The following is a 288,358-nucleotide window of genomic DNA, read 5'->3' on the forward strand; positions in this document are numbered from 1 at the left end:
ATGAACATTTACAAGTGTCGCTGAGGTCCACCTGAAAACTTGAACGCTGAGTTTCCTGACTTTGGCAAATTGATAATCCTATTGGTGCACTGAAGATACATTATCCTCATAGGTTTCAGAGGAACAGCCGTGTTAGTCTGTATTCGCAAAAAGAAAAGGAGTACTTGTGGCACCTTAGAGACTAACCAATTTATTTGAGCATGAGCTTTCGTGAGCTACAGCTCACTTCATCAGATGTTTACCGTGGAAACTGCAGCAGACTTTATATACATATATATATATATATATTCTGTGTGTATATAAAGTCTGCTGCAGTTTCCACGGTAAACATCTGATGAAGTGAGCTGTAGCTCACGAAAGCTCATGCTCAAATAAATTGGTTAGTCTCTAAGGTGCCACAAGTACTCATTATCCTCATATGCTCTCTTCATATGGATCACAAATAATGTGGTACCCTGTAGCTTTAGAAGGATAGTAGAATCTCTATTAGCTCTTAACTACAGTAGCAGCCCTGACACCCCGTTTCATGTATGCAGCCACTCTGTGAAGTGGGCGGTTTTACCCTCATCAACCCCTGGCCCCCAATGGCCACAACACCCACTCTACAAAGTCACACATGCCGAAAATGGGGTGAGGTGTAAACTCTTAAACTCTTAGCCTTATCTATCATGTAGATAGTACATGAATGCTAATATTGAGAGAAAAAATCAGCTTGTATCAGTTTAAAATAACTTAGGTTCCCCCCCCCCCGCAACTAAAAACAAAGAATGTAATTCTTCTTTGATTAACACCAGTTGTATGAACGATTGAAACTTTGTAATAATGTCGTTACTCTTCCTTTACACTGATGTAACTGCCAGGAGACTCAGGCCTGGAGTTTGTAAGGATATGCTGACAGAACTCCTAATGATTGGGTGTTGCTCTAATACATTTTTGAATACAATCGGCAAGCAGGATTCATTATTTCATAGCATGTACCTCTCAAGGGTACATGGAAAAAGCTGTATCTAGAAGACAATAGGCAGTGGGCTCAATTGCAACTGGTCCTTGCAAGAGATCCTTGTAAGATGTATACACATAATGCACCTAAAGGTTTAATCTGTTGATATCATACATCCAGATTGAACTACACTTGATTTGAAAGCTTGACTTTTTTGTGGCTGGGTAAGGAACTGGAATCCACTCGCAAGGAAAGGGATTTAGGGATTCATGAAGCCCAGGAATGCCAGGATGGAGAAAGAGAATGTGGTTATTATAAGACCAAATAGGTAGCATGTTTGTGAAAAGCAGGGGAGAGTTACAGACAGGAGGAGACTGCTGAGCTACATGAAATAAGGCAGAGGAATGAATGGAAAGGGAGGGAAGCAGAGGAGGCTTTCATGTTGTGAAGAAGGGGAAAGGCAAGGAGATAAATGGCAGAAAAGTCTGTGGAGAAAAACTGAAGTCTTTATTAATAATCAGAGGACAGGAGGACATCATAAGCAATGGGATTTATAAAGCAAGTGCTCCCGCACCTACAATGTAATGATCATGAAACCAGCAGCTTTTGCATGGATTTCAGGAAACTCTTCCCCTCACCAATCCCGGGGTGACTCAGCCTTAGTTATAGTGACAGGTTTCAGAGTAACAGCCGTGTTAGTCTGTATTCACAAAAAGAAAAGGAGTACTTGTGGCACCTTAGAGACTAACCAATTTATTTGAGCATGAGCTTTCGTGAGCTACAGCTCACTTCATCGTGAAGTGAGCTGTAGCTCAGGAAAGCTCATGCTCAAATAAATTGGTTAGTCTCTAAGGTGCCACAAGTACTCCTTTTCTTAGCTAGAGTGTTTGCTATCCATGAAGGCTGCAATGACTGGCGGGGGAAGAAAGAGACCTGGAAGAACTGAATGAAACCCTGAGTCCTGGGAAACTATATGCACCGTGTATAGGAGAGTGGGGGGATGAATGGGATCTGGACAGAGCACAACGCTGGGTTTAATAAATACAGGTGCTAAATAGGAAAAGGGAGAACTGGCCAGTGAATGAAAGGAGAGACGGCCAGACACAGGGCACAGAGATTTGCTGAATGGGACAATCAGGGAGACAAAACAGGGGTGGGGATGGAGCCAGGAGAAGGAAATACCACGGGGGCTGGGGGACCGGTGGGGAGAAGGGGTATGAACATGGGGGTGGGGTGGAGGCCGGTGGGGAAGAGGGACTGGGCAGAGGGAGGGGTGTGTGGGGCATGGGGACAGGGGCAGCTGGAGGGGTGTGGGTGCAGGAGGGGAATGAGCTTGGGGGTGGGTGTGTGGGGGAGGAGAAAGGAGGGGCACGAGCAAGGGGGCAGCTGTAGGGGTGTGTGAGGCAGGTGGAGAGGAGGTGGGGCATGGGGGTGGGATGTGGGAGGCAGATGGGGGAGGGGCATGAGCAGGAGGGCAGCTGGAGGGGTGTGTGGAAGTGGCATGAGGGGGTCGGATGTGGGGGCCAGGTTGGGGGAAGGGCATGACCACGGCGGGGGGCAGGGCAGATGGACGGGATACGTGGGGAGATGGGGTGTGCGGGATAAGTGGGGGAGGATAGGAGCACAGGGACAAGTGTGTGGGGGGGTGCGGGTCACGTGGGGGCAGGGCCCGAGTGCGGGAGCGCCTGGAGGTGGGTGCGGAGCAAGGCAGGAGCGCGGGGGCAGGTGGGGTAGGTGCGGGATAGAGGGGGCAGATGGAGGGGGTACGTGGGGAGATGGGGCAGCCCGGGCAGGGCAGATCTCGGGGGGAGCCGGAGGGGGGCGTGCGCGGCAAGTGGGGCAGGGCAGATCGCGGGGGCAGGCGGGGCAGGGCAGATCGCGGGGGCAGGCGGAGGGGGCGGAGGGGGCCGTGCGGGGCAGGGCTGATCGCGGGGGCAGGCGGAGGGGGGCGTGCGGGGCAGGGCAAATCGCGGGGGCAGGGGGAGGGGGCGTGCGGGGCAGGGCAGATCGCGGAGGCGGAGGCGGAGCAGGGCAGATCGCGGAGGCGGAGGCGGAAGGGGGCAGGCGGGGCAGGGCAGATCGCGGAGGCGGAGGGGGTCAGGCGGGGCAGGCGGGGCAGGCGGAGGGGGTCAGGCGGGGCAGAGCAGATCGCGGGGGCGTGCGGGGCAGGGCTGATCGCGGGGGCAGGCGGAGGCGGTCAGGCGGGGCAGGGCTGATCGCGGGGGCAGGCGGGGCAGGCGGAGGGGGTCAGGCGGGGCAGAGCAGATCGCGGGGGCGTGCGGGGCAGGGCTGATCGCGGGGGCAGGCGGAGGCGGTCAGGCGGGGCAGGGCTGATCGCGGGGGCAGGCGGGGCAGGCGGAGGGGGTCAGGCGGGGCAGAGCAGATCGCGGGGGCGTGCGGGGCAGGGCTGATCGCGGGGGCAGGCGGAGGCGGTCAGGCGGGGCAGGGCTGATCGCGGGGGCAGGCGGGGCAGGCGGAGGGGGTCAGGCGGGGCAGAGCAGATCGCGGGGGCGTGCGGGGCAGGGCTGATCGCGGGGGCGTGCGGAGGCGGTCAGGCGGGGCAGGGCTGATCGCGGGGGCGGGCAGGGTGACGCCTGCGGCGGCCCGAGGGCGGAGGAGGGGGGCGCTCTCCCTGCACCCCCCCCCCCGCGGCCCTGCAGCAGGCGGCGCCCCACTGCCCCGGCGCGGCGCAGCCCCGCGCGCTCGGAGCCGCTGCCCCACTCGCGGCGCCCGGCGGGGTGGGAGGAGGCGGAGGATGGCGCTGGCGCTGCAGCCCGCCTGGGCGCGCCCCCCGCGCGGCTCTCCCGCCGCAGAGTGAGCGGGCCGGGCGCTGCAGCGGGACTCCGGCACCGGGCGGGCTGCAGGCGGAGCGGCGCCCGCTGGGTCTCTCTGCCCCGCGGGGGACGGGGTCCGGCCGGCCGTCTGCGGGAGGAGGCGAGCTCGGCCAGCCCAGGTAACCGCGGGGAGCCCGTCCGGGTTTGCCTCTGTCTGTCCATCCGTAATGCGCCTTTCTGCGCCCTGGGCAGCCGCTGCTTTTAATCTCCGTCCCCCGCCCGCCTCGCCTCGCCTCGCCAGCCGCTCCTCTTCGCCTCAGCTCGGAGCAAACCCCGCTCCAGGGTCTGATCCTAACCCCCCGCCCCGGCAGCTGTGCAAGCCAGCGATGGCTTTTGGGGGGCGGGGGGGTTCCCCTCGGGTGACCGGACAGCGGGCGGGGGCGGAATAGGCGCCTAAATAAGACAAAGCCCCGGATGTCAGCGGGACTGTCCCTATAACATCGGGACCTCTGGTCACCCTCGGGTCGCCCGGCCCCTCCGGGCTGGGGAATGAGCAGCCGCGGCTGCCCAGAGCCCGCCAGCCTCCCACCGCTGCCGCTCTGAGCGCGCCGGCGGCTTTCGCGCGCCTGGGCTCCACGCGGGCGGGTCTCGCCGCCGGGGCCGAGGGTAACGGGGGAAGAGGGGCTCGCCCCACGCCGCCGGCGGGCTGTGGAAATCCGCCCGCTCGCGTGCTGGTTTCCAGGCGGGTGGCGCTTGGCGGGTTCTCGGCCGCTGGGTTCCGTCTGGGAACGGGGCTTCCCCCCCCCGCGGTGGTTTGGCCGCTGCCTCGCGTCCCCGAGCGGGTCCTAAGGGTTGAGCTTAATTCTTTTTTTTTTTTTTTCTTCACTGCGTTATTCCCCCTTTTCGTAATCCCAGCCGCAGCTGGGCTCTGAGCTCCGAGCGGCCGGGGGAGATCCAAGGGAGGGGCGGGACCTAGGCTTGAGTTGGAGGCTGGAATTGGTAGAGGCTTGCTGCGCTGGAGGGATATGGCTCAGAGTTTGTTTTGTGTCTTTTCCTCGGTGCCATATGGCCTGTGATGCCCAAGAGTGAAGCTGCCCTAGACTTAGTACTTCCATCCTGGCTGAGGTGGTCGACTCAGGTGAGGCGCTCCAGCTCTTAATGGTTGACCCTTTCACTGCCTGGATCTCTCCCGTCCCCGGGCAGGGCTGTGACCCATGTTGCTGAGACCTTGACAGACCAGATTCTCCCGGCATGGTTCTTGATTCATACACTCTTAAAACAGATGTGCGTGTTTTCTATTTTGGTATCTCAGTCTTTGATCTGCTTAATTTATTGGTGCATGTCTGTATGAATATAGACAGCATGGTGTTTGTGCCTATCACCTATTACTCTCTGTGTGTGTTATATAGTGTGTTGTCTTGTAAATAGCTTGCCACTAATCATGTTTAATGGGCAATCTTGCTATACCAGTCTTGTGTCTTCTCTACTAACATAATGATCAAAACAGTTAAAAATCTGCCTGGAATGGTGGTTTCTTTGACTAATGGACATTAATAGTGCTGCCAGCATTGATTTACTTAGGACCAATCCAGCTTTTCCATGCAATGTCCCTGGATTTCTTTATACCAGACACACACTGAAAAGTCCTACTTCAGTGGTTGCCACCTCTTTTTTCCTATCAGTCACTTAAAAGAAAAGCTGGCTCAATAGAGACAGAGACCCTATTGCCAACATTATCAACTACAGTCTGAATGTTCTAGTGGAACTTGTAAAAGGACAAGAGGAGGAACTATAGTTCAGTGAATGAAGAGCAGATGGGAATGCAGACGTATGAACAAGTTAGAGAGAACAGAGAGCTGTAGGAAAGTTTGAGGACAAAAGGGTTGAAGTTAAACGAAAGGAGAAGAAAGAGAGTAGAACCAGAGTGAAACAGGAGATGGAGAGACCTCTTCTGTTCCTTTCCCTCCCATTATTTTCCCCCTTTCTACTTTTCTCCTGCTTTTTGTGGTGACTTGGAAACTTCTCTGCCTGGAAATTCAATAGAAGATTCTTTTGATAGCTCTTCTATCAATATTTCTCCTCCCCAAACTCCCATTGATATGAGCTGTCTTTCTCATATGCAAGCTCCAGCCTTTAATCATGGAGTCTTTCTCCTAGTTTTCTTACATCCCCTGACTTTTCCTACAAAGATCCATGGTTTCTGTTGATTGAGAAGTAGAAACTGTCTTGATATTTTTCCCTCACTGCTATAATCTTTTAAAAGTTTGAGAAAATATGGCTTCTGAGCTTCAGTAGATGACATACTTTCTGTAACTTTTTGTCTAAATTTTGGCTGGCTGTGACTTGACTTCGCCTAGACGAAACTACTGGAAAAGAAAAGGAGCGGATCTTTAGAAAGAAAGAGACTCTCTCATGCCAAGTCAGGTTTGTTACGTTGTCCCATTTGGTTTAAAATGAGTTACTAAGGTCTGAGAATCATGTTTCAATTTGGCAGTCAAAATTGCATGCCATGCAGCCTTCTACTAGCATGAGTGTACTGTATCATTAAAATGAAATATTCCAGCGGTTTCAGCAACTGATTAGGTACTGACATTAGTTGGAATCTCAATACAGAACTGGTTCACTGTGATTTTATTTATAAATACACAATTATATAATCCCTTTGATAGGTCCATACTTAAGATTTGTATTTACAGTAGAACCTCAGAGTTACGAACTGACCAGTCAACCACACAGCTCATTTGGAACAAGAAGTACACAATGAGACAGCTGCAGAGACCTCCCTCCCCTCCGAAAAGGCAACTACAGTACAGTGTTAAATGTAAACTACTAAAAAATAAAGGGAAAGCAGTATTTTTCTTCTGCATAGTAAATTTTCAGAACTGCATTAAGTCCATGTTCTGTTGTAAACTTTTGAAAGAACCACCGTAACGTTTTGTTCAGAGTTACAAACAACCTCCATTCCCCAGGTATTTGTAACTCTGAGGTTCTACTGTAATACAAACCTGTAAATCGTGTTAATGACTCAAGGGATCTGGTGATCTTGGGTGGTATGTGTGTGGTTTTTGTTTTGTTTAGCATTTAACCAAAATAATTAAGAAAATACATTTAAATGTACTTCAGAGAGCCCTCTTCTTGAATTCTGCCATTTGATGTTGTTCCCTTGTATTCATTTTTTCATTGGTGGGGTAGTGGAAATTGGGTGCTTAACTCTTAGTCACAGACTCCTTGGAATCATTTTATATTATCAGCTATACAGAGAGAGTTACAGACGAAAAACTTCAGGAGAAAAGTGACTAGTGATATTTCCTTTCCCCTCTACTTCAAAACACATGACTTAAAAATGAAGAACAGCTTTTGAGTCCGGTTAGTAACTGAACCAGTGATCTGTGCAAGTAGGCAACAACTAACTCATGTTAAGAGGTGCTAAGAGATCTAGTCAAGATGAAATATTTGTCACTGGGAAGTTTTGCAGTGCATTATAAATATAAAAAATAATTTTCATCCTAAGATATGCAAAGAGAAAATTGGACAACTATTAAAGCATTCTTAGCACAGGGATGAAGCTTGTTAGAAAATCTATAATGCAGAGTTGAAGGAGAAATTGTTTGGAACCTGTAAATGTACATAGGGTTTAAATAGGGCAGACAGTAACACAATTGTGATGAACAGCTCAAAGTATCTTAATGAGGAGTGAATTGCTTCAGAAGGGCCTGATCATAAGGTAACAGGGGTTTTGTGAAATCTTTCATTGAATTTAATGTGGCCAAAGTTAAATAGAAGTCTCTCGTTTAAACCAATAGAATAATATTTCTTTAAGCAGCTTTCCTCCTTGGGATTGTTCCACCATTTTGTCTCTTTCAGTTCCCAGATGTTTTGTTCATTAACTTCCAGATGTGAGATATTTCCATCAGAAATCTTAAGTGCTGGGGGTTGGGCAATGTTACGTGGTGTCCTGTCACCATGCTAACTTTTTATAAACCATATTACAGTGCCCAAACAGTAAATGCAGAAGTCCTATATGGTGACTGATTATATATAAATATATATATATATATAATTTTACAAAACTACACAAGGTATTTTGGATCTTAAGAAAGCATGTGTCCACTTTGCATACATACTTGATTCTATGGGTCAGGAACACCTAAAAGAAGCCTAAGGAATGAAATAGTTACACAGTGGGACTGGTATCTTTGAAAAATGGCAATAAGAATATAATTTGAGTTTGTCAACTTCAGCTGTTTCTCTTTAGGGAATGAAAGCTGTATGTATTTTTAAAGGACACTGTCAATTCAAAAACTTCAGACAGAAGTGCCATTTTTAACTGCAGTTGTGACAAATAATACCCAAATAAGAAACATGTAACTGAACAAAAAGTCTGATCTTTTCAGTGTGTTTACTTTGTGGATTAACATCTTGTCCATAGTCAGTTTCATTGTTCTCCCCCTCCCCGCCCCATCACAGGTTCTGCTCTTGTTTGTGAGGATCTTTTAAACAGCAGCAAAGGAGAGAAAAAGACTTCTAAAAATAGGAAAATGTGGTTGTAGATATTAGCAGAAACTCTTCTTTTAATTGACTAGATTTTGAACTGAAAGGGCCCCTTTAATATCAGGTTGTTATAATTTACCTTTTGAATGGAAGAGGTCTGGGCTGACACACCCATTTTAGCTGTCGGAATTAAATGATATAAAAAAAATCCGTATTATTTCCCAAGAAATTTGCTCATGAGCTATTTTAAGTAATAGTCAAAATACAACTTTCACCATGTGTGTCTTACAACAGTGTGTCTGCATATGCTATTAGGCAATGCTATATAAACATTACATTCTACAGTATTGCAGTGTAAGAACTGTCCTGGAAATTTTCAAGTAACTGGGGAACTTTCATATATATATATATATTTTAAAAGAAACTTTAAAGGGCTTGATCCAAAGGCCATGAATGTCAATGACAACACCCTCCTTGACTTCAGTGGATTTTGGATTAAGCCCCAAGTTAGGATTTAGGTGAGGAAGGCAAGATTGCTTCCAGAAAAGAAAGTAGTACTCCACAGGAAAAAGACTGCTGTTTGTGTTTTGAGGGATTTGGGTTTTGTTTAGGTTAATCTTTGTGGTATAACTGCTTTAAAAGAAGTGCAAATATTGCCAGTACATTCTCGCTGTTTCAGCACCTGTGCTATAACAAAATGTTAACATACGAAACAGTCCAGTATTTTGTGTGTGTTTGGTTTTTTTTAGTGAAGAAACGGGGAAAAGTCTGAGAAACGTCTGCTCTAATATCTCCAGCCCGCTTCCTCCTCCCTTTCTGTTCCCACCCTCCCCACCAGTAGCCCCGAGCTGATTAACTATATCCCTGAATTCCAGATTCTTGGGTTTTGGTGGGCGGAAGAATATGCTCTAGAATTAAAATATGTTCTAATATTTCTGAGAATGCGAATATTACTTTACAAATTTGTAACCATGAAAAGTCTACTTTGTATGACAACAATTTGTCTATAGGTGCTCGTTTCTTAATTGGCTTCTCCATTTTCAGACCAGGATGGCTCTGCTTTTCTGTATGGTGGAACAATATTCTTTCTAAAGTCAATATGACCTATTCGGAGTTTCTGTAGAGATAGTTTGCTGTGCATGGACCAACTTGCTAATCATGTTGTATGTCCTGCATCCTCCTCTTAGAAAGTCCACCTTCATTTTTACGTCCACAATGCAGGCAATTAGATTAGTGGGTATAAAACTGTGAGTAGTTTAGTTCAAGTGGTGTTTACTCTAGAGGAAAGAAGAATTTCTTGTTAAAAAGAAAACAAATGATGTTCTTCTACTTCTGACAGAAGAAAACATTACCCTTAGACTTGTCTGCTCAGGTTAAAAGATCCTGGTTGGTTGGCACACTTTACCTCTTTCTGACAGTATGCGTAGACATCTGTTGCGGATATGATATCCATGTTGCCTCTGACTCTGTTTAGGTCAATTTTGGGATGAATGGCCTGGACAGAATCCTGCACTGGCAAATGTGCAGACACTTATTTTTAAAAATATTATCAGGGAAGTTGGATGACTAAAGTTACCCCATTTCTAATGGGGAAATACAGGGCAAAGCAGGGCTAAGCATTGTTCCTTGCAGTTTCATAGCCTGTGATTCTCACGCAAGCAGCTATACAGGTGATCTGTTTGGTGGAAATATTATGAGCAGAGAACAAGAAAGCAGTTTGCAGTTACATCAAAAAATTAGACTATAAATGATATTAGAGGGAACGCTGTTTGGGCTGTCTGTAGCAATGAGAATTGAGTGGTACACTAAAGTTTTGTACCAATGTTAAGATTTTTAAACATCATAGAACCAAGCATTTGGGGGGAAAAAAATTTAAGCTTGAATTTGGCATGCTACATACAAACTGGAGGCTATCTTACCTGTTATTAAAAATGTGTTGGTACAAAGTTTGCAAGTCCAGTATCTTCTTTCTGCTTCCATTTCTGACTAACAGGCAAAGTTCTCTGAAATGGTTTTTTTTTGTTGTTGGTGTGTTTTTTTTTAAAGCTTACTGAAAAGGGTGCTGATGATCTTGGTAATCATGTGGAGTGAAATACAGCTAGGAGGAGGTCTATGCACCACTTAAATCCTACTCAGTCCTTATTTAAGGGACTGAAGTGCTGTATGAACCTCTCTGCACAGGAAGAAAAGGCGTATTTGTGGCACCTTAGAGACGAGCAAATTTATTTGACCATAAGCTTTCGTGAGCTATACAGCAGCTTATGCTCAAATAAATTTGTTCGTCTCTATGGTGCCACAAGTCCTCCTTTTCTTTTTGCGGATACAGACTAACATGGCTGCTACTCTGAAACCTGTCCTCTCTGCACAGGGTGAATTTCAGACATGGTTTAATGAATATGTTAGTTTCTTTGTGTGCTAGAAAAAAAATCTCATCCTATAATATGCAGAGGAGAAAACAACAAAAAAATGGGATTGAAATCAAAGTCGAGGCTATTCTGCATAACACGTTGGAGATTTAAGAGAATGGTAAAATTTGGCAAAGGGAACCCATGCTATCTTCCATTTTTAAGTATTTTTCTTTCTTTCTTTTAGGGAGGACATGTAAAATGATGTGTTGGCAACCTGTCCTATGTCAGCAGTAAGCAAAGACTGTTCTTGGACATTATTGGCCATTTAAAGATGGCTGGCTCTTGTTTGGATTAAAAAAAAGACTATGGCTATATGTTTTTATTATGGAGATGTTGGTTGTAAGATCAAGTTAAGTGAGTTTTGCACTTAGAGATTCAGTCCTCACTTTATATGTAGACTAGGGCTGTCGATTAATCGCAGTTAACTCATGCGATTAACTCAAAAAAAAATCACGATTAATCACAGTTTTAATCACACTGTTAAACAATAGAATACCAATTGAAATTTATTAAATATTTTTCTACATTTTCAAATATATTGATTTCAATTACAACACAGAATATAAAGTGTATAGTGCTCACTTTATGTTACTTTTGATTACAAATATTTGCATTGTAAAAATGACAAACAAAAGAAATAGCATTTTTCAATTCACCTCATACAAGTACTGTAGTGCAATCTCTTTATCGTGAGAGTGCAATTTACAAATGTAGATTTTTTTTGTTACATAACTGCACTCAAAAACAAAACAATGTAAAACTTCAGCGCCTACGAGTCCACTCAGTCCTACTTCTTGTTCAGCCAATCGCTAAGACAAACAAGTTTGTTTACATTTACGGGAGATAATGCGGCCTTCTTCTTATTTACAGTGTCACCAGAAAGTGAAAACAGACGTTTGAATGGCACTTTTGTAGCCCGCATTGCAAGGTATGAACAAGAAGTAGGACTGAGTGGACTTGTAGGCTCTAATGTTTTACATTTGTTTTATTTTTGAATAGAGTTATTTTTTTTGTACATAATTCTCCATTTGTAAGTTCAACTTTCATGACCGAGATTGCACTACAGTATTTGAATTAGGTGAATTGAAAAATACTATTTCTTTTGTTTTTTACAGTGCAAATATTTGTAATAAAAATAAATATAAAGTGAGCACTGTACACTTTGTATTCTGTATTGTAATTGAAATCAAAATATTTGAAAATGTAGAAAATATCCAAAATATTTAAATAAATGGTATTCTATTATTGTTTAACCGCACGATTAATCGTGCGATTAATTCTTTTAATCGCTCGACAGCCCTAATATAGACCTATGTATTATAACTTCTTACTAGATATTGGTGGCTATTTAATATTACTGAGCTTAACACATATATCAGCTGCAGTAATAAGTAACCAATACCTGAAGTGCCTGGTTGATACTGCATAGCTCACTCCGACTACTCCTTTTATTTGGGGGTGTGCATGTGGGATGAAAGAGAACCAATATGCTCATCCTCCTGTTGCACAAAGATATGGGCATAACATGTCTTGCTTCTTTGTTTGAAGTTGTTCTGTCTGTTATTATGGGGTATCGCTAGGGCCCTACCAAATTCATGGCTGTGAAAAATGCGTCACTGACTGTGAAATCTGGTTTCCCCCTGTGAAACCTGGTCTTTTGTGTGCTTTTACCCTACACTATACCAATTTCACAGGGAGACCAGAGGTTCTCAAATTGGGGGGGTTGCAGGGTTTCCCAAAAGGGAATTGCAGGGGGGTCGCAAGGTTATTTTAGGGGATACTGCCACTCTTACTTCTGCACTGCCTTCAGAGCTGGGCTGCCAGAAAGTGGCGGCTATTAGCGGGGTGCCCAGTTCTGAAAGCAGCGCAGACATAAGGGTAGCAGTATTGCAACCCTCCCCCCCACAACTCCTTTTTGGGTCAGGACCCCTACAATTACAACACCGTGAAATCTCAGATTTAAATAGCTGAAATCATGGCATTTGCTATTTTTAAAATCCTAGGACCGTGAATTTGGTAGGGCCCTAGGTATCCGTAAAGGTTCCACATGAATTTCAGTTGATCTATCATGTGTAGATTCAGCTGCAAGGTATTCTGTCACTGGTGCTGGCATAATAATCATTGAATTGCCTTGCTGAAGTTTGGTTTTGAGCCGTCGTTGCAGGCTTAGTGGTGACACTGGTGACTTAATGTTGTTACACTGTTTCAAGTTATGTCCATTTTTTCCTTTCCCTCCAGAATGAGTGTTCTATTAGACTACAAATATTAATTATTTAAATCAATGGTGCAGAAGAATGCAAAGGCCTGCAAATTTCAGGTCTAGCTGCATAGTTAGGAATTCTAGAAGGGCTGAGGGATTGATCTTGGCAGTTAAATCTCCGTACATATATCTGTTACTGCTACATTCAGCCAGCAGTGCCGGCGCATTAACAAATTGTCTCATGGTTGCCCTTTGTGGGTAACGAAAAGCAAAACAGCATTTCAGTTTGCATCAGCTAAGTTTTCTTGGGACATAACTTTTTAAAATTGTGATTCTATTTTCCCAATGATATCTGTCTGTTATTCAGGTCAGGGGCAGTCAACGTGTTTTTTTTTATTTGTATCTTCCTAGACCAGTGGGACTCTTCTTTTGACAGTCTGGGTAGTAGAACAGAGAGGTAAATTATATGAGCTGGGTTTTTCTTGGATGGTTTGTGGTTCTCATACAACACAGGCATTGGAACAGGTAGGAGTTGAGTGATTCATTAGAGAGATTAGGTGTGGTTTTTACAATGTGTAAGTAGTTGTGAGATGAGCTGTGTTAAATGGTAGGGGTATTGCTTTGATGTGGTAAGGAAGCTGTAATGCAGGATGTAAATGGACAATTTGGTTACATTGCCTGGGGTAATGTTTATTGCTTTAAACTTAATAGCATTTTTCAGGGTTTACTTGATAGTTCTACACTTCATGTTAATCACTAGAGTATAAAAGATTTTGCATGACAGGTTGCGGGGGGTGGGGGGGAAATAACCAGTCAGAATAGCATCACAAATCAAAATAACGTAAGACTAATTTGAGAATTACCTCTCTTGTTTCAGAGTAGCAGCCGTGTTAGTCTCTCTTCTTGTGTGAGTAGCTATCACTCAAGTTACCAGTTCAGAACAATTTTCAGCTATAATTAACCTGGACTAGATTTTTTCTAGTGTATGCTCCCCCATATTTCACTGACACTCAATGAAAGATTAACTTGTTCTTCAAACTAGTCCTTTTCACTGTCGATTAATGTACTATCATTTAAACAAAACAAAATTAAATTTCATTATTGGAGGTGCAAATATTGCTGATTCAGTCAGATGAGATGAACGTTTTTGTTTGATGTTGTACTGCTAGTGAGATATAAATGTGAAGAAAAAGAACCGCCAGGAAAACAAGAGGGGGAGGGGGGAAAGAAAAAACCAACCATACTGGAAGAAGGCAACACAAACTGCTCAGCCCATGAGATTGTGATTTAACTACAGGGACTCTGCCCTGAAAGACGTAGTATAACTAACATCTACATTGATCTTTTGGATCACTTAAAGGTTTGTTTACCGGTTTTGACTGATACCAGACTGTACAGTTTTGCCAGCATAGATGGAACTCCAATTAAGAATTTTTTACAAAATGCATAGACTGCATTTCATTACCGGAAACTAAGTTATCTTTCCTTCAGTCTGATTGAAGGGAGTCACTTTTGTCCGTGGTTGCCTAGTAACTTAAAATAAAAAGGGTAGTTTTTGTATAAAAGCCAATAAAAACAGAAAAATGCAGCACCGTGTTATGCTGCTTCCAGAATCTGCAACAGTTTCTGGCACTTTTCGAAAGCTGCTCATACTTCCAAAATAAACCGCTGAAAACACATCAGAACTCCGGGTATCTGCTGATGGACTCTGGATTTGAAGGAACATGGAGAGGATGGGGAGGGATGGAAATTCTCATCATAGTCACCATGGATAGCTCATTGAAGATAGGTCTGCAGCATAAGTTAAAGCCCCAGTCTTGCAAACTCTGAAGCTATGTCTACACTATGCAGCTTTTAGCGACACGCCTGTGTCGATACCGCCGTGCCGCTAAAAGGCGCACAGGTTAGCTGCTGTTTGTCGGGTCTCCTGCTGACAAAATCTTCCACCCCCAGCAAGCAGTGTTGGCTTTGTCGGCAGGATGCCGACAAAGCGCTGTTCACACCGGCGCTGATCATCGACAAAACTTTTGTCTTTCGGGAGAGTGTTTTTTAACACATCTGAAAGACAAAAGTTTTGTTGTTCTGTTGCCAGTGTAGCCATAACCTCAAACAAGTGTGCAACTTTGTGCATACAGGTAACACTCTTGCTCCTTCTGATTGACTTCAATGTGAATATCTGTGAGAATAAAGTAAATAATGTGCTTAAGTGTTTGCAAGGCCATGGAAAAATCGATCAGTTACTACTTTTTATCCTGACTGATAATCTGAAAACAAGAAGTCATGCAATGCAATTTAAAGAATAGTACATTTAGAATAAATGAAATAATACTATTCACAACATAGTAATCCTGTAGAATTCACTGAAAAAACGTCAAACTTTTAGCTACAGTTTTTGAGTCTAAGTGCACTCGAGAATTATTACCATTAGCAGTATTTATTTCTATGCAGAGTTAAGACAACAGAAGGCAAACAAATCCCCTACTCCCAGGTGTAAAATGTTCACACATAGGGAGAATGGGAAGAGATCAGGAAGTTTTTTCCCTTCTCCAACATTTTTCAGTATGAAAAAGCAGCAAGATCTGACATGTATAGTAGTTTATATGAAGTTTGCAAACTCACTCTTAATCTAACCTTTCAAAGAAAAAGAGAAAGTGAAAAAAAATCATGCTTCTTTCATAGGTTAGAGGCCCTTTTTCTTAATTGAACAATTCACTGACATTCTTTTGAAGCCAATTTGCATTTAAACATTCAGATTATATCCTTTTCATTAGATATCTACATCTGCATGATAACAGAATATCACAATTCTCTAAACAACCTTGAGGGGGGCACAGCTAAAGCAAATACACCATTCTCCTTCCACATCCACAAAACAGCTGTTCAATCTTCAGGCAGAATGAACTACCACAAAATACAATAATCGGAATTGCTGAAGTCAAGGAGGTCCAGAATTAAAACAAGCCAAATCCCAAATGTAACATCTGAATATAGATTTACATGGACCCTGACCATGGTGTGCACATGGGAGTTTAATTCGTGTTATCTTAAATAGACATTTGCCAATCTCTCCCTGCTATAGCTGTACATTGAAGACTGTCAAGACCTTTGTTTAATGGGTTTCAGGCTCACATTATTGCAGACACAGTAACTTTATCAGCCTCTCAAAACAAACTGGAAATATGAAAATATTTTCTGGTGCAATATTACTTTAACATTTGCTTTGGTCCAGTTAATTGCTCATTTAAGTAACTCTGCAGTACTGTATTCTGTGTAGTTAGGCTGGCTAAAGTTTGGCAACAATTAACAATTGACAATAAAGAAGAATTATCTTAATAGCCTGGTTTAAATTCTCTATTCTCATGTCCCTCCCTCCACCCAAGGCCGCAAACAAACTTATCTGATGAACAGCAGCAACCCAGAAAGAAGATCATACCTTTGATCTTTGGCACAATACAAGGCCAGCAAACCAAGTGGCCCAGAACAACCAAAATCCCAAGGCTTGCAAATTAAAATTTTCATTGCTTTCTGTTCATCTCACATGCTCCTGATGGGCACTAATAAGTCCTGGCTATAGTACCAGACTTAAAATCAAGACTGGTTGCTGACATTGCTTTCTTTTTAAAGATCAAAAGCAGTCTAAAGGGATGATTTCCCATCCCCCACCCCTCTGCCACATACTTTGCTTTCCTCAATCTCTTCAATGCCACGACTCAGCCAGTTGTGCCCCACCTTTCATTTGCCAACAACGTTTACTAGAAAGCTGAAGCAGGAGGCCAGTTTTCATTTTTATTGTCAGGAAGGTCATGCTGGTCGTTCAGGATTTTTAAATATGGATCAGTTCGAAAGCTTGTCCTGGAAAGAGGAACATGTATTTCTTTAATTTTAGTTCTCAATTTAGCAAGTGATTGATGTGTGAAAACAAGTTACCACATGCTGAAGACTTTGCACAATCGTGCAATTATTTAGGATGCAACAACAACAAAAAGACAACTTTATTTTTTTAGCATACACCCAACTGAGCAATCTTAGTTCTTAGATAAACCAACTTTAAAATTCCCTAGCCCATAGAATAGACAGAATTGGCAAGCATTCTGATCAGAAAGTTTAGAAGATGCTCTCCCTGGAATTCAGAAAAGATGAGTATGACAGAAAAGTAAATTGGAGGGAAACAGCCATCTTTAAAATCAACTCTACTTGTAACACGAACTCTTTAGTTGACAGCACTGCCTGTGTATTCGATTTCACTCTTTCCTAGTATAGTCAATAAGTTCCTGCTTGTTTGCTTGGGTCCTTCACACAGCAAGAGAGGAGGGGAAAACGTTTTAAAAGGTAAGAAAGTGTAAAACGGTTTTAAAAAAAACATCAGTGGCAACTACCGTAACTGTTTTTAACTCTCTACAAATATTTAAAACGGCAGTTACCTCAAACTCTCCCCATGGGATTCAGTGAACATTTGCATGGATGGAGATAGACATGGGCGCACACTTCAGAATGGTGTCATGATAGTTCTCAACAAAAGCGTAAATGTAAAGCGCTATATGGAAACCAGTAAAACATATTTTTTTATTGTAAAGATACAGTCAGAGTGCAAAGGCGTCCTAGGGATCCAGAGAACAAAAGGAAAATTAAAATCTCCTCATACGGTTGGTTTTGGAACTCACAGGTGGCCCCAAAATGAACCTATGTGCCTGACCCACTGCACCCAGGCTGATCCCCTCTGTGACTTCAGTAGGGCACTGCACAGGATACTGGGGTCTAAATTACCAAGTACCTCATCTTCCTGAAACAAGCTTTTTGTTTGTTTGCTTTGAGGTGTTCAGAAAGGAACATACACACATGCCATTGCATTCAGGCTTATCAGACAATAGCCATAGTCGCCTGGTACTTATTGCATGACATGCCCTAAACAAAGTTAGTGCTGCATCCCACTTGGCTGTAGTTCCACAATAACTTGGATTCTACAGTTGCTTACAGCCAACTTAGTAACATGTTCTACCAAGTAGGAAAAGACTAGCACTGTAACTAAGTAAAGCCCTCTCCTCTTCCGTCACATGTGCACAATTATCTATACCTGCAAACCAGCCTACCACCAAAAGTTAGGGGTGCAGACTTCCAGATCAGTCCACAATAGGTATGGATCTGATCAAATTCAAGTCCCACAACTAACCTCCTTCCTTTTAGCTGCTGGAAGGGAAGTGGGACCTTTCTGTCCATCCATTCCCCTTCACTGACTGCTTCTTCAGAGCTATTCACAGGCACCTTCACTAAAACTGACTCAGAATTCTGCCAACCATGTTCAGACCCTTCTTTGCTTGTTTTTCCTGTGAACATCTCGTTGACAAATTTTTGTTCACATGAAAATTTGGGGAGAAGATTTTAGGCATGCAAAAATATGTGTACAAATAGGCATATTCCTATCAGAAGTCCTCATTCCAACACCTTATTTTAAAACCAGTTGTTTACTGTTAGAGATATAAATAACATTCACACAATAACTTTCTGTGCATGTGACAAGAGAAAATTGATTGTAAAGTTTCCTAGAGAGGCAACCAATAAGTCTGGTTTATACTGTTTCTCTCACTCCTTCACTTAAGGAGCCTAGCTACTTTTAAATTTGGAGTGGACGTACATAGATTATATTTGGCTATATTATACATAATAGAGCCGGTACAATATTTAATTGTCCTAAAGAAGTCACAAGCCTCTTCATTCCTACTATATCTCTTCCACTAAACTGCACCTCCCAGGGGAGATTCAGTGGCCCTACTAATTGCAGTGGCTGGATCACCCAGGCACAGGACAAAAACCAGACTATGTCATTAAAATGACCAAACAGTAAATGGAGATATTTCTGTGAACAGTTTGCGAAAACATATAGGCTCAAAATAGGGCTTGGAAAGACTATTCACCATTTACCAGTATTTCTATTGCAGTAGCATCCAGAGGACAGAATCCAGGACTCATGGTTGGTCATGCTGAGCACTCCAAATAGCAAGAGACAGCCTGTGCACCAAGAAGCTCAGAAACATAATACAGTGAAAAGCTAATTTTAAGAAAAAAGTCACATCCAGTTTATGGACTGTTCACAAGAGGAAAGAAAACGCTCAGACAAATTAACTTCCAAACTGATATTTACATGAGCTCAGCTCAAAGATTTCCTAAGCTGCAGAATGCAACCAACATGCCCGCTGTCTGTTTCACAGCATCCCTCAGAGTCCTCAACAGCAACATTGAAACTGACCAAATGTTTGTTAGAGAGACAAGGTGGGCAAGGTGAGATTTTTTGTTGGGCCAACTTCTGTGGTTGAAAGAGACAAACTTTAGAGCAACACAGAAGTTTTACTACCTCATCCATCTGGTTTCTTTAACCTCTTGGGACCAACATGACTACAACACTGCAAACACATTTTTTAGTCTCCAGGCATGAACTAGTGCAGCACTGTCTTCTGTGGCAACATACAGATCCAGCATTTCTGAAGCTGCTTGGGAAGAGCTCCAAGCATTAGCAAATGCACTCGAGCAGCGTGCAGACTTTGAAGACCACTTTATACATATGAACAAGTGCAATACTAATTTTTTAAAATGAAAGCTGAAGATATTCTGGACATTCAAAGAAAGTCTCCTATTCTCCACTGCTAAATGAGCAAGGGGATTTTGATCTCATTCTTCCCATCCTGAACTTAACACATGATGGATAAAGTAAACTCCCCAAATGAAGAAAGGGCCACCCATCATATGATGTTAAGACATCTGACATTCTCCCTTAACTGAATCCAAGGTTTGTCTGAACAATAATTGTACATCGCTGACCACACTGGGGGTCCTTCGTCCATAACTGGGGCTCCTAAGTGCTACCACAATACTAGAGTTACCAACAAGAACTACAAAAAGAAAAGGAGGATTTGTGGCACCTTAGGGACTAACAAATTTATTTGAGCATAAGCTTTCGTGAGCTACACTTCACTTCATCGGATGCAACAAGATCTAGCCCCTTTTTAGATCCCATTGCCAAACATACTGTAACCTGGACATTCTTTTATGTGTCCAGAAAGCCTGTAAACTACAGCCCATCAGTACCTTTTTAAGAAGCTCAGAATCAAACGCTTCAGTGTCACGGAATAAGCTTCTCCGAAATTTGCATTCTCTGTGTGTAAATAATCAAAAACTGGCTAAGGCATAGGAAAAAAGAAATAGGGATAAATGGCCAATTCTATCATAGCAAAAGGTTAACAGCCAGGTGCCTTGAGGTTTTGTGATAGCTCCCATGTTTTTAATGTATTTGTTAATGATCTGCAAAAAGGGTTGAGCAGTGAGGTAACAAAATTTGAGATGACAGTTATTTAGATTAGTGAAGTCCAGAGAAGACTGTGAAGAACTTACGAGCGATTTAACCAAGCTAGATGAATGACTGACATAATGATATATAAAGTTCAGTGTTCATAGATGCGTAATGGAGGGAAAAACTTGAACTCTGGAAACTCAGCTTGAGATAGGAACCTGGTCGTCATTGTGGACAGCTGAATGTTGGCTCTTTCAACTGAAGAATCCAGATCTGAATAGGAAAAGAGATTGGACTGTTTTGGACCCTTTTATTTCTGAAGGCCAGGGCTCAGGCATGCTGGGACAGTGTGGAGAAACTTGAATTGCTGTTGCCTATTTTGCACCTATTCAGCGGTTAGTGGATTTCAGTCTTCAGTCCGACGCTGCAGTTTAGTGCATTTTTCTAAACTGTGTTCTGAGTTCATGTCATTTATCAAATCAAGTACCCTGGGTTTGTCCTTTCAAAATGTATCCTCAGGCTACATAGAGCTTGGTAAAATGTGCTGTTCAGGTCTGAATTTCTGTTACTGAGGAAATAGACTTCTTAGAGATAAAAATCTGGTTTAATACCCTAAGGGAAGGGAAATAATTGTTTTGTACACAGAAAGCACAGTCAAGAAAATAATTTTCTTTAATCAGATATGCTGTTGTTTATCTTATTGCATGCATGATGGGATGTTTTTATAATACGGAAGAGACTTTTAAGATAATTTCACGCTAGCACTAATATTTATAGCCTTTTTCTAAGGTGCTCTTTGTACTTTCCATGTATCTTAAAGGAACATTGTCAAGGCATGTAAAGAGGAAATCTATTCTGATTTGTTTTCTTAATACCACTTGCTATCTAATTCTTTTCTTGGGGGAGGGTAAATCCCCTTGCCCAAATGCTGCTGTGATTTTTTTTTTTTTTAAAAAGCAGAGCCAGTGTTCTCTTACTTATGAATCATCCGCAAAAACAAACCATTGTATGCTTACATGTTGCAGGAAGAATAACATTCATTTCAAGCATTCAGAGAGTCCTAATAAACAGTAAATATCTAATTCAGAAATCTTGGATGGTATTCCAAAGTGATCTGTGTTAACCTAATTTTGCCCCCATTGAAGTCAATGACAAATGCAAAGGAGTAATTTGAACTACTCATAATCAACATTGTTTTAAATAAACTATTCAGGAGAAGGGTCTAGGTGTCGTCATGCATAGCTCTTTGAAAGGCTCTTTATGTACAGAAGCAGTCAAAACAAACATTAAGTTACATAAAAGAGGGGATAAAAAGGCACGCTCAAAATACAATGCCATTATATAAATTAGCTGTATGCCCACACCTGAAGTAATACTGTATTCAGTTGCGGTCACTCTATCTAAAAAGATACAAACAAAATAAAGGGGGTCGAAAGACAGGTGAATGGTAGGGTTGCCAACCGTCCAGGAATTAAAGATTAATCTTTAATTAAGGATTATGTCATGTGAGGGAAATCTCCAGGAACGTGTCCAACCAAAATTGGTAACTCTAGTGAACGGAATGATTAGACACATGGAAAAGCCTTCTGTATAAGAGAGAGTAAAATGTTGAGGGCTCTTGGACTTCGTTACAATAGTTGAATTATAGCTCAGATGATATTTCATAGTGTTTTCTTCTCATAATACAATGACCTCTTCACTGTTGCTTCAGAGTGTTCTCCTTACATGAGATTGTTCTGAGAACCTGATTCCTGGTCCTGCATACCCTTACTTATATGAGTAGTCCCACTGGCTTTAATGAGCTTATTCCTAGCAGTGGCCCCCTGGTTTGTACTATGGTGCATTGTTGAAGTTGGCAGATAAATGGCAGATGATTATTTAAAGAACCAATTGAACAACAGCAATAAAGAAGGAACAGTCAATTGTGCCTGTGTTCAGACAAAGCAATATCCTTGCAGAGTCAGTGAAACTATTCGGCTTATATGTGGAGGCTGCTCAAAATACAAGTCTCTCCAGTTTGTAGTAAACTTGTTGCTGAATGTATTTGGTCAGGAAAAGATGCTGTTTTATAGTATGCACAGTATTGCTGGGAGAATGCTCTTTCCTTGATTAGCCACAAAGGTCCTTTTCAAGAGGTTTGTCTGATGTCATTTTTGAGCAAAAGCTGAGCTGTGAATGCAACTGATGTAAATCATCCCTCAGTCTGAGATCATCTGTTAATTGTCATGTTGTGGAAAAATATTATGGCATGTGAGGATAAATTTTGTTTACAAAATAACTAGGGAAAGCTGCTTTTGTAGCAAGAAAGAACAAGTGATGGGATGCAGAAGGGGGAAGAAAGTGAATGGTACAAAATTAAATGTAGGGGTTAATTTGTACAGAAACGGTAAATTGGTTGGCACAGAAGATGGTCTCTTCACAGAGCAGTTATACCCTGGGTAATCCGCTTTGACAAGTACTCTGTCTTTTATATTAAGAAGGTGAATATTTGTACAATGCTTGTGAAAATGAAAGGTTTGAAAATCCTTTATATCCACAGAAAGTTGGAAGCTTGACCAGAGCCCCTTTTTAATAACTGTCTCTGAGCCTTGAGAGTGAACGGTATGGGGGCAGCAAGTTCGTGGAAGTGAAGGAGGTTGATCTGATTTTCTTTTTTTAATAACATGCTTTTGACCTTTTACCTTAATTAACTAGAGTTTGAACACACAGAACTTTTATTGAAGGAAGGCCCTCAGTTTAGACTTCAAGAAAACTTTTGAGGTCAAATGTCTAGTGCTTTAGTAAGTAAACCAAGTAAAATTGAAGTCACTCTTGAAGGGGGATGTCCCTTACGTCCCTTTCATTCCATCCCATTGTTTATCTCTGATCTGAGCTCAAAGCCTGTCTTTTACTAAGTAAAGCATGATGGAATTCACACTGGGAAAACCAGTCAGAGACCTGAGACACAATCTGTTTTGGTTCTCAGAAATTCTCCACTTTCACTAGTGCCCGCTCAGGAGTTTTGTAAGCAAAACCCCATCTGGGTAGAGACTGATTTTGTTGGAGAAAATGCCACTTACAAGAGAAGTTGTCTTTTAAATAAAATGAGCTGAAAAGAGATGTAATTATTTAATACCAAATGAAAAGTGGCAATTAACTATGTACTAAGAAATATGCAATTGACTATATGCTAAGAAATAACTGCTCCATCCCACTATAAGGAGAGGAAGAGAGGCCTTTTTGCAAAATATGGAGCTGGATATTGGTTTGGATTTCAAATTCTGCCACAACGTTCAGATTATGCGATCTTGATTAGGAGCTGCCTTTAATTTTGTCTCTGTAAAGTTCGCTCCTGTGAAAAGTGCTATACTGACAGCCCTCAAAACTAGAATAGAGATGCAGCAAACTTCCTCCCATTCCTTGTCAGTATGCCTTAATGACATGGAGGAAACTCCTGGAGAAGTGAGATAGTAGTTCGGTTTCTGTGCCTATTCAATCAGTCTTTGACCTCTCTGCTGAGACTTGATAAAGGTTGCCAGTTCCTTAGAGCCAGTTATGGTGTTGGTGGTATTTTGTGATGTGGACATTTGTCCTCTGGAAAATGGACAGAGACCACTGCCAAAGGTTTTGTTTTGTTTTTTACTGAATACATTTATAGGAGGTTTCACTGTATAGATTGGCTCCTTCCCCTCCTTCTTTAATTTAAGATACTCGAATGCCATTTATATTTTTAGGGATATGATATGAACCCAGTTTAAACGGTGTATTTTGCCTCCGATGATTTTCTCTCAGTGTTTGAGATGTGCTGCTAACAAAGAAAGAAAAGGAGCGTGTGAGAGAGAGGTGGATGTGCTAGTGTGTTGTGAATACTCTGGCGATCATGGAGTTGTGTGTTGGTGTTCTTCAATGTGCAACATACAGCTGAGTTCTGTTCCATTACATGTTGCTTTAGGGGAGATGAAGGAGTTGTCTTTCAGTTTTCTGGGACTGCCTGCTCAGACTTTTGACAACTTGTATTAAAACTTCAGGAATCCATATTCATCTGTAAAAGCTCAGTGGGGAACAGAATGCGCACCTCTGTGGCCAGCTCTTGTTTTCCACCCCTCTCTCTCTGTTCACTCCAATAAAAAATGCTTCCAGTCAGTAGAATTGAGGGCAGTTAGGGCTCTGGGATACATATTTTATGTGGGAGAATATAGCTGGTTTTCATCTGAGAAGTCTGGTAATATTGCATATCTTGCAAGGGTGGTGTTACTTGTGTCATTTGCTGTGTCCAAAACCATGTGAACAGTTAATAGCTGCCTCTTCCTTTTACGGAAAGTTGCAGCACAATGTTGAAACCTAAGAAGAACTCCTGTTTCTTCTGTCTTGTGGATGTCTGAAAGAGATTCTTACCTTCGTTGCTATTGAGGGAATTTCTTTTGCGTTACGCACTGTAATTGAAGATTTGCTGCTGTTTAAACTGGTTTAATTACAATACTATAAAATGTATTCAAATAGTGATTAATAGAGAAATAGCAATGGTTGCCAAAATCCCTTTATCATGTTCAGTATAATGAAGTCCGGTAAAGGAGTCAAGCTAATATTTCCCCTCAAGCCAAAGTTAATTGAATAACAAAGTTCATAGAATAAAATTCATTCATTCTTGACTGTACTGAAATACAGTCTACATTAATAAGCTCTCATGGGATTATTAACTCTACTTGGTAGCACCACACTGTTCTAGGCACATCCTAAATAGAAAAGGAGGTACAGTCCCTGCTCAGAGAAGCTCACAAGCTGAAGAGGAGAGGAGCAAGGGGTGCACAGTGTAAGTAAAGTGATCCAGTTGGTGACTGGCCACATCTTGGTAAGGCAGGGTTGTTAATTTATACAGCCTACTAAATTGTTTATTTCTAATTACCCCTCAAATTTGCCATTGTGCGTCAGCAAGTTTTGTTTAGGTATCATGGCAGAAGTAGGGTTTCAGAAGAGACTTGAATAGATAGTTGAAAGAAATGGGCCTCTTTAATTAATAAATTCTCTGTTCACTGGTCCTGAATTGATACACCACCCTAACACTGTCTTGAACTGGCAAAGGTTCCGTGAAATCTGCTTTTTGCTGCTTTCAAATGTGTCTATATTGATTTGTCATTCGATTTGAAAACCTTTTTTCTCTAAATGGCATATTACAGATTTCCCTATTTCAAAGTACATTGTAGGGATACCTGGTCTTTTTTTTTTAAAAATGTTTATTTGTTTAAGTTCTTATTCTGAGGTGACACTTCATGTCCTCAGAAGCCCTCCCAAGTTCGTTATGAATTTTTTCCTTTTTTGTTGGGAATTGTGGAAGAATAGAATTTTGTAGGAGTTGTCTAAACCAAATTTCTGGAATATCAGGTAAAATTACAGAACTTCTGTCATCCATAGAGCTGGCCACAGATATTAATATTAAGGAAGTACTAATTTGATTTTTGTTAGACACGTAGTTGATCAGTGATGATAGAGTGATTTGCTGAAATGAGAATGTAGATAACTGTCTATAAACAAATGTCTCTAAACACTGGCTGATACTGGCTTGGTAGATTGACACATCCGAGTGTGTTAACAAATGAGACCCAATCCTGCAAACACAAGTGAGTTGTCCCACTGAAGTCTGTGTACTTTAAATTAAGTACTTTCATACTTTTTTTCAGGATTGGGGCCATGTATTTTATTTACTTGAATTCTCATCGTTTAATTGTTATAAATTCTATTTATGCAAGACATCAGTTCTGGACATTTTGATAGCTTTGCAAGAGCTTTGAACTTTTCCACTAACTGAAAAGATTATTTTCCCATTAAATATGTGTGTTGTCAGCAAACATTTTCTCTTGCTCAAAAGATCTAAGTAATTTGATGTTGTATAGTAACTGGTCACATCAATATTTTTGTATATGCATCCCTCCTCTTTGTCATTCTCTTCTCCTATCGCTATCCAGACCCCCAATTATTGAAACAAAGGCATTATGTATTGTAATCCTTGTAATCGCCTCGCAGTTGCATGCAGAGTGCAGGAGTTTATCTTAGATTGCAGCTTCAGGCAAAATACATTCTGGAATGAGTAATTGGTTGGGGGGGGGGGAATAAACAAACATGCATCTTTGGGATCATAACAGTTTAATCAATTTGAGTTGAGTCAGTGTGCTTAGCTAGGTCATTTTGGTAAAGTTTCACATGAGTTTAGCTTCTGCAAATTTATTTGTCTTAGTACAGCATGTACTGAACTCAAGGTCAAGATTCGACAGTCTGCTCACTGCTACAAAATAAGACAATGTCTCCTAATAAAACATTACTTTGGCATAAAAACTAATTGTGCGTCCACATTTTTTAAAATACTGGTGCAGCCATAAAAACCAAAAATAGTTGCCATATTTATACAGTGGTTTGTTTGAAGTAAACTACTGGAGTAAATTATTGCATAGAAAACGAGAGTAACAAATGCCTGTTGCACAATTGGTCAAATTTAGACCTGGGTCAAGTCACGGTGAAGTCGATAGATTCTCACCTGCATTTGCCAGGTTTGACTTTTGGCCTGAAAATAAAACACTGTTTTCAAAGGCCTTGTGGCCTTAATAAAAATATTGCCCTTGGTCGCTTGCAAAAAACAAAACGTAGTAATTGCTTAAGCATTTTTTTCAAGAATGGTTTCAATTTGGTGTTCTTGTCTAATAGAAATATTGTTAAATTTCTTATAGCTACTTTAACCTAGTTGTCCATAAATTTGGTGTAACATGGTCTATGCTGTGATGATGAAGCTAGAGGACAACATTTGTGGTTGTAGTTTGAGGTGCTTAAAATTTTTAGTAGTGCGTAGCACGACTGTAGTATAATAATACTAAACTAGATTCTCTTTTGTAACAGAGCAGAATTAGATCCATTTTCTCTCTTTCGTATTTACATACTTTATGGTGACGTTTGCTAGCACATAATAGCGCCTGCATTGACCAAATGATGCTACAATAAAATTCTCGAGAAAACTACCAGGAACCACTGCGACCCTTTCTTCCTTCCCTCTCCCCACAAAACAACCACAAATGTACATTTATGTGTATAAAATAAATATCTTTAACAAACACTCTTTTGAGTATTTTTGTGTTAATTTTTATTACATTGGTGCCTAGATGTAATATTAAAACAGTAAAATTGTTAAAGTGAACAGTGAAAACATTCACTTTGTGTGTGCATATATAAAAACACAAACACGAAACAGTGCATTTAGTTAGCGTGCAATAAAGGTGACACATACTGTTAAATATGGGGAGCAATATGACTTACTTCTCATGTACTTTTGGTTTTAGATATTTTGTAAAAAATGGATCACAATGACAAAGAATAATTAGGGTATGCACCCAGTTTCAGGTGGGGCACATAGTTGTTGGTAAGTCTGTTGTGCCTTCCATCCAAGTTCCTCGAAGAACTTTCCAAAAAATAAGGATTTAAGTTTCAGAACTCCCCGGTATAGCAGGCAGTACTGTTACCCTCCCCCTCACTTTTGATATGGAGAAAGTGAGTCACAGAGTGGTTAAGGGATATAGTTTCAGCCAATGGGTGCCCACCAGAAGAAATTGTGTCTGGAAGAAGATGCAGAGGTGAGTTGCTGCTATCCTGGCCCTCTGTACCAGAAGCTAAGGAAGGGAGTTGTAGGACAATCCAGGGCTCATGGGTGCATGTCTGAGGGTCTGTCTATGTGCCATTGTCCCTTGGAAAGATCTCACTTTTCATAGTGATAATCAAGGTGGGCCATTTCCAGCAGTTTGATTATCACTACAAAAGGTTTTTTCCCCCCTGCTCTCCTGCTGGTAATAGCTCCCCTTTCCTGGTCACTCTTGTTACAGGGTGTATGGTAACACCCACTGTTTCATGTTCTCTGTGTATATAAATTCTCCCCACTATATTTCCCACTGTATGCATCCGATGAAGTGAGCTGTAGCTCATGAAAGCTTATGCTCTAATAAATTTGTTAGTCTCTAAGGTGCCACAAGTACTCCTTACCTAGCTCTGATTTGGGTTCAATGCTTAAAACTGTAAGGTTGAAGCAGATCATCAAAGAGAGAATCTGGCATAGTGAAAAGTTACTAATTCTAAAATCCCAGTTTACCCTTCGGCCTAATGAGTCTGCTTATAACAGCTTCGACTTCTTTCCAATGAAGTAAATATATACTTAGGGTCTCAAACAAATTAGTTGTGGAGTTCAAACAATATGCTGTCCCACTGCCCATGTACTTCCAACCTCACCTTTACTCCTATACAGAGATCTATTCTTCTACCTTTTAAAAATAACTTTAAAAATGACACTTTTGTTCCTCTTCGTGTTGAGTCTGGGACAGATGATCCAGAGATTAACATGATCAAGTACAACATTTTTTGAGAGATGTGCACTTTATTCATTAGGGATATTTGTGTGTTGTGTATGTCAGATCTGTACTACGGTGTCAATTATCTTAGCGAACCCAATGCTTGGCGTTTTAAAATAAATGAAGCTTTCTAGATGCTGAATACTGTCTTGTGGCCAAATAGCATCTGGTAGAGATTAGTCATGTTCATAAAGCAGAAGAAATTCCATAATCTGCAGTTTCATCATTAAATGTATGGCACCTATGTACTTCCCCATATATAGTTGTCTGTTTGCTGGATGTGTTTACTGTAAAGATAACTGTGTCTATAAACAGTAGGCGTAATTAGAGCAATATTTGTATTAAACACCTGCCATTTCATAGTTTGGTTATGATGTGTTTGAATCTGCTCACTAATTCTTGGCACTCTTTCAATGCCTTGTAATACAGCAAGCTGTCAAAACCTCATTAGTAAGAAGCTGCCCTTGTCCTTTTGTGGTTCAGACTTGTTCCTCTTTAATAAGCGATTGCATTTTCTGGCACTGTGCCTTTTTGCTCTACTAAATTTTGTCTGAGGATTCTATTTCCTTTATTTTTCCCCCAGGGGCTCAGGGTCTGATTCTGAACTCACTAACTTTATATCCATGTAATTTCATTGACTTAAATGGAATTATTCCTGATTTTTATACTGATGCAAGACCATAATCAACTTTGTGTGCGTGTATGTGTGTTTCTACAGCAGTGCCTATTGTATATCATCCAGCCAGAGTTGTGGAGTATTTTTAATATGGACCTATTAATTTCCAGATGGAGCAGTTTCAAGAACCTGATAATCTATCAGAAGCTTCTCACCGTAATAGTTCTGTTAAGCAGGTCAAGTAGTCAGACACAGTACAAGCAGGCAGTATTGACTTTTCCCCCCTGCTTAGTTTGTGATCTGACCTCTATAATTTGCCTGTGCAATGGTTTTCCTATGTATTTTCAGGTTTTATGCTCTATTATTTTATGTTAAATCTGGAGAGCTCTTAGAAACTGTCTTAACCTTTACTTGGACAGATTTTAAGATTTTTCTTGTCAGCCAGCACTTTAAAAATTTACCAGATGCCATAAGCTAGAAGATGTTATGAAAGATGAAGGGGTGGGGCTCACAGCAGTGTGGTTCTAGGCGAATGCTCCGGTGGGAAATCCACCTATCCGGCCACCAGCTGGATTCCAACCAGGATTCTATATATAATACATAAAAATTAGTTACTCAGAATAGTGCAGGTTGCTGCAGCAACACACATGATACTAGCTTTGGGCTGTTGGTTTAGGTTAATCTGTGCATGTGTAACTGACTGTGACAGGGATTTCAGTGTTTTAGTGCTGCTCTGACATGTTCTCTACTGGTTTTGGCTGTTAAGTCCAGATGCACTGCTTAATTACTACTACTTTAGTGACTTCTCCTTTACTGCACGTGATAGGCTAGTTGAGGAATTCAGATAAGCATTTTATGAAAAAAATACTCAGCAGAAACTATACATATGTTTGTGAGTGATGTGACCCCGTTTCTCATATCCTGTTTCCCCTTCTATTACAGGGATTTTCTGTGGATGTGCACTATTTGTGTGTGTGTGCATATATACATTAAGAGAAGAGAGAGTTCCATGCATCAGTGATTTTGGTTAATACATTGTCCCCATCAATTTTCAGTATTTTGTACTTTTGAATGAACCTTGATCTGTTGGTTTCTTGTACATGGTGTCTGCGTGTTCTGAAACATGGAGGTATTTTTAACTTCACATTCATTGAGGTTTGTGGTCATTCTGATCTCTTCAAGAAGCAGATCTTCTTAAAAGTTGACTTCTGCTCACACAAGCCTCACTCCTGAGGTTGACAATTAGATTGCTCCAGTGGAATGCAGCTGTTGTGGGAGGCCGTGGTCACGCAGAGGTAGGCAGTCCCTCCAGTAACTCGTGCTGTTCCCATGGTGGACTTAAAAGATGAGTTCTGAAACATGGTATTCAGTGGCAAGACAGTGAAGAAAGTGGAGGACTGGGGCGAGGTTCATTGAATCAGCAGGCTACTGTGCTCTAGGCTACTTTTTATTTTGATTGGAACAACTTCTCAGTGTGTGTAAGCTCAAAAACCTCTCTTTCACCAACAAGTATCAGGGGGTAGCCGTGTTAGTCTGTATCCACACATGCATCTGAAGAAGTGAGGTTTTTACCCACAAAAGCTTATGCTCAAATTAATCTGTTAGTCTTTAAGGTGCCATCAGACTCCTTGTTGTTCTCTCACCAACAGAAGTTGGTCCACTAAAAGATATTACCTCACCCACCTTGTCTCTCTTCTATACTAGAGCCAAATGGCTACAACCACACTGGAAGTAAACGGCAATACTTCTGTGATGGGATGTACGCCACATCCAAGACCTGAGCAGGTTAATGTGGGCCAGGTGGGGCCAGTTAATCTTAAATGCTGCACCTGGAGGGGAACCAGGGATTGATAGGTCCTAGGACAGATGAAGCCCAGCTGGGATAGAACCATAAAGCTAGGAAGTGAGAGCAGGAGAGGGGATGCAGGTAAGAAGTCTGTAGTCATTCCCTAGAGAGAAGGGAGTTGGCCAGGGGAGAATAAGCCCTGGATCCTGCCTGGACTAGGCAGTCTTACAAGAGGCCTAGAGGGGTGAAGTAGCCACAGGGTGTGGAGGAAGCTCCAGTGGTAAACTCCGAGATAGGCAAGGAGAGAGAGGAGGGGTAGAAAGGAGCCCAGGGAAATAACAGGGTCTGGGATTAAACTGCTAGTCATAGGGCCTCAAGGCTGGAACCCAGAATAGAAGGCAGGCCTGGGTTCCCCTACCAGTCACTGAGAGAGTGGCACAGGACGTGGAATTGGAATGGAAGACTGCTTGAAATAGCATATGGACAGCTTGTCCGATGGGACTTAGTCCTACCTGTCCAGATAAACAATCTAGTGACCTGGTCGGAGGGCAGAGTTACAAAGGGAGAACGGGGCTGCAGCGTGAGTAACCAACCGATGGAAGGAGGCGCCAGATGGGGCCAGAGCTAATTCCCAGACCTAGCTACAAGGAGATGCCCCTGCAGGGCATGTGAACCTCTTCATAACTTCTGATACTTCCGTCAGTTATTGTAACAGAATTCTGCCTGTCGACAGAACACCACCACCCTGTTCTTCACCAATCTTCATGCTGTATAAGCTCAACATTTTCGATCTCTTCTCACTTCTCCAAAATTGAATACCAGAGAGCTGTAGTGGTGTCTCACGCTTCCTTATTTTTAGTGGTATACTACAGTATATTAGTAATATACAATTATTGATAGTACTTAATTTAACTGTTTCATTATTTGTTTTGGTGATTACTTAAAATACTTAAAATCTATATACTCTCTGCTTTTTATATAGGACAAATTCCCATGTCCGTATGAACTGCAAAAGACCTTAAATGCCTCATACAAATAACCACTGTAACCTATCTTTAAATTACAAGCTAATTTAAATCTGTTTGGTCCATTTTGTTGCCTCGAAAACCCATCTCCAGTTTTCATTTTCTAAAAGAAAATTTTGGGAGCTGGAAATGTGCCTTTTGTGTAGAATGAACTCAGTCCTCAAAGATGAGGTTATGTATTTGGTTTCCCTAATATACGGACCTACAATTCAAATAAAAAACAGTGCTGGTTAGTTCTTCAGTCTCATATGCAAAGTAAACTTTCAGAATGAGGAGATTGTATGTGGTACCTGTGACCATAGCATTAGAGTGACTCTTGTTTGCCAAAAAAAACCCATAAAATAATAGTGTAACCCGTGTAGAGGCCTGTGGTATCAGTTTTACTTCTCAACTCTTAATATTATGTTTGAACAGCTCACTGCAAATAGGTCACTAGGTGGTAAAAAATTAGCCATATCGCTTGCCATTTTCACTTCCAGAGAAAGTCTCTGATTCTTTGGTTCTCTTTATGGTCTGCCTTCTCCTCTTTCCTGGCTAGTTCCTGCATATTACTGAGCACTTTCAACTGCCAATGCAGTGAATGAGAGAGTATCTGTCAGGAGACACTTGTAGGGTGACCAGATGTCCTGGTTTTATAGAGACAGTCCCGATTTTTGGGTCTTTTTCTTTTATAGGTTCCTATTACCCCTCATCCCCAGTCCCAATTTTTCATATTTGCTGTCTGGTCACCCTAGACGAGAGGTGGGCAGACTTCGGCCCGTGGGACCACCCTGCCTAGCCCCTGAGCCCCTGGCCCAGCCGGCTCACCCCCAACCCCTCCCCTGCTGTTATGCCGCTGTGCGGAAGGCGGGGCTACAAGCTCCTGACGCTCTGAGCAGCATGGTGGGGGGGGTGCACGCACGAGGCGGTTGGGGGGGTTTGGTGTGGGGTCCCGGGGGGTAGACAGCGGGCGATTGGGGCGGAGGTCCTGGGGGGCAGTCAGTGGACAGGGAGCAGGGTGCAGTTGAATGGGGTGGAGGTTCTGGGGCAGTCAAGGGTCAGGGAACAGGGGGGCTTGGATAGCGTGTGGGAGTCCTGGGGGGCCTGTCAGGGGGTGGGGGTGAGGATAGGGGTCAGTCAGGGGACAGGGAGCGGGAGGGTGGTTTGGGGCAGGGGGTCCCAGGAGGGGGCAGTCAGGGGACAAGGAGCAGTGGGGTTGGATGGGTCAGGGGTTCTGAGGGGGAGTGGTAGGGGGCGAATATGGGGCGGGGCCAGGCTGTTTGAGGAGGCCCAGCCTTCCCTACCCGGCCCTCCATACAGTTTTGCAACACTGATGTGACCCTCGGGCCAAACAGTTTGCCCACCCCTGCCCTAGACACGTGGCATCTTGCAGGTCAGGCCTGTAGCCTCTCTGGTGCTGTGCTCAACATTTTAAAATATCTCTGATGCATCTAGTCAAAGTATCTATGGTATGTAACAAATGAAGAAGCTCACGCCATGGGACACACATTCTAGTACAGCCCTCGTTGTATCTGGTGGCACCCTCTGCTGCTTAAGCGAGTGATTCCCAAAAGAGTCTTAAAATACTTCTCTTTATTTGGCTGTTAAACGTAGCTGCTAAAAGAAATAATTTATATGTTTGTAGAAGCGATTAAATATGGCAAAGTGAATGAATAAATAGACGTGTCCTCAGAGTATGTTTAGGAATTTTGAATTAACTCTAGTTTATATTTGTTTGGAGAAACCTTAAAACAAATAGTTAGTTTTATGGAAACAGATATAACCACTTTCTCCCCATTCGAGAAGTTATGAGCCAAGATGCATTAAACTTCTAAATAAAATCAAATTAAGATAGCATTTAATAGGTTTTACGCTTTTTGTGTTGTATCTCTCACTTTGGTACATGATATAGTGAACATAATCAATTTAAGGATGAATGGATTCAGAATCTTTTTCGTCTTTTGATGCTGTCTGGTGGGTATAAGGAGATAGGGTTGTCAGGTGTCCAGTTTTCAACTGAAATGCCCAGTTGAAAGGGGACTCTGGCAGCTCTGGTCAGCACTGCTGACTGGGCCATTAAAAGTCTGGTTGGTGTGAGTCTGGCAGGCTCCCAAGCTGGCTTCACACGGCTCCCCGCAAGCAGCAAAGTGTCCCTTGGCTCCTAGGCGAAGGGCCGGCCAGGGGGGCTCTGCACACTGCCCCCGCCCCGAGTGCCAGCTGTGCAGCTCCCATTGGCCGGGAACCATGTTGCTACTTGTGGGGCGCCACCCGAGGTGAGTCGAGTCCATGCCCCCTCCCACACCCAAACTCCCTCCTGGAGCCTGAACCCCACCCTGCTCCCCAACCCCTTGCCCACCCCCACCCCCAAACTCCCTCCCAGACCACACACACCCTCCCACATCCCTGCCCCAAGCCTGAGTCCCCTTCAGCACCCAAACTTGCTGCTGGAGCCTGCACCCCAACCCCCTGACCAAGCTCAGAACCCCTCCTACCCCCTCATCCCCACCCCAGAGCCCGCACCCCTGTCCCAGCCTGAATCCCCCTCCTGCACCCTGAACCCCTCATTTCTGGCCCCACCCCAGAGCCCATACCCACTCCCAACCCCCTGCCTCAGCCGGGAGTCCCCTCCCACACGCCAAACCCCTTGGCCCAGCCCCGGAGCCTCCCCTTTTTTCTCATTAGAAGCCTGACCACTGTTTTCCAACAGTACAACATTTGGGGAATAAAAAAAGAGAAGAGAAGAAGCAATGGGAAAAATATAGTGTGTGTGGACCATTATCCCCAGCTGTCTTTGGAGAAGGTAGTAAGACCTCATGAGGCATTTACGCGAGGCTTACCAAGGCTAGAGAGAAAGTGATAAAATCTATGAAACCAGCGGCGGGGAAGCTAGTGGCCAAGGACTAGAAAAGATCTTTACTGACGTATTCGTGTTTAATCAAATAATGAAGTTTCTTTTAGTAAAAAATAAAATAAGCGCACACTAATATTCCCACAGTGTTAATCTGCTTTCTGTGTTTGTCAGAGGGCATCATTGTTTAGTCTATATATCAGAGAGTTATAAAATAGCCAAAACTGTGTTTTGCAAAGGATTTGGGAGTTTTAAAGTGCTCTGTCTTGGTTATTTAGTTTCCTCTGAAGGCCTTTTGGGGGAGGCTAGGTCCCCGTGTTTTTTCCTCAGTGTGAGGACAGTAGCAGAGATCTGGAGCAGAATGCCGTGTGGAAAGAATGAAAAGATTTCTTGCAGGAGCTAAGCTGGGGAGAAGAGGGCTCAGTGGAGAGCTATATAAAGAAGATGGAAAAACTGACCCTAGTGCATGGAAGATGGTCGGTTTCAGTTACATGTGATGTAAGCACGCTGGGCTATGTATGAAACTGAAGCAAGCTTTCTAGGATGACCCTATTTGAGAGGGAGGAATGCCTTACACAATGGCAGGCAGAGACTGGGCTTAAACGAAAAAAGACATGACTGACTCAGAAAAGCATGTGGAACACAGCTTTCCTACATTACTGTCTGCTCTTACTGGGCATGGTAAATATATGTTGGCTTTGAGGAAAGTGAATTAAGAACAGGAAACTTACTGGCACACGATCCATCGTCTAGACCCAAGCTCTGCGATGCAACCGCATTGGCTCCAACCCCTCAGACGGAGACAAACACCTACAAGATCTCCGTCAAGCCTTCTTACAACTCCAGTACCCACCTGCGGAAGTGAGGAAACAGATTGACAGAGCCAGAAGAGTTCCCAGAAGTTACCTACTACAGGACAGGCCTAACAAAGAAAATAACAGAACGCCACTAGCCATCACCTTCAGCCCCCAACTGAAACCTCTCCCACGCATCATCAAGGATCTACAACCTATCCTGAAGGACGACCCATCACTCTCACAGATCTTGGGAAACAGGCCAGTCCTTTCTTACAGACAGCCCTCCAACCTGAAGCAAATACTCACCAGCAACCACATACCACAGAACCACTAACCCAGGAACCTATCCTTGCAACAAAGCCCGTTGCCAACTGTGTCCACATATCTATTCAGGGGACACCGTCACAGGGCCTAATCACATCAGCCACACTATCAGAGGCTCGTTCACCTGCACATCTACCAGTGTGATATATGCCATCATGTGCCAGCAATGCCCCTCTGCCATGTACATTGGCCAAACTAGACAGTCTCTACGTAAAAGAATTAATGGACACAAATCAGATGTCAATAATTATAACATTCAAAAAGGTTTCAGAGTAACAGCCGTGTTAGTCTGTATGCGCAAAAAGAAAAGGAGTACTTGTGGCACCTTAGAGACTAACCAATTTATTTGAGCATAACATTCAAAAACCAGTCGGAGAACACTTCAGTCTCTCTGGTCACTCGATTACAGACCTAAAAGTGGCAATTCTTCAACAAAAAAACTTCAAAAACAGACTCCAACGAGAGACTGCTGAATTGGAATTAATTTGCAAACTGGACACCATTAACTTAGGCTTGAATAGAGACTGGGAGTGGATGGGTCATTACACAAAGTAAAACTATTTCCCAATGTTTATTCACCCCCCCTCCCCCCCATTCCTCACACATTCTTGTCAACTGCTAGAAATGGCCCACCTTGACTATCACTACAAAAAGTTGTGGGTTTTTTGTTTTTTTTCCCCCTCTCCTGCTGGTAATAGCTCACCTTACCTGATCACTCTCATTACAGTGTGTATGGTAACACCCATTGTTTCATGTTCTCTGTGTATATAAAATCTCCCCACTGTATTTTCCACTGCATGTATCCGATGAAGTGAGCTGTAGCTCACGAAAGCTTATGCTCAAATAAATTTGTTAGTTTCTAAGGTGCCACAAGTGCTCCTTTTTTTTTTTTTTTTTACTGGCAGGGTTGATCTAGATGACTACACTGTGGCCTCAGTCTGATAAATACCAATTAACTCTTTTTTTTTTTTTGTATATCTGTTGGATGTTCAGTACAGTCAGTGGGAGCAGTTTCCCACAACATCTTCCAGGAAAGGCAATGTTAGGTAGGGACAGCATTAAATTTGCCTACAAAACAATTAAATCTTTTCCATGGCCATTAATATATATCAGTATACAGGGATGCTGGGGATTTTTGTTTTGTTTGTGAATGAAACTGCTAAATTCCATTTTCAAAGTTGAGATACTGGAATTTGATCATCTTGAAACTAGTTTCAGAGAACACACTAACTTAATTTCTTTTCACCGTTCTTTATTTCATTTTTTGCACATATAATGAAGGGAAATACACAAAGAAGCTGGTATAACCTCAGCCAAAGCAACCCGAATAGGGAACTCTTTTGCATTTGACTAACAAATCTGTCTTCCTACTGCACCTTTGTTCTTGGTTTGTGGGAAAAACTTTAACGATGGCATGTCTAATGTAATCAAATTTGTCTTGAACCATTATTCTAGTATCGGAGCATGTTGCAAGGACTGAAATAGCGGTAAAGGCAATCGCTCCCCTTACCTCCTTCAAAACGTGTAGGAGCAATGTCTTGAGTTGTTTACCAAGATATTGGCTGTCGGTGTGTTTTGCATTTAGTCCTGAGCACCATCATTCTGTCCGTGAGTGTGAGTTCCGTAGTGTAGGCCCAGCTCCTCTGAAAGGTCTGTCTCCGGCACTCCATGAATCTCCCCGTGTTGTTCAAGAGTTGTGGCATGTAGCCATTGTGGGAGGTTGTCATGGTTACCAAGGAAGAAAACATCTCTTAGGCACCTAGTGTTGATCCTACGAAGGACTTTAATCGGGACTGAGACTTCGAACTGTACTTCATGTTCAGTGGGGAGCCAGTACAGCTTGAGGAGGTGCAATGTGCTATTCCGAAGCGCACAGGCCGCTCTGTTTTGTATCATTGGGAGCTTTTTCAGAGCGTGTCTTCATTTCTATAGATGAGTTGCAATAATCATGCCCAGAGTTCACAAATGTGTGTATCTCTGCCTGAGACCAGTAGCTCAAACTACATTTGAGTACACCTTTAAATACCCGCAACTGAAGTGAGAGACCATTCGAAGTATATTCCTTTCACACAGAGTACCAGATGCATAGAATGTTGCAACTGTATTGCGTGCATGCGTATTCATTACCAAGACACAATGGTGTTGTCTGTTCCCCTTCTTTTTCTTAAACCTCTACTGTTGCATTACTAGCTATACTGGTGGGATCAGGCAGCTGCTGGCATTTTTGCCAGAATGACACCTGGACTAGCGCTGGTAAGGGTGAGATGACATAGGGCTATAAATGACAGTGCCTTGTCTACACTCATGCCCCCACCATTGTTACTGCTTCTGGAATGCACCAGTGGTAATACAAGGCTGGAAGATCAACAACACAACAAGTCTACACTAGACACGGGCAGCAAAAGGCCAGACATAAAATTTTTCAGAAAAAGGGTCATTGCTGTTTTCTGAAATGGTTTAGCATACTTACTGAAGTGGCGGACTCGTTTAAAATATCATTTTACGCACTCAATTAAACTATCCAGATAAATTATCTAAAACTGTATAAGAGATACCTGACAAAATGAGGATGTTAGAAAGAATATATCTATGGCAATGGAAGACAAAGTTAAAATGTTTGAATGTATTCTCCCCCCATAAAACAAAAATCAGTAAACAATTGAACCTTAAACCAATAAGTGACCTAAGGGAATACATTTATCATACTTCACAAAAAACCGTTCGAGTGGTGTAAGTAGCACAAACAAAAAAGAATGAATGCAAACTAAAAATTATCAAGGGCTGCGGGACTTCTGTTCATCCTCCAAATTATTTCAACATGTCTTGGGAAAGCTGAGATCATTATATTACCTTTAACTACAAATGCCTGTCTCCTTTAGAGACGGGTAATGAGCAGTAATGTCTGTATTTTTTTTTAAATATAACACTGGGATGTTTCTGAAGAAGTTTGGGGAATTTTCAAGTATTGAATTGCATTCTTGAATAAGCATATTTTGCTTTTAAAACTGAGTATCAGTTATGTTGAGACTCAAGCTACTAGTAGTTAGTCTGTTTTGATGGGGAAAAATTATGCAGTTAATGTGATCATACTGTATCATGCTGCAGTATTTAGACAGTTGGGAGGGGAGGGGAGATCTATCTCTGGTTTACAATTAGAGATCTGAGAGTAGTTATATTATCTTTGTTTCAAATAAAAAATAAAATGTTGGTTTATCATGTTGGTACTTTAGAAATCGTTAATATCATTCAAGCTGAAAACTGATTTTTTCTGAAACAATTTTCCTGGTGAAGAAATGCATGCACATAATGCTGGTACTATGTATGTCACGATATCTCACTTCTTTTAAAACATACACTGGAATTTTTTTGTTAACATGTTGCTGGATTCAGTATGTTTAAATTTAGTTTTACATGGCTGGGTTAAATATTTTATTGTCCTGAACCAAACTTTCAAAGGTGCCCTTTGAAACTTCTCTTGGAAGTCTTTTGTAAATGGTCATGTATCCAATAGGCAAACTGTGCCATGCAATTAAATTACTCTGAGATTGGTATGGAGGCAGTTTGGTATTTGGGTGGTTATGCTTACATGGCTTTCTTGATGATCTGAAGGTTTTTTTCCTTCCTTCTAGGAGTGGATGCCAGCATGATTGAGATCTGACCAACTGTGTCAATACTTCAGGTGTGGAGGAAGGGCCTAACATAGTTAACATCTGCTGAGCTACCATGGCAGCGCCGTCTGCTTTGGTGCCCTCCTCAATGATGTCTCTACCACAGATAATTGAGGTGAGTAGACTAATACAAAATTCTGGTAGAGTAGAGTTGATCAAACTTGTATACAGAAAGATGTGAAGATTGGATTCCTAATCATTGGCTAGCTTGGTTTCCAGTCATTGATAGAATTCCTCCTAATGTTTTGTACTCTGGATATACTGGCATTCATTGCATAATGTTGTCCTTTTTGTGAAGGGACGCTATTCTGTTAGTAGCTACAGTACTTTATTAATGGAACCTAGTTCACAGTCCACTGTTATTTGTGTTTTGGTCACACCTTGAGGTCCCAACTGGGATCAGGGCCTAATTGTTCTAGGCGCAGTCATGTGCATGCTCATTCTCTCTCTCTCTCACTCACACAATTACTCTCCATTTGTTTTTGTTAATCAGAAAACGTAGGAAGTCTCTATTGGCCAAAATATTGGTACTAAATTCACATACGTTGACCAAATATTGCATGAGCTAGCAGGGACTGTACTACCCCTACATTAGAAAAAGAACAATTCAGCCACATGTAGGGTATGTCTAAACTGCAAAAACAAACCAACAAAAAAAAAACCCTCAAACAAAAAAAACCACAGGTTAGTTAACACGAGTTAACACACTTTTTTTTTTTTTTGCAGTGTACACACAGTGTAGATATAATCTCTAAACACTTGTGAGTTCATCTCTTTTTATATGTCTGTCTTATCACAGCACTATTACAAAACTAGACTCTGATTCTTCTTTAAGATCCAGATAGGTAGACTTGTGTGTCTGAATGAATTCCCATTGTGATCAGTGCACCTGCATGAATCTGACTTTAGGACTGTGGTGCTAGTCAATTTAAAATGTGTAATGACTGTAAACCAACTGGCATATAGCTTTTAATACGCTATGTCATCCAGGATCACTACAAGTGAAAAAAAATTACTACGTGAGATTTTGAATTGCTGCTATTAGTAGGCTAACGTAAGGTGTGTGTGGTTTTTATTTTATTTTATTTTATTTTTTACAGCCGGTATGAACATAAGGAACCAAAATGGCTTATGGGAATGATGATTATGTTGGAACCAAGTCAATTAATGCAAACTAAACACAGAGATTTTTCTTTGTTTGTTATTTTGTTTGTATTCTCTGTAAGCACTTTAAATCTTTAAAACTTAATAAAACTAAAATGTCTTCTAGGCTACCTAGGAAGTCCCAATGCTTCAGTAAAATATAGTTTTTGTGGCGTATATTATTCTGTCTAGTCAGCAGAGGTGACATCATTTTTGCTGCAGAGGCGATTGAGACAACGTTTTCAGGGATTTTTTTCTTCTTTTGTGTTTGGAAGTAAGGTTGCATACCTCCTGCGGGAGCTGGATTACATTTAATTTACATAAAAAAATACTGATCCTCTTTTTGAAAACTCAATTTATGGATGTAATTGGATTTCCTCAGGTTCAGTGGACAGTTATCTAGGAAATACATTGAGAACACTGGATATATTTATTTTAGAAAGAGCAAATCTAATTTTTCTCTGCCCCACCCTCATCCTTTCATTATGGCCCTGATCCTGCACGGGGAGGTCCATGGTCCCTTAATCATGGATGGATTCCCACTGACCTCAGTAGGTCTCTGTGTAGGAACAAGAGTCCACACTTGTAGATCCTTGTCCAGGAGTGGGGCCTACAATTGCACCTGTTGGCACTTCCAGAGGTAAAATTCTTTCAGTGTCGCCCCAAAAACTAAGGTTGGTAAGGTGATCTCCTTCCTGAACATTTTCTGGAGTGGGTAACAGGTGCTTTTTGAAAGTTTTGAAAATTCAGATGAGCTTCCAAAAGTTGTTTGGTGGTACTAGGCTGTCTAATCTTTTTGAGAATTGCCCATCACTAATTTCAGCACCGTCAAAGGTTCTGATGCTTTGGTGAAGTCTTCTGAATGATCAAAACCTCCTCACTAGAGTCCCTTCATAAGCCCTCTCACCCTGCTGAGCTGTCTCAGGTTCTCGGTACACCACCCTTTTCCCCCTTCCAGCATACTGTTACCACAGATAAAAAATGATTAGGTACTTGGGTGCATGGCTTAAGGGATCTTAGTAAAATTTATAGCTGAAGAGTGGTGAACGTTCAGGGCAGTTTGCTCATCCAGAATTGAAACCTAGTATAAGCAATCTCTGCTCCAGGAGGCTGTTCTACACATTAAACGAATCCATTTGTTTTTCATTCCACTAACTCATAAAGTGTTCAGATGTTTTAGGCATTTTTATTTTCCCAATACATTTTAAAAAGATATTGTCACATTCCACGGTAGGGACTTGTCTTTCTAATTTCCAAATGGTTAGGCCATTTTATTTCTAAAAGTCTTATTGTAAGAATTTGTAATATTCTTATTGGCCACTTTTGCTGGAGTTAATTAATAATGAATAACAGTAGAAATCCTCGAGTGGTGTCTTTTTACTGAAGATTATCCTACATTAACCTCAAACAAGGTTCTTTGGGTCTATCACATCTTGTAACATGGGACTTAAAGAGTTAGTCAAGATTTAACTAGTATAAAAGATCACTGTTTTTCCGTAACTTTTCTTTGGTACAAGGATAGATTATCCATAATCTGTCCATACTGTACATTAATTTTGCAATTCAATTTGGTATGGCTGTTAGCTCCTCTTTTTTTATATTCAGTATGCGGAAAAGAAGAATGAGGGGGGATTTGATAGCTGCTTTCAACTACCTGAAATGGGGTTCCAAAGGGGATGGATCTAGACTGTTCTCAGTGGTAGCAGATGACAGAACGAGGAGTAATGGTCTCAAGTTGCAGTGGGCAGGTTTAGGTTGGATATTAGGAAAAACTTTTTCACCAGGAGGGTGGTGAAGCACTGGAATGCGTTACCTAGGGAGGTGGTGGAATCTCCTTCCTTAGATGTTTTTAAGGTCAGGCTTGACAAAGCCCTGGCTGGGATGATTTAGTTGGGGATTGGTCCTGCTTTGAGCAGGGGGTTGGACTAGATGACCTCCTGAGGTCCCTTCCAACCCTGATATTCTATGATTCTATGATCAATTCACCACTAACTTGCAAAATAAGTAATGTCCCTCTCTGCCTTCAGTGCCTAAAATCTTTGCCCCATTTTAATCTTTCTTTTGTTTAATGTGAAATTATGTGTGGATCAGGAAGGACGGTTATGGTTTGTCACTGTATGTAGTACAGTGTTCAATATAATTTAACTTCCTTTTGTTAAAACTTGCATGTAACTTAAAATGTTCTCCATCTCAAGTTTGTGCTCGCATTGTACGTGAAGATGTGTGCACATCCTGATGGCTATGCAGATTATTTCTTAGAAGTCTGTGAAGATTATGAAGTTTAGGAGAAGGAGGTGACTAGGAAATACGAATAACTTCTGTTAAAGCTGCTCTCTGTACGTACCAACGCCTCTCAAATCCTTCAAGGAAAGGCACTGGAACGATGAAAGAGTCTAAGAATAAATCTCTCAGGTGTTGGTTACTTTTCCCACATACAGAAATGGATAGCCGTAGGTTGTAAGTTCTTTGGGGCAGGGGGCCATCTTTTCGTTTTGTGTTTGTACAGCATCTAGCACACTGGGATCCTGATTCATGCTTAGGGCTCAGAGGCATTACTGCAATACAAATAATAATAGTAAAAAAATCACCCCCCTTCACTGAAGTAGTAGTAAAGACTCAACGTAACCAGGACTTGACAAACATGATTCTTCATCTTCAGAGTCTTGGACTAATTTTTTAAAGTGTGACTTCCTCCTACGCCTTTTTCCTCCTTCCTTTCAGCCAATCTTTCCCCCTCACCTTCATCGAGGCTAAAATGCTACAGAGAGAGAGAGACGTTGTAGGAGTCTCATAGTGTAGTAGGTAGAAAGCTTTACTGAGTGGCCAGCAGGAATCTTGAGGAAGCATTTCAGGATGCCTGGAAGGCTGTATATTGTTTGCAAGGGGAAACGATAACTAATGATGTTCTAGATAAGATAATTTACTGCATAGAGTGATTAGAAGGTTGCCTTTAAAGATGAGGTGGTGGGTAAGGGAAAGATTACTATATTTTTTCCCACAGTGGGAAATTAGAAGCCAGAAACAGTTGATCCATCCTGTTTACACTTCACAGCTTCAAGAAGAAATTATTTGCTCTTATGAACTAAGAGCTCTTCGAGCACTTCAAACACGCTAGAAAGGCTGTCGTTCTCTTGTGTTTTTGTTTGTTTTGATTTTTGATTTTGCCAGCAGAGGATTTTTGCCAGCAAGAGCTACCTAGTGCTAGATGGAAATGGAGACACACAAATAAATAGCTGGAATGGCTCTAAAAGGGAGTACAGAAGACAGCTTTCATTGTCCTCTCCGCGCTTGCCAAACCAGTCGTCAGAAAGCAATTCTCCTCTTTTTGAAACGGAATAAGTTTCTGTTCCCCCCTCCTCTCCATGTGTTCCTGCTTCTTCATGGAGGAGACTTGGATTCCCATGTACTAATGCTGTACCTTTTTAAAAGTGTGGCAGTGAGTAGGAGGGGAAAAGGGCAGGGAGAATGCAATGGTAGCTGATATTGGACCTGTGTATTTTCAATCCCATTTCTAGCAGCCCTCTATTGGCACTGTTGCTTTATTCTTCCATGTGCTTAATCTGAGCTCTTTTCCCTGTCTCATTATACTGAATAATCCTATAAGACATGCTGACATGCCGACCTCCTCCTTACATTCCTTATGCCCATTGTGAAGGTGAAATCCTTGGTCAAGATATCATGACCTTTAATGTAGGTGATGTGAAATGACTGTTTGCTTCAGAAAAGGGGGAAATGCACAGCATTGGGGTTTGCTTCTTCCAAATGTGGCATAGTAGAAAACTCCAGTCACTGACATGTGGCTAAATACTGGTAGTGCCAGCAGCTTTGAAAAGGTGATTAATTGAACTCTTTAATTGCAGTACAATCAGTGGAATTACACTGACAGTGTTGGAATAAAATGAACAACAAACATTAGAGGGGAGAAATGTTGATATGTTTTTCATTCCAGCAGAAAGTGTTGCTGTAATTTAAACTAATGAGACTATCTTACTAGTATCTCCCTAGTCTAGATTGTCGTAGGATGATTTGGGTTCTTCTGCCTCCACAGTGGCTATTCCTGATAGGCTGTTAAACTGTAGCTCTCAGTGTCCCCGCTGAAGTCTGTTTTGATAATAGACTTAGTTTTAATGCTCATAACTATTGACTCCTGAGGACAGCCTTAATATAGAAAAGAGCAGCAAAGCTATTACTGTCCCTTCCACTTAGACAAAACAGCATTGTCTGTGGTTTGGGGTTGGCTCCCAATTGCAGGACTGAGCAGAGTGAAGTATGTAGCATTTTTCCCCCTCCAGGTGAGTAAACAGATTAAAGACATTACCAAACCAGATCTCTGGTGGTGCTGAGTACTTCGAATGAGAGAGCAAATCCGCAGTGGTCAGACAGGCCAGGAAATGAATAACTAGTGATAAACATGAATCCACCCAATTAGAGGCATTTCATAAGGGGAAACTAAAATACTGTGTGGCTTTCTCATTGCACCAAATGAAATGGTCAGTGTTCAAAATGTATGTATTCATGGTTACAGAGTAGAATAGCATTGTGTTTTATGGACTTCTGGTTGGTCGGGCTTGAATGTGTCACTGATAGAGAGCCCATTGTTGCCAGTGTCCCAAAAAGAGGGGTTCTGTTATGTACATCTTCATATATTCCGTTTAAACGTGTTTCATGAAAGAGTCCATCAAAGCAAAGTAAACTGAGAGACTGATCAATGCTGTCTGTGTACTCAAAGGTCCAGTATATTGCCAGGAAAAAGTATTTCAAGAGGTAAATACTGAGTAGTCTTACTATTTCCATTTAAAAACTTGTTTTTCTACCCCAAGCTAAATGTCCTATACTAGTAAACATAATTCTAAATAAACATTTTCCTTACTGGGTAGGTTTTCCCATATGCTTACCTTGCTTGTACACTGCATGGAAAAGCTGGAAGGTGTATCTTATTTGGAGGTAGAGAGTGATCCAAGCATCCTATTGTAGAGAACCAATCTTGCACCCATTGAAGCCAATCAGTATTTTGATATAAATAGGATTGGGCACAAAGTCTAGGCGTTACAGTTCACTATGGACTGAAAGCTCTAAATGCATTTTGATAGCTTCTTTCATCCCAAAGTACATCAGTGCAGAGACTGTGTTTGTACAGCAATTAACACAATCAGGCCTAGAACTTGATTGAGGCCTCTGGGAACTGGTGCAATTACAAATATTTTAATAAGAGCAGTAAACCTGCAGTTGCCAAGTGAACATCCCAACTTACTGTGCAATTCAGTCCAATGACATCAGAGATTTTCTGGCCTAGATTTCCAAAGGTGGTAATGAGTGATTTTATGGCTGCCTGGCTTGACGCCTTTTAAAGGAGCCTGATCATTTTAGGTTGGGTGCTCAGCATTATCTGAAAATGGTGAGCTGGCACCTCTTTCATGATGCTTTCTTGTTTCAGAATATAGTTTTTTCATTACAGTCAGTCAGTCTCTGGCTGTTATGGTTGCTGAAGTACATTTGGTCCACATTTTCAAGGCTGGCTGGTGCAGTGAGGTGTACCTTCATTTGCAGAATCTGAGACTCAAGCTGTGCCTAATGCAATACTTTTAATGTTACCATTGTTAACTGTTTCTCTGCTCATCGAAGCATGTAAAGATAAAGGGCCATATTATGAAGAGCTGCACAACCTACTGAGTGACAGTGGTATTGTAGCACAAGAGTGGTCTTGGAAGAGTACCACACCTGCCCTGTCTCACTCCTCAAACCCCTCTCTTCACCCCCAGTGCAAGAAGGAGTCAAAGCCCAGGGATATCTCAACCCCCTCCAAGGAGGCGACAAGCTCAAGGATTCCAGAGAAAGGGGGTGATCATATTTTGAACATCTGCATGATTTACTGTGAGTGACATCCTAGGGGAGTAGAGCTTCTTTTTGCAAGTAGAGCTTGGAAGAATAGCATCCCCTCTCCCTTACCTCAGCCTGATTACATGTTTTTGGAAGATGTCGGTTTCCATTTTAAGTTCTCATCTAAAACCACTTGCATGTTAAGGAGCCAGTCGTAGCCATTTGGTAGACAGACCTAAGACAGAAGGTAGCTTCTCATTCTCAGTCAGTCCTCTTTACTTCCCAAAAGGAAAGCACCACCAGAAACTTTACATTTTCCTCATTCCAGGGTAGAATTCTTCTGAGAAGCCTGGAAATATCAGAAAAGGAACTTGCTTTATTGATAGCGTGTTCTTGTTTGCTTGTTTTTAAATGTCACTTTTTGAAATCTTTCTAAACTTTTTTTGGCTTCTCATTTCCCTCAACTGCCTTGGACAACAAATTCCAAATATGTAGTTGGGTTTTTTGTGTGTTGTTGTTTGCTGGCCTGGCGGCAGGGAAATGCTTTTGGCAGTGATAGCGAGGGTATCTGCAGGGGGACTGGGAGCATGCGGTAGTAACGTTTTAAAGGGCTAACTGGACCTGACTGAAACATAATTCCTTTTACTATTCAAAACAAAACTTCAGTAAAATTGCCAGTACTCCATTTATCTGAGTCTAGGTCTGTTGGACCCTTTGGCAGACTGCTTAACCGTCCCTTGGTAAGAAAAGGATTTTGACAGTCAGAGAGCCAAACTTCCTGCTGCCTGTTCTTTTTTCATTCCAGGGGAACTATTTTTGAATTTTTCTTCATAATAACTTTACAGTGAATAACCATTAAAGAAGGTCAATACCCTCTTTGGTTTTACAGGCAACCTGTGGAGGTCGTAATCATGGCTTCCAACAGGATCTGTGTCTCCAATGAATTATGCTTTCTTGTAGTAAAACTGTTCCTTTCTGCAGAGTCCCCAGTGGCTGTTCATTCCTTTTGGTACGCTTTCACATAAACCACTCAATATTGAGGACAGATGCTACACTCCATAGTCATTCAAGCTTTCGCTGGGCCATAACACAACTTGTTCAAAAAGCATACTAAAGATATTGGGCTTGATTCCTATTGCCAGAACCATGTGAAAGGACCTTAAAATGGGTGTAAATATAAGAATTGCCACCCCTTTGAGACCTCTTTACATGGTTGGAGGGGTTTTAAAAGGACTGCAGTATAAATGAGAGGCAGAACCATTGTTAATAGAACTCGCAGCTTACATCTTGAAGGTGTATCAAAAATATATGACTTTGGAAATACGAATTTTGAGCCTCAGAAGAAGGTATAAGGTTTCACTTGCTGCACTATTAGTTGGGTTGGCTTGGGAGAAACAAAAGCACCAAGGTAGTCAGCCAGGGTTTTCTTCAAAGGATAATGTTTATAACCAGAAAACCAGTCATGTAACATAAGTAAAAAATGGAGTAACAGAAAACTCCCCTGAGCTGGGGTTCAATCCAGACGTGTGAACTGGTTCCAGACCCCTGCCGTAACTGAAACATTCTCCCTCTTGTGTGTCTCAAGCAGGTAATGCATAGTCCTTTCCCTGAGAACCTGTGTGACTGGTAGAGGAAGATGAGCTAGTTAACTTCACTGGGAACAAGGTATTATCTCTGTACATACTCAGGCAACCCAGAGGGCTTACTAGCCTGTACTGAAGCCCGTTCTGCCACATTTGCACTACAATCGTTACCTGTGCTAGCTAGGTTAAAGTTAGCACAGGTATCCCCATCTGTGCAACAATCACATCTTTACTTTCATTGTAGATGTACCAAAGAGCTGGTCTACACGACCGCACTAAATTGATCTAAGTTACATAACTTCAGTTACATGAATAACGTCCCTGAATTCGACGTAGTTAGATCCACTTATCGTGGTGGCTACACTGCGCTGTGTCGATGGGAGAGTGTCTCCTATCGACTTCCCTCATGCTTCTCAGGGAGGTGTGGAATACACAAATCGACGGGAGAGTGCTCTCCCATTGATTTAGTGTGTCTTCACCAGACCTGCTAAATCGACACTCGCTGCATCGATTGCAGTGCCAATCTACCGGTACGTGTGGACATGCCCTTAGAGAGGAGCAGTATGGTTATTAGCACTGCCCATTCATGTATGTGAGCAGCCAGACTTGTTCATTGCTGCCCCATGATATGGCAGGTTACCTATAAAACCAAAGAAGGTGTTGACTTTCCTTCAGTACATCTCTTGATGCCTACAGTTCTTTTGGGTTTTTGTGGTGGTCTTAGCAGTCATGGGCTGTGGACATTCTGGGCATGATTCTCATGCAGATTTAGAGCACAAACTAAAATGACTGTTCAAAATGTATGTAAAGTGCTACCAGATAATGTTTTACACTCCTATTATAAGATGTAAATAGCTACACATGATGTGAGGCAGTGGAGAATCAGGCTCTCTGTGCCCACGTTCCCTCTTTTGTGAACTTCACAGCAAGGCATTTACTTTCTTCTAAGTTTAGGAACTTGAAAATAAGGGTTAATATCTTTACTCAAAAATACATTTTGATGAATACATTTGTGTGTAAAAAAAAAAGTAGGAAAAAAAGTATTTGTTACATTTGGTTTTTGTACCTCCTTTTTATCTTGCACTCTGCAGCCGAGTCATTTTAGTCTGTGCTCTAACTACGTTTACCACTAACCAGACCCTTTTCAACTTGCAATGTTACTTTTCTGAAATACGGTTTTGTAATTATGGCATGGGTGGGGAATTATTCATATGCTGACTAACCTTTTACCCTTTATTCTGGACCCCTGGCTGGGATTGCTGGTTTGTCTCTCAAGTCTAGCCTTCCGGGTACGTTGGTAGATTTAAAGTCATGTAGTTAAATTCAAAGCAGCCGTGCTTTTTTCCTGACAACTCCTGTAGTAAATACTCTATGTGAATCCAAGTCTCTCTCAGTACAGAATCCCACATCCTTCCTGACTCTAAATTTCTGCTGAAGAAACTGTCTTCTGGATCTCTCTGAGGGCACTCAGATTACTGCTTCTCTCCGGGATCTTTGTTAATTAGGAAGCAAGGTAGTCAAGATCTCATCTTGCAAAAGCAATCAGTCTGCTCTGAGTTTCGTTGGCTTCGGGAAGGCTGCATACAACTTGAATCCCTTTGCAAAATTTCAGGCATTGAGTTTTATTTGATGTTTTGTTATACGCATGATTTTGATCCCTCCCTCAACATTTAAAAAAAACCAAAAAGCCTTCATCCCTTCTGCATGTTTTCTAACAACATAAGAAAAATGTGGCAGAATTTTTAATTTTAATTGTAGATGAGCTTTTTGCTTTTTTGATAAAAACTTATTGGGGGGATTTTAAAACTTTTTTTTTATTCTTTCAGCTTTTAAAACGTCAGGTACCATTGAATAAACATTTGGAAATTCCAGAATGAGCCATTTTCCAGGTCTGAAGATTACACAATGATAACGCACTTGAGTGTTCTTTTTTAGGTAGGCTGGGTAGCTAATTTTAGAGCTGTTCACTAATGAGCTTTGAAAACTGTCAGGTCCCAGCAGGCTTTATATACCATGACCATTAACCCTTCAGACCCTCCCAGTGCTAACGTATGCTCCATTTAGAAAATATCAGTAAATTGCTAGTGGTCTGAAAACTTGTCAGTATTTGTTTTTCACCCTGAAAACCCGGTCTTGCTGCAGTGAATTCCCAGAGCTCTTCTCTCGAGTTCCTGCTTCAGCCAGCCAGCACCCCCCTCTCACTCACATTCTCTACCATAAGAGAAAAGGTGGTGATGGAATCTTCACCAACCTCCGATATCCTGGTCCTCTTGACTCACTGGCTCCTCTTTGCTAGCCCCTGAGCTGTTCCCGTGCCATTCCCCAGAGCGATGGAGTGGATGTTCTTGCAATTCTCTTAATACCAGGTCTTTCACACACCTGACAGAGGAGGGAGAGTAGCTGAGGCAGGATGTTCTTTCCCCATCCCACTATATCCTGCAGGGTGGTCACAAGACAATATCAATGATTTGGCCCTAGTGGGGTTTTTAAAAAAGGGAAGTTATGAGCCTAAAGGAAAAAAGATAGGAAATAGCCATCTTTGAGCCCTGTGCAAAGTTGGCTTTCCTGCAAGAGTGAAGATTGGGCATTGGTTAGAGGGGCAGAGTGAATTTTATTCATTAAATCTGAGTGCTGAATCTCCTGGCCCTGTCTTGCTTTGGTTAGAACTATTTCTAATAATGTTTTAATAAATACAGTTTTACAAATGTGACCGTCTCTTAACAAACTTTTATTTTATTTTTTCGGGAGGAATTGGCTCTTTGAGAAGTAAGCTCAGCCTGATGTGATTAACTAGGTACTCTGAGACTGGCTTCCTTCTCTTCTGCCTTTCATTTGTCTCATCTGTGCTTCATAATAGACTTATTTCCTGAACATTATAAAGATATATTTAAGATGAACATTTGCAATTCAGTTTAAATCAACTTCTGCAAAAATCATCTATTACATGGATAAGGTAAAGTTTAGGACCTTGAACATCTGTTTTTAACTGGGCTATGAAATGCTGAGAGTAAAACTTCAGGAAATTAAAATATAAACTTCCCTGCCTCTTTCCTGAAGGGGCAGGAGCTGGGGACAGGCCTGTATGCTTATGCCATTATGTTAGGTTAACACTTTGGATGTCCAAAGACATCCCCGATTCTTTTATTGCTTGGCCATAAGCTGTCATGTAGAACCATTCAGTATATAAATGAATTGCCTTGGAATCTCAGCGTCAGTAGTTGGGTGGTTAACTCTTCTATAAAGATGTGTGCTGGAATTAGGAGAGCTGATCAGCTGTAAGCTCCCCATTTGAACTATGTCAGCAAACCACACCTGATTACTATCCCAGATGTGCCTCTTGAGGTCTCTTAAAACTCCAGTAGTGACCATGAATCAATTGCCCTTTTCCTTCTCAAGAGCAAACACCTGCATGTCTGAAATGTAGAAATGCCTTTCTTTCCCTTGGGAATAGAGATGACTCTTACCAGCAATTACAGACTTTAGACTAAGCAAAGCTCTTTCTTTTTGAAACTCCTCGAAAGAGCAGTTTGTAGAGCACTGTGCCCCACTGTCTTCAGTATTATTAGACTCTACAGTCAGGTACTTTTTAGGATACTCAAGTTCTATAGCATTCCTGAATTTAACCAATCCTAGTTTAAGCATACCCTATATTCATATATGCATTGTATGCATATATATTTCCTGCTGGCTTGGTGATTGGCTTTTTATACATAACTGAGATACATTACACTTAACATTGCTACCTGTAATGCATTGATTTTATCATAGCTTGCTTATGGGTGTATGGCGTGGTGGGGGTTCTGACAGGAAGGGGACAATGCTATATACTCAACTGTTATATGAACTGCATTTTTTAAGCTAGCTCTATTTTGCAGAACTACTACAAAAATGCAGTCCTCAAAACTGTATTTGCAAGGATAAACTGGCTTCTCTAATCGGTTGCAGAGACACTGAAGCTAGACCATAAATATGGGGATTAACTATCTGTGAAAAAGAAATTCCAGCCACTAAACTTAGTGCATGAATGTAACAGAGAACATCCATTGATAGATTTAAGACCAGAAGGCACCATTAGATCATCTAGTCCAACCCCCTGCGTAACACAGGCCAGAGAACTTCATCCAGTTTACTCCTGTAAAATTTGCAAAAAGTCTGGTTTTCAGATAATCTGATTCTGGCAAAGCTTTTTATAATGTTCACTAATTAAATCCTATATGACTTCCCCTCTCCCAAGTGTTTTTATACTTGACCTATTATTCTCTCACAATCTTTAAACAAAGAATTTAAAGCCATATGTGTTATGTCCTTAAGTCTGTCCTACTGAAGGTATCCACTGTACATGAGTTGTCCTATTCAATTGAGGGGTTCTATAAGAGATTTTAATTGATAAATAATTAGGACTTAAAGGCCAAACGTCTAGGAAAGGGCTTTATTTAAAGAGTTATAAAAGTTAAGCTCAGCCTGCTAAGAAGTGTTTAGGTTGGAGGATAAAACTATTGTAACTGAAAGGACATTTTTATTCCTTAAGTTTTACCTGTTCTGCAACACGTTTTGTGTATACATGGAAAGTTTTGCCATGTTGGTTTACAGGAATTGCCCTAATAGTGTTGACTTTCACAAATAAAAATTAGTGCAAATAACTTTTAATAATTCCAAAGAAATCTTTCTGGGGCTGTTTTTACTCCGCTCCACCCCCCAATTCTGTTTCCCAGTTGTGTGCATACTTAGTTCTAACGGGTTAGTAATACTAAAAGTACAGGTTTATACACAATGAGTAGAGCTGGCTGAAAAATTCCGAATTATTTTGAGGAGGATAAACAATTTTGTCATTAAATTTTTTATTATTATTATTTTATTTTGACCAGTTCTAATAGTGGGCCTTGTTCTCCACTCCATGATTCCCACCCATTCTTACACAGGTGAAATTCCAGTGCAGTCAGTTGAGTTCCACAGGCATAAAACTAGTGTAATAGAATGGAGAGTCAGACACCGTGAATAAATAGAAGATTTTTTAAAACCGTCTTTAAGTTGTGCTACATAGTGCCGCAACAATAATATAAGTGTATGTACCCTGGAGTTCGCCTTTTGGGAATTCCATCCTGCATAATGATTTGGGAAGGAAATAATTTAGTTAATGAGAGAGTGCCCTTTTTTATGTTTTAAGAAAAGTTTTAAGATACTGGTAGGGTGTAGGGTTGGTTTGTTGAGCCCATATAAGCATTCAAAAGGCAATCCTGAAAGGAGAATGAATAGATAAAAACCATTCATCTCTAAGTTGGTTCCTGATACAGCTGTAATGTCAGGAAATCAAGAAATAAAGTTTGATGCTGTTAATATTAGTATGGCTAAAACTTTCTGAATATTCCCTGCCTCCTTCACCTCACCCCAAACTAAAAAAGCCATCTTGGGTGATACTTTGATTTAAGGCACAGACCTGAGCAAGGAGTGATGCTTAAGCTATTTAATCTCAGGTGTTGAGGGACTTGATTAGACTAAAATTGAGGGAGGGAAAATAGTGAAAATAACAGGCCTGTTGCTTTTGTTTGTGGTGTTTTTATTTATTTCTTGGGCAGTGTACTGAGTACTACGAAGGATATGGAGTAGACAAGCCCTTGCACCAAGACATTTACAATCAGAGATCAGCTATTACAGTAAGCTCATGCATTCCATGCTGGAGAGAACAGAAGGAATGGTAGGGGAATGCCTTTACTGAATGTCACCATTGGAAAACTTGAGTTATGAGCTTGCTGAGATGCATGCTAAAAAGGAGGTGCCCTGAAAGAAGAGGAATGGTAACAGTTACCCAAGGCAGTCTAATCTATTTTTATGTATCAGTAACATACTTAATGGTTCTTTTAATACTGTTTAAAGCTCTCACATTACATATCATGGGCAGCATTGTCTGTATTAAACTTGATTTATTTTTTAGAGGGATTGTATGTGTAGCAGGCTGTCAGAATTACTAGGCAGCTTACAGCTACCACAGGAAAAAATTCTACCTCTGAAGACTGGATACAAGCAGGATATAAGCACCTTTGGTTCCCTGTAGTCTGACTGCCAGTTCTAGCATTGTAACAACAATTGTATTGTCATCTTGGATATGAATTTAAATATGTTGTCTGCAGAATTATTCATGTTTCCTTGCTTAAGCATGTGCCTTACTTGCAGAGGCAGGTTTGCAGTCCCTGGAATGCTGCTTTAAGTTCTGATGTCTGTTTTCTCTCTTTTTTTTTTCGTTTCAGTCCACAGTCATGAGTGAACCCCAGTGCTACTACAATGAAAACATTGCCTTCTTTTATAACCGGAGTGGAAAATACTTAGCCACTGAATGGAACACTGTCAGCAAGCTTGTGATGGGACTGGGTATTACCGTCTGTATCTTCATAATGCTGGCCAACCTCTTGGTTATGGTGGCTATTTATGTCAACCGCCGCTTCCACTTTCCTATTTATTACTTAATGGCCAACTTAGCTGCTGCGGACTTCTTTGCAGGGCTGGCCTACTTTTACCTAATGTTTAACACGGGACCCAACACTAGAAGATTGACTGTAAGCACCTGGCTTCTTCGCCAGGGTCTCATTGACACTAGCCTGACTGCCTCTGTAGCCAATTTGCTGGCCATTGCTATTGAGAGGCACATTACAGTCTTCCGAATGCAGCTGCATACTCGGATGAGCAACCGACGAGTGGTGGTAGTAATTGTTGTCATCTGGACTATGGCCATTGTCATGGGTGCCATACCAAGTGTCGGCTGGAACTGTATCTGTGATATCACTCACTGCTCCAATATGGCGCCACTCTATAGTGACTCTTATTTGGTCTTCTGGGCAGTTTTCAACCTGGTCACTTTTTTGGTCATGGTGGTCCTATATGCTCATATCTTTGGGTATGTCCGCCAAAGGACTATGAGAATGTCCAGACATAGTTCTGGGCCCCGCAGAAATCGGGACACCATGATGAGTCTTCTGAAGACCGTGGTCATTGTGCTTGGTGAGTGTCTGCTTCAGCAAAAATGTTCCTCTCTGTTTCCCATAGCGTAAGTTAATAAAACATTTCATTAGTGCTAGAGGAGAACTGGAACATGCATGCTCAACCTTCCCATTGGCACATCATAAATTTGTGGGGGATGGGAAAGGGAGTGATGAGCGAGCGAACACCAAGTGTTCATATCAGTCTTGCAATTACCGTATTTATGGCAGTGATATCTGAACCTCAATCATTCTATAATTCAACATCTGTCCTGGTAATATAATTTTTTAAGGGGAACACTTCAGGGAGTGATGGAAAACAGGACATGGATTATAATGCTGATATGCAAAAGGCAGAAACAGTCCCTTCCCCAGGGGGAGCTTCACTTACATTTCGTGGTCCATTATAAACCTGCCCAATGCAGACATATACCCTCTTTCATAGAAACTTTATCCCCCGAGAGTCTTCCTGGTGCTAGGCCTGTGTATTTGGCAGAGCTAAGCAGCTGCAGCGCAGAAGTGGCACAGAGGTAGCTGCTACTTGCTGCATGCTTTTCATCTCCCAGGTAAGTACCCGCTGTGTTTTCCCCCTCTCATTGCTCAAGAAGTGGCGCACTCTCACGGGTGTCTGTTCCCATATTTGGAGATAGTCCAGGTAACAAATGCTTGACTTGCTTTTGTGGCACAAAACCGTTCCCTCTGTTCAGTGACTGATGATGTCAAAAACTATTATATCTCACCAAGTGAAGTGAAAGTATGTCTCGCTAGGTTCAGATCTCTATTATATAATGTTCAAATGCATGGACATCTTTGTTATATTATTAGTTACATTAACATGAATTGGTGGAAGTTTATATTTAACTGCCTAATGATTAATCTTGGAGCAAGAGGCAAGCATCTGTGCTTTAGTTTCATCAATACAAGCAGGTAAGTGTTGGTGTGCTGACTTAGCTCACGCTTCGGTAGAGGAGCAAATGTCTGTGTGCCATAGCAAGAACAAGCTGGAAATTTACCAACAATCCATGTTACTGTATTGTCTCTTTACTTGCATCATTATCATGTTTTGCTTTTCTCTCTAGGGTAGAAAAAATTGTTTTGAGGTGGGTAAGATAAAATGGGTAAACTTTTCCCTTGATTCATGGACTGCCCTGCTCCACTCAGCACTGTTTTTAAACCCAACCCATCCTACCTCCCTTTCGCCAAATTCAGGCAGGCAGATGAGGTTCAGAAGAAAGCTTCAGCTCTGAGCATATCTTCTGAAAGCAAATCTACGTTTTCCCTTTTGGATGAACTGCCACTCTTTCCAACTGTGTAGCAGTAAAGTACTTCCTGTCACGTAGCTGGCTGGTTAAATCCCGTAAACCAGGCAAATAGTAAGCATTTCTATCCATGCTTTGAAATAGTAAAAAATACTGAGTAAATCTCATGTGGTAGTTAATGCCAATTATGCTTGGGACTAAGATTGTCTGTGCAGGTAAAAGTGAGGGGAAATCTCTCTCCACTCTTCTCCTTTCTCCTCGCAGTTCAACCAGAAGTTTATGCTGAAGAGTTGCGTATCAGATACAGCCTTTCCTTAATAGTAAGGCTGAGCTGAGAACTTAAACTGAGAGACCTTCTCTCCTGGGGCATTGCTGAAAACAGTAGAAAAAACTCAGAAGGTTAATTAGCATAAATCACACTAATTTAATGTCACTGCTAGTATCTTTAAATAACAACCACCATGGCTCCTTGGTATGTTATTCTGAATAATAATTGTTAGCATATGCAGATTGCTACATAATTTTAACAGGCTCATTGCACTTGACATTATTGATTCTGTAATAGTGCTGACATCCATTCAGTGATGCTCATATTCTCTGTATGCACTAAATCTTAGGCCATGTCTACACTCGCAAGCTTACAGTGGCACAGCTGTACCAATACAGATGTGCCACTGTAAGAGCGCTTGTGTTCCTGCAGCATACTGACAGGAGGGAGCTCTCCCGTTGGCATAATAAAAGCAGGGCCAACAAGCAATGGTAGCTATGTTGGTGACAGATGCTCATCTGAGCGCTTACGCCAGCAAAACTTGTGTTGCTCAGGGGAGTGTTTTTTTCACACCCCTGAGCAACAAAAGTTTTGCTGACATAAGTGCTAGTGTAGACGTGGCTGTAGTCCCATAAAACACTTCTTGAGAAGTCTTATAAAATTGCTTTCCTTAAAAAACAAGAATGAATGCGCAGGTTCCAGCACTTTACTGTGTTTGTTTTACTGTGTGGCCAACTCTTCTATGAAATGGCGTAACAGGATATTAAGTATAGGGCACTTGAAGTAGCCTTTTAAAAATAGATTAGATGCTGACACGAAAAATAGAAGCTGTAGTTACACTTGCTAGGACAATCTACAAGGGCTGTGAATCCTCATAATCCAGGGTATTGGGCTGACTGCTAGCTGGGGTCAGGAAGGAACTCACTGTACCACTCTACTGGGTGTATTATTGCCATTAGCTATATGTTTGGGGGGCTTCTTCTGGAGTATCGGACATTGGTGGCTGTGGGGACCAAGGGACTGAAGTAGGTAGACGACCAGTCTGTTCCAGTAATTTTCCTTATCTGTAGAAGCCAATTAAAAGTCAACATTCAGCAACCATAGCCACACAGTTGTTATAGCTGTCGCCTTTGTGGCTGTGATTTGCAAATGCTGATTTCATAGTGATGACCACTGTAAGGATTACCGAAAAAAGTAAAAATTAGTATTTGAGGCCAACATATTCAAACTTGGGTCTCTAAAGTTACCATCAAGGCCCCAGTTCAGCAAAGAACTTAAGCATGGGCTTAAATCCCATTGGGTCTTAAGCACATATGTAAGTGCTTTACTGAATGAAGGCCTTGAATAGGTTGCATGGTTTTTATAGCCTTTGACCACCTGTACAGTCACCGGTGCTGAACCCCTCGGAAAATCAGCGCACTTGCCTATGTATGAAACATGGACTTAGCTTTCCCACTTTGGCCTCCAGATGCATTTGGACTCTGGCCTTCAGGTTTAATTTCCTCTAATTCTCGTATGAGTTATTCCTCAGTATTAAGGACAACAGTTTGTTGGTTTAATGGTGATCCATCAGCCAGTGAGTGATGCCTTTCATGCAATCACGGCACAATGAATAGAGGTGGAAGTTTCTAGCTGGGCTTTCCAGTGAGACTTTCAAAGCATAGCTTTCTATATCCACACTATATTATTCGCCAGTATGGATCTCAGTAAGAAATCAGACTGTCGGGGAGGAGGGGAGCCAGAGAAGGTGCGGGGGGTAACATAATCTTGACTTCTAGAGGCCTGCTTTTGGGTCTGGTTGAAAATGTTCATGGTGAGCAAAATGAGCTTGATTTCAGTTATAGCAGCTTCTAAATGTCTTTCTGTATAGCAAACTGACCGCACAAGTACACTGTAGGGAAACTGTGCTGGGATTGGTTTCCCAGCCATGGGATAAGATATATTTTCAGACCCGTGTGGAAAAGCTCATGGAATGTTTATCTCTATTCTACTTGGCTCTTTCCAAATCAGCTTTCTCTTTCTGCCTCAGTACATTACCCAGAAGAGTAGAAGTTGGGCTTTCTTGGTGGTCTAGCCGTCAATGCAATGTAGTGCATTAAAGTCTGAGGCAAAGCTCAGCCCCTCTACAGAGAGAGGGGAAAGGAAGTGCCTTGGTTTTATTCTCACAAAATCTTCTCCCCTGAAATTCCCTGCAGCTGACTCAAGAATGCAGTTAGTGCGTGCTAGTCCTCTAGAACTGGAAGACCGGGTTTGCTCAGCACAGAGCTGCTTTGGTGCAGTGTGGGGAGGGTAAGGTGAGGATCAGAATGAAAAATGAGTGGGGGAAAGGGGCTCTAGAGGAATCCTCAAATATAAATCAACAAACACTGCAAAGAGATGTAATGTTGATCTTATTTTATAGTCCTCTGAATCCATAAATATCCTCCCCATAAGTCAGTCAACAAGGGATTCTTTCAATTGATTTCTAAACTTACATAAACTGGTCTTTCTGAAGTTAGCCCATGAGCGTAGAATTCTTTTCCGTCCATCCTTACTGCAGTTTCAAGGGGAGGCGGATAAACAAAAGAACTTCTTGTTTATCAGCCCCAGTAAATGCCTAACAGTGTCTGCCATCGCCACATCTCATTGCCTTGCTCCAAGCGGACAGCCACCCAAGAGGGAAAAGAATCCTCTTCTGATGGCTATGCTGTCAACATGTGTGGGGTGGAATCCAATTGAGTTGCATAAGAGGACTCATTGTTTCCCCAATGACTAAGAGGGCTTGAAGCTCTGGCTGGAGCGGTCGGGAGCCGGCACACTGCGTCATCCCACAGAGCTGCTAGCGTGTTGAATCCTGGGACTGAGTCAAAGCAGAAACGGCTTTTCATGCCCGTTTATGTTTTCCCCTTGAGTAAAATATTTTAAACAGAAGGAAGTGATTTCATAGTTGAGGCCTTTCTTTTAACAAGGCCTCTTTGGAAATCTGTAATATAACAAGAACATAAAGCTCTTTCTCCATAACATGCCTTTTTGCTCTGCTTATGCAGAATTGATTCGTATAACAAACACAGACGTAAAGCAGGGTCTCGGTTAGGCTGAGACTCAAACCATACCGACAGCATTTCATAATTGCAGTGTTATATTAAAGTAGAAAAGGGAATTTGCAGAAAGAACCGAACTGATACAATAAGCTTAAAACATGCAGCTTTTCCCCTTTGTTGCTTATCTTTGAACGCTCTTTGAGGATGAAGTTAAACCAGTTTTCCTATTGGGTTTTTAGTTAAGTTGTTATCTGAATCTTCTTCGCTAGCCAGATGCAGGGCTGGAAACATTCACTGCTATATGAGGAAGACGGGTATTAAAGCTCTGAACCAGGACTCTAGAGATCTAAGTTCAAATCCGAGCATCATCTTAGACTACAGTACTTGTGTGACCTTGGAAAAAGTACTTACCGCCAGATTTTTTTTAATGCTATTTAGGTGTCTAGGTACACAGATAGGTTGCGAGTGGAATTCCTAAAAGCACTTGGGATATATCTGCATATTTAGATGGCTAAAAATCTGGTCCTTAATCTCTGTTTCTCAGTTTCCTATCTGTAACATGGGGATACACACAGGGTAAGCAAAAAAGTGTCTTATCTATTTCAAATTTTAGCTGTCCATAGCAGGGACAGTCTATCTCTCAGAGCCTCTATGGCAGGAGTTCTCAAACTTCATCTCAACGCGACCCCCTTTTGACAACAAAAATCACTGCATGACCCCAGGAGGTGGGACCAAAGCCTGAGCCTGCCCAAGCCCCGCTGTCCTGGTCAGGGAGGAAGAAATGAAGGCTGAGCCTTGCCACCCCGGGGCAGGGGGTGTGAAGTTGAAGCCCGAGGGTTTCAGCCTCAGGCAGGGGGCCTGGAATGTGAGCCCCATTGCCCAGGGCTGAAGCCTGATACGCGCTGCCCAGGGCCTAAGCCCTTGGACTTCGGTCCCGGGTGGTAGGGCTTGGGATTTGGCTTTGGGCACAGGCAGGGGGGCTTGGGCCCTGGGCCCCAGCAAATATAATGCCAGCGTTGGCAACCCCATTAAAACGGAGTCACTACCCGCTTTGGGGTCCCAACCCACAGTTTGAGAACCGCTGCTCTATGGTAATACAAATGAACAAATAGTGAGGGTCATTCATGGCGCACATTATAGTGTGCAGCCTCATTAGAGGCTATCCATAATGCAGTGTGGTATTGTTACTGTGCTTCCATAGGAGGGAGTCAGTGGGGCTACTCAAAAGAGCAAACACTACAGCCAGTAGTCAGAGTTTGCAGAATTGGCTCTTGTGTCTGTCATTGAAATTATAGTAACAACTCTTCCCAATTAAATGATAGAAATGTGACAAAGTTGCATATAACAGAGCCACAGGTTTATTCCTTCCTTTTTTTAGCCTCCCTCCCTGCACATTGTCAATATTATTTTACCAGAATTAGTTATGTATATTGACTTTAACTCCGTAGCTGCCTTCTGTGACCTAGGTGGAGCAAGCAATGAATTCCTGATTGCTTGCACCTAGACTTCCTTGGGAACTGGAAAACCCGCACAATTTGTTTTCCCTGAAATGTAAGGGCACTGGCAGTGTGTGAGAGTGATCAGTTTAGTTTAACCTGCAAGACTTGGAAATAGAGGTGGACGCAGGATTATAATGAATTTTAGTTGTTAACCATTTTGCCATAAAAGAGTGTCACTTTCTTTAAAGGCCACCCCCACCATTGCCACGGAGAGATAAATGTGATGGAAACATCTGAAAGTTCACGGTAAACTTCTGGAAGGGTAGAACTGCTTGTTGACGGGAGTGTTTTTCCTGCCACAGTTATGATTTGCACAAGAGACTTTAATTCTTTTTACTGACTCTGAAACTCTTTCACAAGCAGGGTACCAAACTGAAATGAAATGTGGCAGACAATAACTAAGGTAATATAGTGAGCTCTTATGAACCGAATTAATCTTCCGGGCTGGGGGTAATTTTCATTTTGCTTGGTTAAAGGAATGTAGCAGGAAGTCACCTACTTCTCGACATATGCAGTTGGTTACAGCAAATTCCACTGTGTTATCAGTAACTTGTCCCCTAACCAGGTGATTGATTGATTTTTGACATGCAGTTGTTACATGGTAGGATGAAAACCAGCCAATACTGTGGAGACTGACTTGTTTAAAAGATGTTTTCAATATGTCTGTTGTCTGTCTGTTGTAACTGACAGACAGTGCACCTCACAAGTGTGTCCGCCCATCTTTGTCATGCATTAGAGAAGTTTGTTTAAATATAAAGCAACCCCCATATCATTTAGCAGTTTTAATGAGCTAATTCCCCATACTGGCATATAGACACAGCTCATATGATGGTGAATGCTTACATTTCATGAATGTCTATTACTTCCTCAAATCTTAAGGCCGCTGACCTAACTTTTTATTAGCTGGATTTCATAAGCTCTCAGGTGAGTGGACTCAGGGACTGAGGTGAAGGCAAGATTGTCTAGGCAGAGCTTGGATGTGGCTTTACTTAAACTCTGGCAGACCTTCCCTGCCAATAGACCATTATTTCTATGATCGAAAGCAAACACTACATTGTAGTGGTGCGACATGTCAGTATCAGGATCTTTTAGTAGAGCAAGGATTTAACTTGGCATCTGTGGTTAATTGTGGCACCCTGTTGACTGGAAACTCATGGTTTCATCTGTTCATCCTGTTCCTGTAGAGTTTGTCAACACAAAGTGCATTGAAGCCTTAATATCATTTTCCCTGAGATCATTCTTCTGCCTCAGGTGGCGCGTGACCAGGATTCATCATTGAATATTGTCCACTAGTTGGATCATTAGCTTCCCCGGCCTAAGCCAGGTGCTGCTGGAGGGTGCGACCTGGGTGCTGATCTGTGTCCCCCAGGAGAACATTGAAAATGCGTATCTCTTCTTAACTTTAAAGCACTGTTCTGTTTAGCAGGCATGGCCTGATTTGGAGGGTTGTTAGGGGTTTTCTTTTAATATTGACAGAGAAGGCAGTTGTGGTGTTGGTGGGGGGCTCTGCTTCCCACAACCACTCTGCAAAGGGCACCTTTAAGAACCGGGGTGCTCCTGGAATTGGGAAGCACAGTAGAATCTCTTCAGTGTGAGGGGCTTGTTCATCCTTCGCCAACCCTGCACAGTAATGCTGTTTGTGTGTTGATTCAGGCCTAAAGGGAAAACAAGTTCTGTAAACTCAGGAATTGGCATCAGGAATCAGAGTCTGGCCATCAATGACTTTCTGTTCTAAAACAGGAGAAGCAGTATTTGGTCTCCTGGTGTTTTTAGATAGGTATATTTTAAAAGCGCATAGACTGTGAATTTAGCCCACGGTCGAGTAAACTGGGAAGTTGCAGCTGATGATCTATAGACGAAATTGATCATATCTAATGTATTTCATAGGATTAAATTCTCTTACTACACTGAAGGTATTTATACATGAAGAAACAATGAGTTTGTAACATACTGTAAAATCATTAGTTATTAATGATGGATATGGTACATGTCTGATAACTATTATATTATACCATCAAAGATACGATTTGAATGAAAAAGTGAAATCAAATTTGATACCTTAAGGATTTCTGCATTTTAAATATGTTTGAGAGAGGTCTGATTTTTGTTTTTACTTTGTGTTTTTGTGTTCGATGTCATTTGCGTTGGGGTTTTTTGATGATTTCACGTAAGGACTTTCAGAGCAATTGTGACTTAATACTAACACACGTCCAAAGCTCTGATTGAAGGAAATAGCTGCTATAGTTCTTTTTTTTTTTATTAAAGATGATCTGTACTGCTAATTTTATAATGCAGCCCTTTTTCGCATGTCCCCTGCGTAAAATGTTGGCTATTGTTAGATAAAAGGTTGAGTACAATCAGTTTGTGAGGATGATAGACGAGGAAAATCCAGCTACGCTATACCTTTGCCATGTAGTTTGCCATACATGTCTTGAATTTTTGTCATTACTGTCATCATGGAAAGAGGAGGCAGATAATTTACCAGCCCAGGCATAAAATCTTTTCTGATTTTTTTTTCCTGTTTAATCTGTCTTGACTATTGTACTAACTGGTTTAGACCCAGTTATAATACATAGGAAATTTAAAAAATGTGTTATGCAATTGATAAGTTAGTTCTTGCATCAGCAAACTATAGGTCCAGATTCTCATCTGTAAATCTAGATAGCTGCATTCAAGTCAGTGAAGTTATTCAGACTTGCATGACCTGAGAATCTGGCCCAAAATCTGTAAATCATTACCAGAAAAATAACCTTAGTTTTGAAAGTCATTTAGTGATTTGGTTTTGGTTTGAGAAAAAACACTGTTTTTGCATGCACTCTTTTCATAAAGAATCTCTCTGAATTTGACTCAACTGGCACTCCTAATGGAATTTATTTTCTTGCAACTCATTATCGTTTATCTCTTATTTGCCATGAAATCAGCTTTATCATAACTAATTTAATACTTGTTTGGTTGTCAAGGATGATACTTTAATAAAAATGAATTCTACTGGTCTACTTGCTCCTCAGAATAATGGAGATTGACATATTGGACACTATTGGCATATGTCTGACTCGAGGCTTCTCAACAGTTTTGTTTTCCAAAAACAAACCAATGCTCGCGCACATAGCTGAAGTGACTGTAATTTGAACTTCGAGTTTAGAAAATACTGTGGTAAGTCCTTTCTGTGAACTCTACTTCTGGTTTGATGTTCGGACAGTTTAAAACTAAAGATATTTCTTTCTTTCTTTCCCTACTGCCCCTCCCAGTGAAATCTACTACATCCACAAGTAACACTGATGCATCTTCAGTAAATAGCTTTTCTCTACAATATTTTAAATTTCCTTGTTGAATTCATGGCTTCGCCCTGGGAGAAACCATCTGGAAGTTTGGCTCCTTTGACTTAATAGGACATTTATTTTCCTTTTGGGTTCCTTTGAGACTATGGTTTGAAGAACTTCTGTGGAGGCCTAAAGGAGGCATGTGGTCTTACGTTTGGGGGGAGGGAGGAATCCCTGTGGGAGGGCCAATACCTTACAGTGGGAGGAAATGATGCCTCATTTGTAAAAGACCTTTTCCTAAATTCAGTTCAGATTAACACCTTTTGTAGGGAGGCACATATTGGAGGGGAAATGGAAACTCTGACGCATTCAGCAATGCGTGGGATAAAGATGAATCTTGAGTAATCCTTCTTGTTCTGTACTCTTTCTCCAAGTTCAGTTCTTGGTAAAGAGTCTTGGAATAGTGACTTGTAGAGACTCTCAGTTTAAAAGTACTTTTTAGGATCTCTTTCAATGGGTTTCTTTAAATAGCAAAATTGAGGCTTTGGCCCTATTCTGGTGCGCATAATTAACATGCTGTCAAGGTTCCTTCCCCACTCTGAACTCTAGGGTACAGATGTGGGGACCTGCATGAAAACCTCCTAAGCTTATTTTTACCAGCTTAGGTTAAAACTTCCCCAAGGTACAAACTATTTTACCTTTTGCCCTTGGACTTTATTGCTGCCACCACCAAGCGTCTAACAGATATATAACCAGGAAAGAGCCTGCTTGGAAACGTCTTTCCCTCCCCAAACCCTACACCCCCTTTCCTGGGGAAGGCTTGATAAAAATCCTCACCAGTTTGCATAGGTGAACACAGACCCAAACCCTTGGATCTTAAGACCAATGAAAAAAGCAATCAGGTTCTTAAAAGAAGAATTTTAATTGCAGAAAAAGTAAAAGAATCACCTCTGTAAAATCAGGATGGTAAATACCTTACAGGGTAATCAGATTCAAAACATCCCTCTAGGCAAAACCTTAAGTTACAAAAAGACACAAAAACAGGAATATACATTCCATTCGGCACAGCTTATTTTCTCAGCCATTTAAACAAACAGAATCTAACGCATATCTAGCTAGATTACTTACTAAGTTCTAAGACTCCATTCCTTTCTGTTCCCAGCAAATGCATCACACACACAGACAGAGAGAGACTTTGTTTCTCCCCCCCTCCAGCTTTAACGTATCTTGTCTCCCCATTGGTCATTTAGGTCAGGTGCCAGCGAGGTTATCCTAGCTTCTTAACCCTTTACAGGTGAAAGGGTTTTTCCTCTGGCCAGGAGGGATTTTAAAGGTGTTTACCCTTCCCTTTATATTTATGACATATGCATTAACAAAAGTATTGGACATATCCTTGTACCTGGAATACAGAAAATAATGTTTTCTGCTGGCCAAAGTTGAAATAATGAACAGTTGGCTGAGTAGTGAAATGTAGCTGCTGAAAGCCCCACCTAAAGGAAATGAAATAGTTCTGAGAAAACTACTCTCCTTCAACGGCATTACAGTCAAGGATGTACTTAGAGAGACAAGGCGGGTGAGGGAATATCTTTTATTGAACCAACTTCTGTTGTGAGAGAGACACGCTTTTGTGCTTACACAGAGCTGCTCTTGTAAGCTCGAAAACTTGTCTCTCTCCCCAACGGAAGTTGGTTCAAGAAAAGATCCTCACCCTCTTTGTCTCTTTAATATCCTAGGACCATCAGGTCTATGACAATACTGCATACAAAGATGTACTTGTCAGTCTTGACACCTCCACAATACTAGAGGTTGAGACCTTTTTGTGAGAGAATCTGTCTACCCCAAAGATCTTAGTGAGCAATGGGAAGATCTGTGATGCTGTGAAGGGGTGGCCAAGTATGTAACTTCATAACTAGAAATTCAGTGGGTATAAGAAGATCTACATGTGATTATTTCAGAACGCAAGTAAAATTCTTTGATTTAGACCTCAGGCCTTAGAATGACCCACGCTCAATGTTCCAGTGCAATAGGATCTGTTAAAACAGAAGGGGGACATTCACACTATAGGAAAGATGCCCATACCACTTTTCTTTCGTGGTTTCAATATGGTTTCATCCAAACTACTGTATTTTTGGAAAACTTGTTCCCATGTCGCTGTGTGGTTTGAAAGCAAAGGGTTTGGGAGCTTGGAGGATCTTGGTTTCTTGTCCAGGCCAAATCTGACTCATACTGTAACTTGCACAAATCATTTGACCTTCATGTACCTCAAAGAACTTAACTAGAAAACAGAACTAAAACCACTGGACCTTACTGAAAACTAGAACACTGGGGAAAAAGTTAGATAAAAATGTCAGCTATTAACTTTTGTCAAATTGTGTAATTCTTGTGCTAAACGAGTCATGAAAATTGGCTTGTTCTAAATGTATTGCCCAAAGTGTCACAAACAGAGAGAATTTTTTTTATTCTAGTAGTGTACTTCTGAGAGTTTCATTTTTATTAATAATAAAACATTACATTAAACAGTACTTGCAGCTGTTCCAGGTGTAATTTATGTAGGATCTTCCAGCAAAGCAAGAAAATACTTTCATATGTAGATGCACCCAAAAATAACTTTTCCTTTCATTATAGCCTTAGTACAGTGGTGGCTATTAAAGTTAACATTTGTCAGCAGAAGTACACAGAATGGTATCAGATACCAGTTTTGTATTTCCCTACATATAGAATAGGAAATTGTCAGTAAATGTTAGCTTTCGAATACAGGCCATTGTACGTACAGTATTAAACTTAAAATTAGGAATGTGTTGGAGAGACTTATTTGATGTTGATGTCTGTGGCTGGTTTTTTTCTGCTCTCACAAGAGGAGATAGAATATGGATTTAAATTCACCCATGTTTGAAAATGTTGGCTTTAGCATCTGTGTTTGGAATTTTTGGAACCATTGTTTTGTTTCTATGATAGTGAACTCTATAACTTAAATCTGCAAACGTGACTTAAGCAGAAACTGATAACGATCAGTGAATGTCTGATTTTTCAACCTTGCTACGGAAATAAATTTCCATCAACATATTTGCAAATTTGATGTGCTTAAAAATAACATAGAACAAAAAGTCCAAGGAAACCTCGCAACGCATGTCCTTATTCTGCAAATCTTCTTGCCAATAGTCCTTACTTATGCAAGTAATCCCTTTTTAAGGCCCTTTCAAGACATTCACGCTATTTGTACAGGTAAAAGTTTGCTAAAGGAAACACTAAGGAGTGTATGCCTAACACTATACAGTAGCTGATGGAGAAAGCAGGTTGTTAATGCAAAGACTGACGTGTTGGCACTCCCTTATGGTAACAGGAACACTTCCATGGTTTTTATCCACAAATCACTATGAACACATAGTAATCTCTCAGTAATGCCTTTATGTCTTAGCTGACAGCCTATGTTTGATTTAACAGCTTTTCTTTCACTGAAAAATTATGAACCATGTGTGTATATATATATATATATATATATATGTGTGTGTGTGTGGTTAGTCAGTCAGTCAGACCAGGAGTCTGCTGCTACTCTAGAAAGTGCAATCTACCATAGACTGGAGAAAATTGCAAAGAAAACATAGTAAGCAGTGATGGCATTCAGGCAGACCTCTCTGCTGGACTGATCTCTTTCCTAAATAAATAAGCACACCTACAGTCCTCCAAATAAAGCTTCAGAGTCATTGTAAAACTAATTCCAATTGATAGCATTTGTTTGGGATGTGGCAGGTCATCAGTCTGAGGTACATTTTCTTTGCAGTCCAGCAGAGCAGTGTTAGGAAACATTCACAGTTCTGTGCAGTCATGTTTCTTATAGGCATATCAAATGGGTTTTCAGATAGGTCAGCTTTCCTGCTTCAAATCCCTCCTTAAAAATACCTCTGAGATGATGTCATTAATATACTGCTTATCCCACTGTTCATAATGGTGGGTCTCATTGTTCCCCTGTGCTCTGCCTACCTGTTTGTATCCATCTGTTATCCTCTTGTCTTATGCTTGGCTTGAAAGCAATTAGTGGCAGGGACCATATTTTTGTTACATGTTTTGCCTAGAACTTTGGGGCCCTGATCCCCAGTTAAGGCACCTCAGCACTACTGAATTGCAAATAATTAGTAACAATATGAGGCTGAGCCTACGACCCTTCTATTCATCTAAATAGTCTTCGTTCATGTGAGTTGTCCGCCAGCTGTCAGTCAGGACAACTTGCAGGATTACCTACATGCATAAAGGTTGCCAAACCCACCTTACATCCCCATGTGTCTGCCACAAAATACATGACATGTTAGTTTACAAATTGGCCTATTTAAATAACTAGTAGACCATTGGCTGTTCCGTATAGCCACTAGATATCTTATCATTTTTGAGAATGGTGTATTCTCTCTGAAATCTAACTTGTTTGGGGGGAGGGACAGCTCAGTGGTTTGAGCATTGGCCTGCTAAACCCAGGGTTGTGAGCTCAATCCTTGAGGGGACCATTTAGGGATCTGGGGCAAAAATTGGGGATTGGTCCTGCTTTGAGCAGGGGGTTGGACTAGATGACCTCCTGAGGTCCCTTCCAGCCCTGAGATTCTATGATTCTAGTAATGTCCTACTGCTGCTATGAAGTTTAAAAACTACCTCAAACAATGCAAATTCTAGCATTGCAACCATTACAACAAAATCAGTGTTCCTGTGTCTGAATTTTATTGCGAGTCTTGTGAGATCTGGTGGTTTTTTTCAAGGGTCAGCTCTTGGAGTCATGAATACATCAAAATCTCACCTTTCATTTAAAAAAAAAAAAAAGGAAGTTTTTATCCCTCATGGTTGCAGTATGAAACTTGAAAGTATGAACCCTAAGGATTCAAAAACCAGAAGGCAAATGAAAAGAATCCCAAATCTATTATTTTTTTAAAATCTCATGATTTTAAAGATAATGGTATGATTTTTGAGGCCTGAACCATGATTTTGGAATGCTTAGGGTTGGCAATATTGAGTCTGTGGAAGTTAATGAAGGCATATTTAGTTGAAATTAATTTAAAAAAATCAATTCCAGGAAATTGGACGTGACTGTGAAAAGGAGAAATTTAAGTACCGTGGTGATAGGTGCCTTAGAAATACTCTCACAGAGCAACAGCTACGTTCTGCAACTAGGACAGGTAAAATATAAACTTGCTACATAAATTGGCATGTGCCATTTGTATCCAGAGGGCAGTTTGCTGCTGCAGACTACTGTACTATCAGGGAAACAGCTGAGTATTGGAGTAGGTTGAAATAATTTCTGGGAACCAGAACAGAGGAGAGGATCTATTCTTTGTAAATTACTATTGTTTTTAAATGAAATCAGTATTTTTAGTGTAAAATCATAAGATGTAATAATAAGCCTGACTGAAAATGGGTCTCTAAAGGTGTATCTGTACAGCAAAGAAAAACCCCACATTTGGAGCCCGGGCTCTGGGATCCTCCCATCTTCCAGCCCGAGCCTAGAAGTCAGGAATGAAAAGCCCCGCAGCCCAAGCCCCGCAAGCCTAAGTTAGCTGGCGTGGGCCAGCAGTGGGTGTCTAGTTGCTGTGTAGACATACTCTAAGAATTGAGTTCGGGGGGTGGGGGGGGGGTGGGAGGGTAAAGGAACAGCTTCCACTGTTTCATTATAGGCTTTGCATTTGAGTAAAAACCTACAACCCTGTTTTATTATATAAAGATACTGTCTTGTATGCAGTGTGTGTATTAATGTGATTAACAACACAGGAATAATTGCAAAGATACATTAAAGTTTGTGAGGTAATTTCCTCCTTTCTTTTGAAAGAGATCTTTTAAAGAAAAGAAATCACAGCCTTCAGAAGTAGTAAAGGCTACTGGCCTCCAGCTTTTTATCTCCTGGCGCAAAAATAGCTTTTCCCCCTCTCTCCTCTGATCTGGTAGTTTCCTTTTTCTGTTACTCACTCTTTTGCTTGTGCGTTTAAGATTTTGATGTGGTCTCAGCACCCACTCTGCTCTTATATACAGGTTTGTTATTTTTTCTTCATTTGATGTTTTTTTCTGGAACTCATGCATTTTACTCTTTCTTTAGCTATCTAATGAATAAAGATTAGTTCTCTTATCAGACCTTTAAAATGAATGTTTTATATAAGTCTATTGCCATGTCCGCATAAGAAGCTACTACTTTGCACAGCTAAATTAGGTAACTTGAAAAAATTCTATATCTAAAAGAAACATTCAGTCAAATAGCAAATAGCTATCTTGGTCTAGGTATGAACCTGAATTAGTTGAATGCATTTTCACTTTGTAGCCAAGCAAAGCAACGTCAGGAATACTGACATTGTGCACATATTTTTTTCACTAATATTTGTCCTGGAATACTGGGACCTAATTAAGTAACAAAAAGTGAAGAAAATTCTATGGAACAGTCATCTTAAATGGTGTGCAGCTGTGCTAACATTCCAAGAAACAGATTTATATGTAGAGTCAGGATCACTGCTCATTGCCAGTCTTGTAAGTAACACAGAGGTCAAAATATGTACGTTTTAATATGGATATAACTGTACATATTTCAGGAAACTATAATATTTTAGGAATGATAGCTACATATTTACAACAAAAAGCCAGTGATTTATAAATCATGTGAACCTAAAAATGAGAAACAGAAATTGTGTTTTGAAACATTTTATCTCTTCCACTGACATGCAGTGTGAAAAATTTAAGGACTGGCTCATTACTAAAGTACAAAGTAAGTTGTGTTGTCCCCATTAATATACAAGGAGTGCTGAAGAGTCTGCTTTTGGTTGTTTTTTTTTTTTTTTAAAGTTGAAAATGTACTGACATGCATACCTGCATTTGGGCAAGTGATTAGGTGATGAGGCAGTTGACCATAGAAGTATGATAAACATATGGTGAAATGTTTCTTTCCTTTCACTGTACAATGAGAACATTTCAATATTAATGGTATCTTCTTCACCTTGTTGCTCTAATTTAACTGGTGAAAGGGGTATAAAGAAGGAGCTTAATTCTAGCCTCTGCAGAGAGGATGGTGAGGGAGAACAGGGCACAGGCTAAAAGTGTAGGCCTATCCAATTTAGAAAGTTGTACCACTTTATAAACCCCCATACAATGGCAAAACCTCCCTAATGTGGACATAGTTACACCAGTCGAAGCACTTCTATACTGATATATCTTATTGCTGCAAGGGAAGGGGAATAAGCTATACCAGTATATAGGGCGCCTTTACTCTAGTATAATTGTGTCCATGCTATGACTTTTTCCAGTATTAGGTAAAAATCACACCCTAACCAACATAATTTTACTGGTAAAAATGGCAGGTGAAGGCCAGACCTAGGATTCTGTTGGGCTGCTAAGACATGGAGTGCCCTGCAAGTATTTATTTTGAGTCTGGGATTTGTTTTTGGTTTTTATCTTGGGGTTTTTTTTGTGGTGGGATATGTGTGTGTGTGTGTGTGTGTGTGTTACTGTTTTGTTCTATTGTTAAGCTGACGTGTGTGTTTTGTTTTGTTGGACAGGCAGGAGGGTTGGGACATGTAGAAAGAAATACAAATTTTGTTCCAAGCCCTTTATTTCTGGTTTGGTAACTCGTCCTCTCAGCTGCGGGTTTCTCTGGTATGGCAGAGGCAATGCCATACTCACAAGCATTTTATTCAGTAGAGAGATTCCAAAATGGAGGGATAGTATGCATGGACCTATTTTAGTCTAATCCACTCCAGTTCCTGTCTGCACCTGCCCCCTTTGAAGCTCTCCACCCACTGGGTGTGCAATGCAGGGTATTGGTTTAAAATGGAAACAATACTTTGAAGGGGTTGCCAAACATCCTAATTTACATGGCAAGAGGTGCATTCCACACTTCCCCAAGTAAAGTATGTAAGAATTGCCTGGAAATGGGCCAGGCTATGTTTTTAAGACTTGGGCCTTTGCCCTTTCATACTGAGGAGGGCCAGTGTATCACTGATTCTTGGTGGGTCTCTTCTGAAGTAGCAACAATGCAGGGAGAGATGTTTTAATTCAGAGATTACAGGGTAAAATTTCCACTTATTATTTTCCTATGACAGAGCCCCAGACAATCCCAACTCAGCTTCCGCATTCCAAATGCATATTTTATTCACATGCAATTGCTCCCAGAAGAAGACACTGTACATTTGTTGGAGATTTTCATTGCTGTGTGAAATACGCTTTGAGTTTTCCAAAGTTTACAACTTTGAAAATTGGAGGGAGAGGGAGTCAAACTTTATACAGATGAGTTGAGCCCAGGTTGGGGTAGGAACAGTTTAGAAGTGCTTTACATTACACCCCCTACACCAGTCCCATTGCACAAAACTGGCAGATTCAGAGCCAAGAATTTAGCCCTAGAGAGTCTAGTTTGGCAACTCCTATATCCAGCAAAGTACGATCTCCTTATCCAGAATGGGAGACTTGAAGCCCAGGGATGAAGGGCCAAACCTTTATCCTGCTCGTGATTAGGCTTCCATGTTGCACCTGCAGGTTAGCTCATGTGGGTGTCTATTTAGTGGGTTGAAGCAGTTACTTTGCAATGTTGGTGATTTTGATATCCGAGTAAATAATTGCAGCCATAAAATAAAACGCTTGTTTGTTCAGGGTTTGTTTTTTACCATGTGCTGTACAACATCTAGCATGATAGGGCCTCAGCCTCCATATGGCCACTGTGCAGATAACACATGAAACTTCCATCTGACCTAACTTGCAGGTGCATGCTATTGTGAGGGCAAAATTATGCCTGCAAAGAGTTCCACCAGCATGTTATGGGCATAGAAAATGGCTTTCAAAATCTGATTTCAAGTGACTTGCCCCAAGTCACACAGGCAGTTCACAACAGAGCTAGGAATAGAACCAGGGTCACCTATCTCCCCATTACATCTCAACAGGCAAGCTGGGGGCGGGAGGGGGGAGAGAAAGAGAGAAACAGTGGTTAATACCCCAAACACATCGAAATCTGCAATGTAGTCAAGACCATAAAGGAAGACATTTTATTTTCATGGTTCTAAAGGGAGGCATAAACAAAAATAACCAAAGTCCAGTGATGTTTTTTAAAAGCTGACGGTCTTAAATGTTAACTGAGAAACAATAGCTCAGTGGTTTGAGTATTGGCCTGCTAAACCCAGGGTTGTGAGTTCAATCCTTGTAGGGAGCCATTTAGGGATCTGGCGCAAAAATTGGGGATTGATCCTGCTTTGAGCAGGGGGTTGGACTAGATGACCTCCTGAGATTCTATGATCTGAAACAAATTTTTTTATTTCTGCTGACTAAGGTGTATCAGTAAACTGCCAAATTACATCTCAGCAATCAAACATCTTGCTTAAAAGTCTAGTTCCTAATCAGAGGAGGAAATATATTGTTAAATGAGGGGCAGAAAGTGCTTTCCTACGTCATTGATAGTGGTACAGTATGTACTTTGTACAATATGCAAGAGATCAGCATTTGTTCACAGTACAGTACATAGCTTCTGGAGCTTATGTGATTATTCCATGAAGAACTCTGCACTTTTATGTCTGTAAAACAGCCAGTCAGAGTTAAATCTTACTATATATAACTATAGAATGTAATCTTGGCTCATTATTGAGGAGATAGTGTTGTTCAGTATAGATACTCTGCATGTAACACATCTAAACAGATGGTAATGGACGTGTGCTTCTGGAGTTGTAGCTCTTTCATTCAAGTGTCATTGTCTGCCTTCTTCTGCAGGACTTAACTTGGTCTGTGTATACCAGCTCAGGGAATTAATCCACACTATAAAGATAAATAGCGTGTAAATTATTTTGAAAATGATCATTGTATGAAACTAATTGAATAGAATGAAAATATCCTAGTTAGTTCTGAGTGGGCAGCTTCTTTGAATGTTGTGCAGTGTTACCCTCCCATCTCCTCCCCGCTTCCAAAGACTGGAAGGCCTTTGTTCCAATTAATGAACTTGTAAGAAACAAGTGTGCTTATTTCAGAATCAGAGGTGGACTGCTGAGTCATAGGCTAAAAGCACAGGCCATGGAGGACTTTCCTGTTCCCTTTGTGATGTAAATGGCCAGCCTGACAGACCAACTATTACTTTCTAATTGAGTGTAGAGTTACACCACTTTCCGTTTAAAAATGACTTAACACATAAATTCATTTCTGAAAGTGTCCTTTTAAATTGATGCTACAAGCCAGACAGCAATCACAGCAGACTAGATAGCTCTGCATGTTGGTTATTGGGCTATAGGGCCTTGTTTCTCTAAATAAGAATGACTGAGTTTATGGTGACCAGAAATTTATCTGCTGCTGGCTATTTGGTGGTCTGCATGAAATAAGATTTCTTAGCTTCAATCCCAGTTAGTAATGACTGAAAGTTTTTACCATTGATGGCTATATGGTGTGGTCAGAGCAGTTTGTAGTGGTAGATATGTCCATTTAACAATGTATAAAAATAAATTGATCACTCCCAGTTTATTAGTTTGTTGTTCTGTAGCTAGAGGACTTCAGCCTCCATTACTGTAAATCCAGCAAATTCACCAACACTAAATTCACACCATCTTGTTGTGATGCAATTTTTAATGAGCAGAAGGCGTTCACAAGTTCAATATCGCTTTTCCTGACCTGCCACATAAGCATAAGTGGTGTATGTAAAGCTGTGTGTACTTAGGAAAATGTGACCTCTTAAACACATTCCAGAGAATACAGCCGTGATTCATGTTTTGTCCCACGTGACTTTTCTTTCTTTGGTTTTATTCTCTACCGTTTTTTTCCTTGTTCTCATCTCCACTCCCTTGTTTATTTTTAACCTTATCTTCATGACCTTGCTCCCATTCAGACGGCGGGCAAGAGTTACACTTTTTGGACCTTGCACAGATGCTGGATGGTAAGTGGAAGAACTGATTATCAGGAGATACTGCAAGAGCATTACAGTCAGCACCTTTCAGCTCAGATTCTGCATTCTCCTGTTTCAGTGGGCCCAATCTCAAGGGTCTCAGAGCCTAGGAGCCGGACTTGGATGCCAAATTTTACCTGGGTTTTTATCCTGGCAGTGCACAATAATTCTGGGCCTGTTTTGTAAAATGAAACATAGCTGACTTGTTGCAAAACTTTATTATGGACATAAATATCCCTGCATTTTTTTCTTCACATTCAAGATTGAATAAGCATGGAGTGTGACTGCTGGAAGAAGGGCTGGCTCTTTGACAGTATTTGCTATATTGTAACTGCTTTTGATAACCTATTTTGTTCACTGTCCATAAAACAAATGAAGTTTAAGATAACAGTAGAGCTGATAGATATCAATAATAGCCATTATGGATTCAGCCCTTTTAACAAATGGTTCATGAACTAATTCTAATCTAAGGGCCTAATTCCCAGACCGGAAGAAGAGCTCTGTGTAAACTCGAAAGCTTGTTGGTCTCACCAACAGAAGTTGGTCCAGTAAAAGATATTACCTCACCCACCTTGTCTCTGATATAAATAACCAATTTAACTGCTAATTAGTTACTTGTAAGTATTTGCTGAATAGTTTGGATACATAATTTTCAGCCACTAGGCTATTTGCAAACTGTTAATTTTGGATACAATTTTCAAAGCACCTAAATGATTTAGAAGCTGAAGCGTCTTTTTCAGAAGTGAGGTCGGCACTTAGGTTCTGATGTCTCTTTTGGAAATGAGATTTAGGGACTTTTGAAAATTTAACTCTTAATTCCTTGCTATTGATTATGTGTGATGTTTGGTCAGACACTTAAGTTACATGGTATTGCTTCCGCTCACTGACTGGATGAGTTAAACTTTTTAAATGGGGAGAATATTGAAGAATATTTTGTCTGTGACACATTTTGAAATAGTAAAAATTCGTGTTAAACTTTGCAGATTCAAAAATTTTCACTAAGCCTTAGTTGGTCTCTAAGTATGTGTGAATAATGAACAATATATGCATCGTAATGAACTGTTCTTAGTTCTTTTATTCGTGAAAATATTCACTAATCAAGTGATAACTATTCAGCCATCTGTAGCTATCAGTGCTATGGAGAGTGTGCAAGATGAACTGTGGTATCAAATTATACAATCTGGCAGGCTAAGAAAGTAGTTTAATAGCCTCAATATATTTGAAAAGCTCTCAATTGTACGAAGAGCCACTTTTCATATCAGATCATTCCTTGGGGCTTACTGTTATGGCAACATAACTGGATCCATCTTTTCTCAGTCTGCAAAATGTTATTTCTTAAAAATGAATCATAAACTTGCTGATGATGTCTGAAATGTGAAAGAGACCATGACATTGCAAAAGAAGGCCTGTTACTATGAAGTTATTGCTTCACAGTTTGAACTAATTTGTGTCAACAGAGCACTGAGAAATGCCCCTGTTTGTGAAGTACAGGTAAATCTGTGATAAAATCTTTACTTATCCTTAGTAAGTAATGGCACTTATCAACAGTAATTGTTTTTTTACAGTCAGTACCATGATTTATGAGTCATTTGGTTTTCCTTTCAAATGGTACTTAACAACCCACCTGCTCTCTCTCTCATTAGTGTGTAGTAACAGTGTGCTATGAACTTGATCCAAAGCCCATTGAAGTCAGTGGAAAGATCAGGCTCCATGACTTTAACATTATAGGCATGCACATAAGATAAAATTTTCAGAAGTGCCAATGTCCCATTGTGTTTTAATGAATCTTAGGCTCCTCGTGACTTGGGCACTTCTGAAATTTTTACCCCAATTAACTTTTTTATTTCCTAAATTTAAAATCTTCATTTGTCTGAGCAATGTTATCTGCCTCTCCCTGATTGCTCCCAATCCAAGGAACTAATCAGGCACCAACAACAGGGGAAGTTAGTCATGCTAAAACTCAGACCAGGGACACTGACCAGTCAGGACTCACTCCAGGTAAGAATTCTGACTACTGTAACACTCCATCCATCACCTGAGGACTAGCTAGTTTCCTAAGATGTACAGGATACTCTAAAACATATTAACATTTCCCCCTCCTTTTAGGAGTACAGATGAGCCTGAACCCAGGATCTGGACACCTTGGATTAAATCCTATCCCATTGATGTCAATGGGAGTTTAATTATTGACTTTGTTCACACCAGGATTTCTCCCCCTGAATCTTGGTGAAATTTGGCTCTAGAGGTGGACCAGAAATTGACTGGCTTTTACTGTAACTAAAACCCTGGAGCCAAACACCCCCAAAGCTTTTGGGTAGATCCATATTTGGTTCAATCCCATTTGTCTTTAATAGAAACACCTTTTGAAAGAGTGGACATTGAATTTATCAGTAAAGCACAGAATGCAGAGTTGGGCATGCAGCATATATTGTCCTGAGTACAAAGGATTCATTTGCTTACCTTAGTAAATCCATGGTATCGTTCTGTGTTCTTACAACCCCAAAGCTTCAAGCCTTACTCCTCCACTTCATGTACATACCAGTTTCAAATAAATCTCAAAAGGAATTTTCTCTCTCCAAGTCTCTGGGAAATAAACTTTTAATCAGTGCATTAAAAATAGAGGTGGAAAAAACAAATGAAAAACTTAGTTGCAAAGATAGGCAGTTGCCAGTGGTTGAAAGAACTGCCAGAATGAGAGAGGCGTTTCCAGGCTAATATTTGGGTTCAGAAACATTATCATGTACTAATATGATAGCTATCAATAACAGACACCTCAAACATTTCCTAGCATAGTTTATTGCAAACATTTAGTTATAGTCAGCTGCAGATGCTGAAGACTTATGTGGGCTAGATTGGACCACTGAAGATTTTTTTAAAAAAAAACTTGGTGAAACTTGCATCCCTCACAGTGGTCTTGTGGGGGAAGTGAGGGGACAGTCACTGCCACATCCAACATTCCACAGCGACAGACTTAGTGGTAATGTCATCAGCACTGCCTTCAAGAGGTGGTTATTGCATACTGGCCTTATCCTTGGTCCAGACCCAACTCCTCCCCAACTGGAATTTTGCCATCTGCATTTAGGTGGGTTATTTTGATAGACCATTCTAGCATTCTTCAATCGCAGGAAGAGCTTGGGAAGCAGATTCATGGGAACTAGACAAGTTTAAAGACAAATATTGTGAAACAGTGGCCTTGTACTTCTGTGGTACCTCTGGTAATTGTGTTTTTATTGTCTGGTTGGGCTTCCAGGATAGTACAAATTAATCATATTGAAAAGTAGCGGCATTACGGGGTTCTGAGATGGAAGGGCTGTTGTCTCCCTGCTCTTTTATTGCCTTTCCTTTGGGTTGGAAAAAGACTCCACAAGATAAATAGGCTTATGGACTGGAGCTCACTCCAGTAACTAGTAGAAGCATAGGAAATATAAGATAATTTGACAAGATTTTGGACGCAGTTACACTGTAGAAATTACCATGTGTGGAGATCTAGTTACAACGTGGTTGAAATCCAGTTCAACCTTGCATGCTCTGTTCCTCTGCTGAACTACTTCCCTGTTGTAGCTCAAGGCTGAAGAAAGGCTCAGGAAAACTATGTAAATTAAGTCCCTGTCCACACCACAAAACAAACCTGTGATTTTTAACCCTGTCAGGGGATTAGCATGTTGTAGCAAGGGCATTGCATGTAGTATTTTGTACAATGTAGAGGGGACCTTTGTATAACAATCTAGTCTAGCATGGACAGGGAAGGGTGGGTTATTCAAAACAAATGAAACATGGTGAGAGAATGGCAATCTGTATAAAAAAGAAAATACAATGTAGGTTTAGTGTTGCTGCAGGTTAGATCTTTTGTCATTTTGCTCTGGGGTTATTAAAACATATTTTTTTATTTTCAAACTTGCATAGAATTAATGATTATTTTGTTGTTGTTGTTGTTGAAACAAACCTGAGTCCACTGCAGAGAACTGGTCATCTTTACGGCCTCTGTTTATAATAGCTATCTCCAAGCTGAATGAGTTTTCGGATTAGACGGTCTTGGTTTTATTAGATTCCTTCTGGACTAGTCACATGTAGCTGAAAGTACCCCGAAAGAACAACAAGATGCCATGAAGAGATGCAGGATTGGCTAGCCTGGCTCCTCTTCTAGAACCCAGTGGGATGCTTACCTCACTTCCTGTCTTCTCTTGAGTGTGCTTTAAGCGGAGGAGGTTTCCTGTCTTTCACCTCCACTCACACATGCTGGAGTTTTGCCTGGGTGGTATTTCAGTACGATGCTCAGAGAGTGCCAGCACGTTTCTTGGTGTTAATAAAGAGAGTTTTTGCACCACTGAAAAACAGCTACAAAGTCTTCAATTCAAAAAATAAATCCTCTGTCACTAATTAATTACCAATGCTATGATCAAATAGATGTCAAAAGTAACATTTGTTAAATGAGCCATAGACAAGGATACAAAATGCTTGGGGATTCTGATTCCTTAACCCATACTCTTCCCCTTCCCCTGAGTTAACACGTTGCTAGTCCCTTTAACTGTGCATGGGAGCGTCCCAGAAACACTGTTAAAGTGCTGTTTTGATCAGGAATCAGTTTGTCAGCAGATGTTACCTGACACTGTGCTTTCTCAGCTTTGTAAACTGTGGTTATATATATACTCAGCACAGGAAGACAGCTCATCCTCTTGTGACAATACCTGCATAGGACGGACCTTTTTCGTATTGGTACTCATCAGAAAATGCATGATGTACAGCCAGGAAAAATGCTAAGCAGGTAGCAGCTCTTAACTAGCTTTTCAGAGACGATCATATAACTTCTGTTTGGGTAATGACTTTTTACCTCCTTTGTTACAGATGTATTTGATGCTTCACTCATTTTTTTCATAAATCTTGAGATTTATTGTTTAAGTACCTTCTCTAGACATTTAGCCAGATCTGTTCTAGCAATACGAATGCTGCAAGAGTTTGGTGCATACTCCCCTGTATACTCAGAAGAGAGAAGCCCATTGGTTGCTTATATAAATTGATAGCACATATGGCAATCCATCCGTGTATTTGTTGTTCATGGTATAATCTTAGTATATACCAGCTTTGCAGACAAAGCCATTTCTTTTCTTGTTTTGATCCCTTAGTGCAAGTGAGTTTCTACTGAATAAAAGTCTTCCAGACCTTCTGTGAATTACTGAACTTGTCATAACTGCAAGCACAACTTAAAATATATATATATATCAGCACATAATTTGTTCATTTATTTTTCACAACTGTGGTGTGTCTAATACTTTCTTGTTTTGTTTTTCACTGGTTGTACTGAACGCATTTCTAAGGTCCCCATCACTGCAGTAACCCTGGGCATTCCCTTCCTACGTTTATTCTTAAGCAAGAGACGTCCCTCTGTGGGAGCGTCACTCTCATGCCTCCTATCCTCCATCATGTTCTCTTATTCGAAGAATCAGGACCCAAGTGCAATCATGGGCCCTGCCTATCCGTTGGGCAAACATTTGCAGGAAGAAGGATATCTTGCAACATGTCTGAAAGGTAGTAAAACTCAGGTTCAGAAGTCAGTTCCACAGCTGCAGGTCGCGCACCGGAAAAGCTCTCCTCCCATACAATGAGAGCTCTTAACACAATGTCCCTGATGAATACAGGGACCATTCCATGATGTAGAACAAGAGGCAGCTGTTGAGGTAACCAGGCCTCAGGCCACTTAAGGATTTATAAATGAACAGGATCTTTAAATTGACTGACTCAGTCAATAGTCAGCCAGCGTAGAGCATGAAGCACTGCTAAGACCATGCCACGGCTTTGTGAAAGTTAGTAGGTGGGGTGCCGGGTGCTTTAACATCCAGGTGGCCTCTGTGATCTGCGCAAATGTAGTGGATTACAATAGTCTAGCCTGGAGCTGACAAGCAGATAGATCCAGTGGCTAGAGCGGCAACTGACGGATGAGGCACTCTTCTGAGTTGAGCAGGAAATAGTGTGTGTGACCACTATTCCTGTCTGGCTGTATGAGAGCAGACACAAGTCCAGCAGGGATGTTAAACCATCCGCTTCCTTGCACCGTGACCCCCTAAGGTGAACAGGCAGAAAGATACAGCTCCAGTGCCACAAAAAAACTTCTGAATCCATCCACCAGCTTCACAAGCAATTGTTATAAGGCTGTCACTACAGTACAGGATACACAGTGAGCTTTCTCCTCCTCACTCAGTGCAGCAGAGCTGTTTTGCATAACAAACCAACCAGCTAGTCAACCCCAGTTGCATAGCCCAGACATCAGACCCATCAACCACTGTGAAGAGCTGTCAGCGCGTGCTTTGCTGATGAGAACAACCAAATATGGCTGGAGCTAATAGGGAAAGCAAATACCTCCCCTGACCAGGTTGTATTATCTGCCCCAACACCCCAACAAAGCGTGGCCCCATCAGACATGCTGAAGCCCTGAAAAATGCTAGAATAATTTTAGAATTGAATGCCTCAAATATCTGAGACAAGGTGGGTGAGGTAATATCTTTTATTGGACCAACTTCTGTTGGTGAGAGAGAGACGCTTTTGAGCTTACCCAGAGCTCTTCTTCAGTCACTGTGGAGTAACTGGGAAAAGGTAGACGCATATTTGAGAGCTCTTTGTCTAGAATATCACCAGGTTGAATCATCGCTGGGATTTGTGTTCTGTTATCTTCCACTTTTTAAGTTCTCAGCCATTTTTTACACACATGATTTTGTGAATTATAGTTGTGAGACAGCATGAGCTTTCTGCTACTAGTACTGAAATAACTTTGAGGGTGGTTTCTCTTGTAATGCCGTTGTGCCTATCAGAACAGTTAAATTCTGCAATTACTTCTGCAACTTAATGGGGTTGGCAATTCCGTGGGTATCGCCAAAGCACCCTTCCATGGATCAGATATAATCTAGTTAGAAGAGGATGATCAGTGTGGATTATCACAGTGGTAGGTCATGCAAATAGTTTTAGACTTCAGCTGGTGGGTATAGTGTGCAGAATCAATAAGAGCTGATTTGAAAAATGCAGGAACCATGCAGCAGAAATTAAGGGTTTGTTGGTTGCCAGTATTTTGCCATCCCCTATGCACTCACTGGCATTCCTGGTGTTTCATAGGTGTGTGTGTGTGTGTGTGTGCCCGCCCTTAGCGTGTTTGGACTGGGGGGGCCTTAATGTAAAATCTGACACATCTGCATGATCATCATTCATGTCACTAGGAAATGGTAAAATATTATTGTCTCATATTTATAAAGGGAATGAATTATTAGGACATGGGATTTACCATACCAGCTCAATCCTTCTAGAGTTTACATCTCAGTACATTGTGTAAAATATGTCTCAACACCTTGATATCCAAACACAGCAGAGAATGTTAGAAAACACTTGAAATTAAAATTTTTGAAGTACATTTCTTATACACATGTCAAAGGCACGTGTCCTCCATTGAGGACTAAAATCCATGGCAAGTGGGAAGTCAGCAAAATAAGCAGCTTTTGAGTTATCCTCATGAGAAAGCAGGATCACAGAACTCCTAGGGTGAATAAGGGCGTTGGAAGTTAGTAGTAACCATAACTTATTACCATCTGAGAGTTCCTGAGTGACCTATGCGAAATAAGTGATCTCAGTCTAGTCTGAATCCCAGTGGACAATAATTGGCACCTTCGTGCCAATAACTGATCTTAGTGGAGAATCCAGTGGGCATGGAGGCAGCAGTCCCTTTTCATCCCGAGCAAAGGAACCTCCAGAACAAAGCTGAGACAAGTGACAGAGCTCTGTAGGAAAGGTTGCAGCATTGCTGCTCCCTTCCTTGCCTGTTCTATGGATAGTGGACTGCAGTTTTCAGTGTCCTCTAGGTTGTCAGGAACACTCTTGGTGGGGAATAAACCCAGTATTGCCCTGCTAGTGTTTCAGTCATCTGCTGTACTACTGTGTTTTTACTACTAGATTAGAATGACTGTTGTACTGAGAAAGAAGGCTGAGTCAGCACTAGTTTTTGATTCCTTTCTACCACAGCCCAACCCTAGTTTTTCATCGTGCCTGCGGCAAACAGGGAATCAAAGGTTAAAATAGTCATATTGTCAAAAATATGCAGACCGAGCAGCCTTCCAAATATTAACACCACTGCCCTTCGTCATGATTATCAAAAGGCTATTGTCAAGGTGGATTCCCCACTCTGGCACTTCGAGTGCAGAAGGTGGGGGCCTGCAAGGATTTTAAAAATTAATACTGGCCACTCCAGGCTTATATTAAACTCCCAAGGTTACAGCTTTTCTCTGACCTTGGATGGGTAGATGCTGCTACCATCCAAGCGCAGAACCCCTTTGAGAGCCCAGGAAGGCGCACTTGGGAATTCCTTCCTGTGGGGTACCCTCAAGCCCCCTCCCTTCCCCCACCCCGGGAAGAGCTGAGAAAGGGGGAAGAAAAAAGGAAATCAGCTGTTGCCACCAGCTAATTAAACAACGTGCCCAGACCTCTTAAGACCCAAAAATCCAGTTATGTTCTTTTAAAAGGTAAATTATATTTTTATTTTTTTAAAAGGAGAAAATACATTTGGGAACTCAGGCTATTGCTAGATTTTAAAAGAGTAACTACAAGGATTAAGCACCAAGAATAACTTCCTTGAGGTCCACTTAATGGTTACAAGCAAAACAAAGGCACCTGGGGTTAGCACAGAGGAATCCTCAAGCCATAAAGAAATAAGAGAGAAACCTAATCATGTCTTCCTAGACATTTTCTGATTTACTTACACATCTGGGGTTTTAAATGAGTAGTTTCTTGTAGTTTCATCTGATACTGATGATTTTTCATACCTGGCACCAAGCTTCTCACAGCATAACTGCTGCCCTGTCCGCCTCTTCCTGGGAGAACAACAACAGACAGACAAAAGGAGAGTCTTTTCTCCATTAAAAAATTCTAGCCTTCCCATTGACTCTTTTGACCAGGTGCCCACTCCCTTCCTCCTAACCTATGCATAGCAGTGAGACTTTTTAACCCTTTACAGGTTGAGCAATTAGAGAACAGCTACTAAGAGGGATTTTATAGCTACTGGCCGGCTGGGTGTCCATAAAAGGGAGCTTACCCCTCCCCCCTTCATTTATCACACCTATTTATATATAGGTTTTTAGCAGTATCATGATGACTTGAAGACTGTGGTAATGTCCACAGCTGAAAGGCAAATGCTATTCTGAGGGTGAGAGTATTTGTTTTTTACTGATCGGTGGATTTAGAATATGAGAACACATTGCCAAGTGACCCAAGAGAGGCCTAGGTGTATGTATATTGTGCATGCAGATTGATTAGCAACATGAAAAGGAATTCAACTCCTTGAGGCAGGTGTTCATATCTTACACGTTGTGAATCTGAAGGAACTCTGTTAGATTCAGTGGATTTGTTACATGTCTACACCAGTGAAAGCCGAGAATTATCTACAACAGATAGAAGTTTAAATGAATTAAACCTCTGTTAACTGATATCTAGTGGTATAGCATCTCCAGTGCATGTCATCTGGCTGTTTCTGTTGCTTTTAATTTCCCTGGTAGTGAAGGGAGCTTGTCCGGACGCTGCCAGTTAGCTGAATCCCAGGAAAACTTGAAGGAGCTATGGAAACTATGAAGCAGAGACAGTCGAAATGTTAGGTATAAGCTAAATACAGTCCCCAAAGTTCTATGCTTTATCATGTCATCTTGAATACGGAAGTCCAGGCTGGAGGCTACATTTTCCAGCATATTATGGTTCAACCTGATCTAGGCCACCTAGATCCAATGTATGTAGAATTTAAACTTGCTCTGCTCCATTTCATGCATATTTGTACTTCGCCTTTGGACTTCAGACAAGTTGCCAGTATAGCGCTCATTTGAGCAAAGTTTGGGTGCCCTTTCCAATGACTTTCTTCTGTGACTAAATGGAGTTATAACTATCTGCCTTTTGTCTGAGGGTTTTATACTCCTGCCAATTACCATAGTATCTGACAGTCTTCAACATAAAGTTGATAGCAATAGTGAGGTCCCTGGCAGACTTCAAGGAGTCTCTGGCACCTCTCCCTATTCAGGGTAAAAATTCTGTCTTAGGAGGTAAGGTTTGCAGGGTGTGTGTTTGTTTAGTTAATTAGTTTTCATTAATTATCTTTTTCATTGAAGGTTTATTGGTTTCAGGATAACTTTGTTTTTTGGTTGATAGGGGCTCAGGGCTGGTCTACGCTGGCAAGTTCCTGCACAGTAAAGCAGCTTTTTGCGCTCAAACTGCAGACATGTACACACTGCCAAGCCACTTGGTGCTCAGCAACTCCTCAGTTGCAGCGCTGCAGAACCCACCTCGACGAGCTCCAGTGCTCTATTGCCAGTGTAGATGCTTGATTGCTTTCTGGGCTGTACTTGGCCTCTGGAGCTGTCCCATAATGCCTCAAGTGACCGCTCTGCTCATTGTTTGGAACTCGGCTGCCCTGGAGACACACGCCCCTCTCCTTTCAAAGCACCATTTCTGACAGCCCTTGTGTGCTGTGCTGATCTGCTCCGGGACACAAAGCAAACCATTAATGTGGAATGCTGGTGCTGCTGAACACAGAGGCAGGGGGTGTGTGTGTGTGGTTCCCCTTCTCCCTGCCTGAGGACTGGTTGCTTCCTGCCGCTGTCTGAACTTACAAGACAGCATGCTGACACACTCTGTCCCCTCAAAACACACTGTCTCTCTCCCCCCCTCCACACGCACACGCACTCCCTGTCACAAACTCTTCCTTCCCACCCCCCACCTTCAGTTGAAAAGCTGCTGATAATGTAGTAGGATGCCCATGGAACAATGGGACTGGGAAACCTGCATAATGTGACACTGTGCCTGTCCCATGAGGCATTGCAAACCCTTCCCAAAGCACCCTGCGGCCAGTTGTACAGTGGGGTGCCTACCATCATGCACTGCTGTCTTTGCCGTTGCAAGAGCTGCTAATCTGTATGCACCTCCAGCGTCACGAGAAGCACAGTATGGACACGCAACAGCAGTTTAATTCCAGCATTTTAATAGAAGTGGTATAACTTTTGGCACAGAAACTTGCCAGTGTAGACGTACCTTTAGAGGCAGACGGGGGTTTGATAGCTGAGTCTCATTCTTATAGTGGAAAAGGCCTTTTCAGACAGGAAGGTATTGCAGTGTTTCCTGCAAAAAAGACAGTCAGACTCAGGATTTTCCTGATCTCCCCTGGAAGTTTGTTCCATAACCAGATCCCCTTGGCTGAGAGTGCTTTGTCCCCAGCTCTTGTGTGTTTCATTCTGGGTGTATTGATCTATATTGCCCCAGGGGAGTGCAGCTGTCAGTGTTTTATAGATCAAAATTCAGTCTTTAATGTAGTTGGGGTTGATCTGTTAATTACTTTAAAAGATTATGATTGTTCCTTAACTACCTAGCCATAATTGGATACCATTAAACTATAACTAGATGGGAGAAAACACATCTGCATTGCTCAGAGTTGATTTGGAATTTGAATTGAATCTGATCATTGCAATTATCTGTCTTAGATTCTTATTCTGTTCTGTTCAGATTTTATACTATCCTCATGGCTATAATGTCTGAGTGACTTCCAGAAGTGTGTTAAGTTAGAAGCAAATTTAGCTCTCTTAAGAAAACCAAGAGTTTCTAATAACTCTATTTCTGCTATCACTAGTAATTTCATCCTGCGTACAGTGGGATCACATCAGCTCCTAACATTTAAACTTCATACACACATCATTTTGTCAGAAACTTACGTTGCAGTTGGAGCTGATCCAATCATAATACAAGTAATGCTTAAAGACTTTAACAACAAAAGAAATCACATTGAAAAGATATTAAACAAACCATATTGTTTAAATGTAGCATTGTGATTGAACTTGGAGAAGTACCAAAATACTAGAAGCGGGGAGAGGGAGGGGGAGGACATTTTTAAAAGAAAGTTCTTTCAACTTCAGCATGAAATAATTTTCTGTGATTAAAAACTGCAATATGTGTGGTAGTAAGGAAACACCAAAGTCTTCAATGTGTTAAATATACATTGCAGACTCAGGTGCTCACGAAGTCTGGTTTGTAAGCGGCTTCATTCAGCGTGCCAATTGTCCACTCTGTGCCTCAGATGACCTCTTGTGGTGAGCCCTCGTGTTTGCATAAGCATGTCTACTGCTGTAGCAAGGTTCAGAATGGCTTTTTTTAAAAATTAAAGGGGCACCAAGTGTCAAAGAAATTCGTAACAGCGAAATTACTTCTAAAATTCCCAGTATAAGTTCAGGTGCGCTTAATGCCTTACATAAAAAAGACCTACTTGGCTAAGTGCTTCTGATTAGAAAAATATGGCCAGATCTTCAAACTTGCCTAGTGATTTTGTGTACCTACGTTTTTGAATGTCCGACAAGAGGTATCTCTAAAGAGGCCGGATTCTCATAGAGTGGATGCTCAGCACTTTTGGAAAAGGCGGTCCTTTTAAGGTCTCTCAGGTTGGCACCTCAAACTCATTAGTCATTTTAAAAAATCTTGGACATAGTAGTTCTAGGCCCTCTTTACTAGAGGGGCCTCTGAACTTTATTGGGAGTGTTCCAGTTGGGAAGATCCTGTGTGCTGCAATCTAGACTTAGAGACCACAACTCCCATGATGCCTTGGGGAAAAAGTGAGATGCTTGCTTTTCCAAGGAGTGCAAGGAGAGCAGGCAATGGGCTCAATTTTGGGAAAGGAGCCAGATTGCTGGTGTGGAGCTCTGTCCATACCAGGAGCTGCTGTTAGGAAGCCAGAAGCTGCTGTCGAGAGCCTGTAGGGGCCTTGATTGAGCAGGGAGCTTCATAGGTGGTTGGTGGCTTCCCTGGAGCCAGGGCAGAGACTATTGCTGTGCCTTGAGCTGACTGAGTGAAGGGCTGGGAGTAACCCCCACTCTGGTTTGGGCAAGTACTTGCAAGGGGAGGGGCACAGCAAAGAGACTGAGTCTGAGGAGAGGCAGAGTGATCACCACACCGAACCAGGACCCAGAGCTGCTGACATTTGGTGGGGCTGGCTCCAATCGTCAGTGGGGTTGTGCAGCTTGTTGCCTTGGCTGGACTGATCCACAGAACTAACTGAGTGCTGTCTCCAGCTGCAGATCTTCCAGCATGCCCACGCAAGCGCCTAGGACTTGAAATCCAGAGAAATTTACACTCCGGGGTGGGGTAAAGAGTGGCTGTGTAAATGCCAGTTAGATAAGTTTCATTTATTACTGTATAGTATATTTGTTAATTGGTTTTATTCAACTGCCCTCTGTGGATTTAAATTAATAGTGACATTTAATCTTAGTCGGTTATACCCATGACTTTGTTGTTAGGTAAAGGTGTGTTAACTCTAATTTAAGTATATGGGATGTATATTATTTATAATTGGTATTTGAGTTAGACCCATGCCACAGGTGGTGGTTGTTAGTATAGGTTTATTCCTGGAGGTTCCCGAGGCACACCCTTGAGTGTGTACAGGGATCAGCCAGAGGGAGGCACCGCCAATTGTAAATTCCTTTAGGAGTAAAGGGACTGCAGCAGAGGGGTAGATAAAGGATTCTCACCTATCCAACATCACCACTGGTATATTCAGGATCTCTTTTAATGTCAACAGCATCAGGCGCCTGGTCATGCAGGTGAGTGTTGCTGGCTCCCAAGTAACCCAGGGAGGAAAGGGGGGGATTACATAGTCTTCTAAGCATCTGCTTCAGACCAACTAATATTAATTACTTCACTTTTTGGGGGGCCAGTTTCTTTCAAAAAATTAAAGCAAATAACATCCAGTGATAGCCATAAGCTATAAATTTGTGTAGTCCAGCTGCCAACAAATAGTCAAATCCAGCCTAAAAAGCTGCAGGTGGGAGGGGATATATGCACTGAAAATATTTTCTCCTTCCAGCTCTCCCCAAATCTGAATTCTTTTAATCATCATCTGCTTTTCCTTGACCCTTGTCCAATGTGTAACACAGTATTACATAGGTCTGTGCCAATGGCACAAGTACCGCAAAGGTCGGACTCTGCAAGACCCTGTCATCGACGATATTTTATGCACCCATTCCAGCCAAGTTGCTATTACAGGCGAGGTTGTGTCACCCGTTGTGCCCCTTAGGAGCGCTAAGGCCATTATTTAACTTTGCAAGATGATGATAGACACCAAAACTTCCTGTTTGTGTCAGGTTTTTGGCAAGGATGAGGCTCGGGAACTGTCATTTTATTTTATGGAGGGGAAAAATATTTAAATTTCCTTGGGAACAGCTGGACCTCATTCATACATTAGCTTCCCATAACTTTCTGGTTTAGAAACCAGCCAAAATCTTGACCATTGTCACTTAATGATTTCCTGTTTTGTTTAAAATGCTTTTCTATAGATAAACAGTTTACTGTCTTCCTTTAGGGAAAAAATGAACTCACTTATTCATGAATCTCACTAAATTCAGTTATTGGATTAATGGTGAATTATTTTTTTCCCTTCAGATCTTTAATTTAAGAGATGTTAAATGCATGTTGCTAAATTGTTTCAGCCCAAGATTTTACAGTTGTTCAAGGAAAGGAGATTTCATGCACCAATCCCAAAGAATGCCTTTTAATAAATAACTTACACTGTATATGTGAAACGCAGGACTTTTGTGTGCTCCTTAATTTAAAAAAAGGTATTATAATTGGAAACCTGTATGGCTTACTTCCATGTCCCTTCAGTCTTTGGCTTCTCTTGTAGGAGTGTCTCAGTCAGTCAGTCAAGTCTGATGGAGGAGATGGTCCCTTACAATTGGGACAGAGACCTTCAAATTTATTTCACGTGGCTACTAAACAGCTAGCAGACAGCAGCGGCTCTCAGTCGGCACTGGTGCTGGAATTGAACCCACAACTTAGAGATAAGGTGATCAGTCTTGCTCTTTGCATCTCCACTGCCTCCCGTTTTCTTTTTTCTCTTCATATTTTCCTGGGTTTTAGCTGTTGCTATGAGATGTTTTAAGAGCTCTTAAATCTAAATAGAAAACGAAGGGGCATTTGGTAATTTGCAAGCATTAGATATAAGCAAGCCACAGACAACACGTGCATATAACTACTGTTTAAACAATAGGACTGTTCTAGGGCTTTATCCAACTGTCAGTGGAAAGATTGCCATCAAGCCAAGTCTTCCAGAGCAAACTTGCTTGTGTATTAGTCTGAGACTATAGCAGACTCACTATGTATATGTTGTGTTTTTCCTAGACCTCATGTGCTGCTAACAAACTAGGATTGGTTTTCTCACAGTATAAATTGTCACTTGCCAATCTTATTGGGGGGAAAACTGCCATTTATTTCTTTCTCTTTCTCTTCCTTTCTTTCTCTTAAAAAGTGAAGCAACCATGCCAAGAACATGACAAATATGCAGTCTATAATGTAGTGGAAAACTGGAGCTCAGCTGTGGGTAGAACAACAATGTGGTGACCAAGCAGGTTGGCATAGCAAACCCAGCAGTGTAGTTGCCCAAAAAGAGTTTAGCACGAAAAATCTGAAGAGGACACAGAGATTTTGCTGCTCCTTTGAAGAGGAGAGAAAAGGACTGTGGTGAAGAATTTAGGTGATGAATCCTGCATGCTACGTCCTGTTCAAGATGTGCCCTGTGAAGTTAATTAGCACACTGTGCAGTTGTGACTCATACTCACTAGCGATCATGGGCAAATGCAGTCTTTTCTCTGGAACATTCTGATGGTCTTCCATTACAGTGCACTAAATGTGAAGGAATATAACAGATTTCAATAGGTTTTTCCTCACTAGTTTAGGATAGAATTCCTTTCCATCGGGAACGTTGCAACTTAACAGTTGTCTCTAGAAGTTGGAGCTTTCTGGATGCCAGTGTAGGAGACATTGCTCCCGGGGTGCACAAACCTCTAACAAGAGCCAGGAAGGAAAAAGTTGTTTTGATTCATGTTAAAGCCAGTGACATTAGTGTCAATAAACTGCATGTGCCGTGACCTGCAATAGAGATGGAAACATTAAATAAGATGAAGGCTTAACTGTGAAGAGTTTTTTTGTTTTTCAGAAATACTGTCAGTGACATGTTTAGTTCTGGGTAGATAGTGGTGGACAAAGCAGCCGAAGTGGCTGGCTAGAGTGGTAAATCTTGTGCTGCTGGCAAACTAGATGTCGGCTCATGCCAAGGTCCCCAGGTCTCAGCTGAAAGCTGGCAAATACATAGTTGGAATCAGTCTTGCCCACCTGTGTGTTAGTATTCTTCAAATAGGCACTAAGATTATAAGAATGCATTTAGTGTTCATTGAATGCTTGTGAGTTGCTTCATGCATTCATCAACATCTGTATTCCGTATTGTAAGGTAATATTTAATCATTTGTATCGTAAGCCTCTGTAACTATCACCAGACAGGAGAGAGAGATTAACTAGTGTGAAATGCTGATCTCCAGCAGAAGATGTTACGTCCTTCCCAACAGGAAAAGGCCATCAGCACCAGATGGACTAGAGTGAGACATTAAAAAGGATAGAAGGCTTTGTGTTTCAGCTATTCCCTCCACACACCCCATGAAAGAGTCATGCAAGTGAATTCCTCCCATCTGCTGAGTTCACAGTTCAGAGTACATGGGAGGGAACGAATAAAAACCTTAACAAGAAGGAACTGTATCTCTATGCTGCTTGGACTCTGAGTTGGCCCTAAAAGAAATCTAGAGCTTACTTATTATAGAAGCGTCTATTACCTTTTCAAACTTAAGATTGTAGCTCATTTGTGTATCTGCTTACCTTGTAGCTCATTTGTGTACCTGCTTGTAAATAACTGTCTTATTTCCTTTTCCTAGTAATAAATTTTAAATAGTTTATTATAGGGTTGGCTACAAGCACTGTCTTTGGTATGATATCAAAGGTGTAATTTACCTGGGGTGAGCGACTGCTACTTTTGGGACTGGGAGTAACCTGAATATTGCTGTGGCCTTTGATGTAAGGGACCATCTGTCACAAAGGTATGCTTATCTGGATGGCGAGACTGGGGAGTACCCAAGGGGACTGTCTGTGACTCCATGTTAAGGCTGTTATAGTACCTGCGGAGTTTACTCTTGATGATTGGTTGGTGCAAATAGAACTCTCAACCAGTTTGGGGCTTTTGTCATGTTTCCTAACAGTCTGCCCTATGAGTGGTACCCAGGCTCTTGAGCTACCGCAGGACAGCGTCACACTTCTATTGAGCAGTTAAGCAGGTAATTGGATGGTGATGAGGAACCAGCAGAGGAGATACTAAGAGGATGGAGGAAGTTAAGGAATGAGAATAATACTTCAGAAAAAGTCACTTTCTAAAGTGTAGAACTGTAGGAAGCATAACCAAAAGCAAAAAGAACTAGCAACATATACACTTTTTAAATTTTTTTATTTTAATTTTTTAAGATTTTAAAATTATGCACTCAGCCTAAAGAATATAGTGAGGAAGTGAAAATCACGTACACATATATTATGAATTATAAATGGTTTAGAACATGTGATAACATTGATGTAGGTAGAGAACAGAAAAAGAGTTCAAAGATTAACATATTCCAAAGAATCCTGCATGCCCCCTAGAAATATCTACTGTAACAGCATGCTAGAAACATCAATAATGTGGAAAGATGGAGTGATTTTTTAAAAAAAAACAACTAAAGGGTAAGGAAGACAAAGGTGAGATATTAAATAGTAAGCCCAGGGATGAAGTCAGCCCTGTGAGGTCAGTAGATGTTTGCACTGGTTCCCAGCACAAACAGAGCAAAGGCGGAGCATGAAGGATGTTTTCACAAGATACTAAGTCATTAGAATGTTGAAGTGTGTAAGTGGCTCAAGAGGAGAACAGCCAGGGTCCTAGGAGAGAGGGTAATTTGTTTACAGGAGAGAGAGAGACACACACACATTGCTTAAGTCTGAACAAATTCTATGCCTAAATGATCAGCGTCAGATGGCAACAGATATCAAAGCAGACGTGCTTTATTCCCTAAGGGAGGGGAAAGAAATACTGGGAAAAGTTGGGATGTCTGCATAATAGGTAATCTGGGTATTACATTGTGTGAAAATGGACCAAACTCAACATCCCAACAATCTCAAGAAAGAATCAAAAAGAGATAGGGGTTCAGGAAGGAGAGGGATGTAATCTTGGTAGACACAATTTATTGAAAATCCTTTTCGCAAATGGACCGAAAAATGCAGCAAATGTGGTGATATTTGAGGTGAAATTCTGGCCTTATGGAAGGCAATGGGAGTTTTGCTATTGACTTGAATGGAACCAGGATTTTACAGGTGACTCTGGAATGGTGATGTCTATAGGGAGTTCCAATGGCTGGCCTGGTGAAATGTTGCTGGAAACAATGATGCGGTAGGATGACCAATTCTTAGCTCTTTGTGGTATTCTGTCTGGCATGCTACCTTCTGAACTCCATCTTTCCCTCATTCCGTGGTGCATCACTTCCTCTCTTAGCTTTGGTTCTCCTGCTCTGAATTCTCTTACAATATGTACATGCTGTTTTATGGTGGGATGAATATGGCATGTTTTTCTGATTTCATTGTAACGGTTACAGATCACGTTTGCCTCTTGCATACAATCGAAGCATTTAATTAAAAAAACAACTGGTGGGAACTGCAGCAGAGCATACAATACAATGTATACAGGTCAGAGCACAACCATGCTTTCAACAAAACACTGCTGTGTTGGTGTACAGTAGTGTCACGCTCACGCAGAAACACATTTCTTATTCCATATTTGTTCAGCAATGCATACCAGAGGGTCAGCTTGCTCAGATGAACTCTCTGAAAGTGGCAGAAACTGTTGGCATGTTGTGATGGCATTTACTGCTAGGTAAAATTCTTTTACCCTGTGTTCAACAAAGCCACTGTCTCTACATATGTTTATCAGCTAGCTCATTCTGAGAGGAGGGATTTCAAATCTGGAACTTGCTTCCCCTTTGCTCTGCTGAAGCCTGAGTTTGTTGACTTTCTGTGTATTTTGTAAGGGAACATCTTTTTCCCTAGACATTTTCTGAGGGAGTCAGTGGAAGGGCAGAGCTTTTGTTGTGATGAGTTGTGGAGAGCTGAATTGGGTTGGTTAGAACTTGGCCTTTTTTAAAAAAATATCTTCATGGAGCTTGAGTTTCAGACAGGCACATTTTAGAAATTGAAATAAAAACTATGTGAAAAAACCTGACTCAAAATTTCCAACCAAAGCTTCAAACTCATAGTAATAACTATTTGTTCTTGAGCTGAGAGTTTTGGGTGATACCTTAGCCATTTTGGAGAAAATCAGGGAGCATCATTTCTGGCTAGAAATAGAAGAAAAATTACTCCTATTCTGTATATTTGCAGAACCATTAACTGTATTCACTATTACTTGTTACAGATAATAGTATTCAACTTAGAATGAACCTTCTGAATTTTGTATTAATGGAAAAAGACAATAAGCTGTAAATAAATGCTAATGTAATTAATTGGGAGTTTAGCTCTTCATGCTACACACACGAGAATTGCAGCCTAAGGAAGCTTACTGATATGAAAGGCATGAAAACCATGTGGCTGTCTCGTGGCTAATTAACTACATTCCAAGTTACTGGAGCTAACAGTTTTCCCTATGGAGAAATTAATCATACTTAGCTATTTAGCATTTGTCATGACTAAAATCCTAGAAATTGTCATGAAGTATGGACGCTATCCCTGTTGCTCTGTTTGACCACGCTTTGACTCCTCTAGGATTTGATCTTTCAGAGCCTCGTTTCTGCCTGTATTTTGCTCAGTTAAGGGGTTTCTCCACTCCTGCCCTTCCCACCCCAAAAGTCTCCCGACCCTGCATTTTCCGCCACCAACCAAGTGCTGCGACACTTCTTCCCCTGCAGGTAACCAGCTGCAACACCCAGTATCCTCCTCACAGCTGCAGCACTCCTCTTCTCCTAGCCCTAGGTCTCAGTGTCTCCAACAGAGTAGGGAGTGGACTCAAGAGAGGCAGCTGCCCAGGCCAAATCCTCTGATGGGAACAGGAGGAGAGACCGGCTGGAGAGCAGGGCAGCGGAGACTAGCGTAGTGGAGGGGGACAAAAGTGGGGAGGAGTTTGGGTACTGGGAGAGGACAGTCCTGTGCATGGGAGAGTTGGATGGACATATTTATGGAAGGACTAATGTGGAGTAACTAATAATACAGAGGACTTACAGCAGTTTATAGGTAAATAAGCACTTTTCCTGGGTGGGTAAGTATCACTATTATTATTTGTTTGTTTTATGGGTCGTGTCTAGGGAGTCCTAATCCTGGACCAGGATCCCATTGTGCTAGGAGCTGTGAAAACACAAAACAAAAAGACCTCCCTGCCCAGACAGCTTCCAGTCCAAGTGAGACTTTACAATATGAGGAGTAATCACCCCAGTTTTCAAATGAGGAACCAGGCATGACGAGGTTAAAGGCATTGCTTGCAAATGATGAATGCAATGCTGCAGCCAGGCCTGGGACAGAGGGGAGTATGTAGGGGGGGAATTATACGGTTAAACAGGAGGAAGTGAGTGCTTCAGAATACATCACATCTTATCAGAGCTGTGCAATAACTTCCTTTTCCTTCCTCCTGTCTTTCTTTCAGATTTTATTACCTTGGTCTCTTTCATTCCTTCAGGCTTTGCCTCGTTGTTTTCTTGTCCAAGCGAAACACACTTTATTTTTATATTCGCAAGAAGTGCTGATATTCCTCTCCCGTTTAGGGGGGAGGAGCAGGGGAATTGTTGAGCTTGGAAAACTGGGAATAGGCAAATCACCGTGGTGCGTGACTTGGCAGGGATCAGACACCTTCTATTTTATGTTGCAGTTGTAAAGTAGGAGAAAATGAATGTTCATGCAATAAATGTAATCTTATCCCATTTTACGCAAAAGGGCAAAGAGCGCTAATTAGGAAATGCATCATCTGCTAATCGGAGAACTTTTAAAAGAGTTGCCGTTCAGTCTGGTAACTTAAAAATTAGCACATAACTCTTTGGCGTGTGGGTTACTGTGGGACAATGTGAAGGCTTGAGGCTGTTTTGTGGCTTAAAACCGGAGCAGTAGGGGGCAGCAGAGAGACACAGCAGCCCATTGGGAGTTCTTGGGTGTGTTGTCTACAAGCAGAGGAGGAATGTGACACGTGCACCACTCTTTGGTGTCATATGTTCTCTCCCTCTCAGGGCCAGCTACGTTGGCCCTGCCCCTCCTTTGTCCGGGGAAGCCAGTGCCACAGGTGGGACTGGCTTGTAATAGTCTGTTACAGGGCTGGGCTCACTTGAGCCCTAAGGGAACAAGTTGTCTCTGAGTTTCCAATAATCACATCAAAGTGAAGCTTAATACAACATTATATTGCAGTTGGTACTGGATAGGTTTCCAGCTAAAACAGGGCTCTGTTTTCACTCTGTAACTGCAATAAAAACATCTATGAAACTCGAGTAAAACTAGACCAAGTTCTCTTCCCTTGCAGAAAGCCTGACTTGTGCATGCTGGGGTAATGGCTTGAAGTCCATTTACCTTCATTTGGTTTTGGATCTGCAAAAACAAACAAATCCCAAAATCCATCAACCTGAAAATGTGTTCTCTTTTCTCAATCACACTTGTCAGATCTACTTCCAGCGATTTCTGTTTCTTCAGAAGAGGGCCTCTTGTTCTTTCATTGGCTCTCATGTTGTTTGTATAAGCAAAGCCATTGGTTGAAGACCGCATATACGGGTAGAGGAAAAATAGACTGTCGTCAATGATTGACCAAACTGACAGATTGTGACTGGTTGATGTAAAGTGTGAATGTGACTACTATACATCTTGCACTGAAGCAGAGACCTAAATAAACATCACTTTGTTTCAGGATGGTCCTTTATGTTCTGTACTTCACTCCTGCAGTATCTTCTCATAATTATGGTTGATATTTTGTCACAGATATTTTTAGTAAAAGTAACGGATAGGTTGCAGGCAGTAAACCAAGATTCATGGAAGGCGGCAATCTATCTGTGACTTCTACTAAAAATAATAGCGGGGACGGATTGACGGGGGGACAACTGCAGCCAGAGAAAGGGAATGAGAGCCTAAGCCCTGCTGAATGGGGGAGGTCCAGCACCCACCACCACAGTGGTTGAGAGCTCCAGGCCCCCTGCTGCCCTCCGTGGCTGAGAACTGCGGGGGCCCCACCGCGCCAGGGCTGAAGTGGAAAATGTCACAGAGGTCTCTGAAAGTCATGGAATCTCTGACCTCCATGACATAATCTTGTTCTTACTCATATTATACATTTTTCTTGTTGATATTCCAAACATTAACAGTAGGAGACTATGTTCCCTCTGAGTCCAAGCAGCTAATAGTGTTGTATGCCATCTTCTCAAAGGGTTTATTCTCATGAGGCATGTCTTTGGAAAAAAAAAATTTATCACAGTTAAATATTTGGTACCATTCATCTGTTGTGCATAATTGTTCACTGTTTGTAAATCAGTTATGTCATATTTACCCAAGCCATTCCAAATTTGGAACATACAACAACACAGATAGTGGAACATACATAAGAACGGACATACTGGGTCAGACCAAAGGTCCATGTAGCCCAGTATCCTGTCTTCTAACAGTGGCCAATGCCAAGTGCCCCAGAGGGAATGAACAGAACAGGTACTCCTAAACTGATCCATCCCCTGTTACCCATTCCCAGCTTCTGCTATCGTCCATGAACTTATCCAGTTCTTTTTTGAACCCTGTTATAGTCTTGGCCTTCACAACATCCTTTGTGTGAAAAAATACTTCCTTTTCTTTGTTGCCTATTAATTTCATTTGGTGCCCCCTAGTTCTTGTGTTATGAGAAGGAGTAAATAACATTTCCTTATTTACTTTCTCCATACCGGTCATGATTTTATAGACTTCTATCATATCCCCCTCCCTTAGTAGTCTCTTTTCAAAGCTGAAAAGTCCCAGTCTTATTAATCGCTCCTCATATGGCAGCCATTCAATACTAATCATTTTTGTTGCCCTTTTCTGAACCTTTTCCAATTCCAATAGATCTTTTTTGAGATGGGGCGACCACATCTGCACGCAGTATTCAAGATGTGGGCATACTGTGGATTTATATAGAGGCAGTATGATATTATCCGTCTTCTTATCTGTCTCTTTCTTAATGATTCCCAACGTTCTGTTCACTTTTTTGACTGCCGCTGCACATTGAGTGGATGTTTTCAGAGAACTGTCCACAGTGACTCCAAAATCTCTTTAAGTGGTAACAGCTAATTTAGACCCCATCATTTTATATGTATAGTTGGGATTATGTTTTCCAATGTGCGTTACGTTGCACTTTATCAACCTTGAATTTCATCTGCCATTTTATCGCACAGTCACTAGTCTTGAGAGATCCTTTTGTAGCTCTTCGCAGTCTGCCTGGGACTTAACTATCTTGAGTAGTTTTGTATCATCTGCAAATTTTGCCACCTCACTGTTTACCCCTTTTTCCAGATCATTTATGAATATGTTGAATAGGACTGGTCCCAGTACAGACCCCTGGGGGACACCGCTGTTTACCATGCTGAAAACTGACCATTTATTCCTACCCTTTGTTTCCTATTCTTTAAGAAGACAGATTTATGATTATGATGATTTTTGCTTGTTGTGATAGCCCCCTAAATGTTCTAACAAGTCTCTAAGGTGCCACAAGTCCTCCTTTTCTTTTTGCGGACACAGACTAACACGGCTGCTACTCTGAAACCTGTAAATGTGCTAGGTATTTTCAAAACATGGAGCGAGACAGTCTCTGCCACAAAGATATTTCATTTGAATCCTAGACCAGATGCATCATGTAAGAGCTACAACAGGTGGAGAAATAAGGTCTCATGGCTACTTTATTGTTATGCATAGCCACAATATTTGCAAAGCACCCATTCCCTGAAAAAAAACCAACACTAAAATCCTCTTGATGGACGCAGTGCCCTTTCATCCATGCTCTTTGAATATCCATTCTGACCTTCTTCCTTTTACAGTCCTCCCTTCATTTGTCAGACCTGGAAGTCATTCCATGTCACCCCGGACATCAGTGATTCTTCGGGCTATGAAGGTTGCCTTTGCCTCAGTCTTTCGGTGAAGTTTGAATGGGAGGTGCCTGAGGAGGAATGGTGTCTGAAAGTTCCTTTAAATTGTGGTGTTGCTTTGGATTGGTCTGGGGATAGTGCAGTCAGTGCATGGCATTTATTTACTCAACCATTTTGAAAAAAGATAATTGAGATTTCACCCAGAGGCACCGAGCATACAAGCATGTCTATAAAAGTAGGTAACAAGAGAACAGTGCAACCCTGAGTCTTCGCATAAGTGTTCTGGGGCCTTCATTCTGTTGGAGCAAGGTCTGTGGCTGAACAATGGCCTGTGTGAAATGAGTTTGATGGCCTATCTGTTTCCCAATGGAAAGGTGTCCAAATTGCACAAAACCACCATTTGCCATAGGTGAGAATAACTGACACCTTCTTGGCAGACACAGCAAAGAGGCTGTGGGATGAACGGGCCATGCATAGTAAACTATTTTCCCCCTTGAGTTGACCCCTCCAGTCACAATGGCGGTACGCTAACAGATACCATAGTGATGGCTGCAGTATAAGAACCTAAACAGAATAGAATGTACCGGGCAATATACAGAGGCCTGTATTGTCATTGCTGTGCTAAATATGTCTATACGCAGGGACTTTATTTTTCCATTGATGTCAATCCAGCAAATCTCAGGAGCATTGAAATCCCCCCATTTTCTCTCTCAAATATTTTCATGTCAGAGCTTCCTCTTCTATGTATATATTGGAAGCATCTTGAAGTGCTCAGTAAGAGAGTACCATACCTAAACTCACTGTCCCTATTAAAATAATAGCTACTTGATTTCATCCCTGCACTTAAATACAGAATTTTGTTCTGAGCTTTACCCACACTCTGTTCTGCAAGTGGGGGAGGGGGGGAGAAAAAGTGTTTTAATCAATGCAAGATTCTTTGGCAATCGTGCTACTGAAGCCTTAGGAGCTTCTGAATTTCTGCTGAAGAGAGCTCTAAGAAAGGAAATAAAGCCCTTTGACCGACTACCTTTCAGTGCACGGAGGGCATGTTTAGTACTTTCTGTTACATAATGGGCCTGAAATGGATTAGCAGGACCCAAACAAATTCTTTTCCTTGAGAATTACTCCCTGCATCGCTTCTCTCTTTCTGCTGCTTCATTCACAGTGCTAACAGAAGGGTTGTCTTTGTTGTTGTTAGCTTGAGAAGTAAATTGCAGCATTGTCTCCCCAGAGCAAGATTTAATCAAAGGTCTCTAGCTGAAGTGGAAAAATGCTCCTCATTATCACCTTTAAATGGAAATATATTTGCCAAGGAGGGGATATTTAAAAGGGGGGGTGGCTCTTCTTCTGGTTTGAAGTGCTGCCAGAAAACGTTATTTTCAGATTTTAAGAGAGAAACCTCTCAAAGAAATCATTGCTGGGAGTATATTTATTGTAGAAAAATAAAATTAAACATTGCTGCTTTTGGTCAGATCATTTGCACAGCCTTTTATGTGATTAAAGCATTGATATTTGATTTTTCTTTCTCATTAGGTGCTTTTATAATCTGCTGGACCCCAGGATTAGTCTTGTTGCTCCTTGATGTTTGCTGTCCTCAGTGTAATGTCCTGGCCTATGAAAAATTCTTCCTGCTACTTGCTGAATTCAACTCTGCCATGAACCCCATCATCTACTCCTACCGGGACAAGGAGATGAGTGCTACCTTCAAACAGATCCTCTGCTGTCAGCGCAGTGAGAATGCCAACGGCCCCACCGAAGGTTCTGACCGCTCTGCTTCGTCGCTCAATCACACCATCTTGGCTGGAGTACACAGTAATGATCATTCCGTGGTTTAAAAAGGAACTGAATGATCAAAAAGAACCGCCGAGAATTTTTATTGATGGACGAACAATAACAGGCTCGAAAACCACATAGAGAGGGCTGGGCACAAGGAAAGTAACAAACTCACAAGACATTTTTAAATACTAATGGACTACAGAACTCTTTTTTTTTTTCCAGAAAATGCACCCACGCACAACACCAACCACGTATGCAGAACTGGCCATGCTATAGCCCTCGTCCTTTCTTATACTTTCTGAAAGTAGAAAGCAGATGCCTTGCAATGGAATTCATAAGTAGCACTAGGAAAGTCTTATTTAGACTACACTAACTAGACTGTCAGAATATGCTTTGTCTTGGTGCCAGTTGAAATCAACTCCGATTAATTAAGCGTATACCTGCTTCACTGCATTTACATGTAGACCCTTAGTCTTGTTTTTAAAAAAAGAACGCATTTCATTTAATAGACACTTAATATTTATCACCATCCGCATGCTTGTGATGGACATTAACTGTGCAGGGAGAAAAAAACATGCTGTAGTCTTTGTATTCTTTGCTACGATACCATAACTACAGCAAAACAAAAATATTTTTCTAATACAGGCCACAGGAAAATGATGGAAATTCTGACTCTTCCTACCTTCTTCACTGGTGTGAGAGCACACTTGTTCTCTGTGTTGGTGGATTATTTTAATTAGGAAAAAGATGCTCATTGTAATGTCCACAGGAAAGTAGAAAAGCATAGACTGTATTACAGTGTTTGTTTAGATTATGAAATAAACAGTACTCTAGTCACAAGGTAGTTAACTTTCTTTTCTGAAGTGTGGTCTTGAAATAGGTAACATACACAAGAGGTCCAAAGTTTATTCATGGTCAGCTCCTTAACGTAGGATATGTCTTTAATGCTCTAAAAGAGACACAGTCCTGAGGCTAAACTGAAGCACAAGTGTGTTTTGTAAGATGTATTTATGGTGTTGGAGTGTTTTTCCTCATTCATTGTGGAATGCAAAGGGATTTTTTTAATGCATAATATAGCGTACTTTGTAAACATTTTTTTAAAAAAAGAAATCTTTTTTTTTTTTTGCACTGAGAGACAGACATTTTTGAGGGTATCTAAACAATTATTTACCCTTCATCTCATCAACAGTAGTTACTTGGAGCTAAGGTACAATTTAATTTTTTTAATGAGACCAAATATATAATCTGCCAAACAACTGAAACCTCCATTAGGATAAGCCAGCCAAATATCTGGACATCTCATACGTGGCTACTTTTAAGAAGAGATACCACCTGTCCAAATATAAACTCGTATGAATTATTAAATACTAATGAAAATCCATGGTCTGCCATCAAATAAATTTTAGTGAAGAAGAGATCTTTGTATTAAAGAACTTGGGACCTTTGTATGCCAAATTACTTGTTTGTGTGTGTGCGCCCAAGTGTGCATAACAATGTAATGGACCATAAGTAAAGTTCATGAGAGGCGGTTTTCCATGTTGTTAGATGCCTAAATAATAACTTGCTTGAGGTTTATCAGTCAGTGTAAAGCTCTGGAATGTTACGTAACAGGTGTTGGAATACTGTCATGAGGCTATTGTGCAGAGGTGGATAGAGTATGTAGATTTAAGAAGGATTCCTGAAAAAGGGAATTCAGCACCAAGGAGGCAGAGAGAGCGTAAAGTTACCAGTGTGTGTGAAATCAATGGGAGTTTTGCCATTGACTTCAGTGGAGCCAGGATTTTCACCTGTAATGTTTAGCAGGTATGCAGGGGCAATGTGAAAGTGGGGGAGATGAGAGCGGGCAGGTGGGCTTAGAGAAGGTGTCCAGGGATCATGCATCAGTTAAACAAGGGACGGATATTTATGCGTACTTTGTACAAAACACATACAGCTATATTCTTTTCTGAGGTTGAGAACCAATGAACTCAGATTTTTCACGCATGTAACTACAATGAGAACTAGAAGATGGGCTGTTTGAACTTAACGGGGGGAAAAGACCCTCCACGCTAAGCCACTAATAAAGTTTTCTCAATGAGTGTACAATGTTTGGTGTGCATGCCTGTCAGTGCTCAGAGAATAAGGGTGATTCCCCAAAGAGGGGAATAGGTTTGGGGAGGATGTCATCTCTGTTCTCCTGGCTCCCAGATCTGCTTTCCCTTCTGCTGGTTGCTTTAGTGAGGAGGTAGGCATGATAGAGGACTCAGCACTTGAAGAGTCTTCCCAGCTTCCAGTGTCTCCTGCAGCGAAATGGGGGGCACTACACTATCTGGGTATAATAGTGGTTTTCCTCCTTTCCTGCAGGCATTTCTGATGTCACATGTGGGAGTCGGTAGGACTGATGGTGGAAATTCAAAGTTGGTGGGTTGTCATGGAAGGAAGGGAAAAGGGATCAGCCGATTGGTGAAACAGCCAACTCTAGTCCCGGAATGAGGTCCAGAAGACAGCAGCAAACACCTCTCATCCCCCCCAAATATTTTAAAATGTGGGTGACTGAAAGTTTTGGAAAAGGTATGGGAAAGATTGAATCAGCAAGAATCATTTGCAAAAGACAGAAGGGTTGACAAGCCTAGCGTGCATGATGAATGTTTTGTGATGTTTCTATTTCTTCGTCAAGTGATGGTCCCTATGTAGATTTTAATTGCTGGTACAATGGGCAGAAGTCACCACCTACGTCCTCTAACCAGTGTCCATTTCCAGAGTGACACTAGCCAGTGCTGGAAGCTAGAATTTTTGAACTTGCAACAGCAATTACATCTCATGCATCAAAGAGATTAATCCAGGAGCACTTGTTACGCAGGTGGCTTTTCACTACGTAAAGGTGAACTTCAGCGGTTTGCTTAAAGTTAATAGAGTGCAAAACTTATTTTATAAGATTCCACTGGAGGAACTGAGCACGTGGTTTTTCAAAAATGTAATTGGTGCTGTATGTTAATGAAATTACCGTCCTATATCCTTGAGAACTCTGAATTGCCAACTGCCTAGTTCTTTTGGAAGCTAATGTAATCACAGCTGCCATGAGCAAAGAAATGAAAACAAGAGTTTGGAAGAGAATGATTCTTTCAACCTCCTGTCTCTGATGGTTCTCATGTCACTTATTTTGGCAGAGAAACCAAGAAATCTGTCATTTGGATTTCTCAGTTTCTTTAGGCGGTTGTGTAATTGTCTCCAGTTGTGTTAAAATACAGTGCTAAATAATTTTTTTTCAACAATGGTTCTAGGAATCCTATAAAAGGTTTTGGGAGACTTTTTTTAAAATTCCAAAGTTTCTCCCAACATAAGTAACATATTTGTATGTCTCGCCCAAGCAAATATTTCCCAAGTTCAAATGTGGTGGTGTTTGCTCAGACAGTTGTAAGCATGGGAGTTCTTTAATGAGGTGAAATGTTTGATGAGGTCATTTGCATGTCAATAACCAAAATGTTTTTCCCAGTTCAGTTATTTGGCAGCAGCCCTAGCGTCAGAGTTCTCTGTGGACAAATGGAAATAGCAGCAGTTCTCAACCTGTGGGTCAGGACCCCAAAGTGGGTCACAACCCTGTTTTAATGGGGTCGCCAGGGCTAGCGTTAGACTTGCTGGGGCCTGGGGCTGAAGCCGAAGCCTGAGTCCCAGTGCCCGGGGCTCAGGTTACAGGCCCTCTGCCTGGGGCTGAAGCCCTTGGGATCGTGTAGTAATTTTTGTTAGAAGGGGGTCACAGTGCAATGAAGTTTGAGAACCCCTGAGTTAGGGCATTCTTGGGGGTGCCACAGATTTCTTTGCAAGATAAAAAAACAGAACATTCACTGAATGTTTAGCTTCCTTACCTCTATTGTGTTCCGTGTTCCATGTTCCCTGTTTTTACTCTAGATGGAGTGGATAGCTGCAGCTGTCTTGATATATACTTTCATGATGAGGCAGGGAAATTTTTCTGAAGCTATTAATTGTACAAATTTATAGTTTGTAAAAACACAAATCTACATCGTGTTCTAGCTGCAGCATCTCTTTTGTTGTGAACCCTGCCTCTTGATCAGTGACCTCCGATATCTATTGAAGAGCTCAGATTCTGTAATAACTAGAGATGTGCCTAACCTGAAAACCCAGAGCAGAGTGTAATGAAGTTTGGAACAGAGCTGAACTTTACGACTGGCTCCTATCACTAAAACCACAAATCCAAATTACACTTAAAGTTCAGATCTGGATCTAGAGTTCAATGCCTGGGGTCACATCTACAAACAGGCATCCCAGCCAGTTATTGGTCAGTAGAGCTAAGCGCAGGCACAAGGCATTTCAAAAGGCAAAGAGGCTGTAGGGAATTCTTCCCCATCAAAAGTTCTCCGATTTAAAGGCAAGGTAGTTTGCACATCAAAGAGCCAATAGTTTATTCTTAAAATATTTGCATAAACTTCAAACAGTATTGACCAGCACTGTGTTTTAAATGTTTGTTGAAGCATGTACAGTTATCAAGAAGGAGCAGATATCTCTCTCGACTATATTTGTAGGGCTCCCAGCATCATCCTATCTGAACGCCACCTAAAACAATTTTTCGATAAAATTATGTGCATAAAAGTTCTTGAGTGATGTTAAAGGGGACACCATGGTTTTGAGAGGTTTAAACGCGCGCGCACACAAATTCATTGAAATACATGAGAATAATACAAGATACAGTTAGGAAAGACTTATTACCCTAGGACACTTAGCCAAGCCATGAAGGTGCTTTGTACCTAGAACTCTGTTTTGTCCATTCTAATCATAAAATGTGGTGACGTTGCCTTAAAAGTATTTTCATTCTTTACATGTTGCATTATTGACATAATGAATTACATTTATATAAATGAAATACTTTGCATCCTTTTATTGTCTTTATTAAAGGATTGTTTACACTAGAATTTGTAATAATATTTTAGCACATTAACTAATGAGATTGCAAATTGTAGTGTAGATAAGTCCTTAATAAAGGCACTGAAGAAATGCCAAGTGTTGTTAAGGTGAAACACAACTAGTGACACATGTTTGTTCCTTGTCTACGTAAAATCGACAAGAGTGGTGTTTACCATGTGTTAAAACACGATTATCCATTGCAGCGTAGACAAGAGCTAAGAGACGGTCAAAGCTTTATATAAATACTAATGGAGCCTCCCAGCATCACATTTTAGTCTTCCAATCCTGCCGTTAGGGATTAGTCTACGTAATTGAGGCTACCTACCATTACAATCTACTCAATTTCCAACCACTGCATCCAGTTTTTACGAGTTAATTCAGCTGTCCAGTTTTAGAAGAAAGTCCTTCTAAAGCGTCACAAAAGTCTTTTCAAGTGCTCAGCTACCTCACGTTCAGAGACAATGCCTTGTCATACGATATATCCCTTCCTCTCCTTTTCTTCGTTTACGGGCTTTTAGACACAGTTGCTCATCCTCATAAATATTTCTAAAGCTACCAGGAAAAAACCCCTACAATATAAAAATACAGCTGGACAAATATATTGTGATCTTAAACCATCATATTGTCTGCTACATCGTCCTAAGTAAATCCAGACCAGTGAGAGTGCTGCCAACACTTTAACAAGAGGCTCCCACAACATGTTCCCTCCCTGCCTGTAATAAACTCCTTGTAAGGAGAGGGGTATATGTGGGAGACTAGGGAATCTAGTTATTTTTCCCCCTAATTAAATGAAAGTACTTTCTCATAACTCTTAACTACGGATGGAGCCAACACTACTTGGCAAATTAATGGTATGTCAAGTTCAGATACATGTTTATAGATTATACCTACTATAGGGAAGTGTTTGGCATGTATAATATGAAGTATGTGAGAAGACCTTTTAGGGGAGCTCTCCTGTGGGGACAGTTTGTTACAAATATGTCTGCATATAGGTGCAATCAGCTCCATTCCAGCGAGCAACACACTTGCTTTTTGGAGCCCCGGGATGATTTAGCAGCATTGTGGGATGTTTATTTCTGGTGAATCATATTAAAATCAAAGCCAGTTTAAATGTTTTCATTTTTGGCATTGAGTGTAGCTCTGTATTCTCTTTCCTCTTCCAGACTGTCAAACCCCCATTGGCCCTTATTCTGGGCTGCTTAAATCCATGATTGTGGCATTTTAATCTCAGGTGGTCTTCATGCCTCTGAAGGGGTTACCTGGGTGCAAGTGTATCGTGATGCCCCAGGTGGCTTGTTGGTACGGGGGGATCAAAACTCAGAACCTGTGGCTCTAAAACCACAGGCCTCTACTGCCTGAGCTAAGAAAACCCAGCTCTGTTAGCTCACTGCCAGTAGCAGACTCATAAATCTCACTATGTGGTCCAGCCATGAAAGGGGGATAGAGAGCCACAATGCGTAAATGAGAGTTACGCGAGCATAATGGTAGGCTTGGTTACATAGCGTTGAGTTTTTTAAGCATGGGGGAAAGAATTAGGCTTGTGCTTTCTATTCCTGCTCTGTCATTTGTAAAGGCGGCCTGATAGTGGTTGGGATTTTTTCGGCTAGATATTCACAATAGAAATTTAGCCTTTTGTTTATTATTTGCATTACCATAGTACCTAACATTTCCAGTCATGGACAAGGACCCCATTGTGCTAGGTCCTATACAAACACACACCCCACAACAAGCTTACAATCTAAGACACACTATGATGACAGAAGAGCTTGTGAAATGATAGCATTAGAACGGCTGGTAGAGAAAGTTAAGCAGTTGAGAAGGGATGGGATTTTTACTTGGGCCTTCTATACAGACACAGTTACTAAATCAATTTCAGTTATCTTCTCCTATTGTGGTGCAAGTCTGTGTGTAGACTCCCATGTCAGAATGTGTGTCCCATTTTGATTTGGATGAAGTAGATAAAATATCAGCTAAAACTAAACTGAAATAGGACACTTAGATTCCAAAATCAGCATGTCTACACACAGACTTGCACCACAATAAGAAAGAGAGTGGACTAAAACTGGTTTAGTTATTTTAGTGCCCGTTTGTGGGTAGTTCAGCCCTCAGACTGCTTAAAACCCTTGTTGGTTTGTTTTTAACCTCTGTTTAACTTTGACTAGTTAACACTCTTGCAAAAAAAGGTCTTTGTTAAAGAATCAGCAACCCACCTAAGGCCTTCAATTAAGGTAGAAAGCTAACATTTTATATACTGTGAGCTGAGTAAGTCCTTCAGCAAAACCAGAGTTGACATGCCTGGGAAAAAAATCCTCTCACGCTTTTTTAACACCTCATAAAGATGCAAAATAGGCACAATCTCAATTTTTTCCCCAAAAGTCCTTTATATGTAATATTTAAAGTTTAACGACGGAGCCTCCATGACATGTCATGTGCAACGTAAAGAGGCTTCATAAAGCTTGCCTTGCTTTGACATAACGAGCAGGAAGCCAACATAAACAATTACTGTACAAATCAAGCCTCATGAAAACATTGTGGTACTTCTGGGATTTCTTTTAGACCTGGATAACCATTTTCCGGGGAAGTCGGAGTATTTATATTGAAGTCTGTTAACACTGAATAAACAACATGTGCAGTGATGCAGGGCACACGGGCTAGGCGTGCACTAGGCACCAAACTGAACAATAATTTGGAGAAGTAGGTTAGAGCAGTGGTTCTCAACCTGCTGCCCAGTCAGCACAGAGCTGCGGCCCATGTGACATAGATTCATAGATTCATAGATATTTAGGTCAGAAGGGACCATTATGATCATCTAGTCTGACCTCCTGCACAATGCAGGCCACAGAACTTCACCCACCACTCCTAAAAAAGACCTCACACCTATATCTGTGCTATTGAAGTCCTCAAATTGTAGTTTGAAGACCTCAAGGAGCAGAGAATCCTCCAGCAAGTGACCCATGCCCCATGCTACAGAGGAAGGCGAAAAACCTCCAGGGCCTTCCAATCTGCCCTGGAGGAAAATTCCTTCCCGACCCCAAATATGGCGATCAGCTAAACCCTGAGCATATGGGCAAGATTCATCAGCCAGATACTACAGAAAATTCTTTCCCGGGTAACTTGGATCTTACCCCATCTAAAAACCCATCACAGGCCATTGGGCCTATTTACCATGAATATTTAATTACCAAAACCATGTTATCCCATCATACCATCTCCTCCATAAACTTATCGAGTTTAATCTTAAAGCAAGATAGATCTTTTGCCCCCACTACTTCCCTCGGAAGGCTATTCCAAAACTTCACTCCTCTGATGGTTAGAAACCTTCGTCTAATTTCTAATCTAAATTTCCTAGTGGCCAGTTTATATCCATTTGTTCTTGTGTCCACATTGGTACTGAGTTTAAATAATTCCTCTCCCTCTCTGGTATTTATCCCTCTGATATATTTATAGAGAGCAATCATATCTCCCCTCAACCTTCTTTTAGTTAGGCTAAACAAGCCAAGCTCCCTGAGTCTCCTTTCATAAGACAAGTTTTCCATTCCTCGGATCATCCTAGTAGCCCTTCTCTGTACCTGTTCCAGTTTGAATTCATCCTTCTTAAACATGGGAGACCAGAACTGCACACAGTATTCCAGGTGAGGTCTCACCAGTGCCTTATATAACGGTACTAAAACCTCCTTATCCCTACTGGAAATACCTCTCCTGATGCATCCCAAGACGACATTAGCTTTTTTCACAGCCATATCACATTGGCAGCTCATAGTCAACCTATGATCAACCAATACTCCAAGGTCCTTTTCCTCCTCCGTTACTTCTAGTTGATGCGTCCCTAGCTTATAACTAAAATTCTTGTTATTAATCCCTAAATGCATGACCTTACACTTCTCACTATTAAATTTCATCCTATTCCTATTACTCCAGTTTACAAGGTCATCCAGATCCTCCTGTAGGGTATCCCTGTCCTTCTCTAAATTAGCAATACCTCCCAGCTTTGTATCATCTGCAAACTTTATTAGCACACTCCCACTTTTTGTGCCCAGGTCAGTAATAAAAAGATTAAATAAGATTGGTCCCAAAACTGATCCTTGAGGAACTCCACTGGTAACCTCCCTCCAACTTGACAGTTCACCTTTCAGTAGGACCCGTTGTAGTCTCCCCTTTAACCAATTCCCTATCCACCTTTCAATTTTCCTATTGATGCCCATCTTATCCAATTTAACTAATAATTCCCCATGTGGCACAGTATCAAACGCCTTACTAAAATCTAAATAAATTAGATCCACTGCGTTTCCTTTATCTAAAAAATCTGTTACTCTCTCAAAGAAGGAAATCAGGTTGGTTTGGCACGATCTACCTTTTGTAAAACCATGTTGTATTTTGTCCCATTTACCATTGACTTCAATGTCCTTAACTACCTTCTCCTTCAAAATTTTTTCCAAGACCTTGCATACTACAGATGTCAAACTAACAGGCCTATAATTACTTGGATCACTTTTTTTCCCTTTTCTTAAAAATAGGAACTATGTTAGCAATTCTCCAATCATATGGTACAACCCCTGAATTTACAGATTCATTAAAAATTCTTGCTAATGGGCTTGCAATTTCTTGTGCCAATTCTTTTAATATTCTTGGATGAAGATTATCTGGGCCCCCCGATTTAGCCCCATTAAGCTGTTTGAGTTTCGCTTCTACCTCAGATATGGTGATGTCTACCTCCATATCCTCATTCCCATTTATCATGCTACCATTATCCCTAAGATCCTCTTTAGTCTTATTAAAGACTGAGGCAAAGTATTTGACATCCCCAGGGCCATACAGGTAGTATTGGATGCGGTCCATATAACACATTCTGGGCCGCATATGCAGCCCACAATGGTAAATAGGTTGAGAACCACTGGTGTAGAGTTTAGATACTAAGGCCCAGATTCTGCAATGAGCTTCATGGGTTCTCAGAAGTCTGCCCATTTGGTGCAGGGCCCAAGTCTGGAGAACAGGGAGGTGCTGTGCCATCTATTTAATGTAAGAGAAGAAGGACCTGAGAATCATAAAGTTAGGGCTGCAAAGACTTACTAGGTCATCTATTTGCTCCATCTGTTTGTTGGTGCAGGATGGTTTCCTATGGAAGACCTGTCTAACCTGTGGCATTTGGCCAGACCCTCTCATTCCTGTTGTTCCCTGGCCTGCTGCCCATATAGTTCTGGCTTTTCTTGGCTGGCTGCCAACATTTTATGATTTTTTTTGTAAATTTTTGCTTCCTGGAGACTGGCAGGCGAGAGGCCAGCAGCTGAGGCTCCCTTTCCTCCTCCTCTTGGCCAGCCAGCCTGTCACCCAGAGCTCTCACCCAGCTTGGCTTCCCCTCCAGCTCCCGTTGTGTGTGTCTCAGAGCAGGAAAAGTTGAGGTGACAGATTTGTGCTGGGTGGAGGAAGTCTCTTAGGTGGCCCAGAGGTGCCAAGCAGCAGCTATATGATCAGTCCTGGAGTCCCAATCCCCTAGGAGCTGGGACGGGTGGTTAAATAGGAGACTAGCAGATGGGGGAAATTAAGGGGGAGCCAGACAGAGATGGGGAAAGCAGAGGGTGGAAGGAGAAGACAAGGGCAGGGAGAATCTTGGGCACAACTCTTCTTAGGGCCCATGAAGCTTGTGGCCACAGGCCCCTGACCTGGAGGAACAGAATGAAGATTTTTAGCTTTTAGAGCAAATAAGTGCATACGCAGATAGCCTTGGAAAGGTAAATCTTATGCTAGGTGTAAAAAAGAACATGCAGCTGATTCTGATTCTGCAGCAGGTGGCTAAGGGCAACCTTCATGTCTGCTCTTTGTAAAATGAGTCCATTACCTATGACGTATACCCCCATGGATTCTCTTACTAGCTCTCCCCAAAATCCTTAGCCTGGCTCTGGACAACAGCATGGTTGTGTGAGCAACAGAAACCATTGTGAGGAAGCTCCTTGAAGGCTGGCCCTACTGAGAGGAAAGAGAGAGAGAGAGAGAAGGGAGACCACCTGCGTGGAAAGAGACAGATCTATCTGTCGAGGTATGCATGGCCCCCAGCTCTGTAGTATCTCAGCTTCTCCCAATCTATAGGAGGGAGGGCTCATCTCAATGAGCTCTCCCTCCAAGTGCGGGGGGAGGTGTTTGTGTCCACATACATTTCGTTCTGAAAGTGATGATGCCTGTGGCCATTTTTCTCTCTTGTGGGAATGAGTTCAGTTCCTTGTTAGTTCTGTCTCCTGCCCTCAGCAGTTGGGTGAGGATTCCATTGAGCAGGGGTACATAGCATGCTGGGAGATTGCCCCACCGCGGGACAGGAGTGGGAGGACTAGTTGCACTGTTTCAGCCGCCTGGTACTCTGCATGGACACTGACACTAAACTGGTTCAAGTTGAACTTTTTAGGTTTAACCCGTTGTTAAACCAGTTGAAAATCAGTCTGTTCTAACTGGTTGTCAGATCACTTGTGGCCTATGCGCGGACACAGTATTTCACAAATGACCACGGGGCTTTAACCATCATGTAGATGAGATCTTAATTATACTGCATAGCACTGTCCTGTCTAATTCTTCCCCTTCCTGGGTGTGTTTGCCCTTCAAATATCTGTGTGCTACATGGCTGGCATGTTCTCTATTCATCGCTTGCCCAAGCAATCCATCTATGTAGCTCAGAGGTGGGCAAACTGCGGCCCGCGGGCCACATCCAGCCTTTGGGACCATCCTGCCCGGCCCTTGAGCTCCCGGCCACGGAGGCTAGCCCCGGCCCCTCCCCTGCAGGCTCAGCTTGTCATGCCACCAGCGCTCTGGGCGGCAGGGCTGTGAGCTCCAGCCGGGTGGCGCAGATGCTGGCACTGCTCTGAGCAGCATCGTAAGGGGGCGGGGAGTTCTGGGGGGCAGTCAGGGGACACGGAGCAGGGGGCAGTTGGATGGGGCAGAGGTTCGGGGGGTGGTGGTCAGGGGATGGGGAACATGAGGGTTGGATAGGCGTGGGAGTTCCAGGGGTCCTGTCAGGGGGTCGGGGTGTGGATAGGGGTCGGGGCAGTCAGGGGACAGGGAGCAGGGGGGGTTGGATAGGGGCTGGGGTAGCGGGGGGGGGGTACCAGGAGGGGACGGTCGGGGACAAGGAGCCGGGAGGGTTGGATGGGTCAGAGATTCTGAGGGGGGCAGGAAGTGGGAGGGGGCAGGGATCAGGCTGTTTGGGGAGGCACAGCCTTCCCTACCCAGCCCTCCATACAGTTTTGGAACCCCGATGTGGCCCTCAGCCCAAAAAGTTTGCCCACCCCTGATCTAGCTCTTTTACTTTTCCCTCATAAGAATCCTCCAGCCCTTTAATCGTTTTTGTTGCTCTTCTCTGAACTCCCCCCATGTTGTCCACATAATTCTTCATCGTCAGCTGCTCAGAGCTGAACATTGAGCTGCCTAAAGCCTTGCATGGGACCCTCTGGAACACTCAATGAAATGGAGTGATTTGAGAAATCAGGAGACGGGGAAGGGAAAAATTAAAGAAAGAGAGAGGACTGAAACCCTTTCACGCAGAGCTTCGATGGTGATTTCTTCAGGGGGTTTCTGACAAGTTCAGAGAAGGCTTTTTGTTTTCAAAAGGAATAATGCGCGTTGCATGGTATGGCTTTTTCCAGATGGAGGCTAAAAGACTTTGTGTTGTTTTAGGTGCATTTCATTTATTAAGAGCTCAAAGAGCCAATTTAAACAAGGAGAAGCCTTCCCTTTTCCCACCCACATTTGACATGGAGTTCAACTACTTTTAAATAAGTGGCACTTTACCACTAACTAATTGAAGGATGCTGAAAAGCTTGAAACCCTGTGCTTTTTCATTGCTCTGATTGTCCCAGCGTCCCGGTTTCTGGGTATTGGGATGGCTTGTTCTTCCCTGTTGTTAAAAAGCTTGCAATTTTTTCTCTTCTCCTCAAGTGTCGTCTCAGGATCTTTTATATCTATACACACTTGGCAATTCAAGGAAGTTGCTCAAAAACGTGCATGAGTTTGAGCCATTCCAGCTGCTGTTGCCTTCTAGACCTCTCTGCCATTTGTTAACAATGAGGGTTGAGTTGGGGCTGTTGCTGGACGCTAGCAGACGACACTTAATTTGTTTAAAAATTCTTGTGTCGGGGGAGATGCCAGCATCAGATACGTGATCTTACAGCTAATGCACTATCCCGCGAGCAAGCAGCCTACCTCAGATGGCATTTCTTAAAGAGGCACATTAAGAAAACATACAGCTTCCTGACTCAAGGGTGGCTCAAGGCTTAAAAATGACTGACCTGGGGTGGGGAGACTCACCACTACGAAGTCAGTTGGAATGTGGCTTGGGTAAGGAGTGTTTGAAGGGGGCCTTAAGAAGCAGGAGCCACAGAGGAAGGCGGAGGGTGAGGTTTTCAAAAGGGCCAAGTGATGGCCTACCTCTGCTAAATGGTTGACTTCCCTGGGCACAGAGTTACCCACTGACTTCAGTGGGAGCTGAGTTAGGCCAGTGCTAGGCAGTTTGAAAATCCCAGTCTAAATAAATACCGATGGGAGGCAGCATTACCTAATGGATAGGTTACTGCACTGGGATTTAAGAGATCTGGGCTAAAATCCTGGGCCTACTGAAGTCAGTAGGAGTTTTGCCATTGACTTCAAGGAGGCAAGGTTTTCATGCTGGATTTTATTCCCACCTCTGCCACTGACCTGCTATAATCTTGGCCAAATCACTTCAGCTCTCAGTGCCTCTGTTTTCCTTCCCACCCTTTGCTTCTCTTAACTATCCAGATTACAAGCTCCTCTATTTGTACAGTACATGTATGGACAGCACCTAGCACAGTTACGTCCACTAGGCACTGCTGCTATATAACAACACTTACCGACCCAGCTACTGGCGAGGGGGGCATGTGTTCGCACTCCTGTGTGCATATGAGGAGAAGGGTAGCAATATTCTCTGTGTAGTAGGCCATGATCCAGACACCTGAGATTTGGGGGTGGGCAGGGAAAAATGAGTTGTGTTACTTCCACTGCTGGGAGATGAAGGAAGGATCTGTGGAAATCATCCCTTTTTAAAATAAAGGTTTTTACAGGTTACTGAGTGAGGATTATTTACTTTGACTGATAAGGGGGAAGCTAGGAATGTAAAACACTGGTTTGATATAAACTAGTCCATATCAGCAAAATCCAGAGGATCATTACTGCTGATAAATATCATGCTGTTCATATCCAGTTTACTTTATACTCTCTTGTTTTCATGGGGTGACCCCCAGAGGGCAAGACTTAATTCATCTTAAGTGGCCAGAATTGTTTACATGAATTAAGTGATATTTGGTTCAGCTATCTGGTGACCCTGCATACTTTTTTCCCGACGATTTACAGATTCCCAACTAGCTAGCTGGCACGCACTTAAGGAACAGGCTCTGCCATTCGTATGCTTCGTAATTCGTATTTAAGCGATTTGCAAAAATAGCTGTCAGTCTAAAGCCATACGGATGAATGCGTAAACCTGTTTATTAATCAAAATTAAAATCAAGAGAGTTCTATCAGAAGAAAGTAGGGTTTGGAATGTGACTATTTAAATATCACACCCTTTCATGACTACTGTAGGCCTCCTCAATAAAGGAACCTTCTGCAATGAACATCAGGCCTTGAGAAAAAGGGTTTATGGTGTGGTATTCATGGCAACAGCAAACTGAAGGAATCAGATCACCACAGCTGGGTTCCAAATAGTGGTGTTTATTAATTATACACAACCCACTGCAGCCCTGGCTGGTTTCTGGCAGCTTCTAAAACACAGACTATGGTGAGCACAGTTAGAGGGTTCATGAGTCATTTAAAAGGATACGACCCTCTATCTATATACTACAAGGTAGATAATGTGGTCCCTTTTATTGGACCAATAAATAACCTATAGAATACAAACTTTCTGGCCCAATAGACTATTTCTTCATATCCAGCTTGTCCTTCTCTTATGCTTTTCACCTGAAGATCTCAAAGCATTTACAAGTACTATCCAGCTCATTCTCATTATTCTCCTGTCAGCTAGAGAAGAATTAATATCTCCCTTTGATAGATGAAGAAATGAGGCTCAAAGGATGGCTAAAAACTGGATGATGACACACATGCAGGGGAGTAAGAACATTTAGAGTTTTTTATGATTTTGTGGGTACTCGGGGTGTAACAGGGTGCTCTATGCTTGCTTACTTTCTCCTGGAATGAGGAGAGCCTTGGTTGCACCCACCCTACTACTTGAGATTGGTAGAGGCCAGCAGGAAATGACTACTCCAGTTATTGACTGTTTCTAGGTAATTAAATTAAATATTGGTGCAACCGGGCTGCCCTTGGTGGAAAGAAAACCATGCCCATTTCACTCAGCAAAACATCATGAACGTTCACAGGATAAGCATTTAACAATGTATAGGCAAAATATAAAAATCTCAAAATATATATGATTTTTTATGGGAGCTGGGCTGAAACCAGCCATTGAATGAACCACCCACTGAACGTAATTAAGTGCTCTGAAATTGTACAAAAGGTTTGATTCTGGAAACCCAAAAAGGTTCAGTAGAAAGCAAAGTTCTTTATTTTATGGCTGTCCTTAAAAGATGGTCTAACTTTTAGTGAATGACATACTGTTCTAGAAGGGTTGCAGAGTTTGAGAATAGGCTCCCTTGGCTTCTGCATCTGACCTTTGATTTCCAAAGTGATGTCAGATAACGGAATAGAATTAGACGGATTTCATTCACATGTCTCATATTTGCACTGTTGCAACAGCCATGGAAGGGGAGGCTAAAGCATGTTGCTTGGGATGTGGGAAGACAGAGATAGAGCTACATTTCTATCATTAGGGAATGCAGATTGCAAAACAGCAGCCACTGTTTGTGCTTTGGAAGGTGCCTTTGACCCCTGTTGCAAATGCAGTTGTGGTTGTTAAAGACACAGGAGAGCTAAGAGTGGTGTGTAACCGAGTGGAGTTACACAATTTATTTTCCTGCTCTTACTTTTCTGTAAGCAATTGTAAACCTTGTGAACTCGCTCATCCACTGGTGTAAATCAATGTAATTCCAGAGGTTTTAAAGGAGTTAAAATATTTATACTAGTTGAGGATCTGGCCCAGTATGTTCCTACAGGTTTGTTTTGACTAGGATGTAAAGTTCTGTTGTTAGAAGGTGTGAGTTAGCCTGGTCTAAAAGTCAAGACAGTGTATGCTTTTAACATGTGTTAAGTGGTGAGTTGTAGCCTAGACTCCTCACCCTTGATTACATCAGCCAACGAGCACAAGGTAAAAGTATACACTGCCTTGGCTATATAGGACTTAAGAACATAAGAACGGCCATACTCGGTCAGACCAAAGATCAGTCTAGCCCAGTATCCTGTCTTCTGACATTGGCCAATGCCAGGTACCCCAGAGGGAATGAACAGAACAGGTAATCATCAAGAGATCCAGCCACTGTCTCTAAGGTGCCACAAGTACTCCTTTTCTTTTTGCGAATACAGACTAACACAGCTGCTACTCTGAAACCTCTTTGGAGTAAGTGGCTTTACTAGTAATATTAATGTTTAAAGCAACCTCGCTGTCCATTTCCACCTTCAGTGAGTAACTCTATTGTCCAAAAATATGGAAATGTTCCAAACACAAGAGTGTGCTTTTCATTAGCAGTGAGGAAAAAATCATACTGAGCATAAATTTACTGTGAAGCCCCATGTGGTTTGCTACGAACTAATAATGACACGTGTGTGTGATTTTAATAAAGAAAACCATGATTTCATTAGCTAATATTGTGTGCAACTCAAGCATATGAGGGCAAAACAAGGCAGGTCCCATCATTCATCAGTTAAGCTGAATGAGCCTTTGTCATGAAACCCAAAACCAGGTGGGTTTCCCTCTAGTTGTGGTTTCTTTACCAGCCCTAACCTGATCCTGATCTTATTTACCCCCAGCCCAGTGGCAGTCCTGCTTTACAGACCAGAATTGTGCTGTAAGTTTGCTAGGAGAGGGCAGACGGTCCCTGAGAATGGTGACACAGAGAGATAGCAAGGGGAGTTATGACAGCCTTGTCGGGGGAGAGCTGGCTCCTGGCTGAGAATGAAGGTCCCAGGGGATCCTATCTGTTCCTGGGCCTGTTCAATCCACTCTGGGTCCGTCTTCCTCCCCCCTGGCCCAATCCTGGGCCCGACAGCAACTGGTCCAGCCCCTCTGGGTCCCATTCTCATTTCTGTCTCCCTCCCGCAGGACTGCATAAGTTTGCGGGGTCTGGAGCCCTCACAATATTTCCATTATGGGGGTGCCAAGCCCCCCTGCCCTCCTAGTTCTGGTACTCCTAGATTGCTGAACGATTTACAGCCTTGCCAGAGGTGGGCTCGCTGGCAGGGTCCCAGTTCAGGTTGGTGTGTTACAAGCATAGGCCACAGAAGACATGCGTCTCTCCCCATCCAGACCCTCAGGCAAACTGCTCCCAAGTGCACCCCCAAGACGCTTACTCCCCAGTTTAGATTCCTCCCAAATACTCTCTTTTGCAATGCAGATCCTCCATGGGCCTATTCCCCCTCCCTACTAACCAGCCCTTTCTGGCACTGCATTCTGATGCTATAGAAGTGATCATGATGTTACAAACATTTGGACTTCATATGCTGTAATAATAGCACTAGGAATAATAATAATTTGCACAGACAGAATATAGCACTTTTACACGGGAGTTCGGCAGCACTAAAATTAACCAGTCACTTATAATACTGCTTTTAACCCGTAGACCCATTTGCATTCAACTAACATTAGGGCTCAGCTGTAGAGAGGAATGATGCTCGAATGGTTAATCCACTGGACTAAGACTCAGGAGCTATAGGTTTTATTCCTGGCTCTGCTACAGACTTTCTGTGTGTCCTTGAAAGCACATTATCTGTGTTTCCCCCTTTGAAAGGGGAGGTAGTATTTCTGTTCTCGCACCCTTTGCCTATCTTGTCTATCTGGATTATTATTTTTTTTTCATGGCAGGGACTGTGTTTTATTATGTGTTTGTAGAGACTTCAGAATGATGAATGAATCTTGCTTATGGAAGTGATCTCTAATGTGCCTCTGTAATACAGATAATAACCTAAAGATCCCTCTACCCACCTCAAAAATGCAGCCACCTCTGGGGTGTAAGACAGCAACCACTTCACTGCACACTGCAGCACTACATGGCAAAAAGACACAGATGCTATATGCAACTGAAGCTACACAGGACAGTGTTTATAGGAAAGCAGAATGAAATTACCTACTGGAATTTGGTCAGGGCTCAAAATGTGATGATCTAGGAAGAGGGTGAAACATAAACAGCTTTCACTGTTGGCAGATGTCAGGGTGAAAAAAATAAAAACATGAAAAGTAAATGGCTTTCTGCTTTAACTGTGATATGTCTGAAGATTCGCCAGCATTAGGCCCCTGATCCAGCAAAGCAACTAGAAACACGTGTGCTCCCATTGACTTCAATGGGACTATGCACGTGTTTCAAGTTAAGCAGATGTTTTGCTAGATAGTGGCCAGACTGCTCAGCACCATGCAGGATCTCACGTGAGGGCTCGATTTTTGAAAGGGTAGAGCACTCAAACTCCCCTTGAAGTCAAAGAGGCTGCAGTTGCTGAGCTCCTGTGCAAATTGGGCCCTAAATCAGTTCCCTGCAATAAGAGTGCTGTATTTTCCATAAGGGCTTAGAAGGTTTGTATTAGTTATTCAGCCAGACACATTCTCATTTCAGTTCCTGAGAAAGAAGATGGAAGGTCTGAGAACAGCCTCCAGACCTGAGGTCTGTTTTCATTATGATTCCCTGGTGCCATCGCTGTAGAAATACAAGAGCAGGGAGGAGGGAATTTGCCCTGACAGAACAGTAAGGGAAGGAACAGTATAATAAAGCCCTAACATGTGCTGTAGACCCGAAGGACTTTGCAAGTAGTGAATTATTGAGGCCTTTCTTTGGCATCTAGTGCAGTGAATTCTTTACCTAGACACGTGGTTGTCAGATGGGATTATTAATCCATGTCCATTTAGTGTAAAGCATCACCAAGCTATGGTCCCTGGTTTTCTGTAACAGGCGTGTTCATTTCATACATGGGAAGAGAGAGCCTTCACAGACTCCACTATGAAACCTTCAGCCTTGAGGAAGATAAGGACTCTGGTTACCATATCAAAGCAGCCCTCCACTAGCCAGCTGCCAAGTTGTTGTGGGGTGTTTTCTATTGGGCATTGTGTAGGATGCAGCCTAAGCTGTCAGGCTGCCAGCCCTGTGTTTCCTGTTTTGTTTTCCCTCTTTGTGCTGTATGGAAATGTGTTCCCCATTTCTTCTGTGGAGCCAAGCGAGTATGATTGGTATGCAAGGCATACAGTGCAGGCATTTCATTAAGACAATCAGTCTACAGTACAGCAGCACTGGAGGGACCAGAAATTTGGAGTGCAACCGCTGAAGTCAGCAGCATTACTGTGCACCCATGCCATTATTTACGGACAGGCCACAAAGCAACACAGGCAAGCCTAGGAACAATAAAAAGGGCCTTAGCATCACAGCACCTGGCCATGCTACTATAATCAAAAGCCTCAGAGTGGCAAACTCGGTGTTTGAGGGGCTTTGTTTCTAGAGCAGGCATTTTAATGCAAGGGGACTAAAATCTGGAGTACCAGGTCTCAGCCCACCTGTGAGTCTTCTCATTTACATAGTTTTGAATAGATTTTGATTTTTTTAATTGAATGGGACAGCAGGCCTGATTCAAAATCCTGAAGACAGAGGAAAGATGCCCAAGGACTTGAAAGGGCTTTGAATTGAGGCCCTATGGTAGGGGAAAGGTGTTAGTCTCTCTGACGTTACTGGAGATTAGAATCATCTGGTCAGGCACAGGTCAGACGCAGCATAGTGAGTGGCAGCACACATTTCCCCATGTTGCTGGGCAATATATCTCCTCCATGGCACTGAGGGAGAAGGGATGGTTCAGCCTCTGTGCCCACTCAGTCCTTAGCCTCCTCGGCTAGGGGGATCCACAAATAATGGCAGTTGTGGTGGTGATGATTTAACTGATGCCTCTCAGCAGGCGATGGGACCGAGACCAAACAAACTCACTTTGTACCGGCCTATGATCAGCCATCAAGTGGTAACAAATGTTGGCCAACATGAGCTGAATTAGAATTGGTGGTAAAGAATGCCGTACCCTTCCACCCCTCTGCCTCCTTCCCCGAGTCAGTCCAATCGTTCCAACATGAGAGGAAACCATTTTATTTTGGCCTTTTCCAAATCTCTCTTTGCACTCTTGTAAAAAGAAAAAAAAAAAACCCCGTCTGCTCAGCAGCAGTGAGCATTTTCAAGCCGTTAAAGATCAGACGACCTGGATCAATAATCAAAATGCTGAGGCAAGAGCAGAATTTTGCTCTCAGGCTTTTTAAGTGCACCAGACACTTTAAGAAAGGCAAACTGAGGGTGCTGCCCTTTGTTAGGAGAGTGATTGCTGCTTGTGCTTTCATGAATTTTGGTCTTCCCACTAATTATCCACAGACCAATTCAACCCAGGACCAGCAAGGCAAGCTTCTTCACAATGCACTTCTGTCCTGACCTGCAGAGATGTTCTGACTTCGAGGTTAGTTCCTTCCCTATGTCCATGCTGTCCTTCGTGTCTCCATCACGACTGCTATAGGGGTCCATTTAGTGCTCAGCTAAGGTGGTAATTCCGTTTTGTGTCCACTAAGTGGGCCATCAACTCTTTTCCCATAGGCCTTGAGATGGCTCTACACTGGGCTGGATTTAAATCAATGACCAACGTCAAAGGCTTTTAATCCCAAGAGCTGTGTCTCTTTGTGATATTTTATTTGCACTGCCATAAAAACCAAGAATATGAAATATAAAAAGTTATGTTGTCATAACATTAATGACCAGATTCTTGGCTCATGTACACAGGTATAAATGTAGAGTAACCCACTGCAGCCAGTGGGGTCACTCCAGATTTACACCTCCATAACTAAAACCAGAATCCTGACTCTGCTCCTTTTGAAGTCCATGGTAAAACTCCCATTGGCTGAAATGGGGCTAGGATTTTACCCAAAGGCGCTTGGCGTTAAGGCTGCCATTTACTCTCTGAACTCACTCTGCAGTGGAAAGTATCGAACGTATGGTGTATTACAGCATGCACAACTATTGGATGGCAACTATACTTAGATAAGAGTTGATTTTAAACTATAAATCTGGAATTTACCTCTCTTAATTTTGTGCCCTAAATCAGATTTAGGAGTAGGATTTGGCCTTTTATGTACTGCCCTTGTATAACTGTCCTTGGAATTAGTTTTTTTTTCCCCTTGTAAGTGTTGTCTAAGGGCTTGATCTTGCAAGATGCTTATTGTGCTCAACTCACACTGAATCCACAGCATTAACCCCTTTAAAGATTAGGGAATAACTTGCCACTCTTTCTCCCTCCCCACCCCTTCTTTTACCTTCATGTCCGCTACTGCCTGGTGGTTTACTCCTAAGGACCACCCTGTGTAAGACAACCTTGTTGCCCTTGCAATGTTGTTGCAGAGCACCTGTTTCCAAACAGTCTCTGGTGCAATTTTATGATGGACTCTTCCCATAAGGCATTTGATAAAGTTTGCACAGCTGGTGATGTGCTGATTCACTCGTCTACCATGCACTCACATGCAAAAATCTTCACTGTGTTGTCATGTTTATGATAAATAGAGACCTTAGGAAGGGAAGCTTCAGGAACGTATAGGAGTTTGGTTATCGATGCTTCTGAAAATATGAAGGATGTTTTTGGTTTGTGTGTTGCTGGCCAAATGTAACTTTCTTCCTCCGCTGGAGAATTCTCAAAATTCCAGCCATGGAGGCCCTTTGCAAATAGCTAACATTCCTGACCTGCCTGACCAAATGCTTGTCAGTCACAGGAAAAAGCCCATCTCATGGTCCGCTCTTAAAGCACTTCCTCCATCTCCAGCTAAGGTAGAAGTGCTAAAAATCCAGAGTTGCTCATTGACCTTTCACCTCTTTGGACTTCTAAAGAAATAAACACTGCATTCTGCCATGGGGGATAGAAAAAACCTTGCCAACTGGTTTTCTGAAGGCCCTTCAGAACATGATCCATCAGATATCAGCACAAACATTTGAGTGCTGTCTCCAATTACCTGCATAATTTGACCATTTCCTATCGTTTGTGAACGGAAAGGATTGAATAATGATGGCAGATTATAGGATTAAGTAAAGCTTTGCTGTGGAATGACTCTGGAGAGGACATGCATGACAGCGTACACAATGACTGAAGGGTGTAAATACCAGGGCAGGAGGAGTTATTTGGAGAGTGGAAAGGGGAGGCTATAAATAGGAGGGTGAAGTTAAGAGAGGGAACATTGAGGCTGATTATTAAAACATTCCTGACTGCCAGGTCTGCTAAACTGTGGAGTGATATCCCTACATTAATGGTGGAGGTGCTGTTGCTTTGAGTATTTCAAAGCAGCTAAAACATTCTATTAGAAAATGTATTTATTTGGATTTAAACAATCACAAAACGTCCATCCATTGGCTCTCGAGCACTCAGCTCAGACTAACTCTGCTCCCCTGAAGCTAAATGGTCAAACATCCACTGACATCACTGGGAGCAGAGTTAGGTCCATGCTGAGGACATTTGAAAATCCCACACTCTGCAACTGTGCAATCAATTAGGAAGACAAGGTGAAATCTTGACCCCCTTGAAGTCTGGATAAACTCCCATTGACTTCAGTTGGGCCCGGATTTCACCCGCTGTCTTTGCTCACTAAAACCAGGGCAAACTAAAATAGCATCACCATCCCCAGGCTATACGAAAATCACTGCACTGTGCCAATTCCCAAAGGACACCCAGCTGGCCACAAAACCCTGCCCTGAGATACGGGCTTTGCAAGTAGCCAGAAGGTAAAGCAATTCAGGCTGTTCTGGACTAAGATGGGAGATGAATTCCAAGGTCAGGGACTTGTGAAAATCTTTCTGACCACCAACCATTCAGCTTCCCCAGGAGGCTTCTCTCTCCAGCACTCCTGCCTTCCCTCCAGCTGTATCTTTTACAGGCCATCCATAAGCTGCTGTGGGCTGCGAGAATGAAGCTGTGGAAAAGGGAGCCTGTGGGTCATGCTACCAGGACAAGAGATCATTATGAAGTTGCGCTCAGCCATTGATAGATTATAGGCCTGTTGGCCACATGCTATTCATCCTAACTGCAGTCTGGGAGCACTCGGGCTGTATGAGATCCCCAGCCCCAAACAGATCCCCAGCATAGCTGCACAGAAGTTTTGGGGGGCCTGGGACAAAATCTGAAATGGAGGCCCCCACCCTTCCAAAAAAATTACCATGGAGATGAAAGTGTTAAGAAGATGGGAGGAAATGGGGGGTCAGAGAAGGCCAAGGCTTGCAGGGTCACTGTCATCCCCAAGAGGATGAGGGTTTTCACCCTGAGTACAGCTGTGAGACCTTTCCTAGTCCAACCTCTCCCTGAGCTCCAGCCCCACTGCCAGTGGGAGAGGTATCCCTGGCCCGCAATCCCACTCCTACTTCCCAGCTCTTGGCTTGGCAGGTTGCCTTGGGCCCAGCAAGATGATGCCAGCAGCGATGATGGTGGGATCTGAGCCCTGCCAGATTAGGTGAGTCACTCCCTGAACTAGCAAATCTGAGTGGTGCTGTGAACCCATGAGCCAGGTTGCAATGACTCACTCAAATTAGGCCTACCCACCTCTCTGTCATTTTGGGAGCCTGGAGCAAACTTCCCCTTTTCCATCGCCAGGTGGTCCTGATTCTCATCCCCAACAGGAGAAACTGGCCCCAACTTTAAACCACAGGAAACAATGATTGGACAATGCTGTGGCTATTCAATCTCCAATCCCAACCCAACTAGCAGATCCAGAGTGTGGCCAGTTCTAAGCATTGTTAGGGACATTCCTGTGAGGGCAGGGGTATCAGTTCATAGGAACTGTAAGGGCTTTTCCATCTTTTACCTCTATGATTCACTTAATGACCTCTGGAACCTGGTTTTCAAATGATGAAAAACACAACTGGGCACGAAATTCACACGCAATTCTGCACCTAACTTGGGAGCACAGCTGTATGTGCAAACTGGAGACATGCATACATAAATATGTCTAACTGATCGTTTGCATGTGCATATCCCCAGTTTGCCTGCACAGTCCTGGTTTATGCACATGCCAATTAGGCACCAAGCCTCATCTGATATTTTGTGTGTGTAGCTGGATGCCATGCGCTTTGACAGTCATGCTCTTAATGACCTTTCCTGATCATATAACCCTCATTAAAACGATGGTGCTGCACCAGCACACGGTGCAATATTTAAATCCCGATGTATTTAAGGCATCCCGTGTTGTAATTTAGCCAAAGGAAATAATTTGCACGGAAAATTAGTATTTTGTAAATATAAAAATACGACTAGACAAATGCGAAACACAAAACCAAAAAACCCCACTGAGTATGACAGACAGTTTGTTTTTGTTTTTTTACATTCCACTCATTCAGGATATTGTTTGTAATGTTTAAAGATAAAACACTCTCAGTCTGGCACTTGCCATGTCAAGATTTAGCCTGCAATATGTTTTTATTATACTTAAAAGAATGGTTTAAAATGGCAATCGAAGGGGAACTGGAAGGCTCAGAATATTGGTGTTGGTACAGACAGACTGTGATACCCCCCCATCCCGGGGTGCCACCTGGACCCGGGGTATCACTGAGCCCTCTGTCTTACCGGTCTGGGTTTCCTCTCACACTGTGACATTGTGACAGGCTGCAAAGCCCTCCAAGCTTGCCCTCACACAAACATCCATTGGCAGGGGCCACACCCAGCTGTGTTCATGAATGTTCTGCCAGCCACTCATGAAGCAACAATAGAGAGGCTCCAGCTAGCTCCCCAGCCCAGGACCCCGGAGCTGTACCGTCCTGCCCCGGTCAAAAGCCTGATCAGTATATATGAGTTATTACCCAGTCCATCATTTCTATAAAGGAAAGTGAACGGGCACCAACTCTCCTTCCTGAGCTAAGATTTTTCCCCAAGCACTTCACTCGAACCACACTGTTTTAGGTAAAAATATATATAACAGATTTATTAACTACAGAAAGATAGATTTTAAGTGATTACAAGTGATAGCAAACAGATCAAAGATGGTTACCTAAGAAATAAACAAAATCGCAGTCTAAGTCTTATATACTAGATAGGATTTGAATCAAGCAGTGACTCACTTTTAAATAGTACAAACAGTCCATCATGCTTCCATACACAGGCTAGACATCCCTTCTACTTCCCCCAGTTCAGTCTTTTTCCTCAGGTGTTTCCAGGTGTGGGGCCCAGTCATGACATCACCCCCCCCCTTTTATATTGTTTTCCAACTTGCTGGAAAGCTCTTTTGCTATGACCTGGGTCAAACAGTTCCCATTGTTAATGCTATTGATGAGAGGTTTCTATTGTACCCAGTTCCAGGGGTAAGCCTTGCGAGTGTGTGCAGTTCCTCAATGGGTCATCAACATTGTTTGGCCTTTTTATTGTTGTACCTGAAAGGGGACCCTGAGCACCACAGATGAAACCTGCTCTTTGCAGGCTGATGTGAGCAATGTACGAGTTCCACATTTTCCCAAGCCTGTGGATGCTGAGATATTTATTCACAGTTTCAATTACATCACCACCTCTTTCAATCCTTCCAGGGGTTCCCCTAGCTCCACCTCATCAGATACAAGCTTCTTGGTCGCCCTATTAAGGAACATCACAGCTTGGCTCCAGCCTACTGGTCAAATGTACCCATCTTATCACATTATCAGCCTCTTGCAATAGTCACCCCCTATTAGCCTACTTCTCCCTCAAGAACCTCCATGCTATCTTCCAGGCCACCCCTTATGGGTGGAACACGTTCCTGTAAGAATGGTGGAGCCATTATCTTCCTCTCCTCCTAATCCTGCCTTAAGACTGGCTTCTCCCATGACGCTAGTGTAACCTATGCTAATATAGTGTATCTCTTAATCTCCCTCTACTGGCTTAAGCCCCCCTCTAGAGGTTGTCTGAGTCCACTACTGCCTTTGGGCTAAGAGACCTGGTTGATTAACTCAAGTGACAGAGGTTCATGCTTTTAGATCCAGAAGTCGCAGGGTCAACCCTGTAGACAGCCTAACCTGGGGCATCAATACAAACCTCTATAAGTGGTCTGGTCATCAGAGGACGACCAAGCATGGGTTATACCTACAGAACATTGTCATGTGAGGACAGTGAGGCTGCAGGTGATCTACATGGTATGTACAGGTTTCAGAGTAGCAGCCGTGTTAGTCTGTATTCGCAAAAAGAAAAGGAATACTTCAAGGTTCCTTCCCCACTCTGAACTCTAGGGTACAGATGTGGGGACCTGCATGAAAACCCCCTAAGCTTACTTTTACCAGTTTAGGTTAAAACTTCACCAAGGTACAAACTATTTTACCCTTGGACTTCCACTGCCACCACCAAACTTTATCTGGGTTCCTGAGAAAACATAGTTTGGACACGTCTTTCCCCCCAAAATCCTCCCAACCCTTGCACCCCACTTCCTGGGGAAGGTTTGGTAAAAATCCTCACCAATTTGCATAGGTGACCACAGGCCCAAACCCTTGGATCTTAGAACAATGAAAAAGTATTCAGTTTCCTTACAAGAAGACTTTTAATAGAAGTAAAAAAAAAAATCATCTCTGTAAAATCAGGATGGTGAATACCTTACAGGGTAATTAGATTCAAAATATAGAGAATCCTTCTAGGCAAAACCTTAAGTTACAAAAAAGACACACAGACAGGAATATTCATTCTATTCAGCACAGCTATTTTCTCAGCCATTTAAAGGAATCATAATCTAACACATACCTAGCTAGATTACTTACTAAATTCTAAGACTCCATTCCTGTTCTGTCCCCGGCAAAAGCTAGTCTCTGTGAAAATGTGCTCATCTTGTGACCTCATTCTCTCTGCTCTGCTCCTACCATTTGTTTCATCCACCTGTTGCGTCTTGTCCTTAATTGTGGGCAGGGAATGTCTCTTTACTATATGTTTGTTCAGCCCCTAGAACAACAGGGCCCTGATCTTTGATGGGGGCCTCTAGGAGCTGTAATGCAATAGAACTAAATGCTGGTAATAACGATGCCTAACTAGTTTTGTAAAAGCAGTCATGTCGGGTAAGAGTAGGATGATTTGTCACAATAGCTGCCCGAGTAGAAAACCAAAACAAAAGAAAGATTGATTTGGAGAATTTTGTGTTTTGTTTAATGAAGAGAGCAAATTTAGATTTTAAAACGTCTAAAAAATCCAACGTACGGGAGGAAATTTGTGGGAAATTTTAATATGCCTGTCCACCTACGTCAAAGGAAAGAAACTCGGACTGTGGTCTGAGACATGATATGTTAGAATCATGATCCACATATTTGATGATGGTGAGAACTGTCAAGCAGAAAGTTCCATCTCACTCAGCTGCTGAGCCTGTCAAGATGCTTTTGGACAAATACCTTTAAGCTTCAAAGGACACTGGTTTAGCTATAAACCTGCCTGTTGCATCTGAGGGCATGTGAATCAGACTAGATGCTGCTAGCTGCTCTCTGGATTCCACCACTTGAAATGATCTTGCTGGAAAAAAATATGAGCAGGACTGTGGGGAGCCATCAATATGAATGTGAGAAGCTGCATGCTAATTGTGCATTTACTTGACTTTTTTTCCAGTCATCTGCTCATGTTATTGCTGTGCTAGGAGTTTTCCCTATCCTGTTGTTATATTTTCCTCTTCTGCTGCTGTGCCATGAAAAAATGGACATGCTCAAATCGAAATATAAATGTCTTCCTATTTATTGGATGAACCTGATCCTCTAATCCTTTCTCAGGCAAGTAGTCCAAGCCATTGTCTCAACTCAAAGCACCCCGCTTGGATAGTTCCCCTAAGGAGTCTCAATATGACTTCCAGGCAGCATACTGAGTGGCAAGAACAAGCATCAGACATAGCCAATGGCTATCTCTGGACAGCTCCCCCTGGTTTTGACTGTCCATGCTGTCATTCTCAGCACATCTAATCACTCTGCTTCTAAAGCTCAATCGCTTCAAAAGCAGAGTGATCAGATGTGTTGAGAATGACAATAAGTGGGGCCTTTGTTTACTTCTCTCTTTGCCTCTGTGGCCAGTTGCAAGATGTTGGCCACATACAACTGCACCATTCAGCAAGGCCTTCCTGGTTCACTCATTGACTTTCACAATGTCCTTCCCTCAGCTAGTGAATGTATAAGACACTTAGATTAACATACTTGATTTGACTGTATATGTAGGTGTAACCTCTCTCTCTCTCTCTCTCTAATATTGGTTTTAATGGGACTATTTGACTAAGAGTTCCAGGATCAGGCTCATTTGTATGCAAGGGATCATGGATATAAAGCCGTGGAGGAAGAGAGTGAGACACCTGGAGTACAGAGAGGGCAATGCAGGCAAAGGGGGGTGGCATATGAAAAGGTGTGAGGTCACTTTGTGCTGGGTTTCGTTTGAGAGAACTCATATGTCATGTAGGTGCTAGCTGCAGTAAGCTTAATGATTAATGAAGAAATCTTGGAGCTGACCCTTGGTTTCCAGGAAACTGGTCTGGGAGGAATTTTTGGGCAGTCACAAGGACATTGGAAAAAGAACAGGAGGACTTGTGGCACCTTAGACACTCACAAATTTATTAGAGCATAAGCTTTCATGGGCTACAGCCCACTTCATCGGATGCATGAGTTAAAAGACACTGGAGTTAGATGTACATTTGCTGAGGGGAAACATGAGACAAGTGAAGAAGTGATATACAGTAACTTTGGTGGGGGAGTGCTTTTGTGGGACAAATGTAGGGAAAGGCCATAGTACAACCAGAGGGAGGGAAAAGAATATTTTTCTGCCTGAAATATCTTAATATTTAAAGCAAAAAAATAACCCTATACCCTTTGCAGTCCCACCCTCTATCAGTTCAACCAGCAGAAAATCAAAATCAAATTGCTTTAGGGCCAGATTCTGCCATCTTTATTCACCCTGAGGAGTGCCTTGTGCCACAACTCATTGTTGTCAATGGAACTATTCACAGGGTAAGACATTACTCACCATGAGTAAGGCAGGCAAAATTTAGTCCACTAGCTCTATTAAACTCTATATGACTTTTCCATAAGGGAGGGAAAACTGGCTGTGTATTAATTTAAAAATAGCATGATACTAGAGTCCTATAGCCAGTAACAATGTGGAACTGCTCACTGAGAAGGCCTTAAATGTGTGACTGCCAAGCAGCAAGGTATGTGGAGATAGGTAGGACTCCAGATTACAAAACCACCTGTGAGGCCACTGGAAAATGCATATGCCTTATGGCTAGCCCATAAAACATATGCTGCTTTGTCCCTATTCCTCTGTAAGAAACAGGCCAGGCCATCTTCCCGAGGAGAAAGTATAAAAGAAGGCTCCGAGGGTTTGTTCAACTGGTTTGCTTTAGAAGGATGTGAAAAAGCCAACATAAAATTGGAAAACTGGTTTTTGCCTTTCTTTTCGATTTTTTGAAAATGGTCCAATTTTGCTGGGGAACTAGATGTCCATCCTTTTAACAAAGCAAGTCCCACCTAACAACCATTTCAACAACAAGCCTACTTCAATAAATGCAGCAGGATGAGCAGGAATCTACAACATTTGAGCAAGGCCTGGCACAGAGGCCCTCTCTGGCCCTGATAAATGAGGAGTTAATAGGAAAAGAGAGAAGGTGGGTGAGGCAATCTACACTGCATGCAACTATGGAATTAATAGCAACTTGGGCTCACACGGGGGCTGCAGGGAGGAGCACAAAGAAGCGGCCATAGGAACAGGACAAGGGAGCCTTCTGGCCTGTTCTCTGAACCAGGGGATGGGTAAGGTACATAAGGTTGCCAACTTTCTAATTGCACAAAACCATACACTCCTGCCCTGCCCCCTGCCCCACCCCTTCTCTGAGGCCCCAATCCCGCTTCCGTCCATCGCTTGCTCTCCCCCACCCTCACTCACTTTCACCGGGCTGGGGTAGGGGGTTGGGATGCGGGAGGAAGGGGAAGAGCTCCGGCGGGGGGTGTAGGCTTTGGGGTGGGGCTGGAGATGAGGGGTTTGGGGTGAAGGATGTGGCAGGGCAGGGTGTGGGGTATTTGGAGTGGGGTGCAGGCTCCGGGAAGGAGTTTGGGTGTGGGAGGGGACTCCAGGCTGGGGCAGCGGGTTGGGGTATGGGAGGGAGTTCAGCCATACAAGAATGGGTTTGTTTGTGTGCACCCCCAATCTTTTCACATACCCTGATCGAGAATGTATCCTAACATTGTTGCACATGTATCAAGGGGGGAGGGATAGCTCAGTGGTTTGAGCATTGGCCTGCTAAACCCAGGGTTGTGAGTTCAATCCTTAAGGGGGCCATTTAGGGATCTGGGACAAAAATTGGGGATTGGTCCTGCTTTGGGGGTTGGACTAGATGACCTCCTGAGGTCCCTTCCAACTCTGATAATCTATGAACATTACCACCATGGGTTTGATCCTGCTCCAATTGAAGTTGACAGGTGTCATGTCATCGTTAGTCCCAATCTTGTTCCCACTGAAAACACGCTTAAAATAGGGCTGAGCCAACCACATTAGATAAAATAAGAACTGATACTTCACCCAAGTCTTCATCTGTCCTGACCCCAATGTCTCTAAGTGTTGAAAATATTTGGTTTCCCCTTTTTCAGTCATTTTCTAGTGCTTATGCTTTTGGCTGGCAAAAGAAACAGAGGAACCAAAATATTTGAGAGTCTCTTGTGGTATTTCTAGCTCATCTGAAAGCAGAAATCTCATGCAAGAGCCTGATCCAGGTGACTTAGATAAGCTTCAGGAAAGCATCTGGTCCAACTCGTCAAACCTTTTGGGGTTCCACTATCACCAATATTTTATAGATCCACTGATTTTTTTTATACACATTCAGCATAAGCCCAAGTCTTTCAAGTTGGCTCCAAACACTTGGCTTTGTATCTGCTACATCCTGTAAAGTCATTTAAAATGGTTTAAAAGTGCACCTCAGAGTTTTTATTATTATATCTTGTGCACAAAATCCTGTGGTAAGGATAACAAGGCCTGTCTCTAGACTTCTGCTAGTTAACTGCAGGGTACTTGTGTTCTTTGTCTGCGTCTTGTACAACCTCCTTCTTGGTGTGTCTGGTTATTTTAAATTGGTGATCATGTTAGCCTGCTAGACAAACTCATAACCCACAAAGCAGAAAGTAACCCCTCCTATTTGGATTAATTAAATCAAAGTAGAAAGACCTTTAAGATGCATAATTTCTTAATTAATTTATACAAAAGCAGGGCAATGAACAGAAGACAAACTGGCAGGATATTGATTCAGTTTTAGGAACATAGGAACATGTGATATTAAGATGGACTCTTCAGCCTTTTTGTGGGATGTACTTTCCTCTCAGCAGGTCATGATGATCAGAATTGAGGAGTGGTTATGATTAGGAAAATGACCAAGGGAAAAAATATCCCTTTTCTTACTCTGCTATTCGATTCCCTGAATGTCTCGGAGTCATATCTGCTTCCTTTATTGACTCCTGTTAGCACAGCAGGCCTACTGCAGCTATGAAAGAGCAGGAGGCTCTTCTGCCTCTTGCATCACCCACCAAATTTCCAGCTATGATCTGACTGCAGAATCTATATTACTGGTGAAAAGGTAAAACACAGAAAGAGCAGCTTGATTACTAGAGTCCAGCTGATTTTGCAGGCATAGCAATGAGAAAATAATCATCTCTTGACTTCTAAACTGAAGATATTTGATATCAGAGTTATCAACCGCACATAGATATGGAACCTCCTCCCCTCAGCAGTGTAGCACTTACAGAGTAATTTAAGTGATCCATTCAACTCCCCTCTTTGCAACAGGAGTTACATACATGTAAGGAACAGTGATTTGACAAAATAATTCAGAAATGAGGAGATCAAAGGGAAATGACAAAAAAAATTAGTCAGTTGCAAGTGTGGTTTGGAATGTCTCTCCTTAAAAGTTGTGCCTCGTTGTTGAGTGGACACTAGGACAATCAGTATAAAATCAGAGAATGATGAATATTTGTGGTGTATTTGAATTTTTAGTTGTAGATGGTCTGTTAGAATGTAGGATAAAAGTTTAACCATTAGGTGGCAGTACTTCTTATTACCAATTCCTACTCTCTGCATGCTTTGACTTCACTGTACTTGAAGAGAACCTTTTACTGCAAATGAAAGCTAAGATTCTCAACTAATCACATGACTCCTGGAGCTGGAGCTTTAAGAAAAACATTAAATATCACAAGACTTGGTATAAAATTACAAGAGTTGGCAACACTGTCAGATTGAAACAGGATAGGGAGCCGTGGAAGAGTGCTATTTACACAAACCAAGAAAAGAAGTGGGGAGTTTTCTCTCTACTTTTAGCATAGGAGGGAGAGCTGTGTTATTTTACCTCCTTACCTACCTATTTTACCACTTACTCAAATCTCACTGAATTCCAGTAGGAGTCAAGTGCTTAAGTCCCATATGCTGCTTTGAAAATCCCAACCTACTCCTTTAAAAATGGTTCAGCACCCACTTTTCTGTCGCTGGTTTTCAGGTGGGAACCTGGAGAGCTGGCTACAACTAGTTTTACACCTAATTCCTGTTTGGGTGCACAAATGGAGGAAGAAGCTTCTCTGAGCCAGTGACACATCTAGTACAGCCAGAGAAGGATAGTCACAATGTGGTTCAAAGTGTAGCAATATGTCGGTGAAAGCAGCAGAGAAGTCCCTCATAAAACACTAGTTTATGGAGGTTTCACCTTGCTGCCTTTCAACATTATTTTTATTTTTGGAAGTCTGTTCTAAGAACAAAGATTTTTTAAAATTTACGTTTAACATTGTTATTGAAGTTGATCTTCCGCTCTTTTTGGAAGCATGCCCACAACATGCAATAAAGGAGATCGTGGGTGGTCCAAAAGGCCATGCAGAGGCCAAGAGATGTCTATTGCTTTTGAAGGATCGCTTTTGACCTCTGGTTTCCTATAAAATGTAGGACTTAATTTAGAATCTGGACACCAAAGCAATAAAACAATGTAAGTCGATAAACTGAATGGAATGTTTGTTTAATATGGAGGATGTGGAATTATTGCTTTTTTTTTTGAGGTTTGTTTTGGCTCAGCAAGGGCTCAGTTCTCTTGCTGAGCATCTCTTGCCAAGGATCGGGCCCTATTTTGTTTTCAACTGACCATAACATTGATAGTTCTCCTTTTTTCCATGATGCCATTATGGCTTAAGAGGATCTGATTATTAGAAAAAGTCAGGGAGGGACAGTCATTATATGGAGCCTGGACTAGATGTTGTCTTGAAACTCTTAGAACATTTCAAATTTTAATCTCCTGATTTGTTTGTTTAACAAACAAAAAGAACTGCAAATCATGTCCTTTCCCTTCTCCAGCAAAAACATAGGGCTCAACTGTATGTGTACAAATGTAAAAAACATGCATGCAATTGTGGATCTAATTTGCACACACAATCATCTAAGTGAGGATTTGCATGCATGATGGCAGTAGCTGGTTATTAACCTGAGTAAATGCCCCACTTGAATATGCAGTGATGATAGTTGCCTGCAAAAATTAGGTGTGAAATTGCATGTGCAATTTTGAATGAGGCATAGTCTTAATTAATAATAATAATACGAAGTGAATGTAGAGCACAAATACTATGACAGGGCTTTTGAAAGGATTATTGACTTATCTTAATTAACCCCATCCCTGAAAAGAGCAAAGAAAGTAAAGGGTAAAGTAAAGTAAAGAGACCTTTTGCATTTAAATCTATTGATTGGTTTTGATCTCTCTTTCAAATCGGCTAGGGTCATGGAAGTAATTGTGTGTGTCTTTTGTTTTTTACAGAACAAGCGTAATGTACAGGAACCATCTGGGTACAGAGGGGATCAAATACATTTACTACATACTCACAACATGCAAGGCCTAGCTACATATACACATGCCTGCTCTGGCTGTTTTCTGAAACACTGAATACAGGGAGCACCAAAGGAGGGCTCACAAACTATTTAAAGGGATACTATCCTAGTCCCTACTCTACTTGCGCTACATTGATGACATCTTCATCATCTGGACCCATGGAAAAGAAGCCCTTGAGGAATTCCACCATGATTTCAACAATTTCCATCCCACCACCAACCTCAGCCTAGACCAATCCACACAAGAGATCCACTTCCTGGACACTACAGTGCTAATAAGTGATGGTCACATAAACACCACCCTATACCGGAAACCTACTGACGGCTATTCCTACCTACATGCCTCCAGCTTTCATCCAGACCACACCACACGATCCATTGTCTACAGCCAAGCTCTACAATACAACCGCATTTGCTCCAACCCCTCAGACGGAGACAAACACCTACAAGATCTCTATCAAGCATTCTTACAACTACAATACCCACCTGCTGAAGTGAAGAAACATATTGAAAGAGCCAGAAGAGTACCCAGAAGTTACTTACTACAGGACAGGCCCAACAATGAAAATAACAGAACGCCACTAGCCGTCACCTTCAGCCCCCAACTAAAACCTCTCCAACGCATCATCAAGGATCTACAACCTATTCTGAAGGACGACCCATCACTCTCATAGATCTTGGGAGACAGGCCAGTCCTTGCTTACAGACAGCCCCCCAACCTGAAGCAAATACTCCCCAGCACCCACACATCACACAACAGAACCACTAACCCAGGAACGTGTCCTTGCAACAAAGCCCGTTGCCAACTGTGTCCACATATCTATTCAGGGGACACCATCATAGGGCCTAATCACATCAGTCACACCATCAGAGGCTCGTTCACCTGCACATCTACCAACATGATATATGCCATCATGTGCCAGCAATGCCCCTCTGCCATGTACATTGGCCAAACTGGACAGTCTCTACGTAAAAGAATAAATGGACACAAATCAGAAGTCAAGAATTATAACATTCAAAAACCAGTCGGAGAACACTACCATCTCTCTGGTCACTCGATTACAGACCTAAAAGTCACAACTCTTCAACAAAAAAACTTCAAAAACAGACTCCAACGAGAGACTGCTGAATTGGAATTAATTCGCAAACTGGACACCATTACATTAGGCTTGAAAAAAGACTGGGAGTGGATGTGTCATTACACAAAGTAAAACTATTTCCCCATGTTTATTTCCCCCCACCACCACCCCTACTGTTCCTCACACGATCTTGTCAACTGCTGGAAATGGCCCACCTTGATAATCACTACAAAAGTTTTTTTTTTCTCTGCTGCTGGTAATAGCTCATCTTACCTGATCACTCTAATTACAGTGTGTATGGTAACATCCATTGTTTCATGTTCTCCGTGTATATAAAATCTCCCCACTGTATTTTCCACTGAATGCATCCGATGAAGTGAGCTGTAGCTCACAAAAGCTTATGCTCAAATAAATTGGTTAGTCTCTAAGGTGCCACTAGTACTCCTTTTCTTTTTGTGAATACAGACTAACACAGCTGCTACTCTGAAACCTATCCTAGTCCTATACACTATTGATATACCGTGGGGAGAAAATGTGATTGGAAACTCTATTTTGTTCTGGTTTGGGGCTTTGGGACAACTTGCTGGCTGTGGGAAGTAAAAGTGTAGCCTGTGAAAATATGAAGGGTGAAATCCTGGTCCCACTGAAGTCAATGGCAAAATGCTTATTGACTCTAATGGGTCCTGGATTTCACCTGAAGTGTTGTTTTTGTTCATTTTTTTCCAAATGTCTGTAACAGCACTTACCTGCTCTGAGGAAACATTAAAACAGAGTGCATGTCCTTCGTTATTGGCCATTTTTAGAACCATATTGTTTCTTAAAGGCGTATGGAGGCTTCCAGCATCCAGCCCTGTCACCCTTACACAGGTGCGCAGTCTCACTGGAGTCAGTAGAAGTACTCACGACAAGTCTCTGTCTGGAGGCCCATGAACCTGAAATACCCAAGAGATCACAACTCTACTTCCATATTCTAGGCTATCTGTCCACATGCTGAGTGGCCAGATAAATAATACTTGTTTTAAAGAAGCTGTCCTGAGTCGCTGTGATTTCATGCCGTTCATGAGCGCCAGGAGAGAAGTCTAAAGCAGGCACAGGCCACAGAGCAAGGGAGCCACCCAGGCCATGGCCCAGCCGGTTTTCACTGGGCCAAACCTGAGTGGCGCTGTAACCCCATGCGCCAGGTCTCAATGCTACTCACTCGCTTTTGGCCAGATGGGTGGCCAGGTCAAATCTGGGTGGGTGGTTTTGCAACCTGGCATGCAGGGTGGTTTTGCAACCTGGCACGCCACTCAGGTTTGGCCCAGATTTGAGTGATGCTGCGACCTCATGCACGAGGCCACAACCCCCCACAGTCAGATTTGGAGTGGGTAAGTGTAGGGACTCTAGAGCCATGGGGGTCAGGCTGTTGTGGGGAGGGGGCTGAGAGGGGAAGAGGAGGGTCAAGGAGGAGTGTGCATACCTATGCGCCATACACACCCACTTTAAATGGCGCTTTGCAGCTCCTGATAGCAGGGGCCCAAACTACAGGTGACGTGGTTGATAAATGGGGCATGCTTTACCTTGGTCAGTACAGTCTAAAAATGGTGTGAATTGCAGGATTCCACCGTGAGAGAAGTACAGGGGTCGGCCTGTCATGTGGAAAGGGTGCCGAGAGAGAGAGTGCACATCCACACACAAAGGTACAGCTTCACCTCCGAACCGTAACAAACGCATTTTTGAAAAGTATGTGTGATGGGACAGCTGCTCCTCACTGGCTGGCAAAGGGTTAATAGCAGCGGCTGTGCAGAACCTGGCCAACCAGAGAAGGGCAGAAAGGCAGCCAATCAGGGCCACGCTGGGCCCTATATAAAGGCTGCAAAGCAGAGCAGACAGCAGTCTCTTCCTGATGAGCAAAGGAGAAGGACTGGCTCCCTGTAGACAGAGCACCTAGGCTACAGCAGTGCTGGGCAGGCTCGCGGGAGCAGGCGAGCGCCGGCCTGTTACCTGCCAGGCAGTGGCCCCTCACAAAAAGGGCCAAGAAGGTGCATGGGCCAAGGGGAAGTGGCCCAGGGTATACAGGGAGAACAAACGAAAAGAACAGGCATACACTGTGTCACCCATGATACGAGGGGAATAGAGTAAGGACTGGGAAAACTGTGCCATGTTAGAGAATTGAGAGACCAAGGGCGGAGAAGATGGACTATTACCAGAGGACCTGTGCAGCTCAGCTCTCCAAGCAGCCAGGGGGACTATGCCGGCTGCTGCAGGGATGGGCACATGGACCTCCTGGGAGGCCAGACATCAAGGGTGGGAGGCCGGTGCCAAGGCAGAAGAGCTGTTTTGCCTGTGGGCAATGGGACACTTTAGAAGGGAGTGCCCCTACCGGGTTGGGGCACAGAGGCCACACCTGGACAAGGAAAGAACTGGGAGAGAGCCCCCTGTGAGGGAAACAGGGGCCTCAGGCTTGTTGGGCCTGTAGGAAATCAGGGCACATAAAGAGGGAGTGCCCTCAGGGGACTTGCAGGGCTCAGGCTAGCCCTGAAGGAAGGGCTAAGCCAGGGACAGACTGTGGGAAGGCTGGGGCAAGGGGCCCAGAAGGCACAGGAGGTGCTTTCACTGCCACAACAAGGGCCATTTAAAAAGGCACTGCTCCCAGAGACAGAGGGGGAGGCCAAAGCAGCAGGCCCAGTCTGAGCCTGCCCAGGCTGGAGGGACAGGAAAGGCTGAGGCCCAAAAAGAGATGGGGACTGGGGCAAAGAGGCCCCAGCTAAACCCGGGAACCCACCTGGGAGCTGGGGGAGCTACAGTAGGGACCCAAACGGGAAGGGAAACCCACGCGGGAGCTGAGCAGGCTACGGTGGTGACCCAAACGCTGGAAGAGGGATGCAGGCTGCTCCAGAGAATAGAGAGCCTGCAACAGGAGAGGGATCTCCTGTGCGCCCAGCTGTGAGGGAAGCTGGGGAGGTAGACACCCCGCCCCTGGTGTGTGGTCTTAAGGAGGAGCGTGTGTGATGGGGTAGCTGCCCCTCACTGGCTGGCAAAGGGTTAATGGCAGCCCTTGGAGCAGTTGTGCAGAACCTGGCCAATCAGAGAAGGGCAGAAAGGCAACCAATCAGGGCCAGGCTGGTCCCTATATAAAGGCTGCAAAGCAGAAGACAGCAGTCTCTTCCTGACAAGCAAGGGAGAAGGACTGGCTCCATGTAGACAGAGCATCCAGGCTAGAGCAGTGTTGCTCAGGCTTTGGCCTAGTACCTGCCAGGCAGTGGCCGCTCACAAAAAGTGCTAAGGGGAAGTGGCTCAGGGTACACAGAGAGAAGAGGGGATAGAAGGAGGGCAATGGGAGGCTGCTGCTGGAGGGTCCCTGTGTTCGGACCCAGAGTAGTGGATGGGTCTGGGTCCTCCTCTTACACTGCACCTTACCATAGAGGAGCATGGCCAATGGACTGTGCCTTGTCCCTGAGGCAAGGGACTAGACTTTGGGGTGGCAGGTGATCACACCTGGCGGGCTGTATCCAGAAGAAGACGCCACAAGCCAGGGAGCAACGTGGGTCCCAGACAGCACAGCAGAGCATGCAATGGATGGGACACCACCTGCAGAGGGCGCTCCACGGCTAGAATGGAGCTAATTCCCGGAGAGACTGGCAGGAGGCGCCACAGTGGTGAGTCTGTGCTCCGTTACAGTATGATTGTGAAGTTATTCTAAATTGTTGTTCTTACTTCACTTTAGATTCAGAGTGCTTATAATAATGCTACAATCCTGCTTTAGTATCCTAGTATACTCTAAGATAGCAGACTATGGCACACTTTTACATGCATGAGATGAATATGGCATATGCTGCAACCCACATTAATTTCAGATGCCTCTGATATGTTCTGTTTGCCCATTTCACTTTTTTGTAATGTCAAATGCAGGTCCCAGTTGGCTAAAGTCTCTTCAGTGGACTATATATCTTGCTTATACATTGTTTAGTTACTGCAGAATAGCTTTAAAAAGTGTTCTGTATCTTTTTGGAATTACTGGCTTACGTCTATTCTTATCTTTCAAAATCCTCTATCGCTGCAAAGAATGTTGTGTGCGCAAAAGAAAGTACAGTAGAACCCTGCTAATCTTCATGTTGTTAATTTGCATACAGTACAGTTCACATCAGAAATGGTGGTTTCTCCCCATATCCCAACAAAGATTGGATAAAACAGCATTCCAGTTGGGCCCTGTATTACCAAACCATCGTTGTTTTTGTAAAATAGTCTGGTTTGTTTTCTACAAGTTCATAGTTCATTTCTATACTTTTGACTCATTTTTCAATAGTATCATAAAAATTGTTGTCAAAATATTTTAACTAGTCTCCTGTTATGCAGCATCCTTGATTTTCTTTATTGTGTTTATTCACTCACTAAATCACAACATTCAGTAATTCATAGTACCATAAATACAAATTAATGAGATTCTTCTATATGCCGTATGTGAAGGTTGTATCACTTGACATCTTTTCATAAGGACTTATTAGAACATGTGTAGTGTTGGAGGGAAAGATTTGTTGATGGAGGGAGTGGTTATCGGATGTTGGGATCCACTTCTGGGGTTAAAGGTGCTTTTTGTGTGAACATGGTAGAAGATAGGAGACTTCATGCTCTTCATACTAGCTGTATTGACTCAATCCAGCAGACACTTACCAGGTATAGTGCTTACTGCCATGTGCAGTCCTGTTCTCAATAGAAGCAATCGTGATTATGAACGCTATGCCCAGTAGTAAGTGTTTGCAGGATCAGTACTCCTGGGGAGCTCCTGTGTTAAACCCTGCTTTGTTTATGCTTAAAATTATATCTATTTAAGATACCTGTGACTCTCATGACTGCTGTATCTGAGCACCTTTAATCTCACAACACCCCAGTGCAGTAGAAAAGTGCCATTATCCCCATTGACAGATGGCAAACTAAGGCACAAAGAAATGGAGTGACATACCCATGGTCACAGAGGAAACATGTGGTAGAGGAGGGACTTGATCTCTAGTTTTCCGAGTCCCAGACAACTGCCCTAACCATTGGACTATCCTTCTCCGTGAACAGCTAAGGTCAAAGTCATCCATGATGTAACTCATTCAATTGGAATTACACCAAAGATGCATGTGCCCTATTAAGTTAACTTTTATTTTCCTAAAAGGCATCTTTCTAATGTAGTTTTAACCTAACCTATTCCACAGAGACTAACTATCCTCTGTTGCAGAGGAATTGCTTAAGCAAAGTCCTGACGTGAGCATTTTGAAACAGTTGAAATGGCCCATTTTTTGCAGAGTTGACTTCCCTGTCATGTATACAATAGTTGAGAAGAGTACAGTATATTAAATTAAGCAGAACTTGGTTTTTCCCCAGTCCACTGGCAAGGACCCCTTAATTCCTAGACTATCTTATGAGTCCTCCAGCATCTAAAGTTTCAGTCACTTACCACAATCTCCAGAAACCATTAAGAAAACTTTTCCTTTTCCCACTTTCAAACAGAACCACCAGTTGAGAGTCAAAACAGCTGGAAAAAGGCATGGGACTTCAGCATATTTCTAGATTTGGCCAAAAAACGTGGGTGGGGAATGCTTAAATTGAGGCATTTCTTGAATGCAAACTAGGGTGACCAGATAGTAAGTGCGAAAAATCGGGGTGGGGGTAATTGGCACCTATATAAGAAAAGGCCCCAATTATCAGGACTGCCCCTATAAAACTGGGACATCTGGTCACCCTAATGCAAACTATTACTTTAAAACTGTGTAGTTACTGTTCAAAGTGGATGGATAAAATACCAGGAGACCTCTAATCTAGAATTATTGGTATTTGTATTATTCTAACACTCCAGGGCCTCAAACAGGATCAGAGCCCCATTGTGCTTGTCCTTATCTTCCTAGGGTTATGGGATCCCTCAGCTCAATCACTGCAAACTGTCTTTTGCCCTCTGTTCATTACTTCAACTGCCACAGTGAGCTTCCCATGGTTAAAACTTAGTCTTGGTCCTTCATATTTTTACTGTGCATTGTTTAAAATATATTAATAAAAAAAAAAAGCTTCTCCTCCTGAAGTGGTTTATAAAAACGTTATGTGAAAAAGGACCTTCTGGCTTTGTTTTTAGAGAACGAGCCTATTTTAAAGTTTGAGGCTCTTGCCAAGGATTTATTGTACAGGCTCAAAAGTCAGCTCCTTCAGACGAGGCCTGCGTCCAACTTCCAGGAACAAATCTCTGATTCTGCAAAAGCCAGGGGAGCCTTTAGAGATTTAATGTAATGCATACAGACATGTCCCAGCCGGAGTGTTCCAAAATGAGATTGAAAACAATCCCTTATTCGCAGGCCCAAGCGCCATCATGGTATTACAGCCTCCAGCCCTGGATCATCCCACTCACCAGGAATTTGAGCCTTATTCAGCAGGGCTGTAATCTCTGCAAGGGTCACTATCTGACAACTTTTATGTATTTAGGGTGTAATAATGAGGGAGGCAGGATGGACTTGTTGAGGCACAGGACTGAGAGTCTCATGATCAGGGTTCCATGCTGGGCTTTGTCTCTTTGTGAGACAAAAATGATTAGGGGACTGGAATACATGATTTATGAGGAGAGGCTGAGGGAAGTGGGATTATTTAGTCTGCAGAAGAGAAGAGTGAGGGGGATTTGATAGCTGCTTTCAACTACCTGAAGGGAGGTTCCAAAGAGGATGGCTCTAGACTGTTCTCAGTGGTAGCAGATGACAGGACAAGGAGTAATGGTCTCAAATTGCAGTGGGGGAGGTTTAGGTTGGATATTAGGAAAAACTTTTTCACTAGGAGGGTGGTGAAGCACTGGAATGGGTTACCTAGGGAGGTGGGGGAATCTCCTTCTTCATTCGAGGTTTTTAAGGTAAGGCTTGACAAAGCCCTGGCTGGGATGATTTAGTAGGGGAATTAGGCCCTGCTTTGAGCAGGGGATTGGACTAGATGACCTCCTGAGGTCTCCTCCAACCCTAATCTTCTATGATTCTATGAGACTTTTGGCTAGGTACGTAGGCCACCAGTTTCTAATGTAGGTGTCTAAAACTAGCTGTGGGCAATCAGCATCTCTGAAAATTAGTCCATTTATTTAGATCCCTAAAATTAGGCTCCTAAATCCATATTTAGGCACCACAGTTTGAAAAATGTGGCCAAACTGGGGTATTTTAATCCCCCTCCAATCCACAGTTATCTATGTGCTTTCTTTAGCCTGCGGGCTGTCTTCTCCAGAAACACTGATCACTTCCGTAGGCAAGGTGCCTGAGTCAATGAGCTGATGATTTGACCAGGAATATTGAATGCCTTGTTCCTGTGGCTCTTTCCTTCCACTTCCCAACCAACATGGTGTTGCCAGTAATTCTGCATCCTGGTAATTTGCAATGTTAAACATTTGGATGAGCTAATATGCTCTCTGCAAAAGGGTAATCCTATGTGATGTATATGAGCCCACAGATGCTTAGAGGCTCTAAGTCTTCCCAACCTGGCAAACGTTGTTGGCCAAAATCGCTCTGATCCAAGAACAAAGCAGGAAATGAAAGCCCTACGTCTTGACAGCTCCTCTGGTTAAAGCAGTGGTAGCTAGTTGATTTCTGGGTGGCAAGTCCCCTCTTTCACAAAATGTTCTGACAGAATGGTACTAAAGGACTCTGTGAACAATGGTCATTGAGATCCCACCTCATGATTGCTGCTTTCCTGCCGTTCTTGTTTCATTCTCCTCCCCAAAAGTATGCTGTGCTGTCTTTGTGACACTACAGTATACTGCTGTGACTGGAGTATGCATCGTATTTTGGCACCAATGCATTTCCAAGCCAAAGCTCCACGGTGTTGAACACAGTAGACTAAAGGCATACTCATGCCAAGACATCCCCTCCCCACCATAATTTCTTGGCCTTTTTTTGGAGGGAAAGAGAGTACTTCTGTTTCTTCCCCCTCCTCCGCCCCCCAACATACAATATTTTGCCTCTTTGGTCCCTTACATTTGCCACTTGGGGAGATGTGACTGATGGTACTATAGACAGCCAAGAGCTAATGAATGGTGGGACAGTGATGACACACACAGGATTTTCCACAGTGGATCTTACCACTACTGAATGTGATAGTTTTTCTTCACCTCACCCTATCCTCAAAGTGCAAAGGTGTCAACTCATTCTCCTCTGAATCCAAACAGGGAGCTCCTTGTAATATGACTGGGAGGGGGTATGCACATATGGCCTGGTCCTATATCCACTAGAGTAAAGGGGTGTTTTTAGCACCTCTCAGGATCAGGCCCATCAAGAGGAGGAAAGATCCCAAATCTGACAGGATTGTGAAAATTGCAGGCAATCAGCATGAAAGCCAATGAATCATTTCATATTTCTCCAGTTTGCTTTGTGGAAACAGAGCCACATCAGACAGAACATGAAGGTCAGACAGAGGGTCAGATTCATGAAAGGAACAGTATCTAGCAAGTGGCCCTCCAAACTGTGTGATCCAGGTGATCCATGGAGCTGCTGTAGTCAGAATTTTGTTAGTCTTTGAGCAGTGATGCCTTCCGCTAAGTGTACCCCAGCCCTCAGAGTCCATTAGGGTTTTCAGAAGGTCTCTCTAGTGACCATTTATGCTACACTCCTCACTGGAGTGTCTGAGAGAAATGGAGGAGATTCACTACTGATAGAGGTGAAGTTGTGCACCCAGAGATAAAAGTAACCAGCACAGATAATCGGGGGTAGGAGTGGTGGGAAGAGGATGGCAGCAGATGTTACCAAGCAGCAACACCCATCACATTTAAGAGTTATTTTAATCTTGTTTCCTTAATACTGTTTGGTTATATTAAAAAGCATATTAAATCTAGTATAATACCTGTGTGGAAGCAGGATTGGAGTGAGAGTCCATGACAACATCTGTGTTATAAGAAGTGACCCACAATAGAAAATGGTTTTCACTACAACTGATCTCATTTATATATTATCGCACATCCCAAGGATTCCCAAACATCTTACAAACTTAGGAATCGTTGTGCTTCCCACTGAAACATAACCAGTGCAACCCTTGGGTGGAAGGTTGTAACTACTTAATGGCACACAGCAATGCTTCAAAGCATTTTAGGAATAAAGAATAACTGTTAGTTGAAGCAGCAGTGGAAATTTAAATACCTAAATTCAGATTTGGCCAGGACACTAAGACCAAAATCTTTAATCTTACGAAATTGCTATAGGACTTTTAAAAAACACAAGAATTTCAGGTCTCCATCTCATCTGAAAGACAGTGCCACTGGTAACACTGCACCGTCCCCACCCCCAACGCATCAGGCAGGAGTGTTACTTCCGTACTAATTCAGGGGAAAGTGTCACTTACTGAATCACCAGAACTATTTCCTACAACAGGCTGGTTTCTTGGAGGTCTTGCATCCAAATGTTGGCCAGACCTGGACTCTGCTTAGTTCATGAGAACAGAGGAGATCATATCCTATGGCAAGATCACTGATGTGCAGTAGGTACTTATTTTGTGTTTACATAACTTTAGTGACCATAAGATGTTTCTGTTCACTGTGGACTGTATCCAACTCCCATTGAGACCAATGGGAATCTTTTCACTGACATGAAAGGGAGTTGGATCAGGCACTAATTTTCTGACTGTACAGATAATTCTGCATTTCTGTTTTCATTTTAGTCCAGGTTAGGCCTCAGTGTGGCAAGGGAATGAAGGACATGGCTGAACATTTCTAAGAGACATCCCATTTGTTTGAACACTTATTTTGTAGGTGTGTCATTTCCAGGCATCTGTTGATGTGCAGGTTCAAATGGTTCCCCGGTCAAATACTAACCTTTTGTGCTTGAGATGGGTTAAGCTCCAGATGCTTTCATTTCAGTGCTCAGTTAAGCATTGACATCTGTTGGGTGCATGGGAGTGGTAGTCAACATCTCATATAAACTACTCAAATGGGACTAATTACTAGTCAGAACTTGATCCATCAATAATGGTGATACAAGAACATTTCTCACAGTGATCCAGCATATCATTTACAGGGGTCTGCCTTCTTCCATGAAGAATGCCAAACGATCAATTGACTGTGGTAGGTCTAATGAAATTTCCACTAAGCTACTGTGTGTGTTATGTCTCATTTGGACAGACAGTTGGGTAAATGGCTTTTAAATAAAGCAGTGCTGGCAAAATGCTGCTGGATCATTTAGCTGAACCCCAATCCCATCGATATGCCTGAAACACCGCAGAGGAGGAGTATGGGTAAATTTACAACTGCAGACTATGAGAGTCCATCACTCTTGATTCTTCCAAGAACCATCCCAGTCACACTTCAACACTTTGCAAACCTACTGTAGATAGGTATCGGAGACCTTGCACCATTGTGCCCATTTGGCTCCTGAATGACCCTGGAGTTTAACAGCTGGGTGGGGGTGAACTGACTGATGATGAAAATTGCCTGCTTGACAGCCTTAGAGGCTGTCACCCACAGAACAGGTTCAGCATGGGGAGCAACAGCTTTTTCCATACCACCCTGCCAATGAGCTTTACCCATGCTCTCGGCAGGGCACGGCTAGAGCTAGGAAGAAGGTGCCTCTTCAAGCCTTGGCCTCTCTGTGGAGCCCTCCAACAGGCTACCACATAATGCCATTGATGGTATAGACCTGTTCTCTAGGACTGGACTGAGACCACGGGCTCATTTCATGAAAGCCAACCCCAGAGCTACCAGATGGCAGCAGCTTTCGGTTTCTACCAGCATAGGCTGGGGCTGGCAACTGCCTAGCCAGGAAGGAAGTGTTGAGCCTGGGAACAATGCTCCTTCTTTCCCAACCTGAACACAGCAGTGTGTTCCAAGACCGTGATGAACACTGCCCCGTAGACAGCAGGGAGAGGACAGGACAATGTAACTGCGTTGTTGTGACTCTGTCGCACATTAGTGCTTTTATACAGATACGTGTGGAAGACTACAGGAAACACAGTCCCACTTGACCATATTTCAGGGGTGTGTGTGTCTGTGTGTGTGTGTTAAAGAGGATACATAGGAGCATGTTGTATTTGTGCTGGGGGCATCCACTGGGATCACCTGTTGTTATCCTAGCCAGTCACTGGATGCCAGTGTTGTTCCTTACAAATGTACTATAGCTGGAAAAGAGGGGAAAAGAACCGAAAAGCCTTCCATTCATCTGCCAATGAAAGTATATGACTCTCAAGGGAAGCCATTCCAGGAGACCGTTTCAGGGTGTTTAGATATCCAGCTTGCCAAAAATGAGTACTGTATCTGGAATTAGACAAACTGTCTGGGCCCCAGAACAAAAATGTAGCCAGCAGATCTCTAACTGCAAGTCAAGAAGCTGCCAAGGAAGGTCAGCCACAGGTCACATTTATATAACTTTACGAATAACATGCAGCAATTCATAAACTTGCATTCACTGATTGAAACTTTCCTGCCTCATCTCACCTTAGATGTAAAGCTTTATCTTGCATAACCACTGACATTATAAAAATTGAGATTTAGGATGGGATTTTCTAAAGCGCTCAGTGTTGGCCTAACTCCTCTGTTCCCAGTGCAGTCAGTGGTAACTAACTCTGCTCCCACTGAAGTCAATGGAAGTTTTTTCATTGGCAGCAAAGTTAGGCCAAAGCTGAGCACTTTTTCTTTCTCCTCCCCCCCCTTTACACGCCCCCCGAATCCATCCTCCCTATATCCTATATATAGGGAGAGATGGTTGAGGGGTGGGGGGGAAGATAACCACAAAATACTGCCTTACTTCTCCCTCCCCAGGAAATGTAGCACACAGTAGAGATGAATGACTTGCTGATATACTCATTTACTCCTGACTGAGTAACACAATCTGCTTGGGTCCCCAGAAAGGTTAATTTCTGTCCAAATATATTTAAAAATTTCTGGTGGTGAATCATAGACTATTAGGGTTTGAAGGGACTTCAGGAGGTCATCTAGTCCAACCCCCTGCTCTAAGCAGGACCAATCCCCAATTAAATCATCCCAGCCAGGGCTTTGTCAAGCCGGACCTTAAAAACCTCTGAGGATGGAGATTCCACCACCTCCCTAGGTAACCCATTCCAGTGCTTCACCACCCTCCTAGTGAAATAGTGTTTCCTAATATCCAACCTAGACCTCCCCCACTGCAACTTGAGACCATTGGTCCCGGTTCTTTCATTCTCCACCACTGAGAACAGCTGAGTTCCATCCACTTCGGAACCCCGCTTGAGGTAGTTGAAGGCTGATATCACATCCCCCCTCATTCATCTTTTCTGCAGGCTAAACAACCCCAGTTTCCTCAGTCTCTCCACATAAGTCATGTGCCCCACCTCCCTGATCATTTCTGTTGCCCTCCGCTGGATTCTCTCCAATTTGTCCACATCCTTTCTGTAGTTGGGCCGGGGGCCCCAAAACTGGATGCAATACTCCAGTGCCGAATTGAGGGAAGTGATTATTCCGCTCTATCTGCTGGCAATGCTTCTCCTAATGCAGCCCAATATGCCATTAGCCTTCTTGGCACCAAGGGCACACTGCTGACTCCTATCCAGCTGCTCATCCACTGTAATCCCCAGGTAATCCTTTTCTGCAGAACTGCTGCTTAACCAATCGGTCCCCAGCCTGTAGCCATGCATGGGATTCTTCCATCCTGAGTGCAGGACTCTGCATTTGTCTTTGTTGAACCTCATCAGATTTCTTTTGGCCCAATCCTCCAATTTGTCTAGGTCACTCTGGACCCTATCCCTACCCGCCAGCGTATCTAACTCTCCCCCCAGCTTAGTGTCATCTGCAAACTTGCTGCAGGTGCAATCCATCCCATCATCCAGATCATTAATTTATTATTTAGCGTGTGCATTGTCTTCTAGCCAAGCGATGGCATCTTCAGTGGCGTGATGCAGTTCTTCTAGGCCACCGCTGAACCTAGTCAGCAGGCATTCATCAACAATGTGTGTCATCATCTTTATTACACCGCAGCTGCACAAAGGGCAATCCTGAAGGCCCCAGTGATACTGGTTGGCTGCACAGGGACCTTACCAGGTCCAGAACCTGTTCAACAGGGACCACTGGTGACAGGGCAGGTCAAAGCCAGGTGGGCAGATTGTGGAGTCAGTGATGAGGGACTGGTTGTGAATTATAACAGGTATCCATTCCTCTTGCCAGAGTGTTTCCATCCTAACATCCTGGCGTGGCGAATGAGACCATAATGGGCAACGTGACAGCAAACATGCAGCTGGTGGTTTAAAAAGGTCATTGTGCAGCAGCAGGCTTGAGTTGGCATATACTTTCTCCAGTAACCTGCCAGTGGCAACCTCTTGTCTGATAGGAGGAGGAGCAATATTGCTTAGAACTGGGAGCCATGGGAGTGGAGTCGGATGCAGGGTGACGGAGATGATACGCATGGTAGCATGTAACTGCGTATCCACCAATTTGGTATGTGACGATCGACTCCTGATCAACTTCCAGATCGACTATCTGAGCATTACAGATCATTAATGAAGATGTTGAACAAAACTGGCCCCAGGACTGATCCCTGGGGCACTCCAATTGATACCAGCTGCCAACTAGACATTGAGCCATTTATCACTGTCCATTGAGCCTGACGATCTAGCCAGCTTTCTATCCACCGTATAGTCCATTCGTCTAATCCATACTTGCTGGCAAGAGTACTGTGGGAGACCAAATCAAAAGCTTTGCTAAACTCAAGGTATATCACATCCACCACTTTCCCCATATCCACAGAGCCAGGTATCTCATCAATCAGGTTAGTCAGGCATGACTTGCCCTTGGTGAATCCATGTTGTTTGTTCCTGATCACCTTCCTCTCATCCAAGTGCTTCAAAAATGGAAAATTTTTCTTCTGATTTTTCCAACACATCCTTGTGAAGTGGGTTATTATAACAGTTTCACAGCTGGAGAAACTGAATGCGGGAGGAGGCTTAAGGGTCCAATCCTGCTCCCATTCTCATTATTGTAAAAACTCCCGTTGACTTCAGCAGTTCGTGGTCGAGCCCTTTGTAATCATAAGGTCGCCTGGTGAGTCCATGGCAGTCAGGAACAAAACCCAGGAGTCCTGACTCCTAGTTCCCCACTCTAACTGCTAGACACGCTTTACTAATACAAATAATTGAAATGTTGAGTTTAGAATAAATTGGAGAAGTGTTTAGAAAAATCAGTAACTGGGAAAGTTCTGCAGAGATCATGAGATCGTGTCAGCACTATGTTAATGTACATGTGGGAGTGTGCACTCATTCTTGGTCCTGGTTCTACTGAGTGCATTGGGATAACTTACTTTTTGGGGTTAGAAACTGAGCTGTGTTCCTATCCAAACAACCATCTGTGAATGAAACATGAAGTTCTGTAGCAATAAACTAGCCTGAGGAGATCAGGAAGCCAGATATTTAGATTCAGCTCCAGTGCTGGGAACTATAGGAATCCTAACAGGCCATGAGCATTTGAATCTAGCCTCTTCCTCCACAGGACTGAGAGCTAACATCCAGTGACTGAATGGAAAAAACACTCTGGATCAATGCTATATTGCTCCCTCTTCTTTTGCTTCTACCTGGATGTTTTGGTGCTATTTGTCAAGATTCAGTAAGAGAAAACAGAATGTTTCACACTAAAGCCCTGATCCAGCAAAGCAGTTACACCCATGCTTAACTTTAAACATATGAGCAGGCTCGTTGAAATCATTTTGAAGTCGGTGGGGCTACTTTACACACAAGTATGTAACCTTTTCTGGGTCAAAGGCTAGGAATGTAAATGTCTGTCCTATGTGCAGTTACTGCTGGTGGACAGTGATGGATTGACAGCCCTGGAGATCTATGTCCTGCCTCAGTCTGGCCTAGAGGACCTACTTCTAGGGATGAGCACCTAGCACACCCCCCATGCTTCTTTTGTCCTTGATTTCCCTTCTGAGTCCACCAGCCAGCATTCCAGTAGCGCTGTTGCTGGGTTTGAGGTGGAAATTTGTCTGCCGGACATTGGACTGAGCCAGCAATATTCATTTCGCATAAGCCACTACAGTTATTAGATGATAACAACTTTGAGTCCTAGTGAATGGTGCTGTGTTCACACCAACTAGATAGTATTGATTTCTCACTAGGAAAATCCCAGCTCTCTTTTCGTAATCCTAGAAAGGAGCAAAATCAGAGAACCAGGCAGACAAGAAGAACCAGTTGCCCAGTCAGATCGCATCTAGGTCCTTCACCGAACCATCCAATTAACCCACCAGACCGACCCAGCACAATCGACTCCTTATTCCCCCGCCTTACAAAATGTATGTCTGTATTCACTGTAATGTTAATATAATACCATAACCTTCCATAGTGGACAAAGATTATTCGAATAATCCAACAATGGGGGACTTCTGATCCAGATCCAAATTGTGTATGTTAGGCCAACTTGGACTTAAATAGCACCTTCCATGTATGCATCTCACAATAGCATGAACCAGTGAACATCTGAGGACTTATTCTCCAAAGTCAGTTGAGTAAAATCAGTAATGTTGTGGTGACTCAGTTCATTCTCAGTAGGTTAATGTAGTTCTCTAGACCTATGTGTAAATTTTTTTTCTCATAGTCAACAAGTTATCTTATCAGTAAAGTGTTATCAAAAATTATTTTTAAACGTGTCAAACCTTTTGTGCTCATCTAAAGTCTAGGATGGCATAAAAAGGCAAATTGTTTAGTAGCAACTACTTGTATGGTGGCAATCCAAGAAAAATATTTGTACAAAGTCATGTGAGTCAATGTACATTTCAGAATAAAGAATATGTTCTTTTCGTGTACATGATTTGTCATGCAAGTCGCTGGGTGCAGGGGGGGAGGTTGTGATCAAATCCAAAATGCTGTTGACCTGCACCCTTGGAGAGTTTTTCCAGCACCAGGCTTGCAAAATGGAGAGGGACCCTGTTTGTTTAGCACAATTTACCAGTCTGAGAGTGCCATGTACGCATTGGGGGGGCTTTTATACTGGGAAAATAAATCAGAAGAAAACTTACTGTCGTATCTAGAATGGTGCCACCTAGTGACCATACATTAAACAGCAGTTTTTACCTTCCCTAGAAACCTGAGAGAAGCAATCATTTGAGATTTGCCATTGACTTCAATGGAGCCAGCATTTCACCAGGAAAACCTATGACTATTAGATCATCTAGTCCAGTGGTTCCCAAACTGCTCGCTAAGACAACAATCCACCAACTGCACTTCGCTTTTTTTTTTTCTTCCCACCATTACATAACATGCACCCTATGCCCCAGGACCTCAGACCTGATCCCAGACCGGTGGGGAGGGGAGGGGAGATGTTACAGAGTGAGTCCACCCCACAGCGATGACTCCCAGCCTGGCTCCTCGCTCTGGGCTTTGTGACCTAGCACACAGGGTCACAGCCCCACTCAGGTTTGGCCCAGCCACTCCTCTGTCATGATGGGCCCATTTGGAGTGAGTGGCATTGCACCATCTCATGATGCCCAGAGCAAGGAGCCAGGCCAAGCCCCGCAGGACAGGAACTGCGGCTGCCTGGTGATGACAGAGCAGGCTTGCTGTCTAAAACACCTCCCTCTGGTCACCAGGCCAGGAGTGCATGTTTACCTAGGCCAAAGCCCACTGATAGTTTAATCTGTCCCTGGACATGGGGACCCATCTACGACCTTTCCCCAAAATGCTGTTTGTTGCCTGGTGTGTTACTGTGGCAAATCTGTAAGTCATAGAATTGGAAGGGACTTCAAGAGGTCTAGTCTAGTCCCCTATACTCAAGGCAGGACTAAGTATTATCTAGACCATCCCTTACAGGTGTTTGTCCAACCTGCCCTTAAAAATCCCCAATGATGGAGATTCCACAACCTCCTTAAGCAATTTATTCCAGTGCTTAACCACCCTGACAGTTAAGAAGTTTTTCATAATGGCCAACCTAAACCTCCCTTGCTGCAATTTATCCCATTGCTTCTTGTCCTGTCCTCAGAGGTTAAGAAAAACAATTTTTCTCCCTCCTCCTTGTAAACAACCTTTTATGTACTTGAAAACTGTTATCGTGTTCCCCCTCGTCTTCTCTTTTTCAGACTAAACAAACCCAATTTTTTCAATCTTCCCTCATAGGTCAGGTTTTCTAGATGTTTAATCATTTTTGTTGCTCTTCTTTGGACTTTCTCCAGTTTGTCCATCTTTCCTGAAATGTGGCGCCCAGAACTGGACACAACACTCCAGTTGAGGCCTAATCAGCGCAGCATAGAGCAGAAGAATTACTTCTCGTGTCTTGCTTACAACACTCCTGCGAATACACCCCAGAATGATGTTTGTTTGCTTTTTTTTGCAACAGCGTTACATTGTTGACTCATATTTAGCTTGTGGTCCACTATGACCCCCAGATCTTTCTCCAGTACTCCTTGCTAGGCAGTCATTTCTCATTTTGTATGTGTGCAACTGATTATTCCTTTCTAGGTGGAGTACTTTGCATTTGTCCCTATTGAATTTCATCCTATTTACATCAGACCATTTCTCCAGTTTGTCCAGATCATTTTGAATTTTAATCCTATCCTCCAAAGCATTTGCAACCTCTCCCAGCTTGGTATCATCCATAAACTTTATAAGTGTACTCTCTATGCCATGATCTAAATCATCGATGAAGATATTGAACAGAACCGGACCCAGAACTGATCCCTGTGGGACCCCACTTGTTATGTCCTTCCGGCATGACTGTGAACCACTGATAACTACTCTCTGGAAACTATTTTCCTACCAGTTATTTACCCACCTGATAGTAGCTCCATCTAGGTGGTATTTCCCTAACTTGTTTGAGAATGTCATGCAAGACAGTACCAAAAGCCTTACTAAAGACCAGATATACCACATCTGCTGCTCTTCTCTCACCCTCCCCCCCCCCCCCTCCCAGCTTATTACCCTATCAAAGAAAGCTATCAGGTTGGTTTGACATGATTTGTTCTTGACAAATCCATAACACGGCTGTTACTCTGAAACTTATCACCTTATTATCTTCTTGGTGTTTGCAAATTGACTTGCGAATCAGCCCAGTTTCACTTGAAGTGGAGCCTAGGTTCAGCTGAAAGGCTCCCAAAAACCTTTTAACGAACTGCTCTGAGCTACTCATGACACCCCCAGGCAGGCGACTTGGCGTGGTTTCAGGTCTTGTTCCGAACAGTTTGTACGGTTCTAGTCAGGAGTCCTTTCCAAATGAGGAGGAGCCATGCAAACCCACTGAGAGCTGTAACTCTGTTATGCGATATGCATAGTCAGACACCACAGTGAGCTAGGAATTCCTGTTTCAAAACCCATAACTGAATAAGAGCTGAGCAGAGCCCCGTCCTTCTAGAATGTAAATTCGTTCGGGGGGGGGGGGGGCATCTTTTTGTTGTGTGTGCATACAGACCTTGCACAACGGGATTGGGGCCTCTCAGCTCTACTGCAATACAAATAATTCATCATAACAATAACAAACAATGAACTGTAAGCGGAAGCTACTAGACTCCAAATAAACTTGGAGTTCTGGCTGCTTTTAGGCCAGGGGTGAGTATGTTTGGCATTTCATCCATGAAGAAAATGTCATGTTCCTCACGTGCAGAACTTCCAGTTCCCTGATGTTCCTTCCTCACAGGGATACTGTGTCGTCCTCCTGCTTTTCAGCAGGACCCTAGAAGCTCCCCCGTCTTTGCTGTAACTAAAGCCTGCCTGTTCTCTAGTATCATTGCTCTGAAGTTAATATACCTTTACGTAAAGAAGATAAATTTAGCCCTGAGTGAGCTCACCATCCCAGAGAGTGAATAACCCTCTTTCATTCATCCAGTGATTCTCAATTCAATGCAGTCCCACTCTTCCATGGAGTTGTTTGTTTACATAAAAGTTTCCTCGCCTAGATAAATTCATGCGTTTATCGCATCTCATTTACAGGAGTCCTGTGGGACAGCAGATAAACATACAAAGTTGCATGCATGCTCACTTACACACATTCAGTGCTTGCACGCATGCTGCAGGATAAATTTATTGGTCTATAAACAGTATTTGATTTACAACACATCAGTAAAAAGACAAATGGTTTTCAAATGTTTGTAATTTTTTTTTAATGGCTCTGGTGCGTTTTTAGTTGATTTATTCTGGCTGTCGGATGCTGATACAATGTTTGCTTACTTAATCCTACATTTTTTGGAAAGGGTTACAAAATAAGGTATTAGAAACAAAAATGTACCCTAAATTTAAAGTGCAACCTTTATTTCAGATAGTACCTATGTGAACTGGATTCAGGTTTTTTAGCTCCATCATTAGTGTCCTACGTTAACATTGAACTATAGTTTAATATAAATGTAATGAAAATAAACCGTGATAAACCCTCTGTTCTGACATGAAATAGATCCTGATTCAATAACTTACCCAGTATCAAAACTCCAAAGCCATGAATTTAGGAGGAGGGGGTGAATAAAAAGAGGGCCCCATGTGTTCCCCCTTCCCCCCCCACCCCCCCGATTATACCTTTCATTTTATTAAATACTACACACCAGAATTACACAAGCTGTGCCAGTGTGCAAAATTTATTGTGAAATATACATTGTTGCTTGGGATGTTATTCAGAAGCATCATTCATGAAATGCACATCAGATAATTACAGGAAGTTATAAGAACAGAACATGTATTTAGCACATTAGAAAGAATCTGATTTAGATTAACCAATCAGGTTTAGTCCATGGATATGTTTGAGGCACTTCTTGGCCAAGATTGCATCATGTTGCTGATGAAAGACCATTACAAATATGAATCCAAGCATGCAAAATGTATTTTAATCATACTTTTTTAAAAAAAGATCTATAAAAATATGAATAGGAGGATTTCTGTGTCCCTTGGACTTTCTGGTTAGTCACTTCACACTATATGTCCTCAGTGGTAAAGCTTCATATATGCTCTGAATGTTTTTGTCAAATGTGATGTGAAATCAAATCTACTTGATATTTTACTACCTTCTTCATGAACACTTAAATCCAAACAAACAGCAAAAAAAAATTCATTTTTTTTTAAACAAGAGACTACCCCCCCCCTTCAACCCACATGAAAAACAATTTGCGTTTAAGTAAATTGTTAACAGAATACTGTATACCCCTCTTGGTAGCAAACATACAGTAACAAAGCTGAAATCTCAAACAAAGGGGAAAACTGAAATAATGCAATTTCTGTACAGCAAGCTGAAAAATATACAACAGCCAGGAATCCTCAGGATAAAATTCACCCACGTGCACTGCACCAATGCTACGTCTATGCACCACTTACATCCCCAAAATAGGGAATCATTTAAATGGCCTATGTGCTGGTGGTCCTCTACACAAGGGTGAGTTCTACCCATATCGTGGGAAGTTTTGCTAGGAAAAGATCTCTTCTTTTCTTTCTCCATGCAAAAAGGGTGGAAACATTCTTTGTTGCATTTAAAAGAACAATTGCTAACTACCATAGATTTCAGGCTCACTTTTATATTGCAAAGGCTGGAATGCTGGACAAGGACAACCAAATTCTCTCTTGTTCGCACCGGTACATCCCTATTGACCTTAATGGGGCTGAAACAGTGTCACTGAGCGAAGGACTTGGTCAGGAAAGTGCAACAAAAAGGGGTATTATTCCAGTGAGAAGGCGCTTTCTCAGTTGCGGGGTGAGGAAAGATTATAGCATGTGACATTATGAGCTTTGAACTGGGCGGGCTGGAAATATCATTAAGCAGCATGGAAACAGCTGTCAGGGTTTGAGGACTTCTTATGCCAGGTGAGGGGAAAGGAGGAGGGGTGATTAGTTGAAGCCAGCACTGGAATCATAGAGAGAAATGCAGGTTCAATCTCTCAAGCTTTACATGTATTTATTTGTTTCGAGTTCAGCCGCTCTGTCAATCTAAATCCACTCTTGAGACCTTTAGGGAGGAGTTGCACCTGGGATAGAAAGAGGTGCTTGTTTCACAGAAGTATTTACTTAGAAAGGATACTGACTGTCACACAGGAAGTATATAACAGAGCCAGGGTCTGAAATTAGATTACCCAAGTCCCTGGCCAGTGCCTTCACCACAAGACTGTCCTTCCTGTTTAGAGCAGGAAGGATGGTCCAGCGGGCGGGGTGCCAGCCTGGGACTCGGCAGACCTCGGCACTAGTCCCTGCTCTGCAGCAGACATCCTGTGTAACTTGGAGCAAGTCACTTTAGTCTCTGTGGAGTCTGTGCCTCGGTTACTCTACTGTAAAATGGGATAATAGCATTTCCCTAGCCTCAAATACTATGGTAATGAAGACCATGTAAGTAGCAGAGATCGTTCTTCTACTGGAGCAGTGGTTCTTGAGATTATATCAGTGTCCCAAGCTATGTAAGCAGTTCTCGGTCAACAGGGTGGCTGAGAGACTTCTGGGCATACACACTGGTGCATTGGTAACTGCATACAATTTACATGTGCCCTCGCACTCTTCTGACATCATCCCCTAGCAGGGACTGCAGCTCCCTACTGTGGCCAGAGGAAGCAGCTTATTTCTTTTCACTGTTTCTGGTAATGGTGAGCTCCTGGGTTGGGTGAAATAAGCAGCAGTGGTTTATAAATACTAAGCCACGCTCTTGTGGCTGTATGCAAAATGTTTTGAGTGATGGTTATGTAAGAAAATATGTGACTACAGCATGAAGCAGAGCTGAAACTGCAGTTTATAAAAACCTAGCACATTGCATTGCTTTCCTTATTGCTGGCTTTATTTTCCAACCAATAAATCCCACTTTTGAGACCTGACTTCTGTGGTGACTCCTAGATGAAAGCAAACAGCTTGACTAAACACAGAAGTCACGCTGGCCCATTAATGACTACTCTAAAGCTTCCATTTTGCTGGGATGAACCATGTATCACTTTCTGATTACATATTACTATGGGATTCCAGATTCTAAGCTGGATAACTTTCCCCTCTCTCTCCTCTGGGAACCAAGAGATTAAAAACTGGTTCAGAAAATATTAAATTTTCCTCACAAAAAACATCACCTGCAGGGATCCTGAGCAGCTTTACCAGAGAAGGAACGCTAGGGCTATGTCTATGCTAGCACTTACTGTGCTATAACTTGTCGCTCAGGGGTGTGAAAAAGCCACCCCCATGAGCGACATAAATTACACTAAGCGCTGTCCACACCGGCGCTTATGCCTGTGGGAGAGCTTCTCCCGCCAACACGGCTACCGCCGCTCGGGGGGCTAGCGTAGTTCAGCTGACGGGAGAGAGCTCTCCCATTAGCTGAGGGCGGTTACGTTAGAGAGCTTATCGTGGCGCTGCTGTAAACTCTCTAGTGTAGCCCTAGCCTAGGTCAGAGATGTCTGCAGACCGGATCTGATGCAGTGTTGTCTTCCTGAGTGTGCAGACAGCCTGAAACAACAGCTGCCTTGCGCCCCAATTCATCCGTAGTCTCCCAATGACGCTCTGCATATCAGCACTATTTCCTCGCTGATCACTTTAGCACAAGAAATGTGAAAAGGGCTGGGAGTGAAGCCTACATATGGGAACTGGGATCTCCCGCAGAGAAGGAAAACAGATGGGGATGAGACAGCAAGAGGAAACCATGGCGTTGCTAAAGAAGAGGGTATTTTCTTACAGAGTGATGCTGGATGTGACAAGAAGGCTCTGAAGCAGTAATGAATGATAAGTAAGAGTTTATTTATTGCACCAAGATGTGGCAATCTAAGAAGTCGGTGGGAGCTGTGCTGTGGATTGAGGGGTGTATTTAGGCCTAAACATGCACCCCAGCCCATGTACCATAATTTAAAATTGAATTTGTCCCTCCTCAGGATGACCCTCTTGCTCTATACGTGCTTCCACTAAGGGTGAAATTCACCACTGTGCACAAGGCCTGTGAATCTGGGCTGTGATTTTTTTTTTTCACACGTAGTCAGCATTTGCCTAACTGCTGTCACTGTGATCAATGAGAATTGCACTATTGACATCAACAGGAGCAAAATCAGGCAAAAACTGAGTGCTTGTGAAAATCCCCCCCGCCCCCTCAACAACCCTTTGTTCTTGGAGATTAGATTTGAACACCATCACTTTTGATCCAAGGCATTTAAAAACGTATGGTGAGCACCTCTAGTGTGCAAGTACAATTTTCAATCTGAGTCTAAAACTAGGAAATATCTGACTGGGAACAGGTTTAGAATCTAATCCTGACTTTTCTGCATGTAAACTCCTATTGAGGTGTATAAAAGCGTGACTCAACCTTTGAGTTATAAACTCATTCTAACACAAATTATACAACCATCCAGTATGCATTGACAAAGACTAACTCCTCAGAATAATATTTCAGTGTTACTTGTGCACATAACAAAATGGACATGTTGTGAAACTAATGAAGCAGGGCTTTAAAAAAAGTGTTCAATTCCTTTGAATTCTCAGATAAACAGAGTATTTCATAAGGTCTTACCAGGGCCCACTGGGACAAAGAGCGAATAGAAAATTTCCATCCTCCACTCCCGAGTCTAACTATTGTTCTGTTTGAGCTATCATCCAAGTTGTTTCATCATATGGTCTGCCAAGGGCAATTTGGAAATTCATTTTAAACTCTTTCCTTTGCTGAGATAGCCCAGCCTGCTAAAGTGTTCATTTTGTTCCTCAGTTCAAGTGTTCATCATTTGGCTACATTTTATGTTAGGCAAAATTTTGAAGGGCCAAATACTAAAGTCTTTATTGAGGGCTCAATTGAGCCTGTGAGGCCCAGTCCTTAGTTGGAGGCTACATAGACCCATTTTGCCCTACCTGGAGCACAAAGAGAAATTTCACCTTAGAGATGCAGCACTTCTCCTGTATGCTGGGTTGCTTTGGGAGAAGTGCTCCCATTGCAGGATCTCTTCAGGGGAGGCAGCCTACTCTCTCCTGTGTATCTGGCCTGCTCCCACACCAGTGCATAGGGGAAGGGGAGGGACCCTACCTCTTGAGGGGTTTCTTATCTGGGAGGTACAGAGCGGGGAGCAATCCCTGTGCTCCAGGAACTGCAGTGATGTTGTGCTGTGCAGGGGCAGAGATTTATACCCCTTCCTCACCCTGCCTCACACAGCCCCACACACCTATGGAGCAGCAGGCCCCATCTGGCCCTTACTTTTTATGTTCAGCTTTACTCAGGCAAACTCCCATTGACTTCAGTGGCAGCTCTCAGTGCCCATTAAGGGAGTCTACCGTCCTCTGTAGCATCCATATATTGGCCATTGCTCGCGGCAGGATGTGACAGGCTAATGGTCTGATCTTGTGTGGCAAATATCTGAGTGTGAAAGAAGGAAATTAAAGGGAAAAGAATGGGATAATTTTTTTTTAAAGGAAGTGAATATTACAAAAAATTTTAAAGGAAACAAGGATTTTTAAAAAAGGAGACTTGAAAGCAGAAAGGGAAGAGGAAAAGGGGGAAAAGCTAAACACATGAAAATGGGATAAAAAAGGAGAGAATGGGAAGGCAGGGAAATTAAGGTCAACAGAAAGTTTTGCTTTGAGGGGAGTGTTTTGTTTGTTCCTTAGAAATCCTAAACAGTAACTATTGAACTAATTTGTAGTAATAAGGACCGGACTCACTGGTTTTCGAGGGAGTCTAGGCCTTGACTCAACTGCAAATTAGTTCACTAGTTCAGAAGCTAAATCCTGTTTATAAAGACAAAATGAGAACTTGCCCCTTGATTGATGAGCAAGATGCTTCTGCTCTCAGCAAAACTGTCCTCCTCTAATGTAGCCATCACTCCCAAACGTCCACATACAGTCTCTCCCCTTTACCTTTTTGGTTTAGCAGATTAAACATACTGGGCCCGACCCTGCAGCCCTCACTCAGAAAACTCCCCTTGAGTTCAGCTTGGGTGTTGTGGCTGAGGAGTGGGCCAGCTGCACTGGGCATAGGATGGGGGTGAAATGTCATGCTGCAGTACACGCCTCAGACCTAGATAGCAGCCACTGCTCTCTCATAAATACGCTCCAGGATGCGATGGATGCTGGCAAAACTGGGCCGGTCAGAAGGCAGCTTGCTCCAGCAAAGGCGCATAAGGTTGTAGAGCTCCAAAGGGCAGTCGTCGGGGCAAGAAAGGACGTTGCCATCTCTTACATAGTAAATCACCTCCTCGTGAGCCATCCCATAATAGGGTTGCATGCCATAGGAGAAAATCTCCCACAGGACCACACCGTAGGCCCACACGTCGGACTCGGTGGTGTAGCGGTTGTAGAATATGGATTCGGGGGGCATCCAGCGAATGGGAATGGCATCATTCTCATTGGCTTTGTAATAGTCTGCTGAATAGATATTCCTCGAGAGGCCAAAGTCTGCAATTTTTACCACTCTATTCTTGCCCACCAAACAATTCCTGGTGGCCAAATCCCGATGCACAAACTTGCGCTCTGAGAGGTACGCCATGCCCGCTGCCACCTGCTTGGCAATGCCGAGCTGATCAGTGCAGCACAGGGCAAGGGGATTGGGATTGGAGAGCCTGATCCTGGCATCAAGGTTACTGTGGCTCAGGCCGCAGAGGTTGTGTGGTGAGCGGGTGCGCAGGTACTCATTGAGATCCCCGTAAGCCATGTATTCGAACAGCAGGCACATGGGTTTCCCAACAGCACACACCCCTGAAAGCAAGAAAATACACCAAGTCAATCTTGTCCCTTTTTTTTGTATAAGGAAGATTTTTAAAAAGCACAGATATAAATTAAGCCCTCAAATCCCCCTGACTTTCTTTGTGCCTTTATTAATCTTCTAATGTTGAACTCCAAGGGGAGGGAAAAAATGTAATGTTCTTGGCTGATTTACTCTGATTCCCCAAAATAAAAAAAATTGGATGCCTTCATTTGATTACGAACCAAATCTTGGTCACATTCATGTTAACAAGGAGTTTTGCCATGGACCCCATCATGCTATAGGTACAGTACAAAGGCAAAACAGACAGTCCCTCCCCCTAAGAACTTACAACCAATATAGTGGAACTCTCATGAACCAAGCTTCTGTGTGCCTTGTGAAAATTCTAATCTTTCCTTGACATTTCTTTATAAACAACTCTATTTTTGCCCAACTCAGGTATGCCTAACAAACTTCTACCGTTTCACCAAATATCTTATGATGTCTATCCTGGAATAAAAGCAAGTCCCCCATGTTAAGACAAATATCTGTGAACCATTTAACATCTTAATTTTGTGTTTTTCCCTTGGGAGTTAGAAACGATTCTTTCAAAGAAATTCATAACCAGCTGAATGAAATGGAGACAAGTACCCAGTACATTTTGATCATATATCTTTTGTATCTTAAAGAAAAAAGCATTGTGATTATGAGACGAGCTAAGTGTCAGATGCAAGAAATGATCAGCAAATATTCACTTTCAAATTCAAAGGAATTATTTAAGGAGGGCCGGGTTTCCTAAACAGCTATTATTCTCAACTGGAACTACTGGATGCTGGGCACTTTTGAAGATCTGGCTCCAGAGTCTTTATTCTGTGTGTATTGGTTTTTTTTTTTCCCCCAACTTTCAATGAATGAAGGAATTATTCAATTAATAGATTTCCAAATTATTCAGTTTTACCAAATAAATAACAATATTAAACCAATTTTAGAGCTGGCCAAAAAGACACGAACATTACCAGTATTCCACTGCTTGCCAGCTACTGAAAACCAGTGCAACCGGCATTAAAATCATACACACTTTGCTTTCTTATAACTGCCATTCAGCACAGTCAATGATATGGCTTATTGTGAAATAAGAAATTCTTGCCAATGACCTAACACTTGTCTCTCGGAGAAAGAACAGACATTTCCCAACGTGATAACATCTGGTTCTAGCAAGAACAAGCAATGTGAAAGGTTTATAGGTCAAATAGTGTTCATTTCCTCACACCCTTGCAATATAAAACCAGTTAATTCCTGTATCTTTGGCCTTTCCAAATTTATCCAATGTGTTAACAATAAACAAAAAGTTGATTCTAGTTTAGGGCACTTCCTGTTCCTCTTTTCTGTGGCTGAAGTACATACGCCAGGTCAGCTTTCATGAAACCAGATTGCCGACAGAATTGATATGACAAAGGCCAAATCTACCTCCAGGGAGTTTACAGAAGAACCATCTGATGGCATTGGTTAATGACCTCTACCACTGCTGAAAGATGACGTTTACAGGGCCAAAATTCTTGTGGTCAGATTTCTTGATGGAAGAATGACACGAGGGGGGCCCCCATTAGCCCACCATGGAGGTGGTGCCCTCTAAGAAGCCCAATAAACTTTTATCAAGCTATTTTCAGACAGTCTGCCAAGGGGAAGGAGGAGAGAGAGAGAGACTATTCTTGTTGTTTCTATTTTTAAAGACTCAATGAGGTACTCAGATGGCTCCCATCACTGTATTGCCTGAATAACAGACAATCTGTGTGCTCAAAATTTGCACCCACCGTTTTGTGCCCACAAAATGAATAACAATTCTGAGTTACTGCATCTCTAGCCAGTTCATTTGTACGTACAGCCAAGTGGAGGTGTAAGCAATAAGATTTTCACCCACATCTTTCAACTGCAAGCTAGGAAAACATGTATGAACTGACCTGTAGTCTCCCTGAGTTTCACCCTGAGTGAATTGACTCTGGTTTCAGTCCAGTTCTTATTGCAAAAATCACCATAATTTGGAACTAACTGGTGTCTGTGTTAAGAGTCTTAGCAAAGAGAGAGAGACTGATGTAAGTGGTGCAGGAACCCCAGTGCAGGATTTGGATCTTATTTACATGGCCATATATGAAAACTAGTCTGCCTCCATGTAACAAAAATGGCATTAGTGCTAAATATTCAAACGTGTGCCAATAGAGAATGCAAAAAACATGCAGTGGCATGTACAAACACCCCTTTTCCCACCCCCACCCCCTAATAACTAGGGCCTTACCAAAAGCAAATTTCAGTTGCCCATTCCTTAATTTGCAATTTCCACATAACTGCAAATCCTGTGTATGCAACCTTAGGTGTTACATTTTTGAAAATTTAGACCCAAAATGACGACAAATGGATTGCTGGAAAGATCATACCCCAAGAGCTTAGCATTTTGTTTTTGTACCTAACAGTTTGACGATATTTGGGTTATCGAATTCTGCCATGAGAGCCGCCTCCCTCTGGAAATCAGCCTGCATGTCTGCCGAAGCTTCTTCCTTTAGCATTTTCACTGCCACCATTGTGAATGGCTCAGAGGGAAGCAATCCAGGAGCCCTAGGAGAGAGAGAATTTCTAAATAGGATTAGAGGTATTGCATGCGCACACACAATGTTAGCCCCATTTCGTGTCAGAAACCACAGACCAAACAAAGCAGGGATTGGGGGAGGACTCTCAAAGCAGTGACCTGCAACTGGAATTATTTTGCAGCCTTGCTGGGCAATCTCCGGAGAGGGCAAGGACTGAAGGAGAATGAAAATCAAACCCACCTCACCTTTTAGAGGTGACTCCTCCTTGGCAGGAGTGTAAGACACATGGTCAGTGTGTGGGAAAGGTAGCACCATTGCTGCCCTTGTTGTGTCTGTTCTGTGGGTGTCTGAGGACTCTAAACCCCCTTTAGTCAGTCCTGCATATTTTGCCAGCTCTACCTTTTGAATATTTTTGAGAGGACAGTAGCATCTGCTGAGCTTTGCTGGCTTACATGCCTGCCCAGGAGCAACTGCTGTAACATGCTATAAATTGAAGATTTCTACAGCTTAGAATCATAGAACTGAAAGGGACCTTGAGAGGTCATCTAGTTCAGTCCCCTGTATTCAAGGCAGGACGAAGTATTATCTAGACCACCCCTGACAGGTGTTTGTCTAACCTGCTCTTAAAAATCCCCAATGATGGAGATTCCACAACCTCCCTAGGCAATTTATTCCAGTGCTTAACTACTCTGACAGTTAGGAAGTTTTTCCTAATGTCCACCCTAAACTGCCCTTGCTGCAATTTAAGCCCATTGCTTCTTGTCCTATCCTCAGATGTTAAGAACAATTTTTCTCCCTCCTCCTTGTAACAACCTTTTATGTACTTGAAAATTGTTATGTCCCCCCTCTGTCTTCTCTTTTCCAGACTAAACAAACCCAATTTTTTTCAATCTTCCCTCATAGGTCATGTTTTCTAGATGTTTAATCATTTTGTTGCTCTTCTCTGGACTTTCTCCAATTTGTTCACATCCTTCTTGAAATGTGGCACCCAGAACTGGACACAATACTCCAGTTGAGGCCTAATCAGCGCAGAGTAGAGCGGAAGAATTACTTCTCATGTCTTGCTTACAACACTCCTGCGAATACACCCCAGGCTGAGGTTTGCTTGGGAGGCTGCATGGCCTGGTAGATGGGCTCCATTCCCAGTTCTGTCACTGACCTGCTTTGGTACTTAAGGAAAATCGCTGTCTTGTCAGCTTAGTAAAGCTACAATAATATTGTTACATAGCCCTTCTCATCTTCAGATCTCAAAGTACTTTACAAAGAAGACCAGTATCATTAACCCCATTTCACAGATAGGGGAAACTGAGGCATGTGGCAGTGATGTATCTTGCCTGGCAGAACCTGGGACCCCTGTCTCTTGAGTCCCAGTCCAGTGCCCAATCCACAAGGCTACATTGAAGCCTTTTTCTGAGTCGAGCCTCTAGCCACCACTGTGATATAAATAATAATCATGAATATTTTTCTTATCCTTGGGGCACTCTTCCCTTAACATTTTTAATTATAGATGCTGGGTCCTGAGCTTGCCAAAGACTTAGGGATGTCAATTCCCAAAGCACAGTAACTTTCCACTCTTTAAACACTGGTCAAACCTATGGGAATGGTGTACGTTTTATTACTTGAGGTAATTCCTACCCATGGAGAGATATGGAAGCCATGCCCTCAGCATTATGTTCCTGGATGTAGCCACCTAATGCCTATAAAAGGAAGCATCCATTTGTGAATTCAGTTACTACACCTGACCCGCTGATCCACCATTGCTTAAGTGTCAGGTTATTTTACTGTTCGGTAGCCATGAGAGGTTCTAGTTTCCGAAGCAAACTTCCAGTTTCCTTTTCACCTATTGCAGACTGATGGCATTGCAACAGATGCACTTGGCTACAGTAAATGTCACATCATTGTCAAATGTCAGAGAATGGGAAAACACCCATCTAAAAAGAAATCTCCCAAGGCAAGCCAGTATTACAGCTGAAAAGTTTGTCTGTCTCCACAATTGCCTTCTTTAGAGCTAAATGCCATTTGTGCCTTCTGGTGAGTATCAGAACTTCCACTATGCTATTGGGGACAATACTCTTTTCACATACCAGTCAGTGGCATATGTTTCAGTGCTTGAGAAAAGGAGGGTATGATCTCTAGTTATTGATAGATAATGCGAGTGTAAGAAAGATAAGGGGGCTCACCTCTTCTGATTAGCATCCAGGGTTCATTACACCTGATCAAAAGCCTAGAAGGGTTTATACGGAACAGAAATAAGACAACACAGGTTTCACATGGTATTCTTTTGAGTGAGAAATTCACTCCTGTGCAGAGGCTGGCAATAGCCTAGGTACCTCTTAAATCCTGAAAGTGTAAATTAAGTGGGATTTAAGCAGTGCATGAGGTTTGCACAAGGGTGAATTTCACGCTGAGCAAGTTCTTAGCAGACAAGTATCTGTTGCAAAAATCACCATGATTTGGAACGAAGTGGTATCTTTAACCGTTTTAGCAGAGAGGTATAGAGACAGAACCCTTTTAATCCACAAAGTGCTCTTTCCAGGGCAGTATTCGAAAACAACTCATTTTGATGTTAAACAGGAGTTCAGTTTCCAGGGCTGAAAACTGGGGGCCTCCTAACCAATAGGTTATTTCCTCCTGGGACCAGGTTGCATCAACTGATGTTTTTGCTAGCACATGTCTCTCCAGTGCTTGGATTAAACGTTATGCTGCCAGTGCACGATGGTGTATGGGATGGAGGAAGCTGTCTATGCCTTCTGCCCACTATGCATCGGAGCAGCACAGGATAGGATATGGTTCTTAGCTGCAGAATTTGGCTCATAGCTGACAACCAGCACAAAGGACTGACCAGTAGTGCAAACAGAGTTACCCACACAGACGGACCCAGGAGCTATGTCTGCCCTTATGGTAGAAAGGTCTTTTGTGCCTGAAGTGCAGTTGTTGACCACGGTCTTAATCCCAGAGTGTTTTAGGCAATCTGTTAGATATGCCGGGCCATGGCCGCCAAGCTCAAACTGAAGAAGGCAGCTGCATGCTGATGGATGTAGAATCATGTGGTTTGAGAGCTATAAAAGGAATACCAGCAATGCATAAGATAATGCTCTTTTATTAGGAGGTCTTGAGGTGGCCCTAGCTTTGCTTGAGCTGGCTACTGATCTTGTTCTTAAGACAGATGTGACGGTAACTTGTTACATCCTCAATTCCCACTGCAGGAGACCGTTCTTAATACAAATGGCAGCCTTTCAGAGGGAGCCAGTAAATAACAGCCAGTCACTTCCTGTCCTGACATGCTGCTTCACCCAAGAATAAGTAAACAGTGAATCAGAATTTTAAGGAAGCCAATTGGCAAAGAGATTATTGGCACTGTGTGTAGAATTATGTTTACAGGGATGAAATATTATACAAGGAGAAATAAGAGGCTTACTAAATTTACTCTGAGGCATCCATTAACATATATAGGGCAGTGAATTTAATTTCCTTTCTGAGAACAGGAAAAGCTTATTTCTCATGTGGTAGCTTGAGCGTTCCATCCAGGTGTGGGTCTGACAGTACTGGAAGCTAACAGAACCATTATTTTTTATCCACCAACTCTGCGCAGCAGTGCCAACTGCGAACCTTTGCCCAGGAAATGCTCGGCTTCTGAGGCATTCTTGATGAAGCTGCCAGGTGAGAGGGTAACGCCAACAATAGGGAGGAAACCCATTCAGAAATCAGGATGGCTGGAGCTTCTCCATCAAGCCAAGTCATTCCCAAAGCACAGGGTCTTTCTATTTTCTGTTCATAAACCTCATGCTCTTTTTTGGTTCTCGTTAAATATCGCTTAAAAACTTTCTGTTAAAAGGAATTGCAAAATGCAGTGAAAATTACATGTGGGAATCTGGAGGGATGAGGATTATTCAGAGGAAACTCACCGTGGATAGAATTCACCCAAGTCAATAGGGCCTATGTAAAGATCTATATACCATTTAAGGCTCACTTAACCCACAGCTTAAGTAGGGTTTGAATTGCCTTGTATAGGTGCCATTCTGTTCAGGTCAACTTCACCACTGGGCAGAGGGATAGCCTATACCCTCAAAATAGAGCTCAAGTGGTCTTAAGTGGGGCATAGTCCTTGTGTTGCCTGTCTGCATAGATGTGAATTTTACCCAGTATGAAATAAAATGATGGGCTATATTCACCAGTGTATCCCAGATGCTTGGTTTAGCTAGGCAAATACACTGGGTGTAGGGCTGCTTTGCCTCATCAGAATGGCACGTGGCATCCGGCGCACAGTTATGAATCTGGTCCCATGTGCTTTGTTGTTGCTTCAAGCTCAACTCCTCTAGTTTAGCCAACAAAGCTAATCGTCAGTCATAAGCTAAGCATCTGTGATTTTGCTGTGTGCCCTTTAAACTGTTATTTTTAACACTGTCTGTATAAATAAATGTGCACTTCCTCCACATCCCTTCAGGGGGACAAAAAAATGCCTCGCATCCATTAGAAGTATTTCCTCGCTCTAACAAATTTAACCTACTACATAATTCATTTCCTAATAAAGTTGTTAATGGTATAACTGACCATGCCAGGGCAGAGCATTACCACACTATTAACTTTTAAATATCTACTCTTGCAACCACAACTTGCAAGAGGAGTCCTTTGACTTAGCCATCAATGAGACTAGTCCCACAAGTCAGGTTTGTGGGTGCATGTCCACGCTGAGGAGCATGTACATTGTTTGTTCATTTAGTTTCTCTCACACAATTCCACATATAACCTCATTAACCAGTCATGTTCCATCCTGCAGAGGTGTCCCAAGTAACAAGCACATCCCTGAAACTAACCGTGAAAAGAGGAAAGGGAGCCAAAATAAATACACACTGCAGCCTTTCCACTTCCTTTCAGCAATTCTGGGGTAGGACTTTCAAAACTTCTCATCACTGGCCTAATCTTACCCCACTGACGGCAATGGGGGTGTTACCACAAACTCCAGAGCAGCCAACGGAGGTGGAGCAAATTCGGAGTTCTTTTGAAATTCCCGCCTGTAAATTGTTGAAAACATTTAGAGAAACCAATACTGGAAAACACTTCAGAGTAATTAATATCCATGAGAACTAGCACTAGGATACTATTTCTATCGTTTTGTCTTCCCTGCTTCACTCGTAACTTACATGAGCCTTTACCTCACTGCTCATGATTTATGGTCTTTCACCTGCAAAGTAGTGACTGCCCTCTCCTCCCATGGAAGTCAACAAACAGGATTGGTTCTTAATTCCTTGAATTCAGAACAGTGCCAGGAGTAAGGCCCTGCAGCTGCACCTGCTCAATGTTCCTGACACCCTGATGAGCCAGCTAGAATGCCTGACGGACCGTCCTGCCTGACTGGCTGAGGAAGCCAGCAGGCCAGTTCTTAAACCCAGCAGCAGCAGTAGCTTGCTGGCTGCTCAAAGCACATGCTCAGGGACTCTCTGCCTCCCTCTGCTTGTGTCTCACCAAGCCCAGCTCCTGCTCTCCTCTTCCATGGCTTCAGTCCAGATCCTACCCTGCACCCAGCCTTGTTCCTGCCTCAGAACCAGCCCTGCTCCTGCTTTCCCTGATTCCTGGTAACCCATTTCTGAGCCTCGGCTCTGATTCCTGACTCTAGTTCTGTCTAGATCCTTGTCTCTGGCATTCAGACTCTGATTCTGGTTCTGACCCTCAGCTCTGATTCCTGATTCTGACTCTGTCTTGGGCATGTGGACTCTGACCACTAGGCCTGACTCCTGCTCTGAGTCTCTATGACCTGGTCTCCTGGCAAATAAGAAAAACTGTCAATTTCAGGAATAAGGACCCGCTAAGCAAGTAAGGGTATTTTTGCAGCAGGATTGGGGCCTAACTGCAAATACAGTAGGGGGGGTAACCACCAGCAAATGTTGGGGTGTTTTTTTTTTTGTTGCTGGCTACCATGTACCAACATCTTAAACAAACATGAAATCCTGGGAAAATTTGAAAATTTCACAATGGACTAGTCACAGGAAAAACCAGCAAAATTCTTACTGTCCTGAATGCATCATAAACTTAGCTGCCACATTCAGCTGGATTAACAGGAATAAGTGAGATACTCTGTCTAATATATAGAAGATGACTATGGACATTTGTGACCATGTTTTACCAAATAACAATTGAAAGTGGGAAACAGGAGTAAATTAGCCTAGTTTTTATCATTTAGTTTTGTCATACTTTCAAACACATTTCATTCTGGTTAGAACAATTAATTTCTCCATGACAGTTGGAATAAACGAACAAATATTTTCCTGCTACCAGAACTCTAGCCAGATGTTAATATCTTCCACGTATCAGTATTAAGGAGCACTTGCTAGCAGGACACTTACCTTGCTTGAAAGACCCTTCCAAACGCTCCTTCTCCGATATCTCTCACGTATTCAATATTGTTTCTTGGATATTCCAGGCTGAGTAATTTAGGATTCAGGAGAAGGGGTATGCGCTGATACATGGGGTTAGGATGAAGTCTGTCCAGTAGGAGCTCCGATGGAAGAGTGGTCAGCGTTGGTGCTTGTGACTCCCTGAAATGATAGATAAGGAAATGATCAGTGGGTTAGAGCATGCCCTGAATACGTGTTCTGCCTCTTTGCTCCCACCATGCCAACATCCTCATTTTCAGCCCTGTATGCTCTTGTGGAACTACATGTAGGAAATGTCTTGGATGGGTGAGTGTGGTGCCCCTTAACACGGGGATATGTGCCTTCCAAGTGTACAATGTATCTGCCTGGGCATTTTGCTACCTCCCCCCTTCTTACCAGTTGTGCACTACCATGTGTCTCATGACATTGTATTGTTTGTTTCTGGGACATTTCCAGTTTGCCTGTTATTTCTAGGGATCTAGGCTAAGTATGTAGGTCTGCCAGGTCGGGGGCCAATCCAGCAGGCCACTGGGTACAGTAGTCGTCCTTCCATGAGCAGTTGCAACAGAACTATCCATGTGAGCCAGGATTGCTCATGTGATTAAGAGTTTGCAGGGCCTCAGTCAGTAATCTGGGGCAACAATATATAGAGAAAGGAGATCTAACACGAGAACCTACAGCAAAAAGGAATGATACCCTGGAAACATTATTCTCACCCCTCAGCAGAGCACTCTGCAAAGTTACACTTTTCAAAAACCAGCATCCCTTCACTTTTTGACAATTGAAGGAATCTAGTGGCTGGAAAAATTCTCTTCTGGCCTGTTCCACAAACTGTTCAGGCTGTTAACCATAAACAGTAGGGTTGGGGCTAAGGAATTTTGCTTTAAGGGCATGAGGGTTTTGAGGAGGGAGAAAACCCACATTATTTTCAACCACATTCATGTCCAGATAACTTCTTATATATTGACTAAAGTCTCACCATTAAGAGTTTTGTAGTGTAATGCTTGGGAACAGAAGAAATTTCATTAAGAGTCTCCTTTTTGTTTTGTTTTTTATTGGAAGTGGGTGGGGCTGGAGTTGCTCCTTTTTAATTCTCTTTGACCACTCAATTCTTAACAATGTCTAAATATCTACTGAATACTTCACATCTAATCTCCCCAAGGAGGAGAGTTTCCTACATCTAGATTGTCTAGTAATGGCCTACCATAGTATGTCCTTACATTCTAAGCTAAACTTGAACTCCTTCTCAAATCTGTTAATTGCCTGAGAAACCAGAACAATTGTTTGCTATTCAGAATGAAAGCAATTGACCTGCTTAATTGCACACACACGTTTCCAGATGTCTTTGTCAAATGATTCCTCAGGTTACATGAGGTCCTATGTAGTTATGAACTTTGCTGATGTTCATGTGACTTTTAGTCTTAGTCGTACGGTGTATATATATATCACCAGTACCTTGGTTTAGTGTGATGAGAATTCAAAATGAAACATTGCTAACCTCAGCTGGAAGTGTGAGGGAAAGCTGAAGCACTAGACAAGCACCAACGTTTTGTCCTGATTTCTAGGTCTCATGGAAGAACATGAGAATTTTTGGCCTGCATTATTTGTTGTTAATGTATGATTAGTGCCCAGAGGGTCCAGTTAGGATTGGAGCCCCAGGGTGCTAAATACTGAACAGACATATAAAGAGACATCCCTGTCCCAAAGAGTTTCCAATCTAATATTTCCCATTGCCCTATCGGCCTTAAGAGTCGAAACAGACATTGAAAGAAAAATGACAGGTTTCAGAGTAACAGCCGTGTTAGTCTGTATTCGCAAAAAGAAAAGGAGTACTTGTGGCACCTTAGAGACTAACCAATTTATTTGAGCATGAGCTTTCGTGAGCTACAGCATCCGATGAAGTGAGCTGTAGCTCACGAAAGCTTATGCTCAAATAAATTGGTTAGTCTCTAAGGTGCCACAAGTACTCCTTTTCTTTTTGAAAGAAAAATACAAGCTGTCAGCCAAGAAGAAATGATCCAAGATGAATTTAATCTTTTCTGCCCATATAATGGGGAAACCTGTGATCCATTTTGACCTCCCTGTGATCCATTTAAGTTCCCTCCTTAAATTTGAATTCAGTGAGTACTGGAATGTCCATTCCAAGCCCCATGTCAAAGCTGTATTTGCTGGAACAAATCCGACATGGCTTTATTTATAGATCTCTAGGTCATACCTCTTTTTGTTTTTCCATTGTTTTCGCCTTCGGCAGCAAACAAGAGCAATGATAATGAGAATCACTATCAATGCAAAGCTGGAGATGATGGAAATGATGACAGTCATTGAGTATGTAGGGGAGAAAGAAGAAGGGAGATTGGGAGTCTCTGCACTTGGCTTTTTCGTTCCTGGTGATATGGATACTGCAATGAAAACAAAAATAATGATTCCATCCCTCTTAAATTCTACAGAACTTTTTGTTAAAGGATACTTCTGACATCACCCAGTTGTCATGGTAATTATTGTGATGTCTACAAATTCCACAGTCTGACTTCCGCAGCAGGATCATACAGGAGAAGGTCGTTTGGAAGGAAGAAACCCCCTTTTTATGCCAATAACTTTGGTAAGAATCAAAGTAATAAAAGCGACTGAAAAAAATCTGATAGGTACAAATGTATTTAAACTTTTTAGTTTAATTTATCTCTTTCAAAAAGCATCATGAATATAAATCATTGCTAGCATAGCTCTGAAAGAGCTAAACCCAATCTGTTGGTTTGTACGTGTAATGGCCAAGACTAAAAGGAAAGCTAAATCAGGCTGTTCCCCTTCATTCCTTTTCAAGTGCAGCAATCGTGACATAGCTTTGGCTCACTAGAGCCTTAGAATGTTTCTGCTCTCTGCTTAGTGGAAGTGGAAATAGTGAAAAGGGCCTTTGCTGAGGCATAGTTTGAATAGTGCAGTATTTCCGTAATGGTCATTTAAAACCCCTGACATCTTGTGGATAAGCAAAGTGTGTGCCTGGGCACTAAACTGGGGAGGCAGAAACTCTAAAATTCGTATCCTGGCTCTGGCCTGGATTTCCCAGGGCCTTGGGCAAGAAGTCACTTAGCTTCTTTTCTACCTTCATCTCCCCTTCTCTTTTTATGAGCACGTGCTAGTTTGTAAAGCACTCTGAACGTTAAGGCCAAATCCTGTTCCCACTGAATTCCAAAGACACTGGTACGACTGTCAGAACTGTCATGGTGACTGTTAGGATATGACGGTCCTGAACGGTTTTGTGGATCAATATTTAATGCTGTTCTAAAACTAACAGCTACTGGGCGAAGTAGTTAGCTGCTGTCCCTTACCCTCTCCACAGAGAGGCACACTGCAGTATTCCCAGTTTACAGAATGGTCCTTTGTGTAACACCAGGGACGTTCATTTTCCCCTCCTGGATTACGGCAAGAATTCTCTGCATTTGACAGCTCTGGGAAAACCTGAGGGGTCCTTCTGTGCAAATGGGGTACCTGGTGGGAAGGAATAAGTTAGCGTTAGTGTTTCTAGAGCGCACTTCTTCCTGATGTTTTTAGAAACAGCTGATGGCTGCAAGTCTGCAACAGCTTGCCAAGAAACATATGACATCTGCATCTTGTGAGGGGGGCAGTCATGAGGGTGAAATGCTAACATACCTGACCTTTTAACCACACTTTCCCTGGCTTTCTGTCTCTGAGGCCCTGATCCACCAAGGTATTTAGGCACTTAGCTCCTGTTGGTTTTCAATGAGAATTAAGGGCCTAAATAGGGCCTGAGTAATTTGCTGGCATCTCGGTATCGTTTTCAATAGGTGGGATTTTATTCCAGTTACTTGTACATATTACAAGAAAACACAATTGCTTAAATAGATGGCTCCTGTGTCGTGTGTCTGTTGTGCTTCTGGGGGATTCCTGTACTAAGCCTGAGGTGCCAGCCAGGGAATGATTGCCCCAGTGTAGGCAGATCTTTCAGCAACGTGCAGCTAGCTTTGTGGCTTCTGTGCCACCATCCTCCCTTTCTTCATGCTGACAGAGGGACCGAGGAAGATCTACCCAGTTAATCTGCAGCTGCCATAACACCCCTTTGGGGTCATTGGCCTTTGGCATTATTTAAACCAGTTTTCAGGTTGCTCTAACACAGGGGAGATGCCTAGCACACGGCTGGCTCCTCAGATGCCATCTTTGCCCCCACTCCCCTCTGGACTTGTACACCCAAGATAGTGTACTTAGGCTGGGATTTTCAAGAGCAGCGGCCCAACTTCCACCGAGTTTCTGTTCGACTCCTTTGGATATCCCAGCATTAGACTATAAATCCAACCCCGACTGTAGATCTGAATAAACTGATGCTCACCTGTTCACTCCACTTCTGGCAAGGAATGCCTGAGGTTGTGACATTGACAGAACCCTGGTAGAACCTGCCATTGCCTTTGTAGCAAGTTGCTGTGGGGAAAGGCCATTTAAACAAGTAAACTGAGAGAGTGGACTGCAGCACAGTGAATCAAAAATGTGTAAACTATTTAATAAAATAGGAGTAAATGACCACAGTTGCAGATTAGAAGCAAAAAAACGCCCTTGAGAACATTAAGGTGTCCAGACAGCTAGTCTGCCATCAAGAGACTATCTAGACTTCTGTTCACACCATTGAATAGATTTTGAACTCCGCTACACAAAGGTAAAGATGGTGTAACTCCAAAGGACCTAGTGGAGTTATTCCAGGTTTACACCATTGTAATGTGGGTTCAGATTCCAATCTAGCCATTCTGCCCATCATCCATCCATCCAATTCACTCCTGTTACAGAAAATGCAGCACAGAACCCCTCTGAACAACCTGCGAGTATCTTTCTGCTTTTTTCATATGCAGATATAGTAAGTAAAGCTGCACGGAATATAAAATTAGTTATTCCTTGTTTCCTGTAAAATTGAGAATAAAAAGAGGGACAGCTCTTAGAACTGTACAATTAAAAACCATCCTATTCATCAAAAGGTTTGCCAATCTGATTGGAAGGAGTTGGTTCTAAGGAATGAAGGGGGAAGATTTTCCAAAATACATAAGGAATTAAGGCACACAAGCCCCCCTAATAGTAAGTGAGACTATTTTGAATTCCAGGGCCAGATCATGCCAATCAGAGGCCCTAACACAGGACCCCCATGGATCAGCCTCACACCCACTTAGATTGGCAGTGACCTAGGGCAGTCTTCTCCCCTCAGGACTAGCAACAGAAGTCCCCACCAGCCCCTGGAGAGGCAGGGTAGCAGCAGAGTGTCCATTGGCTTCAGAGGGGAGAATCAGGCTCTGTGACTGTGTCCCTCTTCTCCAACAGTGTGGTGCTTGTCTTATGAGAGTAAGCTTTTTAGGGCATAGTGTGTGTGCATAGTGCCTAGACCCTGTGGGTGGTACCTACACACACTGATACTAAGAATAATAAAGAATGAATACAGTTTAGATAGATCCAAAGCTTATTCACGCTGGAGTTAATCTGAGCAGGAAATCTTGTGAGAATAGGCTTAAGTGCAAGATTTCTTAAACTAGCTGCTTCTGGGAGGGCTGGAAGTGCCACAAGAATCACCTCTCACACTATTTCAGTACCATTTCTTCCATTCCTGGCCAGACATCAGAAGTGCCAAGAAGAGACAACGTTAAGAAACAGGGTGAAAAGTTACACTAATGGTTTTGAACTTCAAGAAAGATTTGTTTGGGGTTCAGTTTGAGTTTGAGGCAAAAGGTTTGGCCTCTTATTTTGTCTGAACAGATTTTACCCATTCCTCGTCTGTAGGGTAAATGTAGTTCATGCAGACCTAGGTTGCAGATGTAAATATTTAGGGTGGACATCTATAGAACAAGTTCAAAAGGACCAATGGAAGTAGGGCTACTAGAGTAAATCAAACACATTATGGATGATCATGTATCCCTTAATCTGTTGCATTCCACACCTCCATTACTACAATAGTTTCTTTTCTATAGTACCTGAACACCTCATACAGGGCTCCCTGCATTACACACTTGGCAGAGGAAAGAAAACACACACCAGACCCGACAAGGACCATGTCCTGGCAGCACAGAATGAATATTTTAGGAGTTTCCCTTTCAAAGGCAAGGTGAATAATATCTGAAACTTGTTTAATGATTGATCTGGTGCCACTAAAGCATTAGCCTGTTTCTTGACAAAAATAAAAGCCTTGCACAGTGACCCGTGCCCTCCGATTTGGTACTTTCACCACGTGTCTGAAATAAACATCCATATAATGTCTGAGAGACACTTTCTAGTGACCTTTTTGGAGTCAGAAACAACTACCAAAAAAGTAGCCCCTGCTTTCTGTCTAAGGGCGATGAGAAACTGGGAAACAAAGATGCCACTCGCATGGCAGTCTTCCCATAGGAAGGAGCAAGGAGTAACAGAGATTCTATATTTGGGATTTAGTTAATAGTAGCTCTGTTGATTATGCATGAGTTGGAATACAATCCAGCTCACTTTCCCATAGCTGTATGGATTGGCAATAGTATTGTAATAATAAAGCACTAAAATCGTACTTTTGTGCCTAAAACCAGAAAATATGACTAAATGGACATTGCGGGGGCTTATCAGCTGAATAAGAAGGTGTCCTTTGATAAAATGCCATTGATACTAGACAAAGGTAGCATTTTTACATAGTCTCTCTTCTGACCTTCTAAAGCACTTAAAACCCCTGACCCAAAAATTATCAGGAAAGGGTTAATGCACACACACACCACCACCCCACTTCCTCTGAGGAGGGGAAGGACTACAGTTGTATGCCTTAAATGCAAAGATTTGTGTCAAAGAAGCACAACAGGAGCAGCTGTAATGAATTAAGCTGTTTCTCGCAGAACACTATGATAGGGAAGTGCTCTGGGGATTTGGATGGCTACTTCTGGAAGCCAAACCCTGAGGGAAGCTGTGGGGAGAGAGATTATTATCTGGAAAAGCCTATTCTCGTCTCCTGGATTTTTCCTCTGTTTGCACTGCGTGCCCAGCAGGATAGTATCTGAGCACCTCCCAAGGGTGGAAGCAAAAGTACACGAGATTAGACCTCTGGGTTTTGTTTTTGTGGGGTTTTTTTCTCTCTCTCCACCCTTCTACAGCTCCTTTCTTCTCCCTTCCTCTCCTTTGCCCTTCCACATTCTTTCTTCCTCCTGGCTCTATTTAGTTTGTCTGTGGGAATGCGAAACAGTCAAAGCAGAGAGTTTAACTCTCAGTCTTTAAGAAGAGTTTTTGGCATCACACTGAGGAGTCGCATACACACATTTCAACCTATGCAAAGGCCAGACCATCATGATTTATCAAATCAAAAGCTCCACGGAAGGTATGAACCCCAAAGAGTCGTCATGCTCCAAAAATCTTGCCGCCTCATAATGAAAAAGTATACTGCAAATATTATAAACGTGAAACATCTTTGGATTTAACCAACCCCCCCCCCAATTGTTCAAAAACCATGAGTCAAGGCCCCCCAAAATCATGAGACTGGCTTTAAAAAAAAATCACAAGATTTAAGAATGAATTATTTGTTCTTTTTATTTTCTTCCTGATGTTGAAAAGTTTGGGGATCACATTTTCTCCCCAAGCCTGAGAGCTAATTTTTTTTTTAAATGAAAGCTGAGATTTTTCAGGTAATAACCTGATTCCAGTAGGTAGGTAGGGCTGAAAGAACCCCCCTCTCCTCCCAAATATCAGGAGAGTTGGCAACATGGCATCTTAAATAACTAGACCAAGTCAAGGATTCTAGTTCTAAACTGCAAGGGAATCTACTTACTGGTTGTATTTTCTGTCTTAAAATCTGGAGGGAAAAAAAAGACAAACAAGAAGTAAGCAACAGATATTCTAACTGAAATCTTTGTTCAATGGTTCAGCTACTATCAGTTCTCGCACGTGCTGTGGGAAAACATTCTTTCCCAGAAGCGCTCTGGGAAGTTTCTCTGAATACACCAGTTCTTCAAGTGGCAACACTATCATCAACGAAACTGGTTTTAGGTTTTGAGACCAATGGTTCTAAAATAGGGTGGTTGTTTTTTGGGTGGGTTGTACATTGGAATCAGGCCAAATAAACAAACTGTTGTTGCTATTGTTCTGTAATGCACAGAATTTGGCATTTCAAACACAGGGTAAAGTAGAACTAAAGATGTTGCAAGGCTACAATTTACTTCAAGAGCCTCTTCCAACTACATAGACTGATACGTAGGAAGCTGATTTCCTACCAGTTCTTATTTTATTCGTAAATTTTATATTTTACAATTGTCTTCCTTGTCAGAGGGCATTTGACATGCCACAGTCTAATAAATACTTAAAGGTACCATGGGCCAAATCCAGTGTACCCTGTGTCTCTCCAGTGATGTGAGTGGGATTCTTTTAGCTGGCCCCTCTCTCTTGGAGTCACACTGCCAAGGACTCCCCAGCCTCCTCCTGCTCCTTGTATCTCTCTTTAAAGGGGTTTCCCAGCAGAGAGGGTTTCCTTAGGAAAGCTATTACAGCTCCTGGGTGTATTTGGGTTTACTGCTGGGTGCAAGGGGGATGCGCTCTCCCTCCTCCATCCAATCCACAGATCCCCAAAACTCTGGAGAATCCACCATGGAATCCAAGGAAAGGGGGCAGGATCGACATGTCTGATTTCCCCCCTTCCTCTGGCGAAGAAGAGAGCCACATCCTCAGGGCATAATCTGGCCCACACTTTGGTGCTGATTGCTCAGTGGCCTCAGGCCTTCCCCTCATCCCCAAACACTTGCTACGCCTTGACTCCATTTAGCACAACAGCAAGCAGAATTCTCAGTTACCAAAATATGGAATCCTGGTGCAGGCCTTTGCGTCCTTGTGCAGGCTGGGAAGTCTGTTGCATTCAGGTAGAGCGAGCAGCATTAATCCTGGTTTGTAAATCCCTTTCTGGGAGTTCTCCTCCATTGAGAGCCATTCCTTAAAGCAGTAGAGATCCTTTACCGCAAGGCAATGCTCTCTACATTATTTTACAAAGAATAGTGAAATACACAGTCAATGGCTTGCTGACAAACACTGCATTAACAATGGTGTGCAAAAGTTATGCAGACAGATCCTTAGCTTGTGGAAATCGGCATGGCTCCACTGATTTCTATGGGGCCACGCTGATTTATACGAGCTGTGAATCCGGCTCATAAACTGTAATGGAAACACTGCATGAAATGTAACAATTTGCTCTAGGGAAAGCCTTGAAGCTGCATTTTTTGTAAAGCAGTATTCTGTTCAAAGCACCACACATGTCATTCTGTATCATGAGTTCACACCAACTAATGACAGTGTGTCATGCCTGTGGGTCACCTTAACCTCCTCCTGTTCCTCCTCAAAACTCACCTCTCTGTTGTAATACAGACAGAAAGTTATAATCTGATACCAGGCGGTGAGCTGTCATTACTACTCCTGATAGAATGTGCCCAATTCTCAGCCAATCTCCCTGCTCTGGTCTCCTTGATTTGTCTCCTTCACCTGCTATGTCTTGTCTTTTTCACTCTAATCTCTTTGGGGCAGAGACCTTTATATAGCACCTAGTACAATGAAACGCCAACATGGATGAGATCTCTAGGTGCTCTAGGTGTAAGTCAATAGAAATCTGAAATAGAAATAGAAATTTTCTCTGTTATACCTTCTACTTACACCTGAGATCTCTAGGTGTAAGTCAATAGAAATGTTTAATAATAATAATAGATAAAAAAGGGGACTGTCTGATGTTTTTCATCCCAGGTTACTCTTTGAAAGTAATTAATGAATAAATTATTGAAATTCATTTACATTTTAAATAATGCTTATGGTTTTTCAGTTGTTTCAGGAATAGCGTGCTGTCAGGAAAAACTGTTTGCTTTATACGAAAACCAGAACTGTCATACCCAGAATATTGGGAACGATTTTGATGGTGTTAGTTAATTACCAGCCATTCATTTTTTGGAAACCTGGTCTGGAATACTGGCTTTGCAGTTACAGTGGAGATGATTTTGGCAGACTCGGCCAAGTCTGTGGGACAGACTTGCCTACTATTCAACACTAGCACAGGCTTTGGCATAATTAGGAGTTGAGCAGTTGGCACATGATGATAGTAACTGAATCAGTCACCCCTAGAAATGTGTAACCTAAAGCACCACATTACAATTTTGTTGCCACCAGTTTCCCTACTACTCAGTGAGGATTAATGTTAATAAGAGCTGGGGACATTGCAAATCTTTATAAAACATTCTGCCCCTGTGGAGTCACAACTGTTCAGTGATAGCACCGCTGAGGTGGAGTGTATTTTACCAAGGGATGGGGCAGCTGCTCTTCTGCAGCTTCAGTGAGTGCACTATCTGGGCTCTATTTAGGAGCAAGGCTGTTTAAGAAGAATGCACAGATCCTGCCTGCACTGTGCTTGCCTTTAGCCAGTGCTCTCTCCTTGCTAACTCCCATAAGCACTGAGTTCAGCCAGACCGTATCAATTTTAATTAAACAGCACATTCCAAAGGAGTGAGAGACGCACCCTAAGCTGGGGAAGATTGACGATCTTGGGGAACTGGGCAGGGATTTGGGAGATGCAGGTTCAAGACCTGCCTCTACCACAGACATCTTGCATGTCCCTGAGCAAGTCGATTAAGCTGTTTGTGCCTGTGAAATGGGGATGAACATCCCTGTTGAGGAGTATTGTGAGGCTAAAATCATTCATGTTTCCGTAGTTCTCTGATTCCATGGTGAGGGGGCTATGTGAGCAGCAGTCCTTTGTACAAAACCTAATACTGAGGAGCAGGAGCTTGATGAGATCATATATAAAGATAGATGACATCAGACCATTGTTAGAATCCTTGTAATGTAAATGGGAGAGACACAAAATCAGCAGGAGGACAGGAGGGCCAGTAACCTCTTACTGACCATTCAGACTAGGAAGAAAAGAACCTTATTTTAGAGAAGAAGCAGAGAAGCCACCTAGTCATTCCAGATTATTTTTTAACATACAAATATTACTTGCTGCGTGATCCACTAAGTACTAAGAACAGCAGTATCTCAAAAGGAATGAACTCATTCTTCTCCTGCCTGAGCTATTGTCATACCCAGCCACCAAGACAGGGAGAAGGATGGAGCCAATCAATAACTACATAAGATGAGAAGTTACTTTCCCTCAAAATATGGCAATTCACCAGTTCTCCCAGTGCTTCTTATCCAGGGACTCCAGAGTCAATTGGAAAGAATGTGAGACTCCCTGTCATTCATGATGATCACTGTTTTTTTGCAACAAGTCCTCCTTTTTGTAAACTACAAGATAAGTACCTGTATCTGGTAAACAAACTTTAAACCAAGACTGCCTGCTTGTTCTGAACGGATATCCGTGACGATCATCTAGTCCCAAGGGAACCTAATCCTATGAAAATATACTGTATAATGGATTTGGGGTTTATGGTTTTAGAATGACCTATGAGTCCACACAGAAGCATGACAACTGCCAACATTTATGACCGAGGATGACCAGAACAGTAAGGGTGAGATTTTCCAAGCAGTCTAAACGAGGCAAGCACCCCAATCTCATTGAAAGAGAATGGTGGTTGGGTTTTGAGACTCTGAGGCTAAGGTTTCACTTCTGTCCTCGTTCCCCTGAGTGTGATTCGTACTGAAGTTAACAAGAGTTGCACCCCTGTCACTGGGGTAGAGTTGGGCCTCATTAATTTTCTCTGTTACACCTTCTACTTGTGAGATGACTTTTTCCGAGAAAGATACCTGCTTTCTATCTTTCAGTTGAAAAGATAGAAAGCAGGTACCCACAATACTCCAAATGCCCTAGTCAGTGAACCAGAGAGACTCTATATCCTGAACCTCAGAGGGGAAGAAAGAGTTCAAGACCTAGTCATTGGCAGAATTGCATTTCCATTCTTAACTGGCTAAGTATCACGAAGTGAGCTGTAGCCCACGAAAGCTTACGCTCAAATAAATTGGTTAGTCTCTAAGGTGCCACAAGTACTCCTTTTCTTTTTGTATTTGCAAAGGTATGCGTAGTTTTTGGATAGGTCCTGAAGCTACATTTTAATCTAACTGAAGTGAGACAGAGCACACATTTTTGTTTCACACTAATTTATTCTACGTATCTATCGCTTCCTTAAATGTGTAGTGCTTCTGATATATTCAGAATATAAGCAAGTAATAGCTCAAGCCTGCTAGTGCCCAGCTGCGAAGTGTACAATTATAGGCTGATTTATTTCTAATGTCCCAATTCTACCATCAACTCCAGGTCCCTGGGACACTGTGGAAAGGAAGAAGTTGAGATGAAACCAATAAGATGGCACAGAAAGGGAAAAATATAAAAGCAGCAAGAGAGTCATGTAAGTTAACGCTCACCAAAAAGTAAAGGGAATAAGGAATAAGAGGTATTTTAAAAAAAAATGGTGGTAAAAATACTAAAAAGAAAGTAGTCTCTTAATAAAAGAGTAGGCTGGTGAAATCTGTTTTAAAATGTCTGAGATACTGAATTTCTTATTTAAAAATGGAATTTAACAAGATTTGAAAAGTGGTGAGGTCTGGCCAATTGCTATAGAAAGATAAACTGTTGATAAAGAGTAGACAATATATCTGGAAAAATTAATATATACAAATCAACAAGACCATCTGAAATGCGTCCAAGGGCTCGGAACCATTGACAATTACATTTCAGAAATCAAAGACCACAGAAGTAGTAGGGATATTGCGGTTCTGGAGAAAATCATTGTGGTACGGCTCTTTGATCTTTAAAACAGGAAGAGGGAGTAGTCTCAGGAACCGTCATTTAAATCTGACTTCAATCCCTACTAAAATACTAGAGTGTGTGTGTCTATATAGAGAGATAGAGAGAGATAAAATTGTGTGTGAATCTACAGAGTGATGATGAAACCATTGCCAATAAGCAGCTGGGATTTTTAAATAGATCATTCCAGACAAATCTATTAATCTTGAATTCTCTTGCAAACCCTTAGGCCCACTGGGCCAGGGCCTCAGTTGGTGCAGGAACTAGGTTGGTTTACACAGCTTAGGCTGTGGCCCATAATTTTTCAAGCCCTCTAGGCATAGAACTTCCATTGAGTCACAGGGAGCTCTGTCCCATAGAGGGCCACTTGTGGATGTGGGGGGGCGGGCGGGAATGCAGTAGGTGTAATATTTAATACAGCACCTCAGAAAGCCTCACTTGACAAATACATGGTGACTGGCTTGGATATAAATATTGTCACACAGACTGAAAATAAGCTGAGAGGTTACTGTGTGGATTGGCAAATCTAGTATACAGTATATTCACCAAATTTAAGGCACACTACATCATCTTAATTCATACAGGGACTTCCCCATAATGACTTGTTTTTAGAGATGCTGAGGGAGTTGCACTGAAAGAGGTAAATGATTTTGGTAGGATGTCTCATTGACTGGGATAGTGGACCCCTATATAACAATAGAGGTAATAGTGATTAGAGAGACTGCTTGATTCTGTTTGGTTTGAGTTCAGTGGATCCAGTCCTGATCTCTCTACTTGCCATTTCTGCCAATCAGAGATTTGGCTGAGGCAAGACATTGGCCCACTGCTCTGGTACATGTTCATTTGAACCACCTGGGAGTCATTATCCCTTTGCCCCAAACAACCTAGGTGCTGTATGAACAAACAGTTACACCAGCATTAGTACGGATGTACCAATGGGCGCTGATGCATGGTTCTCCATCAGAGCATACAAATACGTATGTTGGCATTTGTGCCGTCATACCTGTTGTACTGTGTTTTGACATTTTTCTTTTACATGGTTAAAATAATTTTGTTTTACTGGGTTGGCCAAATCCTGCAGTCCATACTCTGTCCTTACTTTGAATAATGACTTCATGATGTGACCCAATGCTAATAAAATACTTAGCATTTACATAATATAGCATGATTCTTCTTCAGATCACTTTACAGACGTTAACTCATTCATTCATTAAACCTCTAGTGCACTTCAGATGGAAACCAGTGGCATATTTTTGAAAGTACTTTTGCTCTTTAATGCTGCCTTCCCTCTGTATTACAAAGAGCTCTGGGCTTGATCCTATCCTCAGTACAGTCTAAGTAAGCTTTGTGATTGTGTTCATTGGGCTGGGTTCGGAACCTCCGTGAGCAGATGAACAAAGCTGAAACTGGGGCGAAGAAAAATGCTATAAATATACACTGTTTTAAACATTAAAGTAATTTTCTTGTTCTTCCTTACAATCCCCACTTCTTTTCTGGACAAACTCCCCCTGCCCCGCCCTCTCTGAAATCCTCCCACCTGGTCAATGTTTTTTACCTGCACATGGGCTTTGGAGCTGGTCCAACTCTTGAGGGATTGCACTCCTGGAAGATGTAGTTACACAGCAGAGACTCAGCAGCTGGGTGGCAGAATGAACTCACCGTTTTAAGTTCAGTCCAGGCAGTGTGAACAAGCAGCTCTTGGGTCTCCTCTGGGTCAGCATAGGAGGAGTTGAAGAAAACAAGAGCATCCTTCACCAAGATAGCACTACACACCTCACCTCTGTATGTGCTGCAGTAGCCTGTATCACCCTTGTACAGTTTGCTGGTAGGGGGAATGTACAGAGGAGTAAGTGTACAGCGGTAATCTGTGCTGAAGTGCAAAGTTTCATCAGTAAGACAGTATTTATAAGGCTAATTAGACAGTGAAGAAGACGGAGCATAAATATAACCACTGAAACAATCAGGTGCCATCCAAACATGGAACTAGGTGCAACTTACACAAGATTTCTGCTCTGTCTGGAGAGTGAGTGCAATGTACTGCAGGAGACATCTGTGCATGTGTAACCCGTGTGCCTAAAAGGGAGATATCTCTTTAAGAGACCCATTGGTGGGGGAGGTAGGAGTGAGTTGTGTCTGGGTCATTGTTGCTAGGGAACCTATTGGAGCAGACCCAAAATTACCACACCCAATTCCAGAAGCTTCTGGGTGTGGAGTGCTAAATCTGCCTAGCAACGATGACCCCCCACACAACTCTCACTCCTACCTCCCCGCAATGGGTCTCTTAAAGAGACATCTCCCTATTAGGCACATGGGTTACACATGGAAGCCCTAGTACAGAAGTTCAAATTAGGCATGGGCAAAGTGATTTGGGTATGATAAGAACCAATCTCAACCACAGCCCAACATTCAAACCGAACCCTAGTCCAATATTTTCTCAGATCAGGAAAAAATTGTTCTCTCTCTCTGATGCAGTTCTGGGTTCCAGTGCAGACGACAGGCAGAAGGGGCTAGCCTAGTACAGAATAAGTGTAATAAGAAAGCATGATAACTTAAGGGGTTTATTATTACAAACAGCTTTATTTAAAAGGAACTAATTGAGCAGCTGCCAGATAGGCTGGGATTGCTGTCAGAGACTGCAAACATGGAGTTTTGTTTTCACGTGAAGACATCCACACCCCCATGAGTCATCCAGCCAAGAGTGGTTAGCCAGCAGGAGGGGTGTATGAGCACGCACCTGGGAGCGTCTGCCTTGACTTTAACCAGAGAGTGTTCAAAATGCAGAGGGATGGGGCATGGCTGCAGCTATCCTGGTTGCTCATTCAGTCAGTTTAACAGAGGTCAATGGGGTTCAAGTCACAACATGCTATTTGTATATTTTCCTTTTATTTCTTTCCCCTCCACAAATTACCCATTGTCAGTACAGCTTCAGGTTCCTCCAGGGAAAAGAAAAAAAGCATACCGACAAGGGAATAAACAAGACAAATGAATAAGCCTTTCCCAACTGTAAATTCAATGATTTTCAGGTGATATTTTCATAGCAATCTAAGGGCATTTTCTGGCCATGTAATAGTTCTAATTATTGGGGTCAATATCAAGCTTTTAAAAAAAAATTCTAAAAGAAAAGGAAGTAACGAATGATGGCAGCACTGAACGTTGCCACCACAACATTCCTATGCGTGCTCCATGGGCTGACCAGGAGACTTCTGCTTGCGTCAGTCAGCCTCAGCCCACGAATACGCCGTGGAGGGTCGGTTTCCTAACCAGCACTGCGATGTCAGAGGCTACACTGAAGCAATGCTTGTCAGAATGAGAAATATGGCAGGGTCAGCTCCTTCTTGGAGTACTTGTATTATTTTTTATAAAATGTTATTTACTGTTTAGTGGGTGAGGGATGTCCTCCACACCCTTAGCCAGAGAAAGCTGGAAGCAATAAGTGCATGCATAGGATTGCACTGGTCAGCTGTGAAACCAGCAACTATTATGGCAGGCGGCCCACAGGAATAGCTTGATAGCAACAATCAGTGCTACTATCATGTTTCCCTTGTGTTCAGAGACCTCAGAAGAATATGTATGTGCCATCATCTTAAAACTAAATTAAAGAACCACAGACAGTAATCTAATCGTAAGCAAAATCAACATGTTCATCTGGTGACTAGTCATGCAGTACAAAAAGTGAATTCTGAACAGCAAATGCTGAAACGAACAGCTGCTGTAAAGAATTTGTCCGGGCAACACGGACTAAAAGATGCACACCGAAAATCTGCATCAAATAGCAGCACTGAATGACAAACGCTAACAACTGAACTCTGCTCATAGATTACTTGTGAAGAGAATACGAGGGCTGAATTCACAGAGTAAATAATCGGCTATGAATAACTTCCCCAATTATGTGGTCAGTGACAGAGGGACCTAAATAGGTTTCAGTCAAATGTGATGAAGGAATTTAAAAAGGCTCAGCCAAATATATTCAAAAAATTTTCATTCTGGAAATCAGAGGGGAAATCTCAAATGAGGTTCTCCTATTACTTTCATAATTCATCTCCTCTCACAGCCTCCCTGGCCCAAACAATCACCTCAACAGACAAGAAAACATCGTCTTACCTCCATTCTATTGGAAAGGCACATGAGCCAGCCGCAACAGGAGCCAGGTTTGGGAGAGAAAGGGAAATGTTAGTCAGTGACCTTTTACCCATTCTTCTTGAGGGCAAAACTTAAAGGTTCATATAGGAAATGAACTGCCATTCTCTTTTGTCATGGAGTTGTATTTTGTAACGGAGAGGGAGGCCAAGACTTTCCTTCCTGGATGTGTTTTGGGAAGAGGAAGGAGAATGAATTAGGAACAGAAAGGCGTGTTCTATGAAATTCTTGCTGAAATGGATCGTGGTGATCCACGGGCCAATAGTGCTGGTTCTAGCAGGCCAGCAGATCAGCAGTTTGGTGTCCACGTAATGTAGCGCCTTGAATAGAGGTGTCGACTTTCTAATTTCCTGGGGGATGCTTGACCCCTGCTCTGCCCTGGGTCTCACCCCCACTCCACCCCTTCCCCCAAGGCCCCGCCTTCCCTTCCTGCTCCCCGTTCCATCCTCACCCCATGTCTTCCCGCCCTGTTCCTCCCCCTCCCCCAAGCACGCTATGCCCTCGCTCCATCCCCTCCCCCCAGCTCCTCCCGCACACCGATGAAGAGCATCTGTGGCAGATAGGAGGTGCTGGGAGGGAGGGAGGGAGAGAGAGGAGCTGATTGGCGTGGCCACCGGTGGGGGGGCTGAGCACCCACTATTTTTTTTCCCATGGGTGCTGCAGCCCTGGAGCACCCATGGAGTCAGCACTCAGGACTTGCAGATTAAATTGTGGCTCAGCCTATGTTCCTGTGCAGGACACCAGCACAGCATATGGGGAAGAGCTGGGCAGAGAGTTAACAGGCAGGGGTCAGGAATGACTGGAGCACTATCTTTACCCCCACCCCACCCCGCAATATGCCAGCAGGCGCAGCTGAGCTGGCAGAGAGAGAAGTAATTTGCTCCTGATAAGAGACTGACACAGATTACTTCCCTCCTGGAGCCAGGGGGAAACATGGAGTGAATTGTGACTGGCTTTTTCCTTGGGCAGTACAGCTACAAACTGCCCTTTACTTGGGACTTATGATAACCTATATGTCATCAAGCCTGAAGCGTTCTCTTGTAAGAAAGTCTAGGTCTTTTTGGGGTGATGGGAAAACAAACCAACTCCTGAATAAGGGAGGGGCAAACTAACTGTGTTAGTGCAAGAATGAATTGGGCTCTCAGTTTATCCTGCAATAATCAACAGTTCCTCCCTGGTTTATCATACCCCAAATTTTCCAGTTCACAGCACAGGTCTCCCCCCAAAAGCACAGTTCAGTTAACAAACAGAGAGGTCACCTAAGGACCAGTAGCTGCACGGCCCTGCAATCTCACTCTGTGAGGAGGGGAACCTGTTCTGCCACAAAGCTTCATGGTTTCTTTCATATAACATAAGATGCTAGTCATTCATTGAGGTTATTTTCATTTTGCTGTTAGGTGATATTAATACTGTGACTTCCTTCACAAGGATGAACTTACACAGCACTTCTGGGACACGACAAGCAAGTAAGCAGGAAATGGCAGCTGTGCCAATCTCTGAAGCATAATGATATATAAGGAAATGGCCCAGCAGGGGGTTGCACTTATGGTCAAATTTAACCCACTGTAAATTATTATTAAGTAGAGCCCCTCACATCCTCCAAAGCTCCTTCCCCTACTCCTTCCTCCTGACAGGATAAAGGTAATGCTGGGTGGCAAGATGCTTAGTAAAAGCCTTTTCTTTTCAGCATACCTGACACACTGATAGTCGCTGCAGCTTTTGCAGTGCCAAAGGTTTTGCTGTGTTTATTGGTAGCAATGCAAGTGAACAAGCCCGGCCTGGTGACGTACACTTGCAGTCTGGAGTCGATCACTCTGTCCTTCACGCTTTCGACTATAGATCCTGTAGAAACCTAAAAGATCAAAAAACAGAACACTGGGTTGGGGGTTGGTTGAGGGATTTTTTTAAAGACAAATTTTAAAATAACAAACAAAGCTGAACCAGGTGGATTAAATTAGCAGTGAGTTAAAGTACGGCATGGTCAGAAAAGGGACTGCATAGAAATGGCACCTTCGTAACTGCTGACTTTACGGGCAAAAGCAAGTTTTAATAGTCTGGATTTTCAAATCACTGGTGATTTTGGGTGCTTCCATTTTGGGGTGCCCAATGTGAGACATCTTTAATGAGACTTTTTCAGAAGGTGGGTGCTCCAAACTTTCTAAAAGCAGAGCCTAGGATGTTTTATCCCTGTTAGCAGTGCAACACCAACGCACGGGGGGAGTCTGATTCCTTTCTGTTTCATGCTACATCAATAACTATTAACTAAACTGCAACGTCACAGGGTCATACTGAATTTTGTAATTGAGTTGATGATCTGGTCCAGGATCTGTCTTTATTGGTGATGATACATGAGCCACAAAGAACATAGCAGGGCTTTGAGATTGCAGGGCTCGCTGCTAGGGGAAAAAATCTTGTTACACGTAAACTGAGCAAATTTCCCTTTGAATTCACTGAATTTCATTAAATATGGCAGCCAAGGATTAGGGCTAGGTGGAAAATGGTTCTCCTGCCCCGTGAGAATTGTAGAGATTTTGAAAATTTTCCTGTCCCAAATTAGGACAAAAAATCAAGATCTCAAAAATTTTCACAAGCCATTTTCACACTTTTCAAGGTAGACCCATCCTTTCAGGCAGTGTTTTGAACAGAGCAAGTGCTCTGGCTCCAATGTAAGGAAAGGTCTGATAGACTTTTTGACTTCTCACCCCCAGTAACATGTGAAAGAGTTCAGACTTGGTGCTTCTCTTTGCCCATTTCAGAAATCCACGAGTGAGCTGGGGACGATGTGATTTTAGGCTGGGATAATTTTATAGTCAGCCTTTCCTTGTTGGTACAGCATTGGCACTCACTGCAATTGTAGATGATAGTCCATTATAGCTCCTGCAAAGTCACATCACAAAGTTAAAGCTGAGCAGTTAGCCTACTCCACCACTGAGAGCCAGAGACAGTGTCAAACCATCAGGAATAATTCAAGTGAGAGAGAGAGTCGTTTCTGGATCCCTAGTAGTGCTACCTGACCATGGGAATTAGGGCTAGTGAGCTGGAATATCTTTTCGTGGGCCCCAATTCAGCAAGGTACTTAAGCACATGTCTAACATGAAAGACAGGAGTAGTTCTACTGAAGACAATGGGACAATGCCCATGCTTAAAGTAACAAGTACCACACAGTGGAATATATGCTAATAATTCCTGAATCTCAAAAGGTTGTGTATTCCAGTGTAAATGCTTATTCAAAGCTAAGTTATACTGTCTGAACACTTCCGTCTGCAACATTATGATCCATTACCCTCAACTCCCATTGAACTTTACTCTTCAACTGGATATCTCATGAGAAGAGTTACTTGGGAGATTCCTAATACCTCCTGATTGCAGTCAGGATGGAAACATTGTGGGTGAAATCCTGGTCCCATTGAAACTACTGGGAAATTTGCCATCAACATCAATGATGCCAGGATTTCACCCATCCTTGTGCTTTGTTAACACTTACACTTCTAGAGTTGGCCTAAAGAACTAATTGACTCTTTAAAGGTTGAGGTGTTTGGGTTAGGATTTTGAGGTGGTGCTTATTTTATCTGCCCACCCTCCCTAATAGGTACTGGTTTCTGAGGTCTGCAGTTCAGCACTGGATCATCAAGAAATGCCTTCTTTACAGTTGGCATTTTGGGCCAGATTCACCATCAGGCTCTGGATACTTTGATACTCCAGTGACACAAAGCAGCTGTATGACAGGTTTCAGAGTAACAGCCGTGTTAGTCTGTATTTGCAAAAAGAAAAGGAGCACTTGTGGCACCTTAGAGACTAACCAATTTATGTGAGCATAAGCTTTCGTGAGCTCACGAAAGGTTATGCTCAAATAAATTGGTTAGTCTCTAAGGTGCCACAAGTACTCCTTCTCAAAGCAGCTGTAAACTCACTTTTGCTGGGTGGTTAAGACAGGCTTATGGCTTCTTTTTATTGCTTGTGGATCTAGTCTGTCACATTTTGTACCATATTTTTAAATCAAGTGAAAAATAACAAACTTCAAACTGAGTTTGGATCCATTCTGATTCGAGGCGTGCAGCATCCATGTTTTTAGGATTCATTGGCTAATGGCTAGTGGCTCTCCGTTTCTGGTCTATACCCATATATGCACAGGTTACTGAAAGCCGCTATGGGGAGCGAGTCAGGAAGGAGCAAGTGAGGCGGTCTCTGGAGCCGGAATCAAACTGGAGAGAGGCAACGGGGCCAGGGAAGGAGTTGGGCCATATTTAGAATAGCTACTGCCAGACGGCAGGAATAATTTTTAGTATCAGTTATCCAGTGTGGTGATAGGAGTGAGATTTCTATTAACAGGAAACAGTTCTGGTTCAAGAATTCCTGTCATCCCAGTCGGCGGTCTTGCCTGCAGAAAATACCTGGCAACAGCTTTAACGAAATGTGTGTTTTCCAAACAGCACAATGCTATTGAAACTCAATTGGGTCACACACATTCAGTTTGGTTGCGCATTGTACGGTGTTCGAAATCAGCAGAAAGGAGGACTGCGGCAGGGCTTACTCACCCCCAGAGCACCCCCTTGCATTGGTGCAGGATGTAGCTGCTAGCTTCAGCTCTAGCACCTCCTGCTGGCCACCTGACTCTGGCCCCAGTCTTCTGTGTCTCAGACCTTCGTCCAAGTCACCTAAGTTCTAACCCCTTCAGGGGTATTCTAAACAAGCCCAAACAAAACTGCACAGTTCTTCTGCCTTTGGGGGCTACTCAAGTCTTCTCTACTTACAGACACCATCTCAGGGCTTCCCTTGCAGGAACCTATGCTACCCTTGTACTGTGCTGCCCCCCGTTGTCTCTGTCTGTGCACCCTAGCCCTAGGCTTCTCTCAGTCAGAGAGACCTGTCTCATCTGCCATCTCTTCTTCCTCCTCCCCCCCCCCCCGCCTAAACTCCTTCAGTTTATTTATTAGGGCTTATCTCCATGCCTTTTGGCAATGAGCCAATTAGCTGCTCACCTCCCCAGGAGCAAAGCATGACTAATAAGGTGCATTTGCTAGCCTTGCAGATGATGGGGGGGGGGGGTTAAGCCCTATCACACAGATGCATGTGATTATTATTATCTATTTTTACTGCAGTGGTGGCTATGGGCCCAAATTCTGGACCAGGACCCCACTGTGCTAGGAGAGGAACAAACACAAAACCAAAAGACATCCCCGCTCCTCACATCCATGACATCCGCTTCGGAGGAAAGGAATGCATTCTTTCTTAAACATTTACCTGTGTTCATGATTAGATAATTGAGCAAAGAGAGTTTGTCCTGCCCCTACTTCTTTGGATGCAAAACTGCAATCATTCTTGCTGGTATGGAAAAGGAATTTCTTCAGAGCCTGAACCCAGGTCTCCTGGATTTCAACCAGGTGCAATAATAGTTGAGCTAGTACACCAGGCTGACTGGGCTTTAATATGTTTCTTCCTTGAAATGCTTCTCTTATATTTCAGACTTCATCCTTAGACAGTGCTGGTGGCTTCTCTGCAAGCATGGAGGCTGTCAGTTATTTTATTTTTCACCGAAACTTCTGATCCGTGGATCACTGTCTCAGAATAAGCCTCCCTCCCTTCCTCTGAACTCTTCTTCCTGTGTATCCAATCAGTGCCAAAACATGAAAGGGTCTGAGTCAAGTCTGGGATCTTCTGTGGAGTTTTACTCAGCGTAATGGGCCTCAGAAAGGAAATCTGAGAACAGTGAGTCAGGACTGTTCCTTCTCAGCCTGGATCACACAATGCAAAATGCTTTGCTTGCCAGGTCAGTTGATAGAAATTTCAGGAACAGGGGAATATGCTACAGTTGAAAATAATCCAATAGCCAATTTCAGCTCAAGGCCTCTTTGTGTGAAAATGATCCCCTTTGACTTTGCTTGCAAACAGCAAGAGCATTACGAACTGTCTTTTGCATTATGTAAAACAGCATGAGAGAGCCTGAGGTAGCTTTTGCTGTGGTGTTGTAGCCATGTTGGTCCCAGGGTAGTAGAGAGACCAGATGGGTGAGGTAATATCTTTTATTGGACCTAAGTCTGTGGCCCAGAGCTGAGGAAGCATTCTGTGTAAGCTTGAACGCTGGACTCTCTCGCCGACAGAAGTTGGTCCAAAAAATATATTACCTCGCCCACCTTGTCTTTCTGATGTAGCTCTTGAAAATTTCAGGTAATTGTATTTTTAGACCTTACAAATTGGCTGTTAATTTTTCTACTTGGAACCTGAGATTGTCTTCATTAAATGTATTGATTCCCTTTACTTGTTAAAGAAGTTGTGTATGTTTTTTTTTTCCTTCCCCCAGTAGGATTTTCTTTAACTTTTTAAAATTCCATTTTGGAACCTAAGAAAGAAGAGGCTTTTACCACATCTTTGTGTTTAGCTTAATTCTCCCTTGCAGTACAACAGAGAGCTATAGTTCAGTCCCTTGATGTCTTGCAATGGCTAACGAGGGGAAACAGTATTGGAACAGTATTTTTGTTTGTTTGTTCATTGGGAAGTCAAGACAGCTGCTGTTTAGAGGAACTTTCATCTTTCTGTTCCATGGCAGTTTAATGACTACAGTGCTTTCATCTCGTTAAACTTCAGGACAATTACAGGTCAGCATCCAGAGACTATAACAACACAGACGCTGCAGGGATCACAGCCTCAAATTACTCGCTGTTGCTTGCTTGCAAGTCAGTCTTTAAATACATGTGCTCGATTCCACCTGTTTCCTGGTTTAACTTTACTAAAGGCAGGCACTCATTAAAGAAAGGTCTCCTTACCATATTTAAAGCTATGTGGTCGTGAAGGCATTCCTCTTGGGACTGATTCTGCTTTGGAGGCATAGAGGCTGGAGCGGATCTGACCCCAGCCCAAACAATGCCCAATTAAGAAATGGATTGAGTATACAAAGTTCAGCCCTTGGCTGGAGGCCAGGTGTATTGATCAGACCCTCTTTTCTCTGGGATAAGTTTGTAGTGACTGGATCTACTCAGAACAAAGGCAATAGTAAATCACCAGGTCAGGCAAAGGAGCTGGAAGTTGATGTGAGAGAAGATATTGATACTACAGACAACAGGCATTTAGGATCCTGTGCTGAGAGCTCCTTTTGATATATTGAGGCCTATTTAGTGGTAAGGGGAGGGGAGAGCTTGCTTTTTGGAAGGCTACTGCAAAGAAGGCAGAGAATTCTGTGGTTCTACTGTTTTCTCAGCTGTTCTGCCGCTCCTCCATAGGAGTGTGATCTCAGATACAAGAGCAGCAGAGAGTGGCTATGAAAGAATATAAGAACACACATTGCCCAGCACCCAGGAGAACACAACACAGAAATCTGGAGAGTGAATGTGAATGATGGGGACTGCATGTGATTCATACTGAATGCATGAACCACAAGGCAAGCACATGGGAGTATAATGCCGCAAAGATGCCACAACTAGAAAGATAATGTAGGAGTCATCAGTTAGTGCTGTTACACATGGTCTTACAAGATCTTTTTCTTAGCATTTGGCCCCTGTTCAGTCTTGGACGCATTGTTGCTAGTTTTGTGACATCAGTACCTTTTGATGGAGCAGTTACAAGCAGCAGGAGAGTTTGCTCTCTGTCTTAATCTCTGTAACTCATGTTAATCCTTGGTACAAATTTTCTTCCCAGGAACCAGGTCTTGGCATTTGAGCTGTGATTCCTGAAAGAGGAGATTGCCTTGCCTGGTGTTTGTGACCGCCTGTTTTCAAGGGCTGTTGTTAATTTTACACTGAATACAAGTTGCACTAAAAAATACCCAGACTCCACCTCATTGATTTCTCCTCCAACAGAAAACTGATCTGCAAAGCCCAGCATCTGCTAGCATACCGCAGAAGGGCGAAGATGGTGCCTACCTTCTAGGTCATTACACAGTGCTCCCCTCCAAAAGCTTATGCCACTAGAAAGATACACTGTCGGAAATAGGTCCCAATAACATTTGTCCTTGCAAAATATTAAACCCAACTATAAAAAACAGTTGTGCTATACGGTCCAAAAACTGAATGAGGAAAGAGTCTGATTTTATTCAGACCTCAAGCAAGCTTTCTCGTGTAATATGCTCATCCACTTTGGGGTACTCAAATATGTGTCCCTGCAGATCACAAAGCCTGCACATACTGAACCCTAATGGATAGAGGGGATCAATAGAAAAGAATATGAGGGTGAAAAGTAAAGTGTCCCTAAAGATCTTCTACCAGGGTTACTAAAGATGAATTAAAGGAATTGAGGATGTATAGAAAAGGCCATTTGACTACTCATAAGATGATATACAAGTAGCCAACTGACAAAGCAGTTAAAGCAATATTCTGCCCTTGCCATCCCTAAGCAGTGGGGTAATGGAGAGCAGAAGGTTCCTTAGCCATTCTGCCTGGGGACAGCAAGTTTGGGAGCATTCCTTGTGTATCAGCAGTTGTCATAAATATAAAGGGAAGGGTAACTACCTTTCTGTCCACAGTGCTATAAAATCCCTCCTGGCCAGAGGCAAAACCCTTTCACCTGTAAAGGGTTAAGAAGCTAAGATAACCTCGCTGGCACCTGACCAAAATGACCAATGAAGAGACAAGATACTTTCAAAACTGGAAGAACAAAGGGTCTGTCTGTCTGTGTGAAGCTTTTGCCGGGAACAGATCAGAAATGCAGCCTTATACCTGTTAGTTAGTAAGTAATCTAGCTAGAAATGTGTTAGATTTCCTTTTGTTTAAATGGCTGGTAAAATAAGTTTTTAACCTAAGCTGGTAAGAATAAGCTTGGGGGGGTCTTTCATGCAGGTCCCCACATCTGTACCCTAGAGTTCAGAGTGGGGAAGGAACCTTGACAGCAGTCTTGGGACATCACCCATAAACCAGCAGAACATGCTTCCTGGGAGTCATGTCTAATACTCAATGGAGCTGCTGATCCATTGCTTGTTTTAATTTTCACAGTAGAGGACATTGCTCCCCATGCCCTTGTCCTGCTGTGTGCAGCCATTCTGGACAGGCAAAAATTTTGTCCTTAATGCAGAACATGAGTGGGGGCAGTTCACAAATTCAGAAAGCATTTTAGGCAGGATTTTTTTGCAAGTTCTAGCAGTACCTGCATTAATACAGAGAGATCATAAAAAGTTATTGTCAATGGGGAATCATCAAATAGGGCTGTTTCTAAAGGGATCGGTACTGGGTCTGATGCTATTCAACATTTCTATCAGTGATCTGAAATTAACTATTAAATCACAGCAGATCAAATTTGCAGATGGCACAAGGATTGGTAGAGTGGTCAATAAGGATGAGGACAGGGCGGTCATGCAGCGCGATCTGGATGGCTTGAGAAGCTGGGCCCATTTAAACAAAATGCATTTTAATACAGCCAAAGGTCATTCAGCTATGAACAAAGAATATAGGTCATACCTACAAAATGGGGGACTGTGTCCTGGAAAGCAGTGACTCTAAAAAGGATTTAGGGGATATAATGGTCAAGTAACTCAACATGCATGATGCTATGGCAAAAGAAGGTCTGATGAGCTCCTTGGAGGGTCATGAGCCTGTTTAGGGAGGTGATTTTACCTCTGTATATGGCATTGGTGAGACTGGTAATAGAATCATATCTTCTGGTGTCCACATTTTAAAAAGTATGTTGAAAATTGCACAGGATGCAGAGACATAAAATGATTTGAGGGCTGTAGACAACGCCTTACAGTGAGAGACTTCAAGAACTCAAACTGTTTAGGTCAGCAGAAAGAACATTGAGAACTGATTTGGTTATGGTGCATAAGTACTTTCACAGAGAGTAGATACCAGGTACCGAAAGGCTTCTCAATCAATGTAGAAAGGCAGAACAAGAAACAAGACATTAAAACCAGACAAATTCAAATTAGAAATAAGGCACACTTTTTTAACGGTGAGGGAGATTAAGCATTGGACCATATTACCAAGGGATGTGGTGGATTCTCCAACTCTGAATGTTTTCTGATCAAGATTGGGTGCCTTTCCGGAAGACATGCTTTAGCAAAACACAAGTTATTGGGCTTATTACAGGTGTAACTGGGTGAAATTTAAGGTCCTGTGTTATACAGGAGGTCAGACGAGATGACCCAATGGCTCCTTCTGGCCTTAAAGTCAATGAACCTATAAATATTATGTGTGGGCAGTTTGTTATAAAGATATGTTGCCCTAATATATCCTGGCACATACCCTCCCCGCAATCTGTAGCTACAAGAACATCAACCTGGTACTAACATCTCACAGCAGTCCCATGCTATGGTTCTCTCTGTAAACAGAGTCAGCATGTCCTCTTTTTGCCCTATTATTATTGAAATATTTGGCTACCTAACAAAGGGATCATTAAAAGGCAAGTCAGAAAAGATGGTGAGAAAAGCCCCATAAAACACTAAATCAAACCTGCAGCTCTATTGGCGTAGAGCACTCCTACTAAAAACCATACTTCACACACTTTGCAATCATTAACAGGTCACTCAACCCAACATCTCAACGAAGCAGGTAAGCACTGTACGATTATCCACAGTTTACAGATGGGGAAAATGAGACTCAGCGAGGTTCAATGATTTGTCCAAGGTGGCACGCCACATCATTTCAGACAGGAATAGAACCTAACTTCCTGACTCCCAGGTCTGCGTTTTATTCATTAGATCATGCTGCTTCCTGATGCCTGCCCTCATTAGTCACAGGTATAAAAGGAGCACTTACAGCTTTTCCATTTTCGAGCCACGTGACAGTGGGAATGGGAATGCCTGTTGCTGCGCACCGCAGAGTCACCACAGACCCAAAGGTGACATTGTGGGATTCAGGAGCCTTCAGGATTCTGGCAAAAACTGTTAAGAAGACAAAGGTACTAGTTAAGTGACTATTTAAAGATGAAGCTCAGACACTCTTCCTCTTCAGTAAATCTTGAAAGAGGTGGCAGTCCAAGCCCTACAGTGAATAAAAACATTGCATACATTCACTTGTAAATGAGAGCCCTTTTTTGTCCCCCCAAGACTGTCATCTTTACATACACTACACAATACTAGCCAAATTTTGCCTTCCGATTTTTGTGGGCAACTCCAACAAACTGCAGAGGTGCATGTGCAAGAATTTGGAGGGCAGAGTTTGGTGTAGTGGGATAAACCCATGTACAGTGCATTGATGTGGGGCAATTTACAATAAATGCACTACAAGCCGTTTCTGCATGGCATAACCTGATCTCTTGTCTACAAATAGTGAAACCTATTTTAAGCTATTGCCCAAGGAACCAGCAGAAATCAGTCATGCACACCATTAACAAGGCATGGGGGAGGTGCCTTTCACTAAAGTTCAGACAGAATTGTACTGGGAACATTGGAGATAGGGTCTTACCACAGAAAATCCCCAGCTCCTGAAATTCTCCACTCCCATCGTATTATCCCCCAAGGGAGGAGTGGCTAGCATTGCACCGAGAGGCAGAATTTGCTGAGGTCAAGGTTCTATGGGAAAGTAGGGTCGAACCACATGGATCCAAGAGCAACCATGAGCTGTCTCTCTGTCCCCACACAGCTCCATACCCTGTCCACGCCCAGTGCTGGCAGCATGTCAGCTAGTGGTCACAAAATAGGAATTTTTCTGCAGTAATTTTTTACCTTTTTTGGAAGAAAAATCCAAACTGAAATATTTAGATTCTGAAATGCCACCCCATTGTGTGTGCCACCCCAATCTCCTTGATTGTCCAGGCTCCCTTGTCAGATTAATCTCCCCTGATGCACTATGGGTACCTCTGTTGGCAAGGGGAACTAATGTATCATGGGGGTCCCTGAACCTGGTGCATATTGGGAGAGATTCGGCAGGGCTCCCCAGCCAGACTGAGAGGAGAATGGGCTCATGAGATTTTCCCAGTTGAAATATTTTGGGTTTTGGCCCCAAATTGAGAATATTTTTAAATCACTCCAATAGGCGTCAAGGAACCCACAGGTTAAGAACTGCTCACAGGAGACCATGTCATACTATCAGGTTTTAAGTGGAAATCTCCACTGAAATCATCAGGAACTTCTACTTAAAAACTGATGGCATGAAATCATTAACTTGGGGGTGCTTTTAGTAGAGTAGGATTCACAGTATGAGACAAAGTTCCCAACAACCTTATGTACCCCAGACTCCGAGAAGCTTGCCAGACATCCACCTCATACCCCTAATAACACCAAGTTCTCTCCTGCCATTATGACCCAACAAAGTCTTAATGTCAACTGACAAGGGGGTGCAAAGGGGTACAGGTTCTGGTAAGTACCTGGTTCTGTAAGTACATTCAAGTTCATCAAAGAATGCCACGTGAGATTTCCAATGAAAGCCAGTGTCACGCTGGTCACCGGTCTCATTGTGAAATGTATGTACATGCACTATGCAAGGAGTTACGTATCAATCAGAAAATTGTTCTTAAGCATGTAAGTTAAGAACAGGTCACCAAAAGGTGATATGTCTGAGTCTGGTTCCTTCAGACAAGAGGTAGGAAACATGTCTCTCCATCAGGATGTCAGTGAAGCACTGTAAGCTAGCACAGCAAAGGCACATTTACATACAAAGTCAAATGTTCATGGAGAGATGTAAACTCAATGAGAAAGGAGCTCACAGGAAAAAACAAACCATGGGGGTATCATTTCTAATAGTACAGACAATGAACTTTGGCGGTATTACTAAAGGGCAAAGAAGACCATGTTATCCAGCGCCAAGGAAGTAACCAGACAGTGTGCTTGCATTCATTAAAGTGGGGTCTCAGCCTGCCTTGGTTGGAAATGCTGCAAAGGACTTTGAGTGAGACAAACTTCTTTAGACAGGAGGTTAACATGCTAGTTAAGTTTAGTCTCTAGAAAGTGTGTTACGATTTTGTTTTATATTTAACCATTTGCTTCCATTATCCTCACTCACCATCTCCTGAATCTCTGTCTTTGACCATAAACTTATTTGTGTTCACTATAAACATATCCCAGTGCTGTAGTGTTAAGCAAAGTGCTGGTCCTGAATTGAATCTTACAAGCTGGTACGTTCTGTTCTTTTGGGAACAGCAGGCCTGGTAATTCTGTGAGCTGGATAAGGGGCCGGACACTGCAGGGAACAGAGAGCGAGGCCTGAAAGGCAGAGGGTGGTGGTTTCAGGGAGCTGATCCACAGCAGGCACGGACAAGACTGATTCATGTTAAGTGCAGGTGGTGGTGAGTAGCCTCACAACCCTGGGTACTCCTGGGGCAGAGGGAAACAGGACAAAGCTAATGGGAAGGGGGGATTGGGGAGGTTAAGGGGGGAAAGGGCAAAATGAGGGAAATGTTCCCCACCGATCATATAGACTTCCTACTCCTACCTCCTGCAAGTCCTTCCTCCTTCTACCCCTATAAGAACACCAGTTTTCTCCACCCCCTTCCCCAACAATCCCTCTTCCAGACTCTGCCCACACACCCATCCCAGCAGCTCCTGGCTCCTTCCAATACCCTGGTCCCTGCTGGTTTCCTGAATGCTTATTATGGGGGGAGTTGTAATGAGGCCCTGAGTTCCTCCCAGATCCCTTTGCTTTGAGGTGAGCTGGAATAGGTTCCTGCTTCCTCCCCCTGCTGCTGCCACTGACTGAAGGACCCAGAGAGGGAAATCAGTGGCTCGCTCTCACCATGAAGGAATGTCACACATGGATCGAATCTGCACGTATTTCAGACTCTGGGAGCACTGGCTCACAAGATTACCAGACTGGATCAAACCATCTAGTTCAGTATCCTGTCACCAAGAGTAGCCAGGAGTACGGTACCAGAAACCCCCCAGAAGTCAATTATGAGATAACTTGCCCTCAAGGAAAGTTTTCTCCTAGTCCCCCATAGTAAGAGTCTGGCTTATGCCCTGAAGCATGAGGGTTTACAGCCCTTCTTGTTTATTTTTAAACAATATTTACTATAATAACTCTGGGTATTCCAGTTATTCACAGAAATGTCTGCTCTTATGTGAATCCCGCTGAGCTCTGCAGGGTAAGAGACAGGCACGGAACTTGTGGGGATTCCAATGCATTCAGGCTGTGCTTGCAGGTCTTGCAAACTCTGCTGCTATTGAGATGGGGTTGATGGACACAGAACACTGAATGCGTAATGTTTGAGCATGATTAAGGTCTTGATAATGGCAGTTATGCTCTGGGTTGCATTAGGGGCTGGAGGAAAAACCCCCTGCCCTAGGCAGAGCTCAGGAAAGCTTGGTGCCAGCCCTCCCAATAACGTAGTCATACATGGAGACTGTGAGCCAGCTCTGCTAATCCTCATGGATGTAGGAAGATGCGGCCAAGGCTTCGTCTCTTCCTTGCCCTTTCTGCTCCAAGAGGGCACTAGCAAGAAGTTGTCACTATATACAGGAGACTTGGACACTCCCCTAGTCTTATGCACATGGTCATGATCCAACAAGGGTACGTCTACATTGCAACGGTGAGCGAACCTCCCAGCCCGGGTAGACAGACTCATGATAGCAGGGCTTGAGCTAGAGCTAGTAGGTTTCAAGCTAGGTGCTTGACTTTTGGCGTGCTAAAAATAGCAATGTGGATGTTCTGGCTCAGGCTGGAGCTTGGGCTCTCAAGCCTAGATACTTGGGTGGAATTGAGAGCCTGAGCTTCCTCCTGAGCTGGAATGGCCAGATTGCTATTTAGTGCACTAGCTTGAGCCTGGCTTGTACAAGTCTAGCTACCTGGGCAGGGAGACTCGCTCCCAGCTGTCCTGTAGACATACCCCAACAGTCTGGCCCTTTACTATATAGTCAGTAGTGTGTCTCCATCTTCTACAAACTCTCTTCAGTGAGTGCTGTAGAGGTCTTTTCTTCTGAAAGACCACATACATACAAGACTAGCATTTACATGAAAAGAATTTCCTTATTCATGGTCTTGGGAAGGTAATTTGAATGCATTATCTTCCTATATCCTTGAACCTGATGTTTGCGCTGTATATAGAAATGAGCACTTGTAAGACACAGGTTTCATCTAGTTTCACAGGACCTAAGTTAGCTATTTACATTTTGCTCTGGTTATGCAGGCTTGGCAGAATTGGATTTTTTTTGTATAATTTTGATGGATAATATTGATGTTTATTTTTAAGTATTAAGATTTCTGTCGATTTTAAATTTTCACAATCGTGTAAAATAGTTTTTAAGCACTTTTTTTACACGTTTATTGATTTAAATTTTCACAGTTATGGGAAGTTACGAGGGGGGTGTCAGACAATTATTTAATAACAGTGTATACACAGATTTAAAAGGTTAAAGATTTATAATTTTTAGTACTGTCGCTTAATTGCAGCAAGCTCATGCAATTAACTCAAAAAGATTAATCGCAGTTTTAATCGCACCATTAAACAATAGAATACCAACTGAAATTTATTAAATATTTGTGGATGTTTTCTACATTTTCAAATATATTGATTTCAATTACAACACAGAATACAAAGTGTACAGTGCTCACTTTATATTTATTTTTATTACAAATATTTGCACTGTAAAAATAACAAAAGAAATAGTATTTTTCAATTCATCTCCTACAAGTACTGCAGTGCAATCTCTTTATTGTGAAAGTTCAGCCTAAAAATGTAGATTTTTTTTTTGTTAGAAACTGCACTCAATAACCAAACAATGTAAAACTTTAGAGCCTACAAGTCCACTCATTCCTACTTCTTGTTCAACCAAGTTTGTTTACATTTACAGGAGATAATGCTGCCCACTTCTTATGTACAATGTCATCTGAAAGTGAAAAAAGGCATTCACATGGCACTTTTGTAGCCAGCATTGCAAGGTATTTATGTGCCAGATATGCCAAACATTCATATGCCTCTTCATGCTTCGACCACCATTCCAGAGGACATGCTTCCATGCTGATGATAAAAAATGCGTTAATTAAATTGTGACTGAACTTCTTGGAGGAGAATTGTATGTCTCCTGCTCCATGGTTTTACCTACATTTTACCATTTTTTTTTTTTTGTGTGTGTTCTGGTAGTCTAGGATGATGACCCAGCATATGTTTGATTTAAGAACAGTTTCACTGCAGATTTGACAAAACATAAAGATTTCTAAAGATAGCTATAGCACTCAACCCAAGGTTTAAGAAAATGAAGTGCCATCCAAAATCTGAGAGGGATGAGGTCTGGAGCATACTTTCAGAAATCTTAAAAGAGCAACACTCTGACGCAGAAACTACAGAACCCAAACCACCAAAAAAGAAAATCAACCTTCTGCTGGTGGCATCTGACTCAGATGATGAAAATGAACTTGCGTTGGTCAGCACTGCTTTGGATCGTTATCGAGTAGAACCGATCATCCACATGGACGCATGTCCTCTGGAATGGTGGTTGAAGCATGAAGGGACATATGAATCTTTAGTGCATCTGGCACATAAATATCTTGTGGCGCTGGCTACAACAATGCCATAAGAACACCTGTTCTCACTTCCAGGTGACATTATAAACAAGAAGCGGGCAGCATTATCTCCTGCAAATATAACCAAGCATTTGTCTGAGTGATTGGCTGAACAAGAAGTAGGACTGAATGAACTTGTAGACTCTAAAGTTTTACATTTTTATTTTTGAATGCAGTTTTTTTTGTACATCTCCATTTATAAGTTCAACTTTCATGATAAAGAGATTGCACTACAGTATTTGTATTAGGTGAATTGAAAAATACTATTTATTTTGTTTTTTTACAGTGCAAATATTTGTAATCAGAAATAAATATAAAGTGAGCATTGTACACTTTGTATTCTGTGTTGTAATTGAAATCAATATATTTCAAAATGTAGAAAATGTCCAAAATACTTAAATAAATGGTATTCTATTATTGTTTAACAGCACAATTGTGCAATTAATCATAATTAATTTTTAATCACGTGATTAATGGCTATTCGTTTTTTAATGGCTTTTCAGCCCTAATAATCGTTAAAATATCACATGTCAAAATATACAGTGTAAATATCATTAAATCAAACTCTAAGTTCTCAAGAAGCATTTTTCTTACTTTGCCTATCTGTAAGCATAGATTATCATCTATGGAAATACTTTCTGTCGGTTTGTGTGTATATGGTATGAAATTGGCATTTATCGACATTGACCTATAAAAATCTAATCCTCCCAAGGCTATGGTAATTGCAGCTTTACATATGAGCAGTCTTTTTTTTTAGGATTCCTTGGCAATCTATATGGGATACAAAAGTCTTTTCACAGTGGAGAAATTCCTCTGCAAGCTGGAGCACTTAACATGCAGTCAGATATTCCATTGATGCAGTCTGTCCTACTATTACCTGGGGTTCTTTCATCTCCCCGTTCACTACTATCCATAAATCCTGGAGCTCTCCCTAGAATACGGTTGTTTTGAAAAGCTATTACCTTGCTAAGAAAAAACATGCTTTGATACTAGACACTGTAGCTTAGAAGCCGAAGGCTTATTCCTCTGGATGAGCATGCTGTGGTTTTATCCCTTCTTCCTGCACAGAAATGGAATTGTCTGATATTCATCTCAGAGGGATGCTGTACCACTACTGACTCCAGATTGTACCCACACACAGTGCCACACATCCTGATTGACTCGGGGGGAGTCCAATTTGCATAATGACAGTACAGCCAACACTACTGCCAACCCTAAAAATTCGTAAACCGTGAGGTCAGGAGCCAAAAAACCATGAGATCGATCTTTAAAAGTGTGAGATTTTAATAAAAATAATACAGTTGGATTCTTTTTATTTCCTGTCTAGTTTCTGAACCTTTCAGGTGTGCTTGTGTCACATTTTCAAGCTTTGCTTTGCAACCAGAAACTTACTTTTTAAATAAATGAAAGCTGAGATTCTCCTATAGTCTCACAAAGTCACTTGCCTCCAGGAGCTGAGGCTGTAAGAAAAACACCAAGTATCACAAGACGCATAATAAAATCGTGAGAGTTGGCAACGCTGATTAATAAAATCCTGTACTCTGACTGGCTGCATGACATTATTGGTGGTGGTGGTATGTGTGTAAGAGAGAGAAAAATCAAGCAGATTCCATATGGAATCCATATGATCCATGTTTAATCAGAGTCCACCTCTGCTGCTGCGAGTCCCTGATCTCGCTTTATTGAAGAATCCATTTGGACTGTGAGCAGGATCTACTCCCCTAATGTCAGCTGCAGAGATTGTGCTTCACTTGACCAGTTCTGGGGATTGGCATGAAATTAATGACTACATGCAGTTCTACACGGCAGTCGTGGTGATGCATGTCCATACAACATAATGTATGATGTTTTTTCAGACATGGTATTTGCAGAATTACTGGGATTTCATGCAGATTAATTGGAAATGTCAGAGGGTAAAAATGTCATCGTTTACATAGCTGACCTTTCAAGAAAAAGCTAACCCCAAGTCTTGTTGTCTCTGACCCATCTCAGTTTAAATTCCTCAGAAAGAATTAATGAATGTGATGGATCGGGATCTAGATGACTGTACTTCTTATTGTCAAGAAGAGTGACTGACTTTGCAAAATATTTATATGTTTTTATGAAGCATCTTGTGGGGCATGCACAAACAAAACCAAACCAAAATCGCCCAAAGTCCTCAGTGGAAAGGAGGTGCTTTCAATCTATTTATTGCACTTTGTGTATAAAACGACTGGTGGAAAATATGTGGACATAGGCCAAGATTTAAAAGAAATCAGTGCCTAAAGTTAGGCTCCTAAATCTTGTTAGTCATCCAAATAAAAAGAGCCCCCATGTTGCCACCTCTCGTGATTTTATCCCGAGCCTCTTGATAGTTGATGTTTTTTCTTAAAGCCCCAGCTGCTGGAGTCAAGTGATTACATGAGACTCTCAGCTTTCATTTTTTATAAAAGAGTAAATTTTTAGCCCTCGTGGCTGCAGACTGAAACCTGAAACCAATCAAGCCCTATATTAACAAAGGGCCAGATCCTGTAGCCTTTGCTCATGCAAAACTCCCATTGATGACAGTAGGAGCATTCTGTTTTAAAGGACTGGGGGGTCAGGTGCCCCACTTGGAAAAGAAGGAAACGAAAAGTCAGTCCGCATATCTATTCAAGGGACACCATCATATGACCTAACCACATCAGCCAGACCATCAGGGGCTCATACACCTGCACATCTACCAATGCAATATATGCCATCATGTGCCAGCAATGCCTCTCTGCCATGTACATTGGCCAAACCAGACAGTCTCTATGCAAAAGAATAAATGGACACAAATCTGACATCAGGAACTATAACATTCAAAAACCAGTAGGAGAACACTTCAACCTCCCTGGTCACTCAATAACAGACCTAAAAGTGGCAATTCTTCAACAACAAAACTTCAAAAAGAGACTCCAACGTGAAACTGCAGAACTGGAATTAATTTGCAAACTGGACACCATGAAATTAGGCCTGAATAAAGACTGGGAGTGGTTGGATCATTATAAAACCTAATTTTCCCCATATTAATTTCCCCCTACTGTTACTCACATCTTCTTGTCAACTGTTTGAAATGGGCCACTCTCATTACCACTACAAAAGTGATTTTTCCTCCCTTGGTATCCTACTGTTAACTGAATTGTCTTTTTAGACTGACCTCCCACTTGATATGGCAACTCCTATCTTTTCAAGTGCTGTGTATTGATACCTGCTACTGTATTTTCCACTCCATGTATCTGATGAAGTGGGTTCTAGCCCATGAAAGATTTATGCCCAAATAAATATGTAAGTCTCTAAGGTGCCACAAGGACTCCTTGTTGTTTTTGCAAGGAGTTTAGTCATTCAAATTTGTGAGAATGTGTTTTAATCTTTTCATGACATAAAAAATTTTGTGGCTGTATTAAAATCCTATTGTTTGGATTGGATGATATTTACTTCATTCTCAGAAATGAGAGCAGCTGGCCTAAGAACAGATGTCTCCTAGTAAGCCTGTAGCGATATAGTACATCATTTAGCAGGGCTGTAAAACAAAGGAGGACATTTATTAGGGGGCTTGGGATGAAGCTTAGTGTGCTGGCCTGGTTTATGACGGGCCAGATTTAATTTCTCATTAATACAAGTAAGGAATTCAGTATTTTCCATTTTTGAAATAAATTTGAGAAGTCCTCAAATTAGCACCCCCAGCTTGGCAAATCTTAATGTAGATCCCATTTCTTAGAACACGGGGTCCCATCTGGAGGTTGTCTCTTCAGTGGTAGTGACAAACGTTTTCTTTCCTGTTAATAAAGACATTTTTTGTGGAGGGGGTGTGTGGGTGTTTGTGTGTGTGTGCGTGTGCGAGAGAGAGAATTAACAGCCTTGGAGATTGAAGTCCCCTCTGTTTAACTACGGACCTGGTACAGCATGGGGACAGGCAGTGCCAGATTCTCTGCCAGTACAATAGGAAAAATTCATCCCTGACTTGACTTCAGTGGCATTGTACCCCATTATACCAGGACTGAGTGTGAGAGGGTAGTTCAGTCTCCATGACCTAGTGTGCCCTTGGCTTCCCAGCTGCCAACCAGGGTGCCAGTTACTTCCAATAGCAGTGATGTGTCCACTGTGATCCGGACTGAGATATATCTAAGGATGTTCATTATTTATTACACTAGATTTTCACAACAGCTCCCATTTAGGTACCCAAGTGAAACTGCTCAGTGCTTGAAAATCTGGCTTCATTTGGCTGCCTAAATGGGAACTGAGCCCTTTTGAAAATACATGTAGTATTTTCCTAGTACATGTATTTCAGTACTGCTCAGAGTCCCCAGTCAGGATCGAATCTGCGCTGAAGAAATATAGACACAGCCCCTGCCCCAAGGCGCTTACAGGTTAAGAAATATAAAGATTTTCTCCATCAATCCATCTCCTGCTTTGCCCTGGAATGAAGTCATATTCTTCTGGTCATATATTATATTAAACTCCCTAGTTTATTGCCATGGAAATAGTTTTGCTCTCACCACTGTGGGCCTTATTTTGAAATATACCTCAGGTTTCATGCTCCCAGTTTTGTCTCTGTACATAATTAAAGGAAACGTTTTATGGTTATAAATAATTGCAGGTGCATTCTTTGGCATGGGAGGTCTAGGGCAAAATTTTCAAACCTGGCACCTAAATCCATATGGTAGAAAAATAAGTGGCCTAATTTTCAAAGGTATTGAGCTCCCACGCATTACAGCTCTTGAAATTAGTGTTAGTACAACACTTCTGGAAATCAGGCTTCCCATTTAGATGCCTAGGTATGGATTTAGTTGCCTAACTTCAGGCACCCACTTTTGAAAACTTGCCCATAACTACCTTGTTGCTAAAAAATGTACTTGCAAGATTTTGCACACACAACATTTTCTATGGCAGAAAAAAAAACTTTGCTGAAGGAACACTAAGAGGAGAAACTCTACTGGGAGGGAAAATCCCTCTTTGAACAGGAATATATCTCATTTGTTCTAACAGAAATGAGGATAGTATGAAAGATATGTAACTGTTTATGAAGTGTGTTTATTTGTGGTATATTTTTAAAGCTCTCTCTATTTTGGTAGCTCATCTTTAAGGGCTGGCTTCCCTGCCATTCCATACACAGTCAATACAAATACTCATCAACAACCACATACCACACAACAGAACCACTAACCCAGGAACTTATCCTTGCAACAAAGCCTGTTGCCAACTGTGCCCACATATCTATTCAGGGGACACCATCACAGGGCCTAATAACATCAGCCACACTATCAGAGGCTCGTTCACCTGCACATCCACCAATGTGATATATGCCATCATGTGCCAGCAATGCCCCTCTGCCATTTACATTGGTCAAACTGGACAGTCTCTATGTAAAAGAATAAATGGACACAAATCAGATGTCAAGAATTACAACATTCATAAACCAGTCGGAGAACACTTCAATCTCTCTGGTCACGCAATCACAGACATGAAGGTCGCTATCTTAAAACAAAAAAACTTCAAATCCAGACTCCAGCGAGAAACTGCTGAATTGGAATTCATTTGCAAATTGGATACTATTAATTTAGGCTTAAATAGAGACTGGGAGTGGCTAAGTCATTATGCAAGGTAGCCTATTTCCCCTTGTTTTTTCCTACCCCCCCCCCCCCAGACGTTCTGGTTAAACTTGGATTTAAACTTGGAGAGTGGTCAGTTTGGATGAGCTATTGCCAGCAGGAGAGTGAGTTTGTGTGTGTGTGTGTCCCCGGGGGGAAAAAAAGGGGGGGGGGTGAGAAAGCCTGGATTTGTGCTGGAAATGGCCCACCTTGATTACCATGCACATTGTAGGGAGAGTGGTCACTTTGGATGAGCTATTACCAGCAGGAGAGTGAGTTTGTGTGTGTATGGGGGTGGGGGGGTGAGAAAACCTGGATTTGTGCTGGAAATGGCCCACCTTGATTACCATGCACATTGTAGGGAGAGTGGTCACTTTGGATGAGCTATTACCAGCAGGATAGTGAGTTTGTGTGTGTGGTTTTTGGAGGGGGGTGAGGGGGTGAGAGAACCTGGATTTGTGCAGGAAATGGCCCACCTTGATTATCATGCACATTGTGTAGAGAGTTGTCACTTTGGATGGGCTATTACCAGCAAGAGAGTGAGTTTGTGTGTGGGGGGGTGGAGGGTGAGAAAACCTGAATTTGTGCTGGAAATGGCCCAACTTGATGATCACTTTAGATAAGCTATTACCAGCAGGACAGTGGGGTGGGAGGAGGTATTGTTTCATGATCTCTGTGTGTATATAAAGTCTGCTGCAGTTTCCACGGTATGCATCCGATGAAGTGAGCTGTAGCTCACGAAAGCTCATGCTCAAATAAATTGGTTAGTCTCTAAGGTGCCACAAGTACTCCTTTTCTTTTTGCGAATACAGACTAACACGGCTGTTACTCTGAAAACAGTCAAAACTGTTACTGAAGCCAATGTAAGATTCTGGAGGAAGTTTTAGCAGAGCTAGTGCTGTGGTGGGGTATAGATTGGGAATCACGAGATCTGGGTTCAGTTCCCACAGACTTCACACTTGATCTTAAGCAAATCACTTACTCTCTCCCTGCCGTAGTTCCCCCATCCGATTGCTGCAGAGGTGCACGTGGATCGGACTGAGACTTCTCTTAGAGGAGAGTCTACTGATAGAAATTCTCTAGGTTTTCGTCAGGAGGAGAGGATGGAAGAGGATAAAGTATGGGCCAGATCAGACGAGAAACATTCACATAAAGAATCTGACCCATCAGAAAAGGGAAGACAAATAAACAGTGACAAGTTTTTAAAGTGCTTGTACACAAATGCTAGAAGTCTAAGTAATAAGATGGGTGAACTAGAGTGTCTCGTGTTAAAGGAGGATTTGATATAATAGGCATCACAGAAACCTGGTGGAGTGAGGACAATCAATGGGACACAATCATTCCAGGGTACAAAATATATCGGAAAGACAGAACAGGTCGTGTGGGGCGAGGGAGGTGAGTGGCACTATATGTGAAAGACAATATAGAATCAAATGAAATAAAAATTTTAAATGAATCCACATGTTCCATAGAATCTCTGTGGATAGTAATTCCATGCTCTAATAAGAATATAACAGTAGGGATCTATTATTGACCACCTGACCAGGATAGTGATAGTGACTGGCAAGGTTCCTTCCCCACTCTGAACTCTAGGGTACAGATGTGGGGACCTGCATGAAAAACCCCTTAAGCTTATTTTTACCAGCTCAGGTTAAAACTTCCCCAAGGTACAAACTATTTTACCTTTTGCCCCTGGACTTTATTGCTGCCACCACCAAGCGTCTAACAAATATAACAGGGAAAGAGCCCACTTGGAAACGTCTTTCCCCCAAAAATCTCCCCAAGCCCTACACCCCCTTTCCTGGGGAAGGCTTGATAAAAATCCTCACCAATTTGCATAGGTAAACGCAGACCCAAACCCTTGGATTTCAAGAACAATGAAAAAGCAATCAGGTTCTTAAAAGAAGAATTTTAATTGAAGAAAAAGTAAAAGAATCACCTCTGTAAAATCAGGATGGTAAATACCTTACAGGGTAATCAGATTCAAAACATGGAGAATCCCTCTAGGCATAACCTTAAGTTACAAAAAGACACAAAAACAGGAATATACATTCCATTCAGCACAACTTATTTTATCAGCAATTTAAACAAAACAGAATTTAACGCATATCTAACTAGATTGCTTATTAACCCTTTACAGGAGTTCTGACCTGCATTCCTGCTCTGGTCCCGGCATAGGCAACACACAGACAGAGAGAACCTTTGTTTCTCCCCCCCCCCAGCTTTGAAAGTATCTTGTCTCCTCATTGGTCATTTTGGTCAGGTGCCAGCGAGGTTATCCTAGCTTCTTAACTCTTTACAGGTCAAAGGGTTTTTCCTCTGGCCAGGGGGGATTTAAAGGTGTTTACCCTTCCCTTTATATTTATGACAGTGATGATGAAATGCTAAGTGAGATTAGAGAGGCTATCAAAATAAAGAACTCAATAATACTGTGGGATTTCAATTATTCCCATATTGACTGGGTACATGTTACCGCAGGATGAAATGCAGAGACAAAGTTTCTCAATACTTTAAATCACGGCTTCTTGCAGCAGCTGGTACAGGAACCCACAAAGGGAGAGGCAACGCTTGATCTAGTCCTGAGTGGGGCGCAGGATCTGATCCAAGAGGTGACTATAACAGGACCGCTTGGAAATAATGACCATAATATAATAACATTTAGCATTCCTGTGGTGGGAAGAACACCTCAACAGCCCAACACTGTGGCATTTAATTTCAGAAAGGGGAACTATGCAAAAATGAGGAGGTTAGTTCAACAGAAATTAAAAGGTACAGTGACTAGGGTGAAATCCCTGCAAGCTGCATGGACACTTTTCAAAGACACCATAATTGAGGCTCAACTTAAATGTATACCCCAAATTAAAAAACACAGTAAAAGAACTAAAAAAGAGCCACCGTGGCTTAGCAACCATGTAAAAGAAGCAGTGAGAGACAAAAAGGCATCTTTTAAAAAGTGGAAGTCAAATCCTAGTGAGGTAAATAGAAAGGAGCATAAACACTGCCAAATTAAATGTAAAAATGTAATAAGAAAAGCCAAAAAGGAGTTTGAAGAACAGCTAGCCAAAAACTCAAAAGGTAATAAGAAAATGTTTTTTAAGTACATCAGAAGCAGGAAGCTTGCCAAACAACCAGTCCAGCCCCTGGACGATCGAGATACAAAAGGAGCACTTAAAGACGATAAAGTCATCTCAGAGAAACTAAATGAATTCTTTGCTTCAGTCTTCACGGCTGAGGATGTTAGGGAGATTCCCAAACCTGAGCCGTCTTTTGTAGGTGACAAATCTGAGGAATTGTCACAGATTGAAACGTCACTAGAGGAGGTTTTGGAATTAATTGAGGCAACACGGGACCAGATGGCATTCACCCAAGAGTTCTGACAGAACTCAAATGTGAAATTGTGGAACTATTAACTATGGTTTGTAACCTGTCCTTTAAATCAGCTACTGTACCCAATGACTGGAAGATAGCTAATTTAACGCCAATATTTAAGAAGAGCTCTAGTGGTGTTCCTGGCAATTACAGACTGGTAAGTCTAACAGCAGTACCGGGCAAATTAGTTGAAACAATAGTAAAGAATAAAATTGTCAGACACATAGAAGAACATAAATTGTTGCGCAAAAGTCAATATAGCTTCTGTAAAGGGAGATCATGTCTTACTAATCTATTAGAGTTCTTTGAGGGGGTCAACAAACATGTGGACAAAGGGGATCCAGTGGACATAGTGTACTTAGATTTCCAGAAAGCCTTTGACAAGGTCCCTCACCAAAGGCTCTTAGGTAAATTAAGTTGTCATGGGATAAGAGGGAAGATCCTTTCATGGGTTGAGAACTGGTTAAAAGACAGGGAACAAAGTGTAGAAATAAATGGTAAATTTTCAGATTGGAGAGGGGTAACTAGTGGTGTTCCCCAAGGGTCAGTCCTAGGACCAATCCTATTCAACTTATTCCTAAATGATCTGGAGAAAGGGGTAAACGGTGAGGTGGCAAAGTTTGCAGATGATACTAAACTACTCAAGATAGTTAAGACCAAAGCAGACTGTGAAGAACTTCAAAAAGATCTCACAAAACTAAGTGATTGGGCAACAAAATGGCAAATGAAATTGAATGTGGATAAATGTAAAGTAATGCATGTTGGAAAAAATAATCCCAACTATACACACAATATGATGGGGGCTAATTTAGCTACAACTAATCAGGAGAAAGATCTTGGAGTCATTGTGGCTGGTTCTCTGAAGACGTCCACGCAGTGTGCAGCAGCAGTCAAAAAAGCAAACGGGATGATAGGAATCATTAAAAAAGGGATAGAGAATAAGACGGAGAATATCTTATTGCCCTTATATAAATCCATGGTATGCCCACATCTTGAATACTGCATACAGATGTGGTCCCCTCAACTCAAAAAAGATATACTGGCATTAGAAAAGGTTCAGAGAAGGGCAACTAAAATGATTAGGGGTTTGGAACGGGTCCCATATCAGGAGAGATTAAAGAGGCTAGGACTTTTCAGCTTGGAAAAGAGGAGACTAAGGGGAGATAGGATAGAGGTATATAAAATCATGAGTGATGTGGAGAAAGTAAATAAGGAAAAGTTATTTACTTGTTCCCATAATATAAGAACTAGGGGCCACCAAATGAAATTAATGGGCAGCAGGTTTAAAACAAATAAAAGGAAGTTCTTCTTCACACAGCGCACAGTCAACCTGTGGAACTCCTTGCCTGAGGAGGTTGTGAAGGCTAGGACTATAACAGGGTTTAAGAGGGAACTGGATAAATTCATGGAGGTTAAGTCCATTAATGGCTATTAGCCAGAATGGGGAAGGAATGGTGTCCCTAGCCTCTGATTGTCAGAGGGTGGAGATGAATGGCAGGAGAGAGATCACTTGATCATTACCTGTTAGGTTCACTCCCTCTGGGGCACCTGGCATTGGTCACTGTCGGTAGACAGGATACTGGGCTGGATGGACCTTTGGTCTGACCCAGTATGGCAATTCTTATGTTCTTATGTTCATCTGTACAATGGAGATGAGTATGAAAGTATGAACTTTCTCCTATCCTTTCTCTGTGTTGGTTGTCTTTTTTTAAAAATATTCCCTTGCTCAAAAATAATTTATGGATTTGATGCAGAAATTATTGGGTAAGGTTCTCTGATCTGTGTCATACAGGATGTCAGACTTGATCTTAATGGTTCCTTCTGGCCTTAAACTCTATGAATCTTGTCTATTTACATTGTGAGGTCTTTAGAGCATAGATTGCTTCTTACTATGTGTTTGTGGAGTGTGACAGATGTGAATTCTGGGAAGCGTAAGGAGTTCAGAAGAATATTGAAATGTGCCAGAGAGGCATGGAGTTTTGGGACAATAAGTGTTAAGCGGGGGGAATCCCTGAGGAACAGTTGATCCAAATTACACAACTCTGATTATATAAAAGCACAGCCTATTTTGTATCTAGGGCCTGAGGAGAGAGCCATCAACTGGCAATTGATTATCTGGTCTTGGAGACTGGAGATAAAAGGCCCAAACTGTATCAAGAAACGGCTCAACTGTCCAGTCAGGGTTCTGGTTCCTGATCCAAAAACTGACATGAACATGTAATCAAGTGGGCAAACCCAGTTGTGGAATTGGAAAGAGTGACACCTACCAGACCCCTCAGTTGGAGATGAGGTAGGTAGCACGCGTGTAGGCTCTTTTATTGTTCTTAATATGTTTTCTCTGTAATGCTTTTACCTTAAGAATCAATGTGCTTGCTAAGAACGAGCTGTGTGGTAACTTTTAACTGCTGCAATACACTGGTTAGAGTCCTCAGAGAGAAAGCAAAGCACAATGTTGGCCTTCGGTCTGACTGGCTTGCTGGGGATATTCACAGTGTTAGGCAGCCTTAAAACCTGTCAGGAGGGAGAAAGACGTGGGTCACCATACAAGAGAGGTGATGGCTGAGGAGCCAGAAACCATAAGTGGATGCCCTTCAGGGACCACAGAGGGGAAATACAGGTGCAATTACCCTGAAACTGAGACATACAATTTCTAGTACAATGGGGCAGTGCCTATAGCCACTGCTGCAATACAAATAAATAAATAAATAATCAAATGCCATAAGAGAAGGTGAATTGTGCCTTTATAACCCTCCTCCAAAGATAAAAAATGTTTTCCAGCACTTTAAGTCTTTTCTATCATCTCCAGTGCATTTGACCAAAGAAAGAGGATAAAGAAAGTAAAATAAGATCATTAGTTTGTGAGAAAGCACTTCTTGCATTACTTGCATTACTTTTGGGGTCTGATCTCTTACTGAATGTCCCTTTGGAACATAGGCAGTTCTTTTTCTTTTCGGCAACAGAAAAAAAGTGAACTTGTGCAAGATACAGGTGGCATTTGTGTTGACACAATCAGTTTATTTAGCACAATACATTCCTGTCAACTTTATCTGTCCTTCTGATTAAAAATTAGTTCTTCCTCTTGCCACCATCTCCCCTTTGATAAGTGGATAATTCCTGAACACTGCCTTTTTTCCTGGCTGGAAGCACTTTGCAGACTATGGGAAAATAAAAGGTACAAAGAAATGAACATATGCTTGTAGTTGGTGCTATTTGATGGTATGCTATTAATTCACTGCTTGAGTACTAAATGAGCTGTAAAGGCCCAGATCAGCACAAATATCATTCAAGCGCAGTCCCAGTGGCACTCTGAAGAAATAACAGCAACGTGAGAAACACATTAAGATCCATAGTCTGGCTTTGGAAGTGAAAGTGCAGCCCTGTCTTGGCTTTAGTGGGAGCCATATGTGCACATTCAGAGCCAGTGTATAACCCTGTAAGTTTATAATTTCACTGAAGAAACTATAAAAGCAATTCTTAGCTTGGCCCACTGCAGTTTGTGTGGGACTCAAAAATGACTGGTGTTAATGGCCTGAAATAAGGTCCAGGGCAGCAGCTGGACCCTTCTAAGCTAGTCATTATCCTTTAGAAAGTGCCTTGGGCTACAGCTGTGACGGTTTCTCCAGTTAATGGCTGTGGCATGTACCAGCTATGTTTATAAGAAGTACACCATATGTGTAGCTGAACATGCCATACCTGGCTCATCCTGTTACTTGTTTGTTTCCTATTTAAATAAATATCACTGTCGTACAACACTGAGGGAGGGCCTGGAGTGGGTCCAAGAGTGAAGGGATGCTCCTATCCTTTTTATTGCCATGTTCATACTTCATACATAGGGCTTGCCTAGGGAGTAGCTGTGCTCTAGGGATGGACAGCTTTCTCAACTGAAATTTATTTCAGTTGTGACCTTTTAATGACTGGTGACTATTGGTCATTCATTATGATGATGCTTGAGTCACAGTTTTGTTTCTCAGGCCAGCAGGGGTTAGGAGCCCTGGGTGGAGAACGTACCTTTTGGCCCAGACAACATTATCTGGACAAAGCTTCTAAGCAGCCAGAAAAGGATGACCCGGGATGTAGGAGACCTATGTTCACATCCTTGCTATGCCACTGGCTTCCTGTGTGACCTTGGACAGGTCACTTAGCCTCTCTGTGGCTCATTTCCCCATCTGTAAAATGGGGATAATAGCAGTTCCTTGCCTCCCATGGATGTTGTGAGGATAAACACATTAAAGAATGTGAGGTGCTCAGATAGGGGCCATATAAATATGTAAAGAAAGAAAGATAGCTAGGCTAAGAAGCCTGAAAGAGAAACCTCGATAGAAGCCCCATCCATCCCACCTCAGTAGAAAATTCCTCTTCCTAGTCACTATGGTCCCCACGGCTGTGTGGCACTGAAGAGAACAGAGTGCCGTGATCACGCAGAAATTGGGTGAAGGAAGAGTGTCACGGGCTGCACTCTATGCCCCAAATACAGACTTGCAGGTGGCCCTCTGAACCACTCCCATCTGAAAACCCTGCTGTGCATTCTGCTCCAGCAACCATATTGTAGACACACAATTATCTGCACTTCCAATGTGCATCTTTTTCACACTTATTTTTGACAGTAATTTCTTGTGTCAGCCAACTTATCTATAATGCAAATTTGTAAAATACACGAGACTCGGCTTTTCTGAGACCAGGAAGTAGTGGAAGCAAATGAACATTGTTACAACATGTGTCCTCAACCTGTCTGTCAAATTGAAAAGTGACTGTCTGTTGTATCTGCAAGTTCTCAGCCCCCTTAGCGCCTTGGTTAATGAAGGGGGAAGGGGAGAAATTCTGTGCAGGTGTAGAAACAGCATAATTTTTTTTTTAATCTCCATTTCAGCTGCTTGCTGATCGTCCTCCCTGAAGGAATGATTCACAGAGCAAGCCCGTCCTATTTTTAAGGGCAATGCAGGTCTCACAAGTGACTTGTGGGGGAACATTCCCGTGGGCTGTGGCAGGGCACTATTTTAGTAGCTATAAATAAGCAATAAACTGCAAGCACCAAAGGGCTTCTGTCTACAAGGGATGGAATTTTTAAAAAAAAGTATCTTCCAAGAATCAGGATGTGAGGCATACTGCTCCTCCCGGTGTGTTGCTTGGTTTGCCTTTTATCATATCAAATAGCAGCAGAACAAGAAGTGGATTAGGACCACTTTGAATTAGGAATGAATGAATCTGCTTGGATCATGTCTGAGTGAACCTGAACTTTGCCCATCCTTCAAAATGAAACATTTTCAGCCTGACCGGAAATAGCCTGTTCTCATGAGATTTTCAGCCCAATCCTTAGAGATCAAAGAAATTTAGGTACACAGCTACAGCCTGATACCTATTAATAGTATTAATTATTTGTATTGTCGTAGCACCTATGAACCCAGGACCCCATTGTGCTAGACACAAAGTCCTACTGAAGTCTCCACTGGGTTTTCAGTCTGGCCCCTGGACCTTTCAGTGCTTGTTCCAGCTGAAACACGCCTTTGAGCCTAGTGAGTTCTGCTGATCACTGAGGCCTGGTCTGCACTAGGAAATTAGGTCAATATAACTACGTTGCTCAGGGGTGTGAAAAATCCACACCCCATAGTAACTCCATTGAACCAACCTAACCCCTGGTGTAGACAGCGTGAGGTCGATGGGAGAATTCTTCCGTCGACCCAGATGCAGCATTTTATAAGCGTAGACAAGCCCTGATTAACACAGGCAAGCCCTCCATGTCATGCCACCGTATGAACAATGGTTCTACACCTATAACCACAGCCCCCCAGGCTCTATGGCAACCTTGAAATAATTCTGTGGCAAGGCCCCTGGATTCTGCAGCACTGTGGTCCCATAGACGGGAGATTCTGTCTGATAAGTGAAAAAAATGGAGGCTTTTATTGAGTTAAATACAAATGGAATAACAGAATCGGCACAGTGTTCCTTGTGCTATTTCATGTGATATTAAATTCCATTTACATGACCTTTGCCTATATTTTTAATATTCAGTGTGTTGTACTGAAACCACACAGCTGCACCGTATGTGAAGGGGGAACGCTAGAGGTTTGGCAGATGGGTGGGAGACAGGTAGGGCTTTTGGCACCCGAGAAGATATGGGAGGCAGTTTGGGTTAAGCACGGGTATGTCATTCAGGCATTTTACACATTAATTTGTTTTCAATACTCTCTTCACAGGCAGTGCTCAGCATATACTGTAAAAATAAATTGGCCCAATATAAAAATACAACAGATAGATAGATTAGATAGATTTAGACAGATACTTCTGTAAACAGTTACTTCAACACTGTATTGAGTCCTTAGGCTTTTGTTTTTTTCATGTTGGGAAATTTTTTTTAGAGTGCGAGATATACAGCACAAGGGCAGAATACTTGAACCATCTTCTCTTTATACCTTCTCTGTGTGTCTAAAGAGATACTTATTTTTCCCTAGAGGATTTTGAATCGGTACAGAAAATGATACTCAAAAAATGTAACAACAGCCATACCAAATGCAAGGACGGCTGTTCTGAATGTGTAATTAGCAGATGCACTAGCTAAGTGGCTATATCTATCATACTAGGTTTACTTCTGTAATGCAAAAGGTTCAAATCCTGCAGCTCTATGGATGACTCATCATTTTTAAAGATTAAAATGACCAAGGGTTTTTTTTTAATTTGTTGAATTTACTGGAACATGTGAGTGCACCATTAATTCCAGAAATATAGGACTAAAATGGCTTTACAGACAGGAATGGATTAAACCCAAATGAGGCCTGGATCAACTCAAATAGCCTGACCTAAAAAGTCCTTGCAAAAATAAAAAGCAAGTTCCTGTTGCTCTTTCTGTCTACCTCTCCCTACATTGTGTGGGACCAAGGGAGTCCTTCCTCTCCATCCATGGCCTGGGAAAGAAAAAAAGGCCCAACAGCCCCTACAACCCTGTGATCCTGATTCTTTGGTCCACGCGGCATGGGACCTGGGGTGAGGGAAGGAAAGGAGGTATATTCATCACCACAGTGCCCCCTGATACTCAGGGCAGATGGAACTAGTTTGGTTTCTGGTGTAAATTAAAGTAGCCTTTGGGCTACCCAAATGTATTCTGGCTTGCTGCAATTTCTGGGACCATTAGATCAGCTGGGAATTGTTGAAATGTAGCATACTCTGACACACACAGGCTGACCATGCCACTCTGTACCGCCGGAGATCTTCTGTGCTGCGCTGTATTGGCAGCTTTAAGGTTTCTTTGTTACATCAGGGCAAAGCAAAACAATCTCATCAGAGGCCACAGTCTGTCCCTGGGTCTTTTGGGCTGAGAACCAATGATGAAAAGTCTCTGAGACATACAGAGATCAGACAGAGCAGGGAGCATGGCTCTGAGTGGCAGCAGATCCTGTGGTCTACTGAAAGCAGAAGATGGCAACAATTTAGGAGCAGGAGGTTCTGTCACAATATGTGGCCCAGATGATGTGATAAGCTGGCCCTGGCCTGAATCCACCAAAGTAACTGTACTGCTCCACTTTGGTGTTGCCACATCGGCTATTATTTACAGCAGATGTCATGTATTCTATGAATACCAACTATCAGCATCTCGTTTGATAAGATAACCAGAACATGAGGTGGAAAGTCTTTAGAGGGATTTATTTTTCATAAAAATATTTTTGCTGGCCAACTTCAATGCATGCTTTTCATAGAAAGGGCTACATTTATGCTTGGTGGATCCCCATTGATTTCTGGACCCACCCTATTAGCTGAATCAGCAATTTAGGACTGATTCCTGGAAAAGTATCACTGCAAATATTAACAGTGCAGTCACTGAGAATATAGCACACACAGTCTGCAAATACTTCTGTTGCATTTGTCACATCCAGGACTGCACAACAAATAAAGGAAGAGGCAGGTGAATATTGCATTTTTTAACAATTTCTTTGGCCTATGCAAGCGCCACGTTTATCCAATTATCAGAAAAGGGTTAAGGATTGTGTTCTTGACACAACCGAGGGCCATGCCCTGCCCTCAATCTGCACTGATATAAATGAGAAAGCCATGCACGCAAGGACGCAATGCCTGTGTATGCATGTAGAGCCCCTCAATGTTCTGGGCTGTTTGAAACTGAGATTCTCCTTTGGGACCATCTCTACTATCCCTGGAATGAAACCATAAAAATAAGCTCCAGTGTGCCATGACGTCTCTAAAGAGAGACACCATCACATTCCAGCCCCCTTGCAGCGTGATTTTATTACTACTGGCCATGCTCAAATTGTAAAAATAGTTTCTGCCCTTCTACTTACTATTTCAGTTTATTTAGCATTGTCACTTCCAACACTCTCCTAATAAATGTTTGTCACTTGTGTTCCTTCCCCCCCCCCCCCCGGAGAAGATCAATTCCTGTATCTCCTTTGTTCAAACTCATCCCTACAGCTTTTGCTGCATTTAGATGTTTTCCTTCAAGTTGGGTGGCAGGGGAGAAGGGGAGGTTGAATTCTGCAAGCCCTACTTTAGTGAACTGATTTGCGTGCCTGTACTGAGTATTCCAGCTGGAGCCTTTGGATCTGAATGTGATCATTCATTGTATTAGCATGATTCACGATTCAAATCCTGTGTGTTCTCGTGGATGTACCATGCAGTTCCATGGGAATTCCATCATTGCTTATCATTAGTCAATCTCCAACTATTATGAAAGCTACTGAATTGTGTTATGATGAACCAGATGTATGGCTGTACACTAATATTGATGATACAACATCCACAGGAATATCAGAGCCAGTAGAATAACATTTGTGGAATTACTTATTTGTCCAATTTCATGGTATTTTTCAAACAAATTATTCAGTTAACATTCTTCCCTTATTCACCCAGTTCTATAAACTAGGATGAATTTCAAATTTTGTGAAATTCTTCAAATAAAATCAGCACAATTAATTTCATCTGAAGTCAGTGAGCCAAATTCTGCTTTCAGTTGCATAAATGTAAATCTGGAAATCTCCATTTATTTAAATGTAACTAGTTTATGTTAGTGTAAATGACTGCAGAATCTGGCCCAATGAAATAAATTATAATCAGTGCCTAAATCAGGGTTTTCAAGCTATGTACAAGAAATGTAACATGTTATTTTGTATTATACATGCATTAGTTTATTCTGCTACCGAAAGCAATGCATTCATTATCTATCAAAATATATTTATACTGTAGTCGGAGAAGTAGCAATAGCTATTGTTAAGGTTCCATAAGCATTTCCATTCTAAAGCTCTGTATTTAGTGGTTCAATAACTTTAGGAAAGTTTGATCCTTGGGGACTTGGATTCAGAAGGCAGGTGGATTATTCTTCAAAAGTTTGAGTGAGAACTGTTCAGCCAGTTTTGAAAATAAGAAGAATAAATTAAAAAAACAGACTTCTTATCTCATAAAAAGAATCTTCTTCAAACATTTTTTGAATATGTCTAGTGCTGAAATGTCCGGGGGAAGAAAGCTGAAATTTTACAGCAAGCTAGTCCTTAGAAAGGAAAAATACCTTTATGTGTTCTGGTGAAAACTAGTTTGACTTGCCTTTGATTTTGGGGTGGGGAGTTCTTGCAAGCACAGTGCAAATGATCTGGGTTTTTTAGTCATTTTTATAAAAAGTATGGGTGAAATGCTGGCCACAATGAAATTAATGGAAAAACTCCTATTGACTTGAAGAGGGAGGTATTTCACCTGCAAAATAAAAGTGGGTTGTACTGAAGATGCACAGGCTATGCAGTAAGGCACAGATAGAATGAGAAAGGGTTCCAGAGGAACTCTACCTCATTTAGGCCCTTATCCTACTCTACAGCTGGCTGACTTTTTTCGCTGAAATGTTTTTGATGAAAATAGGCCAAAAAATTAACAATGCGGGGGACGAGGGGTGGCAAAATCATTATTTTGGGGGAGGGAGGCTGACAAAAAATTAGAAACCAACATTTTGGGTGGGGGGGAGGGTTAGGTTCTGGTTTGTGTCAAGAAACAGAAAAAACTTCCATAGGTTATTTCTAGAAATAATAGTTTTATTTTACATTTCTTGAAAAAAATATTTGGTATTTTTTGACCAACTCTATCCATTGTCATTCATTCCAGTGGGGGCAGAATCAGGCTCTTAATTCACATCGGCTCATGCCCCCGAACATGGAAGTGCAAAGAACATAGTGTTTTCCGTTTTAATTTAATTCTTTAACCATCCAGCACTAAAAGTTTTCTGCAGCTTTGAGAACCTGATGTTCCTTGGTGCTGATTCAGCGGGGTACTTAAGGATGTGCCTAGCTTTAAGCAATAAATACTCCCATTGAATTCAATGGGCATTAGATTAATCCCTCAAGCAGTTAGAAATTTATATGTTGCGAACTGTGCCTGAAACTAATTCCAGGCCCAATACTGAACCCATAAAATTAGAAGCTCAAGAGGAGCCTCTTTTCAAAATCAGGACCTGCATGATCTATATTTAGCATGGTATTAAACATATTTGTATTACTTTTGGAATGTGCATTTGTTCTGGGATTAAATGTTGATAGTATTCCAATCATTCTCGGTAACTACATTTTAATATTAATGAATAATATACAGTCCAGTAATTTCAGTGAATGGTTGTATCAAGATATCAGCTAAGAAAAACTATTTTATTTCTGTTAAGGAAAGGTAATCTAGAAAAAGTATTTCCATTAGTTTTCTTACATAAGCTCCAATGGACTGTAATGAATTCACTCCAATGACCTAGTTGAGGACTGATTGCCTGCACCATGCCATTTTAGATTATTATTCACCTGAAGCTATTTTAAAATTGTGACATCTGGGGAAAATACTAAAAATAGTGACAACTAGTGTGTGGGCCAGGCCATAAATCAGTCTACTGAATGCTTAAGGAGGTGTGGTCTGTGCACACGCAACTCTTGTTAATGTTTGCTGGAGTTACACCCAAACACTGGAATGAGAAACAGATTCTTATGCACTGCAGGATTTTTATTTTCAGATTTTGGTAGCTGAAAAGTAAAACAAAACTAAGGCCTGAAATAGGGTTGCCAGGTGTCCTGTTTTCTACCAGAATGACCAGTCGAAAAGGGACCCTGGCGGCCGGTGCTGATTGGATTGGTAAAAGTCTGGTCGGCAGCGCAGTGGGACTAAGGCAGGCTCCCTGCCTACCTTGGCTCCACGCGGCTCCCAAAGCAGCAGCATGTCCCCCCTCCGGCACCTACGCATGGGGCAGTCATGGGGCTACGCACGCTGCCCCCGCCCCAAGCGCCAGCTCTGCAGCTCCCATTGGGTGGGAACCATGGTCAATGGGAGCTTTAGGGGCGGCGCCTGTGGACAGGTCAGCGCACAGAGCCACCTGGAACGTGCCTCCACCTAGGAACCAGAGTGGGGACATGCCACTGCTTCCGGGAATTGCTTGAGGTAAGCGCCACCTGGAGCCTGCACACATGACCCCCTCCAGTGCTCCAACCTCCTGCCCCAGCCCTGTTTCCTTTCCTGCCCTCCAAACCCCTCGGCCCTAGCCTGGAGCCACCTCCTGCATCCAAAACCCCTCATCCCTAACCCCATCCCAGAGCCTGCACACGCAGCCAGAGCCCTCACACCCCCCTGTGCCCCAAACCCCTCCCCCAGCCCTGATCCCCCTCCCGCATCTTGAACCCCTCAGTCCCAGCTCAGAGCACCCTCCTGCACCCCAAGCCCCTCATCCCCAGCTCCACCCCAGAGCCCACACCCCCAGCCGGAGCCTGCACTCCCTCCAGCACTCCAGCCCCCTGTCCCAGCCCTGTTCCCCCTCCTGCCCTCCGAATCCCTCGGTCCCAGCCTGGAGCCCCCTCCTGCACCCTAAATCCCTCATCCTCAGCCCCACACCAGCAGGACCCCTCACCCCCACACACACCCCAACCCCCTGCCCCAGACCGGTGAAAATGAGTGAGTGAGGGTGGGGAGAAAGAGTGATGGGGGGTGGAGTGGGCATGGTCTTGGAGAAGTGGCAGGGCAGGACCTCAGAGGAGGGGCAGGGCAGGGGCGGGGCGTGGTGTTCAGTTTTGTCGGAGTAGGAAGTTGGCAACCCTACCCTGAAATGAGGTATATTATATGGGTACCTGGTCAGAAGAACCAAAGCAAGAGTAATAAACAGCATTACTTTGTTAGTATAACATACATTAATGGAATATGAAGGAATAGTTTGTGCACGAGCACTGAGCTTTCATTAATTAATTAACCACTATTTTTTCTTGTTTTAGAGATTGGATGCATGCAGAGTTCTTTGCAATGTGATTTTGCTGATTAATTCTCCACTGGTTGAATTAACAGGCACAAAACAAAATATAATCCAAGCACCCCAAATTTTGGTGCAGTCCCAACACAGATTTAGACTCCGCAGCTGGCTCCTACGGTCCTGGTGCTTTAAAACTTAAAACAGGTTGGTCCTGCCCTGTAGGGGAAGTTCCACTGAATGGCACTGTGTTCCTGGAATCAATCAATTCTTCACAGGCCCTCATGGACTTTATCTCTACAATGGGCCCAAACCAATCAGCCCCAAACACTGGAGAAATTTAGACCAAGATCCAAATGTGTTGGGTGGCCACATGGCTGTCATGGTTTCAGACCAAAACGCCAGATATGAACCCTGCGGCAGTCTGGATCTCTAGTTATAAGAAAACATTCTTATCTCTGATTCAGTGTACTGCAAGATCTTTTGATATACAAACAACTTGTCCGGTGAAATCTTAATTGCAAATGTGCTTGCTAAGCAAACAACAAACCTACGTTAACTTGTAATTCCGTTACAATGGGCCACATCCTGCTCCCAATGAGGTCAGTGGGAGTTTGGGAGTAGGATTGCACCCTATATATGGGAAAATGTCATCATAAGGCTAAATATAGCCTCCCCTGATGAAAACCATGATATAGCCTGCACCGATCAAAACCACGCAGCCCCAAAACTAGAGTTACTGGAAAAATGGACAGCCACTTTGCAGCATGGGGGTTCCATTCAGAATGGGAAATGCAAATTGGCTCAACCATTGGATTAATCCTTCCTCCACCACTGACTACCATAAAGCACTGCTTGACCTAACTTTCGTTATAGTATCCAAGAAATCAGAATGTTGTTAGCTTTTTCAATCTCTCTACTGCAGTCTGTTGCTTTCAGCACACTGAAATCGGTGATAATTTATACCAGAGGGAAAACACCCTGTATACGAGTAACTAAACACCAAAACAAACAACATCAATCGGTGTCCAATTGAGCAGGAGGAAAATGTACAAAGAACTGTTCCTTGAAGAGAACTGTTCTGTATTCCTGAAGACTCAACCAATTCAAATAAAAAACAGGAGAAAAGGATGGAAATGGCAGTAATAATAATCATGCTGCAATCCTTCATAGTAAGCTCAGAAGCAGTGCTGCAACATTTTCAACTGAAGACAGCCCTGAGTGAGCACTTTCCAGCAGCCTGCTTTTCAGTATCAATCTGGAGCGCCAACATTCCCCACCCTGGCCAAGCTAGAAAGATATAGGGTAGAATCGCAGTGAGGCTTTACAAACCAATATATGGGAATGGCTAGACAAAGAAAAGGGAGATACATCAATTACTTATTTCTCTGTAAGGCAAATCCAGTAGTCTTTACATAGCCAAAATTCCCACTGAAGTCAAAGGGTCTGCAGGAGCTGGCCCTCATAAATCATCACTTTCACCATCAGCAAGCAACAGGAAAACATACTTGCTGATTTGCGGTTTCCTTTGCTTTTCCTTCACTCCTGGACACGGAGCCAATGCTCTCAACCTGAGTTTTTCTTTGCTTGCCCTTCTCTAGCCTTTTGCACCCGCTTTAACATACGCTTTTGAATAACAAAATGTAGGTCCCATTTATTTCACTGGAAATTGGATCGTGTTATGACTGAAAGATCTTTAAATGCTGATAGTCTGGGTATGAGGGTCACTCACCTTCCACCTCCATTGTGACAGGTTTCGAATAGGCTGTGCCCAGACTGTTCTTTGCTACACAGCGATAATGTCCTTCATCTTCTCTTTGAACATTATGGATCCTTAAACTCCCTGATTCCAGAACAGCAATCCGAGCATTTTCCTGCCAGAGATGGGAAGGTGGGAGTTGGGAAATAGAAAAATGAATAGACTTTAACGTGTTGTGTCAAACAATTAGAAACTTTCATTTACAAATATGGACTTTCCTACAGGAATTGTTAAGTGAATTCCAAAATACCTTTTAACAGTGCTAGAAGTAAATGTTCACCTTTGAACAAGACTTATGAATTAAGGAATTTATAGCTAGAGCCTCCAGTCCAATAAGTTCGGTTCGTACTGTTCAAGCCATTCACTCACCCAATATTTTACAAATAAGGGAATAATAACTTCAAAAGGCTTGTGAATGAATATCTGCAAAGCAGATGAGTACATTTTATTCACAATTAGACTCAAAAACTCTTTTTGGGTTATATTAGTTCAGATCTACTATTAATTGAAAAATGAGATAGAGAAATTCCAAAAAAAAAAATTCTATACCGGTAGAATTACCCCTAAACAAAAATCTTGTTTTGACATTTTCAACATGACATCTGTGTCTCTTTAAATGCTTCTCTGGCAGAATTTACAAATACTTGGACTGATTATGTCATCATATTTTTAGCATGCAAGTGATATTTTAATTTCATTCTCTACTCACCTTTAGAACAGTTTCTCCCTTGATCCAAGAGACAGAAGGTTTGGGATTCCCCATTGTAGTGCAAGGAAGAACAGCCTTTAAGCCTTCTATTATTTTTACATTTACAGGAGGACGAGTTATTTTAGGTTCTAAAACAAAAAGGCCAAAATTAAATCTGAACAGCGGACAAGAGACACAGTTCAGATACACTCAATACTATTCTTTATCATCAAAAATCCCCTGTCTGCATCTCTGTACAAATAGCCTTTATTGCTGTCACCAAGGCCCAGCCCTCAAAGGTATTTAGGTACTTAAAGTCTTGGAAGATCTGGGCCTAAATGACAGAAGAACCAAGAGAGTTCTTGATAGGCATGTAATTCCACTGAAAGAAATAATTATAAACTATATCTACACCCTAAAATGTTAAATCCAGGTAAACGACACCAAATCAGATACCCTAGTATAAATTATTCAAATTATTGAAATTTGACACTGATCTGAATTCGTCAGATCTTGGGCAGAGATCCAGATAACAATCTCTCCGATGCTCAAGAATATTTGTCTTCAGGGTTTTTGCTTTGTCCACTGTAAAGAGAGCATTTACTGTGAAAGTTTGGGTCTGGATTCAGACTTCCTCAGTGTGTCCAAATGCAGAGTTTTAGACCAGGTCCATCTGTAACCCAAGAAGAAGGGTGTGTGACAGGAGTATTAACATTTGGATAATCTGAGCAGGCCTGTCGATGAGGGGGCAAAGAGGGCAACTGCCCAGGGGCCCAGGAAATTTAAAAGGGCCTTGGGGCCCCCGGCTGTCACCGCTGGCAACGCAATGGAGCTAAGGCAGGCTTTCTGCCTGCCCTCACTCCACGCTGCTCCCAGAAGCAGCAGAACAGCCATACAGCCCCTGGACGGGGCAGGGGGTCTCTGTTGCGCTGCCCCCCCACCCCGAGCGCTGACTCCACAACTCCCATGGGCCGGAGACGTTGCCAGAGGGGTCTGCCAGATACTTTTGGGAGCCGCCTGAGGTAAGCGCCAACCCCCTAACCCCCTCCCGCACCCAAATTCCCTCCCAGAGCCTGCACCCCACACCCCCTCCCTCACCCCAACCCCTTGCCCCAGCCTGGTGAAAGAGTGAGGGTGGGGGAAGAGCGAGCAAGAGAGGGAGGGGAGATGGAATGAGCAGATGGCATGGCCTCAGTGAAGGGGCAGGACAGGGGGCAGGGCAAGGGTCTTTGGGTTTTTGCAATTAGTTGGCAACCCAACCAGGCCGGCATGTGGAAGCTTTGGCCATGCCAGAAGAGCATGCCCATCAGCACAGCCGGCAGCTCACTGGGCACCAGCCAGCAAGGCACAGAACCACCCAAATGTCAGGCTGACCGCGTCTGCGTGGATGTGGCTTGTGCGTGCGTGGGGGCCCACTGACTGTTCTGCGCTGGAGCCCAGAATTGCTGTCGGCAGGCCTGATAAAACCCAGAGCAACTGAAATATTAACTTGGGTACATTTAGTTTTGTGTTCCCGGAAGGTAAACGCGACCTTGGAAACTTTAAGTTTTGAAAAAAAATCTTAGTGTCAGTTTTTCTAAAACATTTGAAGTTTTGTCTTCCATGTTCTCTGGGAGGATTTTTATTTAATTCTAAATAGTAATAAAATGGTTTCAAAGATATTTATTTTCTCATAATGGCTATAATCCAGTGCCTATGGACATCAAAAACTCTCCCATTGATGTCAGTAGGCACTGGATTAGACCAATCGTTAGCAAACCTGGAGCCCAATTTTGCAACCGTCCCATGCCTAAAACTCCTGTTAATGTTAATGTGTTGTCTGCATGCAGAGAGTCTTCAGGATCTGGCCCATTAACTCACAGATGCCCATTCATACTCGTATATGTAATAGCAGTTACAAATCTAGCTTCTGATTTTGCAAACACATGTAAATCACTGTAGGCACCTGATTATTCCCACTGAGTTCAACAGGGCTATTCAAGCGTATAAGTATCCGCAGGAACCAGGCCCTAGCTATGAAGAAGGGACAACTACATGTATAGAGCAATGCTCAAGACTTTTTGAGATTGTGGATAAAAAAGTCTGTGCTCACGTAGTACGATGCGGGCTTATTTGTACTTTGCTCTGAAATAAATCTGGTTACTAAAATACAAGGGAAGATTATGTTTAAAGGAGCAGCACTTGAAGGATTGATGCACAACATTGCTAAGAGGGGCTACTTTATTGCTTTACCAAGGGTTTTTTAATCCCTCACATAAAGGCGGATTCTGGTCCTCATACTCATGTGGAGTAGTATGTCACTACACAAATAGCCACTTTGATTGCAACATGGGCATAGTGCTACTCAAGGTGAACAAGTGTGGGAGAATCGGCCATACTGAATAAATCAGGGCCAGATCCTCAAGGTTATTTAGTTAACTTCCCTTGATTTCAATGGAATTTCGGAGTTTAAGTCCCTGTGAGGATCTGGGCCATGCTATCTGATATGCTGTACTCAAATAGCATATAGTACTCAAACAGAACATACTTGGGAGTGCCATATAATTATCTTGTGGAACTCAGGGCTGAAGGATATTCAGCACCAGGTATACCAATGGCATCAATAAGTAAAGCTCATGCTAACATTAAATAATAAGACAAATGAGACGTAGTAACTTCAGAAAGGAAGATGTGCTTATGGACCAAAGTGTGGCTGGCTGCCCCTGCGTAGATGCACTTGTGGAGGACAGCAAAGAAGGGAGTACTTTGTCTTCCCTCCAAGCATGCTGACATAGGAGGCAGCCAAACTATATCCCCAGCGTGCCCTTGAGCGCTGGTCTGTTTGGCTAGTAAAGGCTCGTCATCTTAAAGGGCTCTGAGGCCCGATGGCACACAGAGGCAGCGACAGGGAGAATGCATGCTGTGCCTTTCACCGTAAGTACCACTGCTCAGTGGGCTCCTTCCCAGTTCTCCCTCTCTGTGTACAGCTGCGCTTGGGCAAAATGCTTTAGGGGACTGCCACTTTGGCATCACTCCCTCCCAGTCTTCCCAGAGCGTGCTTCTCACCGCAAGAGCCAAAATGCAGCCCTGCATGAATAAGAATAGCATCATAGTTACAATAGTTAGACACATTGTCTGTTGCGAAAGCTAGCAATCCTTGTGCTTCAGGGCACAAACTGATCTCCAGATGGGGTCAGGGAGACATTTTCACAGCAATGCAGAGTTAGGTTTATTATGAAGGTTTTATGCCTTCCTCTTCTAAAGTATCCGGTAGCAGACTCTTAGTGGATGGACTCTTCGCCTATTAGGTGTGAGAGTGTGTATGATCCTATAGATAAAGCAAGAACAGGAAATTGAAGAATATGGCTGTATGCTGTGTAGTCTCTCCTGAGGCTTCTCCAGAGGTTGTCATGTCTGGGTCTCATTCTCACATTTACGTGATTATTTTTAATAGCAGTGGGTAGGTTTCCTACGAGGTGATTAACCAGTTGGGTTTTCACCTCTAGGTGCCTGGTTTGCATCTAATCAACATATTTTTTTCAAAAATAAAAGATAGTGGCTTTGACTGAAACTCCTTTGGGCAATATTCTATACATATTTCAAGGCCTCCATTGCTTGTTTGGTACTGTTTGGCTGCATTCTGCTTAGAAAAGTCACAAAATTCATCTAACTTGGGGACTGGAGTAGTTCCTGGTGGTGGAGATGACTAACTGTGGAAAGACTCTACGATCCCACATTGCCTCATGCATACAGTCTCTTCCTTCCAATCTCTTTTCTCCTGTACGCTGCCGGTTTCCCACCCCCAACTCTCAAATAGACTCTTCCTCTCAGTCCCTCTCTACTTCCCCTTTACACTAGCTAAAGATTCGGTCCATGACTATTTTTTAATCTGCTATTATCCCTTCAGACTAGAACTAGGCACAGTCTTTCCATGAGTACAATATATTTCAGGTAATAAGCTGCTTCAGATTTTTTGTCAGTGGGATGTAGCTAAATGTGAATTCACACGCCAGTATGACGGGAAATGATAAACAAGGTCCAGCCTTCTGATTCACACAAAGGTTGCTGAAACGGGGGCAGCTGTTTGGATTTCTTTGAAGTCAGTTTTAAAAAAAACCTAACCTGCCACCGTGGGGGCTGGGGAATGGTGGGTTACGCCATTCAGTGTGGAATAGGGCACTCCTGTCCCCCTCCGTAGTGGGTGGGAGGACGCTCATCACATTGCTGTTGTGCTGTGGAGATGCGCCACAGTGGTAGGGGCATCATTCCGTCCATTGGGGGTGGATCTTAAGACGAGTCCTCAGCAATTTCCTAGATGAGCTCCACAGTGAAAATGTCAGCCAAGGAGGAATAGCCTTTTTGATCTGTAAAGCATTATAACAGTCTTCCATGGTTGTCAGTCAGGAAAGATAAACCTACCCTACTTTACGGTTTTGAGAGTCACAGGAACATACCATAGAAATTTCATTTGGTGCCTGAAGCTTGGGCAGCTAATTTTTCCTCTCTCTCATTTTCCGTCCAGGTATTGTAAGGGTTTCCATTATTGTCTGTCAAGAAATAGCTGGGGAACTCATTAGGGATTGGATGGTCAGAACAAAGAACATGGTCAACACATATGCATAAGCAAAGACCCAAACATGGTCACTTGTATGCAAGAAACACTGACTACATTTGCCAGATGTAGAAACCCCATGCAAAGCCAGAGGTGTGCATACAGATATGCAAAAATCGAAAGTGCATCATGTGAAACTGTAAATTGTCCGTATTGTGCAAAGAAAGCTTCTTTTTTTTCTTCTCCAAATGTAAGCGGGGGAATAGTCCCACTACTGTGGGGAACTTTCCTGGCTTCTGTACTACCCCAGTGAAGTGGGCTAGTGAAAGGATCTGAGTCCTCACTCCCACTTCCTTTACCCTGTTGCCTCCCTGCCCTTGAGGGCTCCCCTTCCACTCTCCTGTCTGGCAGAGTCCTCGTAACCCCAACAAGGCTGGGCCCAGGATTCCGGGGGGGGCTCGACCCCCAACCTTGCTGTGGTCACCTAGGACAGGGGCTAGGGTGTCCCCACTCCGGGGTACTCTCTCTGCACTGGGCACTTCTCTGACCCACTGATCATTACATACAATTTAAAGCAAATGCAAGTTATTTAATCAACAATTAATTTTAAAAAGAATAAGGAAAAATGGGAAAGGTTAAAGGAAACATATCAACCCGCTCTGTGGCAGGGAACATCACAAACAGTGTCCCTGGAACGTCAGGGCAGTTCACAGTCTGTTCCTTGTAAGTCCCAGGCCTTCTTCTCAGGCCCTGGCTGTGCTGCAGGGATGCTGTGGGTTGGACACTTGCTCTGGTGGTGGCCACACGCTCCCAGACTCTAAGTGGCAGGACCCTTCTTCCCAGTGTTGCCCCCGCCCTGTCGGGGTTACGATCCAAGCCTGGCCTGCAGAGCCTCTTAGCTGAGGCATCTCCCTGTGCTGGGCCCACTGCCCAGGGTCCCCCTCGCTCTCTCCAGCTGCTCATCGCATCCAGCTCCGGACTGCTCCAGCCCCAGCTCCACCACTCGGTCTCTGCACAGCTGCTGTTGCTCTGCCTCCAGCTCCCTGGGCTGCTTCTCTGGCCCCTCTGCCTCTGGTTGCTGCAGCTCTGCTCCCAGGACAGGTCTGCTCTGCAGGCTGCTTCTGTGACTCTGCTCCCAGCACTGACCTGCTTCTCGGGCTGCTTTTCTGGCCCCTCTGGCTCTGGTTGCTGCAGCTCTGCTCCCAGGGCAAGTCTGCTCTCTCTGGGCTGTGCCTCTGGCTTTGGGGCTGCAGCTCTGCTCCCAGCACTGGGTCTGCTCTCTCTGGGCTGCTTTTCTGGTCCCTCTGGATCTGGCACAGCTCTGCTCCCCAGCTTAGCTTGGGCCCCTGCTTTCTCCTTAGCTCGGCCCCACGTTGTCTGACCCAGGCAATTCCAGCTCACACGGAGGACGGGGCCTCCTGACTCTCTGATTAGCCTGCCCACCCTGTCATTCAGGCTGACCTGGAGCACTGGCCTCTCCCCATTGTTCCTGGGGACTATCAGTCTCAGGGTCCTGATTCCCCATAGACCCTTCCCCTTTTAGTACTGGGAGCTAGCCAACCAAAACACCCCCACTGAATGTTAGTAAGGGGGCAACAGTCCTCTTACACAAATAGCAGCAGAATGGAGTCCTAAGTGTCTGCTAGATTAATTCAAAAGGAGAGATCAGCTTTTATCATCTACTCAGTTTAATTGTGTGGAAAGGGCTCCTCCCACTTACTCATTTTCACCTGTAAAGCCCCACAGCTTCTTGCAGGCATTCCAACTCCATTGTCAGCTGAGCAGCAATATACTCCATCATCGCTGTCCTCTACGCTGAGAATGGTCAGAAGCTGCCCATTTTCTCGTATGCTGTATCGTGTATCAAACAGCCTGCAGGATACAGTGACATGCTGGTAAGAGCAGAAGATGTACAGTATAAATCTGAACTCATTCCGAGTCATCAAACCCACTTCAAGTTTAGCTTTGTCTCGTGGTTCCTAAAATGGTGAAACTTCTAAATGTAATGATACCAATTTAGTAGCAGTTCTGAACACTCTTTTATCTAATCTGTGGTATTTCTATAATATCAGTCACTGTGAAATATAGGTGTTGAGTATCTAGGACTATTATCCTGAAGTGGATAGACAAGCACAGAACCTTGCATCCACTTGAATCTCCAGTAGTCTTCACCAAACTAAGTCATAGTTTGAGTGTAGCTGAGGGGCATTTGACTTCGATGAGGATTTGTCTGTATAAGAGCTATGCCTGGTTGAAAATATTTAATCACAGCTTTTGGACAAACAGTGTCTTTTCAACTAAATGGAAATTTTTGTGAAAAGATGTTTGTTTTGTCAAAATTGTTCAGGTTTTGAGTAAGAAAAAGCCAAGCAATTTTAAGTTTCTGGCATCCAAAACAGTTTTTATTTTGTTTTAAACCAGAAAAAAAAATTTTTGGTAATTTTTCATGAGAATAAAAATTTGCCATCCATCTCTAATAAGGACTACAAGATCTGAATGTGGTTATAACTTAAATGACAACTGGATCTGGCCCATTGGTCTTAGCGAAGGAAAGGAAATTCCTAAGGCCACCACAAGGCTGTGAAGATTTCCATGTTTTGGAAGGAGAAGTGGTCTGCTAGACTAACTATTGTGTAGCAATACAAAATTCCTAGGGGAGAGGAAGGGGCTGTTTTGTGGTTTTCCTTGCAAAACTGCAAAATATAACAAACTTTGCAGTCATTTTAATGGTGCAAGATTTCTCCGGATTGCATCAAATATCCTATAGCCATAAGTTTATGAGTTTTACATCTTTCTGTGACCTTTTACAACTGCGTTCCTGAAAACAGCCCTTTGCTTCTGTCAAATGTCACTGAAAGAGGGGTTCTTCTGCCAAGCAGGCTTAAACCCCCAAAGCCTTATTTGCCCTGTTTTCGTTTAATGTTTAAAACATTTTGCATCATAAGTCTAAATTCACCATTTAAGATTTTATAGGCTCAGCTTTCCAAAAGTGAAGTTAGATACCTCTAAACCCACCTTTAAGCATAAGGAGCTATCTCTGCTCTCAGTTGCACCTGTGTAAATCCAGACTAACTCTGTTGAAGTGAATGAAGCCCAGGAGTGAACTTTGGACCCCACTGAAGGCAATGGGAGTTTTACTATAGATTTCAAAGGGATCAAGATTGGATCCTCAGTTTGTAGCTCTGTAAGAGCCTGATCTTATTGATATCAGTGTAAGCTTTGCCATTTATTTCAATAGGCTCAGGATCAGAATCTAAATGAGAGCAAAATATAAAAGAAAATTACCAGTAGCATACAGGAGACACAATTGGGATGGTTGTCACTGCATATATAATTAATTATAACTAGGGCTGTCAAGCTATCAAAAATTAATTGTGATTAATTGCACAATTAATCTTACTGTTAATAATATAATACCATTTATTTAACTATTTTTGGACTTTTTCTACATTTTCAAATATATTGATTTCAATTACAACAGAATACAAGGTGTACTGTGCTCACTTTATATTTATTTTTATTACAAATATTTGCACTGTAAAAAACAAAAGAAATGTATATTTCAATTAACCTAATACAAGTACTGTAGTGCAATCTATTTATAATGAAAGTTGAACTTACAAATGTAGAATTATGTACAAAAAAAACTGCATTCAAAATAAAACAATATAAAACTAGAACCTACAAGTCCACTCAGTCCTACTTCAGCCAATTGCTCAGACAAACAAGTCTGGTTACAATTTGCAGGAGATAATGCTGCCCACATCTTGTTTACAATGTCACCTTAAAGTGATAACAGGTGTTCACATGGCACTGTTGTAGCTGGCATCGCAAGATATTTACGTGCCAGATGCACTAAAGATTCATATGTCCCTTCATGCTTCAACCACCGTTCCAGAATATATGCATCCATGCTGATGACGGGTTCTGCTTGATAACGATCCAAAGCAGAGCGGACCGATGCATGTTTATTTTCATCATCTGAGTCAGGTGCCACCAGCAGAAGGTTGATTTTCTTTGGTTCGGGTTCTGTAGTTTCTGTTCTTTTAAGACTTCTGAAAGCATTCTCCACACCTCATCCCTCTCACATTTTGGAAGGCACTTCAGATTCTTAAACCTTGGTTCGAGTGCTGTAGCTATCTATAGAAATCTCACAGTGATACCTTCTTTGCATTTTGTCAAATCTGCTGTGAAAGTGATCTTAAAATGAACATGTGCTGGGTCATCATCTGAGACTGGTATAACATGAAATATATGGCAGAATGCAGGTGAAACAGAACAGGAGACATACAGTTCTTCCCCAAGGAGATCAGTCGCAAATTTCGTTAATACATTATTTTTTTACCGAGCATCATCAGCATGGAAGCATGTCCTCTGGAATGGTGGCCGAAGCATGAAGAGACAAATGAATGTTTTGCATATCTGGCACATAAATACCTTGTAACGCCGGCTACAAAAGTGTCATGCGAAGTCCTGTTCTCACTGTCAGGTGACATTGTAAATAAGAAGCAGTCAGCAGTATCTCCCCTAAATGTAAACAAACTTATTTGTCTTAGCAATTGGCTGAACAAGAAGTGGGACTGAGACTCTAAAGTTTTACATTGTTTTGTTTTTGAGTGCAGTTATGTGACAAAAAAAATCTACATTTGTAAGTTACACTTTCATGATAGAGAGATTGCACTACAGTACTTAGATGAATTGAAAAATACAATTTCTTTTGTTTATCATTTCACAGTGCAAATATTTGTAATAAAAAAATAATATAAAGTGAGCACTGTACACTTTGATTTCTATTACAACACAGAATACCATATAATTGAAAATGTAGAAAAATATCCAAAAATATTTAATAAATTTCAGTTGGTATTCTATTGTTTAACAGTGCGATTAATTGTGATTAGTTTTTTTAATCGCAGTTAATTTTTTTAGTTAATCGTGAGTTAATTGTGATTAATCAGCACTAAATGTAATATATAATACAATATAATTATATGAATACATAATATATGAATAATTTATTTTTGATAATTTTCCCTTTTTACTGCATCCCTTATGGCTGTCACAGAACAATGGTACATCACAGATTTTTGTACTTATTTTTATTAATCACTCACACAGTGCCATTAGTTCACATGATGCAGTACAGCCAGAGAGCTGTGTTGAGCAAGTAATCAAACCCTTATCGCGAGGGCTTAAAATCAGTGGGCACAAGCTGCCCCTGTATGGGACAGTAAAGTACAAAGCAGAAAAATAACAGAGTCTGATGCAGTCAATACAGATTTCTGCATTGTAGAATAGGTGTGTGATTTAGTGCATATGTTTTGGAGACTGTGCCAGCCATAGCAGAAGATGTTATGAGACTAAAGCAGTATTTTTCAAGGATAGCAATTTAATCAAACTAAGCTTTGCAGTGTGATCTGTATGCTGGCCAGATACATGTCGTGAGTAGCTACACTTCAGTGGGTTTACTGAGAATTAGACATGTTACCAGAACTGCCCTGGCAGCATTATAAAACTATCTTGGCTGTCTGAGTACCAGGAAAGCTTCCACACTACTGCTTTGGTTGGACAATGAAGCAGGAGGTGAGCAAATGGAAAGATTTTATGCTCAGCTGTTCTGTGTAACCACAATTTAAATAAACCCATCTAGCACACACTGACATGTCATAACTGCCAATAAATAGTTTCAGGATGTTGGTTAGTTGCCTTTCCTAGTTCTCCCTAGGAAAATGTAGGAGTTTACAAAGTAGGGTGAAAGATACAAACCCTAAATAGTGCTCAGGAAGGACGGTTTTATGGCTAAAGCACAGGAATAAGAGTCAGGAGATCTGGTTCTGTATGCCTGTTACTGACTTCCTATGTGACTTTACGCAAGTCACATAGGCTTAAATCCTCAGAGATATTTAGGCACCTAACTCCCATTTGAAATCAATTGAAATGACCTAGATACCTTTGAGGATGTGGGCGTTAGGCCCTAATTTTCAAGGACATGATTTTCAGAGGTACTGAGTAGCCACAACGCCACTGGGTTCTCAACAGTACCTCTGATAATCAGGCCCCATTTGTTGCAGAGTGGGCCTCCAATAATTAAGGCAATGTCTTTCAAAAACGTAACCTTACCTGCTCAGTGCTTCACTTTCCTTAAGCATAGAAAGGAAATAATGACCCTTCCTTACCTCACGGGATTGTTGTGAGACTGAATTCGGTGCTGTTTGTAAAGCCCATCCTGATTCTTGGAGTGAAAGTGCTATAGAAGCACGGGGCATAGCTCTCCGCTGGCTGGCACCTTGTATCATCATTTACACATGTGCAAGGGGAGTGGGAAAATACTACAAAATCAGAATGGGAGCATTCTACACTCACCCAGGTGTAAACAACCACACAGGGTGCAAAGCAGTGGATTCCTGTTGTTCCGGATTCTAACCTATGACCCTAGTCTATCGAGTTTTCTGTTGGAAATGCTACCGCAAGTAATGTCTGCATAGTTGAAGTTTATACTGCAGGTCCTAAAGCAAACATGTGTGGCTTTACACTGTGCTTTACGAATGTATTAGCTACCTTGAGTTAGTTGGCCAGCAGCTAACTAAAGGTAGAAAACTCTACTATATATGTCAATATTCGGTGACCCTAGAAAACAAGGAATACATAAGGAGCTGCATGCAATCTAATCTCATCAGTCCTTATTCTGGCACTGTTCCCATTGCATTCAATTGTTTACATATTGTTTTGTTTTGAAGTTATCTGTCTGTCCAGTGTCCTTGAGCCTTGGCAAGGGAAGAAGCTTTCAAAAATAAAATAATTAATATGTATTGTGTGTAACAATTAGCGTCTGTGACGTTTTACTTTTTTACAAATCCATTGATTTGGTTCTTTTCCATTTAGCAAATATTTCTCCCTCCCTGAGTTTGGAGTGTAGTTAGTTGAAATAGTTTCAGTTTATATAATGCCCTGTCTTCATGCCAAAACTTTGTATCCACCAGCACCGACCCTGAATGTCAGGACTGCTCTGGAGAAAGCTATTTTGTTTCTGCTGCAGAAACACCAGGAGAAGAACAAAGCAACTGATGTGCTTGGTCGCACAAAAATAGGCTTTTAGAGGATTTTTTGGCAGTTGTGTAAAACAGGCATGCTCTGTCTAATTTAGTATCAAAGTGATACACCTTTTGGGAAGGTGATTTGAGTTATTGGAGAAGGAGATAGTGTGCCACTTAGTGTCTACTTTTCTGTATACTCTCAGAGAAGGTGTGTGGACCTGTAAGGATTGGGGGTTGGGGATGATGTGACCCCAGTCCTGATGTATAAATGGCATCCCCCAGGCTGTTTCTCCCTTCAATGTTAGTTTTATTGATGGAGAAGGAACTAGAAGATAGGTTGTTTGATCTGAAGATTCTATTCATGCGGTTTTAGGCCCTTGTTCTGCAAGATGCTTGGCACAGTTTGGGGGCTTTAGTACAATTCTTGCAGGATTGAGATTTGGGCTAAAGAGGACAGTTCTCCTGCAGTCACTGAAGCATGAATTCTAAAATCTTGTGTGGATATACATATGCAGTTTTAAATAGATTGATAGGACTTTTTTTTAATATTCTAAAATGGTCGCACAAACAGTCAAATCTGCCTGCAGTAATGACCTGTCTGGAGTCTCATGAGTATTTCTCAGAAGTCATCCTCAAGCAGACCCTGAGTAATGTACAAATTACACAATTAAAACAGGTCTCACTTTATTTATATACAGATTATTTTTAAACAAAATGAAATTTCCCATCGCTGAAAGAGAATCAAGGGAGGATCAAGAATGTGAAACAGAGAATGTAAAGGAATTTGCCTGATCGAAGGTTAAAAGTGGATGGACTATTTTTTACCTTTGCAAGAGATTGTCTGCAAAATGTAACCATAGCAACAACAGTAATATTCCCTACCACCCTGAAATGAACAGTTTCCAAAGCACAGCACATCATTCTTCTTTAGATGATGCTTTGGTAGGTAGTGAATGATGTGTGACAGTGTACAATACAAAGAAACCTTGTTTTAATCTATTACTATGTTCACAAGGCAGGAATAATACTACTTTGCTATTACAGAACATTTTCTATGCAAGGTTCACAAAGTACTTTGAAAACACAAATGAATGAAGTCTTGCAACATTCCCTTTCATCAGAGAAATGTCATCCCTGTTCTGTAAATGGCTAAACTGAGGAACAGAGTTAATTGCTTTCTTAGAGTTATACAAGAAATCTGTGGTGGCATAGCCAGCAACAGACTCAGTCATATGACTGCTCCTTCAAATTCAAATGTGTAGGGCCGTATAGGGAAATTAGTTCTAACATATACAGAAATGAGACCTAAAGAATAACAAGGATCAAATTCTGCTCTGATATACACCCACATGACCACATTGAAAACAACTCCAATATGACTAAGAATAGGATCACCCAAGTTCAGGCAAGACGCTCATGGCAGAGATGGGAACAGACAACCGATTTCCTGACTCCCTGTCCGATATCTCTTCCACCAGTATTAAGCATCAGTGCGTGGCACTGTGGATTAGCACTCTTGGCACGTTCTGTGTGCTGTACAGTGCCAAGCGCTCTGTGAGCACTAAATAATAAATAATAATCCCCAAATAAAACCAGTCATAGTCTTACCCTCCCCTTAACTAGCTCACCCCAATGAAGCAAAACTGTTTTCTTAAAATGTAGAATCTTGGGCCACGCCCAAAAACCTGACACACAATAATACCCTGACACGCGGCCAGGACCCTTAGAGTGCTCCACCCCCAGCACTCACTAGTCCACAAAGTTACCAGTCAGCATTGGGTCTAGTGCAGATTCGTTTTCCCACTGAAGTCAGTGGGAGTTTCGTGTGAAAATATTTTAACAAGCTCGATGCCTAAGTAAGCATCTCTCTCTGGGCCAGAGTCGGGAGCAGAGTGGGGGAGAATGCAAGGACACTTTCCTTCTCAACATGGCTTGTGCAGTGGGAGTGTTGTGACTGCATGATGCCCCAAAAGGAGAAGAAAGGACTCCACACAGGCTCTTAGAGCAGGACCAGTGAGTTGAGGAGAACAGGCTGTACCACATAAAGGGGCATAGTCACAGATCTGAGCAGACCTCAAAGAAACATCCTGCCTCCCTCCTTGAGACAGAAACCATCCCAGTGCTCCCCCATTGGCTGATGCTGTTCAAACACTTGTTTCCCCCTGAAAAAAAACCTGACTCCTCCCAAAATGGTGGCACAAGGATACACAACAAACGTCATACTGACTTGTGCACAAAATCTGACAAGCATTGGCACAGGTAGCTGTCTGTCTGTAAATATATTTAATGGAGATATGGCTCCAGGAACCTACATAACAACCCTATGAAGCATATATGAATACCTAGGCACTTTATTTCTCTCATCTGTTACCACGAAGTGGAATAGTGTACTCAGCTACTATGCTCCGAGCACTCTGGGACTATCTTAAAAAGCATCTGCTAATGCATCCCATCTGTGCCGTGTTCTAACGTACAGAACTCCCGCACATGTTGTTTCTGCTCATTTTTCCCCTCACGACAGATTTTCACCAAAATGCACCTAGGCAACGTTTCTTTCTGCTGTCACAAATGTCTTTTTTATAGGAAAACGCTTATGATTCTCCTGCCAAAAAATCTGATCCAGTAATTTGTCTGGAATCACAACAGGTAACCTCATTTATTTCCCTATTACAGGATCACAGCTTGTAACATTGCTGTTCTATCAAGGACATGCTAAAGAGGGACATACTTGGCACTCTGCTGGTGCTTTTCATCCATAGTTTTCAATTCAGCCCTACAAATTTTACGTCCTGCTGTGTTCCTCGGTATTACATTTTAGTAGAGCTGGTGGGAAATCAGAATTTTCATCCTGCAGAAAATTCTGGTATTTCAAAATTTGTTTTAATCCTGACTGGGATAAGAAGTCAAAATATCCACACGTTTTATGGAATGGAAATAGACTAAAAATTAACAAATTTATTTGAGCATAAGCTTTCGAAATCTCCCCACTGTATTTTCCACTGAATGCATCTGATGAAGTGAGCTGTAGCTCACAAAAGCTTATGCTCAAATAAATTTGTTAGTCTCTAAGGTGCCACAAGTACTCCTTTTCTTTTTGCGAATACAGACTAACACGGCTGCTACTCTGAAACCAGCCTAAAAACTGTGATTCCAAACATTTTGTTTCAACATTTCCTAACAAATGAAATGTTTTGACATTCTGGAATCGAAATATTTCAGTTTGGATGGTTGAACTGAATTGAAACTTTTAGTTTTGGTTTGATTCTAGATTAATCGGTGTCCCCTTGAGCTGTCATAGTACTTCATACTTACCTGATGGGAATGTTGTTACGTGTCCAGGTAATCTCTGGCTCAGGATTGGAGTCCACTACACACATGAATTTAGCAACCTCTTCTACTAATGCGTCCACGGTTTCCAGAGGAGTATTGATAAGGGGAGCTACAGAAAGAAGGGGAGAAAACATGTGATTTCAGGCCTGGGTTTCTTCTGAGCAATGTCTGCAAAATCATCAAATTGCCTGTTGACTTCACGGGCACAAACCAATGGGACTCCGCTGCTGTGCAGAGTCAATGTAAGTGGGGTCACCTCCCAACCCCTTCCCTGGAATTCAGTAATTCTCTGACACAGAACTAGGCCACTTATAACTGGCTAGTGGGGCTGGCAATTCTCTGCATCCTCATCACTTGCAAATCTGCACGCTCTTCCAATACACACTGGGCCTCCTGCACTAAAACAGTTGAACTGAGGTTTCCATGGGCACTTATTACCTGGTCTCTTTATCATGTTTTTTTTCTTATTATTTCTTATTATTATTTTTTCTTAAACTCTCTAAGGGATAGTCCATGAAGTTACCCCAAACCTGGTGTGATTCAAAGAGTCACAGTTCAGTCCCTGCTTCCCCCTCCATGCCTGCTCAACAGCAGTGGTTGGCATGGTGGGGGGCGGGGGGCAGATCCTAGGCTTTACACACTACTTGCCTACACAAGGGGAACTAGTGGCCCCTACAGCAGCTGCTCATCCTTGCATGGACCAGCAATGCTGGATCCATATGTGGGAATAAGGGGGCTCCTTGACACCCTGGTGTGAGTGTGTAAGGTGGTGCGCCATTGATGTCAAAATATGTGAGCTTCAGGAATCCGTGTCATTAATGCAGTCTGTTTCAGTTCTTCTGTATTTCTTCATTTTTTTTTAAATGTGTAATACTATTATTGGCATAGGGATAGTTTATAAATTCCCCTGAGGTACGTCAATACTACGGCCTGACTGACACACAACCTCTTGTTTCTTTTTCCTTAATCAGCTCGTGCCCAGTGTGATGTGGATGATAAATAACTATCGCTTACATTTATTATTGGGCACACATCATCAACTGAAATGCTGCTTTATCTTTGGAAAGGTATTTTCCATGCCACTTGGTAAAAGCTGAAGCATAGTTGGTAGCGATCAAAAGGTACCTCTCATAATTATTTTCCCTCCCCATGGTGATCCCTGCAACCAAAGATACACAACCAGTAACTCTTAATGTATGACTGGTAGAGACGTACATCCAGTACTTGGTACACTGGATTTCATTGACAGCTGTGCCTATATTTGAACTAGCCGTCTGCTTCTCTGTGAAATACTGCAGTGAACATGAAGGAGCAACAAGAGAAATTCCAGTGACCTTTAAACAGTACAAAGAAAATTACCTTTCCCGCACATACATTACTAAATAGATATACTGTGTTTACTGCAGAGATCTCTGCTACATTTTGATGTTTCTTGGTGGAAAAATGTTTGCCTACACTATGTCTGCTTCCTCTGTAGCCAATACACTCAATCTTAAATATTCCTGAGCACTAAAATGCACCAAAAACATATGGCAATGTGAGGCACTCCAGTACAAATGAGACAGAATATTTAGATGGTATAGTACAGAATTTGTGCCTGCTTCTTTTCTCACTTACCTGGGTGTAACTTAGGATTCCATTGGTGTTATGGAGTCCAACTGGAGTAAAACTGAGGAGACTCAGGCCCTTCGTGCTAACTATATCTTTCAAGTTCATGTCATGGTCCAGTATTTTTGAAAATTGCTACTAAAACATGTCTCTGCTAATAATATTTCTTTTCAATATGACTGCAAACTGCTCATAGTAATCAGTAATTACATATATGTGAAAAACAAATCATAATTCTGCAGCTAAAAGAAACAAGATAGTTGCATCAGGTTATCACTGCTTTAAAGTATGCAGGGTGTGTGTTTATTACTGCATAAGAAGTCCCTTCCTCCTTGTTCGCAAGTGTTACAGCTGGGTTAAAATCCTGGCCCCACTGAGGTCAATGGGAGTTTTATCACTGACTTCAGTGAAGCCAGGATTTCACTCCAGGTCCTATTGAAAAAGATGCCAAGAAAAAAACTGTGTTGAAATGTTAGAGAAAACACACTATAGGCACTTTTTGAAGTCCTTTATTATTGCTAGTACGTTTTCTGCCCTAAGTCTGTTCATTTTAAAGACGGTTTAGTTATTTTGTGAATCAGATTTTATAGCTGGGTTCTATTATGGGATGGATCGGTTGCAATGGCTGTCTTGCATGCGATATTTTAATTTATGTTGGCGTGCCTAGAGCTGTGGAAAGGTGCATTTTGATCTCAAGCTACTTTAATTAATGAATTAACTCAAATGCATATTGTATACTGCATACTGATTGTATTCATGAGCTAAATGTAGCTATGTTGAGGGAGAAAGCAGTAACAGCTGATCTACTGGATGTATTATTGATAGTACTTTGCTCATCAGGCAAAACAAGATCCCTCAGAGTCAGGGAGTAAACAGATATAATGGGCACAATTAAAGAGTTTTATTTTACCTTTTTATTGGTAGATAAGATACCATTGGCACTAGCGCTATTATGCTTTATGGGCCTAATCCAGCTCCCAATTCAAATTAATGGCATAACTCTCAGAGCAGGATTAACCCTTATACGTAAAGGGAATGGCATCCATACAACTAATATTTTACCAATCAGAAAAACAGTTAAAGGAAAACTTGTTAACAGTGCCCTCTGTTGCTTTCTAAGCCTTTATAACCATAATGTTAATAACTGGGCGTATCCTGCACTTTCCTTCCTATCTTTTTTATTTTCCCATATTAAAATTTAATGTTGGGATAATAGAGAAGATTGAGTAAATATTATTTTGCTAGGATAAGAGAAAAGAAGGACACAGGTCCAAGAAGTACTTGGTGTGTTTGTGTGACGCAGTAATTTGTGGGCCGTGCCACCATTTTGTTTCTGTCCAGAGAGAGATCTCCAAAATGGCAGTGACCGGTGCTTATTTAGAGATTGACATAAAAAAAGTCCTGGTTTTGATGAGAACCAATGCTTTCCCAGACAGAAAATCACATCAAATCCAATGGTGTCCATATTGCCAATGGTTAAATTAACTGAGAAAAATGCATAGTACCTTGTGCCTAGGTTTGAGAAACCGGCCAAGACTTTTGCATGCTGCGGCACTCAGGTCAGTCAAGACTATGCCCTGATATTTTTAGATAACAAGTATAACTTTAACTAGCACAACAAGACATATAACTGCTCCATCCTTAAGGCCATTCAGGTGCCATTTTCCTGGGCATCAATTGTAAGTTTAGGAAATAGTAAAAGGATTCACGGTCAATATTAAAAGTTTCTAGTGTTTGTTACTTTCATTGAGAAGATAGTGGACCCTGTTCTAAGTGCAGTCCATCAGTTAGTACTGGGTTGTTTTTTATTTTTAAATTTAAACTTTTTTAAGTGAACAAATGAAACAGAAAAATAAAATTTACCCCCATTCCAGAATTGTAGACTCTTGGAAATAGTGAAACTTCTCTATGAACTTCTCTTATGCGTATTTCTGACCATTGCTGGTCCAGCTTTGCTGCAAAACCTATCAAAAATATTACTTTGTGGTCTTTTCAGCACGCTTGGTTGCATTCACATGTTCAGACTCTCTCATGAAACAAGACAATTGACATGAACATGATGTTTAGCTTTCTTAAAGAGAAAATCCAGTGCAGATGTTTCATGAAAGGGCAGATGTCTCTTCATTGCATGATGGTATCAGAAAAATCACTTCTATCTCTTTTTGTTTTCTTGTCTCTCCAGTCTTGCTACTATCTACCATGCTCTTCCCGAGCCTTATCTAGTGTTGCTGCCTTAATACAAAACCTTGGGGCCAATTTCCATGTCAATAAATTTGGAAAGCAAGGAAAAAGTCTGATCACCGGTTATAGGTATTAATCTTGACTTGGGCAGAGCTATTGGCATAATAAGTGACTAGCAGCTTCCTCTTGGGTTAAATTTCTTTGTCCACAGAGAGTGTAGTTTATGGTATATTTTGATCCAGTCCTAATAATCAATATGGAAAAATAAAAAAGTTACATTTACCTGGCTGACAGTTCGGTTCCCATATGGTAAATCTTCAGTTCCCATTACAATAAAGTTGCATTTGCATCTCTCAGAATTTTCTGAACAGATTTTTAGAATCTCATATTGGTGTGTGTGTGTGTGTGTGTATAATATAAATGACATATGATATTAATATATGATACATGTGTATGTGTATGTGTATATATATATACATGCATTTTGTAGGCATTTTATATATACACATGTATATGCATTATATATACAAATACGATTTATACATATACATACATAGATGCACAAGAATATCATAAAACTTTTGACCCTAACACATAGTATACCAGTCAGCAGCTAAGTCTTAGGAGCTTTCTTTGACATGACAACACCCATCCCACGCAAACTGGACCCAAAGAACATCCTTGCCCATTACAGTGACACTAAGTGCTATTTGTAAATAAACAACCTTCAGCTTTAGGTATAAATGCAGGATTATTTCATTGTTATCCTCTAAAGACAATAGAGAAATGACCAAACTAGTGAAACTGAAAGCCTTACATTTATATAGTTTTCAGTATTGACACAAGGGTCCCCCCTTCAAGCCTCGCCTGTCCTTATAAAAACTCCTTAATCAGTCACAAAAGCTAGGAGAAGATGAAGGCTGTTTAAACAAACCTTTTGGAAGTTTTTCAGCTAAGCTGAAGGCCGCCAGAGTGAAGATATGTACGAGTGGAATGTTCATTAAGTCTTTCATGGTTAATCCAGAATCATACAAGGCTCCTTTAGGCAAAGTGCATTGAGTTCCCTGCCGGTTTCATTTTAAACCATGGTTTGTTACAAAGTGCCTCAGTTAATGACCGTCTCTGCTGCGGAGTGTATGGGATCTAACTATAATCAGGAATTCTCAGACGTGGCTGCAGTGATGGACATGGCCAGCTGGTGTGCATCCACTTAGGTCAGTATGAAAATGTGAGGCTCATGAAACAAGAGAAAGCAAATCCCTTTAGAATTCCTTTTGAGCAAAGAGTGTGGAATACAATGGCCAAATGCCTTTCCAAAATAATAACCTGACCCAGTACAGCACAAATTGCCATGCCTTTACCCCAGCCAAAGGTAAATACACTAGTAATACGTATATTTGTCAGTGACACTGGATTTTCTTTCAACTTGGTCCTCTCTTTCTTTTTCTCCTTCTCTCTCTCTTTTGTCATAATCCCTGGTGAGTAGCTGAAATGTACCACCTGTTCCACTTCAGATAACACTTTTCTTTTGCGTAGTATATACATCTGCTAGAGCACAATATGTTTGAACCTGTGAACTGAAAGCTTGTCTTGTTTGTCAAGGAGACTGTCAGTTCTCCAGATTTGTTGCAGCAAACTGAGAAAGCAGTGTCATGTCCTGCAAATAGACTCTTGAACCCATACAAGCTTTGGGAAAGTGAAAGATTAATTGCTATCAGGGGAAGTTTCTCAATTTGTACTCTGGAGGACCAAGTGTATTTTATTATAATCTCAGCAACAGCATGGTCAATTCAGGCAACAGTTGATGTATTCATTTTATGAAATATACATGTGAAATCTAGGCATGATTATCTCTGTGATTTCTTATTATTTGCCAAATCTATATTGAAAAACAAAGCACATTTTCAAGGGAACCTCAAAACAATACCTACATATGCACCCAATTTTTATTTATTGTATATTTATTTGTGTGTGCAGATGTCCAGCATTTGCATGTGTCCCAACAATGCCAGCAGTGCAGATTGGAAAGTTAGACTCAAAATGGTCAAAAGTGGCCACTAATTTTAGGTGCCTGCTTTTTTTTAATGTACTTCATTGTATCTTCACTTCCTGAAGATGGGCACTGAAAAACTGAGGACCCCAAGATTTTGAAACTTTTGAACTTTTGAACTTTTGAAACTATAGGCCTAAACAACTATTTGAATTGCAACGACCAAATATCTGGGCTCTTCCCACATCCCCCACCTTGTGTGCCTGCTGTAGACAAGGAGACATGTGTAGTGAATGTGCTAAAGCGGTGGTCAAGGAAGGAAGAAAAGTCCTACCTATCCACGGAGAACTAGCAGGGGCAGTAGCAGTCCTGAAACATCTCATAGAGTGAAGAGCTCAACGGGGCTTGATGGAGGAGTAGGTGAGAAGGGGGGATATGTGAGGCTTGGATTCAGAGCACAGATATTGGAAAAACATGAACAAAAGTAGGGGACTGCCTTTTTGTTGTGGGAATGGGTGACAGGGGATGGATCACTTGATGATTATCTGTTCTGTTCATTCCCTCTCGGGCACCTGGCATTGGCCACTGCCAGAAGACAGGATACTGGGCTAGATGGACCTTTGATCTGACCCAATATGGCTGTTCTTATTTCAAGTAACAGGATTATGATTTAGTGCCACATGAAATCTTGGGTCTTTAAAAGTATTTCAGCCAAAACTCTGGATTGGTCCTGAAGATTAGCTGATGGCTGGCAACCTCTTCAGCTATTGTTATGCTTAGCTAAATCTGCTTTATGGAGATGCTTTGATGTCCCGTAAAGTCTATTTGAAAATTTGTTTTTGAAAAAGTGTAGTGATCATGAATTGGATGTATTTCTAACACTCTGTCAGAAAGCTTCCCAGTCGTCTTCTACCAATGAGATATGTAACGCAGACTCCCACTTACCGTTTAACCTCCAAAGTCAGCATGCATAACAAAAAGTTGAGGGTGGATTTTCGAAAGCAACCAGTGATAGTCTAAGTACTCTGCTCCCATTGGAGTCAGTGGTAGATGCATCAGAGACTTCCATGGAAGCAGAGAGGGGTCAATGAGAATTCCTCACCCCATGCCCTTCGTGCATATTGCCTGCAAGGTGTAATTCCTGATATCAGTAATAACAAGTGCTGTCTTAATTTAAACATCTGGCTTGTAGTGTCAGGGGGTAGTGTTAGTCTGTATTTTCCTTTTTTTTTTTTTCCCTTGACATGTCAGTAAAGAAAAACATATATATTTTAAAATATTTTAATGAAAAATGGGCCCAAATCAAAACAATGTCTCAAATCTGGACATTACTGGCTTTGCATCTGAACTCAGCAGCCTGGCCCAATCTCTTATTTCAACATAGTATCTCAACTCTTTCTGCATTATAACGCTAGACAAATATCTCCTTTGTCAGGAGCCTAGAGGAAGAATCTAAGACAGGGGTCTCAGACTCAGTTTACCTTAGGGCCAGTGCCAGTCCTCAAATCCTCCCAGCGGGCCAATAATGTCGCTGAAGACGGTGTTCAGAAAAGAACACCATTTTTTTATTTTGAATGTCTTAGAAATAATAAAACTGTTGTACAACTTTATACAGTTCTTCGCCTGCCAGAGAGTTTTTAGTCTTTGCTTCAGTTCTGTCAGTTTGTTGATGTTTGGCCTCGGTGACTGAGCAGTTGAAGCCTTCAGGATTGCAGCAAGGAGGGCATCAGATAGTTGTGATTGGTATTTTGACTTGTTTATATTCATTGTGGAGAAAAGTGATGCTGCCTCCATGGCTGACTCTGCCCGGCGACAAGTGATGATATCTCTGTCCCTCTCTCCCAGCCAATAGGAGCTGCAGGGGGCGGCGCCTGCAGCAGACATTGCCAGCAGCGTGGCTGCATGCTTCTCTCCTCTGCAGGCCGCAGTGGGGAGGTTCTCGGGCCGCAGATGGCCCGCGGGCCAGGACTTTGAGACCCCTGATCTAAGACTTCCATTATTCTCATAACACTCTCTTGCTATATATTGTGCTGGATTTTTTAAGTTACAGGATCTGCCATAGTGGATGTGATCATTGACCAATCTAATCCAATATCCTATGTTTGACTGTGGTCATTACTTGACACGTTAATAAAATATGCAAACCTCCCTTGTAAGGCATCTAGCTAACTGCCATGATGTGTGCAGGGGCAGGGAAATTCCTTGTCCATAATTGAAGGCAATCAGTTTGCATAGTAAAGCATGATATTTAGTTGCCCTTATGTTCTTAACTCATACAGCTACAAATGTTTTTAATGATCATAAAATTATCCAGCTTTTAAACCCAGCCCCATGGCATTACTATTAATTAGGCTCAACAACCTCCTGCAGCACTGAATTCCAATCTCATCTGTGTAAAGAAGTATTTCCATTAAATTTATTCTAAACTTGCTTCTCTTTAGTTGAATCATCCCACTTGTTCTCTAATTACATGAAGGGATGAATTCATTTTCACTCTGCCATTCATAATGCTGAATAATTCTGTCAAGTCCTTCTTCATCGTCTCATTTTGAGACTAAATTATCTCAGACTTTTAATTAGTTCATTATATTTAGTGGTACCATAGTTGAGGCTCCCAGTCTCTCTTGTGGCCTGGGCTCTCTGGCCAGACTACATCCCCCATGCTACAGTGCAGTCTCCCCTCTGACTGGGGCATGTGGTGGCTCATTGGAGTCACTATTGGGGGTGTATCATGGGAATTGTAGTCCAGCCAGAGAGACTGGCCCATATGGGAAACTAGAGGCATCAGTCACCCAAACTGCAACTGCCCAATCTCTTTTCTCCTATTGTGGGAGTGCAGAGAAAGGAGCAGCTGTTTCAGCCCTGTGGCCTGCACGTGGCTTGGTGGGTGTGGGGGGGTGTTCCCTACACAAAAGCCCAATAACTTAGGCTTTAAATGTATATGGTAAATCTTGGTCTCAGATAACGCAATTCTGCTGTATGAGAATCACTTCAAAGCTAAAGTCAGTTCAGTCCCTACAGAGCCCCCTACCCTGAAACATTTCCACTTTATTGGTATAATTTGGGAGAGAACCATCTTTCATTTACTTCCACACTTTCTCCATCCACCGCGTTCACACAGACATGCAAGCTGACACCGAGCCATGCACTGCCTTCTGTTACTCAGGTCACTGGAGTTACAGGATGTAACTGAGTTTGCATAGGGATATCTGAGGGAAGAAGATTCACATATTACATTTGAGTTTTGCTAGCAGTGCCCTTTTTCTACAAAGCGTACAGCTAAGATGTGGCTATCTTTGTTCCCTAGCTGATCACTACGGATTAATCCTTTACTATACATGGGCCTCCCTCAACTGGGAGACCTCACATTTCTTCTCAGTGAAGTACCAGCTTGCCAGTGCTTCACCTCGCTGCTGAAAATCTTACAGCCTAGTTATCCTCAGCAACAGTGCCACAAGAAATCTGTTGCTGTGTTTCTGAGCCAGCTGGTGGTGGTTTTGATTTCTCTACAGAGTGACACCCCAAGCAGGTGCATAAAGTCTTGGTGTTCACTGTTCTCTTGTTTCAGCCCCTCTGACTCTAAATGTAGTAAGAGGACTGTAAACTCCTGGGCCACTATGCCCATTGATTTATGAAACTCACTCTATCACGTGGTGCAACAGCTCAATGAGTGAGAAATCAGAGACACATTTAGAAACATTTAGCAGAGCCTGCATGGAAATCAGGTGAATATACCAACCCCTTTAACTTTTGGTGGGGATAAAGAACTTCTCAGTGCATTCCCATTTGGCAAAATTGGCTCTTACACAGAAATGCACAGTTACGTGGTCCCTTACAAAGCGATGCAGAGTGCATTTTATTATATGGAATCTTAGACTAGAAGATGGAACCTGATGCATGTGATTCCAAGGCATAAAAAGAAAATCACTTATTAAAGCTTGAAGTAAGATTGAAAATTCACATAAAATCTATCATTGTAAAGCAGAATGCTCTCATGTCTAAAGCATCGTATGGGAAGATCTAGACAACCTAGATTCCATTCCCAGCTCCACTACAGACTTCCCCTGTGACTTAGGCCAAACTTCTCAAATTTGGATACCCAAATCTATTTTTAGCTATTTAAACAGGGGACCTGATTTTTCAGATGTGCCGAGTGCTCGCAGCTTCCATAGACTTCAACGGTAATTGGGGGCGATCTATGCAAAATGTAATAAAGACTATGATGAGGTGTGTAATGGACTGGGATGCGTTAAGGATCTACATCACGTTGAGATAGATCCCAGTGCAGTGCCAAAATACATGCACCGTGTGGCATTGAGAAATAAAGTAAACCTGAACTTGACCAGATGGTGAAAGTAGATGTTATTGAGTGAATACCGCACCAATGAACAGGAGCCAGGAAATAAAGTTTTGTTGTCTCTTCCCAGAACTCCTGCGTCACATGTTAATTACTATTAGCACCTCTGATAATCCCTTCCCCACCCCCACATTCTTACGGTAGGTGCCTCAGTATGGATTCATGTGTCTAACGTTAGGCAGCGGGTTTTAAATGTTGCTCTGTTACTATTTTTAATAGTCCTTATTTGTATTGCGGTAGTGCCTGGGGACCCGCAGTGCTAGGCACTGTGTGAACAAATAAGTGCCTCCGTTTCATATGTGTTTGAACAACATGTAGCATAGGGGGTCCTGGCCTATGACAGTGGTCCGTAGGCACTATTGCAACACGAAAGTAATAGTAATTAGTTTCCTTGCTAGTCAGTATTCAGAAGCATATTCGTCTTTCAGCAGGAAAGCACCCAGAAACAACTATGTGTCATCGCTGAAATATCGTAATGTCACTGGAGTCAAATGGGACCTGGGAGCTGTTGCAACATTTGAACATCATGGTGAGGAAACTCTATAGCTTGAAAAGTACCATCAACAATATGGCAGTTTCCAGCTATATCTGGCTGCAGGTGAAGGGTAATGGAAATGGTACACCTGAACCCTGGCTGCCCTGTGCTATCATGCTGTTACCTTTGCCATGTTACATCTATCTGGTTGCAGGTGACTTATCTCAAACCCAAATCGGGCGTGTCCCCTCCCCTTCTCACTTCACTGATGTGGACGTAAGTTGCCACACAGTGCTGCAGCCTGTAATGCATTCTGCCAGTGACAGTAAGCATGCCTTGATGGCAGCCCAGCGCAGGAGCAACCATGCAGTCCTTTTGGGCTATGGACAGCACTTTTAAAAAACGTCAGCAGAGCTAAGGATATTTGCATTAAACCAGATGCTCTAAGTTACCCCTGTGCAACCCCTTGACATCAATGGGCTTGTGCAAGTGTAACTGGGAGCAGAACATAACCTGTGATCTTTATTCCTTAATCATTCATCTGCTTCTCATTTGAAGCCATAATCCTTTGTGACATCCCAATCATTTCCACTAGAGAGGGGCTTATGCTGTAAAGTTTAGACCTTCACTAGAATGTAGGGGTTCTTGGCTCTGGGGTTTGGGTTTAGCTCCATCTCTAATTTCTACAGCAGTCGCGTTCTGTACCACAGAGGGAGTGCACGGAAACTCTTATGCACAGCCACTCTGTCTGGACAGTCCCTGTGTGAGCAGTAAGGGGAGAGGAGAACCTTGTGCTGGCTCTGCATCCTGGCTGAATTTCAGTCCCTCAGAAGAGGCATTATGAGTACAGAAGCACTGGCAACTGAACACCGGTGGCACACAGCTGGAGGATCCTGGCATAATAACACTTTTCATATTGAAAACCTGAGATCGTCTGTGCATAAGCGATGGAAGAAAAGCAGCCAAGTACAGGAAAACAGTGAGTTAGGGTGAGGTCTGCTAGACCTTTTTTTTTTTAAATGATATCCTATATTTGGAGCCTACTGTCTCTTGTCCTGCATCAAGGCTTTATAGAATGCTCTTTGCCATGTCTTTTCAGCAAAACCATGCAAAGGAAAATACATTGACCCAAATGTATGATTTTGCACTATGAATAAAACATTATGCACTCCTGTCCCTTATTCATAAACTTTGTCCTGGCTTTTCCATTCATTACTTCTTTAGTTCCTTAAGATGCTCACTCTCAGGTGAGATACTTCATTTTCAACAGTTTCATTCCATGTAGCTGTCAATTTGGTTTCCTACACACCTGTACAGCATATAGGACCTGATCTAAAGCCCAGTGAAGTCAATAGGAGCCTTTCTATTAATGTCAGTGGGTTTTGCATAAAGCCTTTGTAGCTTGGCTATTGTAAACTAACTTCACTTAACTGACTTTAATGCAGCTAAGCCTCTTTACATCAGTGGTGGATCTGTCCGTGCAAGGTCCATTGTCTCTTGCGAGAGTGTCATGCTTCAGACTTTTAAGCATGGTGGGTGTACAAACCCCACAGTAGACGGGAAGGGGATTACTGCAACCCCTGCACATTATGTAAAGAGTGGCGGAAGAGTTCAAAAGGGGAGCAGTCAGTAGGAGGCAGCCCTGGGAGCAGAGCAGAGTGTTTATCTTCCCGGTGCCTAGGGGGCAGGCCTGGTGAAAGGCAGTAGAGCCTGCCTCCTTTCCTATGGATGGTCCAAGTTCCCTGAAATGAAGGCAGGCTCTTTGTGGACATAGAGTTGGATTGTAGCTTGCCCAGGGCCCCTTGGAAGGAAGAGAGGCCAGTGGCTTGTCTGTCTGGGACTGGCTATTTGTTGCCTTTTCTTTTTTCCAGTGTCTTTGCTCTTTTCTTTCTTCCCTTGTACCCGAGAAGGGGTAAACTCCAGAGGAACTCAGCCAGAGGGCTCATATTCAGTTCCTGGGTGACCAGCTACCCCAGTCTGAGTGACCAGAAACCAGGTGAGTACATAACCTGCCACACCTCAAGGGAGTGCCACAGAAGAACTAGGATGGTGACATTGAAGGTATTGTGAATGTTTACATGACGTATCCAACAGAGCTGGTTGGAAAATAGACTTTTTCATAGAAAGTTTTGACAACAATGGAATAAATGGTCTTTTCTATAAATTTCCGATGGAAAACATCTGTTTGGTAAAAATTTCATATAGAAAAAAAAAAACCTGAAAACCAAAACATTTTGGCCACAAAGCAGTAATATTTTGATTCAGAAACCCTGCTATGGTGCCTCAGGGAGTTGTAGTTCAGACACCTGATGCTCCTGTTCTGCTAGATAGGCTGGACTTCCTGGTCAGCCTGTGTCCCATGAGGCACCATAATCTCCCCTCTTGGAGTGGGGAGGCAGTTTATCATGGGAGTCCCTGGCCATGTGCATCATGGCAGATGTAGTCTGTCCCAAGATCCTAGCTCACAGAAGAAAATGGAGCCGCGAGGTAACGGAACTACAACTCCCATGAGACACTGCAACAGCATTTCCAAATGGCAATATTTCTGTTTTCAGATGTTTCTGTGGGACAGGAGGGTTGACAAAGAAATTTAAATTTTGTGTTGAAAGCAGACACTTTTTTTAGTTTAACTGACATTACAGTTTTGTTGGCAAATTTTCAACTAGCCCTAGTCACTATAATATAATATAATATAATATAATATAATAAAAGCAAAACATAGCTCCTTTTGTACTTACTGTACTGTTTTGCATGTCAAATTTAGCTCCAGCACAGGAAAATGCAACTGGCCTGAATGGGCTGAGTTTCGCCCTGTAGGTTTGTCCTGTTTGCTGTTATTCACCCTATCAAGACATCAACCAGAACTGTGCAAAATATTCACAGCTCAGCATGAAAGCTCATACAAGTCACAGGTTACAGGGTTTGTTACAACCTGTACATCCAGATCAGGTTTTTCAGAAAGTTACCTGACGCACACAGGGCTAGTTTTTTAAATGTATTTGGGTGCCTAAAGATGCAGATAGGTGTAGTGGGATTTTCTAAAGTGCCAGCCTCCCACAATGAGAGTTAGGCACCTAAGCACTTTTTTGTAAACTCCCTTAGGCATCTATCTGCATCTTTAGGAGCCAAGTATCTTAAAATTCTGCCCCTTTGGAGAATGTGTGTGCACAGTTTTGAGAGAACATGGGCTGATTTATGGGGGTGCATCAGAATCTGGTGAAATTTGCAAGTTTCTTGAGGTGAAACGCTCTCATTTTGACTGAGTTTCACTTTGAGATTTTGAGTTCATCCAAACTCAAACCAAAATGCGGGCTATGTGAATCCTCACGAAACAAAACCAGAGGAAAAAAATAACACAGACCCCTGTAGAGGGAAACCACCAGGATTTGCACAGCTCTGCTTTTAGTATGTATCATGGTATTTTTCAGTGTGTAGCCAAGAGCTTTTTCTTGTCTCAATTATGTTTATTCTTGGAGATGGAGAAATAATGCCACACTCTCAATAACAGAAAGCAAAGTACAAATATGAAAGCATTGCTGTGACTTGAAAAGGAGAGCTCTCGTTGTAGGAGTCCTTCCTGAACAATGTGGTAAGGGTCGGCAGACTTCTAGACTCGCCCACTATGGCTAACAGATGTTTCTCGCTTCTGCAGCAAATCTTCTGTAGCAGCGCTTCAAAGGGAGTCAGGGGCTGAGGCGCATATATTGTTAATCCAGAGGAGAGTGCTTGGGTAGCTAACAGGCTGGTGGTGTTAAGGAGCTAACATCTAGTTACCACCAGCAAAATTCCCTCATGCTAGAGGCAGGGGTAACAAGGTGACTTACAGTCCTGGGTACCCCAAGACCCATCAAACATACCCACGCCTTTAAGCAAAATGAACCTTTTTCTTGAAGAGCCATGTAACAACCCACGTATCTTTGGGATGACAAGGGCAGCAGCGCCTTGTCCCAGCAGCCACATGATGAGTGAGTAATGCTGGGCTTCGTTTCCCAAAATAGTTTAATATGAAATCGTAGTAAACTGTGCCGCTAAGTGATTCTCCTGCTGAGGATTTATCATAATATTTGCCTCTTCTGTGAGAGCTTTGCAGTATCTTGGCATATAAAAAAGCATTGGGCCAAATTAATCCCTGGTGTAACTCCATGGACTCCAGTGGAATTACACCAGGCTTGAGTTTTTCCCCCTCCTTTTAATATGCTCCAGCTGCTGAGAGTGGTGCGTGCGTGCATGTGTGTGTATAGCAGGAGGGGGATTTCCTAGTAGCAGATTGATAATTTATATGTCCTCTGGTGCATAAACTACTTCTGTCAAACTGAAATCTCATGTGTCCCTCGCTGGACATCTGTTATCTGTAAGCGTGCGGCTCAGCCTCTGAGAGAGGCCCTTCCAGAAAGCGTGCAACCAAGGACTAAGTCCGCTATGATGACATTTTGGGGAACGGTGATGGGATCAGTAAGATATTCTGCATGAGCACTGAGGAATCCTACCAGTCGGTTATAGTCATCAATGTAGGAATGGCTCGTATAGGTCTTAGGAACCATGGATGCCACTTTAACCGCACAGTAGCAATCACAATGTGACAAGACTAAGTCTCATGGCTAGCAGAGGGTTCAGTTCTTATGCAGTGGATGAGGCTATACAGAAGGGTTCACTTGAGTAAAAGATACCCTTTCTCTCCATCTGTACATGAATTTCTAGGTTGAAATCCTAGCCACATAGAAGACAATGGCAAAACGCTCAATGACTTCAGTGGGGCCAAGATTTCACCTGTGTAATGTCTGACAGCTCAAAAAAACATGCAGGGTGCAAGGGACATCTTGTTTTTTTTCATTCGCCATGGAGGTCTTTGAACGTAAGGGCTGAGACCTTGAACTGTACTCTGGATTCAACAGGGCACATACATCTGAGCACTAGGGTGACAGGTTTGCGATGACCTGGAAGGGGCTGCTGCAATTTGTAGAAGCTGAAGCTCTTTCAGGGAGTGAGGCCTCTGTCCTAGATCTAATGAGCTGCAATGATCGAGGCTGGAAGTTGTGAGTACATGAATCGGTATCGCTAGATCTGGTTTCCAATAGGGGAGGGGGAAAATTCTTGGCCATTCAAAGATAGTAATGGGACTTTTGGGATATCCACTAGCATACGGGAGTCCAGAAGGACCCAAAAGCTGTGAACAATGAGAGCGGATCTCTTTCAGGGTTTCTAATTAGTAACCTGATTTAGGTACTCAGTCTGGATTTAGCTGCCAGAATGAAGGCACTCAAATTTGAAAATTCTGATCTGTGTCAAAGACCGAAGATGTAGATGCTGCCCAGATCGATCATTTATGGAGGTTCTCTGAACATTCCATAAATTTCACTTTGAGCAAAAATTAAAATTTGATGCAGGTATCTCAGAAGACGTAACTATTGCTATATCCGCTCTTCCAATTGGAGTCTCCTCTGAACAGGATGGGCTGGGGGATGTGATTTCTCTAAGGGTTTATCTACATGGGGAAGCTATTGTGAAATGAGCCAGGGTGTCAATTTAAAAGTGCAATAGCTATTCTGCACTAACTCCCTTTATGGGCACTCTTATTCCACACTGAGCCCTGGTCTACACTAGGACTTTAGGTCTAATTTAGCAGCATTAAATCGATGTAAACCTGCACCCGTCCACACGATGAAGCCCTTTATTTCGACTTAAAGGGCTCTTAAAATCGATTTCCTTACTCCTCCCCTGACAAGTGGATTAGTGCTTAAATCGGCCTTGCCGGCTCGAATTTGGGGTACTGTGGACACAATTCGACGGTGTTGGCCTCCGGGAGTTATCCCAGAGTGCTCCATTTTGACTGCTCTGGACAGCACTCTCAACTCAGATGCACTGGCCAGGTAGACAGGAAAAGAACTGCGAACTTTTGAATCTCATTTCCTGTTTGGCCAGCGTGGCAAGCTGCAGGTGACCATGCAGAGCTCATCAGCACAGGTGACCATGATGGAGTCCCAGAATCGCAAAAGAGCTCCAGCATGGACTGAACGGGAGGTACGGGATCTGATCACTGTGTGGGGAGAGGAATCCGTGCTATCAGAACTCTGTTCCAGTTTTCGAAATGCCAAAACCTTTGTGAAAATCTCCCAGGGCATGAAGGACAGAGGCCATAACAGGGACCCGAAGCAGTGCCGCGTGAAACTGAAGGAGCTGAGGCGAGCCTACCAGAAAACCAGAGAGGTGAATGGCCGCTCCGGGTCAGAGCCCCAAACATGCCGCTTCTATTATGAGCTGCATGCCATTTTAGGGGGTTCAGCCACCACTACCCCAGCCGTGTTGTTTGACTCCTTCAATGGAGATGGAGGCAATACGGAAGCAGGTTTTGGGGACGAAGAAGATGAGGAGGAGGAGGAGGTTGTAGATAGCTCACAGCAAGCAAGCGGAGAAACCGGTTTTCCCGACAGCCAGGAACTGTTTCTCACCCTGGACCTGCAGCCAGTACCCTCCGAACCCACCCAAGGCTGCCTCCTGGACCCAGAAGGCGGAGAAGGGACCTCCGGTGAGTGTACCTTTTAAAATACTATACATGGTTTAAAAGCAAGCATGTGAAAGGATTACTTTGCCCTGGCATTTGCGGCTCTCCTGGATGTACTCCCAAAGCCTTTGCAAAAGGTTTCTGGGGAGGGCAGCCTTATTTCGTCCTTCATGGTAGGACACTTTACCACTCCAGGCCAGTAACACGTACTCGGGAATCATTGTACAACAAACATTGCAGTGTATGTTTGCTGGTGTTCAAACAACATCCGTTCTTTATCTCTCTGTGTTATCCTCAGGAGAGTGAGATATAATTCATGGTCACCTGGTTGAAATAGAGTGCTTTTCTTCAGGGGACACTCAGAGGAGCCCATTCGTGCTGGGCTGTTTGCCTGTGGCTAAACAGAAATGTTCCCTGCTGTTAGCCACAGGGAGGGGGGAGGGTTGAGGGGGTAGCCACGCGGTGGGGGGAGGCAAAATGCGACCTTGTAACGAAAGCACATGTGCGATGTATGTAATGTTAACAGCAAGGTTTACCCTGAAAGAGTGTAGCCACTGTTTTATAAAATGTGTCTTTTTCAATACCGCTGTCCCTTTTTTTTTCTCCACCAGCTGCATGTGTTTCAATGATCACAGGATCTTCTCCTTCCCAGAGGCTAGTGAAGCTTAGAAAGAAAAAAAAACGCACTTGAGATGAAATGTTCTCCGAGGTCATGCTGTCCTCCCACACTGACAGAGCACAGACGAATGCGTGGAGGCAAATAATGTCAGAGTGCAGGAAAGCACAAAATGACCAGGAGGTGAGGTGGTGGGCTGAAGAGAGTAAGTGGCGGGCTGAAGAGAGTAAGTGGCGGGCTGAAGACAGGGCTGAAGCTCAAATGTGGCAGCAGCATGATGAGAGGAGGCAGGATTCAATGCTGAGGCTGCTGGAGGACCAAACCAGTATGCTCCAGTGTATGGTTGAGCTGCAGCAAAGGCAGCTGGAGCACAGACTGCCACTACAGCCCCTGTGTAACCAACCGCCCTCCTCCCCAAGTTCCATAGCCTCCACACCCAGACGCCCAAGAACGCGGTGGGCGAGCCACCAGCCAACCAGCCACTCCGCCACAGAGGATTGCCCAAAAAAAAGAAGGCTGGCATTCAATAAATTTTAAAGTTGTAAACTTTTAAAGTGCTGTGTGGCATTTTCCTTCCCTCCTCCACCACCCCTCTTGGGCTACCTTGGTAGTCATCCCCCTATTTGTGTGATGAATGAATAAAGAATGCATGAATGTGAAGCAACAATGACTTTATTGCCTCTGCAAGCGGTGATTGAAGGGAGGATGGGAGGGTGGTTAGCTTACAGGGAAGTAGAGTGAACCAAGGGGCGGGGGGTTTCATCAAGGAGAAACAAAGAGAACGTTCACACCATAGCCTGGCCAGTCATGAAACTGGTTTTCAAAGCTTCTCTGATGCGTACCGCGCCCTCCTGTGCTCTTCTAACCGCCCTGGTGTCTGGCTGCGCGTAACCAGCAGCCAGGCGATTTGCCTCAACCTCCCACCCCGCCATAAACGTCTCCCCCTTACTCTCACAGATATTGTGCAGCACACAGCAAGCAGTAATAACAGTGGGAATATTGGTTTCGCTGAGGTCTAAGCGAGTCAGTAAACTGCGCCAGCGCGCCTTTAAACGTCCAAATGCACATTCTACCACCATTCTGCACTTGCTCAGCCTGTAGTTGAACAGCTCCTGACTACTGTCCAGGCTGCCTGTGTACAGCTTCATGAGCCATGGCATTAAGGGGTAGGCTGGGTCCCCAAGGATACATATAGGCATTTCAACATCCCCAACAGTTATTTTCTGGTCTGGAAATAAAGTCCCTTCCTGCAGCTTTTGAAACAGACCAGAGTTCCTGAAGATGCGAGCGTCATGTACCTTTCCCGGCCATCCCACGTTGATGTTGGTGAAACGTCCCTTGTGATCCACCAGAGCTTGCAGCACTATTGAAAAGAACCCCTTGCGGTTTATGTACTCGGCGGCTTGGTGCTCCGGTGCCAAGATAGGGATATGGGTTCCGTCTATGGCCCCACCACAGTTAGGGAATCCCATTGCAGCAAAGCCATCCACTATGACCTGCACATTTCCCAAGGTCACTACCCTTGATATCAGTGGATCTTTGATTGCGTGGGCTACTTGCATCACAGCAGCCCCAACAGTAGATTTGCCCACTCCAAATTGATTCCCAACTGACCGGTAGCTGTCTGGTGTTGCAAGCTTCCACAGGGCTATCGCCACTCGCTTCTCAACTGTGAGGGCTGCTCTCATCTTGGTATTCATGCGCCTCAGGGCAGGGGAAAGCAAGTCACAAAGTTCCATGAAAGTGCCCTTACGCATGCGAAAGTTTCGCAGCCACTGGGAATCGTCCCAGACCTGCAACACTATGCAGTCCCACCAGTCTGTGCTTGTTTCCCGAGCCCAGAATCGGCGTTCCACAGCATGAACCTGCCCCATTAGCACCATGATGCATGCATTGGCAGGGCTCATGCTTTCAGAGAAATCTGTGTCCATGTCCTGATCACTCACGTGACCGCGCTGACGTCGCCTCCTCGCCCGGTATCGCTTTGCCAGGTTCTGGTCCTGCATTCCTGCTGGATAATGCGTGTGGTGTTTAATGTGCTCCTAATTGCCAAAGTGAGCTGAGCGGCCTCCATGCTTGCCTTGGTATGGCATCCGCACAGAAAAAAGGCGCGGAACGATTGTCTACCATTGCTCTGACGGAGGGAGGGGCGACTGACGACACGGCTTGCAGGGCTGGCTTCAGGGAGCTAAAATCAGCAAAGGGGGTGGCTTTACATCAAGGAGTATTTCAGGCAGGACTTCACGGAGGGTTCCAATAAGAAATGGTGCACCTAAGTTATTGTTCTTATTGGAACAATAACTGGCCTCTGATTGATTCATGGCTAGATTTACCTCGCTGCACCTTCTCTGTGAGTGACTGCAGTGTGACCTAGAGGAATGAGTCCCCTAGACAGGGGAGGGGGGAAGCAAATGAGTACAAAACAAATCTGGTCTATTTCTTGTTTTGATCCACTCCATCTATCTTTTACATCTTTGGCTGGCAGCAGACGGTGCAGAAGGACTGCATGCCATCCACATCTCATGGCTGCTCGGCAGAAGATGGTACAGTACGACTGCTAGCCATCCTCATCTCTTGCCTGCCCGGCAGAAGATGGTACAGTATGACTGCTAGCAATCCGTATCGCCTGCCTGATCACCATAAGATGGTTCAATAGGACTGACTGCAGGACTAAAGAGAATGACCTGGTCAAGTCACTCCAAATTTAGTCCCTGCGCCCATGTCTGCCCAGGCGCTCCCAGCCGACGTGGCCAGGAGCACCTCGGACACAACGAGGACGGCTACCAGTCTTATTGCACCGTCTGCTGCCAGAAGGCAATGGGTTGCTGCTACTGTGTAGCAATGCAGTACCACGTCTGTCAGCACCCAGGAGACATACGGTGACGGTTACGTGAGTGGGCTCCATGCTTGCCATGGTATGGCGTCTGCACAGGTAACTCAGGAAAAAAGGTGCGAAATGTTGTCTGCCCTTGCTTTCACGGAGGGAGGGAGGGAAGGGGGGCCTGACGATATGTACCCAGAACCACCCGCGACAATGTTTTAGCCCCATCAGGCGTTGGGATCTCAACCCAGAATTCCAATGGGCAGCGGAGACTGCGGGAATTGTGGGATAGCTACCCACAGTGCAACGCTCCGGAAGTCGACTCTAGCCTCGGTACTGTGGAAGCACGCCGCTGAGTTAATGCACTTAATGCACTTAGAGCATTTTCTGTGGGGCACACACACTCGAATATATAAAACCGATTTCTAAAAAACCCACTTCTATAAATTCGACCTTATTCCGTAGTGTAGACATACCCTGAGTGCCTTGGTTGGCTTAGCTTAATCTACTTCCAAAGTACTGAATAGCTGTTCCAGGATATTTCCCCATGTAGACAAGCCTTAAGTCATGACAGCAATATATTTCTTCCAAATTCCTTGAATATGTTTCATGGGGGAAAAGGAAAGAGATGCAGATGGTTGGAAATCTAATCAGCCAGTACCTCTAAATATCTAGCAGCTAAGAAGCCCTCAAACCAAGATATTAGACCTATTCTGGATCAAGAGCAATGCAACAAAACTATAAAACTTATTATATTCAGTTAAAGCTGTAGCTGATTGACATTAAAACCATGTGTGAAGGAAGCTGTAAATGAAAGCACTGTTCACTTTTGAGATTCATATCACTGAGGCTAAGTACTACTTCAGGGGACCTTTGGTGCATATATTGGCCTCACCCTAAGCAGACTACAAACTATGGGCCAAATTCTGTCCTTGCTGTGTATTTGAAGCTGTCAGTGAAGTCAGGAATCATTAAAATGCAACCATCTCTAAGGTGCAATGTGACAACGGTTTTAACGGTTCATAGTCATGTAGGACAGAATGAAAGGCAGAATATAATGTGCCCCTGAAATCACAAGGGGGAATCTACTGTGACCAGAACAACTTAGCGCCCGAGCTTTTCAAAAAGCCCAAGGGATGCAACAGGTCACAAGTGGTCATGCTCCTCTCCTACGTGTCCAGCCCCCAGAGCTGGTCCACTCATTCATGACAAACTCTGCCCAGCAAATGAGTGTCAAATTCTATTCTGCAACCAGCAGAGACAGGGGAACTATTAGGCAACGGTCTTCAGTTCCCTGATTCTCTTCACAACTCCACCCTAGCCCTAGCCCTGGGGCTACTCCAGCCTATGTCAGTTGAGTAGGTAGAGGGCCCCAGGATACTTCCCCCTTCCCAGCATGCTCTATGTCCCATTGTCGTCTGCGTCTCTCCCTCCGCCCACCCCGCCCCCCGTGTTCTGTGTCCCCCAGTGGACCCCTCCAGCACTGTGTCCCCTCCCTGCATGGCTGCATCAAGGTTAGGGTGAATGGGGGAGACAGAATTGTTTGTTGCATGGGGCCATGGAATGGAGATCTCCGGTAGGAGGATGTTATGCTTACAGAGAGACTTCCTTTCCTTCCCAGCCATCAGGCAAGCAAATTATTGTGTGTGAGGAGGGGAAGTAGGGAATGACATGTCCCCTGCTGCCCCCTTGTTACCTCCACCATGGTTGTGCCTATGATCCCAGATACTGAGAAAGGAAACATCATTTCTCTAATAGCTGTATTGCAACCTAACCAAGGATACTTCATGGAAAACTAGTTAAAACTGACCTTTTTAGCAGCGTGTTTTCTTGTGAAAGAGTGATGTTTTGAAACCAAAAAACACTTTAGGAAATGTGTTCATTAAGGAACTTCGCCTGATGGGTGACTCAGGCTTTTATGGGGGAGGAGTGGATGTTTGGGGAATATAATAAGACACTGAATGAAACATTAGAGAAGAAGAAATCCCTGAATTAAGCAATGGCGCCAGTCCTAAAAAACTCATCTAGAAACTGAAACACATTTTTAACAAAATAAATAAATTTTTGAGCATTCTTGGTCAAAATGTATGGTTAACCACAGTATTACCAATTCCAAATATTCAAACATCGCATGCCAGGCCTTTGAAAAAATACAATAAGTTGAGGTCTTTTTATTTTCCTTCCGGTGTTTGAGCCTTTAAGGTCACATTTTCAAGCTTTTCTCCACAACCATAAGGGCTAGAAACTTACTTAATTATATTTTAAGTAAAGCTGAGATGCTCTCCTAATCACATGGCTCCAGGAGCTGGGGCATTAAGCAAAACACCAAATATCACAAGACTCACAATGAAATCACAAGAGCTGGCAACACTCCTGCAATTCTCATTCACACAAGTGGTCATTACGCATGTTAGTCATCTCATTAATTTCAGTGGAGTTACTTGTGTGATTAATTATTGCATGATAGTGATCTTAGGTGGTGGATTCACTTAAAATTACCTAGCAACTGATCGCCAGGTCGAATCAATGGAACAACTCCCATTGAATTTAATGGGAATTTGATATAACTCTACAATGAAAAAGTTAACGCAGCTTAAGGGACAGATTTTCAAAAGTACCTAAGAGGTTTAGGACCATGAGTTCCATTGACTTTCATGGGGACTTGTGCTCCTAAATCTCTTAGGCATGTCATTCCCTTCAGATCTTCATGTTGTGATATTTATGTGTGGGGTGGCATTCAGATTAATCGTGTGTGTATATATGGAAACAACTTGGTTTTTAATGTAACAAAATTCTTTATATAAGTAAGAGAAGGGGTCAGTTATCCTGTTCCTGATACTGCCACTAATAGTTACAGCCACTAGCACGGTCCCTGGTGTGGATTCGAGCTACTATTACTGCCAGCTAATTGACACTGAGGTCTTCTGGGGCTCTGTGATTTAACTTTCAGGTCTGCTTCTCTAACCCCAGTGCTGAGCTTGAGAGGGCTCCTGGGGGCCATAGAATCTCCCCACCAGACTGAAGAGAGGGTTATGATGAGTTCCTGTCCTTTGAGGGTGTCACCCCCTCTCTAGATACTGATAAATTATCCATCCTGAGACAAGCTTCTAATGAGCAAATGGTTTTGCCTCTGGGAAGCACCAGATCACACCAAGTATCACGTCCTCCCTAAGTATTTTCCTGGTGAAGGATAAATATGCATGATCACCTGCAAAATCTCCCCTCTCCACATGCCAGGTTAGACACCACAAGTTGCACACCACACCACGCTGTCAATGTATACAGTGCGTTTTTCAGAAAGCAAGCATCAACATTTCCAGCAAGTGCACTTCATAGTGGTTTCTTTGCCAAGTGGTGCTGCTTCTAGCGTGGGATATATTATGGGAAAGAGTGAATAGATTCTAGATTTCCTTCAACATTCCAGATTGTTTGGACCCCCCTTTTAATGAAATATTGGTAGACCCTCTCTGTAAAGCCTTGTGTCCAATGTTGTCATCTAAGAGTTTATATGTGAGACATAATGTACCCGTGTTCACACCCTAGAGCAGGGGTCTCAAAGTCCTGGCCCATGGGCCATCTGCGGCCCGAGAACCTCCCCACTGCAGCGCATGGAGGAGAGCTGCTGGCAATGTCTTCTGCAGGCACCGCCCCCTGCAGCTCCTATAGGCCGGGGGAGAGGGACAGACATACCATCACTTGTCGCCGGGCAGAGTCAGCCATGGAGGCAGTGTCACTTTTTTCCACAATGAATGTAAACAAGTCAAAATACCAAACACAACTATCTGATGCCCTCCTTGCTGCAGTCCTGAAGGTTTCAACTGCTCAGTCACTGAGGCCAAACATCAACAAACTGACAGAACTGAAGTGTTGCCAGGTGTCTGGCAAACACTAAAAACTCTCTGGCAGGCAAAGAACTGTATAAAGTTGTACACCAGTTTTATTATTTCTAAGAAATTCGAAATAAAAAATACAATAGGAACATTTTCTTTTCTGAACACCGTCTTCAGTGACATTATTGGCCCCCTGGAAAGATTTGAGGACTGGCACTGGCCCTAAGGTACATTGAGTTTGAGACTCCTGCCCTAGAGGCTGTTGTAATATTTTTTGTACAAGGCATGCCTTGTAAATTATCCTTTGAAAACTCATAATTTGTTGGTCAGTATCATCCTGATAAAATATGTGGCAACATCATATGTAAATTTATAACATTTCCCTGTACGATATTATTAACACATGTTCCAAATCCCACGGCCCTGCCTAAACGAGGTTGGCAAACAAAGGAATGTGTGCTCTGCCTAATTTGCATTTAAGCAATAAACAGAGTCATCAAGCAGGAAGGGAAACAAAGGAAGCTCAAACAGGTGAGAAAAGCCAGCAGGGAACATTCTTCCACACAGTCTCTTTGTCTCCTAGCACCCAGCTGGAAATGTTTTTCAAGAGAGGGACTGAAACTATAAAAAGGAGGGACAAACACCCCACAGCATCCATCTCTCTCTCTCTCTGCCCATTGCATTCACTGCACCTGAAGTGACAAAGGACGCATTGGGGGAGGGGTCCTGACCTACAGGTGTGGTCAGTAAGACTGATGAAAACATGTGGTGAGAAACTTGGCTTGGCTTGGCTTGAATCTGATATCGTTTGTTAAATTCGGCACTAGCAAATGTCTTATCTTTATTTTTCCTGTAACCATTTCTGAATTTTATGTCTCATTACTTGTACTCACTTAAAATCTATCTCTTTGTAGTTAATTAACTTGATTTGCTGTTTTATCTAATCCAGTGTGTTTAAATTGAAGTGTCTGAATAACTATTTGAGAGGATTAGCTGGCATATTATTCCTTTAAAGAAATAACAGACTTACAATATTTTGTACTGTCCAAGAGAGATCTGGTCAGTACAGGACATACATTTCTGGAGAGAAATCTGGGACTGAAGGAGTGCTGGGGTCACCCCGCAGTATAACCAAGGCTGGTGAGAACCAGAGGGTAGGCCAAGTGTGGCTGGCAGGTTGCCGTTACATACAGATACTCAGGGTGTGGCTTGCATGCTGGAAGGTTGTTTGTGAGTGGGCCAGGTGGGAGCTACTTCAGCAAGGCATTGTAAGGCACCCAAGGTTGTAGGTCAGGGGTGACACAGCTGCTCATTAGTCTGGATTATACCCTGATGTGTCACAATATGAAATTGTATTAGCCTTGTGTGTTGGCTGAGCAAGATGTTAGGATTTTACTCTCAAAGACCTAGACCGTGCCAAGTAAGCACAGCCGTGACTGAGGTCTGGTGTAGAGCTGCACTGCCCCAGCAGGGAGTTTAGGGAGGGATTGTGCTACTTAAATCTGAAGGACGATTGTATGCAGCACCATCTTCCCTGTGTTCCCAGTCTGCTCTGGAGGGCTGATATACAGGTGGGCTGAGCTTTGGCCCTACATATTCTCTTTAGGGAGCCCGATGACAGTACTTCCTGTGTGCTCTCAAATCCAGAGACTGCAACCGTGGCTGATCCTAGTCTGAGGTAAAAAGGTGGGGAAGACTTTTTGTATCCACCCTACCGTGCACCCTTGCAGGGCCCAGTCACAATCTGGCATCAAATTAGTGTTTAAATGAGGACAGGATGGCTCCTGGGTTGGGGAAGATGTTATACTGTCTTTCGTCATTACTCCACCCATTCTAATCCAGCCCAGATTGGTAGTCACCAGAAGCCGTTACTATATATTGTCTGTTCAGTGTCCTATCTGAAAAGAATTAGCTGTTTCTCAGTCCTGTTCCTCCTGGTAAAATGGTCAGAGGAAGTTGCAGAGATACCTACTCTTTTCATGTAATAAAGATGTGGTTTGAAAGGCAGAGGTGCTGAAATAAATTGATAAATTAGGGTTCTAGAACTGTAATTTGACTTTTATACAGTTGCAGCCAAGAGGTTTTCTAATGCAGATTTAAAGTCCGTGTAAGGCTGTTTAATTTTGAATCCACAAAGTTGTATCAGGATTTAAACCTTGCAAAATTATTTGATCCAAAGTGCATGAATTGTATGTTTTTTAGCAGATGTTCTGTAAGTTTTGCTGCAAGTAGACATGTTAGTACTAGATGGATAGATCACATAGCATAAGTGCTATGGTCAAGCAAATCTGAGTGGTTTTTGGCATTCAAGCACTGGAGTATATGTATGGCTCCACGCTGAGTAATTTAACAACACAGACGTGCATAGTAACACAAGCAGTGACGTGTTAATTTATGGACCGTATGTCCCAAGACCCAAAGCAACAGTAACTGAGAGGGAACATCCATCCACCAAAACAGAGAAAGTTTGCCCCAGTGTTCTTGCCCAAAATTTCCCTATTGCACAGTAGTCAGTGCAAGAGTTCATTGTCACCCTCCACTCCAGAGGTAGCTGCATTTCAGTGGTGCTGTGTCTACAGTTTGGCCTTCTACGGTGTAATGTATTGTTATTAATGGCACATAAGGAGCCATGTGTTACACATTCAAATCCTCAGCAAATGAAATGTGAAAAAAAAAGCCCAGGATATGGTATAAACCTTGCTGCTCTGAAAAAGAAGAGGGATGCACCAAAATAGTTTCCTTAGGCACTTTTTTCACATCTCTGACACTGTCTCCCATTTAGATCTTGAACAAAGAGGAAGGAGAAAACTACGAAAATTGAAATGCAGTCACCATCTGGAAGCTCCTACGATGCTTTTGCATTTTCAGATTTCTTTGGGATGACTGAATGGTTTTAAATTTGCCAGTAGGACTCCAAGATCTCTGTACAGTCAGATAGATTGGTTCCACAGCTTTCAGTTATTACATATGTGAAAATGTTTTTAAAAAATAAAGCAACAGTTGAGTTATAAAATGCCCGAAAGGGTCACTTATTCAAGAGTGGTCTCTAAGGACCTGATCCAAAGCCCACAGAAGTCAATGCAAAAACTCCCATTAACCTTGGTGGGCTCTGGATCAATCCCAAACGTTTTGGGAATACTTTCTGTGTGCAAGTTTTTGTAAATGCAAAATACAGTGCACCTCGGATTCCTGAAACAAGAAAATGCAGGCATCAGCAATGGATAAATATGCAAGCAAACCTCTTCTGGTTACTGGTTTCAGTTCAAACTCAGTCCTAAGATGATTTTGAATACTTTTGTGGTTCAAGTTGCATAGTTCACAGACAATTAGGAATCATATACTGAAGAGCAATAGGCATTTTCAGGCTAAATATTAGAGAAACTTTCCTAAAAGATCAGAAAAATATTCGGAGATGTAAAGAATAGAAATCATACTCAGGGACCAAAAAATCTTACACACCTTTTTGGTGTACACAGCAGCAATATATATGCATCGATAGTTTATCAGTCTCTGAGGTGTCTGATATAGATAATCTTCATTTATGATTTAATCCAAGTCTGACTGATTTCAAATTACTAATATGAGCTAAAAATAGTCTTGATTTTATTGAATGGTTTTAGAACACCCTCTAAGAGAACACAACAAATTGGTAACTGCACATACACAATGTGCATTGTGATGGTTGGAATTCTGTGGTGTGTCACTTTGCTGACATGAGTGCCACTGGTACATGCCACAAAATGCTGCAGCCCTCGTGGCTTTGTTTTGAAATTTAACCTGATGGTGATAGTAAGTGTGAGTCAACAGAGTGCAGCACAGAAGCTACTTGACTGGCTTTATTGTGACATGAGACATTTTCACACATCTGGAATGATACATCTGAGAATATATCAGATTATCCCATGGAGGCCCTGCTTTTTCATCACAGTTATAACTGTGCTTCAGACGATGGAATTGCAGCTTGCAGAGAGATGGGCAGGGTTGGCACCCGAGGCAGATGAGAGAGTGAATCCAGGTCAATACATTAGAGAAGTACAAGGCATATTGTATCGAAAACATAAAGGCAAGCCAAGAGGGGTTGACAGGAGGCAGGGGCATTGTATAAGGGCAAAAGAAGGTGAGAACACTAGTCGTGCTGTTTGGATTACAGAAGAATCCTCCCACAGCTGCATATACTGCATCTGCTCTCCCCCAGCCACCTCATTCGGAAACGTGTCCAGAAAAGGCCAGGATACAGTATATAAATCTTTCCCACCCTAACAATGGACAGAGATACTGCAAAATGTTTCGCTTGTGCCCTCAAAAGGGCAAGATTAGGGCCTTGCTCATCACATTGTTAATAAACAGACTAACTCCCAGCCACAGAAACACCTCTTCTCTGACTCCTCTTCACAGGGACAGGCAGTTGGAGTTGGCTCTGCAGGCCACATCTTCAATCCAGTGATAGATGCAGCTTCCTGATCCAAAGGGTGCACTTCGCTGCTGCCACCTCACCTGCCAAGGGGCTACCAACCACCTGCAGCAGCACCCTGTGTCCCAGTACCAAAGCCCTAATCCCACCCTGGGGAGGGGGATGCCATCCCAGTGAAGGGGGGAGGGACTGGAGAGCGAGCTTGCCACACTCACACTGCAGCGGCGGCTCCTGTCCCGCAGGTGTGGGCTCAGCTCCCAGCTCTGTGACCTGGCATGAAGGGTCACAGCACCTCCCAGGTTTGGCCCAGCCATCCCTCTTTCATTACAGAGGGGTGACTGGGCCAAACCTGAGTAGCACTCTAACCCTTTGCACCAGATCTCAGGGCCTGGAGCAGAGAGCTGGGCCCCACAGAACAGGAGCCACTGTGGGTGCAATTGGGTCCATGAACCCCTACTAAAAACCCCCTGCTTTAGTCTTAAACTTCATGTGAAGTATTAGTCATGGTTGCATACCTCAGGTTTTCATATTGACTTCTGATAGCTGGTTTCCATTCCTGTAAGTGCTTCAGCAATTGTTGCTGACTTCACCTTTGGCAAGACTCTTCGAATTATGATCTCATCCTTTTCCTTTTGAATGCAGCGTTGAAATATTTTGTTCTCATTTTCTTTAAGATCTCAGCCATATTCATTTTGCAGAGCTCTGTGCTTGCAGTGTTTCTAGCTGGGTATACGTCTAAAGAATTAGATTGAGATTAGGCCTAGAGAGGTGCTGAGATACTATTGCACAAGTGCCATAGAAGTGCATATAAGGAAATGATACAAACACAACTTTATCTGTATCTATAAATATTATTATTATTATTAGGGTCAGGATTGTGACCTGGCCATATAATGCTGCACAGCGGAGGTGCTCTCTTACTCCATTGTGTGGGATAGCAACATTGAGTCACAGAACAGGGTATGTCTTCACTGTAGAGTTAACTCAGGTTATCTCGAGTGAGAGCAGCCACACTGTGAAATGAACTCAAGCTGCGGTGTCCACACCACACTCATTCCTGTCTGACACTTAGATGTCTGGGGGCTGAGCCCATGGCTCTTTGCACTGCACTGAGCTGAGCGACTGTATGAATTCTCTCCCAGTGAACTGTGGGAGACCTTGCCTGTCCTTTCTGGGGATGGTGGGGAAGGTGGGAAGGCACTGGAGGACTAGTAGCATTAAAGTGGAGTTAGCCTGTGTCCATGCTGCAGAATGGTCGCGTTAGCAACTGAGGAGTTGTACTCACTCAAGCTGTAGCCTCGACCCTATGACGGGCTAGCCTGAGCGAAAAGCACCACCTCACATGAGTTAAAGGTTTTTGTTGGACAGGGCTCTAGTTAAGGAAACACTCAAGTTAACTTTGCTGTGAACACAAAGCAAGTGAGTGGGAAGCAGCCCCTAAGACCTTGCCAGTACACTTCCCTATGAAGGAGAGCAGAGAATGGGGGAGTAATGGGTGAGGACTTGGCTCTTCAACCCCTCCTTCCCCCCTCATACCGGCCAGCACAGCTGACCTGGTTAGGTGGGGGATGTAACCTGCTACTGGTATAGACCAATAGTACATTACTTTTCACCAGGAGGAACCAGGGAATTTAATTCTCTGCTCCTCTCCTAAGGCAGTATGGCCACACCTGGCCCTTTATAGAGGGCAGATGGTAACATAACCACATGGCCCTGTAACAGAGTGACTTTCCCCCATGGGCTGGAGAGCCTACCTGATGACAGAATGAGCCCCACCTGAAGGGAACCAGGCACTTCCCCAGAGAGAGCCAGGGTAAAGTGTTGATAAAGCCCATCTGGGAAGGCGATAGACTCAGCAGGTGGGAAAGTTCTCTCAGCAGGGAGGCCCAGGAGAGATCCTGAATAACCAGGAAAGTTACTGGAAGACCAAAGGGCTGGGAATATAAGGAGAGATAGCAAGTGACCTGGAAAAAACAAAGCACAAGTAAAGGAGCAGGGCTAACTTTCTGGTGTAGGGCTCTAGGCCAGAGCCTAGAGTTGCGGATGGGACTGGGTTCCTCTACCCGCCCCAAGGAAGGGGGCCTACAAGCCCACTGTAAGGGTTCTGAAGTCTAGCAAGGGGGCTGTAGATTGAGCCAAAGGCAGGGCCCCAGAGAGGGTGGAATAATTTCTTTTCTGTTAAAGACCTCTTTGGACACTTAGTTTGGACAGTGGTGACCCTTGAAGGGGTGCAGGGCTGACAGAAAAAGCAAGTGAGCACTCTCCTAACGAGAATCTGGCAGCTCTCTTCTAATGAGAGAGTTGTGATGCTACGAGGGGTTGTGTAGTGGTTCTCTCTGTTACAAGCCCTCAGTTACTGATCAGTCTGGAAGGTGTTTTAAAATAGTGTTTTAATTATATAGTTTGTGTTGTCAACAAGCTTATTTGTTACATGTAGAGTCTAAGGTTTTTGCTGTACAGCTGAATTACCGTAATCATGCAGTTAATAATTACCATTGTAAAACTTCATCAAAAATCAGTTTTGGCTGGGACAATCTCTCTGTCAGGATATGTCCTGTTTCAGTTGGCTCACTGAATTATTATCAATGCTCTGGTTTGAAACTACACAAAAATCCATCTGCATTCTGACAGAGAACATGCTCTTACCGTGGCAGGAGAGAACCTTCCTTGGTGAGGCACAGTGTCACAAGCAGTGGTGCACTTTTGAGTATTGGATTGTAAAAAAATAATTAGGTGCTTAGGCACCCAATTCTCTTGTGCCCCTGGTCCCCAACTCTAACCACTAGACAGTACTGCATCTCATAGGAAAATAAAGGGGAAGATCCTCAGCTGGTATAATTAGTTTTGGTGGCATCATGTTGATTTGCAACAGCTGAGATTCTGATCCATTTTAAAAAAGCCTTTTGTTTTCTGTAAGCCTTGTTTTCTAAATAAAGACTAAGGGGAAAGGACTGTCTTTTACAGCGCCTAGCACACTCGAACCAAAGTTTGACCCAGCCACCCCTCCATTATGGAAGGATGGCACCTGGCTGTTAGGGGCAGCTAAGCCAGACCTGAGTGTCACTGCGCTTCACTCTTCCAGGTGCAATTAGGTGCTGCTGGAATAATAAGCTTGCATGTACCACAGCAAGAATTTTTTGCAAATTGATTTGAAAGTCTGCCTAAATCTGACTTTGTTCACTAGACATCCTGACATCTCATGTGCAAGGATAGCAAAAAAAATCCATTTTGTTTTCTAAACAGAGAAGGATCTGATTATATTGGTAAAATAGCCATGTTTATTTCCCTGCAGTGTTTTTTTTACGGCAGCTTAACAAAACCTGTAAATATTGTTGAGCCAGTGTAACCATTAGCAATGGAAATAATTACTACTACTTCAATGGCCTTTTTTTGTGCAATGTTGCCGGCACGCTGTCTCGTGAGTCATAATGACGGATGGAAATTCATTTGTGTCCTGGCCGTAGGTCTTTTTTTTTCTTAATATAATCCAGTTTTCCTTTTTTTACGTTTATCTCCTGCAATGTAATAAACCAGAGTCACATTTGAAAATTCTCCTACATACCTTTCCTGTGACCAACATATTTGGATGTACAGTGTAATGCAAATTAATATGATAAGGGAATGAAACAGAAATATACAAACTGAAGGCCTGATCCAAAGCCCATTGCAGTCAATGGAATGATTTCCATAGACTTGAGTCGGCTTTGGAAGAGGTACACTACTTGTAGTGAAATTCATCTCTGCACAATGCTATCAAAAGGCCTTTGTGAGTTCCATTATGCACTGTTTTGAGAACTTCATAATGCATAAATCTTGTGCTGGTCCTCTGCACAGCGATGAATTTCTTTCTGTAAGGAAAAGAAAACTCTCGGGTGTGTGATTAATGCAAAGATGAAACTGCTGATTTTTAGATAAGATAGTTTGACAGAGTGGCCTAGTGGTTATAGCACAAGACTCGGGTGATCTGGATTCTATTCCCAGCTATGCCACTGGCCAGCTGGGTGACTGTGGGCAAGTCACTCTGCTGCTCTGTGCCTCAGTTTCTCCATCTGCAAAGTAGGGGAAATGATATCTCCTTTGTAAAGTGCTTTGAGATTGGCTCATGAAAAGTACTGCATGAGAATTAGGTATTACTGCTTTCTCTGGCATTGCTGGAGGAGCAGCATTAAGGTTGGAAGTTCACAGTTAACCCACCCAAACATAGCTTCCAATCTGTGACTGTCTTGTAACGTTAAATGAATTTCCTAGTTACGTAATGGATTTTTTCAATAAATATAAAGTGGAATGTTTTTTTAAGGGTTTTTACTCTTAAACTGCTGCCAGGTACTTCTAGTCTTAGCCTCTACTTAACACTCGTCATCTGGAAACCTGCTTTCATTTTTACACTTGCAAGTCCCCTTAAGATGAAGGCAGAATTTGTCCCATTGTATTTTTTCCATGCTCCTATTGCCCTCAGTCATTGCTCAAATTGTGATTTTCACCATGGCTATGAATGAACCCAACCCATCATACAATGCATCCAAAAATCCATAAACTCTGGCTGCAGACAGTTGCGGGTACCACTGTTAATCCTAAAACAGCTCAGAGATCTGCATTTTTCAGTGATGCATATTAAAGTCAGCCAGTCCCAAATCTAACATATATCTTCTGACAGTTTCCTGCCCTGGCTTGTGAGACTACTTTTCACTTTCTTTCACAACAGGGATAACTAGCGGAGCTAATCACAAGCTTTTTATATATATGAGAGAGAAATTTCAAAGCTGTTCCCATTTTGCATGGTTTGCAATGGGCCCATTTTCCGCTTATGAAATCAATTTCTTTATATAAGACCTGCCAAACCATGATTGAATTGATTACCACAATGTTTCATTTACTGAAACCTGGGATTTTGGTAAACACAAAGTTGATAACTACTCTGATGTTTGTAATGTTTTTTTATGGAAATTTCTGTACATTTTTCGACACACACACACACACATCCTCTTTGAAAGTTAATTTTTTGTGCGTGAAAAGAGTCAGCAAGCTCTAGTAGTTAGGTGAAAGGACTCCTTACTGAATGTAAGGAATCTACCCAAATGTACTGAAATCTAACTTGCCCCATTAGTACATCTCCGCTGCACCAGAGACTGGCCCTTCTCCTTTGAAGTCAATGGGAGTCTTGCCATGGATTTTAAGGGAACAGGACTGGGGCCTGTGTGCGCTGGATCATCTGATCCCTTCAGACTGGCATCAAACTATTTAAACCAGGGGGTGGAGTGCATCTGAGAAGAGTGAATAAGCTAGAAGCTTATTTTCATTGCTCAGACCACATCTTAATGTGCAAATGCATCATGTCAGGATGCAGCACATTGCTGAAGCACCTGGGTAGAGGAAATGACAATGGGTTATACATCTCTGCATTTTTAGGGGAAATTTTAGCTCTTGAAATTAGACCCTACAATGTGACCATGTGCGAAGGGCTTCATGGGAGCCTGATGCATATTCTGTAAGTAATTTCTCCGTAAACAATTCAATACCCCCCTCACAACACTGTTAAAGTGACACCATTCTACATATCTTACTTTGAAAGTCTGGCTTCATTTAAGCACTGCTGTAATACAAACACCTAAAACCCTTTAATGTACTGCACTCTTAACAATATTTAGTTGGGTAGGACACTAAAACTTTCGTATCACCAGACGAAGCAATTTCAGCAGAGATGGGCCCAAGCATAATGTGGATTGGAACACATTGAATGTTTGAGGGTGTTTGCAGCTGGGTTTATTGTTTGGCCCACTGCAAAGTTGATAGCAACTTCAGGTCCCTGTCTGAGCTTCCCTAAAGACTCAGGATATTTAGGTCTGGGGTTTTGGTTCAGGTTCATCTCTCCTCTTAGATATCACCAATAAAACAATGATGTGGTTTTTTTTCTAGAAAATCACACAGATGGAGCAGTGTGCATCCCACTTTCCCTAGCCAGGAGAACAGTTCCATGATCCAACTGTCAACGTACATCCTACGGCAGTTACATTGGCCACAAGCACATGGTGGGACCTCAGGCAATATTTACAAGATACAGATCTGGTCAATCAGATGCTAACCATCAAAAGTAGACTTGAAAATAGCGTGTTTTTCATAAACCTTTAGTTGAGTATATTTGAAGTATTGAATGCCACAAATCTGAACAATGTTTATATTTTATTTACATATATTTATATAAATACTTATAAAAAAATATAGGAAGCAACCAAAGCTGATCCAATGGCATGTGGACACCTCACATGTATGCACTCAAATACTCCCGTGGTAGAGGCCATATAAGTACCTACTCAGGTGGATGTGCTTATACATAATAGCCAAATTCTGACCTCAGATCTATATATGATTTTGACTATAACTTGTCTGTGAATTGCAGGTACATGCCCATAGGCAGGATTTGGCCCTGAAGAAATGCACCAAGGAACACAAACTATTTGTGCTTCCTGCCTCTGCCAGACCCACAGGAAGTTTGTCATTAATAAAGATACAAGCAAGGAATTCCAAACTCTTGGAGTCCTAGAGAATTCCTGAAGCCTCTGGAAGCCTTCCTTTCTAATGACTTCACTATGGCTCCCACTTGGATGCTTGCTTGCTTTCCAAACAATAAGTCTTTACTGAATTGAGTATGAAAAGCTTTCTGGGGGTTGATCCGGCACCATACAAGTTAATGGGAAATTACCCATATACTTGAATAGGAGCAGGACCAAGCCTTGGCTACCTAACTTGTTCTGATCACTACCAAATCTGCATGCATTTGAAAGATCTGCTGAATTGACAACTTTGAAAAATAGAGTACAAGTAGTGTGCAAGTTTCCCAAACTGCCCCATCAGCGGGCCAGTACCCTGACCTAGAGGGGCAATCTCTAGGGGTAAGAGAACAGTTCTTTCTCCATTGACACCACTGATGACACTGTCCATGAAGATGCCAGTTCTTGAGCTGATTTACGTGCTGGGGACATCAATCCACTAGCAACAGCACTGAGATCACTAACTCAGAAAGGCCACAAAACAGCTGTCAAATGCTAACAACTTTCAGTCATAAAACTTAGGCCAGATCAGAGCCAGTGACCTAGAAGTGAAAAGCATCATATCTCATTATTATCCAGTCTGTCTTTTGGCTTGTTGGAAATATTTTCATACAGTCATTTGAATGGATGTTTGCTCTAATACTGAACTGATTGTTTATTTGGAAAACGCAGCAGTAATTTTGACCTTATCCATAGAGTAAAACACAGATGCAGGAGTCCTTCAGTGTTTCCCCCCAGCAAATACTGAAGTATTTTAATTTTTCAGCAAACTTTTTCTTGCTAAATCATGTAACAGTCACATGTGATGTCATCCAATGTATTAGCCTCTAAGGTAAGGCTAAATGTCGTCTTTAGTGTGTAATCTGCTCTATTTTTAAAAACTCCAGCACTGTTGTTTGTGTCAACACTGACATCTTCTGGTTGCATATGAAACTTTACTGAAGGAATATTTTTTCTTAAGCAAGGCCAGTATCTCAGATGCAGAAGACAACAGAATTTTGAATAGTAAGATTGTTTTATAAAGATAAAATTGTTTTATCTAAGCCTGCCAGTGTCTCCTGTTATTTCAGGAAAATAGAGCTTTGAGCTGAGGAGATTAGTTGGTTTGAAATACTTTATTGCACGGCTCAAAAGATATTCTCTAGATTTTTAAGGCCCGAGGGGACCATTTAAGATCATCTTGTCATGCCACCTGTATAATGTAGGCCACAAAACTTCACCAGTTACTCTGTATTGAGCTCAATAACTTGTTTGACTAAAGCGTGTCATCTAGAAAGGCATGTTCATATCTCAAAAGCATTTCCACAGAATATGATAAAATAGGCCTAGTAGTAGAGCTGGGCAGAGGATGGAAATTCCACTTTGCAGAGGGAGTTGGGGATTTTGAAAATTTGACTTCATTTCAAACTGGAACAAAACCTGAACATTTTAGAATTCTCCCAGATGGAAAACTCAAATTGTTTTGATTTTTAACTTTTTTATTCTATTATACTATATTACAAAATAAAAACAATTCAAAATGAAACATCACTTCCAAATGAAAAATGGAAACATTTTTCATTCTGAAAATGTCAACACAGGAGGTTTTGACATTGTCAGGACTTGTTTTTTTCTTTCTCCAAAACTGAATTTCTGAGAAACTGACCAATTTCGAGAAGCATGTCAATTTCAGTGGAACTGTCCCTTTTCTGCCAGAAAATAGTTCCATCCAGGTTTTTTCTGACCAGCTCTACTTAGCTCCTTAATAATACTCAATATATTTAGCTGAGATCTTGCTCACAGATCAGGCTGTGTCTTGAGGCAAAATGAAACTCTGGACTAAAACTTCAAAAAAGAAATAGTTAAGGAAGAAGCTACAGGTTTCTAGAGTTACGCAAGAACTCACACAACTGGAAAGGAGACATGGGTAGCCATTGGAGAGGGGGTTCTGTCAGACAATATAAGGGAAGAAAATCACTCTGTTCACACCCGGCATTTATAATATATTGCAGCTTGACACACTTAGAGATGTGTCAGCCCCTCCTGTGCTCTTACTCCCATCTAGTTACTTCACAGCAGTGCCCACACATGGGAGGGATTGGCAGGTCACCAGGCCACCCACAGCTAAGATGGCCTCATTGGGTGGGCTCTTTTGATCTACGTGATGGGGAGCAGACGACGAGATGTGCTGAGAGGGGTGGAAGCAATGCAGGCAAACTTCAAATGCTGCTGTCAACAGCTCTGGCTGTAAAGAAACATTGTGGGGAAAGGATTGATAATGCTACACTGAGGATATGCTGCAAAATTTGACCCTTTCAGACTTCTAAAGTGGGCATGTGGGATTCTGAACTCTCTTCTAGCTAGATAATATAGCCTATAATCATTCCTATCACTGTAGCATCTTATCTTCATAGAGTATAACTACAATAAATTACTGTCTTTGCTTTGTTTGAAACCACAAAGTTCATGCAAAGGTGAAAACTAAGTCTCTCAAATATTTTAGGTAGCACAAAATTAGGACCTGATCTAAAGCCTATCAGAGTCAACGGAAATGTTCCCATCAACTTCAGTGGGCTTTAGCTTGACCCTCTATAAAGCAAGGAGGGTCAGGATAGAAATCCTATAGCACTGTTCACTTTGAAAGTGACTTGTTTCTTAATTTAAAAAGAAAATGTTCAAACTGGGTGCTACAAGTTAGGCTCCAAACTTCCAATTGAAGTGCTTGAAAAGTGACCTGATTTTCTAACGCACTGAGCAGCAACCAATGACTTTGGCGAGAGCTGCTTAATGCTTTTGAAAGTCAGGTCACTTATTTAGGCACCTGAGTTGGAAAATCTTATCCAGTATAGATAGACAAGTATTTTCTTTTTTCTAAACCATCACTCCTCCAAAAACCATGTTACAGCCTACCCCTTAGGAAGTCTAGAGCACAGTTTCTTACCACCATTGGAAGACACACATTCCTTGCCCACCCTAAACTCCCACTGCCATCAATGGCAATTATGGATGCACAAGGAATGCAGGATTGGGGCGCACGCACTTCTGTGCACGGCTGCATACGGTGCTAAAACTGGCCTGTAACTGTTTTCAGTCATTGTTACAACCATACTGTGACTATGGCCTAAAGTCATCATCATCGTTTTATGAATGAATACACTCTGTGCAAATGCTAATTCGTTGCACATTGCAACAAGTTGTAACGCTTTTTTAGTAACACTGCTACCCCTTCTCATCACCAACTCCCCTTCAGAGCACACCTCAGTCATTGTATCTGCTGCTATTGGTAGCAAGAAGTGACTCATGCTTTGGATGTATACTGCCCATTGCCTGTACATTAGCACTTTGAATTGCCATAGTAATGATAACTTGTAAAGTCTCTCTAGCTGTGCCCCAAGTTACCAGGCAGTCTTTCAGAAAAGAATGAAAAAAATTTGACGTTTGTCACTCAACAATATTTATAATCTGAACAAAACAAGATATGGCATAATAAATAAAACTCTGACCTTACCAGAATGAGGTATGCAGCCTGAGAGAGATTAACACAGAGAACACCCCCAATGAAACAAGTTCATTGCAACAATCGATTCACTAAGTGATACAAAGCTTACACCAGGCTAAAAATTATTTACTAAGGCCCCAATCCACCGAAACACTGATGCTTAAAGTTAAGCACCTGCTTGTGAATAGTCCCATAGGAATCAGTTAAGCACATGCTTAAGTGCTTTGCTGGATCAAGCTCTACCTTACAGCAAAGGATGGAATTTCCAAAGAAGCCTATGGGAGTTGGGATCCTAACTCCCTTATTTTCCTTTGAAAACCCAGTCCAGATTATTTTTGCACATTGCAGGGAAATGTGTCTATCTTTTCTCTCTTAAAACTACAACATGTGAATGGGCATACAGGTTAAACCTTTTTTCTGTTCCTAGACTCATGACTTGCAACATTCCATATCGCATGGGCTAAGGCCGGTAGCTCTTCAATGGGGGAGGAGGGGTATTTTAATATGGGAATGCATTAGCTATTCAATGTAGGGTTCTTGGATTTTGGTTTTTCAAGTCTACTGGCATGCTTATGTGGAAGTAGGGACAGGTTCTGTGTCTTGAGCTTATACTTCTCTGGCCAGATGCTGACTTCTGTTACACCAGTGTAAATCCAGAATAGGTCCACTTAAGTCAATGTAGGTATGCTGGATTTACACCAGTGTAAATGAAGTGAAAATTTGGCCCCTCATTCTTTAATCTCAGAGGCTGGGCCTTGACTAAGAGGAAGAAGTGTGCTCTTAACTCAAGTTAACTAATTCAAGGCAGAAACTGCAGTGAAGACAATGCAGTTTGAGGTAAAGACTATAGGGAACCATGCTAACATGTGAAAATTACCTTGTATTCGCTAGGATTTTACCTTAAGTTAGCTAACTGGAGTTAAAAACACACCTGTTTTCTTTCCTCACCTAGTAAAGACAAGGCCTAAGGGCTGGTCTACACTTAAGTTTTCCTGGCATAACTGTATTAGGCTGTGTCTACATCGCTCACCTTAAACCGGCATGGCTGTGCCAATGCAGCCTCGCCATTGTAAGGTGTGCATTGTAAGAGAGCTCTCCCGGCAACAAAATAAAACCAACCCCAACGAGAGGCAGTAGCTTCATCGACGGGAGAGCAGCTCCTACCAGTGAAGCGCTGTCCACACGGGCTCTTTTCATCATTAAAACGTTTGTCGTTCGGGGAGGGAGGTGTTTCCACAGCCTTGAGCGACAAAAGTTTTAACCGTGAAAGTGCAGTGTAGACAAAGCCTTAGTTAGGAGTGTTTGGGTTTGGTTTGTCTTATTTTTGTGTGTGGTTTTTCCTGACAAAATTACAGTGGTAAAAGCTCTGGTATAGACACAGTTGTACTGGTGTTCATTAGGTGGAATAAGCTATGAGCACTCTGATACTGGTGTGACTGCATCCACAATAGGGTTGTAATCGTGTTGGTTCCAGGATATTAGAGAGACAAGGCTTATCTCTCCACAATAGGGGACTTTTTGCTGCTTCACTACATGAGTATAGTTAAAGCTGCACTGCTTTTTATAAGATAAGCCCTAGGTGTTTCAACAATAGATAAGTGTTGCATATAAATGAGAGTTTCTCTTTTCTCTTACTAAGGGGAATTATAAAAATCCATTAGCTCTTACACAGCAGACCAGCACCGCACTTAAACAAGCCATCAGGGTTTAGTGTCAGTTGTGACACATGTTGATATCTTCCCTCTCTAACTACCCTTTAGAAACAAAATGCCTAGAGCAGATAAACACAAATAACTGTGTACCTGTCACCTGAGTGACACAGGCTGACAGATAAAGGTTGTCACTTATGGATGAGATTTTCCAAAGCCTCATACAGGATTTGGTTGCTCAGGCCCCATTAATTTTAATGGGAGTTGGTTGTTGAAATATCTTAGACTGAGATATTCAGACTATGTTGTTGTTTGAATATCTCCTTGTCTGCTAAGGTTACCAAAACCACCGCTGACTTCTCTAGTTTTCAGCTTGTTTCCTTTGTATGTTTTGATAATACATAGTGTATAGTCAAGGGCTGTGCTGTGGGGAGGATAGGGAATGGCCATGGCATCTGTGAAGTGGACACAGTCAGATTCGGCCTCGTGTCCTCCCCTTCAAGGCTCCTCATGACTATGCCCTTTCCTACTTATCTACCCTATCTACCCATGTTGCTTACTGCATCATGCCCTGACCTCTCAGCTCCATCAGTGCTGCTAACCTTGAATACACACTTGTTTGCTTTTCCCACAGCTGTTTCCACACACACTTCCACTTTCTGGGGCTGCCACCCTGTAGTGGGGTGGTCACCTGCTCCTGCCTGGAGGGGCTTAAACCAGCCCAGGAGAGGGCTGTAGCTGGGGGCAGGTAGCTCCCAGGCTGATTGGGGAAGCAGGCTCAGCTGTGGCCACACCCCAATCAGGGCTCAGCTGGCCCTTATAAGAGGGCAGTGGGCCAGGAGCAGAGAGTTTCCTCTAGCTGTGGAGGGAGACAGGCCTGGCTGCTTGAGAAGGTACATGGAGCGGAGCGGAGCGGAGCGGGGCTGGGGAAGGCCAGAGGAGTTGGGAGGCTCCAGACTGGGAAAGCCCCAGGCTGCAGGCCTGGCAGATGGCCTAAAAAAGGGGTACTGGAGTTGCAGGGGGCATCCCACGGGTAGGCAGAGGCAGCAGGTCCAAACCCCCCTTGCCTGTGATGATTGGCTTAGACACTGCAGCCCACCCCAGTGTGTAGGGGCTCAATGGTGACTGGCAGTAGCCAAAGAGTGAGGTGAGGTGGGGATAGTGGGTGGGGGTTCCCCAGGGAGGGGAAATCCAGAGACTGGGGGAGGTACTGCCAGGGGGCACCATGCTGGATAAAGAGGCACTGCGGTCCGGGAGGGACACTGACCTTCAGAGGGTGCTCCGGAGGCTGGAAGAGCTAATCCACCGCGACCAGCAGGAGGCACCGCAGGGGTGAGTGCTGCACCGTGACGCACCCCAAAACTTCTCTATAAAGCCACTCCATCAAACGTTGCTTCTGGTGTGAGGGGTCAGCTGCCTAATGATGGCCAGACTGAGGTGCAGTCAGGAGCCAGTGACATTGGTTCATGTATCTTTATTTTAAAATAAACCTTTGAAATGACTCAGAGCCATTTAGTTATGCACATTGCTTTCCTAGGTGACCACTTGGTTGATTACCATCTCCTCTTCTCCTGTTGTCACAGTGTGTTCTGCTGCATCTTGCTTTAGATAAGCTTGCAAACTCTTTGGGGCACAGTCTACAGTGCCCACCAAAGCGGGGCCCTGTCGCTGACTGGGACCTCTGGGCACTACTTCAGTACACATGATATATCATAATTACAGGGGAGTTCTGCTGCACAAACACCCCATTTTCATGACCCTGACTCACTTGCGTCTACTATCTGTAGCACACACAGGGTGTTGCGTCTACCTAGCTGATGCTCTCTGCGGCTTGGTCTTGATGCCTCAGACAGCAGCATTTCCGCGGCACATTGAGCGTTGGGCACCTGCAGAGCATAACCAAGGCCTGCCCCCTTACTTTGGACCAACCCCAGAATGCAGTGTGCTTAAAATGAACTGGATATAGAGGGGTAACTCCATGAAGACTTAGGGGGAAGTCCTCACAGTGAAATATGCTTCCGGCTTGCAATAATATATATTTTAAGAGAATGACCATCGTTGGAGAGTGCTTATAAGAGTGGGCTTGTGCTTATTTTGGGCTTTCAACAACAGTTTGTTGTTCAAGTGCTTGTTTTCCAAAGGAAACTCCTGCAGTTATACCAAAGCACCACTGGAGGGTAGCCAGAATCAGCGTTCTCATTCACGTGGGTCAGTTGCTGCAGCTTTGTATGCCTAAACCTGATAGGTCTAATTTAGATGTCCTTGGGGGGAGGAAATGGATGGTAATGCTTCATAGGAGATACTACTGGTCTCTTGAATCAAAAAATGACCTTTGAGTCTTTACTCATTCAAAATTCCTGTTAAGATAGGTTGGTTTTTTTTCAGTCCCCCTATCAGCACAACCTTTAGCTCTTCAAACATCTCGCTACTGTTTGGGACAAGCCCTGCATTTCAGAGTTCAAACTGCTGGATCATCTGCCCCATGGCATGTATTACCATATTTGCAGTAGCAATTGTTGTTAATCTATTTGATTTTTCTGTGGGTGCCAAAGCTTTGAAAATAACAGGAAGAAAATATCTGGGTCTGAATCTCCACTGCCATGTATTTTGGAGTCACATCCGTGCAAAGTGGGAAGTAAAAGGTTGCACTCTTGGCATTTTACAGCTATTTTCTACTCATCTTGTTGAGTGTGCAAGGCTGTGGAGTATAGGGCCCTATATCTGCGGGGAAAAAGAAGAACTTCCCAGAAAGCCAGATCCGTTTCTAGGGGCAATGGTCATGGTACACACATGCACATACAGGTAATCCATCTACCTATCTTAGTTACTGTGGTAACTGGGACTATATAAATATTTGAATGCCTCACAATTTTTAACATATTTATCCTCACAACATTCCTGTGAGATAGGGGAGTGCTAAATCCCTATTTTAAAAGATGGGGAAACTCAGGCACAAAGAGGATACACAGAAACTCTGTGTGGAGCAGGAAATTGAATCCAGGTCTCCCAATTCCCAAGCTCTAAACCTCTAGTTATCCCAGTAATAGTTGATCCACAAAAAGATAGACAGACCCTTCTACGCTGAGGCAGAGTTGCTTCAGCAACCACGGAGCCTCACTGCTTCCTAACCTAGGGCAAAGCTATCAGCAGTACCATTCTTCTGATCTTTCTACAGATTCTTTCTGTGCATCTGATCACTTTTCCACCCTCCTGCAGAGTCAGAAAATTAAAGGAGCCCAAAAATCTCTTCGCCACAGAGCCACTAATATGAGTACCCTCTGAGCAGTGACTCTTGTTTGGTTTCTTTTGTAGCAGCAATTCTCAAATTGTGGCCCAGAGAGCATTGGGTGCTGACCCCACCTTTACTGCTGATTTTACAGGCTTAGAATCTGGATGTCTGAAGAAGCAGTGTATGCGAGGAGAGGAGCAACTTGAGGAGAGATGGAAAGATGGTGTTGCAGTGACAACACTGGATTGGTCTTGTGAGGTCTGGGATTAATTCCTAGCTGTGTCACACTTCCCGTGTGCCCTTAGTCTGCTCCAGCTTTCTCCCCTGTCAGAAAAGGAAAGAATAGCTCCCTGCCCCACAGGAATGTTGTGAGGATGAATTCATTAATGTCTGAGGCACTTGGATAGCACAGTGATAGGGACCACACAAATAATCACTAGGTGATGCTGCAGCCCTATGAGGTAGGGGAGCCCATAACTGCCAACAGGAACAGACTAAGGGTTAGGCATTACGGCAGAAGTATTGCCCCAACCCTCCTGTCCACACAAAAAACCTTCTAACCCTGGTTTGAGGGTGCTCTAAGCCTGGGCTAGCTGGCAGGGTTGAGGGTATAGGCTTGAGCTTGAGTTTCCTTCAGGCTTATCAAGCCAAGATGCTGTTAGTCCTTCAAACATATTCTTGCTGGGCTGTACTTTCTAGTCTACCTCCTCCCTTCTGCTCTTTTTGCTGCACTTCTAGAGCATTTGAACAAAGATGCTGCCCAAGAAATCTTCCTATGCTGCCAGTTGGCTGGAAGCTGATACCAGCCTTCTAGTAAAACTGGCGTGACAACAATAAAACCCATAATGACACCTTTATGTTTAGAGGCCAGGAAAGAATTGGAGAGGGAGAAGTCAGCTGGGTGCACTACAAATTACTCTGTGGCTGGCAGACTGAATTCTTCCATGACATTCTCATTAAAACTTCTTGCTGCCAAGTGTTGTTTCCTATGATCTTCAGAACTGTCTGCATTAACGGGCATATCTATGCCGCCCTCTTCCCCAGGCCCCCCGCCCCAAGCCACAGTCAGTCTCAGAGCCTTGGTCTCAGCGGAGTGCGGGGGGGGAGCTCAGGCTCTGAGACCCTCTTCCCTTGGGTTTCAAAGCCTGCCGCCTGCCCCTGTCCCACTCACCCTGGCGGGAAAGTCTACACTGCTATTTTCAGCTCCATAGCACAAGTCCCAGTCAGTTCACAGGGGCTCTGACGCTTGCTGCCACTGGGGTTTTTTTTCTTGGTTGGATGGTTTTGTAGCATAGACGTATCCAATAATGAGACACTTCATTAGGGAGATAGTTACAAAAAGTCTTGTTCTCAAGTCACTGCCACAGATGTTAGCTCCACGCTAGGAGAAGGGGGGCAGGGGAGAGCACAAGAGCACCCTGCAAATGAATTCATAGAGCAACCCAGTTTAAGACACTGCTGAGAACCAGTAGATATCCCACCAGAACCCTGTCCCTCACATGTGGGCTAGTGGACCACCACTGTGGACACGGGTCTGGCACAGGGAGGGCTTTGCAGTGGAGATGCCCCATGCAGGCTAGGCTACCCCAGGCTAGCTCTGCAATGAAGATATACCCTAGATGTTTTTTTTTAGTGGAAAACAAGCCCTTAAATTGCTGCTGGGTAGGAGTCAAGAGCATCCTCATTCAGGTTGTTTGGGGGGGGGAAGGGCAAAGAGGAGCAGAGAATGGGCAAAAGAGTTGGGAGAGACTGGGTTAGACAGATGTAAGGGGGTGGCATCTGTAATAAAGAGAAACAGGAGACAGTGGGATTTGGAAAGGGAAATAATTTGATTTTTAAAGCTTAGTAAGAGTTCACTCACCCATGAGATCAGAGACAGGCTTTGATTTCAATGTTAACCACACACGTACAAATTCAGTTAGTGCTAAGGCTGTCGGAGGGGATGTGAGATCATGGCTGGGATGATGGGTGGGGAAGTGGCCATGGGATTCTCATGCTCTCTAAAGAATCTGCCATCTACACACACACAACTTTGGAGTGGCCTATTTATAGTAAAGAAATGATTTTCGGGGAAGAGGGGAGCTGCCCAATTTCATTGGGCTTGCAATTCTCAGACTATTATGTTGCTGCTCCCCCTCTTCCCCCTGCCCCTGAAAACTTAAGCTGGGTCTCTGCCCAGATGATGGTATTAGCCATTTCTCCCAAGCAGCTTCCTAGCATCCAGAGCTGTCGACGATGTCTCTCTGCTTCCCTCCAGCACCAAGTGTGTCATTGGTTCTGCTTTAGAAACCTGCATCTCTGTATTTCCCAGTCCTCTTTATTCCTCTCTGACTGCAGAGCTCTTACTAGCTTTGTATCATCAGTGCTTTTATCTTTTAGAGCAATATTCCTGAGGACTCTGTTGGAATTGAAAGCTGTCACATTAAGTGTGTTGGGATGGTGAGTACGGCTTCTGATCCTGTTCGCAGGCCAGGGGGCCTCTGGTGCAAAGCGTGCAATTACCAGAGTCAGGCTGGAAAGAGCAGCTTAAAGCAAGGTGGAGTGAGTTCTGTCTCCCTGCCTTATGCAGCAACCTGTTCTTTGAGGAGTGTCCCTGTGGGTGCTCCACTTTAGGTGATTGTGTACCCTGCTCCTCTAGTCAGAGAATTTGACAGCAGTACCTGGTTGGGCCATGGATGCCCTCTCCCCATCTTGTGCCTGTGTCGGCAGCTGACTCGCCCTGTGGGGGCCCCCAGACCCCCCAGTTCCCTCTCTAGCACCCTTGGTCCGCAGCAATGCGCTCACCTGTTTCCCTCAGAATTA

At 42.7% G+C, this 288,358-nt stretch overlaps 2 protein-coding genes across 12 annotated transcripts; one reads left to right on the forward strand and one right to left on the reverse strand.

The window, feature by feature from the left end:
* Positions 1–3,642: 3,642 nt before the first annotated feature.
* On the forward strand, positions 3,643–136,152 carry LPAR1 (lysophosphatidic acid receptor 1). Of its 8 annotated transcripts, none has more exons than XM_073345597.1 (5): positions 3,653–3,893; positions 39,451–39,604; positions 49,859–49,967; positions 54,275–55,022; positions 100,628–102,955. In XM_073345597.1, exons 4-5 carry the CDS (start codon positions 54,284–54,286, stop codon positions 100,927–100,929), a joined length of 1,041 nt encoding a protein of 346 aa, XP_073201698.1. In that variant the 5' UTR covers positions 3,653–3,893; positions 39,451–39,604; positions 49,859–49,967; positions 54,275–54,283; the 3' UTR covers positions 100,930–102,955. The 8 variants fall into 8 exon arrangements, with proteins under 8 accessions (XP_073201699.1, XP_073201700.1, XP_073201698.1 ...); XM_073345593.1 differs by lacking the exons at positions 3,653–3,893; positions 49,859–49,967 and adding exons at positions 3,917–4,852; positions 6,072–6,138; XM_073345598.1 differs by lacking the exons at positions 49,859–49,967; positions 100,628–102,955 and adding an exon at positions 90,451–90,621 and having other exon boundaries at positions 3,643–3,893.
* A 24,436-nt stretch (positions 136,153–160,588) lies between these two features.
* Positions 160,589–246,669, reverse strand: MUSK (muscle associated receptor tyrosine kinase). 4 transcript variants are annotated; one of them, XM_073346294.1, is made up of 15 exons: positions 246,591–246,669; positions 241,850–241,976; positions 233,224–233,375; positions 226,994–227,121; positions 226,254–226,399; positions 215,228–215,246; positions 213,936–213,942; positions 197,706–197,830; positions 188,722–188,881; positions 186,994–187,000; positions 178,973–179,148; positions 172,417–172,600; positions 170,172–170,363; positions 163,710–163,858; positions 160,589–161,265 (listed from the first exon to the last, which is right to left on the reverse strand). In XM_073346294.1, exons 1-15 carry the CDS (start codon positions 246,667–246,669, stop codon positions 160,589–160,591), a joined length of 2,328 nt encoding a protein of 775 aa, XP_073202395.1. The 4 variants fall into 4 exon arrangements, with proteins under 4 accessions (XP_073202395.1, XP_073202393.1, XP_073202392.1 ...); XM_073346292.1 differs by lacking the exons at positions 213,936–213,942; positions 215,228–215,246 and adding an exon at positions 184,448–184,714 and having other exon boundaries at positions 226,258–226,399; XM_073346291.1 differs by lacking the exons at positions 213,936–213,942; positions 215,228–215,246 and adding an exon at positions 184,448–184,714 and having other exon boundaries at positions 172,417–172,642; positions 226,258–226,399.
* Positions 246,670–288,358: the final 41,689 nt, after the last annotated feature.

The sequence above is a fragment of the Lepidochelys kempii genome, chromosome 5, assembly GCF_965140265.1.
Source record: "Lepidochelys kempii isolate rLepKem1 chromosome 5, rLepKem1.hap2, whole genome shotgun sequence".
In the NCBI taxonomy this organism is placed as follows: Eukaryota; Metazoa; Chordata; order Testudines; family Cheloniidae; genus Lepidochelys; species Lepidochelys kempii.

Bases quoted from the DNA above. Each gene is read 5' to 3' on its own strand.
- MUSK (XM_073346291.1), bottom strand. From the start codon at position 246,669: ATGAAAGACTTAATGAACATTCCACTCGTACATATCTTCACTCTGGCG. The intron at 197,831-226,257 runs GTGAGTGACCCT...TCTTCTTAACAG, and splicing joins TGTCACAATGGAGGTGGAAG to TTTTTGCCAGAATCCTGAAG. The intron at 161,266-163,709 runs GTACAAAAACAA...TCTTGCTTTCAG, and splicing joins AAATATCGTCAAACTGTTAG to GGGTGTGTGCTGTTGGGAAA.
- LPAR1 (XM_073345591.1), top strand. From the start codon at position 39,545: ATGGCAGCGCCGTCTGCTTTGGTGCCCTCCTCAATGATGTCTCTACCA. The intron at 39,605-54,274 runs GTGAGTAGACTA...TTTTCGTTTCAG, and splicing joins CTCTACCACAGATAATTGAG to TCCACAGTCATGAGTGAACC. The intron at 55,023-100,627 runs GTGAGTGTCTGC...CTTTCTCATTAG, and splicing joins GACCGTGGTCATTGTGCTTG to GTGCTTTTATAATCTGCTGG.